Source organism: Falco punctatus, assembly GCF_963210335.1.
Source record: "Falco punctatus genome assembly, chromosome: 2".
In the NCBI taxonomy this organism is placed as follows: Eukaryota; Metazoa; Chordata; class Aves; order Falconiformes; family Falconidae; genus Falco; species Falco punctatus.
The window spans coordinates 46,196,004-46,484,361 of NC_137581.1; the positions used below are offsets into that span (position 1 = coordinate 46,196,004).

General features: G+C 39.1%; 3 protein-coding genes across 8 annotated transcripts; 2 read left to right on the plus strand and 1 right to left on the minus strand.

Moving 5' to 3' along the window:
* The first annotated feature begins 1,871 nt into the window (after window positions 1-1,871).
* Window positions 1,872-79,210, plus strand: SCEL (sciellin). Its single transcript, XM_080375845.1, has 16 exons — window positions 1,872-35,341; window positions 42,012-42,085; window positions 45,573-45,690; window positions 46,318-46,380; window positions 46,681-46,752; window positions 52,046-52,114; window positions 53,914-53,979; window positions 55,259-55,324; window positions 57,385-57,417; window positions 58,669-58,740; window positions 66,600-66,659; window positions 68,278-68,334; window positions 69,654-69,713; window positions 71,182-71,271; window positions 74,744-74,818; window positions 76,136-79,210. The coding sequence occupies exons 2-16, from the start codon at window positions 42,043-42,045 to the stop codon at window positions 76,281-76,283; spliced, it is 1,092 nt and encodes a 363-aa protein (XP_080231971.1). The 5' UTR covers window positions 1,872-35,341; window positions 42,012-42,042; the 3' UTR covers window positions 76,284-79,210.
* A 65-nt stretch (window positions 79,211-79,275) lies between these two features.
* Window positions 79,276-167,896, plus strand: SLAIN1 (SLAIN motif family member 1). Of its 5 annotated transcripts, XM_080375840.1 has the most exons (9): window positions 79,276-84,531; window positions 84,564-92,666; window positions 95,775-95,914; window positions 128,024-128,173; window positions 130,114-130,263; window positions 132,480-132,818; window positions 142,844-143,008; window positions 144,963-145,254; window positions 149,589-167,894. In XM_080375840.1, the coding sequence occupies exons 2-9, from the start codon at window positions 92,179-92,181 to the stop codon at window positions 149,662-149,664; spliced, it is 1,800 nt and encodes a 599-aa protein (XP_080231966.1). In that variant the 5' UTR covers window positions 79,276-84,531; window positions 84,564-92,178; the 3' UTR covers window positions 149,665-167,894. The 5 variants fall into 5 exon arrangements, with proteins under 5 accessions (XP_080231966.1, XP_080231967.1, XP_080231969.1 ...); XM_080375841.1 differs by lacking the exon at window positions 128,024-128,173; XM_080375843.1 differs by lacking the exons at window positions 79,276-84,531; window positions 84,564-92,666; window positions 95,775-95,914 and adding exons at window positions 109,299-110,151; window positions 110,702-110,888 and having other exon boundaries at window positions 149,589-167,896.
* Window positions 167,897-214,098: 46,202 nt separating this feature from the next.
* On the minus strand, window positions 214,099-233,267 carry EDNRB (endothelin receptor type B). Of its 2 annotated transcripts, none has more exons than XM_080375847.1 (8): window positions 231,441-233,267; window positions 230,217-230,744; window positions 221,662-221,774; window positions 221,289-221,493; window positions 220,794-220,943; window positions 219,752-219,885; window positions 219,084-219,192; window positions 214,099-217,573 (listed from the first exon to the last, which is right to left on the minus strand). In XM_080375847.1, the coding sequence occupies exons 2-8, from the start codon at window positions 230,688-230,690 to the stop codon at window positions 217,442-217,444; spliced, it is 1,317 nt and encodes a 438-aa protein (XP_080231973.1). In that variant the 5' UTR covers window positions 230,691-230,744; window positions 231,441-233,267; the 3' UTR covers window positions 214,099-217,441. The 2 variants fall into 2 exon arrangements, with proteins under 2 accessions (XP_080231973.1, XP_080231972.1); XM_080375846.1 differs by lacking the exon at window positions 231,441-233,267 and adding an exon at window positions 230,995-231,270.
* Between the last annotated feature and the right edge of the window lie 55,091 nt (window positions 233,268-288,358).

Sequence of the window (288,358 nt, forward strand, 5' to 3'; positions counted from 1 at the left end):
CATTTTTGCCTTTCTAGAGTATATGAGGAAAAATTACAAGGTTCAATGCTATTTTTATGGAACCTTGCTTTGTTGCAGTTAGTCTTATTTTCAGGTCAAGTACTGGCTTAGGACCTTTGAGGAGGTGAAGCAATTGAAAAGTATCAGGTTATAGTTGGTGTGACACTTGGATATGTATGGAAGGTCAATCCATGTAAAGGACATCAAAACCAAACAAGAAGGTGACTGGTAAGTCTACGTAACTTTGGGGGTAGAGGGCAGTCAAGCAGAAGATTTGGTGTTGCAGTGTTGCGTACAGGGCACACGCTCTGTCACAATACTGTTTCCACCTCAGCCCTTTCTAGATAGAAGTAAAACTGATTAATTCTGAAGGATGTCTCTTTGTTCATCTTTCGCTTCACATAGACAACTCTGGTGTATCTGTGGTACCTGGCATCTTGTAGCCTGCCATCGTTCCACACCTTGGCTTCCTGTGGTATGAAATCATTAGTTGATTCAAACCTGTCAGGATTAGCTCTGCTCTGGGGTGCAGTGGGAAGGTGTCCCTGTAGAGCCGAGTTCAAAAGCAGCGCAGCCACCAAGACAGCATGTGCCACGTGAAGTGGCACCAGCAAATTAGGATATAGATTTTTCTCTCCTCTGACCATCTTAAACCCACATTCAGAATATCTCTATCAGATTGACCATTTCTTGTGACTCCTGCTGGAAACAAAAATTGCTTAGGGGCACATACATTCCCTAAATATGTCTATTTTATATAATATTGTTATGAGTTGTTATATGGGTGTGGCATTTTAATCAAGTTGCGGTGGGGAGGTAATGGGTGAAACAATTGTTTTGTATGGCAGTAAGAAATGCTTCAAGATCTTTTATCTTTCATTAGCATCTAGCGTGTTATTTATTAGTGAAAATGCCATTGCAGAACAGGTTTGTACAGGAAATGAAGAAACTTCAGTGAAAGTGGATGTAGGATAAAATCAGCATCCGATTTAGCTCACTCTAGTTAAAAGAGAAATATCCACACCAGTTTTGGCTCAGGGACATGCAAAATGTTGTCTGTTTTGGGACTTAAATTAACACCTAGCTGAAGTAGCTGTCAATGTGCTTTAGTGGTTCACTGTGTTCCAAACCTAAATTTATCTTCTAATTAAATTAAAGAAACAGTCAAAACTTAGCATTTAATCTATTTTAATGAATCCCTAAAGAAGGGGCAGTGTTTAATAACCTCTTTTGACTTACTTGTGGTAAGAATGATCAAGGGAAGGAATTTAAAATTAATGAGTCTAAATATGTTTTTTTTTTACTTTACAAGTGCAGTTGAAATAATCCTTATTTGTTTCAAAGCAATTTTGAAGGGAATGGAAACAGGTTTTTAACCTGGCCGATTAGATAATCTTGAAAAGGTGTAATGTTTTAAAATTGGCACTCCCTCAGAGAAAAAAACAGCTTGACTGCTTGAGATTTTATTTGCTTACTCCAGCTTCAGAGAACGTGAACATTTCCAGCAAATTCAAGTTATTAAAGAGGGTTTATTTTTGCTACTGAACTTGATGGTAAATTTTGTCTACAGCTTGTAAGTCCATTTTAAAGGACTTTACAGAGTGGTGATATAGTTAAATGTGCATTTGTTCTTTTCCATTCTGCTTCAGTAGCCCTTGATACATCACAATTGTTTGTCTAAAAAATTGGCCTATCCGGGGGACTTTACTCAGTGTTTTGGATTTATAACAAAAGCCCATGGCTTGGAAAGCCCACCTCAGCTTGCTATAATACAAACTTCTCCCAAAGCCATGGAAAATATTTAACTAAAATACAAAGGAACACAAAACAATCTTGAATTTTGAAAATTTTGGAGACGTCCACAAACACTGTAGGATAAAACCCACCCTTTGACTTTTAAATGTCCAAAATTAGCTGGGGGACCTGTTATCACCATCTCCTCAGAACAGCACATCCATTCACTCCACCTGCTTTCATCCCTATTCCAATTAACATCGGTCCTTACTGACCTACAGGGTATAAGCTGTTTTTTCACATCTCTAAGTCTCTTGTCCCTTCCATAAGTGTCATTAATATTAGGAGTTATACTAATTTCATCCCATTCCTAGCAGGAAGCATAACAGCTTTTGTCTCATCGACACACGAGACACAAGGGCTACCCCTATACATGGTAATTCAGCAGTGCCAGGATCCATGCTCTGGCCAGCTGGCACGACTAGCCTTGTTCATACTGCTGAAGTCATAAACGATCTTGCTAAATTCAAGCTCTTCTGGGGCCTGTTTTAGCTGTTTAATGGAGAGATGGCAAAATATCAGTGTCAAGGTCTGCCTGGCAGTTTGCCAATATAGGCATAACCAGGCGGATTGCTTTTTAAGTGTATTCCTGGATTTTCTTCCAGATTCAGTCTCCTCTGGAGCTGGTGAGGCACTTCCAAGTAGGGAAACTTCACCTTTCCCTTCCCAGCCCAGGCAGTGGCAGTACAAGTGAGGTGGTGACCCCTCAGAAAGTACTTCTTTGGTATCCTTGTCTTCCCTGTGGAAAAAGGAGAGGAGTCTGTTTTTTGCTGTATAGGGAGACAGTGGAGCTTCTTTTTCACAGACAGTGGTTGCATTGTCTGGCCTTTCTGGGAAATAAAAAATTTTTCAGGGGTCAGAGTTTTATGGAGGAGAGTCTGAAAAATGTTATATAGCAAGGAAAACAGTACTGCAGAAAGGTTCATTTTCAGAAATTAATTTCAACTAACACATTTGAATATCTGGCAAAATCTTATGTCTTTACAAGTAAAAAAATTATTTCAGAAACAAAATAATTTCAGAAAAAAACAGCTTAACAGCCCTATCTTTCCAACCTGATGCAAAGAGGTCCTGAAGCGAGCTGAGGCAGCAGTTTATCTCAGCCCCACACAAACCCGACTCTCCTTTGTGATTTATTTCTGTAAACTAACAGCCAAAAGCTCCAAACCATCAAGCTGAAAAAATCTTTTTACTGTATTAAGGAATAGCTTGTATAATACTAAGCTTCCAAGATTTCTATTTCTAATTTTATCGTGGCTTTTTAAAAAAAGTTTTTGTCATGTAGTAAGAAGGGCAGAGTCACATCCTTGCATCTTGTGATGAGGTACGTAAGTCAGCTGAGTCCTAGTGTGAAAAGGGAAAACAAAGCGTTTCTAGTTCACCCCAAACACTTCTTTTAATTGTAGTTCATCTAATTCATCATAGGCCTGTCAGATTTGAGGCAACAGAATAAACAGACTTTCAGAAATGTTGTTGGCTCCAAGTTTAGTTCTGTTTGTTTGCTACAGAATATCTTCTAGATGTTGTTTTGATGTTGAACTGAAACTTGGCAATGTTTTCCATTGGAATGCAGCACTGTTGTGTCAGGTCAAAAGGGAAAATGCCAGTCGGTGTTTCCCAGTGGTCATACACATGTAATGTTATGTCCTTTCATTGAACTCAGCCTTTATTCCTGAGAAAGAAGTTATTTTAGCTTGCATCACTGGAGATATTATCAGTCATAAACATATGCAGCTTTTTATAAGTCTTATGATCAATAGGCAAAGAAAAATACCTATTAATCCCATCATAAAATACATTAAAACTTCTCAGAACCAATCTTCTTTTTAATCCCTTCCTCCCTTCCTTCTGTCCACCTGTCCTCTCATACTGGATGGAATTTCTTAAGGGTACGGGCAGAGGGAGAGGACAGTAATAGCAAGGCCTAGGCCTTGGACCATTTTTATACTAAGCTTTGGCAGCGATTGCCTGTATAACTGGTTCAAGTAAAGCCCTCTCGTGTCTTTGTTTCTAAAACAGAGTAATTCTTACCTTTTTTCGGTAAACTCTTTAAAGAGTATCTGTATAAAAATCTTATACTACCTCTGCTACAATCCCTTCAAGTAGTGATTAGAAGCTTTTAGAGAATGAGATAGGATTAATTCATTATTTGATTTATTTTGAATCTCAGCCTTTTGAGTGACAGAAATCCAATGCTCATTACCTTGGAGATGGACACATCTGCAAATCTGTTAGAGTTAAGTAACAGAGTATTGCTTGCACAAGCTGTAATTTAAAGGTTGAAAAATCTTGCATCATCTCTGAAATATAAAACCACAGATGCTCAGTTTCCCAGCAGTGCATTTTACAGAGCTCTGGGCCAACTCCTTAAGTAAGTCCTTACACAGTCCTGTTTAGTCCTTTTGAAGGGAAATTATCTAAGTCAATGTATCTCTTTTATTTCAATATGAATTGGTCGGAATAAAGACAAAAACTAAGAATTATTCTCTCTTGTTCTGTTTAATTACTGAAATGCCAGTGGGAAATTAATCTTTTTTATTACTAAATAATTTCCCTTTCATACATGTCTATGTCTAAGCATATTTTTAAGCACTTTGCTCTTTCCTGGTGATCTAGTACCACAGATTTCTGCTTGCAATAGTTTGGGAGTTTATACCACAAGTTAGATGGTTTAGTAGTTTAAACCCCTGCAATAATTGTGAGGTTTTTAACTCTTTCTGAATTAACTTTTAAATCCTATTAGAGACAGAGGTTCAGCTATGACATTGAGTTACACATCTCAATTCTTGATACATGATCTTAATGTGATTACACTTGGAGTTCAAACTCCTGTATAATTTTTCTTGGGAGTGAAATAAATTTACTGTAGCAATTCCATTAACCACAAATAAAGCAGGGTTGATTGTTGTTTTCATCATGTTACAATAATATGTATATACCAAGCAAACTCACAAGCAAGTTTCAGTGAAGTGCAATGAATGCACTTGGAGAGAGCAGGTACGGTTCAGCAAGTAGCCCTTTATACATGTTAGCTCAAGTCCTACAAGCAATAGATCTGTATCAGCGTGGCAATGGCCCAAACTAATTATTCCTACCTCTGAGGAAGGGCTAATTGCTGTAAATGTAGTGTTACATTGACACTGTTATGTAGCATTTAGTCTAAATCAAGCTGAAATATCTTTACACAGTGATGCATTTCAGATATGCACGTACCTAGATACATCCAGCCAGATAGAAACCAATTGCTTATCTCCAAAAGTGCATTTACACCAGGATGTTGGTCAACCTCTGTGTTGATCCCAGGTTCCAGCTCCTTGTATTGCAGACATGTTATTTCAGCCTGATCTGGAGCAGAGTGGTTCCTTCAGGGGGATGGGGGATACAGCTGAGAAGCAGTTCATGCTGGAGGCCATATTATATGGAAGGGACACAGGCCTGTCTGCACCCCCATCCCCCACAAGCCAGTGGCCTGCACTCTCTGTGAGGGGTAAAGGAAGGCAGATAAACCATGTCCACTCAGCTTTACAAAAAAGCTGTCCTTGGTTTGGAAAGTTCCTGGATCAAACACTAATTTTGCCATGACCTGGCCATTTTAATTTTCCCTCCTCTGCCCAAGGTAAAGAATCCATTTTTTATTTAGGTATCAGAGTGAGGTGGGTGGTTAGAAAACCTTGACTGCTGAGCAACTTGCAAATGAAATGCAAATAACTTTCATTTGGATGGCAAAGGTTACGCTTCTGCTTCTGAAATTTCACTTACAGCTGGAGATCAGCTTCTCCTTTGCCACATTTTGCAGTGAAGTCATAACTGTCTGTTTGGCACTAGTCTGTTGCCATGGATAGCAGGAATCGGGGTAGGATGTGATGACATTAAAAGGTCACTTCAATCTCTAATGGCTAAGGTTCTGGGAATGACTAATGACATTGTACTGCTGCAAATGTAGAGCTGGAACAACATGATGAACTGTAACTGACTCTTGTTTAAGCATAAATATCTCTGAGATTTAGAAGAAAGGATGATGAAGCCATATTAAAAAGTGAATGGTTTTATTCTTCCTTTTGTTGTTTATTTTGAGTGAGATTGCATGCATGGTCATTGGATGGAGTCATTTCACTTATAGAAAAATATAACTTAGCATACTGGGTGTATTTCCAGTATAAATCTATGATTGTATTTAAATTTTCATCCCTAGATAATACTGTACAGGGGAATAACTTTGACCAATAATCATCACTATTTTTGTTTTTCTATAAATATTTCAAGACTGTCTTTAAGATGTGACTCTTCTTGTCTGGTCATAGGAAATAAGGGATAAAGTTTATTTTCAGAAATACATACTTGAAATGTCTCACTGAAACCCCAGAGTTCATGCTTGGTTTGGGACAGTTGGGTTTGATCTGGCAGAAGAGCATGACCGAGTCATTATGAATTGTTAACACAGCCCTGATGGTTATGTCAGAAACTCTTGAGGGGATGGAAAGGAGATGGAGCAGAGATTCCTACTACAGTAAAACCTGTAAAAACAAAAAGAAGCCCAAACTATGTCAATTGTGAAGGCTGTTCTGTAGAATTTCTGTGTAGCTCTAATACATGTATTTAGTCATGGAGTTTGACAGGGAAGTAAAGAAAAATCTGAAGTCTTCCTACCATCCCTCTCCCTTTTTTTCATCTTCCTCCCCCCTCCCCTCCCATTCCCTTGCCTTCCCTTTCCTTTCTTTCCCTCCATCATACACTGAATTTTAGAAGCGAATGCATTCCATAGTCTGTCTTTCAATTAAGCTGGCTATTTTAGCCCATTTTTAAGTTGTGGTACATTTATTCATCAACCAGTGTTGACACATACATGTTGTTCTATATTTTACTTCTACATGTAGAGGAGTTCATTGCACACTCTGTATTCTTGAGAACTGTCTGTACAAGATTTCCTTTGTTTGCAAGTTGACATCTAGGCCAAGCTGCTATTCACCTATGCCATGAAATGATGGTGTCTCCAACCCCCTTTAAATAGTACTCACGGCTTCACAATAGGTCTAAACAGCTCTTTGCTTTAATGCCATCTGTTAGTTATGTCATTTCACATTCACAGCTCCCACCACTTGTACTCCAGATGAAAATTCCCTCTTGTCCCTCAACCACCATTTCCCAGGAGTATCATAGGAAGTGTCCAGAGAAGAGAAGAGCTTCTATTAAAACCTGGCTAACCCACAGTGCTCTTCTCACTGTCAATAAAGACTCTGCTTTCAGCAACTGACTCATCCCATAGCAATGCACTTCATTTGGGCAACCCAAAAGCTCAAGTGTCTTCCAAGTTTTCCCTTGTGCTGAAGCAATCCGGTGCTGATCATGAAGCTGCTGTTAGAGTGTGCTGCCCAGCCTGTGCTAAATACAATACCTTTGGGCACAGTTTGACACATAACCCTTGGCTACATTTACACTGCTAAAAGGAGAGGACAAGGGGCCAACTCCCAGCCTCATGGTCAGCTGCCACAGTCTGACTCACGTCCCCACTGCCTGTGGCTTGTCGCTTCTCTAACAGATTCAGATTTACCTTGGATACACCTAGTTGGTGTGGTCCACAGAGGATCCATGTGGAGAGGAAAAGTTGGGCAATATGGGCGGTGGCAGATGCTGAGCAGCAACCCACAGCCTATCCCTATTTATTTAGCAGTGGGGAGCTACCTTTTGGGAGTAATTCAGTGCCTGGTCTTAAGCTAGCAAGAGAATCAATAATAAATAAATAAATGAAAAACAAATCCCCACTGATAAAAAGCCCTCCCAAAATGCTATCAGGATGCATTGACTGGCACGTTAGCGTAAGGTTGCCCTGTGAAAACCCCTTGGCAGTGAGAGAAGATTTTGCAGTATGGTAACAGCTCTAATGGGACTTTCTTCCTGACAACTGGGAAGAAGGTGACATTGCCTTTATTTTCCCAGTTCTGCAAACAGTGGAAAATCTTCAGTCCCTTTTCCACCTCCCCTGCCATCACCCAGTAGCTTGACACTTGCTATGTGCACTGCCTCCTGAGAAGAAGTTCAGGTAGGTTACTCCTGTGTACCCTCACAGCTTCTTCTTTATAAAGTTTTATTTCTAAAGAAGGACTGCAAGTTACTTGAGAATGTCCCTTGAAAACAGTAAATGATGAAACATGGATTTGCATTTCATTTCTAAATCTTCTGTTTACATTCATTCATGAATGGAGATTTGCCATCATCAGCTCCACTAAAGAGTGGAAGTAATGTATTTCCCAGTTACAGGACTTGTCCAGGTAACGATGGAAGATAGGAATAAAAATCTGTATATTCTCTTGCCCAATCCTTTACATTAATCACACATCTCCCCTCCTGATTATGAGTATGTGGCCACTCACAGAGGTAGCTGCACTTTGCCTGCAGCAGGAGAATAAAGAAAGGAAGAGTAAATCCCTTCTTTAATCTCAAGTGCAGAGATAATTTTTTTCCAGTAACGATAAGATTTCTTCTGAGGGTGCACAACTGCAGTATTGGAGCATCTGTCTTGTGTCTTGGCACATGCTACAGATGATCAAAGCAGCAGCTTTTGTTTAAAGCAATAGAAAAACAGGGTGGCAGAACATCCAGGGTTGGATGTAGCACCACAAAGCAAGGAAGAATCACGAGAGCCAACTGTATAAAATGTTTTTTCAGCAGTTTGCCAGTGTGCAAAATAACAAGGTAGATCAAGTGACACAGTTCTGAAATAGTTTATCCAACAGACATTCTACACATTTTTGTTTTCTCATAAATTCCTTATATAGATTTTCTGCATGCAGATTTTTTTCAGCATCCATTTCTCAGTTCTGTAGATAATCAGTCCAACCTTCAAAATAATGTTGCTATTTTTCATGACAGTCAGAACCAGTTGTTGTTTTTTTTACCATCATTTTTCTTCGCTTGCTGGGTAAATTTAAATTAATTTTAAATGATAAATTAATAAACCTAGGTACTCTGTTCATAAATAACAATTTTCAAAACGAAGCAGATTCCATTCATACTAGTTCTACTTTTATACAAACATAACATTGAATCAGGCAATAACTTTTTAATAGTATCTCTATAAGTGATTAATTCATTTCATACCATCAAACAGTACAGAGGAGGTAAACATCTCAGTCCACAACAAATCATTGAAATACATATTCTTAGGCACCTGGTTCTTTTCAGGAACTTGAGGTCTAAAGTATTGCTTGTGAGCAATCCTCATTATCAGTAATCTTCACATGATTTATTAATGCCTTGCTAAAAAGCTCTGATGTAACTGTCCAGCGCTGTTTTCTTTTTTCTATAGGGAGAAGAAAATCCCAAACACTGTCATCATCAGCTGGCTTGTGTCCAATAATTCCAAATTAATTTAAGCGGCCAAGAGCTGGGCGTTAACTTCTCTCATATGTCAGGAGAGTAGGCAATAAAATAAAACAAATCAGTCAAACTGTAGCAGCTCTTCACTCCATAATAGTGGGAACAGAGGGTGAGATCACCAGTTCTCAAAGCTGAAGTGACCAGCTGACTTCTTTGTTTGCTAGCCTGCATGCTCTCCGCTAGCAACACAAGAAAGGAGACATTTCTCCCTGCTACTTTGTGAATAAGCAGCTTTCACATATAGCCACTCTGCATGATGAAGCTAAGTGACCTGCTGACAATCCTCCTGAAGACAGTTTATGCCTCCATAATTTTATTTCTTCTTACATCGCACCTGTGGAAAGAAACAGCTTAGTTAATGAGAAGAGTGATGCATAGCTTTAATTCTCATGGTTATGAATATGAGCAAGGTCCCTGAGAACACTGGAAGTAATTACGTTGTATTCCCTTCTGGTTTAGCTACTGGGGCTGGCTTTGTTCACAGCAGATGTTACAACAATTTCTTGCCATCTTTAAGGTTGGCACTTGCCCTTTTTGGCTTGGAAAGGTTTAGGATGTGTCATTTCAATTCTGAAGAATGGATGCAGGCATTTATTGCTGGCTACCTTCTATGAAAGAAACAATCCTACTCCTGAAGTCAAATTTTCCATTTTTTCTATTAATGTATTGAAGCACCACATGTCCATACTGCATTGTAATGGACTACTTGATTTTGTGATTTCTTTATTCAAGACCAAAAGCAGTCTATTTCCATTTATATACAGTATGCAAGCCTACAATTTGAGTTTAGTCTTCTTTAGACTCATAGAAGACACAGTACAGTGCTTTCTTAAGATACAAGTCACACGCTTCTGTATATTGTGCTTTGCAAAACAAGATTTCACTTTCCATGTGACAAACGGGCTTCTGTTTAAAATATAGCTATAAGAATATGTGTTATCAGTCAAAATCCAACTTGGTTTTAGCTTGTTGTTTTATACAATGGAAGAGAAGTTGTGCCTGCTTGTAACTAAAAGTCTGTTGCGATTTCCTCAGTACTCAGTACTTTGGGGAAACACCAGTTGGTAACAGTTCTTCAATAGTTCCCTTCATTCCAGCTGGAAAGGAACATATTTTAAAGTATCTCCAGTTAGAAACTGCAGAGGGGGACTTAATATACTGTAGTTATTCTGAATTAAGATTAAAATGTTGCTTAATAAAAAAAAAAAAAAAAAGGGCTGCTGGCTTTTTTTAGTAACAATTATTCTGAATGCATGATAATACTTGTTAGTGACTGTGTGTGCTTTAAACTCTCTGTTCCTTGATATGTTCTTGAACTTCTGTCGTTTTTCAAGGGGCACTGAAACAAAGGTTTTGATGGGGTGACAGAGGACCCACATTATAAAATTAATGTCTTGAATTACTGTCCAAGAATCACAGACCTGCAGGTCATATACATTTTGTAGAATCACTCCGTAATAGACATTAAATAGACACAGTTGTCTTATTAAAATGTTGTTAAAAGTGCTGCTTAATCATTCAGCATGATTTTATGATCAAGTATGCCAAATATTCTAAGATATTGTTAGTTATGAACTAGTTTAATAGGAAATTATTGTATCAACCTAATATATTAATAAGTGGTATTTTCAATGCTGTCCACCGAGTATTGGCAATATGGTTGTATAATATAATTTACAATATCCAAGACTCACTTATATAATAATATCACTCAGTACAACAGTCTGTTTAAACAACCTAAAAGATACTTGATGTGGAGACCGAAACACCAGTAGTTAGTATGTTCATACATATGTACATCTGTATATACAAAGTTCATAAATTACTTTCAGTATCTTTTAGTTATGAAGATGAGGATCGACATCCAAAAGCTAAGCAAATCACACAGACAAACTACTTTTGGCTTTACATAAGGCTTGTACTTCTAAAGGCATCTTAAAAGCAGCAGCTCTGATTCTAAGATGCTCACATTTTAATCAAGGGCTGTCAAACTTTTTGACAGCTAAGGGAGAGATTACTTTATGGCCGTTTACTCAAAGATCCGATGGCAAATAAATTTTACAGTGTTAAAGGATGGTGCAAAACGATCTGAGGACCATTTGAGAATTCTTCTATGGCCTGCCAGCTTGATGGCCTAATTTGAGTAATCAGCAAATTTTGTTATGCCTTGCATACAAATTCTGCAAATAACTGTGTTACAGATGCAGCATTTCTGGAAAGATCTAGTTGTTGCTGCACTCTCCAAACTAGCCAGCTGCAACAAGCTTTACCATCACATACCAACACACTTTTCACATCAGTCCCTCTACTGCTTTCTCCTAGTCTCTCCTCACCCAGGGCATACTCTCACTCTTCTCTCTACTACTTCTCTCTCTTCCTCAGCTGCTCTCTCTCCATTGCCTCTCAACAGAACCAGCCACACCTGCACCTTATCTACATCGGCCAACACACCGCCCCTGAAGCCAGCCCACAGCTGTATGTTATCAATGCTAATTAACCCAGCTTCATTCCACTACCTCTAGTTTTCTATTATCTGTGATAATGCAGAATGTATACTGCACTGTCTGATAAATGATGTAATCCACTTTATCTGAAAAAATACGTTCTAATATAAAATTCAGAGCAGTTCAATGGTTTTTACAGGATGTCAATGGCATTTACAGGTTGTCAGATTAAAGATCAAAGTGTTCTCTATCATGATTGTAATTCTACAATATTGTAGGGACAAAAAATGCAGATTCATTAGTAGGTAAGCAGGTGATATATGGAACCACTCATGGAGAAATCCTGACTTCATTGGAGTCAGCCTTATTATTTCTTTAATTCCGTGTCTTCATTGTCCTTGAATTTTTTTTAACAAGCATTTTGAAAACTGTGTTTATGTTTGTTAATTCAGTTTATTGGAGATAGCAGGATTAGATAGTATGCAAAGAATATGGCTGTATAAATAATTTTCTATCTATACCCTGCTTATCTTTATACATTTGAAACACAAATTCCTGATGTCCTCTGTCACAAAAGCACAGTTCCAGATCACCTACTGTATATATCCCTTTAACATTTTATATACACAATTCCATTTTTACAGTAGCATTTAGTAGCTTCAGTGAATGAATACAGAATCCTGCTGGTCACCTGCTTAACATCCAGTCTGTCTGCAGATGATGTCCTACACTGCCAAGACTTGTAATGTGTGATATTAACCCAGGAAAGAAAATTACTATCCCCATGATGTGTAGCACAAAGACATGCTCTAAAGAACTCTTGCTTCAACAGAGCTATTCTCTTGGAAAAAAATTATAGTATCTAAAGATTTCAGATTATGCTGCTAGCTGGAATTTAACTTTACCAAAACAAACAAGAATATAAAGGCAGCCTGTTTGAGGAAACAGTGGAAACAGGGCAGGGAAATTTGTCATGAGGGGTTGTCAGGTAGAGCAAACTGGCTGGAAGAAAGGATGGGGAAAGATATGAAGAAGTGGCCAGACAAGTATGATGGAGAGGAAGAAAATGGGGTCTGTGGGAAGTCTCCTCCAAAGTGGTCTGCAATGTCTTGGGGCAATGCCATTATTCTGTTGAGATTGACAGGATTTTGGTCTTGGCTTTAGAGCAGCCAGGATCTTGCTCTTGATGCTTATCACTCACGCTTAATCTTGCAGGAGAGGAAGTCGCTGCCATTTAGATTTCCTCAAAAAACAACCTGGGTCACAGGCCTGTTGGGCTCAGTGTGAAAACATTCTTTACATGTCAGAAAGGCAGGTATATTTAATGCATCTAGAGAGCATCAAAGTGAGATTTCTGTATCAGATCACTTTGTTTACAGAGCAGGAGGAAAGCCGAGCATGTCTGGATTTATCCCACGTGTTGACTCACAACTATCCTATTCAAAGCCAAAACCACTCCTAGCAACACTTCCAGTCACCAACTGCAACTGCCAGACAGCGAGAGTAGATAACAGTAGAGGCAAACTTTCAGTCTGCTTTAACCTGAAATTGAATCTTGGTGGAAGAGAACCTGAAATTTGAATCTTGGTGGAAGAGGGATTTTAGTTGTAGGAAGTAGTAAGTGGAGGCACGTTAGGAGTCCTCTCTTCAGTGGTCAATAAATGAATGGCTTTATGAACAGTGGAAGTTTTTGCATCTGGAAAGCTCTCCCAAGGTACACTCTTCAGTGCCAAATTTGGTAAGTCCATGTTATAGCAATAAGCTTACCTGTGAAACTAAAAAAAAAAAAAAAAAGAAAAAAAGAACATTTGTGTTTGACTCTCAGTGTTTTCCATATAACCTCTGCTTAATTTACAAGTGGCATTTCCCCTGCACTCCTGCCAAGTGTTATCTGGGTTCTGATTGTCCTGAAAAGTTCTTTTCTCTTCTCATTTCACCTCTAATATGTGACTTCTTTAACCTGACATCAGGAAATTGTTTAGTTGTGTAGCTAGAGTGTACGAAAAAATCCCACAGACATAAATTCCAGTTCAACATACTTAGCAGAGTTGGATAATAGGACAAATTAAAGACATGCCAGTATCTTCTGACACTGTTTCAAGCAGAGATGATACTGAATGTAAGTAAGAACATAGTTTTCTAAAGATGTGTTGCCATTCTGCATTTAACAATTGCTGTATTTTATGTAGTTCATTACCTTTCAGTCGTAAGTGAAGGATGACTGGCACTGTTTTATTATATTGCAATATTTTCATGCTCTTCTCCTCTGAAAGATGGCCTTAAGGTTAAGGATTGGGATGACCATCTTGTGAGGGACAAAGAACTAAGTTAGGCACTACTTGTTCTACAGATTTTTACTTTTTTTTTTAAAAAAATTTTCAAAAAGCTTTGAGGAAATATACAGTATCCCACTGGTAGGTTTAATTCAATGGCAAATGACACTGAATGCCTCAAAACCCTTCCAAAACAGAAGATTTTACTTTATAATTGCATTTATTTCTTACTCTGTCTAACCTTCCCTGCACCCATCAGACACAAACTTTCTTCAGGAATGCAGACAGCAGATCTTATGCACATACCTTGTATTTGCTCTGTGATTTTAGCTTAGCATTTGTTCCTACAGAGTTTAGAAATTGTACTCAAAATCATTGAATCTAACATGTTGAATTGAAATATGCAGTAGATAGAAAGTTATATTTACTTGGATCAGGAACAATAGGCTTAGTTACTCCCCAAGCTTCAACAGGTTTCAAATTCAGTTAGGATTTTGACTTGCATTCCACCAGTATGAATATGTGCTCTGGCATCTGAGCCAATTGACTAAGTCACCTCAGGCAGTCAAAATCCCCTTCAGTTTGTAAAACTGGCCTGTGATACTGGTATCTGCCCTGTTACTGTGTTAAAAGGTGGGCAAAGAGACAGAAATTGGGTAAACATGCAGAATGAAGTAGAACAAGTTATTGGTAATCACCAATGCTTTAATTAAAAAATTTAGAAGTATTTGGAAGAAGTTAAAATATTGCAGGAAACCTCATGGTGTGTTATATATTCATTCTGGGGACAAGCAGGGTATCAATCGCAAATGAAACAACATGTCATAAACTCTAAATAAAAATTGAAATGTCCCTTGGTACTACACCAGCTTCTTAACCCAGATCTTTCAAGCTCTGCAGACAGTACTGAAAGGGGTGAGGGACAACTAGGTCAGTCTTTTGAGGCTGCATAAATCAGGACTGTATCCTTTTAAATGCATGGTCTTGCACTAAGACTGATCATTTCTTGGAAGCAAGATGAGAGTGCTGGATGTCCCACCTTGACCATGCATACTTGGACCAGCACTGCTGTTGTGCTTCTCAGTTCTGCTTTGTGGTTTCTGGTGAAGTGCTGCATCATTCCTCCTTATTTCTGTGGGTTTTTGCTGCAGTTGTGTTCTGCATATGGATTTTTCTGTAGCCCAGTTTTCAGCCACACAATATCTAAAAGATGGCTATCATCCAAAGCTAAATATCATATCGGCTCCCTTTCTTGAGCTGAAAAATTTTAGAATTGTAATAGTTTCCTAGAACTGGGTTATACAAAGGAGTAGTATTAGCATGACTTTTGTAGCTGAGCTTTTCTTGTTGCATAGGCATGCAGTGAGCGATAGGAAATCATTAATTTCTATTTTCACTATTTTATTTGTTTAAAATCTATGACAAGCAAATGGCAGCAGACAAAAGCATCTCAGTCTAAGCATGTGTTCAATGTAAAATTTTGCAAAACTGCAATAGCAGTAGAGGAAAGATTGCTACCTGTCTAATTTGGGTACCAATTTCCACTGAAATACTAGAACAATCAATAGAAATACATCTGAGCACACTGAATACATGTATCCCTAAATTTAAAGCACGTCAGCAAGGAAAGAAAATTTTAAAAATCAAGTTTAAGAAGTCTAGGGAGAATATTTTCTCTTATTCTTATGTGCAGGAAATGAGAATGATAGAGGCCCCCAATAAAATGAAGCAGATTCAAGCTGCCATTTCTGCCTTCTGGGATTTCAGTCGTGTGCTGGAGAAAGCTTTTCCATTCGTTGTGCTGAAGATTTGATAATGGGTCTTATTTTCACTGCACTATTTCCACCTACTGCTCAAACTGCAAATTGCACTAAATTGTAAGTATGTTCTAGAATCGGTAACTGCAAATAGGTATCGGTCTCAGGTTTCAGGGAATCGGCACTACAAATAAGCAAGTGGATATAGTGAGATTAAATACTTCTTTTATAAAAAGGTATTTGCACTAGCTCCCAGACTAAAGGTTGTCAGGTATCTAATACGGTCTTTGCTGCATGATCTGTTCAGAAACAAGAGTATCAGTTATTTGGTTTAAATGTTAGAATCCCTCTTGTGGATGTAATTTTTGTGTGGGTTCTGTTGTTAATTGAAGACAAATGAACACATATGAATAAGAAGGGCCACACAATGGTCAATGGAGGCATTCACTACTCTCACAGGCAAGCGTGTGCTCAGGATCAAGTATAGAAAAGGGTAGCTAAACCACCTAGACGTTTTGAGGGGGATTCATCTGGACAGTCCTTCCCCATATATCTCAAGCTATAAAGTACCTTTCACACTTCATAACAACCGTAACATTTTAGTAATGGATCTGGAAGATTCAAAACCTCAATTGTGCTGCAGGAAAAAAAGAGGAGAGATTTTGTGCTAAGCTATGAAATTTAATTTTTTTTTCAGGGGGCTGTGTAGAGCATAGCTAGAAGACACATCTTGTGGATCTACCTCGTGAAATGTAGCAGGAGTCTTATGGACAGTTACAAACATAAATAGACAGTACAAGTGATTTAAAACTCTTTAATGTTCTAAGACAAAATACATACTTTGTGTGATATATGCTTACACAAAGTAAAAAAATACCAGCATTGCTAATCTCAAACAGCTCTTCATACAACACAGGTATGGCAATAGCTTTGATAGCTGTAAGAGGTTTTTTATTCATGCCTTTTTGTAGCAAAATCTGGATGCAGCAATTCTACTAAGCTGTTCTTGTAACTAGCACAAAATAGCCAAATGACTCTTAGTTCGAGCATCTGAAAAAACACAGCATGGTTATTTCTCTGAGCATCTGATGTGTAGGGAGATGGAACTTCCTGACTTCAGAATCTGTAGTTTGGACATTTTCTTTAGGCAAAAGGCTTCAGCTCCTGCTTTTCCCTTGTGCATTCTTTTTAATCACATGCAAAATATGAATGAGTTAATGCCCAGACTAAGAAACTGCAGCGTCCTTCACTCAGGATAGCATATTAACTGCTGCTTTATTAGATAGGAGGCAGCACGGCTGCGACCACTGTCTTTTCCTGGATATAAGCAGGGTACCAATCACAAACAAAATAGTACGTCATGAACTAGGAATAAAACAAGAGAAGTCCCTTGGTACTACATCAATTGTGATCACATGTGTTTTATGATAAAGCATCTGCAGTAACTCTGTTTTTTGAAGTGCCCAGCATTGACTGGTGGGTTAGATAACTCCTGAAAACATAATGTGTATTGCACCAAACCTCTTTTCAGGTCTTTGCCAGGGTAGTATCACCTCTGGATATTTCTCACCCAGTTTAGATATGAGGTAAGCACCAAGCTGCTTGCTCCAAACCAGGCAGATACCTAAACTGAGGCATACATGTATGCGGCTAGAGAACTGTGAATACAATGATCTGCTTATGGAATTTACATTTTTCTGGAGACAGACAAGAGGTGGGCTGAGGTTTTTTAGACTTACAGCTTTGGATTTAAATTTCATTTTACAGAACAATTTGTTTAACCTTTCAAAAGACTAACTGCATAGGATTCTATCAGTCAGCAGTTTTCTAGTAGAACTGCCTTGTTAAAATACCGGATTATTTTTACCACTGTGAACATTACTGTGAACCCTGAGCTACAGAAAGGCTCAAGTCTAGACCAGTTTTTATTATCCAACCTTCTTGCTTGAATAGTAAAATCTAATTTTGTTTAGTCTAGATCAGTTTCTGTTATCCAGCCTTCTTGCTTGAATAATAAAATCAAATTATATTTACAGTCAAATTCTCCTTATTTGTGAAAGAATCTTAATTGGATACTGCTTTTAATGGAGAATGCATGGTGGGGTGGAGGTGGTGAATAGCACTATTTTATTATATTATCTGTTGTTACTTGAGAGCCCTGCTCTTGAAAGAGAGCTTTGGACATCCAAGTATAGATTTGCTTTGGCTTGAGCCCTAAAATCATCTGGCAGGAGATTTAAACTGGGGAAGGGATTGCTGTGGATGTAGCTCTGTACTAGAGAAAGCAGCCTCTGAAGAGGGTAGAGTTTATATGTGGGGTCCCTGGGAAAGTCCCACCCATCGTGGAACAGCTGCTGTTGTCTGGGATGATGGTAAGGTGAGGAGCTGTTTTATTCTCTGTAGTTGCCCTGTCATGTGAAGACTATCAGATGAAGGCTATCTGAAGTCTGTAGATTACTTCGAGCAGAATGGCACTGAGACAGTGTCCTTTCAAGGGGATGGAAGCCAGGACTTTTTACAGGAGGAAAAATGTACTGCCAATTTCTAAAAGCAACTTTAAACTAGTGCAAGCAGAATAAATTATTTTTTGAAAGTGTAGGAAGCCTCAGCATTACCCAATATAATTAAAATCAGTACATTCACCTCTAAGTAATTATTTGTAATAATATGTGGAGTATTTCTTAACCTATCATCCTTCAAAGAACTGCTCTTGGCAAAATAAAAACATATTTCCTTGGAGGATTGTATTTATGTAAATACTTAATAGATTGTGATTAAATTAAATTAACAGTATGTATCCTCTTCAGACTTGTGTATATTGTCCTGCCTTGTGATCTTTGCGCTAATGAGTATCTGAATGAAAACACTTGTTTTTTGAAAGAGAGTGTGGAAAATTAAATCAATCATTACAGTTAAAAATGAGGAGGAACCTTACTTTGATATTTGTAAGATTTCAATGGCAACATCATATTTTGAATCACTCTGTTGTGAAGGCTGGTAGAAAGAAGGACACCTCTGCTTTTAATGCTTTCCATTATAGAGGTATGGACACGCTAGATTAGACCTACATGCTACCCAAGTCAGTAATTTGTTTCTGGCAGAGCCCAGAGCCAGATGCCTCAGGGGAAGGTGCAAGGACCTGCAGTGAGAAGTAAGGGCACTGCTCTCCCTCTAGCATGAAGATAATCTATTCATACAGCTTGAGCAGTCTCCTGAAGACTCACCTGGTGGTGCCAGAAATAATGAATCCACCCTTCACAGATTTTGCTGTGTGTTGTACCGAGTGAGTCTGAGATATAGCAGATGCTCTCAGGTCTGATCCTTCATTAAAGCTTTGGTGTGACAAAATATAATAGCTGCTGTGACCTGGTGGCACTGCATGGGGCTGGCAGGCAGAGGCAGCAATAGTTAGGGCAGACCCCAGCCCAAGACCCATAACAATTTATGCCTGAACATGGCTAAACACATGTACTGAAAATCCCTATCTACTGGTAGACGTAAGTAGATACTTCCTTGTATCTGTTACAAGGGAGTAATCTTTGAGTTTGCAAACCCTTGAGTTTGGTGCTGTTCTGTGAGGATTTCAGAACTTGCTTCTGTCCTTAGTCTTAGTCCTGAGTTTCTCCCTGGATTTATGGGGAGAACTTACGGAGGTCTCAAAGAGAACATTAGAGCAGTTCAGGGAAGGTCAGACACAACCAGGGGATGCAGTGAGCTGTCTGCCTCTGACATGGCTATGAAAAGCTCTGAGTCAGGCTGTCTTTGCATGCCTTAAATGTTGCATGGAGTCAGAGACCCCTGAATATGGAGCCAACTGAAATCCCCTTTCCCTTTGTGCAGTCACCTAGGAGTGGTCAACACAAAACCAGAATCTTACAACTGGCTTGTGGGTGCCTTATTCTGAGCTCTATCTGTCTGGAGCTAGAAACAGATGGGTGTCCACCATCTGTTTGAAGAGGATACTTCAAAGTACTGACTAAGGGCCACTCCATTAAACACAAATTGAGGAGAAAGTAATACAAGGGACATGTGGCCACCTTGTGTTTAGAGACTCTGCAAGAGCAGCCCAGGGGCCAGAGCTGGAACCCCTCTTGTTTGTATGACACACTGTTCATCACAGCTATAAAGAAAGCTTGCCATCTGGAACATTAATTTTTTACATGACCGTATTTAAACTCAGCAAACTGAGCTTAAATATTTTTTTTTTTACAAACATGAAATTCTGTGTGGAAGTAAAATATATAAAGTAGTGGCTAAAGTTTCCCTCAACTGTACACTATCTATGCTGTCTGCTTCTACTGTGTGGTCATATATTTGCCTGAATGCATATACTGTACCTTGTTGAATAAATCAAAGCTGTTATGTATTTTAACTTTCTTAGTACTGCTGCTTATGAGATACTGTGTCTGTGTATCCAGATTAGCTTGGCTGTTCATCACAGATCAACACCTTTAGTACTTAATCACACGAAACTGCAAATGATTAAATACTATTTGACTCAGAGGGAGCATTGCAATATAATAAGTCTATTTATTACACTCCTTTCCTTTGCTTCTAATACAAATTTTTATTTACATTAAAACAGCTTCCTGTATATGAATTTCAGTTTTTGGGTTTGTACTATCTTTTATTTTTACAAACTTTTTAATAGTCATCTCTGTTGCAACAGAAGAATGAAAATAAATCAGTACATTTTAATAATTACAACAAATTAATTAGAAGGTAGAAGTCATGATAGTTTACATTTCATTGACTTTATAATTACAGAGTTGCCAATGTATGAGTGATTACCTCCTTCCTTCTTGTTCGTTATTAAATGAAGAGTTCAAGGAAGGCCTTAATCTTTTCTACCTACCGTGTTTGCCAGAGACAGGATGTGGCAAGGATGGCAGAAAAAGAGGAAGGAAACAGGTTAGCACTGTCCCATTAAGAGAAGATACACAAAATTACAGAGAAAGAGTGTGGACTCCTTTTCAAAATTATTATTTCTGGCTTGGTCTTCCCTGCAGGGAAATAGCTGCTTACATAGTGTACATATGGGTTAGGGAGAAGAGAAATTGTCACTTGTCATAAGGAAAAGGAAGATCTGTGCTTTAGATGGTTGAATCTAATGTAATGAATTCACTAGTGGTGTATCCCAAGGCTTAATACTGGGGCCAATATTGTTCACCCTCTTCATTAATGACCTGGACAAAGGAGCACAGTGCGCCTGCAGCAGGTTCACAGAGGATACAAAACTGGGCAGACTGGCTGATGTTCCAGGTAGTTGTGCCATCATTCATGGGGACCTTGACAAGCTGGAAAACAGGGCAGAGAGGAATCTCATCAACTTCTACAATGGTAAAGCTAGAGTCTTACATCTGTGGAGTAATAACCCCAGGCACCAGTACATGCTGGGGGCCCACTGGTTGGAAATTTGCTTTGTTCAGAAGGTCCTGGGAGTGAAAGTTGTCCAGCAAGTGGACAACAAGATGACCACGAGGCAGCAATGCACCCTCCTTAGCTACCTTAGTAAAAGCATTGCCAACAGGTAGAGGGAGGTGATTCTTCTCTTCAGCATGGTGAGGCCACACCTGGAGTACTGCATCCAGTTCTGAACTACCCAGTGCAAGAAATATATGGACTTACTGGAGCAAGTCCGGTGCAGAACCACAAAGATGATTAAGGAACTGGATCACTTTTTGTATGAGAGGCTGAGAGAGCTGGGACCATTCAGCCTGGAGAAGAGAAGGTTTACAGGGATCTCATCAGGGGAGGGAATGAAGGAGAGGCAGCCAGAATCTTCTCCACAGTGCCCACTAAAAGACAAGAGGCAATGGACATGAATCAGAAATCATTAAATTCCATCTGAACACAAGAAAACACTTCTTCACTGCAGGGTTGATCAAGCACTGAATCAGATCGTCCAGAGAGGCTGTGGAGCCTCCATCCTTGTAGATATTCAAAGTCCAGCAGGACACAATCCCAGGCAAGATAATCTAGCTGATCATGTTTGAACAGGGGCATTGGACTACATGATCATAAGAGGTCCCTTTGAACCTCAAAAATTTTGTGATTTTGTGAATTGAACCTATTATGTGATTAACGGTTGTGTTGTGGGTTAACACCAGTATGCAGCTAAACACCACACAGCCACTTGCTCACTCCCTTGATGGTGGGATGTGGAAGAAAATCCGAAGGGTAAAAGTGGAGTAACAGTGAGAAAACTCATGGGTTAAGACAAGGAGAGTTTAACAGATAAAGCAAAGCTTTGCTTTGCGTGCACAAGCAAAGCAAAATAAGGATTTCATTCACTGAGCAAAGAGCATTAGATTCATAAAGATTCATTCATCAAAGAGTGTTAATATTAAAACAAACGCTGAGATCATAAAATGTTATTCCATATGGAAAGGAAGATGAATGGGTAATAATTGGCAAATTATCCATATTAGCCAATTATATTTTTAATAGATTTTCCCATATGTGTGTGCAGAGATTTGAGCAAGGTGTGATTTGTAGAAGAGAGGAAAGCCAATGGAGTACTTCAAGAAACTTAGAACATACTCTGAAAGTGTTGGCAAGTCCATTTAATTGAAATCCTGTAGCAGACTTCTCTTGTATTAAAAAATCTGTAGCTGCTAGAGCAGGGAAATCACTGTAGTGAAGGGAAATAACTAGTAACAATATGCGTGAATTTACAGAGAGGTTAGAATACTGATTCTGAGGCATGAACTGCCTTTTTGTTTCAGTAGTTGCTACATTAGGATGGTAACTTTAAGAGCTGATTTCCTGACGTGTACACTACCAAATAGCACACTACAATGATGGGGTGGTCTTTCCCTACCCTGTATCTTTTTTTTTTCAATATGCTTTTCTTCAGTTCTTTGGATCATGAGACTTGCAGTGAATTGGATCATGACATTTGCTGATCTAACAGAGGCAATCTAAGGGACTAAGGAGGAAGCACAGGCAAGGGCAGGACAGGTAAAGCATAACTGTTCCTTTTGGTGGGAATGTGGTAACAGATCAGTTTAAACTCATGACGAAACCACATCCTTGCTGTTCACTGCAGAACCTATTGTCAACACCTGTTTGCTGGATCACTGCACTGTACAGTTACATAAATGACAGAGATGTTGATTCATGACAATCTCTGTGGTGCTTCCGGAATGGGTATCTCCTGCAGTTATACCTCTGACTGTTTTGGAGGCTGACCTCACAAAACCCTAATAAAAATTGTATTAAGAGGCTATGAATGAACTTGCCCTTCTGCATGAACCTCAGAGGGTTGCTCGTTTGTGGTACTGTCTTCAAATCCCTTCATTCCCTTGTTTGCAGCTGAGCAACCATCCTTTCTCATCCTGTGTGTTTGCCTTTATTTGGTCCTTCTGCAGCATAATTCAGATGTTAATCTGTCCCAATCACAAACCATGTAGAAGGAATAGCTGACATGCCATGCATTGTTCGTGACATAGTTTTCATGCAACATCACTGCTCATCCTGCCTCTCTTAATTTGATTGCAGTTTTTCTAAAATGTAAGATTTCTGGGGAAAGAGTTGTTCTATTTTTTAATACAAACACTTCTATCATCGCTTAAAAAATAGTAGGAAACATTAATCTTCATATACATGGATACAGTTTTCAAAACCCTTCATGAGCACTGCTCTGTAGGATTTACATTGTCAGTATATGAGATCAGACAGATCTTTGACCTTCTATATCCTTTTCTGCTTGCATCCATTTTCTCTTTGACATCTTCCTCCTTCATCTTTATTTCAGCTCCTCTTTGGTTACTTTGCCAGCTACTTTCAAATTTCAGGCTCTATCTGCTCTGCTTCTTCCAAACAGTGGCACCTGCAAGTCATGTTCACACTCTCTTCTTCTAATGAACTAAATTTTGTTCTGTCTAACAATGATTTTTGTACGTATCATGGTGCTCTCTTATTACCTTTGGAAGGGGGAATTTAAAAGTATTTTCTCAAATAACTAAATACTGGAACTTTTGGCATCAAATGTTTCTATTATACAGCACAATGTATACCACTGTGGGTTCTATAGTGTAACACCATGGGAGAGATCCAAAATTTGACATACTTACCAGCAGGGAAAAAAAAAAAAAAAAAAAAAAAAAGTGATTGAATCTTTCCAAACAAAGACTTCAGTGATCTTTGCAATAATGGCAGGCTGAAGTTTGTACATACATTGTGCTCTCCTAATTCTATGCTCCTATACTAAGCAAGGAATTGAAATGAATATTCCAGTCATCTCTTGTGAAATCTGTTGAAGAAAGATTGCTCTTTTTCAGTTGCAATTATCCTTAGTTCCAGCAGGATACCCAGAAGGGGAAAATACCCAGCAGTTCTCCAAGGCTCAAAGCCAATGCTATGTATATAAAAGATTTTAAATTATGTCTGTTCTCCATGCAAAACTTCTGAGAAACAAGAAAATTCTGGTTCAAAATCATGTGACCTTTTCCAAGATTTCTGGGAACTTGCAGCCCAGACATTGGGCTGGGGTATTTCAGACCTTAAAGTGGTGGCCCCAGCAACACTAGGAAATAACATCTGTACCACTTTGAATGGAGAAGTAGTTTGATCCAAGTGTTGCTTGTCCACACCACAGCTATTTTTTAAGAAAACCACAAGATTTTACTGGCTGAACTTGATGGCATGGTTGTCTCACAAATGGAGTTCATTATCTGGTGTGCAAAGACCCAATCTCACACAGAAGGCCAAGATAGCATTTATTGCAAGTTTGTGTGGTAGGGGTGGTCAACTACAGCATGTGAATTCTGCTCTCCAAGGAGAGCAAAGAACAGCAGTTCCGGCAGTTTCATTTCCTAACTGATGGCAAAAAAAAAAAAAAAGGGGGAAAAAGACAAAGAGAGCAATCAGTGTGACACATAACTGCTACACGGGATTTTGTGGTATCACTTAGATAGAGAGGCAGGGTGCAGCTCAGCTGTTCGTAGCCACAGAAACAGAAAATGTTATTTGGAAGGAAGAAGGAAGTACACCAAATCTGCTATGTCTCAAACCTGACAGTGTCTCTTTAAAATGTTCTTAAACCTGTTTAACACACCCTTAATTTTCACCACTCCCTGGGAACATGCACCTCTTATAGTAGCTTGTAAATCAAGAAAAACCAAACCCAGCAATTTATTCTCCAGTGTGTGGTGGCTATTTTCACACACCCAGCCTGGCCGTATAATTAAGCTACAACATAGCTTGCTAACTTGGAGCTTTTTGCTTCAACCTAAAATGAGTTTAGCACTATAAGCTTAAAAGTTTCAAGTATTCTGGAGCAGAATTGCATATTTCAAAATGAAAATTAAATGCCCAGCCTTGTTTACGTGGCACTTAACAACAGCAACAAAAACAAACGGAAAAATCTTCAGCTCAGTTCTTTGTGTACTGAATATTAAAACTCATGTAAAGGATTGTTTCTACTAACATTCTTCCCAAAGTACTCACAATTTTAAAAACAATTATTCAGAGGAATATAATTTACTCAGAGTAAAAGGGAAGAAAGACAAAGAATTCAAAGATCATGATTTAGGCATAACACTATGGAGGTTCTGCTCAGAGGTTCATAAAAGATGCCAAACCTCATTTATACTGGGTTGTCTGCAGCTCAGTGATCTGAACAGAATGAATACAGTTATCTACAAGGAAAGCACCTAAACCCCAAAATTCAAGTCTTACTGTTGCTATAGCTAAAGGGTTCAAATCCAGAAAGATCCAACACACTCCTTCTAAAAACAGAAGGAATACTTTGTACCAATGAATGAAAGGGATGGAATTGCCAGGAAAGCACAATGATTTTTTTAGTTTCTCTCTCTCCTCTTATCTGGCAGTTTCTCTGTGGATCAGATTCCTCACATGGCCAGATTAAAATTTCCTTGTCATACTTTTTGTGTAAGTGGCCACAGCATACGGAAGCTGTGTTTTACAATGCATCACAGTACATGCAGTTTGCTTGAGAATTAGACAAATTTTGATGTTGTATAGATGCAGTGCTGCTGAGGCTGCAGAATGAGCTTTGTGACTTAAATTTTGTCCAGTCACAGAGAAAAAAAAAAAAATAGCTGCATGTTTGTTTCCTTTTCCTTTTAATTTGGCAAGAAGTCATTGCATTCTACAAGTGGAAAAAAAATATTTCAAATCCTGCCATTACATGGGATCCATCTGACATGTCTAGGTGTTTACAGTGTAGATGTCTACTTCTGACTTGTCATCTTAGGCTCCCTTTCAAGACAGTGGAGAGAAATAGTAACTTCTAGAGCCCAATGCTCTGACCTACTTTAGTCATCTACATTAGAGCGAGATTACATTAGGGATGTCTTGGGTGACAAATGTGGTAGGAGCCTAGCTTTTGATGTAGCCTAGCTTTTTTGTTAAATAGGGCCCGCGATGGAAAGTCTCGCCCAGCTCTAGAGGAAACAAGTGTTTGAAAATAGCTGCCACCAGTTTGACTTATCCTTTCATTGAGTAGAATTCAGATTATTTACTTAGACGTTAATTGGCATTTAGTTTTCTCAGGCTAATAGACTGCATGAGGATTCAGAGCAGCCCATACTTGAAATTACCAGGTCCTTCACAGTATGCTCTTAGAGCACTGTGGCAGCATCTGGAACTTCAGAAACTGATCTGGGACTCCATGATTACATCCAGATAATTATAATAATTCTGTTCTGACTCTTTCCCTTGTAATATCACACAAATTATTTTGAAATCATCCTGTTCTAAAGCCCAGCCTTGTTTACATTGCACTTAACAACAGCAACAAAAATAAATGAAAAAAAAAAACCCAGCTCAGTTCTTTGTGTACTGAACATTAAAACTCATGTAAAAGATTGTTTCTGCCAACATTCTTCCCAAAGTACTCATAGTTTTGAAAACAATTATTCAGAAGAATATAATTTACTCAGAATAAAAGGGAAGAAGAAGTTGATATTTAAAATGTACTATCTTCCTCACCATTGTAACAGTCTGTTGGCCAGTTTATATAAAAGGACAAGGATTTTGTAAAGACAAGATGAGAGCTCATTGTTTTTTCTGCTTCTCAGCCCATGCAGCCCTACTTGCAGATGTGTCAGTTTAGGAAATGTGTTCTCCTTTCTTTCACATAGTTCTGTTCGTGATTGAAATCTGCACCTGAAATGTATTCCTTGGCATGTGTTTGGAAATGGTATGAATCCTTCTACTTTACTCAGATAAAGGAGGACAATGAGACAACTGAGTTTTCCTCCAGAGAAGCTGGGAGGGGAACGTGGAAGGAAGATGCCATTTCTGTGATACGATTTTCTATTTTACTCCTACAGATGACCTACATTTCAACACATATCATAAATCTGCCTTGCTATTTTATTTATTTGAACAGGTGAGCAATTTTATTTGACTGCAAAGGTATTTATTAGTAAGGAAAGGGTCTTGAACATGTGCAAACAAAATACAGTGCTCTCTATACTTACATATATACATGCTTTCCACATTTGTCATGTAATTAGAGAAGAACTTCAGTCCGAAGAAAATAAAATGACAATGCTGAATGACTGTCAGCTGAGGGGCTGAATGACAGCCCCTTCACTAAGGAGACTGGGTTATTTTAATCCCTAAAACATCAACATTCTACAGACATTTAATATCACCTAATTGTTCACATCAATATCAAAGAATTAGGAAATAATTTTCATGCAGTTTTAGTTATGTGCTTTATACAAATTTTGACCATAGGGGAATAACATAGGAGCAGCAGTCCTTGTTCAGCCCAAAGGTCTATTTAGCCCAATATTCTGTCTCCAACAGCAGCCAAAAGCAGATGCTCAGGGAAAAGTGGAAGAACAGGGAAAGTATGTAAGCTGCTTTCCCTAACTGTCCTTACAGTCTCTATCAGTTTGCATGTTAGGGTCTTTTGTAACCAAATGTAGTTTCGGTTTACTTAGTAACCATCAATGGATATCTCTTCCACTAGCTTGCCTTCCTTGTCATTGAACTGTTTTATGTTTGGGTACACACACATGTATACAGAAGTATTTATGTACATACACACAAGTACAGATATACACATTATAAATAAGCTTTTGCATTTCATAAAATGTTGGAAAAACAGCTTCCTGCAGCAAGGACAGCTTACATACATATTGTAGGAAGAAACGCCTCATCCCCCCGCCCCCCCCCCCCTTTTTTTTTTCCCTTCCTACTAGGTGAATTTTGATGCCACATAGCTCTTGTACTGGGAGAGAATTGAAATACACCTTTCTCATACTGTTTGTGATTTTTTAGACCACTTACACGTCCTTTTGGATATCCCTTCACCACACTAAAAGGGGCTTAGCTGATGCATTTGTTCTTTATGTGGAGAAGTAATTTTGTCTCTCTGACCATCTTTTTTTTCCTTCTCTGAACCTTTTTAAGTTCAGTGCCATACTTTCTGATTCCCATTTTTGGCCTTTCTCTTACTTATTTTGGAACATATTTCCTAACAACTCTTCTACAGGAAGCCATTCTGTGCTAACTGTACCACAGCCTGCATCTTCCAGGAATGCAGAAATACCTACCTTTCTTCCATGCTCATATTCAGCTTTGATGTGGATAGAGAACAGGATCACAATCTGTTACATTTGGCTGGCATGCAGTGCAGATATGTGTGCCAATAACACTAGTGTGGAACCCACCTGTCATTCATTAAATAGGTCAGATACTGGTTCACTGGGTGTTTTTTTGATTTTTCAAAATGGTAATCAAGGTTTTCAAATGGTAATCAAGTTCTCAATCAATTAATTTGATCCAAATAAAAAAAGAAACCATCATTGCAAGAGAAAAGGCTGCTTAGCCCTAGCAGATAATCCCAGCACAATACCAGGACAAGGAGAGAAACCCAGTCTTATCAAATAAGTGTAATTTGAAGTTCCTCACATGTATATAATTTTAAGAGGCAGATATATCTCCTTATCTGCACCATAAAAATAACATCCTGTTGGGTTGTCGCCTATGTATTAACAGTGCCTATGATCAACTAATCACTATAAGAAAATTTCAGATAGGGAGCAGGAAGAAACTTTCCTCCCCTTAACTTCTTCTCCTCTAACACCTTTTAATAAGATGGCTTTCCCTGAGATCATCACTATTGGTTCTTTCTCACAGCTCTCTGCGTGGGGATTTTTAAGTGATGGAGATATAAAGTCTTTCTTATTCTTTAATGAAAAAAACACGACTAATTCTAATTCTCACACTCCCACTACTACTGGCCAGCATGTGATTTTCATTTTTTTTAGCCACTCAGATGAATATTCTTGGTTAATTCAGATGGTGGTAACACATTAACAAATAAGCTATTTATCAATAACATAAGCTACAGAACTGGTTACAGCCATTCAGCTGGTACCACACAGATGTCACTTGACCTAGATTTACAGTACAATTTTCCTTAGATAACTGATTTTACCAGTAACTCTTTGTGTTCTTTAGTAAGGTGGTAATGGTACTGATGCAGCATGAAGATACGCAATTTTAACATACTATGGACCAGACTTTCAGGGAAATCTGCAAGATATTTCACTCATTTGCAGAGTAGAGAGGTATGCAAATTGTGGGAAAATCAGGCCCACTAACACTGAAGATTATGTAGCTCCATGAAATGTGCTGGCACCTGCTATGATTAGCATTTTTCTCTGCCAAGCAATTTTAGAGGAAAACATAAGACACTGTTCAGCCATTTTCTGCAGCAACTAGAAGCAATAAAAAGATTTAGACATTTTGCATACTATTTATAGCAATTTTTTCTTCCTTCTTTCGTGTATGAACTTTGCCACACCTTTTGGGAGAACAATGGGCTGCCAAATACATCTGCATTGTCACTAAGTTTTTCTTAGCATTTAAAAAATGCATACAAAAAATCTCTGAGAGTGTTCCTTCCTGTATTCAGGAAGGTGTGGTTAAACAGCCAGATTGCATACCTTACTTTAATCAGCTGAAAGGTTTTCCCCAGGAACAGCAACCTGCAATGGCAATAGGAAATGTGAGTTGGGCTGGTAAAAATTAATCCTTAAAGCACAACATTATCCCTGATGCATTCTGGTATTTCATATCAGACTTACTGAAAAGTACTCACTTTAACGATAACATAATCTAGTGAAAGTGGCTTTAAATTGTTCTGCCTCTGCACAACAGCTGTTGCTACATGATATTACAGAATTATTCTTCTATCTGTTTTAATCACCCAAGTGATAAAATTCTGAAAAATACAGCATAAAATGAAAAAGGAGAATTCAATGTATAATGTCTAAATATTAATTTAGACTGTGGTGAGACCAATTATCTTTATGTCATAGTAAAAGGGCTGTAGTGTTATTCTCTCTCCAGTAAAATATTTACATTTTAGGGAGGTAGAAAAACTGTGGTAATTGTGTTCCCTCCCACAAAAAAAATATCTTATAACTCAGTGGTAAAAGTAGTCTGCTGGTAAAAATGGGCCACTGTCAAAAGGAGGAATTATTTGTACTTGTGTTTAGCCATAGGCTAAGTGGCTTTTCCAATTGGAAGGCTGTTGCTTTCTCATCCTTTCCTTTGAAAGGGTTAGGCATGCTTGAAGATAAGCTTTGCATGTGGATTAGGCAAAGGAATTCTGACTTTCTGAGCACCAAGGGGAGAACAAAGTTGTTAAAAAGGACCCCAGGTGCTTGGCATTGCCAGTAGTTGCCCTTTGCAAGGCTGCACAGGACATTGCTTATCTACATTTAAAACCCACGTCTCAGTATGAGCTAGGATGCCCGTGGAGAAAGGGGGTTTCCATCTCACATCAGAGCAGTAGTTTATTTTATTTTGAGGTGTCTCTCTAGGAGCAGGAGGAGCAGAATCTTCAGAGGAAAGTTACAGAAATCCCATGGGAGTCTAATGACAGAATAACCCGCCTGCGGAAAAAAATCATAGTCCTTACTTCTCCCTCTCCTCTCTGTTGCAGTCATGAATACTACTGCAATTCACACAACCGTTTCTAGTCTGAGTCATACATACCTCTTGGTAAGGGTGTACCCATAGGCAATATGTTTCCTTGGTTAATTATTTTGACCAGGGGTGAATAGTACCTCTGTACATAGAGGCAGTGCAAATCCCGAGCATTCCCTTATTTTATGTAGGGCTGGACCGGGAATTAAGGTCCTTGTGTTAGTCACCTTCAAGGAGAAGGTGTCACCCTATACATGAGTACCACTTCCTTTTCTATGTTAAGTAGTAGTATATTTGCTGCAGTGGGTTCTTTTTTCCCTGAATGACCCTTCCCCTTTTGACTTAACCTGTTAGAACTGCTGCCTACATATATAGGTGATCTTAGATCAAGCTGAAGCAAGGGAAATGTATGGGCGGCGCAGATGCGCAACCCACTTCCCAGATAAATGTTAAAATAACTAGCTGAGTCTGCCTGCTAAATGCTGCCTGGCAGCTGGCCATCATCCACTGCTGACACCTATGTTTTAGAGTGTTTAGTTTTAGTCATCTTTTGACATGAGTTATGTCAAACACAATTCACTTTGGAAAAATCAGGTCCAATGAGTAGGACTATACTAGTTAAGTAAGGGTAGGACCTGGGCTTGAGCAATATCCTCTGTTTGCCCGTGCTATTACTGTGCACGATCCTTGACACAGTTTTGTTATTTCTGAAAAAAACCTTGGGCATGGATCTCTCTATCACAAACCCAGGACTGTTTCCAGTAAGAGAGTGGATGAGGCCACATAGTTCTTTTTGGAAAGTGAGTTTAGTGATACAGATAAAAACCATGCTGTCCTCAGGCCAGAGGCTCAGCTTTGGTATGTTTAACTTAATAGGATAAACGTAGCTTTTTAATCTATATCTTGAAACTAAAAACTTTGCACAGCATTTGCTAGAATGTCTTTAAATCTTTTGGGCACAACAGTTATAATAATAGCATCTTCTAACCCAGAATACAATAGTTTACCAATCTTACTCGGAAAGTCTGAAGTATTAAAGGATTTTTCATTAGGGGGACTGAGTGTATGGAAAAAATGCATTCAGTAGTATTAATTCCTTTTTGGGAGGAGTCACAGAATGGTATTTGTCCAAAAAGTGGCCTGATGAGTCATTGTTCATTCCCATCTCTCCCTTGTGAATCTACACAAAAACTCAACAGGGCTAGGTTACATTATGCTATTTTCATGATTGCCATCTTTATAAACCTTAAAAAGGATGTGGAGGTAGCACAATATTTTGCAATATGTTATGCACATAAAAATGGAAACTCAACAAAAACTGAGGAGAAAATCATGCAGAGAAAATGCACCTTACTAGCTATCAAGGGACATAAACTTTGCAGAAAATTATAAACTAAAGCTAAGTACACAGAACACAACCATGTTGTTCAGAGCACAGCAGGAACTGGGAAGTATGATAATGTATGGCCAATGTAAGGTGCTACATGTGTTTGACTTTAGCAACACTGAATAAGCCAGTCAAATCTAAGTGATGGCATTTATGAACTCGTTATGTTCACTTTTCTACCACTGCTATTGTATTTTAAATGTCAACATCCCATACCGGCAGTTTCTTAGGAGGCATTTTAAGAATTCTTTGGATGACAAACAAGCATAAGCCTCCATTGCTTGTGGGGTTATTTAAATTGAGATGGATAGAAATGGCTCCTGAAATATGCTGCAAGTCTAAGCAGCAAGAGACAGTGACCTCTGATTACTAATCAGTAATGTGTCCCTATTGCTTGTTATTAAACTAAAAAGAGGAGTTAATGTAGGGACGAATTCTAAGATATTGTTTTCTCTCATAAATCATGTCAGGCCATGCACTCTGCAATATAAATCAAGCTATCAGCATGATTTCGGTGGCATTATATCCCATTACATCAGCTAGGGATGTGACCATTTATGTTTGTATCTATTTTTCAGAGAAGTTCCTTTATTTTCTTGAGAGAATGGCAAGCAAAAGCACAGTATTTAACTAACTCCCAAGAAGGAGATTACATGGACATTTGGTGATAGGTAAATATGAAATGAGTTACTGTCATCACCAAAGCACCTACCTTTATGGTTGAACTAAAAAAAAGTATTCCTTCAACTCTGATAATAATAGTAAAGCATGGCCCAATGCAGTGATTAGGTAAATTACATTCTTTGATTAAAAGTCATTGGTTGTCAATGCAGAGGCATATACTCGCTTGTATTTTTTGCTTTGCTCCTTTTTTGACACTGCTGAAAAATATGTCCAGAATACTATCTGTCTGTGCTTCAACTGGGGAATTTTCTTGAGAGTGAGAAAGGAAATAAGAGAGACAGCATTCAAATGTTGATATAGTATGACCAATTAAATGTCACTGTTTCCATATTTCTGTCCCTTCTTCAGTTAAATAAGGACTTTAAACTAGAGAATGAAAATAAAACTGTTCTCTAAATGTGACTGCTGAACAGTTCACACAATATGGGGATGGCTGGATTTGTGATACATTTTACCTGTTATACTTAGATCCAGAGGCAGAGTTTGAGTTCCCCTGAATTTCTGAAAGCTGAGTTTCTTCAGAGTATGAGAAGTTTCTTCATGGAAAATAGTTACAGCTCACTTTCACTGTATGCTTATGCTGAAATGTTCTATTTCTGATACATGGCACTGCATCATGTATTCTTTATTCACCAGGAACAACACTCGCATGTGATTACCATACAGAAAATGAGACAGAATGATTAGGAGTAAGTCAGATTTGCTTTAATCTGGGGGGAAAAAAAAAAATGTTTTACAAATTTTTTCCAGCTTTGAAATATTAAGTAATCAGCATAACTAACAAAAAATTCACCATACATTTAATACACCAGTTGTTGCAGATCAGTCAATTAAAGATAGCTGGCCTGCTTTATTCTTAAGCTATGTAAGTACCATTGTTAGAATTTCTTCTATGTGTGCATTTTCCTGTAGAGGGTCTCTTCTGTCACGCCAGCCACTAAAGAGTTAGCCATGACTGTCATGGAATAAGCCTCAGGCTTACTTGGAGTAGCAGAACCTGCTTGCTGGGCCCCATAGTTTCTTCTCTGTGTTCAAAGGTTATAAGTACAGGAAAATATCAATTTAATTTGTCCAAACTCTATTGATTGCATCTCTATTTCTGTTCCTCAAATATGTTAGCTGAAGAAGGCGGCATTGTGAGACAGGCTAAGCTTATCTCTGACTTACAAGCAGAACTCTTTTTTGTTGAATATAAAATGATAACAAATTAATATCATCTAACATCTGGATTGTGAAAGAAAAATGCTTCAAAAACAAAAAGATGTTCTTAGTCTCAGGTTTTCTTATTACAAATCAAAGCTATATGTCCATTTCAAGTCAAAGTGTATGTAGATCTTTTTTAAGCTAATTCCCATGGGCATTTCTCATGAGGAAAGACATCTGTTTCATTTGGGCGGCATGTGTGTTAAAACTGTAAAATCCCAATATGTCTGTAAAGGGATGCATTCACAAAATTTTCTTCTTTGTCACAAAAAGATAAACATATAATACGGTTTACCTGAATATGCCAGGACTGCTGGTAGTTAGTAGTTTATACTTTGTGTTTTCTTGTCTGCTGCTCTGCTTCATCAGCTGTTATTTCATCAGATGTAACCAATGTTTAGACAATAACCTCATGCTACTAAGTACCAAGCCTATGAAGAGGTAGCCATCAGCAAAAATAAGAATTAGAAATATGGCTAAAGAGACATGTTAATTTCTGTCAGAGTTTTCTTTTTTGTTGTTGAAAGAAATTCTTAACTTTCACAAAAGACAACTGGGCTAAATGTTACCCGGCATCTCACATAACGGCATCTCATGTAATTCATTACCAAAGCTCCCCAAATATAAAATAAATGTTGGCTTGTATAAGATACATTAGAAACAGACTCTGTATCTTAAACAGAACCATAGGGTTGTATACAGCATTCCTATAAGCAAGTTATTGATTCCATGCTACTTTATTTATTAACAGTAAACCAGTTCTTAGCCTACACAGAAACATATTGCAGCCATTTTAAAGGGAAAAAAGTGAAGGCAGTCTCTTCTTTCCTTGCTGTTTATTACTCACTGTACTAAAGGAGAACGCAAATGTGCACAGATAAGAGAGACTTGTAACAAGATCTCATGTGGGAGGGCTTTCCCCTCCAGATTTTTGTCTCTGCCCACATACTCAAGCAGCGCAAACACTTAATGTGTATCAGATTCTGATGTGTGTTCCCCGTGTAACATTTCTGCAGAATTTTCCTCTGATGAAATACAGTGTTTCTTCATGTTCACCTGTATAAATACCTGAAACCCTGAAGCTGAGAGGCAACCCTATAGCTCTGCAATGTATATTTCTGTGAAAAATCCAAATGAGTGTAGTATATTTTTTCAAATAGGAATTGCTTGGGTTTCTGTTTCAAGGTCTGCAAAAGCATTTCATTCCATGAAACCCAGCCCTGCTGCACTTGAAAAGTAAACCAAGCACAGGAGTGTAACAGGTCACTGGTACTTTTAATTGATCTGGTATTTCTACAAGGTGCCACCCTTTTCCACACCTCCTACCTCCTCCTTAAGTGACTCAGCCTCTAAAGGAGAAATCTCTTGACTTTTCAGACAGCTGTATGAGGAAAAACAGTTCAGCTCTCTGACTGCTTTGGCTGTACCTCACTTCCAGGTGTCCCCAGGTTGACTTATCACACTGAGCCACACTAGGACACTAACTTCTACCATACCCAGGTAAGGACATTTACTTTCCTGGGGTTTTATACCATGTATGGAGAGTCCTATATCTTCAGATGTTTTGTGGTTTCTTCGTGTTCAATTTAGGATCCCGCTCCAAAGGATCTGATTTTCAAGAAGTGTGGAGAACTTGACTATGAAAATCCAGCTCTTAAAATGTTTTAGTTTAGGTGTTCAGATTCCCTGGACCTTTCTGAAATCTCTTGTCCTTACTATCTTAATTACTTCACTATTGACAATATATTGCTAATCCTACTTTATTCTAGTGCTATTTTTCTGATGATAAACTCACTGTTCAGACCCCTCTTCATGAATGGCTGTTTTAATATAATTTCTGCTCTTTGGTTGGTTTTATTGTTTCTTTATACTTTCTTTGGATTTTTATCCGAAAATAAAGAGTACTAAAATCTCATTTACTTGAATTTACTTCAAGTATATTATTTTGGAAAAAAAAAAAAAAAAAGCAATACTTTGCTTTCATTTTCACCTTTGCAAAAGGTGTAGCAAAAATACCCATCCTGGTTTGATACAAAGACTTATCTATACCATGAATTTAAACCATGTATAAACAGGAAAAATTCTTCATTAAAAATCTAGCAAAGTGAAAGGAAAGAGTTGAATAAAAAAAAAATAATTAAATTATTACCCCCTTCTACAGTCAGTTAAAAAAAGAAGTCTTTTAAACTTCATATGTTTCTAATTTGAAAACACTACAAATTTTGGTTCCTAGCAGCTGATTTTACATTAGTGACAGTTCCAAAGCTTAATTTCGTTCAAAACAGAATCTCCTCCACCCACATCTTGAAAAACCAGTTTTGAGAGCTCTTTCAGCTACAAATAGATGAATGATTTCTGTTGTACGTTCATGTGTTCTCTAGTTCTACCTTGCCTGTTTTCTCTTTTACAAACATACACATTATTCCTACTCTCTGTGAGAGTTGTTATTAATTCTGTGGCCTAAATTTTAGAGTGGAATACTTATTTAAACACAATGTATTATTTACAGACATTTACAAATGTATTATGTGGTTATTGCTCTGATACATAACTCTTGAAAAAAATTTCATTCTAGGAACATGTTTTTGTTGTTCTTTGATGTCTGTAAAATAAATGTAGATATTTTTATATGTAGTCCTCAGCAAAAGGATAAAAGCCTAACTAATTGCCAAATAAAGAGAATTGTGTTACTTTTAATTCTGTTTAACTCAAGTGTTTATTCATTAAGTTCTGAATACACACTTGGTAATGTGCTGAGTTAGCAACACCACTGTTCTTTCTATTTCGTGTCCTGACCTAAAGTCTTGAGTGATGGCAGTGGATACTGTTGACCATTTCTTAGGGAATAAAGTACAGCACCAGTTATACATACAGATCCGCACCTGACAGAGTGAGCCTTTAGGGCTATTGTGGAGATCATATGCTTGACTGAAATAGCAAGGTTGGAAGTGTGAAGGATGGTATGGCCTGGGCTGTTGATTTGAAAACCAGCCTTTATCTGCAATCAAGAAGTAAAGCAATGCTTAGAAATACAAATTATTATTTCAGTTGAAGTATAGGTGGACAGATCTGATGGCCCAGTCACAGCACTTCTGATATTTGAGGGAAGAAAAGATGGATGTAGAGAACAGCAAAATTGGTATTGACTTCCAAACAAGAAAAATTTCACCTCACATACTTATGGAAGTCTACCTAGAATAACTGTAATGATGTATCTTCCCAGTGCCTTATTTCTAAGGCTTGGAGATCTTCATCCTGTACCAATTCAGAATTACTTTAATCAGTTGCTTGCTCACACATCTAGGTCTTACTATATTCAAGAGAAATGATGGAGAAAATAGCAAAGATTGCTGACCTGACATGAAAGTTGTTAACTGAAGACAAGGAAATACTGTAGTGTGCTTCATAATTGTGATTAAGTAGGATCAAATGTGTTTTTGTTTAAAATGTCATAATCTCCACATTCATCTCATAAAAATAAAAGATAAGCCATGTAGTATAGAATTGACATTAACAGTTAAAATGGAAAAAAACCCCAAGACCAAATCCAAAAAGTAAAGCTGAAGTAAGCCTTCATTTTATTCTCTCACTAATAGTTATTCTATTCAAAATTCCTCCTGGACTGCAGTGAAAGCAAGCAAATGGGTCAAAACACAAAGGATGTGGAAAATTATTTCCTAACCTTTTATTAGCTTTGTAATGGAAAAATTCTAAAATATTGAGCTCTGGTTAGTCACAAGATAATGATGTTCAGCTTAATTTAGAGCAGAATAGTCCTTCTAAAAGATGAAATTTTGGTGGAAAGTTTCATATTTGGGATAAGGAAAGAACAAAGTATGTTTATTTTCTTTTTCATATGGTAGATATTAGATGTTTCTGAAAAGCTGGAACTGTAAGGATGAGGAGCCAACAGTAGTGAGCAAGCTGTGGCTATGCAGAACCATGTATAAGAAACCTGTTTGTTCCAGCTGGCATTTTATGTGGACATGCCAAACTCTGTGGTTTCTATACCCCCCAGGCTGCTTTAGCAATGCAGTATGAGAATCCGGAAGACAGGAAAATTCTGGAACTTTTTTGTTTTAAACTATTTGTTAATCTACAATGTTTTGTATCATCCAGTTCGTTAATAATAGTAGGAATGTTGATATGTTAGATGTTTGGCGATGCTTTATATGAAAAACTCCCCTATAAAAACAAATGTTTTGACTTTTAAGAGAAGGTCTACCTTCCTTGACACTCCCTCAACATCTACTGTGTTGAATTACCTATTATACAGTGTGGTGATATGCGGTACCTCTAAGCTGTGGAAAGAAATATTGTTTATTAAAAGCAAAATATATATAAACTGAATATTTATAAATAAGATCTTAATCACTGTTGTAGCTAGCAGCCAAAGAACAAAGACTTGGTTGTTAACTAGTTCAACCTGATGTGGAAAACATGATTCTTACAGGAAATATTTGTATCATTCTTACAGATTTTTTTTTAATACAGCAATATATATATGTGAAACTTAGTAACATGGAAAGCTACAGCCAAGAACAGAAGAAGGAAGGCAAGAGGACTCTGTTGGAAGAATGGGTGTGTTCAGACCAGCTGAAAACTAGAAGGTCTAGCTTTGAGAATTTAAGGCAGGTGTAAGGTGTTCTGCTGATTGGTCACTACAGGATGTGGAAAGGAGATGTAGAAGTGTGAATCTGGATATTTGTGATAAAAATAGAATTGGAGGCCTGTGCTGCTTTCTGAATAACTTGCTACCAGTTTGGAGGGGCATTTCGCTTTCCCTGAAGTCATGTCTGAATTTTTTTCTGGATTTCTTTGGGATTGTATTTGGATTTCATAAAAAATGGGGGAGGGTCTGAATCCAGGATTACATGTCTTAAAACTTTTTGGGAACTGCTCATCAGACTGGCTGGGGCAGTTTTAATTTTCTTTTAAAGTTTCCTGACGCTGTTTTTAAATTCAAATTACACTGGAGCTACATTCCTGTTTGTTTTTGTTTTGCATTCCAGCTGAGTTGTTTTGCTTCAGTGGCTGAGTTCTTATTAAGAATGCCAGAACATAATTTACTACTATAGTATACTATAGAAGCCTATAACTCCTTTCTCACATTTTCATTTACAAAGTTAAAACGTATTTTTTTAACTCCCTTGAACTATCGGCTAAAGATAAGCAGTTCACTGACCTGTGTGAATAATGTGATGGTTCCAGTTTTTTATGAGCTGAAGTTTTTAAACTAATGTGGTTCTCACAATCTTCTGTCCATTTCCCTTTCCATGTACACAGAACAGACACACACACAAGTCACAACAGTGAAGCCCAAAAAAAGAGTGCTTGGATGAGTTGTATCTGCCTCTACAAAAGAGTCTTTTTATTTCTAATATCTGAAAATTTAAATCTTACCCTGACGATTCTTGATTGTCTGTGCTAGAGATTAAAGTAGGATATTTTTTAATGTGTGATTTAAATTTTAATGGATTAATCTTTGATATATAACTTGAAAGTTTGGAAGCAAAAAGTCAACCTTGAGGACAATATGGCAGTATTCTGTAGGACTAAAATGTCTGGGTGTAAAATTTCAGAATACCTGGCACATTTGCAGTGCTGACTGTAAAAGGGAGTGTGCCTGGTTTTTATATTCATTTACGCATACTACTTGCAGACTGCAAGACTAGGTAGTAGTTTATTCTGGATGCTGTACATATGTGCAACAGAAATCTTGTTTTGCTCTAAAAACATTTAAAAATGAATATAGGATAAGAGACAGAACACAGTTTTAATTAAATTATGGAGGATGAAACAAACACAATTGCTGGACTTTCTTCTGTCATTCATGGATAGAAACGGCTGTTGCTAACCTGCTTTCCAGTTGCTTTTCAGGGTCTTAGTGTCATTAATGAATCTGTGGTTATTCTGTAGATTTTAAAGACAAGCCTCAAAATGTATGGCTTTTTTACATTGGTGAAAAATTGTATTTCAGAACAAAAGTCTGAGGCTTTCTTGTTTATTTTTGACAAAGGTGTATGATACTACCTTGCCAGTTCTGTGAGAAATTTCTGTTTCCATCATGAATCTATAAAAAGGAAGGCTATAGTGTAACATGAAGTCTACGTAGGAGTTTCCTGTAATTTTTAATGACAAATATTTAAATTGCAAAATGTGTATTTTTAACAAGATATTCTAAGCCTTAGAATGACCACATTTCATTTAATTTCAACAAAAGAAGGTTTCGTTTTCAAAGTTTCATGATTCATTTCTCTTAGGAAATAGCTTTAAAAGTCTCTGTTAGAAAATAAATCGAAGTTCCTTCCGTACAAACTACTGCTTCTTCTCCAGATGAAGAAGTGCCAGCACTCGTTGCTTGTGAAACATACTGAAATGTCAAGCTATTATCCTGGGACTGACTGAAATAAAAAAAAACCAAACAAAAAACCCCAACAAACCAGTATCAAATGTCCAGCTGTTGCTAAGCTGAAAACATAAATAAATCAGAGTCCTATCTATCATGTTATGACAGTTCAGGAAAATTTACAGCAAGATTGATTAAACTGAGAGGTTGATAACCTTCCTGAAGAGTGTCCAGGAAATTCAGTGCATATCTACTTAAAACCTTTTGTCAGTAATTTTAAAAGATATTTTATAACCTATTGCAAAATAAATAAGGCTCACCATAGCCCTGAGCATATTTTTTTTGGGGTAGGAACCAGATCCAGCTATCACATGTTTTCTACACAGACTGTGCCAATGCATGCTTGATACCAACAACTAAGTTTAAAAGAAAGGACTGTGGGTCAGAGCCTTCCAATCTACATGCCAGAATATTAAACTCTTATAAACATCTGTAATTTCACAGCTGGGTAAGATACATATGGACTTTTGGACTCAAATATTAGTTTTGTGTTTGTACCTTTACTTTTTAGAAAGATCTGTATTTGTTTACATCCAGGTTTTGGTTTCTTGCTTTCTTTTCTTGGTAATCATCAACTTTTTAAGCAATTGTCCAGCTCTAAGTGCAATTCATTGTGGCATCCACTAGTTTTTAATGGTTTATTATCAGTATTACTTTTAGTATTTTTGCTAAGCTTTTGTCAAAATTCAACATCTTCACCTTCCACTGGTAAAGAAACAGCCACAGGCTCCAGTCTCTCAATCCACTCTACCCTATGTGAGTGGCCAATGCACCCTACATCTGCAAAAAAGCCAGGACAACTGTGTTACCCAGAGAACCAGGAATGTTTGATTTTTAGTGACTGCTTCTGTCACAAAAACTGTTTTCTGGTGTTTTAGTAAATTTTAGCAGCCTCTCCAATGGAGCTGAATGGGAGCTTTCCAGCTTAACTTTTTTTTTCTTGGAAAATGCTGCTTTTCAAAAAGGAATCCATTTGCTAAAGAGTGTCAGTTTTGTTCCCACTACTAAATCAATATTAGGATTGCTTTTTTTTTTTTACTTAAATGGGAATTTCTTGTCATTGAAATGTCGTTATGTTCTGCTTGATGTTTTTCTCTGGGAAAGCCAATATTCAAAATGCAGTTTCCAAGCCTGACGTGAAATCTTTTGACTGGCTCACCTCCCAGATAATAAATATTATTTTTTCTAAATCAGCAGTCTTGGGGGCTCATTTTTTAACCTGGCTTCAGATAAGGGAAGAAGTCAGTGACTGGAAACCTGCTGCAGGGCAGAAGGACCGCATCTACTCAGGACCCCTGTTCAGCTGCAGGCCACCGAGCTGTGAGATCAGTCGGTGGGGCTGGGTGAACCCGCATGTGCTCAAGGCAGGGCTCTGAGCCACGGGCTGATAACATCTTGCCATTAAGCTAAACACCTCACCCCATTCTTTATTACTCTGTCTTGCCCTCCAAAGGCTCTCACCACCCCTCGTGTTCTCAGGGAAGGAGGTCCTGACAAGGAACAGGAGGGAGAGGCAGTGGCAGGCAGAGGTGCAGGGTAGGTGTACACGTAGTCATCACCAGGGAGGGGAAAAGCCACTGCCATGCCTGAGCTTCACTTCTAAGAGGGCTGCAGCTAGCACAAGGTCATTCCACCCTATCGGACTAAACTTGTGCGAAGAGGTGATCAAAGTGGCAACCAAACTTAAACTGGCTTTGGGGCTGATTCTTAATCTCACCGCCAACTCTCCTTTTTTTTTTTTTTTTTTTCGTTTTCTTTTAGATTCCCACAGAAGGACAACCCGCTGAACAAGATGTCAGCTTTCAGCATACGAAAACAGTCTCCTAATCAAAGCGGTAATACTCCTTCATTTTCTGCTCTCAGGGCACTCAGATGTTGAGGCACGGCCTCTCTGCTTTCTAAGAATTGCCATGCCCATTGCACAGCTCCCTCTCAGGGCCTGCTGCCACTCTTCGGCAGTGACAGGCAGGTTATTAGATCCACAGTAGGACCTGCTTCAGACACAAAGCTAGCAGTGTTGAGCATAAACTTTTACTGGCAGGGACTCAGGCCAAAACACCATGCTGGGCAGCGTAGTGTGGTGGAGCTGGAGAAGCAGGCACTGTGGTGCAAGATGGTGGCTCACGCTGCTGAGGCCCATGGCTGCTGTAGAAACCTGACAGGAGCACGGTGGCTGGCAGCGCAGTGGGCAGACAGGGCATCCATTGATCTCAGCACCATATCTTTGACTCACTCAGGGAAATGAGGAGAAATTAAGGAAAATCAGAATGAGGGGAGGGTAGGGGAAAGCTAACCACTGTCAGATGTGTTCGTTTGTTCCACTGGAGGGATGAAACTTGAGGAGTGCTGGAGTGTGGTTTGTATGCAGACAAGTGACCAGAGGGAAACTGGAAACACGATGAAATTTTCCATTTGCCCGTAATCTACAAAATACTTCTAAAGACTGAAAGGTTTGAGGCACATGAGGACATGGTTTGGGTGGGATGTGCCAGGTTTAAGTACACCAAAATGGCTGCAGCCACAGCATGGAGCTGCTTGGCTCTACCATGTTAAGGGCATAAACTGTTTATTGCCAAAATAAGAAAGGGATAAGCTCCATCTGACTGAGATCATGTGACCTGAACTGTTGTATCAGTTCTATATTGAATTTTTTAACCAAAACTTGGTAGACAATTAATTAGACTAGAAATGAGTACTCTTCAGCAAACCCAAGGCCTCATGCATTAGCAAATTAATTGTGATGTTTCTTGAAAAGAAAACAAAATATGTATTCCTTGGCTACTGCCTTTGAAGATTTGCCAAAACCTTGCTTGCGCAAAGCATGATTTCTGTGAAATCCAAGAGATTTTTGCATAGGTAGTAACAGTTTTCCTAAAATGCTCTTGGAAAAAAAGCCAGTATTGCACCTGCAGGATTAATTTTAGTAGTTGGATATATACTGAGTACTTCTTGAATATACAGAACTATTTATGTTATGTTCGCATCATTGAAGATTTTTTCTTCAAGATTCAGTTTATGGCTGACACTAGAGCACAGATTAAAACATACTGTGGACAGTTGAAAGCATCTTTGGCTAAAACTGTTAGTATGAAAGGAAGGCTGGAATAATTTCCACTCCATGAGCTGCCATCAGCTATCCTTGCTGTAGAGGTATTATCTCTGGAATGTATATACTTGAACTTACCTTTTTCCTATTTTTGAAAATTAACTTATTTTTCCCCAATGCAAATGATTGCACAAAATTAAAAATATCTAAATATTTATCAGAATGGGAAGGAACAGTTTTTGCTACTGGATCTTCATTCAAATCCTTGATTATTGAATGTTGCAAAGTTTTTTTCTATCTATGTATGTTTATCCGAGTTCCTATTATATCCCAGTCATTACTCATAGTATCAGTACATTCAAAACAGTAAATACTTAGAGCAAATGCACGTAATGTGGTCTTGTTCGCCAATTGCAACTATCTCCATTCTTGACAGTGACTAAAAAACAATACTATTATTTAAACTGATGGAGGTCCTATCTCTTTTTGGTTTGCAAGAAATGTTTATTTTAATATATATTTTTATGAACCACTGGAGCTATGTAGATGAGGTTAGGATACCTTCATTTTTTGGAGTCTTTAGAGCCAGGTTTTAATAAATATTTTTAAAATAAAAAATAGCTCAATTGGCACTGAACAGGCCGATGCAGAAATCATGAAGTGAGGATAGACTTTTTGTTCTTAATCTACTATGACTGAAAGCACATTCTTACAAATCTCATCTTTGATGTGCCTGCTCATTTCTTAATGGTCTCAAAGGGCTGTGTTTATGCTGCTTAGAAAAAGAAAGCCAAACCTTGGCATTAAGGCCAAGAGACAGCAAATGTACAGCCATGCTTCTTAAATGTCTGTCACTTCTTTAGCAGCTGTCTTGGAGAGAGCTAGTCCAACACAGAGCCACAGATTTTCTTATAAATCACAGCAGAATGCCAAAACACAGCTCTAACTAATAACATAATACTGACTGCATGCATTTTCTGTGGGTGGTCTTTCTATACACAATCTTTATGGTCAAATGTCCTTACTGAACATCAGATAGTGATATCTCCTGAAATCTGGTGGTGTTGAACTCCTTTTGCGTGAATGCTCAGAGAGTGAGGAATTCATGGAGAAAACCGTTGAGGTCTCTAAAGGAAAATCTGAGAAACTCTATATTTTTCATCAGTCAGTGTGTTGATTAATTGGCTGGTATTGACAAAGGTTTTGCATATTTAACTTTACACCTTCTCTTGTCTAGGAAAGTCTGGGGCAAGTCTTACAACTGAAGTTTCTGTTTAGGCTCAACTTCCAGTCTTCCATTTTAAAGGAGAATGTTAAAATGATACAACAATATTCCCCTCACCTCAAACAGGCTGATGATATGAAACATAGGTGAGAAGAAAAAAACCTGAGTACTGGAGAATAGTCAATGGATTTTTTTTTGCTTACTTCTGGGCCAGACCCCTCATAAAGGGAAACCAAAGCGGATAAACATCAGACTTCTAACACAGTGAGGAATATATATTCTCACAAATCAAGTCACCATTGTATTGTTAGTTCCTCAATATACTAAATACCAGTGTTGTTGGGCAAAGATATTTTAGGTTGATTTCATAAGAAAATAAGGCTTCCATGTTCATATCTTGTGTGATTGTGCATGCCTGTCTGTCCCTCTTAATAACCTTTGAAACCATACACCAATTTTAGTTAAATTTGACGTAAAGACATAGATCTTAAAAGTATTGCTTTATTGAAAGTTCAATAAAACTAGGTAGCTGGTTAGAAAAGAGACTTTGTTCATTCAGCCACTGAGGAAAAAGCTTCAGAGGGAGTCTAACCCTTTTGAGAAACCTGAAATTCCACACATGTTTGGCTGGATGTAGGTGGAAGACCATGTGATCATCTCATGAAATTTGCATCCTGTCACACATCTGCAAACACAAAAACCACAGACAACACCCCAGGAAACAGGATTCATTAGTTTGACTTTCCTGGAATTACTGTTGTCTGTATATTTCAGAATTCCTTTATCAGATCTGTAATATTTGTTTACATTAAAAACATACAAAGCTGTTTCATGTTAAAGATGAAACTGAATTTAGTTTGGTAAACAAGGCTTGTGCAGTCCCTTCAAAGTCAAAGGGATCAAGCCACAGACTTTGCAAGCAAGTGGTCTGCACTGGAGTGTCAGCTGAAGATTCAATGTGTGTTAAACTTTTACATATTTCAACCTAATAGTACTTAAGTTTCCAAAGTTATCTCATATGTTCATTTTCAAGACATACTTGCATTTGCAGAAAATAAGAGCCCTTCTGTCGCAATTAAAAGCAGACAACAGTCTACTCATGACATTAACAAACGACGGACCCTTCTGCAAGATAACAGCTGGATAAAGAAGAGGCCTGAAGAGGAAAGGTAAGAAAGATATGAAGTACATTTCTTCTGTATTCAGTTCAGTATGCCAAGTATATTTCTTGAAGTGACTGCTTTTTCATGAATGGTATCAACCAGAATTACATTAATTTAATCAAATAGCTATTATTTGTTTATCTTGATGAGGTATTGATTGCCTTTGGGAAGTATTAGTTTGCTGGACTTTCACTATGTTTTTCATTTAATGAGATGTCAGGCTTCTGCTCTACAAGAAAAATCCCACATTTCATCTATTTAGGTTGCAAGACTATGATCTGACTTTTTCTTTTTACAAGCATGAAAATTATAAATCTTGGCAAATTCTTTTAAGGAGCTTAGGTCAGAATCAGTTGAAATCTAGTCTAATGCAAACTAGAATTTGTGCTACAGGAGAAACTCCACCTGGAGATCACACCCTCATCATTTTGTCCATGAAGAGCACGTAGGAAGAGGTAATTCTTACTGCAAAATGTCTGGAGTCATTTAATGCAGAGATCTGTAGCTGATGTGGTTACGGTGGTAGTGGACAGCTGTGCAATCTGATTAAGGACAGGAATCTTTTGCAAAGAAATAATGTTATGGTTTTAATGTTCAAATTTTAAATAACTACTGTCTTTCTTTTGCTTGAAGTGCTGATGAAAACTATGGAAGGGCTGTACTTAATCAATACAAGTCCCAAGATAGCCTACACAGGTAGAGTATCTGAACACCTTTCTAATGATATTGCCAAAGAAAACTACGTACTATAACCCGTTTATAGCAAAAGTTTGCTATGTTCCATTCTAGTCTACGCATGTTTCTACTGTAATTCTGACTCTGATGTCAATAATTCTTAAGTCGATCATTGCAATCGATGTAGCGTTTAATCTGCTGACACCCGGATTGTCTGAAACCTGTATGATACCTTAATTAGAGACTTATATATTGTTTTATTGGTGATGAGTTGTTTAATAAAAACAGTGACCAAAGTGGCATTTCTAATTTTTTTTATAGCAGTAGCACAAATGAAAAGGAAGATCAGAAAGCTGTACTTGGACGATACAGGTCTGATACTACCTTGGACAGGTAGGGCTTTTTTCTGTATATGTTGCATTTTGTGATTCTCATACCCGTGAGAGGTCTTAAAAATGGATGACATCAAGAGATTTTAAAATTTTGTATTTATTAAGTGTCTAAGTAGAAGACTTCAAATGATTTTTGCATGAATTGTCAATGAGACAAATGGAAATGTGATTTGAGAAAAAGTTCTTTTGACATCTTGCTCTTCTTTTTCTGTATCAATTTCTGTGTATTCTGGTCCTCATAAATGCAAGTATCTCTGCACAGATGTTAACCACTCCTCCCCAGTTTCTTGCTTTTTGAACTATAAATCAAAGTCCTATCTCCAATGGTTGAGCACAACATGGCTAAACCCTTAGTTCTTTGCAAATCCTTGCTACCACTTCATACCATTATCACTACAAATAGCAGAATTGTATGCTTATCATATAGGTGCTTAATCTCAAAGTCCTCTTCAGTCTTGACCTCTGGTGAGTTAAGACATGACCATGCTTGTGTTTACAGAGTCTTTCTGCGTTGCATCTTCAAAATTAATATCCGATATCTACAATATGCTGAGACTATGAGTACATTTAAATGCACACTGTGGGAGAAGTGCACCTGTGTGGTTGGATCTTAGCACTGTTATTGTGTTTGATGATCTTTACTTCTGCTGTAAGAAACAACAATAAATTGTTACATAAAATTTACCTTCTCCATAGAAGTCCGGAACAGAATAGACTACAGAGCTGTGTGATGTCACCCCTCTGTCAGTTCTTCTGCAGGCCAGTGAATCCTGCCGTATTTGTTCACTCGTCATGAGGAAGCCGTTCTATAGCTTCAATTTACCTATTTCTCTTCTTTGTATCTTTTCTATTTCCATATTAGTCTTTTTGATCTGGGGTCCTAATCTCCACGCAAGCACTTAAGATGGGTACAGACGTTGTATATATAGGGGAGTATAACAGTGATTTCTGGTTCATTTCCTATTCTTTCCCTTGTACCTCATAACATTGTATTAGCTCTTTTGAGCACTGCTGAGAATAGAGCTTTCATTTTCATAACATTATCTGTATAATTCCAAGACCTCTTTCCTGAGCAATAATAGCTGGTTCAGGGATCAATTATTTTTCTTGGTAGGCATTACTTTGCATCTAAGAAAACTGAATGTCATCTGCCATTTTAGAAATCTGACATGTTAGCAGATGACTTCTGAAAGCCTTGCCAGTTGGCATTTGACTGCCATGTTAGCAACATCTTCTCACTCTCCTTTTCCAGAGAATTTGTAAATATATGAAAAATCACAGGTCTTGTACAGATCCCCCCTTACACTCTGAAAAAATGTCATCTATTCCAAACCTGTTTCCTACTTTTAAAGCAGTTATTTATTCATTAAATGACCTTCTCTGTTACTACATGGGAGATCAATTTATTTAAGAACCTTTAAAGCAAATTTCTATGAAGCTTTTTTGAAATTCAAGTAGAATATATCAGCTATGTCACTCTTGTCCACAGGCTCACTGACTTCAAAACAATTTTTAAGGCTTGATTTTTGTGCATAGAAGCCCTGGTTACTAATTTAGAAGTCATAGGACAATTCCAGTTTCTACAGTATCCCTGAACAGCATTGACCTTTTGTACTCTATATGGTTTCGCTTTATGCTGAGATACTAAGATGTCTGAATTATTTTAGGTTGCAAGTTGACTGTTTTGTGTTTTCATATACACAAATACCTAACATAAAAGGTTCTTAATATGCAGCAGATGACAGAATACAAAGAAAAGGTTATATAGTTCTGATAACTAATGTGGAATATGTCCATAAATGGAGTGAATAATGATGATTCCACCTTAAAATTACCACAATGAGGAAGCTGCAGTCATGTTCTTTATTTTTCCTCACTCTTTACCTGTCTTCTCAAAACTGTGGAATAAAGCCATTCCAGGATTAATTTGTCCACACCCATTGCCAGCAGGCACTTCTGCAAGGGATGACCACGTGTTCTACATCTCCTCCAACTTGCAACCTAAGGCATAAAAGGGTGTGGTGATGTCTTTTCTTTTAGCACCTTTTTATTCCTTGCAGTCAAATTTGGTAATTCTGCATCCTCTGTGAAGGATATTCTCCACCCAGTACAATTCCCTTATTTTCTTATAAATTATTTCTGGCAAACATAACCATAGTACAGAAGTCTCCAAGCTTAGAACATATCAGTCTGCAGAACAGCTATATTGTTATCTGTGTGAAAAAGCATTCAACCTTTTTCCTGTTCAAAACTAAAAGGTAGAGTTGAAGATGGAGCATGTTCCTGGAAAGCAGAATACAGTCTAAAGGACTGCTTCTAGTAGACAGTTCTTCAGAAGAATTACCTTGGTATTTGAAATCTCTCAGAGCTGTTTACAGAATTATTGTAAGTCATGTTGTCTATATGGAAAGGAATTTTTGTCTAGCTAAGACGCTGTAAAATGGTAGCTTTCTATCCTGCAAAAGGTCTTTAGGAGTTACCTGTTTTCAAGCTAGATTTTGGAACATCTTTTGACAATTCTGCTTTGCATTCCTCCTGGCCATAACTGCAATATTCCAAAAGACAAGAATTTAAAGAATTTGGATCTATCTGGAAGAATGTCTCTTCAATAACTTGTTTTCAAAATGTCAAAATAGTCACTGAAATTCTAATTAAAAAAAAAAATCCAAAATAAAATATTTGAGGTGTATAGGAGTAATTTTGGGTTCTTCATTGCACATGTGAATGTGACAGTGAAGACATATCTAAAAGCCATATTAAGTATAGCTTCTTGCTTCTTGGATACTGCCATATCCATGGTCAAAAAAGATATTGTCGATACGAATTCTGCCTAATCCCATATCTACAAAATTTGAACATCAGTTTCAGTATAGGAGACCTGAGAGAGATGCTGCAGATGACTACATGCATTTGCACCATTGGCTGCAAGCACAAGAAAACACCAGATGTTGTTAACATAAATCCATAGCTTGATGGCAGCAGATGCACATATACTTGTACTGGCATGTAGATCTACATAATTCAGACAATTGCACTGTGCAGATAATCACAACCAGCCTTTCTGGATAGGAGGAAAAAAATTATTTATCCTTTTTTTTTTTTTCTCTCTTAGTATTAAAAACTAACTAAATATTTGACAAAAGATGGGAGAAAACTTAAAAATCAAATAGTGACCATGAAAATTACCTTTCTGTTTTTCCAAGTACTAAATGCTACTAAGTCCAGAATAGTTTCCAGCAAGAATAAAACCTAACTGCATTTGTAGCAATTAGATCTGAAGAGATAGGACTGAAGCAAACAAGACACTTCCATTGTTTGCTTTATTAATAATCTAAAAAATCCTTTACAATGGTAGAAATTATTAGAAAAGGAACTGAGACCAAACCAAAAACATGGTACGATCATGTTTTGCACATCTCGAACACTGCATGCAGAATTTCATGTATGTAAAGAAACTACAGTAGAACCAGAAAAATATAGAAGTTGAGAAAGGAGGATCCCAGGGATGGAATAGCTTTCATATGCAGAATGTCTGAAGAGGCAAAGATTCCCCAGCTTCAAAAACTGTGGTATAGGGAAAGTGAGTAAGGAAGGAATGCTTTCTGTTTGTTGCACTGTAAGAATGGGGAGATAACCTATAAAATGTTTAGGTAATGATTTTTTTTTTTTTTTTTTAAGAGAGAGAGAGAGGAAAAAAAAGAAAATATAAAGGAAGAAAAAAAGAATTATTTTTTGCCTTAACACATATATTAATTGTAAGAGTCATCACCACAGGATATTGTGCAAGCCAGAAGTTTAAATTGGTTCAGAAAAACATTAGGTGGGCAAACAGATCATTGATACAAAGGCATCTGTTGGAGAAAGCATTCCGTGTGCACACAGAGGATATTGTTTGACCACTGCTTATGAGAAGCTGAGAAGTTGTACAAGAAGTTAATATTATACTTAGCTTTCTTCTTTCACTTTTTCAAAGCTTCTGCTACATCGGGGAGCAGTGTAATAGGATGCCAGATGGACCCTTTAAGTCTTTAAAAAGGGTAAATAAAGAACTACTTAAAGTGTTGTGCTGAAATTTTGAAAATATGAAATGAAACACAAAAGAAACACTGGTTCATTCGGTAGCTGTGAATTAGAAGAAACGCTGGTGTATCCACAGTAATGCTAGCAAGTTTAGCGAGACCTCTAGTGATCTTCTGAGTAACTGTAACTGCTGGTCACAGTCACAAGCTGCCTGTCACATGACATAGTCATTTGCACAAGTAAATTTAAGGTCAGAAGAAAGCACAGAGCATGTGCTGGTGCAGACTGAGTCCCACAGCAACCCTGAGGGTTTTTTATTAAATACAACAGTATTCTGTGATACTTGGCTGAAGGCAGGATACAAAATGTTTTGTACATGTTATTAGATTATAGTTCTAGGATTGATTATTTTGTATCTATAGCTTCCGTTTATAGAAGGAACTAAAATTAAATAATTTATATATGTAAAAGAGCTGTAGCTCAAAATATGTTTCAGCTCTTTTAACCAAATATTTAAGATATGTACATCACTATATTTGTGCTTTTTGGAGTCCCCCTGTTCTTATTAAAGGATATTCCATACATGAGAAGAAAGTTGGAATACAGTAAGTACTTAAGCTGTTTCAGCTATGATAGCTACATGGTATTTTCTGTGAAAATTTGGAAGGCTTTTAGGTAACAAGTACAGAATCCATAAAGGGCTTGAAAAATCATGTTGTTGTTTCTTAGTGTAAATTTCATGGCTTAATAAAATAAATTCAAGCACAAATAATGTAACATCTTTGATACGTGTTATTCCTGTAGGTCAGTACCATGCTTTGTCAGGGATTTTACACCAGAGTATTTTCAAATCGCATTGATCTCTAAAAGCTGTAAAGAAAACAAGACCGTTGCATCTCCCACAGGATGGTGAGGGACAGGAAAATGGTATAGTTTATGTACTGCTTGCCTGAACATTGCTTTCTTTCTAGTATCTTGATCTAATTCAAAGGTGTTGTTATAAATTAACTGTTAACAATAATGCTTGATACAGTATATCAATTAGCATTTGATAAGTGTTTTAAAGCAGTTTTTTCAGTGAGCTACTCTGACTCTTCAGATATTAATGAACTAAATTTATATTAATTCAGCTGCTGTTCATACCCATTTTGATACTTGGAATTTTTAATCTGTACCCAGGGCAAAGTGATACTCCATCTTTATTGATAGTGTTTGTTGGGCTTTTTTAAAATATCTAGAGTGTGCATTGTAAATACTTTCTGTGTTTCTGACAGAATTCCAGCCAGAAGTGATATTGATAAAATAAATACATCCCCAACTCTGAATAATAAGCAAAGCAACAGGTATGAGTTTTGGAAACTTTATCATCTAAGTATTATGTATTAGGATTTATCACGTATCATGTATAACTTATCAGGCATTATCTTCTAAGCATTATATATTATCATAACTTCTCAATAAATGCACATACTAGAATATATAGAGAAGTTGTTTGTATCGCATATGGCCTAATAGGCTTCATTTCACCACCTGACATCTGGAATGCAGACGTATATAAGTGGGTTTTCAGAGGCTATTTTTATAGCCAGAGAGGAGAAAAAGGTTCCTTCAGAAGACAATTAATCTGATGCCTCTCAGATATTTTTTTTAGAATAAGAGGAATTTTCCTTAAAAATGCCTATTTCTTCAACTCAGATTTCATATTTACTCAACATAGCAATTTTTTAAGAAACACAGTATTTTAAATACAAAAAACAGTGCTTTGAAAACAGTTTGGTATGGATATGTTCTAGAGCTCTACACTTCTCTGCATGAATTCTACATACATACAATATGTATTTCTGAGGAAAGACTACATGAAAATATTCTAATTAATGTTTTCAGTGGAAAATGTCACTGAAAATTGCCAATGGAAAACCTGAGTACCAAAAGATAGAAAATACTTTTTTTCATAGACAGGCTGATTTTTCCAGTGGAAAACTTCTATTTTGTCAGAAGGTCAGTTTTATGTTTAAAACTGCTTGAAATGAATTTTAAATTTAAAATCAGTTGGCAAAATTTTTTGACATCTTATTAAAAGAGTTGTTACGATTCAAAGATGACCACTTTATACATGTAATATGACTACACAATACTGAAAATTGATTTTCTAAAGAACTTACAGCTCTTACCTAATTGAAATTTTTCTTTAAAAAATGAAAGTCAGAAGAGCTCAGCCATCGTACTTATAAATGTAAAGAGACAAATATATCACTTTGTGCCTTTATCAATGTCAGTAGTGTTTTATCAGTAGTAAATTACACTGAATATAGTTGCTAGTGAAGACTGAGCACTGCAATTAAATGTCATCTTGCAAAGTTGAGATATTACTCTGAAGAGCAAATGAGTCTCTCTGCCGTTTAAAGTTCAAGTGAGGTCATTCTTTTGAATTATGATTTTCACCATTATGTTGTAAATCATGGTGATGATGACACATGAAACATCATATAAATTGGATTTTTTGTTATTTTGTCTGGAGCTGATTTTTTAATAGACCTACCGTGAATTCTGAATTGGGACTTAAGTGAGACTTAAATGGTATATACCTTTCCCTGCCAGAGAGCAGTAAGATGATTTGTAAAGCTCTGTTCTTCAGTTACTCTCATTACATTAAGAACTGCAGAGGACAAGACAATAACTCTCTGACAAACTGTGTGAGAAAAATCACTGGCTTGGAATTTATGTATTTAGGAGTATGAGCAATACAGTCTCCTTTTACAGGCATAATGAAAATAAAGCAAACTTGACATAACTGAATAAGAAACATAAAATTTAAAGCATGAAAAAAAAAATAAATGGTGGTTTAGTGGTTAAAGACTGAAATGTAGGTACAGAAGTCAAGGTTTTAGGAAGCCAGAAATTACTTTAGATATCAAGTAAAACCACATCTATTCTCCCAGCGTCAGAATCCCTTAAGGTGTCCCAAATCTTGTATCCTTTGAGATATTTCCAAAATTTCAGTTGACATATATAAACACAGTCATACCATTTACCATACACAGTTGTATCATTCTCATAGTAGAAATACGATTTCTTATAACTTTTTTCATTTAAAATGATAAACTTATTGAAAAATAATTAATTAAGTATATTTCTTTAACAGACAATCTTGGACTCCTGATGCAGCATCCGAAAACACTACTGCAACTTCTCCAATCAAGAAGAAAAGGTATTCATTACCATCGCTGCACTCTATTACACTACAATAATGTATCACAATTACAAGAAAAAACATTACCAACTTTCTCCTCTAGTATGCTCTAACTCCTCAGCAAGCCTCAAGAACTAAACTTTTACATGCTCTGCCTTTTTCTGTAGGAGTACTGGCTGCCAACTGGATTGAACTCCGTTCAATACCACTCTTTGGGCTCGGCCGTTCAGCCAGCTTTTTACCCAGTGTAGAGTACACCCATCCAAGCAGTCAGTTTCTTCAAGAGAATGCTGTGGGAGATAGTGTCAAAGGATTTACTAAGGTCCAGGTAGACAACAGCCACAGCCTCTCCCTCATCCACCAGGCAGGTCATCTTGTCGTAGAAGATCAGATTCGTCAAGCAGGAGCTGCCTTTCATAAACCCAACTTGACCCCGTGCTGTTGCAGTACATATGAACTACAATGTTTTCTGCATGCATGATACACAGCTAGCTTTAAAAATTTGCATTTCAGATAGTATTGTCTGAGCAGGAATAAAAACATGGTGTAGAACAAATAACTTTAATTTGTAATTTAAAAAACACTGCTGGTCATAGCTGTATTTTTATGCATCCTTCCCAGCCATGAATTTTGTTCATTTGTGATTTTCTCTTCCATACTCCATGCATAATAATTGTAATCAGTAGAATTATGAAAGTAGAAACTAAAATGTCATCATTTTCATATTAGCAGCCTGCTTGTTTGGTGGCGGTTTATGGTGTAGTAGTTCTCTTCAGGCTCTTTGAAGATGTGAAAGGCCACCACTGAATTGCACTGTTTATGGTGCAATTGCTTCTTTTTCCTCACAAACAATTGCTGGATTGATAGTTTTGTGGGGGGGGGGGGGGGGGGGGAGGGGAAGAAGGAGAACTGAAAGTGCTTGTGATGTTTATGTGACCTCTAATACCAGCCTGAATGTGTTTCTTGGGTTGATACTTGACACTCTTTCCTTTGTGCATTCCATCTGATTGTCCTTCCCATGAATGATTTGTTTATTTGTACCATTCAAGTTGCAGAACAGACCACCTACAGTCAGACAATGCATTATTCAAAATAATTAAAATTATTATATTTTCAATTCCATTCAGTTATCTGGAAAAAAATCTAATTAGTATCTACATGGATTATTTCAAAATACTAATTTAAGAAAAGTTTCAGGTATTTCTACATCAGCTTTGACATTCTAACATTCATAGTATGCTGTTCAGCCCCATATCATTAAACTAATACTCAAAGATTTATTTGTTAACACTGACAGGCAATCTTGGATGCCTCCCCCTGTTTCGAGTAGTAAGACCATGACAGAAACAGTGGAAACAAAAGGGTAAGTACTGATGATTACTACTTATTTCCTAATTGTTGGCTGGAGCTGATTTTGGGAGTGAGTTAACAGAGTGATTCTTTGAGGGACTGTGTTTGATGAGTAAAATGATATGGCAAGAGAAAGCACCTCATGTCTAATTACTTCCTTGGGTTCTTAGCAGCTTGACACCCAGCATTGACTGAGGTTGGAGTATAAGAAATGCCGGCCACTTGAGGTTACATAATTGCTCCCCATAATTTTTCTACCGTGCTTGTACGCTTTCTTCATGGTTTTGACTATTTCAGTTAGATCTCCAGAAGACAAATCTGCTATACAGCAATGAGCCATAAGGGCAGGAATCTATTGCTGCCCTTTGGTCTGACGGCCAGGACCTAACCCTGGGCCCTTTTGGTTAACAGCGTGGACAAAACCTCAACATCTGTTTCATCAGCTCTCAGTAAGGTGTCCAAGAAATAGTTTAGAAGAAAATCTCAGGCTAAAGTTACTTGCAGACAAATGTTTAACATTAATTTCTAAAGTTGTGGTTGCGTTCTGACAGATCAGAAAGAGAACAGACAACATTTCTTGTGCTCTCATCTAAACGCATAATATGGATGGTTTAAAATATTAATGCCTGAGCTTTCATGATATTCTTTGCTTAGGTCCTCTTCTGGCAGCAGCATGGCCTTTGTGCTTCTCTAGTTTTAATATGGGAAACTTCCAACATGAGTCTTATGCATACCCATGATGAAAATTAAATGAAACTGAAATGAACAGATACATTGTCATGCTAGGTGTAACTCCTTGGTAGATGATTGCTAAGGGAGTTTATGGAATCTTTCTCACTGGAAGACATAAATGCACGAATCCTTAAAACCCAAGTTTAGCAATTATTTTTAATCTTATTCTGTGTTTAGTACTGTCCATCTGTTTGGCCAAGATTCAAAGTCACTGACCATTCAGGAGAAAGATAACTCCTAGACGCTAAAGTTTATTTTCTAAGTCAGTGCTTACTAGATATTTTTGATATGCCAACTATGATGAATGTATTTGGCTTCATTTCAGTGTATCACTATGATCATGGTAATTTTGAAAGCATAGGATAGGATGCATCCTCTATATGGCATCTGCCCAGCTTCTACAAAAAGCTGGGATTCCTGTGTCCTCAGTACTAATTATCCGGTTACTCCTCTGCTCTCATAGTTCAGAGAAGACCAAAATACAGGCATATTCTTTCTGAAGCTTTCATGACCCTTCCTGGATCACCTAACAATGATGTCACCAAGGACAGCCAGTTAAACAGTGATAGGCATTAAATGATTTATTTATCTTTTAAAAGTGCTTTGAAGATATGAAAGCTATTTCAAATTGTGACTATTACTGTAACTAATAATAGTCACTAAAGTAAAGCCTTTTACTCACCTCTGAGTTTCAGGAAATAGTGCTTACGCATAGATGCTAATAGCCACAGTTGTAAAAGGTCACTATCAGTCTTAAAGGCATGGAACAAAATGCTGAGTCTTTTCTTCAAATATGAGAATGGCTGATTGTTCTTCTGTCCTTAGGAAGAGAGTTCAGCAGTCATAGGTTTGTGGGTGTTTTTAGTCAGAGTTTATTTACTTACCTTTTCTGATTCTGAGACCTGATTCTAGCCTTCTATAGTCAAGCATGACACGTAAACTTCTAGAGTGCTTTGCCTCAGTTCTGAGCTGATTAAGCACACTTTACAGAACACTTAAAAGAAATTGCAATCGAAGCTAAGAATATAAGCAGTTCACTGTAACTGAGTTTTTTGGTTGTGAGTTGTGTGCTAGAAAACAAAACACTATTGAACAGAGTGATTGGAAAATGTTAATTGAAGAATGATTGTCTTAGTAACATATCAAGAATATGATTAGAATTTAATATTGTGCTAGTTGAGTTAAACATGTTAAATTCCATATTAACAAACAAAAATACCATCTTGGAAGGATGGAAAAGTAAAATTCATGGCTGTTGATTGATCAAAAATCTGGCAAAGTGCTTCGATAGTAGCATTTTGCAACTTGGTTTCTGAAATATTTACTCTTTTCTTTCTCTAGGACCGTTTCAGAAAATTCAGAGGCTCCAACAATGTATGTCTTGCTTAATTTGCTTCTTAGTAGATTTAGCAATGCAACACATTCCTATGCACAAACCTTGATTATTATTTTACATGTATTTATAATACAAAGACTGTATAATTTACCTGGGAGGGTTCCTTGATGGTCACAGAAGTGCATGAAGAAGACTTCCTTTCTTGCAGAAATGTAATTATTTTCACATAGTTTAGAACATTTAATTGGACATTTATTCAGATTGAAAAAACAACTGTAACTGCATAAAAAAATAAAAACTGCTTCAGAATTTTAGTTCCACAGTTATATAGGTTGCTAATGCAAATATCCTTTATACTAAACTGATACTGTAGAGAGCAAAAAAGAAAGTGTGAGCAAAGTGAAGGAAAAGGAAGTGATAAATTAAAAAGCTGGCCAGATGCAAAAGCTTGTAGTAGAATGCATTAATGTAAGATGAATTGATATAAAGCAAAATTATTTGAGTGTCTGCAAAGGTTGCTCTAATTTTTGAAAATAAATTTATTAAATTAATTCATTAATTAAATGCACATTTCACATAGTCTAAATTAGAAAAAGATTACTTAACTAACCTGTAATTTCATGGTTGATAATTAAGACAGATACACAACTTCTTATGATTTAGTTGCCATCCTAACAGCAAGTTTCTCTAAAGAAGCATTTAACTCTCATTTCCAGCTGTACCAGTCACCAGCCACCTTCTTCTTTTCTTATTTCAGTATTGCTGCAGTGACCAATCTCACTGTTCACACAAATAAGTAAAAATAGGAAAGTATAATTATTTACTTATTTAGTTTTTAACAAATCAGTACTTTGGTAAATAAGTAAAATGTATTTAATAGGAAGTAGAAAAGTATACAAAAGTTCCTTTCCTACTAAAATAATTTTGAAACAGTAAAAAAGCTCCACTTTATTTCTATATCCATACTAGCAAAACAGCTAGTCTTGGAATACTAATTTTTCAAAAGGCTAAGTGGATGCAGTAATCCAGTAAACTAAATCATTGCATAGCTCTTTAGATAAGTATTCTTTATCTATATCTTCTATATGTATAATTATTTAAATATAGTATATATTTATATATTATACATATAAATTTAAAGAAAAACACAGAAAAAAGTTTCTGAAAGAAAATCCTAACTCACTGTGGTTACACCTGTAAGAAATACATCTACAACGATAATCCATTTAAATGTTATGTTTCCAAATATCTTCCTGTGCCTTAAGTATGTTTTTGTATTCCTGTTGCAGACCTGCCTTTTCATCAGAACAGATGACCCCTCAGAAATCAAGGATGGATGTGGACAATCCAGCTACAGCAAGGTAATGTAAGCAGATATATTCAATACAATGTTTTGATAAACATTGATTAATGTGATATAAAGTACTCAACTTGTTTGAATTCCATATTTGATAGCTCATTTGGAGCACTCATTTGGTGAGTGATAAATGTAGCATTTATCTATTCCCAACCATTGGCTTAGAAGTACAAACCTTGAGTTCCATCTTATTGACTTGCTAAGTTATTTCAGATGTTTCATTTTTTATTCTTTCAGACTGTCTAGCCTGCATCTTGAAGAGCAGCATGTATACATAGTTGCTGCAAATATTTGGAAACAGGTGAATTGCAGTAGTACAGATTATATAGTACATTTTCTTTGGTCTTCAATAAATTAAGGGAGAGGTAATATCTACATTCTAGTATGTATATAAAAAAAACAACAAAACTTGTGCATTGTAGTGTTAACATTTTAAATAGTAAAACCCCATCATATACCATTTAGTGTGACAAAATTAGTACATTTAAACAGATGGACTTGTTCTTGTAGTATGAGTCAGATGGCATATGTACTAACGTATCTTGGAAAGTGTACAGAATACCATGAAAACTACTGGTGGAAAAGACAGAAAAAAAACTATTTTTTTTTACTGAAATTCCAGAAAACGGTAAGGTTCTCTGCTGATGAAAATGTTACATTTTTCAAAACAATCAGCAATAACCATGCAAACATTTGAATCTGTGACTTCGACCAGAATATAATGCCTGAATATGCAATTAAAAAGTGAATGAATTAATTAGAAATAGATTTCTAGATATGCACTGAGAATTACAGTAGCTCACTGTACATTTTTTACCTGGAAATATTAAATGGTGCAGACACTAAAATTAGATCACATTAGCTAATTTTATTTAATTTGCTTCATAAAGTACAGTTTTCTGTGGTCTGAAGCCACAGCCTATATTATTTTGAATTGTTCCTCCCTCCTCCAAAGCCCCCAGTATGTAAAAGCGGTACAAAATGATTAAGAAAAACATCCAAAAGATGTCTGACAGTGTAATCTGTAGGGGGAAAAAAAAAAAAAGCAGGGCTTCAGTGAAACGTTGTCCTGTCGATAAATGTGAGGGATCTCAGAGAATTAAATATACCACTGTATTAACTAGGGAAGTCACAGCCATTCTTTACTCCTAAAGGCTTGTTAAGGTTTTACTTAATCCCCACCCTCAATCGATTCACGTTCCTCATCCCCCGGTGGCTCTCATTAGCATCTGAAGCTTTGCATTCCTGTCCCTCCATTGGTGGAGAGCTGGAGGAATATTTTACTGGTCTACAAGTTTCTATGGTAACATTGCACAGTTACAGCTATTTGTGTCAGTATATAAACTATAAGTAGCCTGTAATCTTAGTAGGCAAAATTCAGCCCTCTTTACTCCTGCTATAATTCCTTTACATTTGGTTGGTGCTTCAGATGTCACCTATCTGCTGCTCATATGTTAGCTTCACAAAACTACAGATTTTTCTAGAATTTATGCTTACCAAAAATTTATTAAGCAGCTGTCAGCAGAAGTGCCTTTTTTCTATTAGAGATGTCATATAAATGCTTTTTTTTTGGCCAAAAATTATTTTGCCACACAGAGGAAGTAAACAGTTACACAAAAAAAGTATTTCTAGTAACACCAACATTCCTTAGAATAATATCCTTTAATTTCCTATATTTTTTCATAGAATGGAAAGATTTTCGAGTCACACTTTTTAAAGTCATACTTAATTGATTATTTGACTCACTCAGGATTCTGATAGGGATGTTAAAGGAATAATGAATTAATTTCAGCATAAAATTAGTGGGAAATAGAATTGGTTTTCTACCAAACTGGTCAGCAACACAAGGAAAATCTTTCAGAAAGGATTTACCTGAGAAGGTTGCAGATATAATCTCTTTTGGCTAAAAATGTAAGCTTCATTGTGTACTGTTCCATGCAAGGCCTAACACTGATTCTGTTACATAAAAAGCATTTTTTGCATTGTTTTCAAATACAACAGATAGATGTGGCATCCATTTTAAAAGATAGACTACACAATAATTTACATAGCATATCTGGCATGGATATACGGACCACCACCTTTTGGATATGTTTAACAGAATGGAACAGGCATCTCATCATTAATTTGGGCACCTATAGATACCCTAGACAGCATAAGTAGGCTAGCATCCAGAAAAAGTAAAGATAACCACTGTCTAAGAACTCTGTATTCTTCAAAGCATAATAGGTCATTCTCAAATCAGGTCTCTTGGTATCTAACAAATGCAGCAGCATATGAGCACTGCACTGGATACATACAGAGACATTTTCCTGATTTACTCAATGGGTCTTTTATTCATTGCTTATCAAGTACTTTTTGTGTTTCTTTTTCAACTCAGTGGAGATCCCAGATTCTCCCTCTGCGCTTTTCCATTACAGAATTGTAGCAACCATTAAATGCAGGTCTTTAAAAAACTGCATTTTTTAAAGAACCATGTTCTGTGGGCAATCTTGTTAAACCAAACATCTCAAGGGTGTTTAACACAGCTTTAGTCAATCTTTCATTAATTATTACAGTTAAGATGCTAAAATGTGTATTTTTGTAAAATGCTTTTATATGGGGTTCACTTGTATTCAACTGTGCTGCTTCCTTGCATATGATCTACAAAGAAAGTAACAGTACTTGGTACAGGGGACCACATTTACCAATGCAAAGGTATTACCACCAAAAGATGCAGCATAATCAAAAAAGTCATATTTCCAAGAGTTCATAAATAGTAGAAGTAATTAATTGATCTTTTATTTTGCTTAGATATATCAGAAATTGTGTTGGACATACTTGAGGAGAAGGTTTTGTCACTCAAAAAATGTTGGAAGCAAGAATACTAAAACAGAACTCACATGGACATACCCATAATTCAGTAGCTGTAACTGCAGCCAGATCTTGCTTTGGCTACCATGACAATTTTTTCTTTATGGTAAAGTGAAATGGCTTTACACTTTCTAAATTGTTTCTGATAGTACAAATTAATAGTCATTTTTGATGATATATTTTTGCATTTAAGCAGAAGGCACTTCCTAGTTCCTAGTGATGGGGACCTTCTGCCTCCCAATTCTGACTGATTCGGCATTCAGTGGAATGATGGTTTACAGCTTTTCTGCATGTTGATATAAATGATATGCTGTTGCAGAGCTTATCTGAAGAGATCCAAGCCCATTATTCCTAACTGAAAAGTTAATATAGTGTTTACAGGGTCATAAATATCCTCCAACCAAAACTAAGTTGTGCTTTTTTTCAGTGATCTTTCCCAGTCTACCTCCTATAAAACATTCTGATCAACAGCTTCTTCCTCTGTATTTAACTCCAAAATCCTCTGGGCTAAACATTACACTGGTTTTGGCACAGTATAAATTGGCTTTCACAGTTGACTGCAGACCTCTTCTGTTCCCTCATGTTCGGTTGTTACTGATGAAAGGTCTGAATGAGGGCTCCTGGCGCTGATTAATGAGCATAGCGGTGTGGAAGGAAATGCACCCTGCTTCAGAATAAATGCCACTCTTTTCTCAAAGAACTTCTTTATTCATTCTTAGTTATATATGACAAACTCTGATATAGGGACAATAAAGCAGCCATGGATGGCAGATCAAAATTCAGCTGCACCCATGATGTTAAGGTTTACCCAGCGAGATGCCTGACATACTTGATTTACTCTAGACCAACTCTTTTAGTTCAGGTTTGGAAGGTCCAGTTGGAAATTGGTTGTTTGCTGACATGACTAGATCAGCAACCCTTAAGGTTTTAGCCAGGGCTGGTTAGTGTGGTCTGTGTGTATTCCATCATGTCAGAAGAAGAATCTGTGGATTAGAATCCTTTGTAGGAGGTCAGCTCGGAGATATCACTGAAGAAAGGACAACAGATGCAACTTGTTTGGTATCCCATTTAGAAACATTCTATATATCTTATAATCTATTAGAAATAGTGAGTCACCTCAGTAGTTTTTATAATTCTGGTCAGGTCTTTTAATCAGAAAAAGATGGAGATCTATTAAACATACTGTGTATGGCTCCTTTATAGATCTGCCTCTTTTTTTTTTTTTTTGCTAACAATGCTGATGATGACAGAGTGAGTAGATCTGAAGCCTCACTGAGTATCCTGGGATTTGACATGAAATGCCCCACTGATTAAAGACTACAGCAAGCCTTCTGAAATTTGTGTGGTCTGTCAGTTTTCTGGTCCATGAAAGAACCTACAATATTGGTGTTTGGGTATTATGTGAACTGTTTGTGTATCAGCAAAGATGGATGATCAAATTCTAAGTAACAAGGCAAGAATGCCTTCAGGAATTAGGGAACAGCTGTAATTAGAAATGGGCTCAGCAAGACTTTTACAGGTTAAGAAGCATTCACTGAATGAATAGGGAGCTGTGGTCACATACTTTCCTGCCCAATACTTGTTCAAGACCATGGCTGTTCTGTTTAAAATTTTGTTTCTCTCTCTCTTTCCCACACATGTCCAGGATCAACTTCAATTTGGCCTCAGCATTAAGGACAGTCAGAAAAGTGTGATCAAACTTATAAAACCTACTGTTGTCGATTGTTTTCTTCATTGACTTCAGAATATGCAAATACATTAGAAATGTTTTCCATCCTTTCATCAAACAACTAATGACATCACTAAAGTTCTTTTGTAGGCATGGTTCATGTTTCCTGTTTCTATGTCACTTGAAACTTTATCTGAATGTTTTCAAGATAAAAAAACCAAATCAAACCAAAAACTAAAACCAGACTAAAAACTATTAGCTGTGCTTGAATATCTGGATGGGATTCATCTGTGTTTTCTTTTCTGATGGTGATCTGACTTGTCACCAGTTAAACCAGAATTACAGAACTATTATCCACTGAAATCAGTGAGATTCACAAACACATCTCACAGAGCAGAAGGACTGAAAAGTATTAGGTCTTTATCTTAAGTGAACTGAGTTAGAAATCAAGTGCATACTGAAAGTCAAAACAAAATGTTAACAACTCAATTTCTCTAAGTTTTAATACAGAGAATAAAAGAAAAAAAATCATACTTTGCCATCACATCATACATTCATTTTTATACTTTTAAAATTACTTAATGAACTTGTCTATAGGTCTTTTGTACATTATATCAAGGAAGACATTAGATACCAAACATTAAGAAAATGAGATAATGCAAAAGAAAATTATTCTGTAAATGAAGAACCATTTGCTGATATTGATTCAGGGTCTGAGTTATTAAACTTTTGTAATTTACCTAATCTCTGGAGAGCTTGTCACATAAGCCCTAAATAATTTCCCTTTTTGTTTGTGTCTGAGAGGCATAGAGGTCCAAGATATAGTAGAATAGGAGTGTCTGCTTAAATTAAGCCAAGATTTTGCATGCAGCCTGCCCTGACAGCTTTTTTTTAAACCTACTTTACTTATCTTCTTTGCTAACCCTTATTCTGATGGACTGTCTTCATCAGTTGTCAAATTTCTAATCTTATTTTACACAAGCAGCTAGAGGCAAAACAGCAGGCAGCAGCAGCAAAATTCATGGTTAACAATTTTATAGCATGAGGCCCTCAGTGGTCCAGTTGCACATAGGTTTTTCTACCCTTCAGAGTGGGGCTTTCTTGTAGATTCATAGTGCTATTTTAAGTATTTTTCTGCAAGGGGATGTTAAAGGGTGAATAGACTTCTTTCTGGAGGTGATCACTTACAATAGGAAAAGTAAATGAGTCAACAGAATTGTCTTCCACACTTTAGTGATGATAACAAGTACATCTAGGCCTTAATCTAAGTCTTCATGTTTTTATTTTATAATAAATTAATTAATTTTTTTCAAGACTTGATCCTTTTGTACAAATTGTGATACAAAATCCTCTGTTCTGCTGTTCCAAGTATTTTTATACAGAATACAAAAATTTGTATTTGTTATCCTGAATTAGGTGCTCCTAAAAAATTCCAGTCATGTCCTGTGGCTGTATTAAAATATTTCTTCTTCTTGAATGTATGAGCAAACTATATATTCTCCTCCTGGCAGGCTGTCTGACCTACCTTGTTCTCATCCATTTCAAAAAGTACTCACCCTAAGCAGAATGTTCACAGTGATGTAACAGCAGGCTCTGAAAATACTGTGCTTGGAGGTGGCATCCTTTGGAATGACCTATGAAAAATGTCAGCATCTACTGCAAGCCATCTACCACATTTGAAAGCTATTTCGCCAAGTTTGTCTAAACTGCTTTGTGTAGAAGTTTTATGCTGCTGTTTTCCATCATCATCTGTATTTTTTAAAAATGTTGACAAATTTAAGAAGTATGAATTCAATTCAGCCAGCCTTGGACACTGCAATAGTTCCTTTTTTCAAATGACAGTTATACCTGGAAAGACTTCTGCACAACAGCCTTTCACTGCATCTGATATTCTGATATTCAAGGAGCTTCTTTAATGTATGAATATATAGGTTAGTCTCTTCCCCACTTTAAAATTTGACATTTCTTTTAGAAGTATTAGAAAAGGTATAAGTTGAATAGCTGATCTTTAGCATGCTAAAAACTCTTAAAGGAAACCTAAACTGAAATTCTCTTTATGTTCTGTATTGCACATGCACTCTATTTTTTAAGATTGGGTTATGTGAGTGATATCAACACTGGTGTCACCTGTGCGCTTACTTCTAAAGTAAATGTAGCTTAAAAAATGAGTGAAAGTGTGCCCTGAACCTAATCAGATACATTCTGATTTATCCACTATAACCTACAGCTTGCCCTACTTTACATTTTTGTCCTTTCACAAATAATAGCTCTCAAATTTTAACTTTAGTTGCTAATAACCTGAACTATGGTTGAACCAGTAGCTTGAAGTTGCATATCCTATGACCTTTCCTTTGCACTAGCCAGCCACCTCAAGGCAAAGAACTTGCAAAATGTCAGCCCTGACTACTTGGTGCAGTCATGTCAAGCAGATGTTTCATGTAGGTGAAAGTTCGAGAAGTGTTACCAGTGCAAGAAATTAATATCTAAAAGGGTTACGTTTTACAGAAATTTTGTTCCATAGGTACTATAAAGCGTAGCTGAACAGCTTGGTCAGCATGTACTTTTTGTAATCTCAAAGAGTATAAAAGACATTAATTAACATTTCCATTTTTAATAGTTATGTTGCATTAATATATAACATGTTTAATGTTAAAATATTGAAAAAAGAAAACTAATTAACCAACAAGATCTAATTCAAGGAAGATTTTGTTTTTCCTTACATCACATAATAATAGTGCATCACATTCTAACTCTTTTACAGAAGTTAAAGAATCAATTGATGTAATTAGTTCTCAGCATTCCTCAGTTTAAACATGAAATTTCTTGTGAGAAGGGAGAGTTTAATTGGGAAGAAGCTGGTCTAGATAACCTACTTTTTGACTGATTTAGCCAGACTTAGTCCCTAATTACTTTTTAGGTATGAAATTGTTCATGCATATAACAGGAATACTTGGCTGATTGTATTATCCGGTAAAGATATTTGTTATATCATAGCATACTAGAGGTCAGGCAATCTCTGAAGTTGTCCATGATGCATATTCAGTAGGAATTATCCTTTTTGACATAAGTATTAGGTATAACTTGTGTTTCCACACATAATTTGGTCCTTTTATTCCAGAAAGAGTGTGTGCAAATGTGCATATGGGGGGCATATGGCTGTGTCTATGAATATATTTGAACTACTACAATGATGTAGGCTTTGAACTTTTAATCAGTTTACTTTTGTCTTTCATAAAGAATGTGTCAATTATAATTTCTTTTTAAGTGAGTATTTAATTCAGCTAACTGACAGCTGGCCATACTAATTGTGGTTTCATCTGGGTTTTGTTCTGTCTCTAAAGGAACCAAGATCTCAATAACCTTATCAAAGTGAATCCAAGTTCTTTCACAAGTGACAAGAAGTAAGTCTTCAAAGCTTCTCAGGCCCTGCTCTTCTAAGGCAGTGGTAGTTTGTAACTATGAAAATGTCAGGAAAGGTAATGTTGCAAATCTGTAAAATGTTTACAGCTTAGTAAGTAGCATTCCTTATCCAGAATGATGAATATGAAAATACAAACTAATTATCTGGCATGTGCACTATCAGCTGAACAAGTAATACATACAGCAAGCTTCCACACGTGCCTTATACGCTTCCCTAATGAAACAATTAAAAAAATATTTTAATATTGTTAGAGAAGGGGTGTTAAAATACTGTAGAACTCATGGATGATGTGTTGCCCCAAAAGGATGTAACAAAGCATTTCAGTCACCAAGGGCAGTGATCCATAAAGAACAGCTTGAACTTACATTTTTGAACAGCACATCAGTTCAGTGCATTTCAGGCCAAGTTTCTTGTGGTCTGTAAGCAGCCCTACAGTAAACGGAAAGTGAAGAACTGCCAGGGTACTGTACTAGTAAGAGCTATGTAATATTTGCCACACCTAACACTGAAATTCTACAGATATCTTCAAGAATGATGTTCTAAACAGAAGCAGCACATAAATGTTGCCAACCTGTGATCACCTATTTTAGACAATCTCATGTATATGCATACATACATACATACATATGTACACTTAGCACTAACCTTTAAGTTGAGTATGATTTTTTTACAACTTTTAATTCACCAAGAATTTATTAGCATAGAGTACAAGACTTTGAGACACTACTGAATTTTAGGAGGCATACAAACTTTTAAGATGAATAAACCTATTATGGACTGAAGTGACAAAGTTTTCAGTTTCACAGAGCTAACTTAAGTCTTTTGCTTTTGCTCCTTTCTTCTAGCTAAAGAGAATCAGGGTTTTTACAGTAGTTAGAGTGCTTTTCATAGGTCATTCCATTCTCTAATTCACTAAACCTTTTTTAAATAGTAAAAAAAAAAAAAAAAGAGGAAAAACTAGACACTAGTTTAATTGTATTTATGAAATTTAAAAAAGGTTTCCTTATATATGTAAAGGATGTTTCCCTATATGTGAGTCTTTGGAAGCTTACATTTTCATTAGACGTGCAGACATAATCAATGCTTTAATTGTTAACTATGATGACACATGGAGGTAATTTCTTGTCATTCCAGAAGCAAAAATATGTGGACGTATTTTCAGGTATCATCTTAAGAAGTATAAGTTTCTTAGTTTAAATAAAAATATAGGTTTTGCAAATCAATTGTGCAAAAAAGGATTAAGCTGCCTCAACCCTGTAAATTAATACTACGTTCTTTGAAAGTCCATGTTTCTCCTTCACTGTCTTCACTGGCAAAGAACGATCTTAAACTATGACATTGATATGATTATACAAATCCATTTTATTTTCTTGGCTATACTAGACAATAATTTTTTTTTTAATTGTACAGAACTTTACCTTGCTAGTGGAAAACTGTAAACATATTTTCTTGTTATGGTCAATAACCTAAGTGTCTGCAAATGGTGAACATAAACTTCACTAACAATTTACTTTTTTCCTTTTTCTTTCTTTTACTACACTTTTCCTCTTCCCAGATAGGGGGAATATTTTAACAGTTGGATTTGTTTGTTTTTTCAGAGGAAAAGACCTGGAGGATTTAACTGAAATAAATACTGCCAGTCAGAAAAATGAGAGGCAAGGGTGTCATAATCTTTCTCATATGCTTATAAAATGTTCTTTGTTGGATATTAGTATTAATTGGTTCTGTTTTGTAAAACTCATTAGAGGAGTCAAAATTAATACTGTTACTTTATTGAAACCACAGAACTTTAACATTTTTAAATTTGTCATTAAATACAGTCTAGTAGATATAAATAATTCAGTGTGGAAGAAACACAGGTAGTACCTGACTTTACCTTATTGGAACTCTAAATAGTCAGTGCATGAGCACTGAAGTTGTTTAAATAAATGTGAAATGCTCTGTCAAATTAAAAACTGTCCTTTAAATACAAGAGAGGACTATCATAAATAAATGAAAAAAATCCTTTTTTTTTTCTTAGCTTCATTATTCATTTTCAAATGAGAACCAGTGTGGCCCATTCTTCAATGGATAACATCATTATTTTTAATCACACACCATTTGATAAAACTATTCATGTGAAATTATATTAAGGTATTATATAGATGACGTGATAATTTATGAAATTTATTATATGAAGTCAGCTTTTTCACAGCCAGTGATTTATGAGTTAATAGTATAAATGTGGGCATATGGTCCTGGAGGTTGTATACAAACCTAGATAACAGCAGTTGGAAGAGGAATCTGGCCTGGACATAATGACAAAGCAAGCAACACTCTGTGGCAGCCACTTCCATAGTTCATGGTGCTGGTGCCATTACTGAACAAAATTATGTTATCAAGTTACAATGACAGAGCCATAGTCAGTTTAGAAAATGTAGGCAGGCCCTTTGCCTGTTGTAGGGCGATACAACACAACAGTCATAAACTGAAACAAGAGACGTTCAGACTGGTTATAAGGAGGACTGTCCAGAAGAGGGGCAGGTTGCCAGAAGAAGTTATACCATCTCCATCCTCTGAGTTTTTCAAGACACAACTACAAAAAGTCCTGAACAACCTGGTCTGATCTCAGAGCTGCCCCTGCTTTGAGCAGGAGTTTAGACTACTGGTCTCTCCCAGGTCACTGAATTTCAACCTGAATTATCCTACCATGCTCTAATAAACTTAGCATTTTCTAGTAGCTTGTTGTTCTTTTGTATTGCAGCACTGGAGAGAAACTGAAAAATATTGAAGTTTAAACTGATAACTATTACTTCATAACTAACTAAACACATGATATGAAACAATTGCGATACATACCCAGTGTAGTTAGGAAACTTCCTTGTGAAATGCATATAATATTTTTCTTCTTCAACATAAAAAATTCAAACTATTTAATAAGTTTAGGTTGAATCAAATAATTTGATTAATTCTGAGGGTTTTCTCACTTTCACAGAGATAAGGACCTTGGTGATCACACTGAAGTAAAGTCTGCTGATGACCAAAGTAAAAAACGGTGAGGCTCAATTCATAGTTCTCTAAAATTTAAAAAGCCAATATCAAGACTTGTAGCTGTTTAGTGTGGTACCAGAAAATGTGAATTCCTAATAAAAGTAATCACAATTTCCATAATTTGAGTAATATATCTGTATTATTTCTAAAATGTGCCTGATTAACCAATAAAACAATATAGCTGCAAGTATTTTAATAATAAGCAATGACTCAAGCCTATAATCTCTTGTAGTCAAGTATTTTTGTGCTTATCTAGGTGTTTTGTGAACTCAGATGTTAGCATCTCAAAGAAATATAAGGAAACACATTCCTAGTTAAAAAGTTTCACTGCTATGAGTTTTCATTATTTGCAAAAACTAAGATCTCTTTTGGTCAATTAAAGTGGATTTAGTATTACGTTTTTAGGCACCATTCTGATGGTAACTTTTGAGTCTTCCATTTAGCTGTATATCTAAATGAAGAGGAAGAACTTAACTATCTGTATACATAAGCAGTTTTGCTATTGTTTTAATATAAAATACTTTTATACTAGCAGTCCCATTTGACAGTCTGACCAGAGAACCACGTACTGAGTATCTATGGTGAATGAGTTTCTCTTTTAGTTCTGAAAGGGGGCCTGCAAGATTAGGAGTCAAGCACAATACAGTGCTGCTTCATGCAACATGCTATGCATATAAAACAGTGACCAGGACTGAGCAAGGTTCGTTTAGCAAAGGTTCAGACCTTGGCAAGCTCACTGAGAAAAATCAAACTGCAGCACAAACTCTGAGTTAAGGCTTATAATCATCAACTTCTTTCAGAATATAACCTTTGGCAGAACCAAGTAAGAGCAGCCTTTATCTGAGCTGCTTTGTAAAATCATCAAAAACATTATTAACATTTATTACTTCAATCCTATATTTTGTCTAACAAGGTTTATTTTTATGTTTGGTTGCATGTCATGTTTATGGCAGGGAAAACTGCAGGAGACAAGGTTTCTTTTTCTTGAATCGTAATCCTGCTTTTTGAAGTAAGAGTCTATGTATCTGTTTAGCTAGTCATTTCTAAAAAAACCATAACTGTAGTATATCCAAAAAAAAAGAAAACTTGAAACTAAAATATAGTAAAAGAATAAAACATTTTAGAATATTGCCAAGAAAATTCAGAATTCTATCAACCACTGAGACATTACCTTACCGCACAGTTGAAAACCTCAGTGGGCACCTTGATGAAACGAAAGTTCAATTAAAGTTAGATGAAGTTTCTGATATAAATATATCTACAAGCATAAACAAGAGGACTTAAAATTTTAGGTCAGTGATTACATTACTTTCTATTTAACGACAGTAAGAAAAAGCTAAGTTTATTTTATCTACTCATTCTAGCCAAAGCTTCTACATTTATGGTTGTAAGTGTAACAGAAAGCTGTGTAGTTGAAAATTATTTCTAAAAAGTGTTTGTTTTCTTTTTGTGTGGTTTCTGGTTTTTTTTAGGGTAACTGAGCAAGCATATGAAAATCCACCAAGGTCTCCAAATAATCTCCCAGAAACAAACTACTCCAGTGACAGTGGAAGAAAGACCAGGTATTGTGGACAATGAATTGAGAACCGTAATGTCTAAAGTGCTATTTCTTGCAAAAAAAATAAGAGAAACCATCTTTATGCAAGAAATTTCAGGGATGTTTAAAAACCTCACACTGGGCTCTGGAATTATGCCAGCCCCCTTCCAAATTCTGCTTCTAGGATCCCACGCATAAAAGCCCACAAACCATAGCTCCAGTGCACAGAGTGGGAAGCACAAGACATACCCCGTGTAGCTCGAGATATAGCTGAGGCATGAAATTTAAGAAAGCAGTTAAGCCAGAATTCTTATATAATCAATAGAGGAATGGTATTTCCTGCATGTTAGACACACTGAGCTCTCAGGCAGCTTAGTTCTTGCCGAGGCTGTAAGGAAAACATTACGCTCTTCACTCAAGTGTCTTCAGTTCCTAAAACTATATGAGATTAATCTGAACACATCTATCATCTCTTATCCCAATCACTGAAACTGTAACATGGGTTTATGATTTTTTGACCGGGTACAAATGATTTTATAAACGATTTCTTTTGCAATACTCTTGCTCTAGCTGGATTCTGTCTCTACAAGCACACACATTGCAAATCGGAGTGAAAAAATGTGATGTAGGGATATTTAGTAGAACTAGCTAAACATCAGGTCTGTTGGTAACAGAAAATCACTGAGATAAAGGAAACAATATATTTTTCTTCACAGTCAAAATATATTTTTAAGAAATATAACAACAAAAATTACAATATATAATTCTTGAATGAAAGACTTTTTTGGATTAGGAAAACCTCTCCAGCACCAACCCACCCACCTATGTGGATTAACTCAGTATTAGTGTAGACAGGATTTTTTTAAAGACATATTCCTATACATATGATGTTCTATTGGTAGACAGGATTTTTTTAAAGACATATTCCTATACTTATGATGTTATATTGACGTATATTGATTGTGAACTGCCTGAGCCATGGCTGATGACATGGAAGAGAGAGGAGAAATCTTCTGTTGAGCCTTACTAATAGGGAAAATAGCAGTCACAGTCTGGTACGTCATGGAAACTATGGCCAGCGTCCCAGTCCTTAAGCTTATGCACACCTGAGCCTCGGTGTGGATGTGACTGGGCACTGGGTCTTTGACCTCTCATTTTCTTACATTTCCTGTAAGAGGTTGCAGTGCAGGTGAAATTTGTGTATTTCGAAATTTCTGCATGTCCTTGAAGGCCAAGCCCATAAATTGGCTCAGAATAAAAGAATATCCAAACAGCATGCAGTTTTAAGACTCAAAATGAATATTCAACACAAAAATTATTTAGCATTTTGTATCATTTTCAAACATACAGCTTCTGATGTGTAATATTCTGATTATCTTTGAAAAAACACAAACAATAATACAAGAATGGCAGTGCAAAGAGTATGCTTCAATATGCAGTGTTACCTTACACTTGACAAAATGTATATCCCCTACCTGAAGCTCTAATCCCAATTTAATTTATGAAAGCTTACTAAATGAATGATCTTTGCAGGTCATTCTTTCATGGTTTATGTAATAGGTTCTACAGAGTATTTATTGTTGAGTAGTTTGCTGTATAAACAAGTCAAACCCTAGCAAGTAAAGGAGTGGGTGATATGAACTGAAAGAAGGGACTTGATCAGTTCTCAGGTTGCAGTGTGGCTCAGTTTTTTACTTAGTGTTTTGTCAAGCTGTCAGACTATGCATTTATTTGGAAAGGTTCTGAGTTTCCTCACATTTTCTGTTGGCAAGACTAGAAAATGACGTTTCAGAAATATTTTTGCTCTAGCTTCATAGTTTTTTGTTCTATATAGTAAAAAAAAATTAAAGATATTGTTATATATATTTTTCTGTATTTCAATCATAATACTCTAGCCAGTTATTAAAATCCAAGGGACACTGTTCTCTACACTAGGACACTTGAGGAAAGTGTTTTTCTGTATACATTATACTTTCTATAAGATAAACAGTGTATTTTCAGGCATGCTGCATCTAAATACCCGTATTATGTTGAGTGTGCAATGCACAGTACTCACTTTGCCCTCATCTCAACCCTGATTTAACCACTTGAAATGTCAGCCTGACTCAGCACTAGATTCTGCAGCTAAATACAATAAGTTAAATGGAAGATTTGGGGGAAATAAGCTTAAAAACAAAAAGAAGCACAAACAGGCCCGTACCTCATAGGAATAGAGAGGTGATATTCCTATGCCACTTTTCACTATAGCAAGAAACCTTAGGCACTTGCACCATCAATATACTCCACGCTGTGACATGTGTTTGGCACATCTAGCTTCGTCGGGGGAAAAATAGCCAGAAAAACTCTTTCAAAAGGCAATCACTTCACTTCACTTTGCTTTTCCACTTAGTAAGCTTATTTCCCTCTTGCCTGAAATGCGAATGCAGTACTGGGCATTCATTTGAAGAGATACCTGGCCAAATCCAGGTTTGCCACGTTACTATTGAATAGCAATCATATTGTTATGTTCTATGAAACATAAATAAAACATATTTATCATTTAAGCTTCTCAGTAACTGTTCAATTTTAATACATTTTCATGTTGCATATAAATCAGATAAGACATATACACATTACAAAAGACAGGTATGTAGAAAAGTGTATCTGGGCTGTGTAACACCTTACACAGGCATGTTACCGGTCTGTTGTAACTTCCCTTTAAAAAAGACATGTTCTGCAAATACACATGACTATAAAATATTGTTCCTAACATTGCTAAATATTATTCAAGAGCGATACAAAACATGTAATAATTACCATATACCTTATTAATTTCTGGAGGAATAGGATAGCTGAATCAGTTCAGAAATGTTCAAAATGTGTGGCAATATGACTTCTTCAGCTGTCACAATACATGCTCATCCCTTCCATGCAAACAAAACTGGCAGTTAATCAACTGTATTCAGTTCTAAATTCAGTATATTCCTCCCTACTCTGATACAAGGAACAATACAGTTACCGTAGTGAACTCAAATCGCACGTTGAACAGCCTGTATTATAAAGGCCCTTACTCCACTTCTAGGGACATGCTGTAATTTTGTTGGGCTGACAACCCTTTGAGAAGTAATGAAGGGGGGGGGGGGGGGGGGAAGGGAAAAAATGCAATGTGTCACCATTTCCTGATATGTATTATTTAGGCTGGGATATCAACATGGGCAAACCCAATACTGTCATGTAGATTTTGCTCAATGGGCTTGTGGATTTAATTTTGAAATGTTGAAGAATCATTCAACAACAGAACACAGTCTAAGGACACTGTCTTTCTAATTGATGTTTTTTTATTTCATATATTTTTCTTAATGGTTGTGAAAATACAGAAAAAGAACTCACCACCAAGTATTAAAATTTTATTACAAGCATGTTACATTATTTTAATTTGCATATTATCATCACTGTAGTGAAACCTTTAAAAATAAAAAGTACTGTTCAGTGATTTCTGTGCACTCACTGCTTCACAGCAAATCATCATATGGTGCCTATGAAGAAAATATAACTGGAAATACTATCAGAACTGTTTACTCTACTTCTGATCGGTAAGTACACACTAATAACATTGTAGAGTATTAAAGGACACAGACATTTTGCATAAGCATTCAAGCGTTCAGACAAAAGAGAGCAGTGGAAGTCATGATTATGCTCATCAGACAGCTTTTCATACAGAGCTCCCTTTCTGTGGGATCTTGCCATCAAATCATTACCACAGTTCAGCAGCCTAATATTATGTTAGGCTTGTCACAGCTGACACTTTTGAAATATCTATAGAAACAATAGCCAATGCCTTAAGTGATAGAGTTGGCTTCATGGTTCTGTAAGTTTTTCAGTCGGGCAGCTGCTTACTCTGCTGAAATTGTCTTCCTTTCTGAGAATGGTGTCTATAATGACCAACTTTAGGTACAGATGTGGAGGAATAGGGTTACATGACAATGCTGTTAAAAACTCCATGTTTTCACATCAGTTAAGATATCCCCAAATATAAAAAGGATATTTGCTCAATCGGTAATATCTTACTTCACAGGGGGAAAAAAAAATTAAATGTGCCCACTATTTTCAGTTCAGATAATTTGGACAGCTCCATTACTCAGAAATACCAAATCAGAAAAACTCGTACCCTTTCCAGCGTAAGTATAAGGAACTCTGGGAATGATTAAATATTAGTACAATGGTTTATCATTGAGTGGAAAGGAGCAAAAGCAGTTGATTTTGTGGTGTGAAACCAATACCAGCAGTTGTATCTAGAGAAAGTACAGATCATCACATAAGAATACAAAAAGAGCTGAGATTTTATTTTTTTTAATATTATTGTTATGAATATCAGGTAGGCTGTTCTCTACATGTGTTCAGTACCACTGCCATGAAGGTAGGATTTCTCTCTGCAGTGCAGAAAATTAAAAGTATTTTCAGGCACTTCAACAACATAGGGGAGATTCTATATCAGACTGATCAAATGATGGCAATTTAAATTCAACTACCAATTTACTTTTGTGATTAAAACATTAAAATCATTACCCTCCACTTCATTCCCATTTAGCATACATGCTCCCAGACATTCAGCAGCTTTAATACGGTCTCATTACTATTTGAGATCATTCAGTTAATCAAAGAAGACCATTCTTTCTATCAAGGTATTTTTGCTACTTGATAATTATACTCAGCAATTTGCCCATCACAGGAGCATGTATATTACACCTGTCAACTAGAATGGAAGGAATACACACATGACATTTTTCCATTTATGGCCATTGTACAGTACACCTGTCTTTCCTATGTACTGCACTAGGCTTATCAATTTTCTCCTTGAGATTTCAGTGGTAGCTTTTTTTCTGACAGCTGATGTTATATTATATACACAGGAGTATAATTGGAAAAGATATATGTACATACTGCAGGAAGCCCTTGGGCATCGATGCCAAAATGATCTTAGATGCCTTGCAAATTTGCTGTCATTCGACTTGCTTCAAGGTAAGAAGATTTCACCTGCTACCAAGAAATATAATTTGAATGTAATACCGACATTATATTACATATATAATAAGAGAATATTCAGGCCTTAGGCCTTCTCCACCTGGGAGAAGATGAAGGCTTGCACACTGAAGAAGATTAATGGGGGAAATACTAGTTTCTCTCTCACCTCTACACAATCCCTTCCTCTTTCTTTCCATCTCTGTCTCCTCCTCTACTCTCCCTCTCCCTGCCTCTCCTTCCTTCTTGCAACCACAAGGAGGATAAATGATGCAGTGGAACGTATCCTGAATGTCCTACCCATTTATAGGCCTTCAGTTATACACACTTCCAGTCTGATATAGTGAAATATATCCTACTTACACTTTCTTCAGATTGGAGATTTTTTTTCTATTTCTTTTTTTACAAAGTTTTGTAGATGTTTCTGATTAAGTGACATCTAAAACCATGGCTTGTGCCAAAGGCATTAGCAAGAAGTATTTGAGCCATAGAGGTGAAATAATTTTACCCACTGTCACCAAAGATTTGGTTAAAATTTGGGTCTTATGGGTAGTTTCTGCTGTACAATAAAATAGTGTTGAAATTGGATATGTCTTTGCCACAGTCTTATTTAATAAAGGTTATGTAATTATTTTTCCCTGATACTAATAAGAATGAAAGCACAGCAGAATTTTTTTTTTGTCATTCCAAATCCTAAGCCTCAGCCTAAAATTTGCTCTTAAATTTTTCTCAGGATATGTCTACCAGCATTGAGCTCTCTAGTCTGTTTTCTTTCTGCCTCACTTGTATTAATTCTGCTTGCATCTCCACACAGTTTGTTGTTCTAACAAACAATACTTGGCAAAATCACTGCATTAGCATAGCTCATTTTTTCTGCCCAGTCTTGCATAGCTTTTACTTCTGCTTCTGACAGCAGTCCTTTTACATAATTACTGCCCGAAAAGTAACTCAGAGCAGACTAGAGCACTGAGGTTGTACCTAACATGTATGATGTTCCATATGCTTTTTGTCTCATACGGACTTTCTGAGCTCTGTGAGCACTAGAAATGCAATTTCTTCCATAGAAATCACTATGTAATACCTCCTCAATACTATTATTGCAAGTAAATACAAGATCTGGTTTGCTTGCATTCCTTTTAGATAGATCAACCCACATAAAGAGGAATGGGCTTTTTATGCAATTAGGATTGTTAATATGTTGGTATTGGCTGAATTATTTGTTAAATATTTAAGCTTATTATTTAAATTATATTCTTTTTGCTACCTATTCCCAAGTGGGGACCTGTCTGGCTAGCAAAATTCAGCCTAAGTTTTGTGTAACTACACATTTATGAAAGCATTGGCAAAAAATTAAACAACTAATGTAGGTCTGTGGTTCATGCTTGCGGTTATGCATTTAGCTAAGTAGTGCAATTTCTCATCATTAATATTCATTTAGCTCCTTACAAATACCCTGTATCCATTATAGATTTGCATGTAGCTGACAGCAGTATAAGGTCTTTGTTTCCTTATAAAGGTATATGCTGAAAGTTACGTGGGTAAATAATCCAAACTGTAGGGTTTTTTCTCTGTACAAACATGCTAGCTAATCTTGGTAATCAAAGCTTTGAAAGCATGCTCATCCTTTTGCTGATTTATACCAGGAAACATAAAATGAGTAAGACAGCAGACTGTTTTAATAGTACCCTAATACTAACAGCTTATGTAGAAATGATATAGAAAAAGCATAGTTATGTAAAACAAACAAACAAACAAATGTCTAGTACTTTAACATGTTATACTAATCAATACTGCGTGCTCAGTTGCAAATTCATACTAGCCCTAATAAGCATGTGTAACATAAGGCAATTGCATATTGTTTGGATCCTGGAGCTACTAGTTTACACTGTGTGTGTCGTTATCTGTGGTGTTGACATCACAGAATTTCTTTATTCATTTAGCTGCAAAGGGATGTTCTGGGTAAGACTGTTAATTTTAATAAAGATTTTCAGTCCAAATTTATCTGAATAGACAGCCATCATGAAAATTACGGAAAGGCTCACAGCCTTTCTGGGATGACTGGCAATTTGGTTACTGAATTGCACTGTAAAAGTAATGCTGCTCTTCACTTATCAGAGGATAAAATATCCAAAGAAACTGGAATGTACTATTCTTTTATTAGATTGGGGAAAAAAACCCAACAAAAACCCAGGATGATCTGGGTGTCAAGATTCTGGTTTATACAAAAAATTACTTTGCTCTTTGATCCACTGTAGGCTTTCCCTGTGATTTTGGGAAGTCAACCTCTGTGTGCATCTGTGTATATTCCTATGTGAAACATGGGCAATGCTTCTCTATCTCAAAAATTAGCTTGTTGAGGCATCTTTGAAAGCATTGTCCAGATTCTGCAATCTTGGGAGACATAGTTAATGGTCAAATGTCACAAAATATTTTGAAATAAGCACATTTAGATTCTTTAAGATCTACTTGAAGTTGGATGATTAAGTCTGATCATGCTTCCTTTACTCCATGAAGAAACAAAAGGATCTCAAAAGGGTGAATAATCTTATTTTAGATTAAATCTTTAAGACACAGAAAGCACCTTTTGGAAGTGTCTGGGGGAAGGAAAGGTTTAGTAAGTATAATGAGAACCTACAGAACCAGTTGAGACTTAGGTATCTGATTTTTAGATGTCTAAAGGTGAGATATTCAAATGTCTAATTTACTGTTCATTAAAACTACCCTTTCAGAGCTAAGATTTGATGATATTGCAGTACTCATAACCCGTATTATGATCTGGGTTGCTTACTTCCTAAATGACAGCATGCTAGGAATGAATATTAGAGAAGCATTTCATTTTAATTTTTCTTGTTACTTTTACTTGTGTGTTGAAGTGTGAAGTATGTAAAAGACCACTGGAAGATTTGAAAGCAGGAGACAGCATTTGGATTTACAGACAAACTGTGCATTGTGAGCCTTGTTATTCCAAAGTTAAAGGTAAGATGCAAGATGTATTATATTGAACATAAGCAAAACAATGTAGAAAAAAATATTCAAATAACTCCAACGTATTACAACACAGCTGTTGCTTTTGCTCATTTCTGTGTATTCAAACTTTTTCAAACTATTTTATTCAGTAAGACTGGGTTGATTAGAGTGATATCCAACCCCAGGTTCTAGACACAATAATTATTCTGTACCTGTGAGGGAGATTTCTTAAGATCTCATTGTAATCTGTTCAGTCCTACCTGTGCAGTCAATGGAGGCACCTACAGCAAAGCAATGGCATCTTGCCCTGGAAGTGACAAGAATAAATTGCAAGGTCATCTGAGAATCAGGCTGTTCTACTGAAATGAATAAGCCAGGGTTCAGAGGTATTTTCATCTAATGTAGTTGAGACTAATGAAGAGAAGGTATAAAACCTATTAAATCATAATGAAAATATTATCCTGTGAGTACCATTCTTACCTTTGTGAGGAACATAGCGAGTAAACAAATGTGCATGGCAGTGAAGAATGAAGCTCTTGTTTTATTAATTTTTCTAGAAGTTGCTAGATTTTAAGTCTTCTCAGCAATTATACACTATATACTACAAACCAGTACCTCTGTACCAGATAAAGACAAATGGAAATGTAGATGAAATGTTCTGATATACTTTGTGTTATTATGCCATTGCAAAATTTGATGGGAGGTGAATTTTGCAATGAATCAGATTTTAAAATTAAGTCATTGTGACAGTTATAAAACTGTAGGAAGACACACCAAAGACTGTATAATAAGCATTATTAATTGACATATCTTATTTCAGCAAATGACAAGATGGGACAGTCAGACTTTGGTAGATTTTCTAAAAAAATTAATTGATCTAAAGGTTCTTTGTGTAACATTTAGAGAATACTGATTTGCTTGGCATTTCTGATCAATCTTTTCTCTCTTGCAGAAAAATGGATCTACTAATTTTGACATACAGAAAGAATGATAATGAAGTTCCACGAGTGTTTAGTTAAGAGTATTGGCCTGTTAATTCAAACCAGTATGGAAAATGATTAATTTTATTGCTAGGAACAAATACTCTAAATTCAATTCTACTGCATGTTTCCCAAAGGAATTAATTTATGATAATTTAGATGCTTTTTCATACACACATGCCAGGAAGTAAAATAAGATATTGTTCAGTATATTCATCAGATCTGTGAAACTGCTAAACTGTATGTAAAACTAAAAATTTATTGAAATTTTCTGAACAGAAGGACATACCTACATGTATGTTTTGAAGGAGCTGTGTTCTCTTTCCTGAAAACACATCTCAGATATAAAGATCTGTTATCCCTATATAACATGAATGGGATTGATTGCATCAAAGATTAGTCATTTAAAAGTCAGCTATTCAGTTTAAACTACTGTTTTCATACAGAGTGAGGTGGGTTCGCTATGTACCTCTGAGAAAAGACATCAGTCCCCAGAGGAAGATTCTTCCCAAGTAACTTAAATGATAAAATTAAGATGGAACAAATCATCTTTGGAAAATGCATCTCTATTACTTTAGTAGGATTCTAGACAAAAATTGTTAGAGGGTTTTAATTAGAAGCATCTTGCTCCGTGTTTGTAATTCTGGTAACCATTGTATTACCATTTTTTTAAGAAGTGCACACTTAATAGTGGCCATGAAATCATGAAATACATACTTTGCATGACATTATGTTGTTGTATTTATCCTTCCTACTTTATTAAACTGAATATCTAAACACCTTGGATGGATTCATCTTGCCTAAATTTAAACATCTGCAATGTAGACATCTATTTCTTAAGTTACTTGATCTATTCTGCTTTCAGAGTCATACAGAGTAGTAAACATTTTTAGGAAGCGATTCAGTTGCTCGGATTGCAAACATCTATTTTACCATGATGTTAACCACGCTCTGAATGTACATCTTACTTTACGTGGTTTGCAAAGGAACCTGGAGTGAATAGCTCAGATTTCTAGACGTCTGCATTAGGGCAGATAAACTCCTTCCTTTGAGCCTACAGTGAAAGCATTATTTTTTTTTCCTTTTGGACAGTGTATGCGCATTGAAGTATACAAACTGAAAGAAGAGTTCATGCTTTGTTATGTTTCTGCAACACTCAATTGTTACCTGCCTTATTTGCCTAAGATAATAAATAGTTCAGCAGTTTGCTGGACAAACAAAGGTGTTGACTACTAGTCTCTGCCATGAAATGGCTTAGAACATGGTTATTCAGAAGTGATTTCTCTCCCTTACATCTCAGCTTAGAAGGACTTCATAGATACTACCATGACAAAGCTAGAGTGCTTGAAGACTGCTGGACCTGAGCAAGAGCTTAGAAAGGGGAAAGTGCCAAAGCCACAGATTAATATTAGACTGTTGAATGGCTGTCCCAGCCAAAATTTCTCTCTTTGTCTGCACATTCAGTAGTTTGCACATGGATGTGTGTCTAATTTAAACCATTGGGCCTGCAGCTGAATAATGATGTAATCTGTCTTGCCTGGCTTAAAGGATGTTCAGACTGATATACAAAGGAGCCATGAAACAATAGACTGTTTTGTTAAATTTATGAAAATTCTTTATAAACTAAAGGCAGTAGTTTAAATAAACCCGTTAGTATAGATATTTTTTCTGGTGTGTGTCTCCTGCTGACGACATATTACAGTTAAACTATTCTTGTTATTACCCTGTGCTTCCCCAGGAAGCAATAAGACTTGCACAACAGGTAGAGAAAAGTAATGGTGTCACAGACTTGGTCCTGTTCAGAGGCCAACAGTTATTGCTAAGGCTCAGTTACAATGGCAGATGTTAGATATTCATTTAAGCTAGCACATTAGAATCCAGGACTATCTAGTGTGTGAAGGGATGAGAAATTTTAGTTCACTCCACTAGAGAACAGAAGCAAACTCTGGATCCAAATATCTGCTACTTAAATGCTCACTGACAGAGAAGTAGCAATAAGAAACAATAAATAATAATTCTGTGCTCATTAATTCATCCTTGCTGAACAGCCCTGGTAATTTTGCCATGTGGGTTTTTTTGTTATTTTTTATTATATGTTTTAAGTTTGCTGAAAAGAAACACCACTTTTGTGATGCTTGATATTTACCATATAAAAGCCGGCACGGCAGTACTCATTAAAAAAAAAAATCATATTAACATCTCAATACTAATGGATCAAAACTTAATTGTTTTTTGTCCTTTTTGCATATCATTAGCATGTGGTGTTTTATTTCTCTTTGACTAGTGCTTCCATTAAACAATCCAAATGAACAGTTTGCTGGCAGCTGTTTTAATGAATGTGCTATCTTCAATAATGCATTAAATTAGACCAAAAAGCTGTATTGAGGGATGATGTACTAAATTATGTGGGGTTTTGTGATTCATCAGGCCCATTTTTTCAGTGTGTAATGGATACTTTATTCTTCAAAGCTGGGGCATAGCTCTACAGGGGGGGAGAATCAAGTAATAGGAGGAAAGGACTGAAATAATGCATATAATAAATGTTGATGTATTCAAACATGTAGATGGCTTCAAAGCTACTGGTATTTACATGAACCAAGAATGCCACAAGAACAGCTCTGCTGTATTAATATATGCTGTTGTACCCTGTGTAGGTTCTTAGAGAACACTCAGGCTGAGCATCCCCTCCCTAGCAGTGCTTGAAATAGGGTGACAAACATCTGTAACATTGTCCTGTCATACTCTTCCTCTTGAAATAAACATCTCTGTGAGTTTGGCAAGTCATGCCCTCCATTACTTCATACAGCCTCCTTAGCTAAGCTTGTAAAGAACTGGTCAACATCAAAGCGGGCTTGTTTTTATTCAATAGGTCAGATCTATTCCTTGCTCCTTGGTATGGAGTTGTGGGTTGTGTTGTGGTAGTTTCACGTGTTCAGTTTATTTACTCTGGATATATATAGGTCAGAACTCTGCTGCTCCCCTTGGCTGCCTTAATACTTTAACATAATCCTCTTGTTTAGAATGAAATGTATCTGCTTTCCTGGCTGGTTTTGCTTTCTGATCATACTTGCATATTGCTCACTGTACCTACTCTGTTACACCAGAAGGTGGTTTTAGCTTCCAGTCAAGTTGGTGTCAGACTACGAGGAAGAAATGTAGCCTCCTTTTCTCCCTTCTGCTGCACTGAAACACCTCGGGGGTTTTTCACAGCATCACAACAGCAGAGACATCCTTCATTCCATAAAGAGAAAGGATAAAGATACTTAGGTAGGCTTGATGTGCCAAAGGCTGAGATGGTCAACTCTGTTTAGATGCTTAATGGATGAAGAATCACTGACATTTTAAACCCATGAGATATTTCCTTCTTTGACTTCCAAGGCCTACTGTCCTGTTTTGTGCTTTGCCTGGTCTGAGCAACTCAGCTCTAATCTCCTGCATCAGTAAAACTGGGATTTAGAAACATTCCATGCAATTCAGGGACAAGAATCTGCAGATAATCTCAAAACATGTTTGACACACACTGCCAAGATCAAACCTCCTCAGAAATTTCCTGATAACTACTGCCTTTTAAAATCATGGAGATGGTGTTCTCCTCTTTGAACAGATCACTGGCCCAGAAAGTGAGGGGGGCAAGTTCAATTTCTCCCCCAACATACCTATGTTTTAACTAAGTCATGTAACACAGTGGAACAGGCTGGTATGTGGAATAAATAGATGTTCCCATTAATGTTTTTGCCATGTTCCTTGACCTGTTGCAGGGTGGATCCTTATGGCCCACGACCCACAGGATAGCTGCACTGCCTGCACATTCACTGTGTGCCTATTGACCCCTCAGGAATGACTGCTGAATAGAAAACACAGACAGTCCTGGGAGCAAAGACCAGATCGTGGAATTTCTCCATCTCATCTGAGTGGTCTAATTCATAATTAAAAGCAGTCTGAATGATTCTCTGTTTATGTCTGTTAATGCCATGTTCCTTTCTAGCAACATTAGAGGAGTTGTCTGCGCTCAGATTTGGCTGAAATAGGATGGTAAGGGAGCAGAATTTTGGGGGTTTGCATCTGAGAGTACTACAAATGTCTTCATATGATGATCTCTTCTAAGCTTTAGTATCTTTGCCTTTCCAGTCTCTGACTCTTTTGGACAGGAGCGGACTCCTGTTTGTGCAGTGCCCAGCACAGCAGTGGCCTCTGGGTGGTACTGCTGCACCTGTGTAAATGGCTCAAGCAAAATTCAGATTTCACCTCCCTTTCCAAGCAAACTACTTGTAAATGTACTGGTTTTGTGGCATTTTTATAACTGTGTCAGTTATAAATTGACGGCTACAGTCTCATAGCCTGTGTTAGTATTTAAAACTGGTAAACTGGTTAGTTGTTAGTATTTAAAACTGGTAAACTGGTTAGTTTTATCCTGTTAAGAGTCAATATCTAAGTATACTCATGTCAAAAGCACTTGTCTGAGTCTTGGCATTGCTATGCAGTCACCAGACATCTGTTACGGGAGCTTAGACAGCCATTGTGGTCAGAACAACGGGCAGCCAACATTTTAAAACTACCTGTTATTAAAAAAACCCACAAAACCAACAGAATAATTTCTGGAAAGAAAAGGCAACATTTTTCTAGCATTCAAGGTACTTTTCCTAAGGGGGGTGTGGGTGTGTGGGGGGAGGGGCAGAGAGTAGTGTTCACATGTCAAAATATCCCCAAAAAACCCAGAAAAAGGAGAAAAAAAATAAGAAAAGGATAAAAGAATTATGCAAAGAAACCAATTAAGGACAGGTAGAGTCAGTGATTTTGAAAACTGGGAAAAGGAATTTAAAAAGTAATAGTGTTGGCATAAATAGTGGTGCCGTTGAAAGCAATAGTCAAACTTGACTTTAAGATGAATATTCCACAAAACGCTGGTGTATCTTCACATCTTCTGTTTTATCTAGGGAGTTCCCACTCATGTAACTTTGAATTATGTTGTCCCCATATGTAGTTCAAAACTTGGAATGAAGAATGAGAAACCAGCTAACCATACTTGTGGCATTATAACCTCCAACAGCCAAATATCTAAAATAACTAATATTTGGGAAATCCACAGAAGTATAGCATTGATACATTTGAACATTGCTTTTATCTGTTTACCAAACTAGTTGATAACTAAAAGTAACAGTAAAGCCTTTTGTAGCAAAATATCAGCTTTCTCACAACAAAATTCTGCATGGGAGCAAGCATATCAGTTTTGGCACATCTGTGCAAAGCTGAAGAAGGAAAGCAGGGAAGTAGCAGTATTTTTTGTCTCTTCCACTCTAGTGTGAGACATCTCAGACAGTCAGAGGTGAACACATGCTTTGAGAACTTAGATTTCTGGTTTTTAACTTGGAAATCACCAGGACTGTTTAAAAACATCCCTGCCTTCTAATCCAGACTCAGTATCTCCTCGGTAGCAACATAAATGAAACAGGGGAGTGGAATTAGCAGGGACTTTTACTCCCATAATGAAATTGGAACAAACACGACTAAAAGATCTAGCTAAAATGAATATGCTCTTTTTGTAATACCATGTTCATACACCCTTCATCGATCCAGTGCGTGTACTCAAAAAATGCCTTTGCTGCACTGCACTTCTATTTCCAGATTGTCCCAGAATGGGCAGATTACAGATCAGCTCTCCAGCCTTGGAGCTGTGTCTGACGCTGGCTGTACACCTGCAGAATGGACAAATGGGACTCACAGACAGAAAGATTGATAAATCCGTCACTACCCAGAGGCAGGAGACCTGGCAAGGCAGGAGGGATGGCAGAGGTTTCTACGCTGGTCTAATGATCTGTTGCAGAAAAGATGTCAAGCACTCTGTAAGTTATATAGTATATGGAAGAGAGGGTCTGGAAAACAAGTTTGGATTTAAGTTTTTTAACTGTACTTAAATTCCCCTCTATAGGTATCTTTGCAATTTATTTCATCTTTTGTGACTGAGTGGGTTATACATAGGGCAAGGGCAGGTTTTTGCATACTGAATGGGAAAAAGAAATCACGAAAACAAATTACATGGGCAGTTCTGGATATTCAGCAAAGGTTTCTGCTTGATCAAACTGAACTTGTATGAGAGATCAGTCACTTATGATTTTTAAGCCATTCCCCATTTGAAAATTTAACACACCCACTTTGATACAAGAAAACCCTTCCAAGCAACTGCAAACTTCCCATGCCTTTTTGACATGGTATCGGTGCTGCTCAGATGTGCCTCCTTGAAAAACCTATTTACTGCTGGACCAAGGGGGTTTTGTAATATTTAGGTTTTCCTACATATGTGATATAAACAATGCTAAGCATATTACTGTTTAGTTTTTTAACATGGTGACTTCTAAGACATTTTACAGTATCATAAAGCATTCAGTCTGTTGACCTATACTTAGTAAAACTTTGCAAACTGTAAAAATCACTTAGTTATCCATATGATGGAGCTGCTAACATGGACAATAATTTTTTTCCACTTTATGGCAAAGCTCCTCAATTTCTTGAATCTCCTTCTCCCACTGTATGCAGATAGAGAAAACTAAAGATGACAGTAGAGAAAAAAAAAAAAAAGAGAGGAAAAAAAAAACCCAGAATTAATTGAACCCTCCAGTATATTCACGTCATCATGAAATAAGCCATTTTTCATGTGTCAATGTCCAATGTTCCCCAAAGACAAATCAAGCTGAAATCTGGATTCTTGGCAAAATGAATGTCATGGATTTTTAGCCTCCTGGAGAGAAGCCGTACTTCTGTCATTACGGTCATCAGCATTTTACACTCAAACGGTCTAGCTGCTATTTCAAAACCTTGTAACATTATCCATTCATTTATTAACAACCTTGAACTCCGCATCTGCCCCTCTACCTTCTCCTTCTTCTTATTCATCAGTGGTAAGGTTCTGTGAAGGAAATTATACTCTCCAATATACTTGTGTACTGGAGACAATGCAAAGGTTCAAGCTTATTTGAAAGCATAATTAGTCTTTGTTCTCAGTGAAGACTCATTAGGAGCAAACAACCCATCCTGATTTGTAAGATCCAGGCTGATATTTTCTGTCTATAGGGAAGGGAAGTGATTAATGCCTTTGAAAGCCAGAGTGATTTGATATGGAATCGATGAGTCAAAATAAAATAAAAAAACGTCAAATTAGAGCTGTTAGGGATAGTTCTGTCTAGACGGACCTACAAACTAGCAGACTCTAAGCTTAATGCATAGACAGTATATTTGCATATCATAAATGCTGATTTTGTGGAGCAGCTGGGGCTCACAAAAAATGCTGCAATGTTAGATTTGATCCTATAGAAAATCTATTCTAGCAGTGATTACAGTGTACTTCAATTTAATATTAATTCAATAAGGAAAAAGCCAGAAGGACTCATGGTAGTTTATAAAAGGTAACCGTATAACAAAAAAAGAATTCAATTAGCAGGAAATTAGCAACATCTAAGAAGTCGAGATGTTTGCAAGAGACATCAAGAATGATAAATCCATGCTGTAACTCCAGGAAAACGTTTAATTGCTCAAATATTTTAGAGCAAATTTATACTTAACAATAACATATTGCTGGGACCAGGTAGTATCCATGCAAAAACTCTACAGCAGCTCAAGTGTGTCATTGCTGAACTTCTCACAGGCGTTTGCCCCATCATTCAAAGCAGGCTCGGTGCCAAACAAATTAGAAGCATCAGCTGGGACATCAGTCTTGAAAAAACACGAAAGCTGCTCTGGGGGACTATATTTCAGTTAGTCTCATTTTCTGTCAAGCTGATTTGTACAAATTATCATAAATAACTGAATATAGAAGCATCTGGATATGTATGATATATTGGAGGACAGTCCATACAGCTTTTTAAAGCAAGGTATGCTCATGAATATACAAGTGTTTCTGAAAGAGCCAATATGCTTTTGGTTAAGCTGATTTTTTTTCAGTATATTTGGATTCACAAGTATTTTCACGGTCTTTCCCTAAGCTATCGTGACATAAGAAAACATACAGTATTAACGGAAAGGAAACAATAGAATACAAAATTCAGTTTTCATTATGGAGGGAGACAAACAAGGGGAGGTTCAGCATTCAGCCCAACTTCTGTAGGGACAAGGCTATATAAATTAGGGCTTGTCAGCTTGGAAGAGAAGTAACTGAGTTTTATGCAGTCATGAATGACAAAGAGAAGCTGAATAGAGAATGATTAATCATTCTGCCTTTCTCAGAAAAGCACAACTAAGGGACATCCAATTAAATTACTAGGCAGCAGATTTAAAGTATATAATAGGAAAGGTTTTTTTTCTTACAATACATAATTAAATTGCAGCGCTAATTGCCACAGGGTGTTGTAGAGTTCTAATGTTTAAATGATTTAAAAATGGGGCTCAGAAAATGGTAATATTATTACGCATTGGTGGCTATCAAAATAAACGCTCCAGATGTCCCAATTCAGCGATTTCTGAAAGCTGGAGAAAATGCCTCAATATTTTTCTTATTTCCGAGATATTTTCCTTACAAAGTTACCCAGTCTTTGTTAAAGATGGACTTCTGCTGGTACGGTAGTGGCTCTATTTTTATAAAACCAATTTCACAGTCATTTTTCAGACTGGAACTGTACTTTAAAATAATCTCACCAGACTTGGAGTTTACTGTCCATGCTCTGACCTTATTGTAATGCATCTTTTGTATAGCCCAGACTGGATTACTGCAATTAATTCTTTACCGGCTTGCCTGAAAGGCAGGTCCAGCCTGCAGCTATTGCGGCATAAAGCAACAGGCTTATTACCAGAGAAGAGCAGATGGGATTACTAGACTTCCTGCTTCTTTGTTCCGCGTTGGGATCCTATCAGTAACTATACTGATTCAGAAATTTCTATTATAGGATACCATGTAAGCAGCACCCCATAGTAGATTTCTACTTATTTAGGGCATATAATTTCTCAGGTTCAGCAACAGCAGGTTTCACGGGCACATTAGGATGTTTGGGGTTGGTGTTGAACACATTTTATCAATGCCTCAAAAAAAGAAATAGAGCCATCAAGTCTTCACAGTGCTTTCTAAAGAGTTTATGAAGTTCTGGGTTATTCAAACTCATCACCTGCTGAATGGAGCTCATTAGCAATTTATTAGTAATGTCAATATTGGGACAAGAATAATTTGTGCTCTAAAAAATCAAACAATTAGGTCAAATATTTTAATGACTAAGATGTTCAAACCCTGTTTGCAGAAGACTAGCAGGCCAGCATGAAGATCATGAGATCATGGTTCAGGAACACACAGTTTATCTGCCAGCACCTCTACATGAAGCTACATCGTTAGTGAAATTGCATGTACATTTAAAATAAGGCAACAAACACAACACAGTGAAATGCATTTTTACCTTTTACTAGATCCACCTGTTCAGGAAATGCCTGGAAAAAAGGTAGGGTCTCACACAATGACGGTGAGCCCGCTAGTCAAAGCATGCACAAGTTTAATCTGTTCTCTACCCGTACTACTGGATGGAAACTAGGCTGAAAGCAGGCCCACTCAAGGAAGAGCCAACCTTCTGGACCACTTGCTTGGGGACAAGGTGTAACGAGCTTGATCCTGCCTGTTGTGATCAATTCACCTGAACTGCCTGGAAAAGCTTTTCTACCCGTGCTAGGGCACTATGCTGAGCCCTAACCTCTTTCTCCTTTGGAACTCAGCTCTGAAACAAGTGTCTGCATGCACATTTGTGTAGGCGGCACAAACAGTAGAAGGCAGTTGAAAATTTGCACTACTTTTACTCATAGCTGAGGGCACGCATTTCCATGGCGATTCTGTAGCATCATCTGCCATGACGCTAGGTGCTCTAGGATCTCTCCAAATGTGTCTCCTGACATATCTCCAAACCGGTATCTGTGTTAGATTTTTTTAACGATGCAATATCCTGACCACACACTGTCATGTTCCTGTTCTGGCAACAGAAGAAATCAGATAATCATTTCCTGTTTTTTTCTCGGCCCACTAAATAACTTTGCTTGCCTAGTTCAAAGAAAGAAAGTAAATCCTCCATTTTGAATCTCTTTCGAGTATTTCCTCTGCCTCATTGCATGATCCAGCACTGATACTACCATAAACTTCTTGGCTTTTTTTTCATTGTATGTTACTGATGTCTAATAAACTTGATGCTACATACACTGTTAATTACCTTTTTTATCACTTTACAATCTTACTGGACCGGCACATGCATTTCTAAGAATTGAGGCTAGTGCTGTTATTAGTGATAACAACCTGAGAGATACGCCTTTTGCCTGGGGCTAAACATGTAAAAACTCAGTTCTCGTTTTACTTATGGGAAAAAAAATTACAGCTATCTGTACTAGTGAAAACTGGATCATGCTACTCACTTTGATGACACATGGCAGAATCGGGGCCAGACGGTTTTTACACTGTCAACTTTTTCCACTTCTTTCTTCCAAAGGGACAGAGGAGACACAAGAGAAGTGTCTGGGGGCTGTACTTGTTCTCTTCAGTGATAAAAAGTTACATTATCTGGAAGTCAACACTCTCTGCCCTGCTCTATCTTCCTTTCCAGCCACTCTTGTCGTACCAGTTGTTGTTATTTGCACTGTAAAAGAGCTTAAAAGACAGACGAACAATAGTGCCGTTATCCCGTGCATGTGCAGAAGAATGCTTCCAGACTGAACAAAAGAGAGAAAACCGTGACAGGCTGGATGACTTCAAAGTTGACTTATGTCCTGAAGAGAGAATTAGTGTCTGTTCCCCCCTTGCATAAGCAACCCAAGGCAGCAACAAAGCACCATGAAGGCAGCGGTGGCCGCCACTGCGACCACCCTGCCTAGAGCTGCTGCTCAAGAACTGGGCAGCGACCAACTGGCAGCTATTATTAGCGGGTGTTATTAGTGCTATTAGTTCTTAGAGCTATTAGTGGGTGGGAGAAGGAACTCACATGCTTCATGGCGATTTGTTCCCTATTTCATATCAGAGCTTAAAGACTTCAGGATGGTAAGTTAGGAGGTCATCCCCTGCAGCCGTAGCTGGGGGAAACGCACCCAGCGAGGGCTGTGTGATTGATGGCTGAGCTGCCCTGGGCAGCACCAAACCTCTGCTCACCTACCAGGCACGAGGGAGGGACACAAGCAACGGGTTCTTTCGACACTGGGCGATGAAGGGCAACGTAAAAACACTACAAGGAGCGAACATTACCCGTGCAAGACTTGAAGGCAACAAACCCGCCTGCGTACGTGGACTGCGTTAAAGGAAGCCATCTCAATACAAGGGCATCTTTCATCTCGGGGGCTCTCCTACACAGAAACCCATAGGTAGTTACATGGATTTCTGCTACACTTGGTTCCATCTTCCTGCTGCACCAGCAACGTTATCTTTAAAAATACGTGGCTTTGCTCGCTGTGAATCAAAACTCCCAGAATCAGCACAAACCCACAACCGCCTGCTTTCGGCTGAATTCGTCCTTTCAAGCCCAACAAAGCCCCTACTTGTGATTCCCATTCCCATCACACTTTAAATCCGCATAATTACAAACCCGACACCACCGGGCTCTAATTACACGGCTCACGGGAGGAGCGGCGTCCTGGGCCGCATCCAGCCCGCGGGGGGGGGCGGGGGGCGGCACCTTTGTTTAAAGCCCCGGGCGGAGGCGGCCCCGCCGCCCCCAGGCCTGCCCGCGGAGCTCCCCGCGGAGGCGGCCCCGCCGCCCGTCCCTGGGCTGATGGCGGGGCGGCCGGGCGGCTCTTTGTTCCCGCCGTGTGCGTGTGCGCGGCGCTCCGGCTGCCGGAGTGGGAGGGGATCCCACCCGCGTCCCCGCCGCCGCTGACGGGAGGCGCGGCGAGCGGGGCGGGCGGCGCAGCTCAGCGCAGGGCCGGGCCGGGCCCCCAGCGCGGCCAGCGGCGCTCCCCGGCGTTCCCGTCTGCCCGCCGCCCGCGGGGCCGGGCGCTGCCCTCCGGCGGCGCGGCGGAGCAGGTGCCGGCGGCGGTGCCGGCGGGGCGGCGGGATGGAGGCTGCCTTGCTGAAGCCGGCGATGATGGCGGAGGTGAAAGGGAGCGGCGCCGGCCCCGCCGTCAGCGCCGAGCTGGAGGTGAAGAAGCTGCAGGAGCTGGTGCGGAAGCTGGAGAAGCAAAACGAGCAGCTCCGCAGCCGCGCTGCCGCCGCCGCGGTCGCCGCCGGCCCGCCCAGCCCGCACCTGCTGCTGGCCCCGCCGCCGGCCGCCGTCGCGCAGCGCCCCGCCAGCCCCCCCTCGGCGGCGAGCGGCGGGGCCGCGCCGTGCTTGCCCAGCCCGGTGCCCACCCTGCTGTGCGCCGCTGCGCTGGGCCCGCCGGAGCCCCTCGCCTACTTCAAGCCTTCGCCCGGCTTGGCGGCGGCGGCCGGCGGCGGCGGACAGGAGCCCGGCGGCGGCGGTCCGGGGGCGGCGGCCACGGTGCTGGACGAGGTGGCGGTGCTGGAGCTGGAGGACGGCGGCTGCGGGCAGGACGAGGATACCTGGTACGTGCGGCGCGGCCCTGCCCCGCCCCGGCGCGGGTGGCCGTGGCCCCCCAGCCCCCGCAGCGCTCGCCCCGCCGCTGCTCGCCAGGCCTCCATTAGCATCCCCCAGCCCACTCCGATCCACTTGATCTCCTGCTTAAACTTAAATCTGCCCTTTTAAAAAAAAATTAATTATTTTTGTTTTCATTTCCCCCCCCCTAAACGTGCGGTCCCTGCGGCGGGGGGGCCGTGCCCGCGCTCAGGCGCAGGTGGGGGCTGCACCGGCCGTGGCGCCCTTGGCCGGGGCGGGGGCGGTCTGTGCTCGTTTCCCACTCGGAGTTGGATCGCCTCTCTTTAATGACAGGTCTCAGCCTAGTTTCAGCCTCCTGTTTACATAAGGAATTAAAAATAGCGAAATTGTTCCGGGAAAGCCTTTATTTGCGCAGCGCTGCCTCCCCATCCTAAAATCTCTGCCCAGTTGCCTCCCACCTTCAGGGATTTGGGAGGGCTTTTGTCTTTTAGACATTGATCCAAATGGGTGGTTGTGTATCTTCAGCGCCCACGTTGCTCCCAAAGGCACGGCTGGGTGCTAGTATAGTCAATAAAGCATGAATGAATAGTGAATGAATAAAGCAGAAAATAAAATCACCGAGGGGAACGATGGCACTCACTTACAAACAAACAGAAGAGGAGATTACAGGCTAGAGATACAAGTAAATAAGTAATCCTGGTGTCTCAAAACTTGTCGTAGTAACGTGGACGAACGTTGTAGGGATGCTGCTGGAATACTATGGGAAACATCGGGTGTGTAATCATGTTACACATAATTCGTGCTCAATTGTTTTAAAGTGTCAGTAATAAAATATTGTTTATCTATCTTGAAATAACTGTTTTCAGTATCTGCGAAAGCTTCAGTGTAGTTTAGGTGGCTGGTTTTTACATCTAGCTGAAGTTCAGGCCAGCCAAGAATAAAATACAGTATAATGCAGCTGAGACGCATTTAAACATCCTTATTTTTGGTAGAAGAGAAGGGATTTGAAAATCAGTCTAAATATGGGAAATATCTCCTGTATGCTGGTTCTGTGTCCTTCATGATACAAATAATACCATATTGCCATTTCAGAAAATAGCTTTTAAGAATCATCAATAAATTGCATAGGAATTTTTGTCAGTGTTGTTTCATTGTATGTACTGTTAGCCTGCGCAGGGCCGTTTGGGGCTTGTCAGTCTGGATTTGAATCAAATTTTACATCACTTCTAACCCCTGACTTACCTTCACATGAAGGAATCTCAAATTTGTTTTATCCCATCCTGTTAACCAAAATGTTTTCCCTGTTTATGTTTATGGGTGGTGGACAGTCATTGTTATTTCGTGTTCTTGTTTGATTTGTCCCCTGGAAGCAATCCTGAATGCTTTGGGGGCTGGGGGTGGGGTGGGGCAGAACTTACCTTCATGTCACATATCTATGTGTCCACAGAAAGAATTTCATGACAGGGATTTTTTAACAAATTTATTCCAGTAAGAGCTAATTGTTTTAGCTGTTGAACGTTTTTGGTTCAAGGCTAAATCTCTGCCATTGTCCGTGAGAGGTCAGCTGTGTGATGCCAGCTACTTGGGGCTTTTTTGTAATGTCAGTCTTTAAAGCCTGCTATCTGGAAAGCCAAAGACCAATGCATATCCTACTTGATGATTAGTAATTTTAGGCCTTAAATACCTTTGCTTTTTTTTTTTAACTGCAGTTACCAAAAAAATGTAGAATTGGCATCATTGCAGACAAGTCAGACCTCTTTTTGCTGTTCAGCTTTTTGCACATCAGTCACATGTTTAGCTTTTGAAGTACTTCTGCAGGTTAACAGGAAAGCTGAAAGCTTTCATCTTATTTTGGGGGGGGTTGTTTTTGTTTTTCTCTTTTTTAAAATCACTTTTTTAAAATGTGTAGTCAGGGGAAATGAGTCCTCTCCTCAGAGAAATTCAGTAGTTGATCTCTGCAGGGACTGCCAAGAGAGAGCAATCACAGTGAGGGTATTTATTCCTTGTGAGCTGGACAGAGTGCTGGTTGACTCAAAGGAGAAAAAAACCCAAAGATGTGGCAGACGCTGGAGAACAGTTGCTCTTGAGGGACTTTGGTAACTGTTGAGCCAAAACCCTAAAGGTGAAAGACTGCTAGCTGTTCTTTTTTGGGGTTGTTTTTTTTTTTGGTCTTGCCTTTTGCACCTCCCACGTGCTGGTGAGTGAGGATCAGCCTTTTGACTGCAGCCCTATCGATCGGAGGCGGTCAGGCCAGGGAGCTGTGCAGCCAAGAATAGTTCCTTTCCTGGGAGATTTGCACTTTCCCAGGTGAACCATTGTCTGCTTGTGTCTGCTAATCTGCAAGGGCAGCAGCAGCAAGGCAGATCCCAGCTTCAAGAATTTCCCCATGAAATGTGCTTTGATACTCGGCTTCCTAGTGTGCTTGACCATCTGATTAGCTGCTTACACTTGTCTGAGAATAATGCGTATATGCTCGCTTTTCTTGCACTTTTTTTTCTGCTGGAATTGAATATCAGAATTGGATTTTCATTGTTTCTCAGAAAATGTTTAATCTTTAAAAATCTGACTTGTACAACATTCAGCTCATCTGGGAGGAGGTACTCTGTATGAAAATTAAATGTAATCAGCATTCTGACAAGTTGATTAAATTGTTATAGGTAAACGAGTGAAATAGATAACAGTGAAATTATGATTTAAATATAAAATCAAATACTGGAAATTAGATGGTTTCAATAAAGATAAATATATAGGGGAAGATTGATAGCATCTCTGGGGGGTGTGTGTGTGTACAGCACTTAATGCATTTGAAGTTTGGGGCAGTCCTGAAATTCAGATAGTGGTAATGAGATGGCAGATTTTTATGAGAAACCTGCTTGAACTTTGTTTTGATGTGCCAGGCTGTAAAGTTCATATTTTGCCACCCACTTTGAGGAGGAAAGAAGAAAACAAAAGTAATGTGAATTCTTCTACTTCAGAATATCTTTTGTTATTAGATATACTGTAGGGCTTTGCATTGTTATAAATGATTAGTGGGCAGGAAAGAACACAAAAGTTAAGTATTGCGCATCTTGCTGATATTTGTGTGTATTTTGGTTAAGGTTGTACGTCTTGCCTACCAAGACTCTCACTCCTCAAGAGAAATCACTGAGTCCTCTGCAGTGGTGCAGACGTGTTCTGGATCATCCAAGTCCTGAGATAGAGGCTGCAAAACGTTCCCTATGCTTTAGATTGGAACAAGGTAATCTTATTCTTTGAGTTTCTTTACTAGTAAGTTGGCATTTTTGGTCTGGCTTTTCACTTGTGTTTGCTTTTTTCCACAGTTTAGCAAGCTTTACGAATGGCAAACATGCAGGTTTTTTCCTATGTATTCAAGTCTTCCTCCACTACATAAATGCCAACAATTGTTTGAAATATTTTTTTTGTGATCATGCATTTTTTTACAGTGTTCTTCTTCATTAATCCTTTTTTTCTCCTGCATAACTCTTGTCTTCTAAACTTGACAGTTTTCATCCATTGCTTAAAATAGCAGACCTCTTGCCAGGAAAACTTGGATGCTAACTTTAATATTGATACCTCTATTGAGATTTGAGAAACAGTGCTTTCGGGTTTTTGTAAAGTCAAAAATTATCACAGTGCTTTTTATGTATGTTTTTAAAAACATATTTGTCCACATCTAATGTAGTATCAGGACATTGCTAAGTGTAGGACAGACCAAGAAGGGCTGTAGCTTGACTGCTGGCACCACTTTGTTGGGCTCTCATTAGTCTCAGGTACTGGGATCAATCTGATGGCTATTTGGTGCCAGTGAACTTGTAGTTACAGCTGGGCATGCTGAATTCTGATCTAAATAAATATCAGCCAGCATTATTTTTACTTTTTTACCATCTAGGGTCCCATTAAGATTGTAGTAAGTGGTGTTGAAGAAAGCGATTAAGGCAGGATATTATCTTAAGGGTTATAACTCACTAGGCAAGGAGCAGCAAATGAACAATATAGGAGGATGACAGGAGAAGGAAATAAAGCTAATGACAATACGAGCATATGGGCGTATCAGTTAGCTACAGCCGTCATTAAGAGAGATTGAGCATGTTCCTGTATGCTGTGGAGGATATGGGTAGCTGTGGATTAGTCTTATCCAAAATCTGGCATTTAACTGAATCAGTCTCTGAAGGCGTCTGTCTCTTTATATTGACTGTAAAAGATTCTATGATGATTGTTTTCCTAGCCATATTTAGTTGAGCTCAGTTGCCTAAAGTTAGGTGGGCCAGACTGCAGTTCCTATGTTGGTAATTGTCCCATCTAGCTTTGGGGTGGAACTTGGCTCATGATTTGGAGACTTGATTCAGGCATCTGTGGTGTGAGCTGGGTGTCTGTGTGTGGCAGTCAGTGGGAGTTTTGGCCGTAGGGTCAGAGGAATCAGGGGAGCTGCTCAGGTGACGAGGTGTAGGTGTTGGCCTTAAAATGAAGTCAATTGCTCGCTTGAGCCCACTGACAGCAGTGGGTGCTTGGTACTCCCGTCTGCTCACGTGAAAGTGTGTCTCTGGTGTAGGGCACCCCAGTCTGGTTTAGAAGCTCAGTTTAGATTGCCCCACAGAGGCAATAGTGCCATTTGAGATGGCCTTGCTTACCCTGGTTCCCACTCAGGATAGATACACATCTTCCATAGGTCCTGTGGCTTATCTGCCATTCCTCTGATGGCATAATGGACTCACAAGGGCCTCTCAGATCAGGAAGTGCATCTAGGTATGGGCAACTGAATCAAGCCCATAATGTGAATGCAGAAGCAAGCCAGAGGAGCGCGTGACCTGTTTTTCCCTTACAAGTTATTATTTAAATTTAATAGACAATAAAGGTGAAATTATCGTTTCAAATTCAGATCACTCTGTGCTTATCAGTTCAGTCTCTGGGCAGAAGTCACACTGAGTGACATGTGTCAGAGCTATGTTGACAATGAATTGCTTTGATCCATACGGTCTACTCCTGGTGCTTGTTTCATGAGTTTCTTGGGTTTGGTAAAAAGTTTCTGAGAGACTATATAAAACTCATTATGGGAGCAGTGTGTTCAAGGAGGGAATGGGCTCATATTTCTGCTGCAGCAATTCTATCCTAAAATGGTTTTAATTAGTAATTCAGTTAGACTTGATTAACTCTCACATTTCTAAAGATTTTTATTACCTGTGCTTTTACAAATTACGTAATAAGCAAATGTCATATTTCTTACCCTAATTTTGTAGAAGTTGTTTTCACAGTATTTATTTCTTCCCCAGTTTTGAAACCATGTGTGAGATTTTTGTAAGAATCTAGTAATTCTGTTTTAAAAGCACAACAAACTTCTTGTAATCTGACTTTTCCTGGGTTTTGTTTTGCAGTGCACTCTTAGCAGTAATTATGTGTGTATAAAATACATACACATAATTTTATCCTGATTTTAAAAGTGTCTCAGTAAGAATGGCATTCTTGTTTTCTGGTACTGGAGTTTAAAACTTGTGCTTGTAAGTTGAACAGTGCTTTTCCCTTTTATCCATATGCCTTGCAAGGATGTTTTAGAGGGATTTTGAAATCTAGTTGTGCCTCTTCTGTTTGGTACTGAGTCGATGGTACTTGAGTATTATTAAATGTGTAGTCAAAAAACATTTATAATAAACCAATGTGTGGTTTCTGAAATGGCTTACAGGTAGAATTCGCTTAGTAATTTTGTCCATGGTGCATTAAACAAATAATTAATCCAGTTTTAGGTACTATAGTGCACATAGAAATAAAAAGCAGTCGAAACTCATTTTTGCCTGCAAAGTCAGCATATCTGAGTAAGTGCATGCAGAGAGTGTGATCCAAATGTAATAAAATTTTGCCAGGCTATTTTTCTGAGTTTTAATTGATTCCTGTTCTCTTCCTAAGATTTTTAAATCTGTGCCTATTTATTCCTGCTCTTGTAAATTTTCCTTATTACATTATATCCTGATTTTCATAGAAGTACTCATTTGTTGTCTGAAATATCCCAGTTTTAGGATAGTGCATAACAAGGCTAAAAGTCTTGTGAGAGACCTGCCAAAGCAGCCGTAGGTGATGAAACGCTGCAATGACTACATCATCTTTCAGGCTGGAGAAACACTCGAATGATGTTATTTTCTTATTGCCTTGTTCTCACCAGCTTGTTTCTTTTCTAGTGAAAATTACTGTTTTAAGTATGTCATGGTGGAAGTAAGATTTCATCTTCTCATAAATCTGTAAGTGTATAAGCACAGTGGTGGTCTCTAGCAGGTGGTTCTTATGTGAACTACTGTGAGAACCTGGACAAGCTTCTCAACCTTCCTCTGGTCCACCACTAATTAGGTAAAACTTCTATTGTGTTTATAATGAGCTAGGCTTATTACAAGCCCTGTTTCCGTGGATTAAACGTGCTAGCTTTAAGGAGGATGAAAGTTAAATGTAACCTCTTATGATAAGATTTTTGCTTGGAATTGTTCCTGTTTTCCATGAGCATTTATACTGTTGAGGTAATAATACTTGTTTATGGGGTTTGTTTTTTTTTTTCTCTGTGGCCTGACCTGGATCACTACTTTCTTTTTGCTTTTCTTCAGTCATCTTTTTGTTTGAAACCTTTCTGGTTTGTTTTGTTTACAGCAATTATCTTATCTACTGTAGTAGAGTCAGTTTCCCTCTCCCTTTGTTTTTTAATCTTCCTGTCTGTTTTATTTCTTTTGATGCATTCAAATCATCAGGGCCACATTAACAGTCTTAACGGTGTGGTGGATCATCTGTATTTTCTTGGTAGTACTTGGAGATGTTAGGACATGGCCGTATTAAGCCCTGTGAGCAGAGAGATGTGATGTGTAAAGTTCCTAGCTGATGCAGATGAGTATAACCCCTCTAAAATAGATGGCATGGTGTTGATTGACACCCTGGCTGAAGATACCCTGTGTGGCTTCACTCCTGTAAAATGCTCTGGGGCAGGCAGGTGGATAAACTGAGGAGTTAAGCAGCTTAGCAAGGAGTCAGTCTGTAGGAGCTCAGCTTTTATGCAGGGCTTCAGAGCATATCTCATCCAATTCAGCCTTCCAGACAGAAAACTCCTCTTTCCTGGAGAATATGAAATATTGGCTAGATTCAGAGTTTGGCTTTAGATAAGTTCTTATTCAGAAATACTCCTTCAGATCTTTACAAAGAGTAAGCAACAGAAGTCTGTAGGTTTTGCAGTTGGCTGCAGTAACTTAGAGCTTTAAGATTAAACTCTGCTTCATTTCTTAAAATGAGTAATGTGCTTCAGGGTGAATGCTGTTATGTTGTCTGTGGATGAGAAGGTATGCTGTGAAACAGATCTGTGGTAGTTTCTCTCCAATTGCTTATGATTTTACAAAAACCAGGAATCTAATCAGTGACCTTTTAGCCTTTATTGTGCTGGATCTCTGTCACATGTCAGTTAAGTTTCATATCTAAACATATAACATACCTGCAAGAAAAACTAGGGGGGAAGGAAAAAATCCCAAACCAAAACAAACGATTTATTTTGACAGTACTGTATTCTTTTTACATGTAACAAAAAAAAAACCAAAACAAACAAACCAAAAATCCCCAACAACTTGCAGCTGGTAGGGCCCCAGGCAGCAGGTTTTACCTGGACACACAACTTGCTGCTTACACAGAAAGAGGTGAGGTTCTGTCTCATTTTGCTGATTCTCTTGCACTTCCCAAGCGTTCATAGTGAAGTTATTTAGTTTGGAGTCTTTAAGATACAAAATACATTTCATCAGATGCTAAGGATTTATCATGGGGAATTTCTATGCTGTAGTCTAGCAGCAGTAGCAAACAGAAAATACTGTAACTGGATAAAAATTTTTATTTTGTATGCTGCACCCAGTGCAAGGTGGGATTTTTTATTATTTTCAAATAGGTCTAAGTTTATTTGCTGTCCATTGATGCATCAGCAATGTATGTTGTGGCACTCAGGACTGGATTAATAAGATTTAATACGGCTTTCTCATTCTTATTTTTCATATAAATGAAGATTAAAGTTTTACGTAAAATGCTTTTGGGGTCGCAAATGGTAACGTCTTGAAGCTTGCAGATGATTGCATTTTTGTTTCCCTCATAAATAATAAAATGTCTAAAGCTTTAGAAGGAATGAATTAAGTGGCATGACAGATTTGGTTTTGTTTTGTGTGTGTTTCTGATAATAAAGGGTGATGTGCAACTGTAACTCCTATCAGCATCTGAGCACCTTTCCGGGAATGTGACATCTCAGAGGACAGGATGCATAGCAGTGTTCTGCTGTAGTGTGAGCTTAGTGCTCAGAGTACACATATACATGCGTTTATTTGATGTAACCTGTTGTAACAGCTGCATAATTCCAAGGAGTTCTTAGAGATTTTGCAAATACTGGTATCACTGGATATTCTAACACAGCTGCAAGATGATTGGTATGTTTCAATTTGGAAAAACTTGGGTTTGATATTCTACTTACATTTCTAGCAGAGTATTTCTGTCTATCTGGAACATTTCTGCTCGGCAAGTACATTTCAAGATAAAGTGTTTGGTTGAAAACCCTTATGGCAACAAATGCACAGAAGATCAGACACTTTATATCCATTTCAAGGATATCTTTTGCCTTTTTAATATAGCTCTTACATATGACTTCTTTGAAAGTCATTCTACTTTTCTTTGAATTATAATATATGTACTGTTTAAGAATTTAATTTCCTATTTGGAGATTGTTGTGCATCACAATTAAATATTTTCTTAGAATTGATTTCTGGTTGTCATTATAAAAAGATACTAAATCCTGAAGTCTTTGTAAAGGTTGGTAGAGAGGTGGTGTTGGTTTTCTTAACCTCAGTTGAGAAGATACCCCTCCCTTTTTAGAGTGTAAGTGTTCTGTTAATCCACAGTAGCTACTGAGTTGGAATTATCAACTCATCATGAGTGGCTGAACAGCTAGAAACACTGTCAAATTTTACATGAGAATTTCAGTAGGCTTATTTAAAATAGGAATAACTTACGCTTGCAAAATAGTCTCAGTCTGTAATGCACCATATGTTTAAAAGCAGTAGTAGTAGCATCAACCCTGACAGTTAACATTAAAAATACAGGCACAATTAGTGTTATCCAGCAGAGCACTAATTGCTGGTTTTGTTACCAAAATATGCAACTAGTTTCCTGGATAGAAATTAAAAAGAAACCTAGTTTTTATTAGTGGTCCTGGAGGCACTTGAAAGCTTAACCCCTGAAGATATTTTTTCTATGGAAAGGAGGTTCTTCTCAAAACGGTGCTGTTCTGGAAGCTGTCGTTTCATTTTTGCTCCTGATAGTCTATAATGTCTTGCTCATTGTTTGCTGGTCCCCAAATTATTGTTACAGCTTCTGCTGATTTTCTTTCACTGTCTGTTTTTGATGTATGCTGAAGAGAGCTGGGAGGGGAGTAACGTTCTGGAATGTAGATGAGCCTCCCCCATGTGGTATATAGAGGTAGCACTGCTTCTTTACTAAAATGTTTATTTCTGTATTTTTGCTTTCAGGGAGCACTTAAGTTCTTGTCTTCACAGCACTGCATCTTTTGAGATGCTTTTGTTCTGACTGTTTTATGCCGTGATGCCTAAGTATATTTTTGTTGGTTACTTCTGGCATATAGTCCACAGTCCTGTAAATATGCCATACAGTCTTCTCCTTGGCAGCTGACCTCACGTTTTAATATATTAGGAAGATGTCAATTATCTGCACTTACTTAACCAAGTGTTCCATATCCAGCACTTCTCAGTTCGTATTTTATGGAAATACAATATTTATACAATATTTACACCAGTCATTTTCTTTTACATAAGAGTTCACACAAAAGTTACTGTAATAAAATAAAACTTTTTTGACTCTACCTGATACTGAAATGTAGTCAGTAAGCTCTGACCTGAATACTTGAGGCATAGGCATTTTGAGAGCCGCTTGATCTTTTTTATGCTGCAAGACAGAAGATGTTAGTACAAATGACAGAAGTATAGGAGTTTATAAAAACAAAATTCCTGAGCATTTTATTAATTTTTCTTTCATAAGCCTCCCTTAAAATGCTGTTTTCTTAATTCTACTTCTAGAGTGGGTTGTATTTGTAAAATGTATTATTACAGAAAATGTTTTCTTGTGGAATAATCACTTTTGGTAGGGTCACTAAGCCATCATTAAAGTCTTTGAATGTGGCTTGATCAAACACTGTAATGGAATGCTTCATTAAAAGCTTTGCACTTCTGAGAAGTCTGAGGGAGAAAAGTAGTATAAATATGCCTGCAGGACAAAAAATTGCTTTTGTCAGAAAAAAAAGCTGAAAACCTAGGTAATTCTTGTTTTGAAAAGCATTTGCAGCAATTTAAAGTTTACATTTTTACCAGTTTAAAAGGGTCATAAGAAAAATACAAAAGAAGATAAAGTCACAAAATATACTTCATGTTCTTGAATATTTTAGTTTAAAGTATTTAGTTATGAGATTTTATGGAAAACTGATATGGGATAACGATTAATTTTTAAAGTGATATTGAGCTAATGCCTTTAGCATTTTTTATTTCATTGGTTTATTTATTTTTAAAATGTTTTTATTTTATTACCACAATAAAAGTCATGTAAACCAAACCAGAAGAGGTATTGGATCACATCCGCTGGTGAATTTGGACTACCATTATCACTTCTGTGGTGTGAAGTACTTGTAAATAGAGTCTACACAGCTAGCAGACCTGAGATTAAACCCACTTTGTCACACGAGAGAACTCCGTACCATAACTGCATTTTGAGAGAGCTTTTTTCTTGAATGTGGATGGCTGAATATACCCAACCCTGTGTGCCCCGCTACTGCAGAGGGGCATTGCAAATGCATTCTGACTTGGAGCAAGTGTTTTCCCACTTTTGAAAAGAAAGGCAGCTTCTCTTGTATTCACTTGTCTTCCTCCATTATGTAGTGCCAGTGTTGGTCTTGCTACCTGTGCTGTATTAATTCAGGATGAGATGGCTTGTACCTTGAAATGTACATTTCTAGTATGGTTACACATAGAAGTAGAGGTGGCTAACCTTGGACATATCCTCATGCAGTCAGATAAATTCCACTGTAAGAGTTCATGAGTTATATCCTCTGCTGCGTAGGAGGGAAGATCAGTTAATTTCTCTTTTCAGTTTTGTCTGCAGCTGCTGGAGGACAGGTTGTTTCTAAGTATGGTAAGAAATCAAATCTCAGGTAACTAAAGAGCTTCTTTTGGTGCTAAAGGTTATGAATAATTTTACAAACCTTAGTAATTTAAGTTAGATACCTGGGAAAAACTGGGTACCCATTGACTCTGAAGAAGCTAAAGGGCAGTTCATCTAGCCTGTCTTACTTGATTCTTAAACAGTTGTCCGAACTGAGTATGGAGATGTTTGTTTCTCTCTGCTAATTAGAAAAGATGTTAACATCTGAAGGAGTGAAATGGCAGTATTCCCTTATACTTTTAACAAGTCTTGAATACCCTCTGCATTTTGGAAGAATAGCCTGATGCCTTTTATTCAGAGATTGTTTCTTACTGTCTTTTCAGTCATGGCACTTTAGACCTTGCTCATAATAAATTGTTTAGATGCCTAAGTTCATTCTCCAGAATAGGGACACACAGGGCACTTGGGGGGTTTTTTTGGTGTTTTCGTATACTAGTAGCTTATCTGAATCTTTCCATAATTGGTGCAAAAATTTTGTGCCACAGTCCAACTATTTCACCAGTGTATGGTATAAATACTGTAGAATGTGTCCTCTAGTCTTAACCTGAAATACATGGGATGTTGCCTTGTGTTGCATCTGAATCACAGAGGAAAATCTGTGTGATTGAATCTTCCTTGGAAAGATTTTTTGTGTCTCGGTTACCAGGGCCAGATGGGGATGCAGCTGTTTCTGTTGTCTGATGTAGGTACCTTGTCCTTGGGTCTCAGGCATTTATATGAATTCATGGAACATATATGGCCCAGATTTATTCCACCTAGTTGTAGGCATGTGCCAGATATACCTAATTTAACAGAACAATCGCTTTGACCATGATTCATTTGTCTTAACAAGGGTGCTAAGTGTAGTTTGATGTGCTGTTGGATCCTTGAGGTATTTAGAGGGGGCAGATGGGCATGGTACATAACAGCCTCACTTAACTGGACCAGCTGGAGCACCTGAAATGTCATTACAGTCAGGTTTTAGACAACTGAATCATGCCCTGGCTGTTTTGTACTGAAGGGTGGGCTGTGCTGTAGGTGTTTCAAAGTGAAGCTGTGTAAGCATATGAGATAAGACACAAGAGAGCACACTCATCTGTTTCTCCAGAGCTAAAGCTGTTGGAGTCTCAGAACCAGGAGATTCCTCCTCTCCAGGCTACTAAATGTGAGACTGCTGCAATTCCCTGTTCCCAGGTCCAGCCAGCTCTAAAACTGGAGTCTTGCTAGCAGATCTCACACCCACACTTGTACATGCATAGCCATGTGGGTCCCTGGTACCTGCCCGGACCTCCAGTGTTGGGCACCAGGCCCCAGCTTTCTGGTAGCTGACCCCTAGATCCGTTGTCCCCACAGCATCCAGCCCCCAAACCTCTGGTCCTATTCACTGGCTAATCTGACTTCATGTTTGTTGGCATCTCACATGCATATTCATATGGACCTCTGTTAGCTGGCCGAGACCCAAAATCCCTCCAGCATCAAGCCTGTAGCCCTGCAGTTGCTTAATAGTGGGTTTCCAGACTTTGTGTCCTGTTCACTGGCTAGCATGGTTTGAAGTTTGCTCTCACACAGGCATGTACATTTGCACACTCACATGTGGCAGAGAAGGCCCTTTGTGCAGAAAAATAGTTAGAAGTAGTAGTACTTTGAAGACTAATCAGGTGCAGGGGTAGCTCATGTCAGTGGCCTGACCAGCAGCATGTTTACACATGGCTGGCCCCTCTCATCCCCTGTGTCTTATATCCCATGGGTGTTCCTTACCTATTCATTGTGATCCCTCACTTTCTTTGCCCTTGTCTCCTCCTGACTAAGCAACCTGCCCCTAATTCCTTTTCTGCACTGGTCCCAGTTTTGCTACACCTGTACCCAGATTTGGTATTTCTGTTACTGTTACTTAGGTCGTCTCTACGTTACATGGTGTCACAGATGGGGTTACCAAGACACTTCTGAGCAGGGTGCTGCTCCCCAAAAGGTCCCTGGTGCTCCCTTTTCAGCTGCCTGTGAGATTCAGCTGTTTCTCATGTTAACACCCCTCACCCCCTGTAAGACCTGGCCATCCCTCACTCGCTGTTAGTCACTTCTGGCAGCTTTACTGTTCCTTGTTTTGTTGAGTAACATCTCCTGTGTGATCTGTAGTTCCTCATGTTGCGTCCGGTTACCTTTACTGCTGGCCAAGGAGGACAAGCAATCTCCTGGCATATCTTCATGCAAACAGTCTTTAAAATTCCCATTATAGCCAACAGAAAGGCAGGACTGGGTTTGGTTGTCCGTGTGTATGGCACTACTAATGCCTTTGAAATGCCCTGAGCAGATGTCTAAATAGCATGAGATGCCTACGTGTAGGTAGCTGAATTGAGCTGTAGACCGCCATTGACTGTTTTCAGAGCTTAGGTTGCAAAACTTAATTGTGGACACTGTCAATGTGCAGAGGAAATGTCTGCAGGATAGCAATGAATGCCTGAAACAATCCTATGAGAGAAAGTAGATTTCTTTTTCTTCTCAGGGATATATATGTTTGTGTCCTACATTAAGTAAATACTGTTTTTGTTGGTAATGAAACCACATTGATCTCTTCAATGATACAGGTATTTTTATGCAGGTGACTTGCATATGTAACTGTTAATTTGAAGGAATTACTTTAAGAGTTTTGGAAGGAAAACTTGTAATTATTTTCTAATTAATTCTGGGTGTAGCTTCAGGCTGTAGATTTTAAAATACTAACATATTGGCATGTGGTTCCCAAGGTTTTTCGTGCATGGTGCGGCTGTAAGTATTTATTATTTTGTCATCTTTTCAGTTTAGAATTGCTTTTTACATGTGAAGAAATTCAGTATGCACTTGTGTGCTGGTAACTTTTCAATCATGTCATTGAAAAGTTACTAGCACACAAGAAAATGAATAGTGCAAGATAACTTGCATTTGTATATTTGTAGCACGTGAATGGACTTTTAAGTGGCATTAACTGCTAGCGGCTTCCTTTAAAGTCATTTGAAAGCCATGTAAAGATTTGTGTCAGAAATGAAAGTAAGCTGTTAGGGCCTGTCATTTGTTTTATTCTTCAGGCGTGGATCATATAATTCCAATTTCATTGGGCTCAAGGTACTACCACAGTATAGCCTTAGTAAAAGAGTAGGATTGGGTGTTAAGGCTTAAAAATTTGCATCTGACTGGTAGCATTTTTTTCTTTTTTCTTTTTTTTTAATTTTAGTTTGGCACATAATCTGTTTGTGATTTTTGGCTTTAGGCCATTTTTTCTTCATAACATGTCTTAAGTCTGTTATAGGTGCATGGAAAGATTTTGTGGCCCGTAGTGTGTAGGTGTTAGTAACTTTGTCATTTGTTGTGGTGTTGCCTGCAAATACAGAGGACTGGGATCAGCATCTGAACACCTTAAGGTCCTTTCTTCCTGGAAGTCCACCATGTCCCTCAAGTAGCTCTGTAAGACACTAGCAAACCTTCTCAATGTTCTTTGTTCCTCATTCCCAACCCATAGGGAAGGCAGGGGAGAGAGCAGTTTGTAGGCCAGCATAAAATAGGGCAGGTTGGAATGATGGAGGGAATCACTGCTTCAGCCTGTTCCTCCACAGTGTCACCAATTTTCTTTTTTGTCATTTGTGTTTCATATGTTGCAATTATACCACCTCATGGTTGTTTTTTAACATCTTCTGAAACATGGAGTGTGAAAAAACTAACTGTAATCACAAGTGGATCTTTGTTTATAAATAAAAAAATAAATTTCACTTTTAAGTAGGCACATATGTTCTTGTTGTGTTTGACTTAGTCCAAAAAGATTTTGATATTTTTGGCTTATGTGGATGCTGATAAATCTGAGATACTTACTTGGAAAAAACAATTTTCTTTTTATGGAGAACCTTGAAGAAGCATCTCAGACTTTGTTGTCCAAGCCCATTTCTGCTTACTGTGGACATAACGGCTTCTGGTGGTAGAAACGCTTAAAAGTTACAGTACAGTGCTTTTTATCCTGAAAAGGAAGACCTGGGCAGAAGGATGTTGCAGCAATGTAGTAACTGTATTGATGGTGCTTCTGGAACTTGTGTGCTTTGACTCTTGTCTCTTGTGCTTTTCTCATACTTCCCCTGTTGTAATATTCTCGTGGTTGATAATGTTATACTCCTTCTGTAGCTTATACCTATGTTAATTGTTTGCGAGGAGCAAGGATTGCCTCTTTGTTAAATGCTTGTACAGTTCTTGCTGCATTGTAGGTAGCTCTGGGAGGTACTCACAAGGTGAAGTTTACTTAGGGAATCTCTCTTGAGATGTCTGAAATCACGCCAGGGGAGCTTAAATTTAGGAACGTGCTCTGAGTTAGTGCCAGGAGAAATCAATCTTTCTCTAGGGAGTCTGAAGAGACTAGTCTGCTTAGACTAAAAAAAAGTCATTGCAGAAGCGCTGGCCCCCATGACAGTAATGGTAATGATAGTATTACCTATATCAGTCATTTTACCCATTTTCCTAAAGTAACTGTTAGGTTAGCACTACTTAATTTGACTCTAGGTTGGTGTTGAACTTTAATTGTACATGAGGATATGTATTCTGAAAACTTTATTATATTTGTCAGTCAATTTTACAGTATCTTTGATTTTTGAAGGGATTTGTATCTTTTCTCTGCTTTGGGTAATAGTGTTAACACTTTCTCATAGTAAGTGCATAACTGTGACACCTGCTATATTTATCCAAAAGCCACAGGGGTCCTGGAGGGTAAGTGCTGCTTTTGGCCTTGAATGGATTCCAACTTTAAGCTTTTCCAGTCTGATTCAATATATGCAGCAGGTATACTTGTGCAAAGAAAAAGGAGTGTGGTGTCTTGGAGGAGGGTGTAAGTCAGAAACTGTAGACAGAGAAGCTCTCTTGCAAAACCCTCCTGCCAGAGGTTTAACCTGTGAATAAAGATGGCAAGTGGATATAGTTGTAGGGGGAGCTGTAGTGTGTTTATGGGTGTTGGATGTGGGAGAAATTCAGGACTAACCAGTAAGGTTAGAAAAAATGCAGTTTAGAGTTTGAATTATTTTCTTTTTTATGTGATGATAAATGATAGTCATGTATATATTTATATATAAAGTGATGTAACATATGGGCAGACACATATATTTGAATTCCACCTGGTATGTAATCATGATCCTATACTGCTAGGTGAAGGATGGGAAAACGCCCTTCTATGAGTCTGTTATTCATAGAATGGATCCCTTACCCTTTGTGCTTACCTCACTTGCAGATGATAATGTACAAAAGAAAAAAGAATTATGTATGCTATCAGAAATTTTAAAAAATAATTACATATGCTACCAGAAATTTTAAATTTAGGAAATATAATTAGCTATATTTTTCCTCCAGATACCTGTTCTCCTGAGCAAGAATTTACATCTTTGATTCAAATTGTAGCTAACGTCTGGTACATATCCACTTAAGAGAACTGTCATACGTTCTGTGTGGCATGTAGAAATTAAGTTCTTTTATTAACTAGAGCAAACCCTTGCTACCTTGTCTGAAGTAGTACACTACTATATAATAGTCTGGTGATTTTTTAACTGTAGTGCAATGAATAGACTAAAGGAATAGGACGTCTTCAGCAGAAGAGCATGACAGCCCCTTTTGTAGTAGCTGAGCTCTGATCTGCAAGGAGAGTTGAACTAATACCTGTTCTTTAAATCAAACAGAGAAGGGATAAGTAGCCTTGCTCCTCGTACTAGAGGAATCACCTAAGTGTGGACTTACAGAGTGAATGGGCGAAAGCCATCTTCCTCTGTTTTATGAATGACAGTGAGCCCTTCTTGCAATCTATATTACAAAATCTGTTCTACTCTCTAAAGTAACCCTTTCAACATGTTTGTTTTTTTAAAAATAAATTTAACACTGTAGTTGAATGCTTGCCCTAATTGTTACATACTTATGAAGAGTTTTAGCTGATGTGGTTTCATTTTTGTTTTCTGGAATGGCACTTCTACTACTGTCTCCTGTCTTCTTATTCAACTCCTGAGACCAAAGCTGCAGAAAGGGAGCCTGTTCATCAGAGGTCTGTGGGACTGCTGTGATTGCAATGACTCAGCTCCTGTACTGAATGCATAGGAAGATAAATACGATGACACAGATGATCTTAGACCTACCAGTGTAAAGACACAAAGACTCAAGACATCACAAAGCAGCTGTTACTCTCTAAGGGATGAAAACAGCATTTCCAAAAGAATGGATGCACTGCTGTCATTGGGGTTTTAAAACTGCTTTTGGCCAATTGAACTGGAGATATCTAATGTACAATTGCGAGAGATTGGTAAGGTGGGCTTTAAACTGAAGGGCTCGGGGAGGGGTCCAAAGTGGCAATGCTCAGGCCATCACATCCAACTGGGGAATAATCCAGGCCAACCAGAGCAGCAATACATGTTCCTTAACTGCCTTCCAAGATAAGAACCAGGAGGCCAGCCACCTCAAGAGTGTGCAGGGCTATGGTGGATCCACTTGCACCCTGCCTGAGAAACCTGCATGCTCAGTTACCCACGCGTCTGAAATGCCTGTACACCAGCGTGCTCAGTTTGGGCAATAAACAGCAAGAATTAGAGATCTGTGTGCGGTTGCAGGGCCATGATCTCATTGCAGTTAGAGACATGGTGGCACGGCTCGCATGACTGGAATGCTGTCACGGATGGCTATGCACTTTTTAGGAAAGACAGGCCAGCAAGGAGAGGTGATGGAGTTGCTCTGTGTGAGGGGGCAACTGGAATGTATTGAATTCTCCCTAAGGGTGAATGCAGAATGAGTCAAGAGCTTATGGGTGATGATTTAAAGGGAAGGCCAACATGGGTGACACTGTTGTGTGTGTTTGCTACAGGCCACCTGATCAGGAAGAGGGAGTTGATGAGGCCTGCTACAGACAGCTGCAGGTAGCCTCACCATCACAGGTCCTGGTTCTCATGGGGGACTTCAACCACTCTGATACCTGCTGGAAAGACAGCACAGCTGGGCACACACCATCCGGGAGGTTCCTGCAGAGCATTGATGATAACTTTTTGACACAGGTAATGGAGGAGCCAACAAGGCAAAGTGTGCTGCTGGACCTTGTACTCACAAACAAAGAAGGACCAGCTGAGGGCAGCCATGGCGGCAGTGACCATGAGATGGTAGAGTTCAGGATCCTGTGTGGAGGAAGCAGGGCAATAAGTAAGATTGCAACCCTGGACTTCAGGAGAGCAGACTTTTGCCTCTTCTAGGACCTACTTAGAGGAAACCCATGGGTTAGGGCTCTAGAAGGTAGGGGGTGTCCAAGGCAACTGGCTAATATTCAAGCATCGTTTCCTCTAAGCTCAAGACTGGTGCATCCCTATGAGTAAGCAGTCAAGCAGAAGGGGCAGGAGGCCTGCATGGTTGAGCAAGTAGCTTCTGGCAAACCTCAAACAGAAGAAGGAAGCTTATGGGATGTGGAAAAGGGGACAGGCCACTTGGGAGAAATATAGGAATGTTGTCAGAGTACGCAGGGATGCAATGAGGAAGGCTAGAGTCCATTTGGAATTAAATCTGGTGAGGGATGTCGGGGACAAAAAAAAGGGCTTCTTCAAGTGCATCAGCAGCAAAAGGATGACTGGGGAGAATGTGGGCTTGCTGCTGAATGAGGTGGGTGCCTGGTGAGGAAGGATAAAGAAAGCAGAGTCACTGAATGCCTTCTTTGCTTCAGTCTTTACTGCCAAATCTGGCCCTCAGGTTTCCTAGACCCTGGAGGCAAGAGAGAAAGTCTGGAGAAAGGCTCACTCTTGGCTGAAGAGGATAGTGTTAGAAATTATTTAAGCAAACGTGATACCCACAAATCCATGGGTCCCAACCGGATGCATCCCTGAGTGCTGAGTTTGCTGGCAGATGTTATTGCTGAGCCACTCTCATCATCTTTGAAAGGTCCTGGAGGACAGGAGAGGTGCCTGAGGACTGGAGGAAAGCCTGTGTCACTCCAGTCTCCAAAAGGGCAAAGAGGAAGACCCAGGGAAGTACAGGCCAGTCAGCCTCACCTGCATCCCTGGAAAGGTCATGGAACAGCTTCATCCTGGAGGTCATCTGTAAGCATGTGGAGGAAAAGAAGGTTATCAGGAGCAGTCAGAATGGATTCACCAAGGGGAAATCATGCCTGACCAACCTAATAGCCTTCTACTATGGAATGGCTGGCTGGGTAGGTGAGGGGAGAGCAGTGGATGTTATCTGTCTTGACCTCAGGAACATTTTTGACACTGTCTCCCATAACATTCTCAAGCTTAGGAAGTGTGAGATGAGTGACAGGGAGGTAGATTGAGATCTGACTGCAGGGCAGAGCTCAGAGGGTTGTCATCAGTGGTGCAGAGTCTAGCTGGAGGCCTGTAGCTACCAGTGTACCCCAGTGGCCAGTATTGGGTGAAGTCTCACTCAACTTACTCATTAGTGACCTGACTGAAGGGACAGAGTGCACCCTCAGCAAGTTTACTGATGATACAAAACTGGAAGGAGTGACTTGCAGGAGTGAAATAATGGTCTCAATGACATATCAATATGATCCTAGTTGAAGACGCTTTACTTAAGTTTCTGCAAGTTTATAAACAATTTTCGTATTAGTATACAGATTACACCTTAATTCTATTGGTTACATACACTGTTCAGATTTTGCTATACAGATACTAATTGGTTAAAAGCATACAAGCAGTTAGTCCCATCTTCAAAATATTTGACATTCCTGCAGTTACCAGCTCCCAACTCAACTCCTGGTTTTTTGCCTGCTTAACTACCAGAGATCCTGTTTTCTTTGTTCTCGGTGTCTTTCTCACAGCCTTGCAGCCTTGCTGACCAGACAAAGCTTTTAATCATATCAAGCTGGTAAAGCAAGAGTGACTTTTGATAGGCCACATGTCCCTTTTCTTCCACTACATTGCCACAGTGACTGATACAGCAAAAGGTTGTGCTGCCATTCAGTGAGACCTGGGCAGGCTGGAGAGTTGGGCAAAGAGAAACTTAATGACATTTCACAAAGGCAAGTGCAAAGTCCTGCACCTGGGAGGAACAACCCCATGCTCCAGTGCAGGCCGGGGGCTGACCTGCTGGAAGGCAGCTCTGTGGAGAAGGACCTGGGAGTTCTGGTGGACAGCAAATAGCCCATGAGCCAGCAGCGTGCCCTGGTGGCCAAGAAGGCCAGTGGGATCCTGGGGGGCATCAGAAGGAATGTGTCCAGCAGGTCGAGGGAGGTGATTCTCCCCCTCCACTCTACCCTGGTGAGGCCACATCTGGAGTGCTGTGTCCAGTTCTGGGCTCCCCAGTTCAAGAGAGTCAGGGAACTACTGGAGAGGGTCCAATGGAGGGCTGTGAAGATGAGGGGACTGGAGCATCTCCCTTATGAGGAAAGGCTGAGAGAGCTGGTAGCCTAGAGAAGAGAAGACTGAGAGGGGGTCTTGTCAATGTATATAAATACCTTAAGGGAGAGTGACAAGAGGATGGGCCAGGCTCTTTTCAGTAGAGCCCAGCAACAGGACAAGGGGTGATAGGCACAAACCGCAGATGATCTCCAGAGATCCCTTCCAACCCTCACCATTCTGTGATTCTGCGATTAGGGAGAATTATTTCTACACAAGAAAGCCCTGTTCGGTTAACTGATTTTGAAAACGGGCCTCCTTTTCAGATTGAAGTTAAGAAAATATGGAAGACCTGCAGTTTTTTTGCTATGTGGAAAGCAACTGGCTGACAAGATAAAAATTTCTCGCGTCCTTAGTAGCCCTTGAAGGGGCTGCTTGTATGCAGAGCATATACAGGCAAACAAAAGACCCCCACCCTTCCTTGATGTGGTACCAAAACATAAGCAGGCCCTAAGAGTTCATCCTGTCAGTGCATGCAGCCTGTGTACACCATGCAGAGGCAGGCCAAACAGCCTAGCTCCAGTGCATCCACACACCGCAGTGCAGTGCCGCATGGATAATATACATCAGTGTGGCTATCACTTTGATCCAGCTTGAATGAATGTGATGATACTCCTCGTATTTCAAATTTCAGGTCACATCTCTAGCTACCGCATATGTCTCTTTCTGTGTTTTAAACATGCTGTAAGTGCTTTCAAGGTAAGGTTCATGCTACTTTAAGCCATTTTGAACTTCAGGCTTGAAATTGGGGACTAGTTGAAAAACAGACATCTCCAGAGCATGAGATCTGTCGTCTTCTGGTGACAGGGAAGGACAGAGGGAAGCCTAGTTGGTTAAGTAGGACTGGAGGTTGAATTTGAACATTGAAAACTAGCTGAGGTGAATATAGACCACAGAGTTTATTAAAGATGGAGGACATGCTGTATTTTGCAAAATGTTTTTCCCCTTGTGTGGCTAAAATTCAGATTGGCTTCCATACCATAGCTTTTGTAAGAATTTTTAGTCGCCAAACAAAATTAATTTCTGGCCTTTACTTATGCTGTGGTAAACTGGAATTAATTGTCTTGAAAGCAGGCCTTCCACCACTGTGAAATTAACCTATGACAAGAAGCAAGTAAAATGTCTCCAGTCTCATGGTAGGAGGCGAGGTAACTAAACAGTATTTAAACAAATTATCTTTTGTAATTACATCACATGTAGTAGATAGAAATAGTAGAAAGCTTATAGTTGTAGAAATGTATTAGGAAAAAGACCAAGTTGATTCAAAACCTATTGAAATCACTGGAAGGCTTTAACTGACTTTCTTGTGGTTTGTGCATCATCCTTACATTAGTTCCTAAACATATTTTGCCTACTAATTATATGGGGTTTGGGATGAGTGTCAAATCAATTTGAGAGGCATCTTCTGCTTTATATTTTTTATATTTGAGGTTAGAAATATGATAAGCTGAGATTCAGTATTTATTAGTTCCTGCATGACTGAAAATAGAGTAAGTTCGTGCTCTTGATTTGGCTGGCAGTGATCAGTACAAACTTTAAAACTCTGGAGCTCTATTCCCCGTAGTCAGAGACTTCGCTCGAGGAGGACTTTGCAAAGCTTGGCTATACACCACAGGGTTCTTCTGATGCACATTACAGAGCTACATGTGGTGTCCTTGCCATTGTATAAGTGTCAGGAAGTTCAGGTCTGTGTTAAGAGACCTGAATGCAGCATAGTTTTGTTCACTGGGAATGTGAAAAGATGTAACTCCATAACCTGCTTTGGCAGAAGTCCCTGGTATATACACGTTTGCTGTGGAAAGTTTTCCTTGTGTTGATATAACTTCTTTACTTCGTGGCAGTGCTTGTAGAGTGTTGACATAAAGAACAGCTTTCCTCAGTGGTGTAAGAGGCATTTACAGGTCCTACTATACTGTATTGGCAAAATACCCCTGTACCAACAGGTTTAGTTGGTCCTTATTAAGTAATTCAAAAAATTGAATGGTGCGTGGAGTAGACTTGTTTGGGAAACAAGTATCTTTGAGATGCAAGAGAGATGCCCAAGAAAACCATCGTTATAATAAGTACTAGTTCAAGTAAACTGACAGAGAACTGTCCAAAACCACATTTACCTTTACTAGCCTTTACTGCAGCTGAAAAAGATTGTCACTGCACCTACATGACTTGTACAAGGGTGGATGAAACCCCTCTGTGAATAAGGGGAAATGAAACTGCTTCTGTTTCCCCTTGGATGTTGAGGCAAACTCCACAGAAGGGTACCTCTGAGGAACAGAGCTGTGTGGCTGGGGCAGAGGAGGACCTGTAACAAGAGTCACATTCCCAGTGCACGTACCAGATGGATTAGTAGCTTGAAAGCCTGCTCCTGAATAATAGATAACCATGCCCAGAGAAGTGGTAGGCCAGATTTATGATCATAGGCCCATATTACAAGCAACCCCCCCATCCCAGCATGCATTATTAAGCTTATATATGATACTAGGTTTCTCTCTTCATTGATTCTCAGCTAGTGAGAGTGGTGCGTTAGAGGGCTCAGCATGCCCCAGGAGACATGCCTGGGAACAGTTGTAGAGCTACAGCTGCCCAGTTCCTTTCTGTAAAGTGATTTGCAGAGTCTCTCAAAATAGCAACGCTGATAACTACTTTTCATCTCAAAGTGGAATGACCCATCTTAGTGATTTGGTACTGGGACAGCATGCGCTGCTTCTGGGGCACAAGGAATTTGTCTGTCCTGGTTAAGGCAGTGTAATTAGCATTTTTGTTGAATATATTGATCAGATTATGGGCCTGGCTTTAGACTTGAAACTTCCTTTGTTTCTTTACAGCAGACCTGAAAATTAGTGATGATGACACATTTTATATAAAACTAGGAAATACTAACTGTGTATAATTTTGGTCAGTTCTCTGTAGCTGTATACAGGTTTTGCACAGGGACAACTGCAAAGTACAAACACTAAAACCAGCCTGATTTCAGGTGTGGTTACCAAGGCTGCACGTCCTTCCTCCTCTGTGAGCATATGTTGTTGATCCCATTACAGCTAAAGGCACCTTTCAGTGAGTTGATGACAATATGGCAGTTTTGAGTGAGAGGGAACAGGCTTAAGTCCTATTTTTTATAATGCTATTCTCCACAGAACTGTGGTGTTCATAATCTAGCGCAGTAGCTATCAAACTGCTGCTCACCAATGCTTTACTGTGTGAGAGCTGCATCCTGGGCAAGCATCTCTGATGAGGATGCTGCAAGTTTTGAATTATGGAGGCTGTGGAGTTGACTGCTGCAGCTGCATACTCTTTGCTGCTGCTTATCTGCAGACATTTGCTTGACTGCTTCAGACCTAGAGAGAATACGTCATACTGGTTTGCAGAGCAAATGTCCACTGGATTGAAGAGGTGTGAATTAGATGGCAGACAAAGGTTGCCAGGGCTCTGCAAGAGTAGGCAGCGAAGAAATGTCCTGAGACACAGGCATGCTATTTTTCAGACCCGGGAGACTATTCAGACCCAAAAGCCAGCATTTAAAGGAGAGGACAAAAAGACATTTTTCAGGTCAAAATTTAGTTTGTTTTACTATTTGTGCAGTATTATGGCAAATGGAGCATTTAAAATGGTGCTGAGTGATTGCAAGATATGCTTCCCACAGTGGTCTGTAAGATTCTGCTGTATCACATTTTCACTGAAATACAGACAAAGCCATTACCAAAGGTAATGAATTCAAGAAGGAAAATAAGGTTGGGTTAAGTTTCACAATGCTTATGCAGTGAATAAGAGCGTGAGAGTTCAGGTTTTGCTTATGATGACATTAGAGAACTTTAATGTCTCTTTCACAACCATAATGTTAGAGTCTATGTAATAGACCTGTGTTTTATAAAGGGAAATACAAACTATTTCACAAATTGTGCCAACTGAAATGTTTTCCCTTTGCATTAACAGGCAGTGAGTAAAACATGATTCCTGCTGATCAGGATGATCAAATGGCATTAAAGTGGTACATATGTCTTGACTTCTGACACAGCTCTGCTTAAATGTAACACTTCGCCATGCCATAGACTGCAACAGCAGTATCTGTGTGAAGAAACCTGTTTCATGTTAGTGAGGTGAAGCCACCACTCAATATGGTGTGGAGCTTTTTACAAGGTTATTTGGACTATTTGAGACCAGATTAGTTATACCCACCAGGTTGGTTGCGGCTAGCTGCTAGTGAAGGTGTGCTGGTTGTGAAAGAGACATTAGTTTCTTGCTACAGTCCTGCCTTTCTCTAGGTAGACACACCAGCCTCCTCAGAGGTTCTTCAGGGCTCTTGGACACTCTGCTCTCTTGTATGGTATAAACAAACCTAAAAGTCTCTTGTGGATCAACTACATTTGGAATACGATGATCTTGGATTGCTGCTGTTGTCTTCCTCTCTATTTACATGGAAATGTAACCCATTTTCTTTTTGGCAGGGATACATGTCTTGTTCTAACTTCATTTGTGCCTACAGGAATGGCTGCTCCTTCAGATCTACTAGCTGAGATGATTAGATAATGGCTTCCGTGCCCATTTCAGTCTGTGCTGGGTGAGCCTAACCAGAGACCTGATAATTTACAGCCAGAAGTAGCGGAGGCAGGAGGTCTATCCAGCTGGCACAGCAAGATTTGGAAGATGTTTCTGTGGCCTTATGTGCATTGTCTGCGCATCATGGTGATAGCTTTACTCTGAGTGCTGTGGTAAAGTGGTTACCATTTAGTTCCCTTTTTTGTTGCTAATTGTTAAAATGTAATGAAAGTGCTGTTGTTTTGCTCTGCACTGTATATGTAAGCAAACAATCAGTGTCAGACATTGAGTTAATCTCACCTGCCTTTACACACATTGTGGAGGCTGTTCTCTGACAGGCTTTTCTTTTGGAGGCAGCGTTGGCTTCAGCAGCCCCACCTTTCTGCTGCTGTTCTCTGCTGCTCCATCTCTGCCTTAAAAATGCCCAGGTACAACTGGGTTCCGTCTTCCTGGTAAAGGAAACTGAGGAACTCTTCCTTGTTTAAAAAAATAGATTAATAAAAAGATCTTTTTAAACAGATTGGATAATTGATCTGATTTAGCATGAAGTCTTGCAAGGATGGTTGTACTTGCTGGTGCAGTGCACCAGTGCAGCTGAGAACATAGCATGGGGAGGATCAGGGTAAAGTATTAGCCTGTGGGAAGGTATGAAGTGTTCCCCTTTCAAGTGGATCTGCTGCCAAGAAAGGTGTTTGATAATTTTAATTGGGTATCTGAGCTGTTTTAAGTAGGATGGATGCAAGCATTGCAATGCTCTAGCACTGCAAAAGAGTTGTCTTTTTCAGTTGCTTAGGAAAATGAAAAACTGAATACAGGCTCTGAAATCTGTTCTTAAGCTCTGTTTGTTGTTCTCTGTAATGAATGCTGTCAGAGTGAGTTTCGTTTAGAGCCAGTCACACTGGGCTGCCTTTGTAGGCAGCGAAGACAAGGAGGCACAGCTCATCTGCTTTTTGAGTGGAGGTGAAGTACATTGTGTCCTGTGTGACAAGGTCAACCATGCATGTATACATGAGAACATCTTCACTGTGTCTGTGACACAGGATCCAACATCCAAAAGTGCCATAAATAGATACTAGAAGAGAATATGGGGAAATAGCATACATGCCTCCCCTGACAGCCTCCCAGTTGTATTTCCAGTTCAGACACTGACTGAACCAGATGCGAACTCTGATTTAGATGTGATTGATGGATTCCTCTTCTGTGAATTTGTGTGATCTTCCCATGTAAATTTTTGCATTCACAGTACCCTTGGGTAAGAATTTCTTGTTTTGGAAGGCTCCTAATTCCGTATTTGAAGGTGCCTAAAATTAAATGGGGTAAACACTCTCTCCTTAATGAATGAAATGCTCATAGTTTGGCAGAAGAATCTGGGGCTATGTATTGTGTTCTAGGTTACCTGATGTGATAATATACAAGAATGAGTCTTCTGCTCAGAAAGGTATAGCTTATTTCAAACTAGGTGAAAAGTGGGAGCTTGCATGCTCATGGCTTCTGGTTAAGAATCCACCAAATGGAGTGGAAATGCATCAGACTGGCAGTTTGTATAAAACAGCAGTTGCTGAGTATGGGAACTGGGAACAGACATTTGGGCCCTAGGTCATGCCTAAGGCTTAATACTGCAGCATAGTATTTGGTCTTTTTCTTCAAAAAAGGGAACTGGGAACCATGTTTGGCTGCTACCTCTGCTCAGAAAATTTGCTTTTGGACTTCCGCATGCGGGGAGAGTTGTACACACAGAAGGAAAATGAATGCTGAGACAATTACATTTTTCACAAAGCCTATGTGCTTCTCTGTTTATATAGCTTGTTCAGTAAAAAGTTTGCCTTAAAGAGGCAAGTAAAAAAAAAACCAAACCAACCCACCCAAAACACAGCAGAAAACCCAGCCTTCCAAAGCACATAACTAAGGCACAGTATCTTTTGTTGGAGGTAGCTCATCCCTCTTATTTCCATTTCATTTGTAGTCTTTTGAATAAGTTGGTGTCATAAAATATTTTTTATGAGAAAGTTGGGTCAGAGAATAGCGATTAGAATCTCTCTGCCCTTCAGCACATTGCAGATGGAAGGTGGTGTTGTTTTTCCTGGATGTAATGTGTCCAAAGACAATTTTCAGGTCAGCCTTTCACTGAATTACGTTGAAATACAGTAGTTGCACATCTGTCTTGAAAAATATATATAAATCTTCCCTACTTCCACCAGCAGGTAAACATTGGCACAACTGGAATGTTAGACAAAGTGGGTCATTTCTGAATCTTACTGAGATGTACGTTTTTGTCACCAACTGCAGTATGCCAGACACCACTGCCGATTGCTTTGCTTTGCTGTGCTAGCCCAAAGTTCTAGGAACTACTGCAATTGGGATAGGCTTTCGGATTGTACCTTTAAAAGAGGCCTGTGCTGCATTTGCTGGGGCAGATCTTCAGATATATGAATTGTTGCAGCTCTATGTACCAAACAGTTGTATACCAATACATACCAACTGAACTGCTCTCTCTATACTAATATTACATCCTTTTATATAATTTTTCTAAAAAGGACTTTATGTGAATGAACTGGCAAACAAACTTTTTCAGGTACTTCCAGATCTCACATGCTCTTTAAAACTAACATTATTTTTCAGTGTTCCTAGGCTTAGAGGAAAGTGGGCAATCTTTATTAATTTTCTCTGTCCTCCTGTCACTGTGTGTTTGTGTGGTAGGTTGACCTTGGCTGGAGGCCATGTACCCACCCTGTCACTCGCCTCCTCACCTGGGCAGGGGAGAGAAAATGTAATGAAAGGTTTGTGGGTCGACACAAGGACAGGGAGATCACTCAGCAATTATGTCTTGGGTGAAACAGGCTCAACTTGGGGAAAATTAATTGAATTTATTGCCAGTCAAAATCAGAGTATAGTAATGAGAAATAAAACTAAATCTTAAAACACCTTCCCTCACCCGTCCCTTCTTCCCGGGCTCAACTTCATTCCTGATTTCTTCACCTTCTCCCTGCCAGCAGCACAGGGGGACAGGGACCAGGGGCTGCGGTCAGTCCCTCACACGCTGTCTCTGCCGCTCCCCCCCTCAGCAGGAGGCTCCTCACACTCTGCTCCGGCTCCAGCCTGGGGTCCCCCCCCGGCAGACAGCCCTCCATGAACTTCTCCCACACGAGCCCTTCCCACGGGCTGCAGTCCTTCCCACCCTGCCCCAGCGTGGGTCCCTGCCCCGGGGCGCAGCCCTTCAGGCACAGGCTGCTCCAGCGTGGGTCCCCCGCGGGGTCACAAGCCCGGCCAGCAAACCTGCTCCAGCCTGGGCTCCTCTCTCCAGGGAGCCACGGGTCCTGCCAGGAGCCTGCTCCAGCGCGGGCTGCCCACTGGTCACAGCCCCCTTTGGGCGCATCCACCTGCTGCGGTGTGGGGTCCTCTGTGGGCTGCAGGTGGGGATCTGCTCCACCACTGACCTCCGTGGGCTGCAGGTGGGGATCTGCTCCACCACTGACCTCCGTGGGCTGCAGGTGGGGATCTGCTCCACCACTGAGCTCTGTGGGCTGCAGGTGGGGACCTGCTCCACCACTGACCTCCATGGGCTGCAGGGCACAGCCTGGCTCACCGTGGGCTTCACCACGGGCTGCAGGGGAATCTCTGCTCCAGAACCTGGAGCACGTGCTGACCCTGGCGTCTGCAGGGCTGTGCTTCTCACATAGTCTCCTCTCTCTGGCTGCCATTGCACAGGTTTCCCTCCCTCCTTGTTAAATAAATTATCATGGGGGTGCTACCACCATCACTGATGGGCTTATCCTTGGCCAGCTCTGGGGCTGTCTTGGAGCCAGCTGGCATTGGCTCTATCGGATGTGGGGGAAGCTTCTAGCAGCTTCTCACAAAAACACCCCTATAGCACCCTGACGACCAGAATGTTGCCACGCAAACCCAGTGCAGTCCAAACTTTGACCGTTGATTTCATTAGACATTTGAAGCTGGGCTTGGTTACTTTTTATTACTTTAAAGTAGCACAAGATGAGTATTTAATTTCTTTTTTTCTTTACATTCCAATCCTGTACATTGGCTGTTAAAACTACTGTGAAAACTTAGAATTTTGTAGAGAAACTCAATTCTTGCAAAAGATGATCAAATGAAGCCATTTCTTTGCTGTGTAGTTTCTCACCAGCTAGCCAGTCTTAAGAAGAGACATGTATGTGAGAAGGCATGGATTTAGTGTAGGAAACCAAAAGCAATGAAAGACATTGGCATATATTTTTTCAGTTGTTGTAGTCTAATTATGGATGTTCAAGGGTAAGGATATACACTAAATTCTGATGGAGACCCCTGTTTACTGGCTCTTGAAAGGAGTCCCCTTGTGCAGTGTATGCTTGAGGAGTTTCTCTCTGTTACCATTGCAGCTGGGAAAGAAGAGGTGCTTTGCCTCTCTTGACCAAGAAATGAAGGGACAGAAACAGCAAACAAGCCCCAAGAGCATTTTGTGAGCTGTGTGTGGTAGTGCAGGGAAATAGTTTTGGGCAATTACAGTTTCAATGTGACTGAAAATGTGCATTAAGCATGTGAAATGTGACTGTGCTGATGGCAAAGATGCTACCGCCAGTGGGGATTGATGAAGGAGCTACAGCTGTGGTTAGGAAAATATATGTGCTGGAACAAGCTATTGAGATGACCACGCTGATGGCTGTGAGAGACTGGAACTAGGACAGTGCTGCTTGAAAAGTCAAGAAGGTCACTGTACAGTAATATTTACCAAGATGGGAATAGGTGTGTGCCTCGGGCTAGTTTCCAGTTTACAAGTACAACTCGATACTCATACTTAAAGTTACCAAAGCTGAAAATATTGCTGTCTTGGGTTTAAAACTTGTAATCTTGTAACTGGTAACAGAACTATGTTTTCATAAAAGTAAGTTTTTAGGACTTGTAGTCGCAAAGGATAGCTTTGAAGCGCTAGGTTTAAATAAACCCTGGAAGATGTTACAGGCATTTTCTTTGGAGTACAGAAGCTGAACACCTCACCCTGTAAACTAGAGCTAAGGATTGTACGTACTTCTAAGGTCATGTGTTTGGGAGCTCCTTGAAAGACGGTATCTACTCAGGCTTTGCTTTGGAAACTTAGCTACCTGAACTGTTCCTGAACAGGGGCACCACAATGTTGGTTGCAGTTAAGTATCTAGCACCTCTCTAATACCTGAGACTGCTTCAGGTTCTTACAGGAGCTCTGGGTTTCCCGTGAACTGGAGTAAATCTCTTCAGGCTGGCGAGTAGTAGGAGCCCAAGTGTCCTGCTTCTTGAGCAAGCGTCCCAACAACGGCACTATTCAGTAAGTACTGGGAGCTACTTTCATCTCTTCTTCCTCTGGCTGTGTTTTCAAGCACATTAAGACACTATTTCCAGGTGTACATCTGACTGTAGGAGTAGATTTCAGACTGAATCACTGTTTTATAGGGACCAGAAGCGAAGGTTAAAATACCTGTTGTTGGGAGGAAGGCGTTAGATATATTAGATATGCTTCACTGAGGTGATGGCTCTTAGCTGGTTTAGATGTTCTTATCTATGGTAAGGAGAGGGTTTTGAATTCCCTTCTAGCACTCTTGAGTTTCTCCAGTGATTAACAGAATGCTTCTGTTTCCCATGTAGGACTGTGCACTTTACTCCTGAGAGAGATACTTCACTTTTAAGCATGGGTGCTGTGCAGCTGTGCATATGCATCAGGGAAGTGGTTTGGGTTTCCTGCTCGAAAGAAAGTATGCAGCAGGAAAGTGCTGTGTGTTCAAAACTTGCTAGATTGACAGTATTGTAAATACTCCTACCCTGTTGGCTCAGAAGAGGGGTTTTGTTCAGGCTGTGTAATTATACCCATATTCAGATGTCTGCATATATGCAATTTAATTTATTTTACCTTGAGCTTAAAAAGCATCTTTTACTCTTGCCCAAAGGTCTATATGTAACTTAAGCTAATTGAGTGCATAAGCAAGCTAGATAATGCCTTCTATAATTTAGTAAGTTTATTCAGTCGTACAGCTCAATTATTTCTTTATTTTTTTCTGTCTTTATAGCAAAGAAATATTTTTTGTTTTGCTTACAGTGAATGTAAGTCCCTATTCTGGCAAACTGAATTTGTTGAGTTTCAGAATACAGTTACAAGAATGGAAGGTGTTTAAAATGTGCATGTACTTCTTTTGGTGCCTTGGACACCCTGATATCCTTAGCTAATATAATTTCCTAGGTATATCTCGTTCATCGAGGACCTGTACTTGACCTGTCCCTGTTTACGTCAGTGTGACCCCACAAAATTAAAACAACTTAATGGAAACCTATGCAGGTTTTTACCTCGTGTCCCAGCTTATGAATGTTCCCATTAGTTTGAATAGTAAATTTCATCTTCACTTTCAAAAACATGATTATATACATTTAGAAATTGTGTACCTTATGTAGATTAAATGAGAAATTGCTTTTAGTAAAGGAATTGCTTTGGATATGGTACATGCAGTGGTTTTACAGGGTATGCCATTCCTTTTGAGCCATGCAGTTCTGTAGATGTTTACTTGTTCAGGCTTTCATGTAAATTTTCCATCAGTTCTTATCAAATGCTAATTATTCACAGTGTGGTGAATATTTGTCTTTATGTAGTTGCTCATATTTTTCTATGTGAGTTACTATTCTCATCTATTTTAGCATTTTGATGTCTCTAGGAAAGTTCTGAAAAGTGAGCTCTTAATTTTTAAACCTTCAGTTGTGCTAGTAAATATTTTTAATTTATGAACAGGCGCACTTGTTGCTGATTTTGTTTTTTAAAGCAAAAGTTTGATTGCTTACGTAATCATTTTGACAAGTCCTTTTTTAAAATACAGAGTAGGCATTGTGTAATGCAGTTTCTTGGCAGTCTAGTTATTAAGACTTGATCAAATACAAGGAAATCATACTCAAAAGGTTGGGCATTTGCAATCTAACTGTAGGCTTTGATGACTGGGACAATTTGTGCTTATTTTATTACAGAATTTTATTACAGAATATTAGTTCCAACAGTTTTGTGCTTCAAGAAGTCAAATGGTTAATGTGTTTAACTCTTTGCTGTCAGTAAATGAAATGGAGGTTTTGGCTTCTTTTCTCTTAATGGGTCCTTAGGTGCCCCTGTGTTCCTTTCCATGGTTGATACCTTTTCTTCCTTCAGTGCATCTTCCATGTAAGGTACTCAGAGCAGGATTATTCAGGCTTCTATTCAACTGCAAAGGTTAGAAACTTCCTTTGTTTTTAAATAGTACCTGAGTTTCTTATTTCTTATGGGCAACCGGAGTTGGGGTGTTAAGAAGCTACAAATACTGTAAAATTCAAAACTTAATAGCTGGGCTTTTAAGCTTAGAATAAAGATCTTAACAACATTGTCTCATCTATGCATACCATAGTGGTGTTTTATCATGCTAACCAAAGTAGTCTCAGAATCAGTGTGGAACAAAATAACTATCCTAACATGTCTATCCATTGCACAATTTTGAGATTTTACAGATTTTACATTAATTTATGTATTTGCCTAGATGTCTGTAGCACTTGCTTCCTGCATACCTTTTCATGGGTTTGGCATTAGCACAAGATTTCAGTAAGTCTAATTTTGCTGTGTTTGATTGATAGTGTGGAAGTACTCAATATGTATGTAGACATTTCCGTTTGAAACTTAATGAAAACAGTTTTCTATATTTGATCCTAAGCAATGGAGTTAATCATATGCCTAAAAATTGTCAGTCCTTTGCTGATGCTTAAACACTATGAAGTTTTATTTTAGGCACAGTGGCAAAAGTTCTGCAGTTGAGGATATTTTACAGTGTATATCTAGAGATTTAATACATAGATTAGTGTGGACAGAGTTTCTTGACTTCTTCATCCATCTTTCCTTGTGAATACATTGTTTGAAAAAGGAGTCTGAAATCTGGTTTGCCATAAATACTAATTATATTCTTCATGTGGGTTCTTGCTTTCATAGTCGTGATAACTGTTGCTTTGTGCACAGTGGGCCAGCTCACAGCGGTTATTGTGGAGGGTAATGAATGAGGTTTATTTGTGCTGTACGTTTGACCACATCTGGGAGTGAGAACACGCTGGCAGCTAATTGGCCTGGCAAATGATCAGGCTGCTGCAAAAACAGGATCTTGTGTTAGGCAGAAAAATACAATCGCAAGGACCTGTCATCCCTTGCTCCTTACTAATGGTTTCTGGTGGACATGAAAAACATTAGTTGTGAATATGATATTGGGATCTACTCTTATCACATGCGTTTCTTTCAATGAATGCCTCAAATCGGTTTGCAGTTATTGTTCCTTGTGAGTTAGTCTCATCCCCAGCAATTTGTGTTAATTACTAATGTATAGAGTTGTGTCCATCTGCATTTGCTCTTCTTTTGTCCTGGAGGACTTGCATGCTTGACTCCTGAACTGCTCACGTTAGTGAATGTTATGGACAAATAGCCGTGCCGAGGAGCCTGTGTCGTGTTGCTTGGTATTGAGCAGTTCCCTAGAAGCCGTGCTGATGCTGCTCCTAATTAAGATCTCAGACCTGTAAGGTTTTTTAAGCTTGGAGGAACTAGAATCATCAAAAAATGAGGGAATGGCAATAATTATTTGGTGAAGGGACAGCAAAGATCACAATTTGAATTTTTATCTTATTAATGCATAGCTTTGCTCCCTCCCGCAGAGGCTGAGCCTTGCAGATACTTCCCCTCCCTGGCAGACTGCTTTGTGCCAGTGCTGGAACCAGGTGGTTGCCTTTGCTTCAAACTTAGCAGCACTAGTGGGAAGAGTAGAAAAGGCTGCTTATTCCTTACAAACCCAGGAGTGCTTTTGAATGGGTTAAAGCAAAAGGAATAGAGAGGAAATAGCATTTTTTTGCACTGGCGACAAACTGATTGCTCCAAAATGTTGCAAGGATGTGATTGACAACCTGCCAACAAGATACCATTCCCTGCTGTTCCTTACATCCACTTGTTACTGATATTATCAAGACAGAATAAAAGTTCGTACGTCCTGCTAAATCACTGTGGTGACAGTAAGGTTTTGAAACAGAGAGGGCCTGAAAATTGTTTGAATATCTATCTGCAGATGTTTAAAATGACTGGATCAATAGGTCCAGATAACATGGCAGGTTTGCTGTATTAGCTAGCCGTGTGATGGAGAATAGCTTTTGAGGGCTTTTAGGCCCTTCTAGTTTTGAAAACCGGTTTGCGGCATCTGGCACCATGCAGTAACGCCTGCTAAGCATTGAGGTTATGCCACTGACTGCTAAGCTATGTATAAGTATGTTCCTAGCTCCCTCCCTTCCTTGTGTCACTGTACGTAACATTTGTCAGCACAAAATAGATTCTATCACAAATAAAGATGTGATACTATCGTTTGTTCTTCATCTGTACAAACTTTGCTTGTATCTGAATGGGTTCTCTGAAAATTACATCTTTAAAATTTTGCCTTTTCTTTCTACTTAAAACAACTTTAATATTTATTTATTTTCTGAAGAGTGTATCAATATTTTATATTTTACCTTTTGAATGCATGTTAAAAAATAGGCAAAGAACAGTTGTATTCATATTTTACTGGATGAACTAAGAAAATGTAAATTAAATAAGCCTTTAGTTTTTTGGCCTGTTCTGAGCTCTCAGTGATGTTACTGAGCAGACAAGATGCCTTACAAGCTCGTTGTAAGCAATATGTAAGAAAATAAGTGCCCTGTTCCATTATTTGGTTGATCCTCCAGAAACAGTGAAAAAAAGTTCATGTTTATGTAATCAGGAATTTGATGCTGTAAAAAGCAAAGGGGAAATATGGTAGCTTAAAAGCTTGCTGTGGGATTACAGTTGTTTTTAACTTGATGGTTAAGCATTATTTACTGTTGTCTCTGAATTCTTATAGCTGATAATTTAACTGCTAATTCAGTTGTGTGATGATTAATTGCCATGAACCTTAAAAAGCACTACAAATTTTTCATCTGTTTTTCTCTTAACAGTAGTTTTGTTTACTTCCTGATACTTTGTTTGTTGGCACCGTATGTAATGAAAATATACAAAAATGGTGTATACACAGAAGATGGTAAACAAGACATACTTGCTAAAAAAGTTTTTGGAGCACACTTTTACATGTGGAAGGCTGTGGTGATCCTCTTGTTTGCTGTTGAACTTTGACCTTTATTTTCCTTTTGCAATAAGTAAAAAATGTATAATGAACAGACTAAGATGAGATGATTTTTTGCTCTAACAGCACTATTCTATTAATAACTGTAAATCTTTTTTTCCCCCTCTTCCCTTGCATCTGTAACAGCTAGCCGATGGCGGAACCTCTTCTCTACACCTGTCTCCTTGGCTTTTCCCTATAGTCCTGTTGCGAGACTCACCCCATATACCAATGGCTTTAATAGTCCCAGCTTCTCTAAAACCTCCAGTAAAGCAATACTAACACCTGAACGGACAGGTAATGCGTATCATTTTATTGATTTACAGTGCTTGCAAAATTGCTTAATTTAATCTAATCTTGCTGGCATTTAACAGCAGTACACTGTTTGGATGATTGTATATAAACTCTCATCTCAGAGGGAGAACTTTATAAAAAATGACCTAAAACGTGGCAATTAGCTAGCTGGGTAGGTTTTCTTCTGTGTTACAGTGCATGTTACAGGAAAGTGGTACTTGTAAACAAAGCCTGTTTCTCAATAGTGATTTACCTGAGAGTATAGTTGTGACTGTGTCAGTTTAAACAGTCTCCAGCTTTGTTTGCCCTTTATTGCTCATTTCTGCCCCAGTGTGTCCCTTCCTTGTGTCTACAGAAACATTTGTACAGCTGTGTAATGAAGTTACAGGGAGAATTTCTCTATAATAGCAATAGCCAACAGAATCGTGGCTGTTTTCAAACTGGTATTGTTGCTACTATCAAAGATTTATTTTATGTTTGCTACTGATTTTCAGGGGACACAGGAGTTTTAGGAAAAATACAGACTTTCTAGGGGCTGTAAATTGCAGAGAGTTGCATTTTTCCTTTTTCACTACAAGTATTGGGGATCAGTTTGTCTCTATGACTTCTCTTAAGCTGCAGTGGTAGCAGAGAAAATAATCTTCTGGGGAAGAGGCATTAACATTTTATTGCTGATGAGAGCAGGCCTGGTCTGAGGTTGTTAACATCAGTGTCACACTGATCCGTGCACTGTTTCCTGTGTGTCATGTCATGTGCACATGACAGAAAGCTGTTTTAAGGCGTATGGGCACTGTGGGTGACATACAGCTCCAGACTGAACACCTGGCGTAGGTGTCTACGTGTGATTGAGATGTCTGAGCCCCCCTATTCATTGGGATGCAGTTTAGTTCCTAAATGAAAGCATCTCATGCTATTGTAGATACCCTCAGGTATCTTGTCTGGCTTCACACTGCTGCTTGAAAAGGGCACAGCTGCTACTACCTCTGCAAAACCTTGAGGAACATTGTAACTTCCAAATTTGAAAAAGCAAACACATTTATTCCTTAGGATCCTTCCAGAGCAAAGTAATCCCATGCGTGTCCTTTTCTGTTGGAGATATTATTAGAGAACAGCTGAATTTCAGATTAATTTTAGGGGGCTGCTTTCAGCGGTGCTAGAGGATGCAAACACATCTGTGATACAAGCACAGCTGATGAGCTGTAGTCACAGTGGTTCTCACCCTGCAGGCTGTGGGCCTCTGGTGGTCCAGAGGATATTAGAAAGTGATTTACTGTTTTATTTGAAGAATTTTTCTTTAAAGTTGGGCAACAGCAAGCTCATGCAACTATTTGCAACTTAGTTTATATTTTACTATCATGCAGGGAAAAGGTAGAATCCAGAACCCTCTCCAAAAGGTAGCTCTGTGAAGGAGACATTTCTTTCTCTGTTGTTGCATAATGTTCAGTCTTAATTGTTATTGATTTCTCTGACGATTATAAACGATTTAAAAAACACAGTAAAATTTAGGTAAATGGCTCTGACACAGAGTCTGAATACTGAGCTGAAGTTGGTGACACATACATGCTTGCTTTCTAGAACAGGATAAAGAGAACCACAGTCTCGTCAGAAGGATTCAAATGCAGATGTATTTAGGCTATGCTAACTAATCCGAGCCGTGTGGGTAAATTATTTGTTGTCTGGGCAATGTGATACTATATTCGGAGCTATACTCTATTCAATATAGAAATAGAGAAATAGACAAATTCATGATTATTACTACATTTACTACTTTTCACAACTATCAAAGCCCTTTGTTAGTTGTTAGTGGATTGCACTACACGTCTGAAGGTTTTTCTCTGTTATACAGAAAATATTGTAAACTACTGTAATATAAAGAGCAGAGAGTTGTGAATGGAAGATGGCCAGATGTATTCACAGACTAAAGGTTATGGTTTTTTATATAGGTTACATTTCTAGGAGTTCCCCTTTGAGCCCACAGTCATCAATAGACAGTGAACTGAGCACCTCGGAGCTGGAGGATGATTCCATCTCCATGGGATACAAGCTGCAGGATCTCACTGATGTTCAGATCATGGCTCGTCTACAGGAGGAAAGTAGGTGGCTTTTTTTCATTTTTCAAAATAGTCTGAGGAAGATTTTCTCTAACAGTCAAAACTGCTCCTGTCTGGTCTCAGTTAGGTAGATCTTTCTTAAATGCTGTTGCTTCTTGAGTGGCAGATGGAAAAACACTTCAGCTGCTCAGAGGTGTGCATGTCATTGGGCTCAGATTCAACTTGATGCTTATATTTTTCTGAATCCCAATTGGTAGCTCCATACCCATTGAGTACATTTAGATTTAGAAGATTTACAATGTCTTACCCCATTAATTAAAATAATTTTATTTCTGGGGAGGGAAGATGCTAAAGCATTTTTCTTATGTATATGTAATGTAAAGAAACATTTTCTTATGTTTTATGAGAAAGGTAAAAGCAAGCAGCTCTTGTAGGTTTCTTTGCCCCTACTTTGACTTTCTTAATTGTCAGATTAATTTTAAAATTAATTCCCCTTTAGATCCTGAATTGGGGCGTTTAACATTTTGGTTTGAGACAAGTGATTATGTACAAATCTGAGCTCAAAACCTTGTTTGACATAGATTATAGTTTGGCTTGGTAGTAATCTTTGGAAAATGTCTTTATTTATAAATAAAGGGCATTTGACTTAGAAATCACTCAGACAGTAAGTGCAGTATCTTTCTCACTTCCTATTAGTGCCAAGTGAGGCGTAAAGGAGGAAATGATGAGATGAAAAACGAGAAGTTCAGAGATGGTGACTGCAGGAAAATACCAAGTAATGAATGACAAAATAAAATGAAATAAAAATGTGAGGAAAAAATTAGAGCTGCGATATGGTTGCAGCAACTGGACTGAGCAGGCCAGAGTGATCACTTGTCAGCAGTTGAACTTGCGAAGCATCTGGTAGCACTCGTTACATTCAGCAGAGAAATTAGCAGGTGTGAGACTTTCCAAGACAACTGAATTCTCAGCTGGAAAATGTGTATAGTCACAGCTCGGCAAATTTCTGATATTATGTGAAAGTTATAATAATTATTAAAAAAAAAATATGACTATCAAAGATACAAGGGATTGCATTACTGAGCTGTGCTCATCTCCTTCAGAGTGAGGTTTAAAAATGACTTCAAGTACTTAGCTCTTTAAGGAATCAGGTCATTAGTAAACTGAAAGGAAAAACACAGTTTTTCTTCTAATCTATGTCAGGTGTAATGGTTTTATCTCATCCTTACAGTAGCAGCTGGTGCAGAATGTTTGAGCACATGATAGTTGTTACCCACTTAATCCTGTGGAAAGTGTTAGTGTTATACGTGCATGCAGGCACGCTCTCTTCACGGCCACGAATAAAATCCCACTCGAGGGCTGGAGGGAAGCATAAGAAGTTTCCATTATGAAGCAAAGACATCTGTCAAAGCTGAGGGCTTTTTGTAAATCTAGAAAAGTTGTTGTCTGCAGCTGCTGGCAGAGTTACTCAGCTCCTGGAAATGAGATGTACATCCCCTTTTTCCCTGGCTGCTGTGTGGCTGGGAAAAGGAGGGATGTATGCAGGATGTGGATGTTTCCCTCTCACTTGACCTGGAGCAAACATGCTCTTTTGGGGAAGCGCTGATAGTGGGATGGTTTTCAAAACCTGGCATTCTGAAAAGGGGGTGGTCAGATGTGTACCTGTCTAAAAGACAGCTGTGTTACCAATAAACCTTACCAATGAGACCAGGTGCTAGCAGGAACTAATTCTGGTTCAGGGAGGTCAGAGAGCCAGAATATTTACATGGGTTCTAAGTTTAGGAATGTCATTGTCAGCATTTTCATTGCATGAGTATAGGAGTTTAATAACAACAACTTGGAAAACTAATAGTGTTAATTCCTCTAATTAAGAGTGTTTAAAAGTTAAAAGCTTAATACTCATGTGATCTTTCTGTTGGCAGAAAAATAGGTGCCTCCTGAAGGCAATTCATCTTATGTTCAGAGAGGCATCTAAGACATCTCACAGGTACTGCATTTTGGAGATGCCTGTACTCTTTTTTTATATTTTTTATTAAAAAGGGATCTCGAGGGAAATAATTCAGGCTTAAGTGCCTGAAAGGTAGACATGGAAAGTTGGATAAGATGAATCCTACCTCAAATCTTCAGCCTGGTGATACTGTAAATCCAATTCTTGCTGTAAAATTATGTCTGCTTACCTACTTAGTTTTCAAAATTGAAGTGCGTGTTCAGAGTTAATTACAGCAGAAACCAAATCATCTTTCTCTTGGAATTTACAGGCCTTAGGCAAGATTATGCTTCAACTTCAGCATCTGTGTCAAGGCACAGTTCAAGTGTCTCTCTGCATGTGGGAAAGAAAGGGACGTGCGGTGACCAGGAATATGATCGCTATAGTCTTGAGGATGAGGAAGAGTTTGACCACCTTCCACCTCCGCAGCCACGGCTGACTCGCTGCTCCCCCTTCCAGAGAGGAATTCCTCATTCACAGACTTTCTCCAGCATCCGGGACTGCAGGAGGAGCCCTACCTCCCCACACTTCCCCTCAAATACCTATCAGCAGCCCTACTACTCTCCTCAAGCCCAAACTCCAGAGCAGCAACCAAGTAGGATTAATGGAGGTGGGTTGCATACTTTTCTGAGAAGTTGTCTTTTTTTCGCTGCAAAGTGCCAGTGCCATTTTAAAGATCAAGTTGTGTCAACAGAGTGAAGTGTGTTTAGAGTATGACAGCTAGATCAGTCCATGAATTGTGACAAGGATTTAAGCCTGTGAAAATGATTTGAGGTATGTTCTTCCTAAGTAATTTGCTACAAAATGTGATCTGTGACTGAATCATGGAAGTTGTTGCTTTAGTCTGTTTTAAAGTGCTGCAAGGATAACCACAAGTCAAGAAAGAAGAAAAAGAACATATTTTAGCAGGCTGGTAGTTGGCTAGATGAACTGATGAGGCTTTTGAGCTTGGCCTATGCAAGTCCATTGTGAATACAGTAAACTACAAAATAATGTTTTCAGATTTTCATTCCCTTTTTTATTTCTGACTTTGCTGTTAATGAAACTATGCTGTCAGTCTGCGATGAGTGCTTATGGCAGGGGTCAGGTCAGCACTGTGCTCGTGTTCTGGGTCTGGTAGGGCAGACTGTAAGTGGGAGATAATGTCACTCCCGAACTATCCTGAGCCATTGCTGCTTTTAGGACTACATTTGAGATGTATTCCAGAGGGTCTGGAAGATTTGTCTCTCGGTGCTTACTCAAGACTTAAGTTTCCCTCTGTTATTGCTGTTACCTTCCTTTCATTCCTTACTATGATAACAATTTTCTTCCTCCTGCTGCATCTTACTTTCCTGTTCCTTCAGTCTTTTCCCAAAATTAATTCAAAACAGTCAGTTTTCAGTCAGAGTCTTGTTTGTAACGTTACAGCTTACAGCTCACCCTTGGGCAAGAAAATAAAGGTGCTATTTACAGAGCGCTATAGATATGCATGTTGCTTTCCTGACAAACAAGACATGACAGGTTGGTGCCAAAAGCACTTGCATTCAAATTAAGACATGGCATGGAAGTATAATCAACAAGTGGCAGTTCATGAAGAAGGGCGATATTAACAGAAGGTAGAGCAGTGTGGGTGTTGCAGTTGGTACAGCATATGTGCCATATTAATTTCAGTGTTATTTTTCTTGCTGGTGAAGGACAAGAGTAGGACAGCACTGATGGGCTTGCAGAAATGTTGGGGAGATAGGAAGGTTATGGGGCATTTTTTATTTAGGAATAAGGACAGGATGTGGTGCTGTGATCTTTTTGTATGGTCCTCAAGTGCTTTTTCAACTATTTTTTGGTGTTCAATGTCAGTGGAACTTAAACATTGGATTCTTGCATGGAAATCTCAGAAAGTACTTACAAGGACACTACAAACACTAGATTCCTAGTTTATTAACCAGAAAGCACATAAATATAAAAGGCCACCAACTTTACCCCGTGGTTGCTTTTTTTCTCAATAGCTGTGAGGTACTGGATAATCTTTTGGTGTCACTTAGAAGGTGGACACACACAACTTCAGTTACCTGTTTGCTGGAGTGGCAGACAGTCCTATAATAGCCAATACCACTATCTTTAGAGGGGAATTATCTCTTCAGCTTCTGTACCTTTATCCTCTGACTCATGCAGCACTGATCCACATAAATAGCAAATACTGATGGGGAGAAACCTTTTACTTCAGCCGTGTACAGTTGGCAGGCTGGCAGACAAGAATTCAAGTCATCTTTGTATTTGGTATGTCTGAGTAATATTATGACAACATCTTCTCATCATTACTTCTTACCGTCTTGGCAGCAATTTCATTGTCTTTCAAAAACTCCTACACATTGAAATGGAGGTAGACTGCAAAATAAGAATTTATCTGAAGCACAGGTTCCACACTGTTACAGCTTACCAAGGCAAAAGAGAAGGAGGGGTGTGATAGGTGGAAGGACTAAACTGTTTAGTTACTGCTATCAATATATGTGGAAAGCATCATTCATAATTAATCAAAATCGCACATGTCACATCCTGTGCTGCTCTTGGCCGTTACAACAGTCTGCCCAAATCTCACTTCCTCTCTCTTCCCCTAAAGAGATCACTTGTGTTCTTGTATGTGCAGTCAGCAGTCTGTCCCCTCGTTCATCTGGTCATTCACAGAGCTCTCCGTAAGAGTAAGTTGCAAGTAACTTGAATTTATCACTCGGTCTGGGGTGAAAAAACAGTGTTAAGCTTTGACACAGTGTCTCCTCAAATATGTGTTTAGCTCAAATAAAATTTTTGGCCTTTAGGGAAACAGTATGAGGGATGCTGTCCTGCCTGCTTTTAGTGAAGTTTGTTTCATATGATACGCTAGATGAGGTACTTACTCTAACTTTAGCTATGTGTACTGTAACAAATACGCTGAAGGTGTGATAAACTTGGAAAACTTTAATAATTCTTTTAAGAGTATATTGGTGGCCTGATGAGGAGCACCTGCATTTAAATGCTGGGATGTGGGTGCCTACATGTGTATGAAGGGCTGAATTCAGCTGCCCACGTACAAGTGCTCAGCACTGTATGAGATAACTTTGATGCACCCTGCTTGGCTTCACCATCACCATGGGTCAGTGCTGTTTAGATGCCATAGACAACGCAGGGTGTCTCAAATGGCGTAAGGTACCTATATGTAGGCAGTGACTTGTGCATTAGGTGTCTGGTCTCCCACTATAACTAATGGTCTGCTTGTTCTTTATTCACAGGTGACTGCATTCTAGTTAGCAGAGAGATAGTCTGAGGGTTCTGGCACTAATCTGCCTGTGCTTGGAATGAGGATAAAATGTTTTCCAGCTGTGTTTGAGGCTGTAATTTTGAGCTCACACATTGTTCTTGCCAGTGTATTGTAGTAAAGTGCTGCCCCTGCTGTAATTTTTACACTCTGCCCTACTTTAAATTGCTGTATATCTATTTAAAAAAAAAATACCGTAGATCTGTTTTAAAATACCACACCATCTAGCCCCTGCTCTCTGGCACAAGTTCTTTTTCTCACCTTATCCCACCCATGTCTGAGTGAATGGTACCAGTGCCATTTACTGCCAGTCTCCAACAGCTGGCTGTACTGAAAGGCTCCTGGTAAACACTAGCATAAAGTGGCAGATGTGTTAAGATGTGAAACGTATTAAAATGTGTTTAAGTTGTATTTGGGACCACTTTTAGCACAGACTCTAGGCATACCTGTTGTTACCTCTTAACATTTTTGCAGCCCTTGCCTGTAGCGTGTGTTTGTTATCTTTACTTTCTAATAAATTTTATTTCCAGTTCTGGCAAGAATACACTAATAGAAAAGCTTTGCATGAATTCTGCTTTTTTCCTTATTTAATTACACCCTCTCACTAAATCAGCTGAATTGTCTGTAACAGTGAGTTACATCAGGAAAATTCCATCTGTGAACTTTTTAAGGCATTCTGGTTTTCAGGGATATTTTTTTAATTGATAGTGGGTCAAAAATAGATCATTTAAAGAAGATCTGAGAGAGATGGGAGGTGAATAGCTTTTGCGTATCTGTTGCAATTAGCTAAACGGAATCAGTCTAGTTAATGTGTGTTTTATAATTTGACAAAAGATTTAGTATGTTGGCAGTGGAAAGATTGCTGTTTATACCTCTCTCCCCTTCCTCTAATTTGAAGAAGTTCATGGTTAACAACTTAAAATATTGGTAATTCTATTAATACCAAGAATACTTTATATTTAGTAATTTCATATAAGAAATACCACCAAATTCCATAAAACCAAGCTGTGTTCTGCTTTGCTGTCCATAAATGCACACCTTTTTTTTTTTTTTTTTTTTTTTTTACTGTGACACAGAAGCCCTTTCATTTTAACTTTTTAAAAATATTTTTTATTTCTGTTTGGTCACTTTGTTCATTTTGAATAGATGTTAATATTTGTGCTCTTTATTACTTGTGATTTTGTGAAACCAGAAGTAAGAGATCTATAGTGCTGTGAAATCATCCGGAGTAGTCAAAATCAAGGTTAGACAAGATACTGAAAAATGGATTGATCCTCTTGAGGTCAGGCCCACTTTCCAAATCTTGAGATGAGCTTACTCATAAACTTTTATTCTGGCACCCCTTATTTCATGTGCATTTTAAAGTGTCCATTTTTATAATACCTGAAAATTAGAAACTCTGTACTTCAGACAAATTATTCCAGCTAAAGAGGGAGTTTATTATAATGCAGTGAGAAGGGGCAGGTGAAAAATGCATCCTTCATTGAGTAGCAGTACATGCAGTTTGGTTAATTTTATGGTATATTTTCCATTACCTTTTCATGTTGTTTTTTAAATTTTTAGCTTGGTTGATACCTTCATAAACAGGCCACAGATACCATTCACTTGAAAAATTTTGCTTTTATTTTCCAGAAACTTAGTGCATGTGTTTCTGGGGAATAACTTTTCTCAGGCACAATATTATGAATATTATTGGCTGTTGCAATAATTTGGAAAGCTACAAATATGGGGGTTTGTTGGGTTTTTTTAAGTGAGGTCCAGGCAGGTATAGAAGAACAGCATTTCAAGGGCAGTAGGTTGATGTTTAGATATGAGTTCAGTATAGACTAACATTGATTTCTGTGTTTGGAGAGGTCGGAGAAGATCTGTTCTTGCTGATTTACAGAGTGTTTTTCTGCTTACAACCTCTCTTATTCAGATAAGAAGGGAGAATTCACTGTAGGAGATTGTTGCAGACTTTATTAAAGAAAAGGAGAGCAAAAATCTTACTTTGTCACCTTTGTGATTCTGTACAGCCTACTCTAGGTGGACCTGCTGTAACAGGGGGGTTGGACTAGATAATCTCCACAGATCCCTTCCAGCCCTCTCACCCTTCTGTGAATCTGTGAAGTTAGGTTGAGGATAGTGATCAGTGGGGAGAAGTCATGGAAGGATAATGGAAAAATCTTTAATTTGCTGTAGCTGTCTGTGGTGGGAAACGTATGCCTGTGAAGCCAGAGCGAGATGGAGTAACAGTTCTGAATAAAATGAAAGTGTTCAACGTTAGCAAAATGTAGGTATTCAAGAATGGTGTCTCTCTCTTTAACCGAGACTTGCTTTTAGTTCTTAATCTGTATTTCTGTTTTTAAACACTGATGTCTCTGCTGTATCAACTGATGATTCCTAAGACCTTTAACTAGACCCTGGTGTATTTGGGATGTCATAGATGTTATCGCCATAACAAATGTAAGGCAGATACTGAACTTGGGTCTTCCAAGATGAGAAAGAGAAATTAATCTCTTAAAGTGAAGGTGTAATTGAGTGTACAAGTTTGTTAAGGTTTCAGGCCAAACTCTGAATATTTACATAATACAGATTTATGTATTTAAGTTACAACTTAAAATAGAAAAACACAGATACTTTTTTCCTTATGTTTTTTCCCCAACTTTTTTGTGCATACAGTACAGATAAGGCAGAATTGAATTTGTAGTGTTTGCGTGAAGTATTAAAATAGATGTAAGGAATTGCTAATGTAGCTTAAATGTCGATACAGATTTCTCTGAGACCCTAATAATTATGGTTTACTGTATCACATTCCTTAGCAATGGTGTACTTTTGGCAAGGCTTTTGAGTCCTTTTGTTCAAATAAAACATTGGTAACACTTGCAGAGAATAACAATAAATGAATAAATGTGTTTTAAGACACTTCACTGTAGGATCAACTTAAGTCCTCCTTGCGAGGAGAGCCTCACTGGATTAGGTGTTCTGGCAGAGAGAAGATGATATGTATCAAGAACTGCTACAGAACTCCCAGTCCGGCAGCCCACCAAGAGCGCACCTGTCCTGGGGCAGCTTTGTTCCCAAGGGCAAGGTCTGTGCGTGCTACATGGACTTTAATCTTCAGCTGGTGATAGTATTAGGCCAGGGAAGGCAAAAAAAAGAAGCGGTGGAATAGGGGCAGCTACCTGCAGAGCTGGGACCAGAAGACAGAAGGCAGGTGCTGCCTGTTCTGGTGTCCTGCCAGAAAGAAGCTGAGCCACCAATCCCAGGCTGACTTCAAAGAAGTGACATCAGGGGAAGAACATCCTGGAAAAAATCAGAACTGAAGCAGCTGGGTAAGAAGCAAACTGCTGTCTTTACTGTAATTTTTTGGAATGTCTGACAAAATAAGGGACACTTTTGCCTGCTTTTTGACCCGTCTCTCACTAGTAGTGAATATGATCTGTGCTGTGGGATGGTCTTTTCATGCACATTTTCAGTTGAGGGCAAAGAGCCTGTGTTTCACAGTTCCCAGTTTTTCCTGTGCTGTAGGCAACAGGCAATTCAGTATGGATGTCACATATGGGAAAAAGTGTAAACATGCAGTAGGCAATTCTTGGTGTATCATTCTGCTGCAAATGTGTGAAACAAAGACAATGTCTGCCACCTAAAGAACACTGAGGAAGTGACAAGCATGTGTGTACATGCATGAACTATTCTGAGGTGGTGGTAATAACCAGGCATTGGTTATTGACTGCCTTGCATGACCTATCCCTGCATTTTCTTCAAATATCTCAATAATACAATGTCTGTAGGTCATGCTGTTAACATCTCAAAGAAGGCTGGGAAAGGCGAAGATACATCTGTGATACTTTATATGGCTGCATCCTACTTAAACATTGTGTTTGTTTTGGCCTAGATTATAGCTGAGACTCAGTGGTGGGTCACAGTAAATATGGATGCTCTAGAAGGTGCAGGTCCTTTGGAGTTTCCCGCTGGTGTTAATATCCACATCTTCCTAACAGAATGAACTCTAAACAACCAATGATCTTTTTAGGCTTGCCACTGAACCATATTAGTGCAGAAGAAGTACAGAAACTGTAGCAAATACCAGCCTCCATCATACACAGGACTGTTTGGGCAAATTACTTCTCACCTGAGAAGACATCTCAGCTCTCTTCCTTCACTCCTTCTCTGTTAATTTTCTCATCAGTCTTAGAAGAACAAGGATCTCTAGAAAGGGAAGGTTTGCTGCTAGCATTTTGGAAAAGTATTTTTGTTTTCTTCTCATATACTTCCAGCAAGTCTGTATATCATCACGTCTCAGTAGCCTGGAAAAATACTAAAATCACATAACACCACTTCATACATCAGTCTCACAAGAGCCAGTGTTTCATTTACAAACAAAATATCTGTAAGACTCTTCCCACTGTTCTTGGGAAGGGAACAGGTGACAGAACAAACTTCAAGAAAGAGATGAAAGAGGATGCATCATCCAAGATAAAAGCTGCAAAGTGCTGTCAAGACAAACATTTCTGGGTTTTCCCCAAACACAGAACTGACCTCCTATTTTCATTGCTTTTCAGGGCCATTTATCTCAGCAGACACAAGGACCCGTCAAAGGAGTAACACAGATGCTTGATGGATGAGAATTTGCAGGTGTAGCAGGAATCTGCTGCCTGAGGACTGAATGAATCAGCAGCAGAGCAGACTGTTGGAACAAGAAGGGACTAATGAACAGGAGGCAAAAGACGTGGCCAGCCATGACATGGAGGAAATCCAGGCTACTTCTGTACCTATTTTTTCTGCTGCTGTAGCTGCATCCACTGGACAATTCAAGGCGCAGATTGTGCCTGTGGTGGCTGATGCAGTCCCTGAGTGCAAGAACATGTAGTGTCCAAGGAATTCTGTTTGTACAATGTGATATGTGAATAGTATTACAAAAGCTATTATATGCAGTGCCATCTTCCCCTACCACCATCCTGTTGCTCAAACCATTTTTGCTGAGTGCTGTAATGTTGACCTAGGGTTTTAAAGGCTAGACAGGGCTCCAAAATTAATAGTAGCTACAGACAACCCATATTCATGAATTTTCTGCTGCTCCGGGCCAAGGGTTGCATCATAGGACAGTTCCCTTTCCAGTTTGCAAAGTCATAAGTATTTCAGAAATGGGGACATATAGTAGCCATGTGGATGCCATTGTTTGCATCCCCAGGACAGTTTTGGAAGCCGGGTAACTGACATTTTATCATTGTTCTATTAGTGATATTAATACCACCTGACTAAACCACAGTGGTAATCCCTTTGCTAATGTTCACTGCTATATTACTGACAGTTTCAGCCTGCCAGTGTCAATGACGAGTCGAAGCACAAGAACTCTTAACTCTTTGATGAGAGATTACCATTAAACTGGGTTTTTCTTAGGATTTGGCTGCACTCTAGTTTCCGGGAACTCAAAACTTGCATTTCCTTTTCCTGCACTGAACTTCTCCCTATCTTACCTCCTGTACCTTCCGTTTGATTTAAAAAATACAAAAATGTAGTGTATTTAACTCGCAGGGATATTTAAACTATTTCCTAGACAGCAGTGGTTTTCTGTCAGACCATCTATGGTAGCTGAAAGTCAGCCTTAGTTGAGATGGAAGAGAAGGTCTGTCATTACAGGACTTTGTGTGCATGATACATTGTCAAGGGCAGGTAGGCACTAGCAGCTGGGACTTGGGACATCAGGATATTAGAAATGCTGGACCACTGAAATACAAGGATGTTTCTGACTATTTGCAAGATTCTGTACCAGTTCTTATCATGAGGACCAGTCATAAAACAGCTGGAGTGGTAGCTTTGCTGTGACTCGATTTGCTGGAGTTACATAGGCGTGACGTGTATTGAAGTTACTGTTAAGTGACTACTGATACCCCGTATAGACAGAACTGTACTGTCCCTTCGTATTACTTGTCAGTTGTTAGCAGCTTTAAGGATTAGAGGAACTCATGATGGTGCTAAATAGGTTATATATTTATGTGGACTGACAGAGATTTCTAAGTAGATTCGTTGTTTCCATGGACTAAACTTGCCTTGTGTGAGCTAGGAGGCTGACCCAAAACAGCGGTTCCAAGCTGTGTGTCGTTCCTGTGCGTAATCAGAAATGTCAGCCTTCAAATGCCCTGCTTGCCATTGGAGAGCACTGTCGTAGCTGCTGTTTAGAAGGCAATCGTACCCAGCTTTCTGTTGCAGTGTAAGAACAGGAGGCAGACATCTGCCAGGTGCTGGAACCTACAGCAGCGGCGGGAGCTGGTGGCCTCCACACTGACCATGGTACCAGGAGAAACGTAGCTGCCTTAGCAGGGCACAGCTTTTGTGTTCGTGGTGTTGTCAGTGACAATTTAACGAATGACCCATTATTTCCCCACAGCAGTGCTTTACTCTGAAGTCTTGTCACGTCACAGGAGGCAATTCATACCAGGTCACGCAGTGTGTGCCTTTCTGCCACCGTCAGTCTCTTCTGATTATACAGGACTGAGTCATCTCCCTTTGGCCCCATGGCAGAAGAGACCAAAAGAGCTTCACCTTAGATTACCTAATGCTGTTGTGGTTGGGAAGTCTTCTTGAGACGTCAGACTTGGTTTTGGTTTCTCTCTCCAAATCAGCTAGCGTGAGTGGGGTTGCGAACATCTTCTAAGCTTTTAGACACTTACCTTAGGCATTGAACCTGCCCCAAAAACATTTGGGACATTTGCAGCTTTCTTTTTGTGAAAGGCCCTACAGGCCTGTTTCAAAAATGCCCACCAAATCAGGCACCACAAGCGGGACTGTAGGGAGAACCACCAGATCTGAAAAACCTGATGTCAATGCAGGGCTCCAAGCAACTGAGCAACATCAAGATTTAGCAGGTTTTGCGCATAGTCACCAGCAGAAATTTAACATGCTAATAAGGGTAGGTAATGAATGGAAATTTTTAACATCTCAATGGCACCTGAAAGCAAGATTTATCTCACCTGTCTTTAGACATACACAGTGTAGATTTCCTATGTGTGACATTGCCCCTGGAGCCTTGCTTTGTATTCACTGCAAAGAAACAGGCACATTTAGGGCATGACTCATCTGACCTACTTTACATGTTTATGTGAAACTCATCCTTACTATGACACTTCAGTGTTTGAATCCTTGTGATTCCGATAGTGTACTGCCTGTTGGTGTCTTTAAAATGATTTGTGAATAATCGTGCTGTTACAATAGCCAGAGGGGTTCAACTAGTAGGCTGTCAATAACATATTTATATTCTTCCTGCAGAGCAAAACCTTTCTTTGTGTTGAAGTAATTTGTTTTAGTTTTGGTTTCTACGAAAATTATTCAGAGGCTGCTTCTGTTGGAAATTCTGACCTAACTATGGATGTTGTCTTCTTTTGCTTCAGATAAACTTCGGAGAAGCATGCCTAACCTCGCTCGGATGCCAAGTACCCCCACCATTAACAGTAACACTGGCTTTGCTAGTTCTCCAGTCACTGTGAGGAACAGTCAGAGCTTTGACTCCAGTTTGCATGGAGCGAGTAATGGGATTTCAAGGATGCAGTCATGTAGTAAGTACCTGTCGTCTTTGGCTGCACACAAGGAATCGATAGAGTGGTAAAATACGTGTCACTGAACCCCCTGCTTTATGAGAAATTAAAAGTAGACTGTGTTACTTTTGCACCGGGTTTCAATATAGCTCAGAATTTTCAAAGTTTCTATTTTGGAAAGCAAATTCTGCTGATCCTGTTATGCAGTATTGAGAGTTTCATCACCACCTTCTTTTATTCTTTACCCATTCATTTTGTGCTAACTTAAAAACTAAAATTATAATAATAATTAGTATTGTAGAAGCACCAATAAGGCAGTTAATTCATACAAACTTACAGTTTTAGGTTTGATACTGGAATTGAATACTGCTTTTCTTTGAAATTTATACAATGCTGGCTTTACACTACATTGTATAAATACTATCTTCAAATACGTGACCTCTCTCCTTTAATAAACTTCAATTTTTAAATCTAACTTTAATAAAGTTGAGCCACTTCCATCTGAGCAGATGGATGGTTATATCCTCAAGTATAATATACTTTTTGAGAGGGGGGATTAAAATTACTCTGTAATCAGTTTAAGTGACTTCTTGATGAGGGGATGAAGGGAGTATTGATCTAGTGGATGTTGAGTTATTAATGTAGAATGTGAACAAGATCATGATTCAAATTCATTGTTTCTAGCACAGTGGTTGAGGTACTTTCAGAGGAAATGGAAAAAGTAAATTTCATTGGATGCAGGCAGGAGAAAGGATTTAATTTACACCTCCCATGTCCTGTGAGGTTTTGGAGGGAGAGGTTAGCAAAACCTTTTCCTGTGGATATTTTCTTTCAAATTTGAGCAGAATTTACAAATGTTTTTAAGACTACTATATTGCATCTTTTCTGGAAAATACACTTAACTGCTGGATTTGTTTTGTTATATTTTTATCCTGTTTGAATAGGAGAATGGAAGTAGTTGTTCAGGTTCCCACTTGAATTCGCATGGTAGTGCACTGAAAGTTTGATTTTATTTACTGATTTAAAAAAACAACCAATTTCTCTGTGTGTATATGTATGTAATATATGTGTGTGTGTATAAAATGTGATTTTTCTGAAGTAACTTTTTGAAAAACATTTCTAATAAGTGCTGTACTGGGGGTATTTAAGAAGCTGTGTTATGTTAAGAGTTCCATAGCAATATATTGCCGGTGTTGTTTAATTGAATCACACATCTCTGTTTTCTCCTGTACCTTTAAATGATTTTAAGACAACCTTTTTCAAAGACTTGAAAAGCACTTGGCCTCTACGTGATGTGTTAGTTTATGTGCTTCAGGCTTTTGACAGTTTGCTTTTGACATGGGTACTCTGGAACAGATGTGTGTCTGCTGTACACCAGAGGGCAGGAGTGTGTAGAAGATCTGTGTGTAAAGCTTCTGAAACCCGTAACATTGATTTAAAATGGTAGTTTACATAACATTGACCTTGGTATGTGCTGTTATATTCAGGATCTTTTTGTAGCCTTTTCATTGTTTTTATACATGATGCTTAAACTTCTGTGGTGATTTATAATGCTTTAATGCAACATTCCTTAAACAAGATTAGGTTATTGCAAGCAACCTCACAAAGATCTAAATGATCTAACAGTAATTAATTGATACCTGCAGCAATTTTTCGTGTTTAAAGCTCTAATTGCATAGGTGGAATTAATGTGCTTTTAATGGCTAATTAAACCTCTTTGAGAGGAAAAAGAAGGATGAATACGGGGTGCGGTTTTTGTTTAGGATGGGGATACAACAAGGTGTTTTAGTTCAGTGCAGTGTTACTGGGTACAGTATTGAATCCAAGGGTTTTTTCAAGAGTTTATAATTAGCAAGTAAATTGTATAATGATGTGTTTATCCCTGTTCAGATCTGTCTAGAAATGAGCATTTACTTCTTGACCTCATCTGTTGCATGCTTGACTGTGTTATGTCCTTTTCTACCACTCTTTACAGTTCCATCACCAGGACAACTTCAACACAGAGTTCACAGTGTGGGACATTTTCCAGTGTCTGTCAGACAGCCTCTCAAGGCTACTGCCTACGTAAGCCCAACCGTACAAGGCAGCAGTAGTAATAGCAGTATTCCAGTGTCCAACAACGTGCAGTTATATTCTAACACTGGGATCCCGATGCCAAACAAGGCTGCCAGTCAAGGGATTGTAGGGCGCAGTGCCCTTCCAAGACCATCACTGGCCATCAATGGGAGTGGCATACCCAGAAGTAAAATTGCACAGCCAGTACGAAGGTAAGAGTTAAACAGGCCTCCTTCCCTGTGTGGATGGCTTTGGCTTAGATTTTGGGTTTGGGGTTTTTTTTCTCCTGGACATGAAGCTGGGCTATAAAACAGAAGAGTTTCTAGCTCCCGGTGCTGACTCACTGCATGGGTGAAGATTTCTTTCCAGAAATAGTGATAAACAATGGTTGCTGGTAGCTCCTAGTAAACTATGATAATTGATAGAATGTAATCAATCACATATAAATAAGAACGGATTGCTGGCCATCAATAAGAAATCAAAATAAATGGAAACCTCAGGTCATTAACATATGTGGCCCGCCTTCTTCCAGACTTGTGCCAACTGCTATTTCAATGTCACAGGATTAGCAAATCTTAAAGAGTACTCAAATAGAAAGAGTTCCATCCCTGTGGTTGTAAGTGGTTGTAGACTGTGAAAATGCAACTCATGACGTTACAGCATTGCAATGAAGGAAATATCCTGGATAGTTCAGTCTTGGGTTGAACCGGCATCCTTTCAGTTCCAGCTGGGAGACAGTAGACTAACAGAAAATCGTGGAGTATCACATACTCGCAGTGAGCTATACTGTTAAGCAAATGCATTTTTGCATTTTTCCAAGAGAATTTAATCTCCAAATGTGGGGGTTTTTTTTTAGGGCAAGCAATAAAATAAGCTTGAGGAAAGAGACTTGTGTTTTAATCACCTTATCACAGCTAGGAGTTAAACTCTTAGGTGTATGTTCTGTGATTAATAGGTGGTGAAGTTTGTCAAAGAGAAACTTCTATCAACTTGTGTCAACTCTTCAACTATTTCTTCCCATTGCACACATCCCTTTTCTGGTGAGGGTCTGCTGTGTGACCACCTGATTTCCTTTTGGATAAACTGTCACTGTTTAGCTCTCACCATTTTTATACTTTTCACTAGATACTGACTAGATCCAGAATAAGTTCAATTCCTCGCATTCTTTCTGTGGTTGAGTTACTTAGGGATTACACTGATGTGACTGACGACAGATTTTGACCAACTGCAGTGAAACTCTGATAAAGAGCTGTCAGGTTTCTTCTTTGATGAAGTCTGTACCATGAGATTTCTATTATAACCTTCTTTGCTCTCTGCTGGAACACTCTGTTAGAGTTCTTTATAGTAGAGAGTTTTCTTTCTTTTCTTCTTTTGCCTTTCCTCCACTTAATGTTCTTCTGCAGAGCTCTTAAATCTTTCATAGCAACATGTGAAGAAGAGACATTCTGGGCCGCGAAGACCAGTCCCTTACTATTTTGTAACTTTTCATACATCAGACAATATTAAAGAAAAAACAAAATTAAGAGGTTTCAGTTGGAGGGCGAGACACTGTACTATCAACACTGTTTTTATTAGTAGCTGATTCAGACCAGTTAACAAAGCTATTTATAGTCCAGAAAGTCTGGGTTCCTGTCGTCTTACCTTCAAATGTACCTTAGCAGCATCGTATGTTGCCATGGAGCCAGACTGATGATCCTTGAAGATGGATGGTCTTTGCACTGTGGAAATGACAAGGACTCTAAAAGCACAGGCAGATTGGAGTTCAGCCTACAGTTCTTTAAGACCCTCATTTCATTTTAGTTATGCATGTAGAAGATAAGGGCAGTTTCAGTTCATACGGAATTTTCTTGGAAGGAATTCAGCCATCAGAGGTAGATTTTCTCACTGTTGACTTTTGTCACTATGGTCATTTCTAAGGAATGGCATTGCTAGTTATCAGTTCAAGAGTCTAGCTTCTTTCAGTACACTGGAAACTAAGTGTTTTTAGTCATGACTTGATTAAAAGTAGAACAGATCTTTTGTTTTTTAAATAAATCAGATGTTCAGGGAGAATATCATATTAAGAGCAAAGCTCTGTCTTCATATGTATGGCCAGACTGTTAGGTAGCCAAGTTACTGGTATTTTTGATACTTAAAATAGAATCAATCATAGAATGGTTTGTGTTGGAAGGAACCTCAAAGATCACCTGGTTCCAACCCCCCTGCCATGGACAGGACACCTTCCACCAGACCAGGTTGCTCAGAGCCCCATCCAGCCTGGCCTTGAGCACTGCCAGGGATGGGGCAGCCACAGCTTCTCTGGGCAGCCTGGACCAGTGTCTCATAGGTTGTAAGACACTTTATATAGGCCTGTATTAGGGAAGGAACTTCAGTATTTACTGTGTAGGATCAAACACAGGTCCTCCACAATGAGGGGTTGCTTTTGATAGTTTGTAAAATAAAACCATAATAGCCAAGGTAACCAACTTGTGTAAATATTAACTGCCTTTCTCCTTGCCGTGAGAGAATCATGCATCCACAAGCAGTGTAAAGAAACTGTAACAGTACATTCCATCTCTTCTTGGCCTTACAAGTCAGACAGCGCCTTTTTTTTTTTTTTTTTTTATTCCTGTTGAATGAATCTGTACAACCCTCAGCCTTCCCACTCATGCTTGGGGCTTCTTGCAGACCCCTACCTTCCAGTTCTCCACCTTCTATCCTTACACAATGTGAGGGGCAGCAGCGACAGCTCCCGTAGGGTTAGGTGAGTCGGGAGCCAAGTGGGACAGCCAGGCTGCCCCACAGTGCACAACCAAGAGTAGCGTTGATGATGACCAGGGTCAGCCAACAGTCCCAGTCTCCAGGAAAGTCCACAATTTTGAGGCAGGCCCTAGCTGAAGTCAGGAAGTCAGTCGGCAGTTCAGGGTATGGATCAGTCCCAGGTGCCAGGCGCAGGCATGGCTGCAACGTAAGCATAGCTCCAGAGGCCACGGTGGGAGGCTTGCTTGTTCCTTCTGCCTTATACTGGAGCCAGTCACTGCAATCCAGCTGGCAATGGAAAAGTAGAAGAGGACTATAGACCCTCCAAAACTCTGTTATTGCAAATCACGTGGCATCATACTGACAGCTTGTATTTGTTTGAAACTGTTTTCAACACTGGCACATTTTCCCGTTCACTGCCCTGTAGCAGAGATTCAGCTGTGGATTTTTTTTTTATTATTCTTACTGTTGCTTTCTAATTATTCTTTACTTTTACCCTCTCCATTTTTTCTTGAAGATTGTTAAACATACTTTCCTCTTTTTCTTTCGGGAAAAAAAAGAAATTAAAGCAGCAGTTGCAGAAGACAGCAGAGGCAGGTCATGTTTACAGCAGAGGCAGGTCATGTTTTATGCTTCAAGTAACTGGATTTATATCAAAGATAAGGGATCCCACAACAAAGTGGAGCTGCAGAAAAGCAGCTTGGATGAACCTAAATTTAACCAACTTTTTTTTGGTTAAGTGCAATGTTTTTGCCATAAAAAAGGAGTTGTAGCAGAGAGGCGAGAAGCTGTTCTGGTGATTGCTTTTAACTTACTGACTGCCTGGGTTACAACATACCTCTGCCTTTTTCCAGCCAGGGGCATTGGGAAGGGAGAGGAAGCATCAGTAATTCACAGGAAAAGCAGAGAAGTGTGAGAACAATATACCTGGTTTTATAAGAAACAGTTTCAAAGAATTGAGACACTTTATTTTCAGCAAATTCTGGTGTAACAGAAATGGGTTGTGGCAAATTAGAGATAGCCTGCCTCATCACCAGTGAGTTGGCATACAGGTGGTTGGTTTTCCTTTTTTTAATTTTTCTTGAAACAGTTACCTCAGTAGTACCTGGAGGGTTTGGAAGATGGTCAACAAGCGTTTTATAGCAAGACCCTGTTTATTAGTGAGAGATGCAGGGACGGTGTGAGAGTGGGGGCCCAGAGGAGGGTGAGTTCCCTGCAGGAGTGCTGGTGCTGAGGCCAGCAAGTCTCTGACTTTGGCTGTGGCATGGAAGTGCATTGGCATGTCTTGGATGAGGGCTGGGAGCAGGACTTGGTAGAGTTCTTAATCAATATAAGATTCTTAAGCAATATCAAGTTCCTTAGTGTCTGCATAGTGTTTTTATGAAGTGCTGGGTTTTCGTGATCATGCTGAGCACAACAGCTTTTTGGAGAATATTTCCCATTAAATCTATGATGTCCATAGTGACAAAAATAGGTTTTTATCATCTATAGCCCTGAGAAAATCTTCCCATTTAGACGGGTCTCATGCATTATGGCAATTATTCACCAAATTCTTTTTTACAAACCTTTTACCCAGTTAGGACCAGTAAGAATAATGGGATCTAATTGGAGGTGGCCTTAATTTCACCCTAGATCTTTACATTTGCATTATCATGGAGCCAGAAATACACTAGTGATGTGTCCAAGCAAGCCACAAAGCCACTGTCACTGCAGAAGTAAATAATGTTTGTTACCTTGATCATCTTTCACATGAAACATGACTTCATTTGCCTTTTTTTTTTTTTTTTTTGTCATTTGGTTAATACAGTTTTCTTCAGCCTCCAAAGCCACTTTCGTCACTCAGCGCAATGCGGGATGGGAACTGGAGAGATGGCTGCTATTGATGAAGGATGCCCATCAACAGTGGAAAATAAATAATGCGGATTTCATTACCCAGCTGGCTGGGTAACAATGATTTGGGAAAGGAGGGTCATACAGCATTATTTCCCCTGGGATTTTAATATTTAACCATCCATAATGCAATGTCATTTTTAAAAAATGAACATCTTATCAAATACTAAATATTGCACTTAATCAGTTACCTGAACAGCTGCATTGTTATCAGACTAACAATGGCAGCGTGGGCATTTGGAAATGAAGGAAGTATTACTTATGTGCGAAGTACCAGAATATTTCCTTGGAAAGAACTAGGGTGATAATGCTTTCAGTCAGCTTTGCCGTACTGAAATTTTAAGATAATTTATTCAGTGTAAAGGCATCATGCATTTTATTTTGAATTTGGGGGGACTTATGTATGTGCTTGAATTCTTTTCTAGTGTTTCCAGTACATTTTATTTTGTATACTTACATTCATTTAAACTTGCCTGAACCTTGAACGACAGAGAGATAATTTAACTTTTCTGTGCCATAAATAATATTTTTGGGGTAATGTACTTTTTTAGGGCTAGGAACATATCTTACAAAATCGTACCATTGGCAATACAAAGCAGTATATTTATGTTGCAGAAGCACAAAAAAAGTAGCATTCACTGGAAATTGCCATCCAGCTGGGTCAGCATGGTTTTGTTGGTCTTTCACCATTTGTTCAATTGTTAATTTATTGTCATAGTGTTTTGTATTTAAAATGGCAGCATAAGTCACATTGCACTTACAAAGATACAGTGATCTCTAAAACTACAGTTGATTTTCAGTACTTTATTACAAAGAATAAAATTGTAATGTTTTATTAACAGTTGCTTATGGAAAATGAGTTTTAATGCAAATAAATCTTTTTGATAGATCTTTTACAAAATCCAATTGCACTAATCAATGCTTTCTTATAATGGCATATGACTTAATATTTGATTACAACGTGTATACTGCTGTTTTGGAATGTTTCAGAAATAAAGAATCTATTTCAGCAATAATGCTGTTCTTGAATGTGCAATATAAACATTGTCAGAATTTGGCAGCTGACACCTGCTTAGCTCCTGAATTTTTTATTACTTAGCATTTATAAAGGTTATGCTGGATTTTTGCAAATAGTAACAGAGTTCTGAAAATTTCTGATTTTTTTTTAGATTGTGTTATGACGCCATAGTATGCATAGAAGTCAAGTGTGTATTACTTTGAAATCAATCTTATTATGATCTTAAGAATTTTTTTCAGTTGAACATTCAGGTTCTGCAAGTGCAAATGTGACTTGGAATGGGAAACGGAGATTGTGTACCAGGTGAGCCTTTCACCATGGCTCTGAATTTGCTCTCAGTTTTGCTCTGAATGGCTTGAGGACCTGCATTTCTTAAAAGGGCAAACTAAAACAAAAACCAAAGAAGAAGCATTTAGTGGTGAGTAAAACCTTCATTACACTGAGAAGTGATTGTGCAGTAGTGCAGTAGTATCCCTGCACAGCATAACATTGTTTAATAGAGATAAACAATTCATTTTTCAGACTTCAGTTCTTTTAATCAGTTAAAATCGGAATTTTGTGGGAGGGGTTTGGTTGTTGGTTTGGTTTTTTTCTAAAAAAGACAGAACTGTTGAAGAAGGTATCAAGAAATATTCCAACAAGGAAATTACCTCTGCACAGGTAAGAATTTCAGCAGGAGTCTGCCGAACTCATCTTGTTCATAAGAGGCTTTAATTGGAAGAAATTACTGCTGGTTAAAGCAGTCATTTGTAGACAGTCTCTGTTGTCTTGAATAGTTTATCTCACTTACAGACTGATCATGGCGGGGGCGCAGAGCCAGCATGGGGGTGCTTTGCTATTTGCCTGTGACAAGGAGGGATGCAGAACCTCCCAAATTAATAAGGTCTCCTGGCTTCTGATGCTAGGGAACCAGCATGGTCTTTTTCATCATAGATAGCTGGAAACTAGTGGCAATGATTAGCTTCTGCTCACTGCTGGCCGTTCCAGCCTTGGTCTGAGCTGTATCTTCACTTTGTTCATAGCGCTGGGATTTTATCCCTGTCCTTCCATTATCTGGGACATCACAGCCCCACATGCTCTCGATTTTTGAAACAGGTTGTAACTGTTGAAGGTAATACTGAATTGTGCACAGGAGGGCAGTATACACTTTCAAAATAGTTTTGGTAGCTAAAGCTCTACTTTTTTCCGGGCTCTTGGTTTGAACCCAGTGCCTATGTTTCTTCCCAGCGTTGTTTATGTATGATGACAACGTGTGAAACTGTCTGTGATTTGCATTTTTAAATTTCACACTACAAAATGAGTCGTGAACTGGAGAGTCAAGCATTTTGGATATAATGCTTTGAGAAGATACAGTTGTTTTTCCCGTTTTAATTGTCCTGTTCACTTGAAATACGTCATGTCAGGATTTGGTAACCTTATAGCTTTCCTTTTTTAAGTGTTCTTGACAAGTATCTGTCACATTGGATGACATCAGACTTTAGGAGGAAAGGTCTGAGCAGCTTGATCTCTTCCGTACCCAAAGGATCAACAGAATCAGTGTCATTTCAGCAGTGGGCTGTGGTCCTGCTGCTCTCAGCCTGTAGCTGGGGAAGCTGGCTGTCTCCCCTGAGATTAACATCAGCAGACCAGATACTAGTGCACAGTGTCACGTACTTTACCACAGTCTCACTGGGAGCAAACTGGAATATGCAACACAAAACCACTTCTGTCACACTCAATTTTGTGAGAAGCAGAATCTCCTCCAGGGCAATGGGAAACAGCAAGGCCACACAGTTATCTTTAAAAATAAAGATTCAGACTTATTTTTCACAATCAAAATTTCATTTTTAAGTATAAGGGAGCATTTGAGAACTCTCTCTGCCCCCTCTTTGGTTCTCTTTTGGTCCATGAATCCATATCCCATTCCTGTCTCCTTGTTGCTGCATCCCAAAAACTACCTACCTCCTTCTGTCCAAAATGTAGTCGGGCTCAGCTCTTGAGGTGATGACCGAGTCATGATTCTCAGTCGTCTTCTCTAAGGTTTTTTTCCTTTCCCTTTTTGGTCACTGGGAATAAAACAGTTTCCAGTCATACAGCCCCAGAACTATCTTTGACTTTTCTACAACTTGGTATTCTGGTTAAGTCCTGCATACATAATAAATTGACGGTAGAATTTCCCTTTTTCATTGTCCCTGTTGCAAGCAGAACACCTAGCTCCCTCTGTATTGTCCCTGACTGTGGGGGAAGTCCCCCATAAACATAAAGGTTGCAGGTTTTATTTGCCTTCAAATCCTTCCTTAAAGGCTTTTTCTTTGGTATGCTACCACTCAAAACAGGACAACAGTTAAACTGACAGTGTCGTACTACTCTTGAGCCCATTAGCACATGCTGCCTCATCTTGTTGTGTTTTTTTTCTCTTGATCAGTGATTTTTGTTATACCTAAATTGCAAGTTGTTGAAGACATGGACTGTTGTCTTTTTCCTTTGTGTTTGTATAGCATGAAGCTCAGTAGGGTCTTGGGCTCAACATTACAATGCCTGTATGCTAACACAAATACTAAAAATCAGCAAACGCTATTTAAATATCCACTGCTATGAATGATGGGTGAGGTTTCATAATTAAAAAGAATTGGGAAAGTAACACACTCTCTCAAAAAGTGGTGCTTAATCCTCAGGAATGACTTATAAATTCATAAATTCTTGATAAAAAGGGAGATTACTAAGCCAGGATGACTCTCCCTGTCATGTTGTGGTGAAAAGGGTACGGCCTGGCTGGTTTGGTTTAATTGTCCCAGCTGACCAACCCATCTGCTCAGCCATCTTTTTCCATTCATCTATACTTCCAATTCTTGCTCTCCCCCAGTTCCCACCTTTCTTACAACCTCTGTCAGTGGTTACTTGTGCTCTTGTGGCTGGTGCCGTTCCTGACCACCCACCTGCAGGTCCCACCCAGCTATTCTGCTGCTTGCTCACCAGCCAGGGGAGCAAGCCCTCGGTGCATCTTCTGTCTCCGTCACTGGGACTTTCATCTGTTACCTGACAAGGTAAGCGGTTACACTTAGTCTGAATTAATGACAGTGGAAGGGAAGTTTAAGGCATGATTAGATGCTAATGGGTCTGAGTGTGGTAATTAATGCCAGAGTTGGTGATCCCTTAGCAGGGTCACACCTCTACTGTATGATCTGACCAGGCTGCTTGTTAGTTCAAAGGGCAGTTCAAGGGCCCAAAAAATTATCTTTCTACATGGGCAGTTCAACAACACTTTTTTAAAAAAGCATCTCATAGACGGAAGGAAGGAAGAGATTAGATGGGTTCATTTTTGAAACCTTATTCCTCTTTTATGTAAGTCAAGCATTTAGATGGCTTTAGCATAACAAATCCTTTGCCCATGAAAACAAACAAACAAACAAAAACTAGGTATTGGGAGTTCTTTGGTGCCCAAATGCTGGTTTTGGCATAATCCGTATGGCATATTTGTGATTGCACCACTGAAGGCTTGGCAAGACCAAGCAGTTCATGCAGCAGTGCAGTACTCATCACAACAGCTTATTTTAAGCATCCTGAGCCCATAAGGGGAAAAGAGAAGAAGCAGAAGGTCAGAAGTTTAGAAGTCTTGGTATGAAACCTATTGTAGCTGCCATTTTCTCAAGAGTAGCTCTGTACTTTGAAATATCATTACTTTTGCAGATCCTCTCACTTTCTGGTGGTGACTGGCTTATGTGGCTTCCCAGTCCATTTAAGTGCGTGTGTAAATACATGCCAATTTCTTTGCGTGCTACCTGGGAGGTTTTAATAATCTGGGCATAGTAAGTGGCAGGACAGGGTACTTTGAACATAGCATTAGCTGAAAACTGGTACATGGTTTCTGGATCCGAATTAGCTCTTGTTTGCTTTACCATGGTTGGTCTCTTGAACCATTCATGAGTACATGCTCATGGCCATCTTATCTTGCACTGTGAGCATTGTAGTGCCCAGCTGTGTCTTTTTGACTGACTTTAGCAGCTTTTATTCCTCGTTAAAAGATGGACTAGTGCAGTGAGGTTTATGATTATGAAGAGATAAGGTAGCTGGGAAGATAATATTTTTTCTACGATTTGTAGGCACAGTGACAAAAAAACGTCTGGAAAGGTGAATGGTGCATTCTTACTTTGTTTTTTTTAAAGAAATGCTAAACACATTAATTCATGCATTACCTTGAGCAGAGTATGACGTGATGGCAGGCATAGATACATACATATAAAAGCAACTAGTAGTCTTGGCTTCCGCTGGTCCATGTGAAAATGGATAGACACATAGATTGAGCTCTCTGAACCATGTTAAGAATTTTGGACAAACTTTCTGCAGGCAAATACTTCAAAAACCGGTCTCTTCTATAGACGGTCCATCTGGACTTTTTACAGGTGGAGAGAGGCTTGGTGTCTTAACACAGTCAAAAGGCATGTGTGCAATTCCCAGTGCAGCTATCAAAATTCTATGAAACTACTGGTGGACAGACTAATAGATAACATTCACAGACCATGAAGAGACTCTCGCTTGAAGAAAGATGTGACAAACGCACAAAATGAAAGCAACTCTTGTCACTGCCATCACACTCTCATTAGCTATTTGGTGATGCACTATTGAATTCAACCCTCTTAACGTGGAGAGGTTGGACATCTGAAACTGATCGAGCCAGGTAAGTTGTTTTTGTGGCTGGGCGGAAAAAAGAACCTTGCAGCTGCTACACACAGAGTAGATTTGGCCATGCAGTGTGGAATTGCAGTGCGGATCCACTGCCCTGCAGCAGCCCTGTTGCTTCCCAGGAGCACAGCGCCAGCTGTACACATCGCGCCCAGATGTGCAGCCATCACTGTCCACTACCCTCTGTGAAGGTACCAGGGAGTGGATGTTCCTTTGCTTGCTGAAGTGGAGTGCTTAATAGAGGCTGATTACTGCAGCAGAGTCCAACCAGACGATGATACTCTTTAACATGTTGCTGTTGTTCTGTGAGCATCGCCAAAAGATGTTTTGTCTTCTCAGACACGATCTTTCTGCTATGTAGATCTCTTTCCCTATGCTCATGCATTTAGTATTATATTCTTCTATTGCAACTATTTTTTTTTAGTTTAAAGAATTAAAATAATATTTCTTCTTTGTTTCTGTTCACTTCACTTACTCCTTGCCCCTGAGATTTCTATTGTTCCCTTAGAAAAATAAGTATTATTCCTTTGTCCTTGTGGCCAGACCTATAGAAAGAATGAGCCTGCAGGCAAATTCCCAAACTGAGCATTAGCAATCCAGCCAACGTTCATACTTCGCAGTCTGCACACAGATGTTACTAAACAAGGTATATTATTTGTATTCAAGACTTAACTTTTTAATTGAAGCAGCAGAAAACATGGTGTGGATGTCAACTACAATACACCTAAAATGGACTATTTGGAATAATTATTTTTGCAATAATAGAAAAGATACTGATGTGTTTCTACAACTTCGGTTTTTCAACCCTTCCTGCAGGAGGTTTTAGCTTTATTTTTGGACACCCTTGATAAGTGCTTTTTACTTTCTGATTATGGATTTCACTGAACCAATCAAAACATGTTTAATTCATTTTTAGCAAAATGTTTAGTGACTATTGAATGCTTTAGAAGACTTACAATGTTTCTAAAATTGAGGTTTTCAAATGCCAGCATCAGGGTATAGTCCATTTTCTTTACATAATGGCACTAATATCCCATTCAGTTCCTTTAAAATGTAAGCAATTGAAGTAAAATTTCAAGAACTCAGAAGAAAACTCAATATAGAAAAAGTAACTTTAGCCAAAGAAAATCATAAAAATGTGTATGCAACTTTGATTATATAGAAGGAAAATAGCATCAAACAAAATGGTGTCGCTATATTGATGGCTTGCTATTCACTGGATCAGAATTCACAGTAAATAATCTGCTTCTGCCTCCAAAGAAGGAATACTTCTAGCACCTGATCTTTTCAGTCCATGTGAAACGGCATTGATAATGCAAAATGGGCCCAGGCCCACTTAATTTGCAGATGCAGCTACTTGGCTGGGTGCAGATGGGCTTGGCTCCTTTTAGGTATGCTCTCCTCTGGTTGATGTAAATGAAGTCTGATGCAGAAGCTATGCCAAGTGTTAGTGGAGCTTATCTTGCTTCTCAAGATATCTTACTATTTTGGCTTGCGCAGATGGAAATCTGCAGCTGGGTAGAAGATCATGCATCTGCCTTACCTAGTTCAGTACTATCAGCCTGGTAGCTGATGACAAATCTGTGGCTTTGTTATCTGCCCTATGGTTTGTAAGTGAACTACTGAGTGATGGTCTTTGATGAAGAGCCAAATGTAATTATGCAGTCTCACAATATGGGCACATTTTTCTGAAGCACCGAGTACTTGCATCTAGCTCAGACGGTAAGACTTTTAGCACCTCTGGTATTAGATACTGGGCAAATTTTATTTTCCTGATATTCTCTTACTGAAGTCCCATTTAAACTGAGGTTTCATTATTGTATTTTCACAGGGCAATATCTTTCCATTTTGGTTATACAATGGCATTGAGTGAAAATGGCTTGGAATAAAATTCACTGTCTGGATATGGATATTCTGTATTTTTGTGGAATTCCAAACTCAGTGCACAGAACATTCTGTTAAAAATAATGTTTTAGATTGTTTCACATTGTTGATGATACATTTTCCAAAGGAAACAGGAAGAAGAGTGCTATTTATTTGACAAGCTATTCCAGATAATCAGAAAGATAGTTTTCCCTGGCACCCAACTGCTTTATACAGATTTGAGTGTTAAATGACAATATTCATTAAAAAGTCTTGGGTATTCATAAAAGTCCAGGTTAACTATATAACGCAGCACAGCAAAAACTACACGCAAGGAGCATTTATGTAACAGAGGACTCCATCGAGGTAAGCCTTAGCAGTATTCCCAAGAGGAGGCTTATCGCCTCCGTATAGACTAAGCCAACAATTTGCTCAACAAATTCATGTCATGATTCAAAATCTAAATCAAGGTGCTTGTTGGGTTTACATAAGCACAAGTACACTTCCAAGAAAGAAATGGAGATGTGGAAATCTTGGGGCATTTCAGCGGTGTTTCGGAACATGAATTGCTGAAAAGAGCTTTATTTCCTTCTGCATCATTTTGTAGCTTCACTCAATATCCTGTCTACTTTATATCCTCACTGTGAACAATATGCGATAAGATGAAAGGCAGTTTACATAAAAGCATGCCATCTCCTTGAAGAGAACTTATAAAGTACATCTATATATTCCTTTAATCCTTTGTGAAGCAATTAGCTGCAGTTTTGCCCTCCGTTTTGAAACTTTTCCTTCGTTCCACAGAGCAGATAAGTTTGTTGTGAAATAGCTTTTTTTCCCCTTTTCCTTTGGGAGAAAAAAGTTACAGGAAAAGCTGTCTCATGACATGTGTTAGCCTGCCACAAAAACACGAAGCAGTGAAAACGAACACTTTTTCTGAAAACATCAGTACTACCAGAAAACCCACCTGACATGCCTGCGCTTGTGTAGCAGAATTAGGTGTTTGTGGTGTGGTAGTATCTGTGGGCTGGAAGCAAGTTGGACTTTATGCAGTAAAACCAAAAAGCCTTGTCCAAAGCAGCTGGCAGTCTAGATGAGGGCATTGCCTGAGCTCTGTTTGTGCACCTTGTCATATGTATAAAGCTCTCCCAGCCGCAAGAGAATTGCAGAACTGATTCCGAGACAGGAGCAAGTAAGTCAGGACAGTAAACTAGAGATGAGAGAACCTGGGTTGTCTTCCCCAAACATTTTCTGTAGGAATGATCGTTTTTATGTTCTTTCCTAATTGAGTGTCTGCTTAAACAGTCCTTGCTTTAACAAACTTTCCATGTACTCACGGGGCCTATTATTTATTATAGTTATTGTTTAGGTTTCATGGGAACTACAGTGAAGCAAATAATTTCTGATGCTATTGAGCACAGGTAACTGCTTAGCAATGAAGAAAAGCAGTGGAATAATAGAACTTTCTAATTCAAATTTGCAAACAATTCCCGTATGGGTGTATACTGTGAAGATGGGTTTATTTTGTGTTAACAGTTAGTAAATGAGCAAAGGCTCTGTAGCAAGTTTAGGTGTCCATAAGGAAATAACTATGTACATCTTGTTTTGCTCTTTATTCTGTGGACTGATGAAGGTCTTATATCTTCATGTCATGGAATGAAATAGTGGAAACACAAGTGGAAGGAAAGGGGAGAAAGAAAACCAGAAATAAAGGTAATTGATGGGAGTAGCACTCACTGAAAGACAAGGAAGTTTCCATACCAGCTACCAATCAGTCATGTGCACCAACAGTCTTGCTTTTTCCTCACTAGCTTCAAATCCCAGCACAAGAAAGGCTGCTTAAAGCAACCCCTCTGTTTGTTCTTTTCCCTTTCCAGGCCCTTAATATGTTGTTGGGTAAAGTGCATGTTTCTGAGAAGAATGCCTTTTCAATGTTCCTTAGCAACTTCATAGCTGCCAAAGCAGTTTTGTACTGGAAGAAAAGTCAAAAATTTCCCTGTCACTATTCGCTGAACAGTGAGAACGAGCATGGACATGGCAGGAACTTGCTTTTTTTTTTTCCCTCACAAGCTGTATTTTGGGCTGACTTAGCTTTTCTGTTTTGTTATTTTAAAATCGAATAGAAAAGCAAGAACTGTGAGCCACTTTGTTGTCCCTGTACTGTTTCCTTTGAGCTGTAAACACAGCACTATCTTAAAAGATCTCCAGAGACCTTAAAACCACTTTAAATAGTACTATATATCTCATCCTTATCTCACACATGATGATTCTTATCCCAAAGGACTGTGGACTGTCCTGGGATGTTCCAGAGACAAGGTGACAGAGGTATGACCAGAATTCAGGTAGCAGGAAATTTTTGTCTAAAATGAGGAAAAATTGGTGTTCTTTAGTGGTCCGCTCTTAGATGTACCAGCTGCTAATCCAGCTGTCAGGATTGAGGGAAGGAGTGAGGATGGTGGAAATCTGAGAACTGTGGTTCATCTGTATTTATTATTATATTACATTATGTTAAGGTGGTTCACAAGTGTAATAGTGAGCCAGAGCATATGGGTTAGGGCACTTAACATTCTGATGGTATATATTGATTACGCATGCACTTTCCATCACAAACCAGACACTTTAGTTTTCTGTGAGTGGTCTTCCAATGACTGTAAACAAAACTACCTTTCTGTTTTCTGGTGTGCTTACTGCAGAATCAGGACTGCTGTTCAGCTGCTGGGCATGTGGCATTGGTAAAGAGGTAAAACTGGATCAAATCAAGAGCAATTCCCTGCCTTGAGGAGCTTAAGAGCCTGAGAAGCAGGGAAAAAAAGCCCAACATAATACTAAGTAAACCAAGCTGTGTACTTTTATAGACCAGTTCATGTGTGTTTTAGATTGTATGTACTTGATAGGGAAATGTCTCTGGCAACTATCTTCGACATCCTCTTTTTTGGGTTTACCACAGAAGCTGGTCTTGAGGTACTAGTTCTGAGATCAAGGACTCTGAGTCAGTGACCACATGACTGTGGTCGTCCCTAGGCTGGTGTTGACCCCTTAAAAGGGGGAGAAAAAGCACAAGTGATAGCATCTACGATGACTTGAAAAACAGCAAAGGAAAAGGAATATGATGCTGGTAATTGATGTTTTAAAATCTTGTGACGTGCTTTTTTTTCCCTAGCGTGTGAGCTTCTATCCTGCCTGGGCTCTTAACCACTTCTAAGCAGTTCCAACCAGGAAGCTTCTGTTCTTTGTCTAAATTTGCATCAGCAGAGGCTGCATGAGCAGAGATTAAGTTTAAGCCTGGTGAAAACCCATAAAAGAAAAACTCTCCACGAAGGAGTGTAGGGGCAGATCTGATTGTGGAGGTGGGTGCCTACATGGTACAAAATGCAATGCCTCCTTTGACATTCCCATCCCCCTAAGAGGTAGTCCAAAATCATAAGTAAAATAAGGAAGCATCCTAATTGCTAAGGGAGAGAGAAACACCTCAAAGGAGTGCTCCCATTAGGGCTAACTAACAAAAAATGCTAATTTAATCTTTCCCCTTTTCTAGACTGTAGGCGCTTGAATTAAGTCTGCAACAGAGATGACTCTGCTCACTAGGGACTCACAACCACAAATCCTCTAATGAGGTTTGACACCCACATATGTTCTTTGAAGCTACGTTTATGCTGCTAATTAAAAAGAGGCCATGAGCCAGTCCCTGATCTCAAAGCCAAATGGCACAAGCTGGCTCATGGCCGCGCAGCTGAGGGGTAGCTCCCTCTGAAACAAGATTTATCTTGGAGAGAGTTACCTGAAGCAGTCCAAAAGGGAGCCAGGTTGTGAACTAACATTTAAATATTGTGGATGATTTGTGGGCTTGCTCCTTAACTGAAATTCCTGGCTCTCTTATTTAGCAGTAATGACGTGCCTTGAACTGGGCAGGACTATCAGCTGTAAAAGAGCCTCCAAGACAGCAACCCTCTATATAGCTATTGATGTTGTAATGCTTCCTGAAGAAGTGGTAAACCTGGTTTCTAGGATGCTACAGCTCATGTCCCAAAGGAGTATCACTGTAAAGAGGTTCCCTCAACCCCTCCTATTAAACCGGACAGAAGAAACTACTGGAAACTTCAGGCCAGAGAGAGAACACAAGTTGTTGCGTAGCCTTGAACGCTAGCGGTTAAGGGAAAGGGAACACTGTGTTGCTTTGGGGTTGTTTGTTTGTTTGTTTTTCTCCTGGGACTATTTCCGTGTTTTAGATTAAATGGTTCTGAAAAATAGGACTTGCCATGTAGTTTGAATGCCTACACCTTCTTTTATTAGCTTTATTTCTGAAAAAATAAGCTTGGAAAAATCACCAAATATGCTACTGTAAAGCAGTCGTGACAAATGTAGGTACAAGATGCGTTCAAGATGTAGACGCAGGCTGTGTATATAATCACAGAAAGGGTCATGTTCTGCAGGAGGATCTGAAAAGCATCTGTTGTTATAGCCTTTCTGAGTGCTACTTTCCTGGAAGCAGCTGCAGCTGTTAGATGTATTCAGCATAGTAAACCTTTATGCAGATGTTAGTAACTAACATCAGCAGACAGAACCTGGGGTTTCTGCCTGTCTGTTTTTTTCTGGACATAGCTTACAAGAGTTGTAATTATTCTTGCAAAATGTAACCGGAAGAGGGAAGATCACGGAAGGGAAAGTTAACAGTCTTAAACCCTAGTATTAATTGCCTCGGTGTTTTGTTGCTATATTTTAAGGCATATTGCCAAATGAACATGTTCCTTTCCGTTGCTCTGCAGATGAAAACTGGAATGTAATAGCCAAGGGCGAATACATCCATCCACAAATATTTTGCAAATACTTTTGTACTTTGTGCAGTACTCCTTTAAAAAGGTTGTGCTCAGTTTTCTGGCTTTCAGTATGCATTGGTTTTGAAGAGTTTCCAGAAAAAAAATGTCTGAAGTTTCTGTGTCCTGGAAGAAATCAGAGAGTATTTTACATCCTGAAATTATCCAGAGTCACCTCTGGATCCAAATCAGGCCTAAGGTAATCGAGCTGTTGCAGATCATGAGTTTGTCATCTAGCATGATCCCAGTTCTCTCTTTGAACAGAGCAGTGTGTCAGCCAAAATACCAGTTAAATGTCTCAACAGCAGCAAGAATAAGGGAACTGGTAAGGTTTTCTTTTTGTTCTCCATGGTTCTGACACCACCACCAACAGGCACTGTCAGGACATCTGGAAACTTTCTGTTTCTGAAAAGCAGATGTTTCACAAGTAGAAGAACGTGGAATGTTCATTAAAATGGTATGCTGTGCAATATCATTCCTCAGTTTCTAGGGAATTCCTATTAGAATTAAGTAAACAGAAACTGTATCTACATTGCTGACCATCTCAGAGTCTCCAGTGTCTGGGGTATCTTACATAACTGGCTAAGTCCCTTCCTTCCTGGGCAGGACTTCACACACTGCACAACCTGACTGACCTGACTGCAGTGAGAGTAACGGGGGGGGGGGGGGGGGGGGCAGGGGTGGAAGGGCGTGTCTGCCCAGCCAAGTCCTCCAGTTCAACTGGTAGCATTCAGGATGGGTTGAAGCTTATTTAAAGCTGGAGTACTACTCTAGTTTTGTTTGTTTGGCTTGGTTTCGTTTGGTACGCTTTGCGTTTATGACTCCGTGCTGATTAAAATCTTTCCTGTTTTCTACACATTTACTTACCTCGCCATTGACCTCTCTGTTTACCTGAATCTCTGGGAAGTCGTCTAGTCATGATATGAAGTGCTCAGGAGAGAGAAAGAGGTAAAAACTCTTCCCTGATAAAGTTTTCTTTTGCTAATAGCCCTCCCCACTGATAAAAATATATGCCTTGCTTCTCACCTCAGTGATGCAAAAGTCATTGACTATCATCTTGATCATTTAGGAAAAGTAGTTCAGGGAGTTTTACATCCCATGTTAGTAATAAAGACAAGTTAATAATAATACTCAGGCCCACCAAGAAAGGTAGAAGGCAAAACTTTGGAAATCGACTGTAAATGCCAGTCACTAGAAAGATGAAAAAAAAAAAAAAATGGTGTCCAGCTTGACACATTTGACTAGATTTTCTCAGTGGCAAGAACTGGTAAGCCAGGAGCACTGTGAGCTGCTCTGAGTTTGTTGTATGGCATGTCCTAGCATCACTGAACATTCTTTGCAGTATTAAACTGCCGTAATTCAAACCGTTTTATCAGACGAACACAAACTAGATTTGCCAGTAACACGGGAAACTACCCCGAGGATGTGGTTTTGAACATTTATTCAAGATGTATTTTGAAAGCTGTTTCAGCTGTCATTCTTAGATATTGGCAGAAACGTTATTGCTTTTGATTCAGATGAGCAAGGCTCTTTAATCACTCCAGATGCCAGGGAAATGAATGTTGTGAAAATACAGTTGCAAAAACAGTTTAGAGAGCTTGTACTCTGTGAAATGAACATTGAATAGATACTGTTTCACTACACACAGGGGACATGAAGTTCTGTTTTGAAGCCTCAGAAACAGCCCTACCTGTCTGATTCTTTTAATAATAACTGCGGTTGGAACCTGACTGAGAAAGCTCTTAAACAACACTGGTATCGCTCCTATTCAGGAAAGCATGAAAATAGGTGCCTAACATTAAATACAATGTGTATTTAATTAAGAAGCACTTAGTTGCAATCTCTGGATGGGCTGTTCTGAATCTGAAGAGCCAGAGTTTGTATGTTAATTTTCTGTTCTCAAATGTTTTAAAAATGCTGCTTCTTAAAAACAGAAGACCGTATCTTTTACTAAGATACATCCAGTTCGTTCAGCAGAGTTCAATGAAGCTGCTGTTCTGAGGATCTTGTTCTCAGTGTCTTAGTAGTCCTAAAATAGAATTTCATTTTCTTAAGATGGAATTGGGACTGCATTAAGTTATGTCCTTTTCTGGTTTTCTGTCCCAGAGAACCAAATATTCATGCTGTGAGAAGGCCTCTGTACTATTAACAGTGATTAGTTAAGCTTTTTAGCAGCCATTCAAGGGAGAACAGTGATGGTTCTTGCCATTTTACAATAGAGGTCGGAGGTACAGATGGTAATGTCCAAGTCTCATGCAAGTCTCATGACTTTCGGGCTTGTGCCAAGTGCTCTGCCTTCTGGAAAAGCTGCTTTCGCATCAGAGGTCACCATCAAAAAGTCACATGGTGTCTACCTGTGAGCCTCTACACAAATCAAGAACAACACTCGAGAAGTGTTCAGCCATCTCTGGCTGTGCTGTACTAGCATACAGCTTTTTCTGCACTAAAAATAATCATAGAGCATTGCTTTAGCAGTCCCAAATCCTGTTTTGCAAATATCATTTTGCTTCATCACAGGCTGGCTTCATTTTTGAGCTATGAAAGTGAATTTTGGAGTGGAAGTGCTACAACAGTGTGTAACTTCATTACTGTAATGGAGAAAAGGATGCCACAGGCAGCTCCTATGGCTTCTGTGTATGTGATGCACACGGCTGTAAATCTTCATTCCACTTGGTGGCAAGGTTGCAGATTTGTACGGGCTAGGTCCTCCTGATCATGCAGAGATAAGAAGGGCTGTAGAACCTCTGTTTTTTTTTCTTGCACTAGCTCTACTTTGTACAGTATATGTTGCTAGTTACATGATGGGGAAAAAATGCATCACTGTGCATGTGCAACCCAGCACAGCTGGGTCTGTTTTGCTCCTCGTTACTCTGACTGAACACAAAAAAAGCCTAAATGGGGACATTTGCACAGCTATTTAAAACACTGGATTAACTTCCCCCTTCCCTGAAGGAAATATAAATATATAAAAAGATAAGCTCTAAAACCATTTTGAAACTCAGAACTGGAAACAAAACTTTTTTTACTTGAATGCCAAGAACTTGCTTGAACTTATCTTTTTTTTGCTATTGTGAGCTATAGAAGCTAGCTTTCAAAATCATGATAGAAAATATACCACCAAATAAATGTATATAATCTGAATGCATGCACAGGTCACCTACAGTCTTCTTGTTCATTTTAGGGAACCTGTTGCTAAGAAGAATCTTTTGAACAGAAAAGAGAACACTTTTTTTGAAAAAAAAAGATAATATATTTTGTTGGCATAAATTATTTCCTTTAAGTATCAGAACCTGGATATTCAGTAAATCACTATCTTCAATTTTAAGTACATATTGAAAGAAGGAACAAGACTTTGCAAGTTATCTTTTCGCAGCTCAAGGGGAAAGCTCCCTCCCTTCCTTTCACACCAGCTATTCTTGAACACTAAATTGTCTTCCTGCTTCCTCCCTCTTAGATTTCACGTTTAAAGCTGCAGAAAGTTAAGATAAACAGGAGTTGTCACACTAACATATGACTCAGTAATATTGCAAAGCTTTGTTGGTTTGGTGGTGATGTTTTGGTTTGGGTTTTTTTGGGTTTTTTTTGCTAGGACTAGGACTACTAGTGCTGCACAGGATTGTTTGGGGTTTTTTTAAATATAAGCAGCTGTCTGCGGGTGCTTTAATTAGAATTGATTTGCTCATAAGAGATCTTTACAGTCTTACTTTTTAAGTAGATGGCTGTCAACATTTACAGTCAGGCAAGCTATACATAACTCAAATTTCATTACCTTCCTTATAACTTTATGTGGTCTTTCAAATGATTCAAAAGTTGATATGTATATGTACGTATGCTGTCACGGAAGAGTGAGCAGTTTGTTGTTGGCAAAGTATAAAAGGAAAAAGTCCTGGTTTTATGATCCGTGTCCCAGGATCTCAAATGTCCACTCTGAATAAACAGGAACTTTTAAAGCTTCGTGCATGACACACGCTCCCCAGAGCACTGGTAAACTGCACTGCATTTTGTTTGCCCAGAGGATGGGAGGGAGAGTAAACATTCACAAGTTTGAAAGTTTTGATTCTGAGATAACAGGATACTTTACCACCTAACACTTAAAATACTTACTTAAAAGTAACTCCTTCCTCTTTGGATAAGTAAACTCCTAGTGTAGGGAAAATAAAAGCTATAGGGTTTGTAGGGGTTTGGCATTCCCCTAACCTCAATGGTTCTGCAAATGGTGAAATTTTCCTCAATGTATGTCTGCAGATCTTTCATACTTGTTGAAATTAAACACATTTCGTTTAGGACAGGGAGTAGCTTATCAAACATCTGAGCAGAATTAACTATATTGTTTTCACAAGAATACATACCCAAATGGTACCCAGCTGGCTGTAATGAGGCGCATTTAGTCCTGAGCAGTAATAGCCAAAGTATACACATATTTTAAGGCACCTAACAAATGCTTCTCAATACCAAATGCCACCAAGGGACACACAAAAGCAGAAACACTGCGGGGTGTGGTTCCTTATTTCGAGTTTAAGGAGTACTGCTATCAAAACTACTGGAAAAGTGACTTGCTTTATTATTTTTGAAATATTTAATAAAGCTTGTCTGCCCTATCAACTCATTGTTTTGGAGGGTGTTTTCTTTACTATGTTAAGGGGAATGCCTTTTATAATTCCAGCTGTATCTTTCCCATTCACTGGCTATCACAAATGATTTTTGAGTGACTCTAGGATGCTTTAGGTACAAGATCTCTTGCATCCTTACATTTGTGCTTTACTGCAAAACACTGCACTACTGCATTCACTGCACTTTCTTCCCTTTCTTTGAGAAAGAGATTTACTTAGAAAAAGTCTTATGCATTCCTCTCTTCCTCTTAATCCCAGCTTGCTTTCCTCTTGTTTTGTGCAAGTGACTTAGATTTGGAGCACCTGAGGACCACCGCAGCCCTCTAGCTCTTCCAAAGCTGGAGAGAAGTTGTAGCACGGTGCAGCGAGGAGTGCAGGTGCCTGTGTCAGGTCTGTGCTTCTCTTTCCCAAACTCTGGCTCCATTGCTAACCCATGCAGTGGGGCTGCTTCCACTGTCTCCTTTTCCATAACCTCCTTCCTCCACATGAAATAATTTAATGCAGAGCCTGCAATGCAGTTCTGAAACTCATAAAACATTTCATGTCCCTGTGTAAATGTTGCTTTTTTTGCATCCCTTCCTGACAAGCATTTCTCTGTACTGACCACTGAATATCAGGTTGAGGAGATCTATGTTCAGGTGCATTCCTTAATTCAGGTATGGATGGGTGTGTTGCTTCTTGGTTGAAGAAGACAACCCAGTCAGTTGGAAAAGGTTCTTTGAATTAGATGGCCACTTATTACTCACATTGGCTTAAAAAGGATTTTATTTGGTCTCATTTTCCCTTGAAAGAATGTAGAACAATGGTAAACTGTTGTGGAAAATGTTCGTGACTTTTGTGCCTCACATCTAACTTGATGCCTGCAAAATCAAAGGAGATACTCCGGTTTTAATGGGATTATCAGTTTGTTTAATTTTGGAGCAATGATCTAGCCACAGCAATGCTGTTTCTTGTTCTGTTGGGCTGTGGCACTGGAAAGCTCTCTTTAGTGGGGATGCGCTGGAAAGAGCACGTGGGAAATTCAGCCAGAGGGAAACACAGCCACTTGGTTTGCTGAATACGGATCCTGTAAGGGAGGACCTAACGCTTGGTCACAAAGCACAGCACTCACAGCTCTGCTTGGCTCAATTCTTTCAAGTTCTGTTGCAGGTGAAGAAGAAACTGGTTTACAAGAAGGCCCTTAGGAATCTGGGGTGTCTTTTGGATGGCCTGCTGCCTGCTCTTGGTGAGCGCTGTTCAAAATGCTTGAACTGCTGTACCTGTTCTGGGCACAGGATTTGCGGTACTAAGGAGATCACTGAGGGCTCGTCGTCCTGTGCTTGTGATAGGAACACGAAAGAATTGGAGGACCTACCGGTCTGCAGTACTGTAACGGACTGGTTTTGGTTTAACCCATACAATGCATTCAGCCTTTGCAATGTCTTCTATATACATTACAAAGCACTATAAGATGTGAGTAGCCTAGAGTTTACAAGACAGGCACAGGAAGATCGGAAATTAATCGGTGGAGATAACTTGGTGCGTATTGTCATTGCTTCTATTGCTTCTACGGTTTCTTTAGTAATATTTAGTTTTATTTGGTTTTATTTAAGTATTTTATGTGAACCAGTAGCTATATTACACAAACTCAAAAGCCAACAGAGGCAGTTGGTCAAATTTAGATTTAAAACATGAAGGGTTAGAAAGGAAAACTTCCAGCTTTGAGAAAGTAGCTTTTTTGTGCATGACTGCTAATGCAGTGAGCAAACTGCAACAGCACTTAAAAAACCCTAGACCCTTAGTTTAAACAGGTTTTCATCTGTATTTCTTAGCCTGCTCAGTTCTTCAGACCAAGTGTGAATTACTGCCCCAATGGTTCACCTAAATCTGTCAAGATGATCAGCTTGCTGGTGGAATGCAAACTAGTTTTAGCAATTGCCAGCAGCAGCATCTGAACTGCACTAGCACACAAACTGTCTAGTCAATATAAGAAGGTGTTTCCAGGAGATTATCTTGCTGTATTAAAATGTAATTTGCTTGTGGGCTATAGTTCAAATACAAATAGGGCCTTTCTCTTTTGTTTGGATTGTAATGTTTGCCTACTGTGTATGTCTGTTCTTTCATTGCTTTCATGTATTTACAGTTAGCACCAGTAAAAGCCTAAAACATTGCAAACAAGTAATGAAACAAGAAAGGTGATTTGGGTATTTGATCTATTAATCTCAGTGGAGAGAAAAACTGGCAAGTGGAACAACTGATAAAGAACAACCATGTGGTACACACTGCTTGCTCATGCTGCGCCCACTGCCTTCCCCACTCCTCCAGTGTCATTACAGGTGCATCCATGTTTCTCTGTTGTCTGTTCTTCATTGATTCTGAAATATAAACCGTATTTCTTCCCAAAATATAATTTCTAAAAGTATGATTTATTTAAGCTAACTTTATCCATCCAAAAGTTATGTATCTCCTCCAAGCTAGTCATACAGGATTTCCCCATATTCAAAGTAGTAAGGTAAGTTTCTCGGGGCAATTTTTCTCTTTTACTAAGACCTTTATTCAGATCACCTTCTCTGTGGAGGTGTCAGTGTCTCCCTCTCCATTAAAGCAGAGAAGACCTAGGCAACTAGATCAGACTTTGCAGAGAGAGAAATCCTGCCCCCAGTCTAACAACATACACCTGTCATTCCCTAGGGCCTCTGGGACGCTGCAAAGGCGGTTATCCATGCTTTCAAGATTCCTGCCAGTGGAACATTAGCTTTTCTAGTAAATGAATTAAAAGACACTCACGTTGTCAAAATTGAGGTACATTGCATCCAAACACTGCTTGTGTTCCTGGTGACAGCTATGGAAGGTATTTTTATACATTCAAAATAAGTGATTTGATGTCATTTGATACGTGCCTATGAGCAACTTCGGAAAGACTTAACACTGAAAGACAAACTTTCTCTGTCATCTTTGTACACATACTCACATATAATATTTATATATATATTTGTATAGTAAACAGTTTATGTCTGAATGACCACAATTGCTAAGTTACTCTAGACAGATTAAAGCAAATATAACAGACTGTAGCTAAACAAGTAACCATTGGAATCTGTGCAGAAATACGGTGCTGATAGGCAACAGGGGAAGCACCCATCAAACTTATTAAACAGCAGTAAGACATTTGTCCTCAGTTTTTCAATTTCATCGCATTCTTGGTTTCAATGCTCTGCCAAATTATGATTCTTATCCTTAAATGTCAATTTGTCATCACCTACTGCTGTTCCTCTCCACTAAACAAGTACATTCCTCCATGGTTTCTGCTCGCAAATTGTTTACTTCTGACTCCTAAAGTTATATGAATCGCTTGTGTCCTCAGTAGTTAAAGTCACTCACATTTCACGCATTCCTAAGCAGGTATAAATGGAACACAGGTTGGCGTGTGGTGCCTTTACAAAGTAACAGCTATGTACAAGAAACAGTACTCTCTTAACAGATAACAAAGAAAATCAGGTTGTCCATCTTCTGTCCTCATCCAGAAATTGAGTTTTAATTTTTGCCAGAATTCAGTACACAAAAAAATATAAATTACCTATTTCAGATTTTCATTAGAGGGAGAGCCAGACAATAAAGAGGTCTAAACATTTTATTGAAGTTAGTAATACTCCTAGGAAATTATGTAAGATTTCATTTTTCTGGGTTTTATACAGAGATATTTTAAGATCTTACCTTGAATTTCAAAGCTTGACATTAATCACACTAACTACCTCAGCCTGACAGCAGTACAATTGCTTTTTTTTTTTTTACTACAATATATACAAAATAAATAGACGTACATCCACAAGAGGTTCCTGGCTTTAACTTGACCATTTTACTTGATGTTAAAAGTTAAAAGTGTAGTTCTGTTTTTTTTCTTGGACATATTCCCATGAAAGTCAGGCATCTGACTACAGTATCTAAAGTGTGAATGTCATCTCCTGTATGTAGTCAATAGAGGGAAGTACGTATCAGGAAGGTAATTCAGTCTTACCAAAATTCTTACTTCTCTCCATTGAATGCAGATAAGCATCAGATATTTACCTTTCTGCCTCAGTTTTCTCATCTAGGTATTAATAACTACAGGTGATCAATCTTGCCATTATTATTGTACGTTCAGATTTTATTTTGTGGCACGTTCTGACAAAGTGTCAGAGCTAACTCAGACAAAGCATGTCCAGATGAGAAAATGGAAAGTGTAGCAGCTACCATGTGCTTTGAAAACTTGGAGAACTCAAAACAGCCAACAGCAGATAGGACTTGAAAGAGAGCCTGCAGAAATACTTTATGTTATCTATAATGTTGCTACAGATGAAAGAGCCATTGATTAAAAGACTGAGAAAACAAAACCATTTTTAGGAAGCAGAGAAGCAAAATGAAGACAAATTCTCCGTCACAAAATAGTGCCAGGGTGGGAGGATGGCCCTTAGAATTTGACCTAGAGTAAAGAAAAATAGATTTTTGATCATGGTGGGAGAGAATGAGGGCTGAGTGACTTTTAGAGAAAAAGTGCTGGAATTTTAACTCTTCTTGAGAAGGCTCACTATAGAAAATAGAAAATCTTAGCACATAGCTTAAATGAAATTTTATAAAACTTAATCTGAAAAAAGTGTCAAGATATAAAAGCATGAGCTTTCCTGAGGATTAACACGAGATGTTAATTATCAGATGAAGGAGTGATTTTTTGTTACGATTTTTTTAAACTATGATTTTTACTGTGAAACCCACATTTTTCCAGCCCTCTTACCTTGGTTTTCATGGTGCTTTTCCATGAAGGTGAGGAAGCTTTTAGCTACTTTCAGTGTATACAAACATATGTGATTTCCCCATCCTTGTTAACCGATCCTTTTTGATATGACACACCGCAAAACCCATCTTATTAAGAACAAGTTCATTACGTGGCTGTATGAGTTCCTTGCTACGTTTCTATTTTGAAATTCCCTATGGCTGATGTAATTTCGTGCTCTTTGGTGGTTTTGGAGTATTTGAGTATGTTTTAACATTAATTCCCCAAACCTCTTCTGAAATACATGCTCTTCACTGTTAGACATGAGGTTTGAAAACTGCAGCCTGCCCTGGCCCAAGACCAAGTTCCTCGGGGTGGGATTATACCTGGAGAGTACCTACATCAGTCATCCTGTAAGGCCAAGGAAAACATGACGAGCAAACGGCAATACAGGAGCTTTTGTACGAGTAGGTAATCCCTGGCTACTGACACACGGAAACACTGAAATGTAGCAAAAAACTGTAAGCCTGGTATTAAGAACAGTTCTCTCTTTTTCAAGGATAAGAGCTGCAGATAGGAAATGACATTGGTCTTTCCTTGCTTTCTTTTCAAGGAGGTACCCTTGATGCATACGCTCAATGCACCTTCAAGACAAGGTATCCCTCTCTGGATCCGCACAAAGGCTGGGGTGAACTTTACTTGCCTAACTTCACGATTTTTCGAACAGGAAAAGTTCATCCTCCAGCTGCTGTTGTCCACTTGTGGGTGGCCTGTGCTCTTCCCTAATAGAAGGCAGGAGGCCCAGTGTGATGCCCTGTTGTGTTTGAGCTATTGAATGGAGTCCTAAATTCTCAAGTTTCCACCACTTAAGCCGTTTGGGAATGGGATTTAGTACCGGAGTGTAGATGCTTAAATGTAATGCTTGCAAATGAACTACATATCTAAACTCCTATTATAATTAAAGCACATTTCATTACTACTGTCAGTGGTGTCTTCAGAGGTGGGATGTAATTTAACAGAAATTTTTCAGAAAACAAGATTGGTGATTATAATATTTTTTGACCTACCAAGTAGAAGCCAAATTCTTCTATTAGCAGGCATATGGAGGAGTGTTTTAGTGATTAGTCTTATTTGCAGGCAGCGGAATTATTTATTAAGAAAACTTTTCCAACCTGTGTACAAATGCGGGATCTGGGCTTTGCATTAAAGTAATTGGTCTGGCACAGTTAGATGAACTTGAATATGTTAATTCCAAATGACAGTGACTTTGGGTTTATTTAGCTCATAAACCCTTTTTTTTCATGCTCATTTTATTCACATTTGGTTGAATTTTAAGTGGTAAGTTTTTATCAGCACATGTTTATACATTTTAGGATGTTTATATTAAGCTATGCAGTGCCCCAAGCAGCTCTGCAGGATAGAGGTACTCCGTACATCCGTTTATTTTTATTGCTAGTCAGGTGGTATTCTGTAACAAGACAGTACACCTTGTACTTGCCAAAATGTTGTAGAAAGGTAATGCCTGAAGGCATGACATAAATATTATTTAAAAAAAAACTCTGGATCATGTTTGTAAGAGACTTTTGCATGTGGAAAAATATTTTTCTGTCACAGAGGGCAATTAATAACATCTGTAAGAAGTATGACCAACATAGTAAAGGAGTAAAGGGATTTTTGTTTTGTTTTGTTTTAAAATGGATATGTTCCCATGTCCAAAAGAAAATATCACAGGGTACAAACTTAGAGTTGACCGTTCATGTAACATAATACCAGCTTTTGGTCTAGAAATGTGCTCTGTCATGGGCTAGAAGTCCTTTGGATGCTCTATAGTGTCTGGAGCGTTTTTTAAATCTCCATTAAACTAAAAGAGCAGGAGCACAGCACAGGCTTTGAGGTGACAACTCAGTCACTTCTTTGCTCTGGCAGAAGAGTTACTCTTAAAAAAAGATTATCTGGATGAATAAACCATCCATCAAAAGGCAGCCTGGAAAGACGAATGCAGTGGGATCATTCCAAGTCAGCTCTGGGCAGGGTGGCTGACAGTCTTGAGATCCCTGATCATAAGACCCTTCCAAAGAGCTGTCAGCACCATCTGAGCTAACAGCTAGACTCAGGAACTTTTGTGTCGGTGTCAGCTTCCACAGAACTACTTGCAGGAGACTCCCTGGGACTTTGCTGTATGTCTTGTGAATGGTGCAGCACATTGCACACAGAGGAGTAAACTATGGTGCAAGGCTGTGGGCTGACAGTCGTAGCTACAAGCCACCTACATACAGGTAATAGCTTGGAATAACCAAAGCTTTCTGAGGAGCAAACCAAAACAGTTAGCAGAGCTACCTCCTCTATACTGTCACAGTTTGAGTGACTTCATCTGCTTTTTTGAGCTGCATTGCTGCAGCTCTTTGCAATGTCATTGATGCCTGAAAGTGGTATGAGCTCAGAATTAACCTTTCCATATTGCTTGGGCAGACTCTGGCCTCTTGCGCATCTGACACACTCCAGACTTCGCTGCTGGATTTGTTCTGGTTTCTGGTTAACACTTCAGGTGCAGTGCTTGGCCGTTCTCCCTCAGCTCTTTGCTTTTCTGTCCTGCAGCACAAAATGAAATTGTATGGCTCAAACCCTGACCAATCCCCCTGGCAGGTGGTGAGACCTACTACCGAGCTGTTCCTGCACCTCCTCCAAAAGGGTGCAGGCTCTCATTAGTTGTATGTTGGTGACATCTCCCTTCCATGCTAGACGTTGAAAGGTGAGGGTAGGGCTCAGTCATCACTGCTCAGCAGAAGGGGGTTGGGGAAAGAGCTCAGGTACTGTACCCAAGATGATCTACATTGCTTAATCCCTAGCTCATTCCCTGGCTTTTCTTTGGACTGCTTCAACTAGCCATCTGTAAAACAAATCTCTAGGAGATTAGTCCTAAGCCAGCTGGAGGTAAGCAAGCCGGTGCCACCTGGCCTTCAGGCCAGCCCAAGTGGCACACTTTGTTGAGCAGTTCAGACATAACATCAGGGTCGGTCTGTGATAATGGAGCGAGGTCCTTTTTGATCAGTGACACACTTCCCAAGATGAACACCTTGAAGGTAAGATTTCATACACCACAGCTTATTTTCCCAGATAAAACTTAATAACAGTAATCTTTCTTTTCAGGCCTTTTTTGGCAGCAACAAAAGGCTTCTAGAAGTCTCTTTACTAAACCAGATTTGCATATTCACTTAGAAACCTGGGAAAATAAATCTAGTTTTTCTGGACAAATACTTCTGCAGATGTATGTGATGAACTAACCAAATGAATAGATTAATTAGTCCTTTGTGGAAAGGAAGCAAGAGGGAAGGGAGGGATGGGAAGCAGAAACAATGTACAGCTCCTTCCCTGAAGCACGCAGCTACTAGTTTAAGTCCTTCTCTTTCTAGCAAGAGATTTAGAGCTCTGGTTACTTACTTCTCACTTTTGACTATATCCCATTCACTGTCGGACCATCCAGGTGTCAAGTCCAGGGCTTTATCTCCCAATTTAGGGTGAAGGATTAGGAGGCCTTTTACTAGAGTTGCAGTTACATAATAGTTATTTTGTATGAATTTTTAGATAAATATACAACATGAAATGAACATAAAATGTATTTAAGCCTGTTCATTGGTTCATTCCTCCAGCTTCCCCTCTTTCTCCTCTATACCAGCAAGGGGCCATAACCTAAGACAGCATCCATGCATGCAGAGCTCTTTTAAGAGAGGCTCATTTTTGCTTGGCCTCCAGACCAAAACACTTAAAGTATCAATCCTTAAGCAGCATGTATGGGTCTTACTTCCAAATAGTTGTAATCAACCTTCTGTGTAAACTGGTTATCATAGAATCATAAAATTGTAGAATCATAGAATGATTTGAGTTGGAAGGTACTTTAAAGATCACCTGGTTCCAACCTCCCTGCCACAGGCAGGGACACCTTCCACCAGACCAGGTTGCTCAAAGCCCCATCCAGCCTGGCCTTGAGCACTGCCAGGGATGGGGCATCCACAGCTTCTCTGGGCAGCCTGGGCCAGTGTCTCACTGCCTTCACAGTAAAGTATTTATTTCCAATATCTAATCTAAATCTACCCAGTTTCAGCTTAAATCCATTCCCCCTTGTCCTACCACTACACACCCTTGTAAAAAGTCCCTGTCCAGCTTTCCTGTAGCACCCCTGTAGGGACTGGAAGACTGCTATAAGGCCTCCCCAGAGCCTTCTCTTCTCTAGGTTTATTGTATGTTGAGGCTAATAACTATTTTTGACTAGCCTCCGAGGTGCTTTCACTGGCAGGCCTCTCCTGAAATACCCAAACTGCTGTTAATAGGAATTTGTAAGTGGTTGTTTTTCATAGTATTAAGGACCTGGGATTTAGCTGTCTTGTCTGTGGTAACAACTGCCTGAGCATGAATATCCCAATGAAAAAAAAACATCTAGCTGAATGTCTCTTACCTTCTCTCCTGAAACTGGAAATATTGGCATTTGTCTATTTTTGACAGTCTCATAAGCGTGTGGGACAACCATATTAGAGTGTATCTGAGGTTTACAAGGCTGGTCTAACCACAGTATAGAAAGGAAAAGGTGGGAAGCTGGGGAAATTTGGTCAATTGTGTTATGATTAGAATACATGACGTGAGACGCTTTTAATTGGGCTTTGTCCTTCCTCCATCTCATTGTTTTCTGATCATTGATTTCCATCATGTGTATATCTGGTGCTTCGCGTCAAGCGATTGTTGAGAATTCCATGACCATCAGATCATATTGAATATAGCTGTATTTATACTTCCACAAAATTCTGACATCAGCTTCTATCATCAGTAAAAGCATCATAATTCTCTCTGTCTACTAAAACAAATACCTACAGGTGGCAACCCATGTTTAGTTGTTATATCCTGTAATTTAACCGTAGTAAACTTTTTCAAAGTCACTGTTGTATTATGACTAAGGGCATACTAACAGACACTTGTCTATACCCAAACTTCACAAAATACTGCTTCTTAGTAATCTTAGTCCAGAAAAAAATACATTTATTTTCTTGGCCAATCTAAACAAATCTAAGCCTATGCTGCTCCAGGGGAGTAATTTTTTCTCTGCCACCAATAGGGGCTCTTTTGCTTGACTTGGCTTGTTCTTCTGGCATATACAACACATCTTGAAAGTTTCCTCAATATCTCTGTTCAACTGAGCCAATATAAAGCATTTCTGGTTTGCTTATGTTTTTCAATCCTTAAATGACCTGTATAGTGTTTTTTATAAAAGCAATAGTGCAAGAACGGCCATTTTTCTGTCCTTACGTGAAGATTCCATCTGGGTCTGAAAGTCCATCTTGGACTGGCTGGTGCAGTCACCCTCGACTAGTTGCTTTTGTTATTTTTTAGAAGTCTTATCCTTAGCTAGTACTCATCCATTTTGTTCATCCTCTGCATAGGCAATGGATGCTTAAAGATCCTTGAAAAGCTGTGTAACTTTCCAAACCAAAAAGTGTGGACTAGGAATCACTAGGCTATGTCTAGACGACCAGGGCTAGAACTGCATCTAGGACTGAGGTGATGAGGATACACAGTTTTCCCAGTTTACATTGAAAGGAAAGCTAGGAACGAGGGCTGAGCAGAAGTTACCGTGCTTAAGCATATTGAGATGTGGATGTTTGAGACTACATCGCTGCCCATCCAGAGAGTCAGACAGAGCTTAGGTATCTTCCTTCCTTTGCTGTACAGGTTCTAAAACCTACAAAAGTAGCAGCAGTCCTGAGGCAGCCAAAGAGTAAAATTGACAGAGCCACTGCAGAAACTATGGAAACTGAAAGCATTAAAGCAGTGTGACAACTTTAAAAGCTTATTTCTGCTGTTTAATCTCTGTGTAGCACCTTGTCCATACAGATTTGCCATTTGCTCTCATAGGTTTACTCTATCTTTTTGTTTTTCCACTTACCTAATTCCTCTCAGAACTCCACTGAAAAAACTTAAACAACAAATAAAGCCAATAATAACAATGCTAACAAAGCTGATACTTCCTACTACCACATTGTTTGCTGTCCTGGTATGTTCTTTCTTTCCTCTACCCCTTGTCTGTCTTGCATGTGTATTTTCCGAGTTCTGTGATTCTGGGCCTTTTTCTGATTATATATTTATACAATTGAGGTAAATTCCATGTTTTGTAATGGTCCTTAGAGCACAGTGTGAGTTTCTATTAAGCCTATATAGTATATGCATACCAAATACATGCACATCAATATCAAACTTTGAGGGAGAAAAAAATAGAGTCAGATTGTGATGACAAGTGGGAAGCAACACTTTGCTATGTGTTGGACACCAGAAAATTGTTTCTTTGATACAGGTTCTTGTGTTTGGGTACACGTGGTTATGCTTAAGACCATCACTAACATGACTCCTATCTGAATACAACCTCAAATATACTTTGGCCTTGGAAGACAGACTACAGAACAGGGTTTCAGGTTTAAGTCTACAGATATCTGCATCTTCCTTTGAAAATTAGTCCAAAATGTAGGATGTCATTAAAACATTTTACTCTCATGCTACATATGTTGTCACAATGTGTCTTGTATAGTAAATGACCTACCACAAGGAAGAGTACTGTACATAAAAAGTAATTTCAAAATTATTCCATGCTGCCTGTTATATATATTCCATTTATCACATATGTAACAAAGATGGAGAGAAAGAACGCATGTTCAGCCTATGAAGAACTTCCAAGCTTTACATTGTACCTTCAAAGTTATTAGCAATGATTTAATTTGGATTCCATATTGCTCTTTTAAGATAGGTGATTCTTTTTCTCCTACATTTGAGTGTGACAATGTTCTAGCATAGGTATGTGTTGGAATCACTGGGTCAAAGAGTAGTATAAGTTGGAAGACATGTCTTGATGTCCTTTGATATAATGCTCTGCTTGAAGCAGGGTCAACTTAAATCAGGTTGCTCAGGATCTAGTCCAGTTAAGTTTTAATTATCTCCAGTTCTCTATATGACAGAGACAGGTACCTAACCTCTTAACTGGACTTGCTACATAATTTTTCCATTGCTGTGGCTGCTAAGGTTGTTGATGGCAGTGTTATGCCTTTGACTGGGAAGAATGTTTCATGTTTGTTCACACCCCATGTGTTGGAGCAAAGATGTCTAGCATGGGGTGAGTAGCCCCTGCCAAGACAGACCTCTATCATCTCAGAAACTATCAGACAAGGCTGTTTGGACTGGGACATTATTCTTTGTCTCACTTTGTCAGGGAGGCAGCCACAGTCTTTGTTGTTGAGTGGCAGTTTTTGACTGGGGGGGGGGGGGGGGGGGGCAGGGGGCAGCCTCTGATGGAAGCATATTTTAGACTCGGGATGCTCAAAGCATCTCCAAAACTTTAAGGTAAATATGGGAACATATGAAGTTCTTTGTGGAGAGTTCATTCCTGCCCTGCAGCAGCAGCATGCCATCATCAGTGCCTTTCTGCGACAGATAAGATGTGGCCCTGGGGGGCTGTCCACCCAAGCAAGTTTGGAAAGAGAAAGTTCCCTGCCAGGTAACTCAGGTAAGCAAGACCCTCCTGCCAGCTGTCCATGTCCATGCATTGCTGTGCTCTTGACCTCTTCCCACTGTGCATGTAAGACACTAAAGGGACACTTTCCTCTGGATTTCCCAGTGCTAGGACCTATAATTGTGTGAATCGGTAGAGGTATCACCCCCTAATCCTGCACTGCATTGTTGATTAGTAAGGAGATTCATGAACGCTATGACCATGTGCCTGTCCACTTCTTCCTGGGGCCCTCACCATCATGGTTGCCACCATCCGGAGGCTGCTCCTGTGGGATGTTGCACAGCTGGGCCCTGCGGTGTCTGGAGATGCTGAGACACAGACCTACCTCATGGACTCTGGCACCTCTGTATAGGGCTTGGCTTGAGTACATGGGATCATGCGTATATTGGACAGTTATTTCTCCATCCAAGTTGCTGTGTATATTTTGAAATACTGACATTTCCTCAAGTTCCAGCTTCTTTCTTTGGCCTAAGGTGCATTTTCTAAAGAATTCTAAGATTAATTTTCTGAATTTGACCTGGTGAAACCAGGAGTGTTAATCTCCTCTTGACCCCAGTTGGCACTTCTTTAAATGCTGTTTGACACCATTCTGTTCAGCAATGCACACAAATGAGACAGCTGCCTCCCAGTCTAACACAGGAATGTTTTGTAGCATGTTGCCAAGGCTAAGGCATGTTGTTTTGGTCTATAGCATGAGAATCAGGAAGGACACACAAGGCCATGAAGCCTGCAGGCTGAAGAAGCCAAATCTGCCAGGATTTATTTTTATATTTTATATAGGAAAGAAACCCCGGCATGCACTGTTTTCCAGTTCATGCTTGCAAATTTGTTTCACAAAGGAGCTGTTCAGGCTCCTGTCCTTCCAAGACCACCCCACAGTGGGATCTTGGGTGATAAATAACATGCACGTAGCCAGGAAGATCAAGGGACTGAGACATGAGTGTGAAACACAGGACATAGCAATGCGTGATGCAACAGCATAGATACAACACTGTTTGGAAATCTGCAATGGCCAGGACTTCTCTATATTCAGTGCTCTTCTAACAAGCACAGAAAATACAGACCCTGTCCCAAAATTAGCTGAGACAAGAACTGAGAAAGGGCTAAGAAAAGATGTGGAAACAAAACAGAACTATGACACAGTATTATCCAGCGTAACAAACATGCAAGCTGTTGCTCTCCTCATGTAAGAGACTGGGGAAAATTTCCTAGCATTAGATTCATGGAGCAGTACACAGAGAGCATCCTGTGGGAGACAGTCATGCAGAGACATTTTTTGAAGAAAACGTGTATTTCAAGCTACTATCAGTGCAGAAGCACTGGCCAATAAATCAAAAATGTTGAAAACTTGTCTGCAGGGGCATGATCTGTCCTGGCAGAAAAAGAGCACTTCAAATGAAAAAGTAACAGTAACAACACATCAGTGATAAATACAAGAGAGAGAATAAAGAAGTATTGAGCTGTGAAGGACCAGGAAAATAAATGTTTGTGTTTATGCCATGGAAAAGGAACATTAGAAAATTATTTAAAGGGGTTTGGAGAAGACAGAAAAACACTTTGCTGATTTCAATGGTTAACTTCAACACTTAGTGAATATTAGTCCAGGATACCCCAGCTCCCTTTATAAGAGCCATTAGTACACTGAATTGCCATCAAAATCCACCATCTCATACCAAAATGGTTAGCAAATAAGTCATCCTACAAGAAGCTCTTTCAACTACTGTTTTTTTGGAATGTCTCCCAATAATATTAATGGCATGAGTTCTTTCAACTTGAGTCTTTTGGAAGGGCTCCCAATAAAGTTAATGACACAAAGCTCTTTCAACTAGTGTCTTTTGGAATGTGTCCCTGTAATATTAATGTCATTCCCTCAACTCATTCATCATTGTAACGTCTTAGTAATTACACATCTATTTTCCTATATATTGAGCTACGTTTCTTTGTAATAAGGTAACATTTTAGGTAATTAAACAGCATTTTGATCTAAACTATATTTAATATTAATATATGCTGTGTTTACAGCCAAACACAGAGAGCTGAATTAGTAAAACAAAAATTTCACTAAACTGGAAATACCGACATTTTCAGATGCAGTACATGCTTTAATGAGCAACTCTATTATAGGACGAATTTAAGTATGCAGAAAGTAATGCAAAGAAGACTTGTTTCATAATTCACCCAGTAGACTTGTCAAGCTAATTGAGGTAACAAAATGGTCTGACTGTTTTGTGGGGCTACATGGAAAAGAGTCATAAAAAGACAATTTATCTTATAACCTTTTCAAAGGGCCTATTCCTGAAATACCTACATTGTTATGAGATGTAGTTATTCTCTGATGTACTTTTTCGTGCTATAACAAAGTTGATTCTTTTGGACTCATCCAGACCGAGTTGGATCTGTGGGTTACTGGGGACAATAGCAACTTACCTCTTTACACTGTCTAAATTATATCTACTGAGAACAGACTGTCTATCTGGATCACACTTAGGACTTTAATGAACTAGCACCAAGTGACCCAGGCCAGGATTTTCCTAACATTCCCCCACCTCTTTCGTTTTTTGTTTGTTTGGGGGGAGGGGTGAGGCTAGAAATACCGGATGCTCAGAAATTTGAAACAAATGCAAAGGAAGCCACATGAATGGAAATATATATCCAGGCTGTATGCCACATGTTTTTTGTTGTCTCATCTGTTTCATCCTTCATTCTCACATAATTGCTGAGCTCTAGGAAGAAGGGGGAAAAAGTTCTGTATCCTGCTCCGAAATAAAATAATAGCCTCAGGTGGCTCCTACATGGAGATAAAGAGAGAAACATCCTTTCCGTCAAACTTCTGAACAGTCAAAGAGTTCTCATATTGCAGAGACAGGAATGCCAGCATTGTGACAAGAAGTCATCTGCATATAAACATTTCTAGAAAGAAGTGCTGTTGCCAGCACTTGGTTTCCTTGTCATGCCACAATGCCGGTTCTTTCTGTACAGCCTTTCCACCATCTTCTTTCCTTCCTCCTTTCAGAAAGAGTGAAACTGAGTATGTTTCCCATATAAGTGGAGAGTTGAAGGAAGCAGGCACCATGACATCATCCAGGTAAGATTAGTTCTCACTCCACTGCTGACCTATGGAAAGGCCCACATGGACATCATGGATGGGGTCAGAAACAGAGGCCTTTCCTTCCTAGTGCTAAGGGCATAAAGAACTTTTGGAGGTGCTGTCACCTCCTCTGTTCCCTGTCAGAACCTCAGCTGAAAACAGCTTCCCTTGTCCTGTTGCGGGCAAAACAGTCTAGCCTCTGAGAATTTAACTTGATTGGATTTATAGTCAATCAACATGAATTTTTAATTACAATTTTGAGACACAAAAAAACCCAAACAAACAAACATCAGGAAAACACCTTCCCACACCTTTCCACAGGCTCAAATTCAGTTGACACGGCCCTCAATCCCTTCAGTGAGGCAATGGGTGGCAGAGGAGGTTGACATCAGTTCACATTGGTTTCTTTCTGTTGCTCCTTGTTCTTGCTCTTATTCCTCTGCTCTGGTGGTGGTTCCTCCACTGACCATAGTTCCTTCAAGGGCATACCTGCTCCAGCACAGGCTTATCCATGGGCTACAGTCTTCTGGCAATTAGTGCCTTCTTCAAGAGTGCATCTACATCCATGCCCCTGCTAATGTCCGCTTCTGTGTGCCTTCTGCTCTATCTTCACATGTCCCCTCCTGTGTCTCCTTTTGTGTCTCCTCACATGCCTCCCTTTGGGTCCCCAGCCCCAGGCTTTTACTTACATATGTCCAAGCAGAGGCACCATACGCTTCTCTGACCAGCTGAGGTCACAGGTTGGGTTGGTTGCTGAGCTGTTTGGAACTGGCTGTGATTGCACAAGATGGTTCCCACACGAGTTACCCCCTGCAGTCCCTTGCCAGTTATGCCCACTATACCTTCCCAGGATGGATTGTGGCCAAGCTCTGCTCTTGCACACATACAGGCACACACATATAGTTTTTCTTGGCAAAACAATTTCCTCTTACAGAGACCTCAGACACACCTGCAGGCACTGGGTCAACCAAAGTGGAATGAACAAACATCTAGAGATGGGACTTGTGAATGGAGCTCTCATGCTGTACTCATGTACATTTTATAACCACCTTCTGCTGTCTCCTCTCTCAGGGTCTCTCATACTCCAGGGTCTTGTGGTTGCAAGTAAAGAGGGTAGAAGAAAATGCTCACTTCTTTATACTGGCTGCATGGGATCCAAGAGAAGATGCACACACAGTGTGCCACCTGGGCACACTGCTGGCTCATGTTCAGCCGGCTGTCAACCAACACCCCCCAGGTCCTTTTCTGCTGGGCAGCTTCCCAGCCACTCTTCCCCAAGCCTGTAGTGTTGCTTGAGGTTGTTGCGACCCAGGTGCAGGACCCAGCACTTCTCCTTGTTGAACCTCATACAATTGGCCTTCGGCCATTGATCCAGCCTGTCCAGATCCCTCTGCAGAGCCTTCCTGCCCTCCAGCAGATGAACACTCCCCCCAACTTGGTGTCATCTGCAAACTTACTGAGGGTGCACTTGATCCCCTCATCCAGATTGCCAATAAAGACATTAAACAGGACTGGCCCAGTACTGAGCCCTGGAGAACACCGCTTGTGACTACCTGCCAGCTGGATGTAATCCCATTCACAACCACTCTTTGGCCTCGGCCATGCATCCAGCTTTTAACCCAGTGTAGAATACACCTGTCAAAACCATGAGCAGCCAGGTTCTCCACAAGAATGCTGTGGGAGATGGTGTCAAAGGCTTTAATAAAGTCTAGGTAGACAACATCCACAGCCTTTCCCTCATCCACGAGGTGCGTCACCTTGTTGCAGAAGGAGATCAGATTTGTCAAGCAAGACCTGCCTTTCATAAACCCATGACTAGTTTATCAGGCCCCCATGACTAGGCCTGATCACCTGGTTTTCCTGTATGTGCCACTTGATAGCACTTGGGATGACCTGCTCCATAACCTTCCCTGGCACTCAGGTCAGACTGACAGGCCTCTAGTTCCCCAAATCCTCCTTCTGGCCCTTCTTGTAGATGGGCATCACATTGGCTAGCCTCCAGTCTTCTGGAGGTCCTCCCTGGTTAGCCAGGACTGCTGATAAATGGTGGAGAGTGGCTCAGTGAGCACTTCTGCCAGCTCCCTCGGTACCCTTGGGTGGATCCCATCCAGCCCCATAGACTTGTGTGTGTCTAAGTGGTGTAGCAGGTCACTGACCATTTCGCCTCAGATGATGAGGGCTTCATTCTTCTTCCTGTCCCTGTCTGCTGGCTCAGAGTGTTGGGTACCCAGAGAACAACTGGTCTTACTATTAAAGACTGAGGCAAAGAAGGCATTAAGTACCTCAGCCTTTCCCTCACCCTTTGTCACTATGTTTCCCCCTGCATCCAATAAAAGATGGAGATTCTCCTTAGCCCTCTTTTTCTTGCTAATGTATTTATAGAAACATTTTTCATTGTCTTTTACAGCAGTAGCCAGATCAAGTTCTAGTTGGTCTTTGGCCCTTCTAATTTTCTCCCTGCATAACCTCACAGCATCCTTGTCTAGACTTAATTGGTTTTATAAGCTATATGTAATTCAGTGGTGTGGACTTCCAGATAAGATATTTTATTAGTAGGAAGGGTTGGATTGTTTAGGAACATGGAAAAGACATGTAGGGCTTTTAACCTTGAGGTCATTGGCTTGAGCTTGGTCCAGCCTGATAAGAAACCTAACCCATTAAGTCTCTATGTTCTCATGCAACTCTTCCAAACAAGCATTTCCTAAAGTATAAGAGGGAGGTCATTGCTGTTGTTTTTCATTCTTTTTCCTCCTTTCCCTTCTGAGTTCAGACTTGAACACTTTCCCTAGTATGGTGATCTGCTTCTGATTTTAGAAGAAATGCAGCAGGGTTTTTAATGAAATTTTTCTTCTGTAGAAAGAATGTTTCTACTTCCCACATGCATATTGTATATAAATAGTACTTTACTTTATGATTAACCAGTTGAATTCACTAAGATATTTAAATGGAGTCTCAGCTAGGTATTGTTTACTGTGAACAGCCTTTTGAGATGTATGTAGCTGAATTCAGGGTGAGTTTTGATGCCAAGGTTCAAAAGAGAAATTAAGGATTTCTGCAATTGATAGCTGACAGCTATGACAGTGCTCAAAAACATCTAATACTATTAGACTTGCAGTGCAGAGTTCCCTGAGCACCAAAAACCCAGGATCCCATATATCATCAGAAGTTTCCTACTCTAGACCTGTGGGAACCTGAATTCCAGAAATTTCCTCTGATTAGGGCTTATTTACAGTGATCAGACTGGTTAACACACATGAAGAGCACTGATTTCACTTAATACACACAAACTAGAATGTGGTGCAATTGCCTAAAGACTCTTTGAGTCTGAAAAGGTCCCGGAGTTTGGGCCTTCTGCTCCTGACACTACTGCCAGCTTCTTGTGCTTCAGGAAGCTCCCTCTTCCTTCACTGCGCAATCCTGGGTTAGACACCAGTACGAGGATGAACAAATGTTGTGACTTTCTTATTAGGTACACTTGGTGCTCAGGGTCTCAGATTGTGTAAGATCAGCATTCAGTGAATGACCACAGAATCACAGAATGGCTGGGGTTGGAAGGGGCCTCTGGAGGTCATCCAGTAATCCCTCGCTAAAGCAGGGTCACCGACAGCAGGTTGCACAGGATCATGTCCAGGCAGGTTTTGAATGTCTCTAGAGAAGGAGACTGCACAGCCTCTCTGGGCAGCCTGTTCCGGTGCTCTGTCACCCCCCGAGTAAAGTTTTCCCTCATATTCAGATGGAACCTCTTGTGTTGCAGTTTGTGCCCATGGCCCCTTGTCAGGTTGCTGGCCCCATCCTCTTGGCACTCTCCCTTAAGATATTTATATGCATTGACAAGACCCCCTGTCAGTCTTCTCTTCTCCAGGCTAAACAGCCCAAGCTCTCCCAGCCTTTCCTCACAAGGGAGATGCTCCAGTCACCTCATCATCTTCGTAGCCCTTCACTGGACCCTCTTCAGTAGTTCCTTGTTGTTCTTGAACTGGGGATCCCGGAACGGGACACAACACTCCAGACGTGGCCTCACTAGGGCAGAGTAGAGGGGAAGATAATGTCCCTTAACCTGCTGGCCATGTTCCTCATAATGCCCCGCAGGATCCCACTGGCCCTCTGGGCCACCAGGGCACGCTGCTGGCTCATGGGCAACTTGCTGTCCACCAGAACTCCCAGGTCCTTCTCCACAGAGTTGCCTTCCAGCGTGCTGGAATGATGCTACAGATGTAACTGTCCTTATCTTTTCTACTGTTATTCCGAACAAGATGTTTTATTTTTATCATTATTGCACTATGAATGTTGTTTTTTGTTAACAGTAGGCCATTTTTTTACCGTATACCTAAAGGTATTTCATGATTACTGCCAGAGTGATTATGTTGTGCACACTGTTTCTGAAATAAATGCTTCACACAGGTCTTACTCTAGAAAAAACATTCTCCCTGCTGCTGAACACCAGTTAGACCTTCTTCCACCAGAACTCACCACTGCTTTGATCAGAGTCCTGCTTAACTTTGAACCTGTTTTTTCCAGCTGACACCCAAAATACAATTACTCGGCGTGACCAACTACTCAGACTGCTTGTGAGCCCTAATCCAAGTAAAGCATTTGAGGAAGAGGTTGTCAGCAGTATCTAGGTCTTCAGGTCCATTTGTTTTGATGGTCAGGAAGCAGCACAGACACAGTGCTGATGTGAGTTGAAGTTGATCTCTCTTAGTCCAACTTGCATCTCCGTATTGCTCAGTTGCTCTGAAGCAGCTGAGTGTGTCTGCACTGTTTTCCTAAGACCATGTGAAGGCATTAGCTTTATATGCCATAAAAATGCCCATAGCATTCAGCTGGCCTCCTTTTGTCATTTTAGCAGCTGAGCAGAGGGGAAGCAGAACAAGGAAGAAAATATGTCCCTAAGTGTTCCAGCAGTCAAGTGAATGGGGTATGTGTTACTTGCAACTGCTACCAACAATAGGGTACTGTTGATGTTACTAGAGCCTGTGATATTTTTGGAGATCTGAAAATGGCATTTCATTTTCAGCAGCAGAAACACATCATTTCAATTGCTTATACTTTCCCATGTAGTAAATATTGCTGATACAAAGAGGAAATAATCAGCTTCTCATGGGATTTGCATTAATGATTTGCCATCGTTAATAGTTAAGCATTCAAAGAAATTTTCTCGTGAGCTTTCCAGCAGTGGTGGTGCACTGCTGGCATTGTATGCAGCTGTGGGAAAGCTGGGGTGGCACGGGAGAAAGGCATCAAAAGCCCTGTTTGTGCAGTTAGCCTTAAGCTATTTCATAACCTGGTTAGAGCGCTGCTTTAGACAATTGTAATCTGTATCTGTACCTGTCATGGCTTGGTCACAGACACCAAAGCTGTATTTGAGCCACATTTTAACCTGATCACAGTACTAAGCAGTTATTGCATTATATAACATTAATTCCATGCACATAAACATTCAATTTTATATCTGTATAGATGGGATAGCAAGTTCTTCAGACTGCTGCTTATACTTGAGGTGATCACATATGTATAGTGCTTCGAATGTTTTGTTTGCAGTTGAGTGTTCATGCCCTCTATCCTCACATGGAAGTACAGTGTTGAATATACAACAGGTAAACCATTGCCAAATTACGTTTTTCAGCTGGAACTGGCTGCCAACACTCACTTCTCAGAACTGTTAGCAGTAGCTGTCAGTCATAATATAATCTCTGCATACATGTAAGGGCATAGGAGTGGTTCAAAGAGTCTCTAGCCAGTACCCTGCCCTAGCAGTGTCTGTATGTGGACATGGAGGGAAGGGAAAAAACAGGGCAAGTCATTGCCAGTTCCTAATATCCTTTCTGCAAGGAAGGCATCAAAGCTGTACACAGTATTTATTAAAGGTATGGGTGAACAGTGGATTTAAACAACATTGTAAAGATGTTTTCTGTTCTGTTTGGTATTCCTTTCCTAATGTTTCCTGATATCCTACCTGGTTTTAGAACGCCAAGTTGGTGCTTTCACAGCACTATCTGGCCTAACCACAAGGTCTTTCCCCAGAATATATTGGCTCATTTCATATGTAATCATTGTTTTACATGTGATACTAGGTCTGTTCTTCTACATGGCTTCCCCATTACTTAGCATTTATCTGTGTTGAATTCCACCTGCCATTTTACTGCTCAGTCACTGAAGGTGCTTCTGTAGTTCTTCACATCTTGCCTTTGCTTGCACTACCTTGAATGTCTTCATATCATCCACAAGCTTCACCACAGCACTGTTGTCTCTCTTTGCCAGGCTGTTTACAAACATCTTAAATTGCACACGAATGTTGTACATTTCTTTGCCAACAACTTGTGCCAGCTCTGAGACTGGTACAGTCCTGGAACTGAGGTTGCTCAAACTGATCAGACATCTGAAAGAACTTTATCTGTAGGGAGAGAGCATCCCCTAACTACTTGTTCCCTGTGAACAGTAGAACTTAGAACCAGTAGACCTGCATTGCAATGTTCTTGATACAGAAGTTTTAAATGTGTCCTGTATACCTATGTGGGGTTTTTTATTGTAGTTATGCATTACAGATTTCTTTTGTCAGTGCTGAATTTTCTCAAAAGGTTCCTGTCCACCCACAATTGCTTGCTCCCCTAAAGCCACAATAGCTATGTTTGGCAGGCAGTAGAGGTAGGGCTGGTTTTGGTTGTGCTTTTTAAAACCTAGATCATTGTAGAGACCTGGCACATCCCTGTGATGTTTCCTGAGCACTGCATAGGGCATAGAACTACAACGGGGGAGGGAACAAGTGATAGAAGGGGATGGGACTTTTCAGGAGTTAATTTTGTTGCCAAATAAAATGGAACATGTAACCAGAGCTCTAAGAAAAAGATAGGTTAGGTACCATTTCCAGGATAAACTGTGCTTAAGCAATGTTAACTTAAAGCTGCAGTATTCAGACACTCATAATTTCTGAAGAAATTCTGAACCAACAGGAATTTTCACAGAAAAACTAAGTGACTCATTGGGCCATAATGGAACGATCTACAACTTCCTTCCCTGAGCAGCAGTTCTGGGTAGTTGCCTATGATTCATACTGGGCGTGATCCCAAATTCATCAAAAATATTGCTAGAATTGTAAAAAGTGGCAAGTCATTGTGGATGCATGGACCCTGCCAAAGGCAGAACTGAGGAAGCTGAAGCTCAGCTAGTGTTGAGTCAGCCTGACTTTGCTGTCATCGGTAGAGCAATCCTTTTTATACTGGCTGACAACCTCATCACAGATATCAGATTGCAGACCAAAATGTAATAGGATTAGAAGCAATCCCTGTAAATTACTGCTTTGTGCAGGACAACTGGAGGGCTCAGCAACGGATGTGCATAGGTAGCATGGAAAGAACTAGGCAGCAGAGACAAAAAGTAAAAACATCAACTAGGCAAAACAACGATCATATCAAATTATCAAGATAATATATCTGCATATTACTGAGGTTTACTTGCATTTGTAAGGTTTGTTTCATAAAAATGTTGTTTGTCATGCAGGAATGTTCACTGTCTAATTAGCTGATTTGGTTCTTTGCAAGGAGAGATAATTCCGTCTGCCTTTTCAAATCCATTTTCTGTTTAGTATGGGAACAGTCACCCTGGATCTGGGTTAATCCATCTTCTGGTTGGACATGATGAAGATCTGAATGTACTGAAAAAAAGACAAATTGCAGTGGGCATGTAACAAGCCCCTCTTCTTTCTGTTAAACCTCTGTTAATAACGTGTGAAGGAGTGACAACAAAGAGCTGCTGTCCCCTATATAAAGGACCCTTAAGGGCAGAGGCAGGCTGTAAGACACTATTCTTTTGCTAATGATAGCTGGATTACTGAGAAAGCTCAGTGTTAAAAATCCACAAGGATCTTGTACATGGAAAGGAAGTATTTCCTTGGATGACTTTCTAATGACTGTCAAACATTTGCAGCCATCAGACAAAAGAAGCATTGTAATGACAAGGCACAAGCAACCTAGTGCCACTGCTGTGGTTACATCTGCCAGTTGGGTAGCTGTGAGCTGTAAGAACTCGAGTGGTCCCACAAACAAATTAAAAACTGACTCCTGATTCTGAATTTTCTTTCCATCACTCTTCTTACTTGTTCCTTTTGTGTTTGGGTGTCGGGTTTTCGTTTTGTTTGTTTTGTTTGTTTTTTTTTTTTCCCCAAGAGTAGCTTGATTTATCATGATTTTACTAGAAAGGTCTTAGAGCCTTTCAACTGCATACAACTTTTTTTTTTCTTCTGAGTTATATAAGTCTTTTTCATACCGGTGAAGTTGTTCACTTTTTCAAGATCCTTAGGTTTCTATGTGACCATAACTCTTTCCTCAGCTCAAAACAAACCCATTAATATATGTGCTGTATGTAAAACTTAGTGGCTTGAAGAATACACTTGCTTAGACAGAGCTATGTTTTCTACGTGACTTAAAGGTTTATGTCATTTCCTGTGTTTTAACACATATTCCAGCAGGTAGTTTACCAGTGGGAATTTAGTCCTAGGCATATATTTTTTATACTTTCAGAAAAATCCACAAAAACCTGACCTCCCTCTATGCAATTATAACTTTAATATTTGGGTTTGGGTTTTTTTTCTCAAATCTGAGGCAGAACAAGAACAAAAGAGTTCATGGTTCGATAATTACATCATATATAACAAAGCAACCTCATCACAAAGTGCACAACTGAAGTCTATAATAGTAATGTTTCACAGTAGTCATATTTTGGCAATAACATGGAGAATTAACAGTTAAATAGTGACAAGGAAAGATCATTCATGCAGCTCATATTTCAAGCTAGGCTTAAGCAGGTGTTACACACGTTTTTTCAGCACTGTGGTGGCAACAAGGGACTCATTTTTGGGGGTGGCACTTCTATAACAACAAAAGACGTGAGGCAGTACAGAAGCGTGTCAACATATAAAGGGGGAATAAGTGTGTTTGCTAGGGAATCTGGCCAAGTAGTATCCCCAAAAATACTTCTTGCTGAAAGCTATGTGTAAGTTCAGATTTCTTTTAGTTTGGTTGTTTTTTTGCCCTAGCATAACTCTATTAGTAAGGCTCTGTGGGCAAAATTTTAAGTATGGATCCAGTCTATGATAGTTTTTTTGTCAGTATGGTGTCTCAGTTGAACTGAGGGAAAAAAAATCACACAACCTAAACTCCTGTATCTGTCCACACAAAATGCAGCTCTAATTTTGGCATAGCTCAAGTCATTAAAGTAGGTGTGGTAGAAACACTGGTGGAAAAACTCCTTCAGTATATTGTTTTGCTAAAATAGGTCTGCCAGAAAAGCAAATTTGCAGAATCACTTTAGTGGAGACAAACAGGCTTATACTACAGATAATTATAAAGCATTCACTGTAGAAAAAGTGAATATAGACTGTATTACCAGTCAAGGATATGTGCCTTGAAAAGCAACGTGCCCAAAAGCATGAAGGAGTTTTAGTGCACACCAAATTATCTGTGAGCTCCTCATATACTGCTGTGGTTGAGAGGGCTAATGCAAGCCTTGGATGTGTGGACTGTGAACTACAAAGTTAGAGAGGATTTGCATCAAACATTAAAGAAATGATGAAGTTCTACCAGAGCTAGGATAATATGTTTAATAGTAAGAATTATTAATCAGAGCAATAATCTAACAAGGGGTACGATGCTATTTCTGTAATTCAAAATATGTATATAAGAACAGCTGGTTTTACCTAAAAATATGTATTCCAGTTAAAAAAATAAAATTCCTTCCCATGCAAGCCAAGCCAGCATGTTATGCTCCATGCATCTAGACTTAGAAATGGAAGTGAACATCAGCACAGCGGAGGTGAACTACCTAATTTCCGGGCATAAAGAGTGCCTCCTACAGTTTTCAAATATTCCAGTAAGGGCTGAAATATACCTGTCTTAATTATAGATGGCTAAAAATTGGTTATCTGAGTTATCCAGTCAAGCTTCAGTATGATCAATGGCAAGAAATAAGCATCAGAAGAAGGCTGTTCGTCTCAACCGAATATATAAATTTAAGACAGACCAGATGAATTGCCTTCTGGAGGTGACTCTTACTATGAAGGGAACCTGAAGGATTTGCTTCCAATTTTGAGGTGAGTTGAAGATTGCAGATGAATCCCTTAAGAGGTGTAGGTTTGGCAGAGTGAAAAGCTTCAAGATTTTACATCTTAAATACGTACTTTGCTTCAGCTTTTCTTAAAGGATATGAGATCTTATGATCTCATCAATAAGGAAGACACACAAAGATAGATTTTTTTCATAGTGACTTGCACTGATTGCTACCATTCAGCTCCCATTACAGCAGCATCTACATCACAAACCCACATTCATAATTTTCTCTCTCAGTGACACAGACACGGAGGATTAAAGGCTTGATTTAAATCCCATTAAAATGGGAGAGACTTGCATTGACTTTAATGGGATTTAGATTGAGTGCAGAGGAGGCCGAATGCTAAACTCCTGTCAGGTTTGAAGTACAGGGGGTATTAAAGGGCAAACTAATAAAGCTTCTGTTAAATGTTAAGTACCAGTTCTTCAGAGAGACTTGCCAAACTGGTCATTCAGTCTTATTCAGGATGACTGCAGTAACTTAGTAAGTAATATAAACAAAATTATTAATGTAATTGCTAGTTGTCTTCATGTCTTCTAATCTTTGTTATATTCCAATAAAGTAAGACAGTGTTTAAGACATGATGTGTTTACTAGGTACTATTAACTATTTATTTTATAAGGTCCTTTTTGCTGTCTGATACTGTCAAGGAATGTCTGTCTTCTATTGATGCATTCTTTGACCAATGAAAACATGTAGGGCTATATAAAGCATGTCAGTTGTGGTACCTAAGTGACTCCTGTAGACTGTAGTAAGCACCAATATATTTGGAAAGTTCTTAAATATCTGCACAAAATGAAGAGAAACATGGTTGGAGTTGATAGGTGGTGCTCCACTGAGCATATATACAACATAGGGTTCAGTTCAATACGTGGCTGGAGGCAGAACATGAAATAGTTGGGAAGTGGGAGCTTGGGTTTTCAAGTCCTTTTTTTTATAAAAAGCTTTGAATCCATAGTTGCTATTTGATATAATCACTGCTGAAGTAAAGATGCAGGTACAGTCTTCATTTGCTGTTAAAGCTGAATCACTGTGCAGGGATGAGGGTAAGGGGCAATGGCACAGACTGAAACATCAGGAAACACTTTTTTACTATGAGGGTGGCTGAACACCGGAACAGGTTGCCCAACAGGCTGTTGGGTCTCCCTTATCAGAAATATTTAAAAGCTGTCTGGACATGGTCCTGGGCTACCAGCTGTAGGTGGCCTTGCTTAAGCAGGGGAATTGGACCAGATGACCTCCAAAGTCCCTTCCAACCATACCCATTCTGTGATTCTCTGATTCTGTGATGAAAGGCAAAGTCTCTGAGGTAGTGGGATGTCTAACAGGTCCCTGATTCTGAATCCTCACGAGAAGGGAAATTTGTAGAAGGAGGGCATCCTGACTTCAGCTGTTCTGGTGTGACTACTCAACCACTTTTTATTAATAAGCCATTCAATTACACCGGTGCTTGATACATGGACAACACCACAAAGTCCCCTGGGCAGCCCTTGTGTCCCTGATCTACTGAACAAGGTGTTTTCTTTCCTGTATACCTCTGGCTGCATTAATCTTGGCGTACTTTCTGCACAGTGGTCCAGCTTCAACATGGAGAACAGAAGGCATGATCTTCTCTAGCTGTGTTATGGTCTCTTGGGAAGTGGAGGATCAGTCATCTTGCCTCTGTTCTCTCAGGCTAAGATACTTCACATTCTCTTCCTGTGTTATACTGCATGTGAAAAGTATCTCACTGACTTTACCAGGATTGATTTTTGGTGTGCTATCTGGTATTATCAGTACGCCCATCATACCTAGAGGATGTTGATGTCCCTGATAAATTAAGGTTATACCTTCGTTAGTTAAATTGGACCATGGGCTATTTCCTAGTTCTCTAGTGGCAGAGATGGTCCAGCATCCAAATTGCTGAGGGTTAACTCATCTTTAGAGATTTGTCTTGAAGAAAGCTAGTATAAGCAACCCAAAACATGTCCAGTAAAGTTAAGAAATAGGCAGTAATAAAAGGTTGTCATGAAGGGGTCTAGTGTTTGACTCCACTCTGTTTCTTCTCTCTACTTAATAGTATAGATGTACCCATAGGCTACATTTAGGCACATCAACTAAATGTGCTTGTAAGCATCTGCTAGAATGGGGTGGCCTACATCCATAGAGCTGAATTCCCTTAGGCCTCAACTAGTGTGGCTGCACTATGTCTGCATGGAGTAGTCCCTGCTCCATGCTAAAATATAGTATGTGTTTGGAAGAATCTTGATTTGCGCGGGCCAAAACTTTAACATCATATCATATAATGTAATATAATGTAATATAATGTAATGTAATGTAATGTAATGTAATATAATATAATATAATATAATATAATATAATATAATATAATATAATATAATATAATGCAATATAGTATAATGCAATATAATATAAATGATATTTGTATAATATATAATGTATATAATGTTATTTATATATTAATATTAATGAATATAATATTTTACATATTTGCACCCATTAAATGTTATATGGGTTTTAGTCCTGTGCTTGGAGAAAACAATGAACACTTCCTATTCTTTTTGTGCTCTTCCATTAATGTGAAAGTAAACATGGAATGTGCTGTGTACAGAACACATTCTCAATGAACCTCCTGTGCAGTTGATCCCTAGTCATGCTGCAATCAAATCCAGTTTGTGTAGACAGAAGAGCAGGATAGAATTCAGGATTTCCACACTGAATCTTGTATAAATATTCAAAAATCTCTTAAATCTCCCATAATTAAGTTTCCAGGCAGAAAATGAAGCCATGTGGAAGCAACATGGCCAGTGACAACTGTGCGTTCTCAGGAATTCTGAGGAACAATAAAAATCTAGCACACTTCTCTGTTGGTTGTATGGGCCAGGAAAAAGCTGTGTGCAATGTATAACCTGGGAAGCAATGGTCCCCTGCCTTGGAGAGGAATGCTGACTTCTGGCCTCTGGGCAGCCCTGTGACCTTATTGAGAGACCAAATGCCAGCATAGAGAGGTATCACTGGCTTTACCAACGTGCTGATAAGAGTGTAGTTTCCCTTGGTTGTAGGGCTAGGTTTTCCCAGAGGTTTCACATGGTGTTCTGGAAAGATGTGCATACAATATATGTATTGAATGCATTTGGGATTTGGGACTGAAAATACCCATTATATCATACTGTCTAATTAAGTTAATTGTTCTATTTAGGAGAACCCAAAGAACCTGTATACCAAGAAGGCATAATGCTCTCCAAAGTTCTTGTTAAAGTTTAAAATGTTAAATAGGTTTACTTAAAGAAAAAGAACGTATGTGCAATTCTAGGTTTGAAATTTAAGGCGTGCTTTTTTTTTTTTTTTTTTTTTTTTTTGGTTTAGAATATATGGTACTGGAAGTTAAACTGAATTTAAATGTTTTTGTAGAGGCCTAAGGTATTAAAACCCCCAGAAAAATTTTAGAAAATCTTCAAAGTGCAGAAGAACAAATAGACATGAGTACAATGACAGAAGTCCCAGAGTTGCAAGGCAATCTTTCATATGACATTCAGGTGGACTCAGTCTTATTTACACTTTGTCTAAGGAAAAACAAAAGACTTTGTCCATCAACTATCTTAGAGCATCTGTGCCGATGTTGACACTGATGTGTCTTTGCTATCTACACCACACTAAAAATCTGAATTTAGAACTAATTCCTAGCCTGCCTTACAAGCTGCAGTTCAGTGGATTTCTGCTCTTTTTCACATACAAGGAATACAAATAGCGATCAAAAATAATTTGATTTCTGAATTACATATTTTTAACGACTGACTTGCAGTGACCTTACCCCTCCTCATTCTAAATAGACTTGAATAGATACTATTTAGTCACAGAAAGCGAACCCAGCTTTTTTGTGATGACTTTTGAAATGTGTTGATGAGGCATTCTCTTTCTGGTGAAGAAAGATTTCATTTCTGTTTTGTTTTTTTTTTTTTTTCTTTACATTCAGGGCTTTGCATAATTAGCAAGAAAAGGAAATCATGAATGTACTTGGTGCTCATGCTAGCTGGTGCCTGCTTCATCTCAAATGCAGACTTTGGAGCAGGAATGAGAATCCCACATTTGTCAGTGAGTGTCCTAATTGCTAGAAGAGAGTAATCAGTTTTCTGCTTGTTCTCCAGAATAATCGATCTTGGCTGCGCTTTTTATTTTTGGTACAGATGAACAGCAGGGACGGATAATCTTTGCTGCTTGACACCAGTAGCCTGCAGCCTGATTTCTGGTACACTGTTTAGAGGTGAGAAAAGGCAAAATGACATTTGAAAACAGCTCCCCCTCCCCCCACTCCCCCCTTTTTAGAGGGTGCTATGTCAATTGAGTTACTCTATAAAGGGCTGGGAGGGAATAAGATGGTGAATAACCTCTTTGGAATAGTAAATACCCTTTTTTGCATAGCTAATATCCTGATTTTGAATTTTAGAAGGAAGGTGGCCATGACTGCTGTATTCTTTATGGTGTTTATGCCTTAGAACTGTGTCATGTGTGCACAGTCTGCCTGCCGGACTGGGTTTCTTGGAAAACAGGCATAATTTAAGATCCTGCTTATGTATAAACATGAGCTATATGCTGAGCTGCTCAGCTGTGCCAAAATGGTAACAATAATGTGTGTGCTTAGAAGCAGACTGTCACAGGAGATTCACTGGTACAGATGTGGGACTAGTATCCAAAATGTCACTATGAATATAGTCATTAAGTCAATAAGTGGCGGGGGGGAGATCTATGGGAGATGACCCAGAGCCCTCAGAGAGGTTTTTCACCACCTATCACACTGAGCACACCAAGTATGGCACACAAAAAGAGACACTGGGGAGAGTGAGCAGAGTGTAGGACAACTCAAATTATTCTAGTCACCTGTGTTTACATAACTGAAAACCACCACCTGGGCTTTAGCGTGGCTGATACCTGATTAAAGTACCCATTAATGTATCTATTTTGTTCCTTGTTTCTAGCATAGCTTAAAGTACCAAGTTATGCTATGTATACAAAACCATGGATCGAGAATTGGCACTTAGTCATTGGTCCTGTAAGGTATTTTCACAGCTTCTTAAGATAAATGGTTTAAAAACCCCTGATTTTAATCCGATCATTCCCATGTCTAAAATGATTCATGTTCTCAAGGCTTCCTACAACAAAACATAGGCCTAGTCTGACTTGTTCTTCCTCTTTCAATTTTTCTTTTAAGTATCCTAGATGATGGTTGACACTAGAACCAGGAATCCAGACACATTGACATCAAAAGCAATTGTAATATGTATGTGGCAACAAGGGTGGGGGGCAGAGTGGAAGGAAGAGGAGCACTTTGAAGATATCATGATAACTCGGACATGTTTAGATTCAGTAAGTAGGTGTGCCTTTTTCTATATCCTGCTCATCTGCAGACTAGGATGTTTGAAGAGAAAGAAAAATGTAATGTTATTTCCAGTAAAGGGGAGGAGACTTAACAATAGCAAAATCATTATGAAAAAATAAACAATGGAGGGAACATTAGAATTTTTAGCCAGGGAATAACTGATAAAAAGGGTACATATGTGAAATACAGAGGACAATTGCTGCATTTAACTGTTTTCCAAAGTACTGATGTTTATAATTTATTTGTGGCTGAATTTTATAAAAGCTGTTACAATAAATATAAGGCTGGAACTGAATAATATTTTCCCCTATCAGTTTGGTTATTTGCCAGAAATGTGATTGAAATTAACTGGAAATTTAAATTATATTTGCAAATACAAAATTTGGTTGGATATTTTTTAGTTGGTAAAAAATAAATCAGGACCCTGGCTATCTCATGAAAGGTTTCTCACAGCGCCCATGTGCTGGGGTGGCCCCTGGTGTATCACAGAACCAAACCCAGCAGGACCAGTGAGTAAGTCTCCCCCACCCTTTGCCTACCATGACAGCCCTCATAGTCCTAATAAACTGAGACCCAGAGTACTCATGGAGAAGGTGCACCGACAAGGTGTTGATAAAGACACCACATCGTGTCTGGTAAGGGTATAGGAGAAGCCGTTTCCCAAGTAGATCTCAACCACAAAACTGGCAGTGATGGTCAGTAGGGCACTTAGTAACACATTTTTAGTGATAAGCAATGGCACGTTAAAGGCCAGGAACTCTGATATTGCATAATGACAAGGCCCACTTGTAACTGCAGAGGGTTTCTTCCAGCTTTACTATTCTCCAAGCCTTCCAGGCCCACTGGCAGGGTGAGCTTAACCAAAAGTCGCCACAATCACTACTGGAGCAGTTGTGCACTTTGCTACAGCACTATGGATATCCAGTAGGACCATGAGGAGAGGACACAACTAGTTCAAGAGTAGTTAGTAACTATAAAAGTAATTTTTAGTTTGCAGATATTTTCAGGGCTTTATCCACACAAAAAGTAAGGTAAAAGCAGCTCTGCTTTTTTTTTTTTTTTCTGAAAGTTGAGGGCTTATCCCATAATCGAGATCATGAAGCTGTAACTTCAGTGTATTACCTTTGTCTGAGATGATCTCAACTCCTGCCACTCATCTGGCCTAAAATCTATGTTTGGAATTATTCTCATAATCCTTTGCTCTCCCAGGTGAATTAATATTGAAGTATATAATAGAAAATGAGACAGTGTCAAGAAGAGACATTGAGAGAAAGTATCAGAATACCCCAGGTATCTAGAGGTACATAAGGTATTTTAAATATCAAAATGGATGTAAAAGTATTTGTTCAACTATTGCACATATTTGCATGTATATAAATTTGTGCATTGGGGGTGATGGTTCTGAGACAGAACTTGAAAAACGTTCACTTTGTTCAATGCTAGATCAACCTTTACTGATTTTGCTCTAAGTATTGCCAATTTGAGCTTGGGCTAAAGACATACATTCACTGAATTTCAGTGGTCTGTTTCCCTCCAGCTGTTTGTTACCACTTTTATGCCATTTACTGCCCTATATCCAACCAGTAAAGTGATTTGTGAGTACTCCCTAACCCATTTCAGGAAAAATTACTTGGACTGAGTTCTTTGCTTTAAGCAGTTTACCTGGTTTTACTTTGTCTGAAGTGGATTAAGAAACACTAATATAAACTGTTCTTCTAACGGAATTGTAGAAATGCTAAAACCTTCAGCAGTGCTTTCCAGAGCAAGCCATCATTCAAAGGCAGAGAGCAGGGCAGTGATCTCCAGGGACAACTCCTTAAAGCACAAGAGGGTCATCTGGATGTGGAGAAAACAGCAAATGTGACAGGCGGCCAGCTTGACAGAACAGGGAGCTTCTGACTGAGCTCAAGCACAAAACAGAAATACACAGAAAGTGGAAGTGAGGATAGTCTAAGGAAGAGTATGGAAAGCATTGTTTGAACTAGAAGAGATGAAGTTAGACAAGCCAAAGCCTGGTTGCAGTTTAAACTGATGAGTGATTGGAAAGGCAACAATAAGGACTTCTGTAAGTACATTGGGAGCAAAAGGAAGACCAGCAAAAATGCAGATCTGCTACCAAGTAGGGTAGATGACTTGGTGATGAAGGATGTAGAAAAGACAGATTGACACAGTGTCTGTTTTGCCTTGGTTCTTACTGACCAGGTCTGATTTTAGGCTTCCCAAATCTCTGTGGCAGAGTCTGGAGAAGAGAAATGTTACCCATGGTAGAGGGTGTTGGAATTAGAGATGACTTAAGCAAATTGGACATATACAAGATCATGGGACCGGACCGAATGCATTAAGATTGCTGAGGGAGCTGGTTCATGTCATTGTGATGGTCCTCAGCATGACATTTGAAAGGTGGTAGAGAGTGAAGGAGGTTCCTGAAGATGTGAAAAAGACAAATGCCATGTACATTCTCAGAAAGTGCAAGAAAGAGGATCTGGGAGACTACACACCAGTCAGTCTCACCTTAGTCTGTGGGAAAGTTATGGAGCAAATCCTCCTGGAGACTATTTCCAGGCACATGGAAGACAAGAATGGGCTTTACCAAGGGTAAATCACACCTGACCAAATCTAATATTGCCTTCTGTGATAAAATGACTTGCTGTGGAGAGCAGTGGCTGTCCATGAATCCTGAAGAAAGAGGAAGGGATCTCTGGAGGTACTGCCATGTAAGCAAGAGGCATATAAAAAGGCAAAAAAAATCCCTTCTCTAAAACCTATTGATGCTTTTTTTAAATACATGAAATTATTTTATTGACAGATTTCATGTATTAGAAAAGATGAGGGGATTTAGTTTGCTAAATTGTATTATTTTTATAATAGTAAGTGCTTATGTTTCAAATTATTCTCCATTTTTCTTGTCACCTGATTGTCAAATCATCCTAGTAGTTAGCAACAGTTATCATTATAGGTATTCTATTAAGGATCTCAGAGTTTCTGTAAATACACATTCTCTTTTTCAAAGCATTCCAGGTTATACAAAAGCTGTGATTTTAGGACTTTAACTGCTGAAGCTGCAAACTCGAGGCATACTTCACTATAGCTGGAACTAATTCCACCTGGTGCATCTGGCCTCTGTCACCACACCCATCACCACGAGGCCAGTGCTGAGAAAACAAGTCAGCATGAAAGGCTAACTGCAAGATGCTAGTGTCACAGTACTGGGTTTGTGTGGCAAGGTCTTAGTGGGGTAGCAGGTGGTTACAGGGATGGCTTCCATGAGAACCTGTTAGAAGCTTCTCCTGTATCTGATCAATGTCAGCTGGCTCCAAGAGGGACCCATTGCTGTCCAAGACCGACCCCACCAGTGATGGTGGTAGCACCTCTGGAATAACATATTTTAAGAAGGGGGCAAAACAAATCTGTGCAACAAATTGCAGCTGGGGAGAGGAGTGAGACTATGTGAGAGGCACAGCCCTGCAGACACCACGGTCAGTGAAGGAGGGGCAGAAGATGCTCCAGGTTCTGGAGCAGAGATTCCCCTGCAGCACGTGGTGAAGCCCACAGTGAGCCAGGCTGTGCCCTGCAGCCCGTGGAGGTCAGTGGTGGAGCAGATCCCCACCTGCAGCCCGTGGAGGTCAGTGGTGGAGCAGATCCCCACCTGCAGCCCACGGAGGTCAGTGGTGGAGCAGATCCCCACCTGCAGCCCACGGAGGACCCCACACCGCAGCAGGTGGATGCGCCCAAAGGGGGCTGTGACCAGGGGGCAGCCCGCGCTGGAGCAGGCTCCTGGCAGGACCCGTGGCTCCCTGGAGAGAGGAGCCCAGGCTGGAGCAGGTTTGCTGGCCGGGCTTGTGACCCCGCGGGGGACCCACGCTGGAGCAGCCTGTGCCTGAAGGGCTGCGCCCCGGGGCAGGGACCCACGCTGGGGCAGGGTGGGAAGGACTGCAGCCCGTGGGAAGGGCTCGTGTGGGAGAAGTTCATGGAGGGCTGTCTGCCGGGGGGGGACCCCAGGCTGGAGCCGGAGCAGAGTGTGAGGAGGAAAGAGCGGCAGAGAAAACGCAGGATGAACTGACCAGAACCCTCATTCCCTGTCCCCTTGCTTCGCTGGAGGGAGGAGGCAGAGAATTCAGGAATGAAGTTGAGCCCAGGAGGAAGGAAGGGGTAGGGGGAATGCCTTTTTAAGTATTTATTTTAGTTCTCATTATCCTACTCAGATTTGAATGGTAATAAATTAATTTCCCAAAGTTGAGTCTGTTTGGCCCATGATGGTAATTGCTGAGTGATCTGTCTTTATCTCAACCCGTGAGCTTTTTGTTTTATTTTCTTTTCCCTGTCCAGTTGAGGAGGGGAGTGGTGGAGCAGTGTTGATGGGCACCTGGCATCCAGCCAGGGTCAACCCACCACAGTCACACATCAAAAGGACAACTGGGATCTGTAACCCTTGAAAATACATTTGCAGAGGTGCTACAGGAAATGTACATCCTGGCAGCCTAGACATGTGGAGCCAAGAAAAAGAACAGAATGATACTGAGCCTTTTCCTGGGATCAGGCAGCAAGGTAAGTTGTAGCCTTCAGGTACGTGTCCAAACATGCACACTAGAAGCATCTTCTTACCACAACCAGAACAAAACCAAAACCAATACTGTATGAGAATTTTTACTTTCTTTTTTATTGCTTCCTCCATTACCTCAAAGCAGGCAATAAATTTAAATAACAAAGTTGCCATTTTTTTCTTGCAGAGCTGAAAACATGTTTTAAGCATGCACAAATAGAATATTTTATTTAAAAGACTGCTAGGGACTGCAACTACCTTTGAACAGAAATAAAAATTGTTTTCATGTCTGGCACTGGTCTTGTGTGTGCTGTTGCGAAGATGTAGCTGTTGAATGGATTTGTGAGTTTAATTCCTCAGTCTTGGCACAACATTCCTGTATGTCTTTGCTTACACAGTGGTGGCAGTACTGTGTGGTGATGGGGATGCTTTCCCTGCTTCCTGTGCAAAGCAATGGTAAGTAGATCTTTTTGAGTTTATTTGATCCCATTAAACCTGTGCTGGTCCATTGCCAGATGTCTGAAGTGGCAGGATGCCTGATTTGAGAGTGACAGCCTTTGCCATTCAGTCCGCATCTCTTAGTTGTATGCACAGCACTGTATCTTATCATTCAATATGATATGCATATACAGTTAGAAGAAATAATATTAAAAAAATATGAAATGTAAGTAAGAGCTGCTTAGAAATATTTTACTAGATGTTGAAAAAGCTACAGTTCCTCAATGAAGACGGAGGGTTGTATCTAAGAAAAGAAGCAGTCTGGATGTAAGAGAAATCAGGACAGAACAAATAATAAAAAAGAAGACATATTTATGAGTGATATCAGTGAACAGCATAGAAGCCAGCACATAAAGAAAATTAATGATAGAAGATTAAGGAATGGAAGAGGAAGCCTGTAACCATCTGGGATAAAGATAAATTATTTTCTGAGCAGAACCAAACAAAACCAATGCTAATAATAATAAAGGCTAGATGACCCTAACAGAATTGCAATGGATGACACAGAAAAGGCAGAAGCATTCCATAAGTGTTTCAGTTCTGTATCATGGACTGGGGATAAAAATGAATGATGTCTTCCTGTTGAGTGATGATGATTTAATATCCTCCAGTGGTACTAAGGATTGCTAGCAGGTGCAAGATGTTGCATGTTGTAAGTTAGCAGTTCCAATAATCTTGCAACTAAACCCTTGTCAAGATTAGAGCCTCTGGTGTTGATTTTCAAGAAGCCTTGTAATTTCCAGAGGACTGTAGAGAAGTTAACACTGTGATGTTGTTTTAAAACAGAAAATGGATAAAAAACCAGACCTGGATAATACAAGCCTGGCAGCCAGACCACAGTATTAGGCCAAATAATGGATGAGTTTGCATACACTGGTTAATATTAAGAAAGGTTGATATCATTAATTTCAATCAATGAAATAAGTAGAAATAAATCTCTGCAAAGTTACTGAGTATCTTCAATGAAGATCCAACTTTGGTTGGAGAACTGAGAAACTTCTGGTAGAGGTTTGACTTGGCATTGCATGACATCTTGATTAACACTACAGAAAAACAGGTCAATGTAGCACACCTTACATTGCTGAAAAACTGTTTATCTCCATACATAATTGTAAACAACAGTGTATCTGTCTTGTTTGATTAACTATGTTTTCCATGAGATGCCAGAGGGACTGTTTTGGGCTCTATGTCATTGGGCATTTTTACCAATGACTGGCGAAAGGGACACTACATTTTGTCTGACAAAATTTGGTGATGACACACAGATAACAGGAATGAAAAATTAAGAGATGGATCAGTGATAAAGAGTGTCCAGGGACACTGGGAAAGCAAGAACAGACAAACAAATGACGTTTCTGTACAGCCAAACAGAGGGTCTAACATACAGGAACAAAAATGTAAGCCATAAAACCAGGAGATAGGACTGCTCTGTGAAGTAATGATTCTGAAGAGGGCATGTTATAACCCTTTATTGAGATCACATGGACAAAAAAAAGGCAAATGCTACCCTTAGATTTGTCCACTGGACAGGAGTGGAAGGTTAAGTCATTGCTCCGTTTGGCAGAGAAGCAATTGCTACTGGAATAGTGTGTCCAGTTGTAGTGATAGATGTGAATAATTTGGAGAAGGGTCAAAGAAAAGCCATGGGAATGTTAAAGACCTGGAAAGTCTCCAGGAGTTCAATCTACTTAGCTTATCAATGTGATGACTCAAGGATAATTGGTCACAGTACACAAAAGCAGAACAAACAGCAAAAAGCTCTTCAATTCACCAGTCAGAGGTCTGACAAGCTCCTCTGTCAAAAAGGTGAAGCTAAAAATTCAAACCAACTAAAGCACTTTTTTTTTTCTTAACAATCCATGAAATTAGTGGCTAAATACATTCACTGAAGAAGTACGGCATCACTGGCAGTTTTTAAATCTAAATTGGACATTGCTCTAAAGAGAAGTTTTTGTTTTCAAAGGGATTACTTATCCCGAGGCAGAAATAACCCTGTGAAAGTCTGTGGGCTCTGTCAAACTGGATCACAACATTTGAACCTTTCTGCCCTTTATCTATGACTGTATGGATGCGTCCATCCTTCACTGTGCTCTGAGAGAGCTGGTATCTGTGTCTGTACCTATACAGCAGGACACAGGAATGATACTACCTTTGATCTGATAAGCAGTTCAGCAGTGCTGTTCTGGTGACAAGCTCAGGCTAATTAGCCATGTCATGCACAAGGGCCAGTCAATCATCTGTGGTAGCGTGGCTGTGCTGCTACCCTTTTTTGGAGCTGGCTCTACACAAGCCAGCGTTGTGCAGCTGTTTGATGTATGTACATTTCAATATAAACCCTAAGGAAGTACATTTTTTCATACTAAAATAAGAGTTACAATGAAGCGCTCCTCTCTTTAATGAAGGTAAACTCATTACTGTAAATTGCACTGTGGCATTTTAAACTGTTTTATGTATCTGGACACCAGTGATAGCTGAGACATTATAGGATGTCCAGTTCCCTTAACATACTAGCCACACTCTGACACACTATTCCTAGTTTTCTTAGCTGTCTTTTGGCTCTGATGTGTACGATGTTCCTACTTGTATAATTTAAAGATGATTTAAAGAGAAACATTGAACAGAGGATTTGTTGTGATGTTATTTATACTGAGAAGAGGAAACAGATGACAAGAAAATGGCTAACTCTTCTGCAAAAATCTGCGAAATAACAAAAACCTAATGGAGACTTTTCTGCAGTTGTTTGTAATTGTTTATCATCTCAGTCAGTAGGTAAGCCATTGCACCAGAACCTCTCACCCTTTATTTACTGCAAATAAATATTTGCAACATGCAAGCAATTCTTTTTATTACTGGATCTCATCCCTGGAATTTTCCAGACACATTATCTGATTCTATGATTCCTGTGTGGGCTAGGGGTGTGTATTATATATTCTTCGTTAAACAAGGTTTTCCTAGATACTATAGTCACTTGGAACTTTACAACATCTTTCTAAAAAGCTTTCCCCAAATAAACAATCCCAATACATAAATATGAAATGAAACTCAGAATTAAAATTACAGTTCTCGTGCTAAATGCAAATGTAGAAACACTTCAATAATCTGAAAAAGAAAAAGGAATTACATAAAAATAGAAGAGAAGGCTGAGGATGGCTATAAAAACAGTGAAAGTGTATGTGGGATAAATCAAGGTAGTCTAAGGGAGTAATCTGTATATAAATTTTATGTGCCTCATGAATCGGTCTTGCTAAAGTAAGTGCTTCTGTCTCTGTCTACAGCAGTTTAGTTCAGAGCAGTAGGGTGAGTTTGAAGTAACCCCCTTGATTTTCTCCATTTGCTGGGATTTGCTTTGGTTCTTAGAGCAATTTCAGTGGTTTCAAAGTAGATTAGTTTTGGAAGAAGCTAAATCCATCTCCGTTTGAAGTGTCCTCCAATGTCTGATAGGGATATTAGTGTGTGAACCTATGCAGTTCACCACATCTTGGGGTGCCCAGTGCATATCTAACAGACATGTGGCAGTAGAATGCCACTGAGAAATCCTGCGGCACCCTAAAGTGGTTTTTGTGCTACATTAAGGGCCATGTACCATGACTACAAAGGCTGCTATGCCTTTTAAAACCTGAGGACCATGGGCTACAGGATATAATCTACATAGCAACTAGCTGCATCGGAAACTGTTCCCTCTGTCTTTTTTGTTCAAGAAAGTCTTTCTGTTGTAGTTTCAGCAACTGAGCAAGCTGCCCACGTGGCAGCCCTGAGAACAGATTTCCAAGGTCCCTTCACTGGACACAGTTCCTTTGTATGCTACTCAGCTCAGTATTGTGGATCCTTTCCCTCACACACGAACAAGAAGATATTTCTTCGGGCCCAGAACCTTCAGTCGACTGTGCTCAAAGTGGTAGCCATGACCAGGACACCAATTCTGCCCGCCTTCAGATCAGAGAGAGGGAGATCCTAGAAGGCAGCTCTTTAGAAGAGGTGTCTTGCTGTGATAGCCACTGTAGCTATATAGGATTAAGTTTCCATTCCTCCCCTAGCATGTCTCACAATCCGTGTTATCCAAACTCAGCGTGGGAAGGCAGTTATGGCAGAAGGCACCATGGTATCACTTGGAGACGGCATGAACAAGAACAGAAAGAAGGGTCTGTGCAGGAGACCTTGTATATGCAATGGTGGCTGGGGCATTGGTGTGTTTGATTTACGTAAGACAGAAATAAAGACTGACTACCTTAGAGGTTAAACTTCAACTTTTCCAAGACTTTTGACCCTGTCTCACACGATCTCCTCATGAACACCATGAAGAAGATTTATCTAAAAAGTAATCACTACAAGGTTGTTCTAAACTCGCCTAGCTTAAAAACCATCCTTACATAGGAGCTGCCTCTGTAAAGTTGGTAGGTCATTTCAAGTAAGACCTTGCAAGAATAATTTGTGGATGTGGTTCCATTCAGTACTTTTACAACTGACTTGGACTGATTATACATAGCGTACACTTAATAAATTGCATATGAAACAGAATATGGAAGCACACTGGAAGATCCAAATTTGGATTAGAATCCAAAACTGTCTTGATGGGTAAGAGACCAGTAAGGTGGTCTGCAGTCAACAGTGGGAAACTTTGTAAAGGCTACAAGCAGGAAAGATCAGGAGGTGGTAATGGATCAATATGTAAAAGATTATTTCATGTTTTTACCATTGTAAAAGGAGAGAAATCTCATTCTGGGACATACTGAGAGTCATATGTACAATAAATATTTTGTAGAGTTCCAGTGTGAGATAACTTTAGTATCTTTCAAAAATTGTGTAGTAGTTTGTCAGTGCCTATTGTGTGCCTGTTACAGCAAAATAAGTTTCAATCTTAAGTGCTTACATTGCAGTTGCAGCCCAAATCTATAATTCTGTATTACACAGAAGCCTGGTGTTGTTTTTAATGTTGTTTATATTTTAAGGAATAATTTAAAAAGCATATTGGTATATATGAGGTGAAGGAACTGACATGCTTTGTCAGGTAGGGATCCTTGGAGAGAAAATTCTTAATCGAAGTGGACAATGTGCTCCCTCCTCTTGTTCAATTACTATTAAGGAATGCATCTACTTGTCTTCATTAACTGTACTTGATATCTTTATATATATGATGTGTGTTTCACAGCTTCCTTCCGTCTTTTCAAGAAGCCCAGCAAAATCAAAGGTTTCTGAACAACAGAATTACTACTTCAAGGTCACTCTACATGCATACATACAATTGTTAATGGGACAAAATGGAAGAAAGTGAATATTATCAATGGCTTCATAGTTACTATACAGTGAGTAAATTCAGTGAGAGACACAATTATAACTTAATCCCTGCTGAAGGATATGAAAGGATAGACAAACCCCAGATATGCTAGAGTCTACAGAAATAAGACATGCAGGCTTTGAATATTTATTTTAAACTAAGAAGTAAAGATACCTACCTAGTATTATTAGCACTATACCTGACATACATCTGCCATAATAAAATAAAATAAAATACATTACTCAGTGGAATTCAACTTGTTCATGTCTCATAAAACCAACATGTCAACTAAAGCATGGCTCTCCCATGGTACCCTTAAAAAAAATCACAGCCCTAAAGGGCCTTTTCTAAAAGTGTCCTGTCAGTTGTCTTAAACATCAACACGTTTTTGCCTGGAAAATTTCCACCGACTTCAGCTGTCCAGCAATGCCACAGGGAAGTCAGTTTTGGTGCACTGTAAGACAAGCTTTCCAAATCATCCACTGAATCCTGTTGGTTTAAGTACATCTATTCTTACTCAGTGCTACACATCAAAACATCAGTTCTTCATCTATAATCACCCAGTATCTTTTTAGTAAAAAAAAAAAAAAAAAAAAAAGTGATTAATGAAAAGACTTGACCAGCAGTGAAATAGGAACAGGTAAGGGCAAAAATGGGATCTTCACTTTTTTTCTAATGTAGTAACCTGTCTGTCTGATTATACGCCCATCCTCCAACAGTGGCAGCATTTCTAGGTTCAGATAGGAATTACATACTTGACAAAATGCATTACATTGGAATCCCATGATTGTTGAAGTTGGCAGAGACCTTTGGAGATCATGGACTCCCAACATCCCACTCCAAACAAGGTCAGAGAAAGGTCTCGGGGCTGTGCCCTGTCAGGTTTTAGATATTTCCAAGGATGGAGACTCCACAACCTCCCTGGTCAACCTGTTCCAGTTTTTCACTAAGGTATATTTTTCTTATAAATTGTATTTCCCGTGCTTCAGTTTGTGCCCACTGCCACTCGTCTGTTCACTGGGCGCCACTGAGAGGTGTCTGGCTCTGTTTGCTTTACTCCTTCCCAGTAGATTTTTATACACATTGATGAAATCCTCCCTGGGCCTTCTCTTCCTCAAGCTAAGCAATCCCAGCTCTCAACCTCTCTTTACCTGTCCGATGCTCCAAAAGTGCATTTAAGTAATGAAATACCCTAAACCAGTATTGCCAGTTCTTTGCTGATTTTTCCAAACAAATACAAGTAAATCCAGTTCATTTCCAAGCCATCTTTTACTCCACAAACATCACTGGTTGGAAAGGACTTTTTTCCATTGGGAATTCTGAAATTTTTGAACACAAGCAAACAAGGCTTTTTTTTTTTTTTTTTTTTTTTTTTTTGAAATAAAGCTAACGATGATGATCTTGTATACTTCTACAGTCTAATGGTGCAAGCACTTAGTCTTGCCTTAATAAGTAGTTACACATCATTTAGGATCCACCTGCATGGATGGAATCAGACTGACACTAGCTCACTCCACCCAAGATCAGAATTGTGTAGAAGTTAGCCTGGTCTGCTCTGGGTGCAATGCATCTACCTTGGACTGAGCTTGGTGCACACCAAGCTCTGCAGCTCCTGGCTTTCTACACTCAACCTGGTAGACATGTCTAATGCCTATTCAAAATACTCCAGTACTATTTAATGGATTCCAGATCCTAATAAATCTTTCTAACTATACAAATAAAAGATACACAAAGATTTAAAAGCCTTTTAAAATGTATGTTTATAGAACTCCTTAAAAAAGTCAGTAAAAGGAGTGATTTAGATCCACTTAAAATTGTGAAATTTCACATGTAGTGAAAGAAACTCTGAGTGTTAAGATACTAATTTTACATTTTAATTCTGGCTTTTCATTCTGAAACACCCCCAAAATACGCTACCAGTTTAATTCTGAAACACCTCCCAAATACCCTGTTTATCCTCGTCAGCACAAAGGATTTGTAAGGCTCCCATTTTCTAGCACTGAAATGCAGTCACCTCCAGCGTGAGACAGAACAGATGTCTCCACACGAAGTGCAAACCTGCAGAACAGGGCAGTATGCTCTTCTCACCACGCTGCAGTTGATGGGAAGAGAGAGGAACAGAGGAAGCAGATTGTAATTATTTAAATTGGAATTTGGCCAAGAGCCCACAGTTGGCAATGCTGCTCTTTTGTAGGAGTGCCATGAAACACGATTGTACTCCAGGTTTCCCAACTCATTGGAAAGACTGGAGTCCTCAAGGTCAGACCTTGAATAATTGGAAAACTTGGTTATTTTTGTGAAAGCTGTAAGCTCTTGAGTAGGCAAAAGCACAGTGGAAGTCTCAGCAAATCATATACACTAGAAATTTCTTGTATTTTTACTCCAGACTATACCTTCTCTAGTTTTTTCTGTTCTTTTGCTGTGACCAACACTTTGGCTTATGTAATATATGTATATTTGTGTATCTATGTACACATGCAGGTAAAACCACACACATGCATAGATATGTTTATAGAGTACTTTAAATGCATTTGATATTTATTAATATTACAATATAAATTTATTCTTTTTCAGTCAACTAAAAAACAATTTGTTGGATTCTCTTGCATAAATTACATACATATGTAAAAAAATATCAAATGACCTGACCTATTCATATAACACATTGTTTTTCCTATGAAGCCATTTGTAATTGAAATTTCTCAGCTTATGTATGAATACTCTTATAAAAAGATCAAATGCTTCCAAAATACTAAATAATGAATTGCAAATATTAGGGAGTTTGCCATATTCTTTCCCTTCGTTCTCTAGCATGAAATTTGGGTAAACAAATATAACAGGAGAATTTTAGTAATTAGCCCTACAGAAGTATCTTCATAATCTATGGAGGAGACTGACATGGGCTGTCAATTTCATAGTTCATTTCACATTTCACAGTCCGTTACCATCTCCTATCAGAATATAAAGTCCAACATTTTTTGGGGGAAAAAAAAGGTGCTTTCCTGTCATCATAAAATGGTCATAAAAGTTACCAAATTCAAATTTATGAAATATTTAGATTACCAATTATTAAAGTAAAAAAATACTAAATTATTTCATAAACATTTCTCTTTGGAACTTCAAGGTTATGAATACCAGTTAATAAACGCTTATACATATTTTTATTACATTTCATAATTGTGTCATTCAGTGTGAGTAGCACATGATTTCTCAGTATTTCAAACATTTATTATTATGAACTGATATCCCAGTCAGAAAACAACAAAAATATTTGTAAGTCCTCAGTGACTTTGATTATTAATGCTTATGAACACAAACTTTAAAAATGTTACAGACTAGTCCAATAGTTAGGCAGGCATTCATAATTTATGTGTGTGATTTTCATTGTTTACATGACTCATATTATGGCAAGTACTAATGTAAAATTGTTTCAGAATATATTAAAAAACCCTAAAATTCAAAATACAAGATCAAAGTGATGGAACGCATTACAAGTGGGGGTTTTTAAAAGAAGACAGAGGGCTAGCTTTTGTTCAGATTGATATGGTTTTGTAAAAATGCTTGATTTTACTGAAACAACTTTTTCACACCAAACTAATGAAAAATATTGTGTAGCACACAATTTATATTACATAATATTTAATATATTTTATTTATATAGAGAGGTATAAATACATAAATATATATGTATACATATCTATATATGCATCAGAAGTGTATGTGCCTCATTATGGCAGGTTTCAAGTATGCAAACACAGCAGAATTGAGCCTTTCACACAACATTAAGATTAATGGGTCCAGACCTGTAGCACGTACTGCCTGCTGTGGGTGCATTTCAGGGAAAAGATTCCTATACCTTTGGCAAGCTCCAGTTGGCCCTGTGAACACCCATTAGCAATTATGATGCTTTTTTCAGTTTAGTCTCATTTAAAAAAACAACAAACATCATTCCAGTTTGCATGAATTCTGCTACCTCACTTGCAGCTCCAAATCCACCAATTTTTTTATTAGCTTGGCATGTTTCTCTCCCGACGATGCAAAGGCTGGGCACGTATGTGTTGAACCCATCCTTCTTGTCAGATAGGAGCATCTTTGGGGATTTCTCATTATTCTTTTTACTGGTACCTTCAAATGCAAGCCATTGTCTGACTCACCACTGATCTGTTTCTTCAGGGTAACGAGACTTGTAAGCCACTAATGCAAACTTTGGGAAATGAAGGTCACAAGAAGGTAAAAGGGCAACAAATGCTTCCCCCCATCCCGCTCCCCCAAGAGCAAAACGAGTAGAAGCAAGTTTTGGAGAATGTGGTTTGTGAAGAAGGTATGGTTACCCTAATGCCTTACCAGCGTTGCCTTTCAGGTTTTACTGGGTCTCAGGTTTTGACTCCCACTTTTTTCCAGGGCACTCTTCTAGGATGGCTATAGACAATGGGAAGTTTCTCGGCAACACAGAAGTTACAATTTAGATAACCACTGATGAGTATCATCCAGATATTAAAGTGGTATTTTCCATGTTACTGTTCTGAAAATTTTGATGCAGCCTCACATCCCATAACATCCACAGCCCCCTGTTGAGCTGTATGATCTAACCAGTTACCGTGCCACGACAGTAAAATTCCTTCCAGATAACACCTCCCACAATCAGGACATCTTTGGCTTGTCAGGAAGATTTCATGGAGGTTCTACTTTTAATTATAGTAGAGTTTTCTTTCCAAGTGACAGTTTTCTTTTTCAAGAGAAGGAAAGAGGACTGAAGATGGTCACTTCTCACTGGTGAGGGTGAGCTTTGGGACTTCTTCACAGCTAAAGGAGTTCTTGGAAAGACTGACAAGACCAAATAGAGGCCAGGGTTTTATTTAATGCTGGCACTTTTAAGTTAGCAATTGCAAGCTAATAAATTATGTGACTACTGTTGCTATGTAATACAGTAATCTTACCACTGCTGACAAGAGAAGAAAGGTGACCAGTAGAACACAGAAGACTAATTTTGAGTCCTTTTGTCTCCCTTGACCTGGATGTGGACACTCATTCAGCAGCTTGGATTCGAAATTTGAACAGAAGTGCACAACATCTATATGGAGAATTCACGGGCTTCTTGAGCAGACTACAAGAACACAGTGGCCCAACCAGCAGGCTGCAGGAAAGCACACCTTCCTCTATGAGTGGACCCCATAGAGTGAACCACCCTATGGACCAGACCTGGCCACAGGTTGCCTGTTGGACCATCCTGCTCCACCAATACCAGAGTGCCAAGTCTACCCTTCTCAAGAGTGATTAGAGTGAGTCAGTCTTTGACGAACATAAGCTACATGTATATCCACGTCGCTATGGATGTTCGAGTGTATTTAGAAAACTGACAACAAGCTGCAGTTAATCCCCTCAAAGGAAGAGCCAAGACTGCAGTAGATAAAACTGCGGATGGGACCAGTAGTTAGCGAAGCGAACCGTGGCAAGGACGTCAGTTAGCCGGGCTGTGAAGACTATGGCCTACCTGTAGAAAGCTGCAGAATCATATTAGAAATATGCAAAAAATGCTTCTTCATAATGAGTGGTTGGTGAAGACTTTGGACTGTAGCATAAGATGAAGGGAAAGAAAGCAAAGAGGCCATGAGAGATATTAAACAGAACATGTACTTGCAAGGGATGTCATCTCTACAGGTGCTTCTGTTCCAGGCACAGGAAGCTTGAAACTATGTACTAAAGGTCCTGGGACCATAAAAAAGTGACAAAGATGCAGCAGGACACCAATTTAATAGAAGGAAACCTAACTATTTGGAATAAAACAGCAGTAGCTGCAAACACATTTTGGATGCACAGATACTGCAAGCATATAAAGTTATATATTTGACCAGCTACAGCATATTTAGTCTGATACTGTTTTTCACTGCTTTTAAGAACAGTAAATTGAAATATGCACAAAATTACACTGTCAGCATACAAAGAGATGATCGTTTTCATGAGGCATATTCCAGCATCGAGTGCATGCACTTCTGAATTAACGCACCAAAAGTTTCTTGCCTTTTATTTGTGATGTCCCTAACACAGGAGGATTTGTGACTATATATGGATGTGTAGAGAAGAGACTGCAACTGACATTTTGAGCAAAAACAAACAGAGCAAAGATAGGCATTACTGATTGTTCCAACAAACATCAGACAATTTTGCAATGCGTATAGCAAGGCTGAACTCTCTCCAGTTTTCAACTAGCTGTAGAAAACCATCCCACTCTAAAGCTTTCATCTTAGTTCTGAATTGGTTACTTCTTTTTTACATCACTGTCACTGTTTAACAATTACATGGGACCCCCCAGAAGAAAAAAGGTCAGACGTGTTTTTGTAATGCATCAAAATTACAAATGTTTTATTGGTAATTTAGTATGTTTACACTGTCTGAACCACAGAAGTTGCTATTTTAAGTGACCACAGAAAATGAAACATAGAACTCTATTACACAGCTATACAGTTTTAAAAAATCCTTTTAACATTACCTCAGTACATACAACATTCTCTTGCTAAGCCAACCGTGTGTTGGCAAGAGCTGTTCAGACACTGAAATGCCACAGCTCATAGCAGATGTTCCATAACCATCAGATTTTGCGTTTGATTCTCTGAGGTGTAGTACCAGTGTATAGTTCAGTCCGCCCAGTCTGAAATACCCTTTCCTAACTCCGAGAGCTGTGTGCCAGCAGAATTCAGAGCAGCTGGCGAAGCAAAATCTAACTACTATCTGAAGGCCAAAACACAGAGATACGATGTAGTTTCTTACAAGTTTATTTTTTTCATCTTGAGGCAGTACGTGTCAACTTTTCAGACCATTAAGACAGATAATTCTTATTTTGTCACACCACTCTGGGCAAGCATGTAAAAATTGAACTCCTATAAAGGTGCATGTGCCCCTCTGCAGTTGTTCTGCTACCTGTGATCCCGTTTGAGACTTACAGAACTTTAGACTAGCTGGTTTACCCCATGAGCTGATTTTATCCACTTTTCTTAACTTTTCTAAACAACTCCTTTGTCAAAAAAAAAACCAAAAAAAACCCAAAAAAAACCCAAAAAACCTTAGCTTTTTTTAATTCAGATAGCAAATGCCAGCTAGGTTTTTTTTAAGAGCTATGGCTGTGCCCTAATTCTGCTCCAACTGAACTGAATGGTTAAATATTCATCGATTTCAGTAAATGGAGGAACAGACCCTGTACTGAGTACTTTAGAAAACGTCTGTGTTGAGTATTAAGAGATTTAATGTTAGCCAGAACTGTATAAGAGCAGAAGTTTTGAAAAATTTTATTACAGGAAATGAAAGCTTCAGTAAAAATACTGCTATGAAAAATACTGCAAAGAAGACAAAAAATGTGCTAATACATATATATTAACTCCCCAAAAGTGGGCAGTATATACGGTCTTTATTTGAAAAACCTAAATGTCTGACCTAGCAGGACTTGTCTTAACAAAGAGTTAGTCCAGGAAAAAACAAAAAATATGTTACACAATTGCCAGTACAAAGCTATATTTTAAATAAAAATAACAGTAATATACATGTACAATATTGTAATGATATAACTTGATGAAAATAACACTGATCAGTATCAGACATAGGATTTAGCTGATTATCCACCCTGAAGAGATAAAATGCGTTTCACAGAAATAGACGCAGGTAGGGTGAAGTGAAGCGATATTCATGGCTTGCCATGTGAAAGTTACGGTAAAAATGTAAAGAACAAAACTTTACATAGATTTATATTTAAAATAGTTCAAGCATTGTAGCAGTTGGGTGCACGTGCTACAGAAAGATGGTAACAGCAACCTAACAGTAGACACCACACACACTTGCACACATATTCCCACACACAAACACACATGTGCCCATGCTCAAATGCATGTGCATAGGTCCTCAGCTTGATTATACAAGCATATACTTACTAGCTTTTGATGGGGGCAACACCAGGAATGGGGTTCACCTCTCCTGTTTTTAGCTGTCTGCAAGGTAGCTGTAGCTACCTAAAGTCAGATGAGATGAAACCCATCTAAGGTAACATCAGCTGAATATTTTAAGGAAAACTGGTTTCATCCTAAGCGTATTTAAGGCACTTTATTAAAAAATCTGAAGTTAATCAAGGCTGGGAAAAAAAGGTAAAAATCCTTACATGTGAAATTTGGAAATTTAAAAAGAAAAATTCCTGAGTTTTGATAAATATTTTTATTATAATAAAATACCATGCCTATAGAAAACGTCTTTTATAAAAGCATGTTACATGACATTTTTTCTTGAATGTCTCATGCCTTAGTGCATGAAATACGTTAATAAGTCTTTGGGGACATTGTAACAAATTAATAGGAAATGAAAAGCCAAAAAATGACCTGCCATGTATGTACAAAACATGTATTGCTCCTGGCAACACACATCATGTTTACTACAGGCGTCTTTATCTTTCTGTTTTCTTACAGGGTCCTGCCCATATTTTAATATTTTATAATTAATTACGCTTCTCTGACTATTTACAGAAGCAGAAACTAATCACACATCTTAAGCCCATAAATATGGAACTACAAAAGTAGAACATATTGTAAAACAGTATGAAGATGAGTATGCTACATAGTACTGTTCTCTAGAAGTACAGTTCATGAATTATTTTCTTTATGAATGTTTAAACGTAAATGAAAATGGAAGTTCAAATTTTCCCTCTGTTTTCCTTGGTTACATTTTTTTCCACCTGCTATTTCTAAAGGATCTTGCCCCAAGACAGTATTTGGATTGCAAAAAGAGTTGTAAATTGTTTCAAAAGTATCTTGAGTAAAGAACCGTCAGACTTTTGAATGCCCACTGGTTACATTGGGTATAATCAATTCATGTTCAGTTAAAAATATCTCATTTCCAGTACTAGCCACCACTTGCATGGTTATAATAGTATAGTGTTTGCTTTTGGTGTGTTTTTGCTGCCATTAAATGCAAATAACCTGGAAATGGTGAAATGGACCATACCCTAAGTGCAGCCAAATGCACTGAACGTGAACAGTGGTCACAGAACGGCATTTAGAGAGGCCTTGGGAGGTTCCTTCTAACAATAATAGGTTAAAAAAAAAACCATTAGAGTGAAATATACTTTTGACTTGACTGCATCCTTTAATATTTTTATTAGCTACCTCTTATAACACACCTGATAAAAATTCTACTTTTTTACATTTAAACTTCTATTACAAAGTACTTAATGTTTTATTTTTAAAAAACCACAATAGTGATGGTGGTTAATCTGCTTTATAAAAGATAATACATTGAGTTATATATAATAATGGCTTTGATCCAATTAACATTATATTATACTGCTTGGTAATTACTGTGACTTCAGTTCCTACAACTGTTATAGCAAATACAAATGATAGTTTAATGTACAGGAAGTGGGGATAATTTAGAAGTGCTGATTCAGAAGTATTCAAGTGCTAACAATGACTTGTTCTTTCTACACTTTTCTTCATGTTCCATAAATGACACTTTTATAAATGGCTATGATTTTCAACATGACAGAGTTTTGGGGCAATTATTTTTTTTTAATGTTCTTTTTTTCTTGTGCAAACACAAACCTAGATTTTTCTAAACATTACCATCTCATTAAAAGTAATTGCCACTTTTACGTAAAAAGGCACCAGCATTAATGTAAGAGAATATACCTTTTATGCTTGTTTTATGAAGAGCTGTACTTGTTACTGGAACGGAAATTATCATATCCGTGATCATTAGCTTTGAACTTTAAACAGGACTGCCTTTCCTCCAGCGACAACAGATCTTTGGATTGGCACCAGCAACACAAGCATGACTGTTAAAATAAAAGGAATAAACATTTTACATCATTTTGTTTTGCACATGTGGCAAAATGCACTGAAAAGCTGCCCTTCCTCAGTGGTACAGTAGGAAATGGCAAATGTGCAAGCTGCCATTTGGGGATTACAGAGTAAGCAAAGAAACAAGGTTAAGTTCTGCATTGCTCAGGTGGCCACTAACTACTGGGATGCCCCACTAGTAACCCAAGTGCTGGAGGGCAGGAAGAGTTATATTGAGTTATAAATAATAAATACCGCTTCCGAGTCTGGTCTGCAATTCTAAATGCATCTGAAAATAAAATTATGACTCCTTCCTCTGATAATCTTTCTTAGAAAAAATGTACGCACCGTAATCTGTACTTTCTAAGCTAGATGCTGCTATTGATGTTTTTTGAGGGCGAGAAATGAGAACTGAAGTAGGAGAATGGTGAAAACCTATATACAGTTCATAAATTTACGAGATGTACTGCAGACCTTTTGCTGATGCTACTGACTGGCCTTTGGGTGATGGAATCCATCTGGGATCCCGCACACCCACTTGTTTCCACGCTCAGGATGCTAGAGAACTATTCTGTGCTCTCAGCTCCAGTGACTCCTTCAGGGGGGCAGCAATGTCAACAGGGAAGAGGAGACAAGACACTAAGGCCTCTGCAACATGTGCTCTTCTCATGATTATGTGGGAAATCCCCCAGCGCTATGAGATGGAGAGCTGACTGGCTTCTGATGAGAAAATATTGCCAGTAAGGAATTTATACAGCCGGGCACTAGGCTTAGCAGTGGCCGATGGTTAAATGCTTGGCAAGAAAAAAAAAATCTAAGAATTTGTGGTAGACAATGTAAGAACCCTGATACAGTGTCTGAAGACAGTAAGGGGGCACAAAACACCCAGATTTGGACATTTTCCCAGAAGACATGAGGGCTGACGGACTGATGGGCTGCAATCCAGAGCCTCAAATCCTGCATGGAGAATTAGTGCCCAGGACTATTCATTCAAACCAAGGCAAAACTATGAACAGGTCTAGGCCTTTCTCACAAAATGTTGGCATTCGAAAGGGATGAGTGGATACTTCTGCTCTCTCATTGTATGAACGCCTACCGATTTAAGCGCTCAGTCAGGACAGGGGACACAGGGTCAGCACTGTCCTGCTGGGTGGCAGAGGGTAAGGCTACGGGAATCTCTGCAGGGCAGTCCGAGGCTGCTCCGTCAGTGCTCTTGAAGTGGCTGGGTGCCAGCTCCGGTCAGGAAGTGATGCAGCACTGATTTTAGCATGCTGCCAAGAGGGTTTATCGTACACCACTCTCTTTTGCTTTCTCTTTTTGTCCCTATGAATCCTTAATTCCTTTCTATGGAGCTTCAGCAGGAGAGGGAGAGAACGTCTACCACAACCCAGCTAAAATTTAAAGTAAATATAACGACCATTTAAAACACTTTGTGAGTATTAAGGGATGAATTTTACTGCTTACATGATCTTTTAACTAGAGGAGCAGCTCCCAGCAGCCTCTTACCTTAAAGCAGTTTTGGAATCTTTTGCTCACCAAATACAGAGCTATTGGATTGATGCAGGAATTCAGCGAAGCCATGTTAATACCAATGTAGTCCATCACAAGAAAAAAGCTGTGTGGAAATTAAAGGGAGACAGTTGTCATTTTCTCTGAAAAGGCTTAGTAGAGGTTCACAACAATGAAAATTGGACTCAGCTTCATTCAACCAAGACTAACTGTTGAATGTCACAGTAAAGGGGCTTGTATCAACGGGATTAACTCATGGAGGTATCAGTCGTGCTCAAAAGTAACATTTGAATCAGTAGACCATTCTCATGAAAGTAATTTCAGAAGATGCAATCATCTTAAATTGTGGAACTAAACATTCACAAGATTTTCTTCACATATTTAATCCTAGCTGTTCTGTTGAGAGGGAAAACAAGGACAGAAATTCCCCCTCCAGCCTCGTAACCTCACAAGAGAGTAGGACAGTCCCAAAAGGGATCAGGAGGAAGACAGGGCAAATGGAGATTCCATTTTCTGACTCTGCTAGTGGAGTGAACCCAGAGTGTCCTGGATGGAGAAGCAGGGAGAATGGTCAGACACACTGAGTAAGCTAGTTCATTAGAAAATCCAAATATGCTTATGGAGATTGTCAGCAGCACACAGGCATTTTATTTTTGCAGTCTTACCTTAAAAGTTCACATCTGTTGGGGTCCTTCTGATCATAAATAGTGAGTTTCAATATTCTGCTTAGGTGAAGTGGGAGCCAACACAAAGCAAAAACAAGTACCAGACAGAACACAGTTTTGGCCACCTCACGTCTCTAAAGAAGAAAATTGGACAGAAGAGTGTTATAGTTTCTGTCTCTCTCCCTCTCTCGGTTGTTGTCTTCTAATACCCAAATGTTTAACCAACAAAATAAAAACCCTGCCAAAATAGGAGTTACAAGAACACCAAATACCTTATTTTCTTGGGAAACATACTTAATCTTTTCTACTGTTTTAGACTGTGTTGCACTGATTCTTTGTATCTCTAATTTTAAAAAGTATGAGTAATAATATGAAAAACCAAGGACACGAAAAGAGTCATTTAAATTAAAATGAAGAACATATTAATCTCCCCCTTCACTTTCCAATACCAGCTTGTTTTCAATTGCATTTTCTTGTGCTTCAATGTCAGGTCTTATTTTAAATGTCCCAAGAGATTTCAATTACAAAGATGTAAGAGGAAAGGGGCAAAAATATACATTATAGTACAAATTTAGTTTAATTCTAGTGACATATGATGTTTGCATCTGGTGCACTACTAACTTGGAATGTATTTTGGAATGCATTTTGTTCTGTTAACATATACTGCTAACCTCACTACAGTTCAGCATGAAATTGCTTCAAATTTTATAGCGCCAACTTCTAGATAACAAAACATTACAAAAAATCCAGCTCTCATTATTGTAAAGAAATAAAAACCATAAAACCTGAAGGATTAACACCAAACAAGAAAAACAGTTTTGTGCCTGTCAGTTAAAGTCTTTGGTTTCTGAAGGCTCTGATATATACATATATGCACATACACACACACACACGAGTTCAGCAGCATCACTGCTAGGAAACTTCTTACTCGTGATCTTGAAGTCATCATACAAGAACAGAATAATGATGTGGCAGTACATCAGTAAAGGTATTACTCTCATCTTCTCTACAGTCAGTGGAGTTATCAGGGATAATTTTTTACCTGCTTTAAGTGGTCATTTAAAGCAATCTGCATCCCGCTTTTCTTTCGTAACATCTCACAGGTCATAAGAGTATAGAAGAATGCTGTGATAGCCAGTGGCAAACAGAAGTAAAAGCTAAACAGCCACCAGTCTTTAGCTTGCTTGTAAAACTAGAAGGAAAACAAAAGCAAAAACATTGTTAGGAGTTGAATGCTGAGAATTTTGGAAAGTATGCTATAACTAGTTGGTCAGTCTGCCCTGAAAAGCACCTCGATAAGGTGTACATTACAGGTGAGAAAACAGGACAAGACAGTAATATGCCCAAGGCCCACAAAAAGACAAAAGTTCCTGAAAGCTCTTCTTTTTTAACGTATATACTTCAGAAATTTTTCAGTATTTCATCTGAAGAGTATATTCACCTTCATTCCATATACACTTGTGCACACTACAATCAACACAACACTGAGAAGATCCAAGGAACTCTTCCGGAGATTTTATAAATGTCAGTGTCTTACCATCATAAAGGATGTTTTCTGCGTGGGGTGAAGCAGGCAGATTCTAAGATCCTTTCCTCTGTACTCCATCGTAATCATGTCAAATGCGATAGCTTCTGGAACAGCCAGTATCACTGATATAACCCAGATCAGTACAATTTCAACAGCAGTCCACTTCGGCACGCCAATTCCTTTAATGCGACTCCAAGAAGCAACTGCTCGGTACCTGAAGCAACAGCACATATTTGCAAATTAAAAATATGAGAAAACCCACCTGATTTAACTGGCTTAAACTCAGCTTATTTGTACTGTTTCAGCTGAGTGGCAAGGTGAATTTGAGTCAATGCCTGTACTGAAAAGAAATTATAGAGTTTGATAAAAAAATGGTTCTCACCTATCTATACTGAGGGCACACAAACTCAACACTGTGATGCCCACTGATGCCTTCTGAATGAAGGGTACTAACTTGCACATTTCGACACCAAAGGGCCAGTCCTCTGCAAGCAGCTGTGAAAAGAAAACAACAATTAGAAATGGCCCATGTTTAAAAAATAATTCCCAAAGCTAAAACATGGACTTTTGTCTTGATTGTTTTTCTTTTCCACTGTGCAAAACTTAGGAAGAACCTTTTCACAAGGGAGTCTTCAAGGCATGTATCCTAAAAACTAGGCAGCAGCTTTAGAGCCGGTCCCTAGTTGGGCAAGAACATGCATAAAGGCTCAGTCCCAGCTTAAGCCCTGCGAACTCCACTTGTTTTGCCTCTAACTTCACCACCTCCATAGTTCTGGTAAAAAATGACTGAGCAGGTGAGGATTTCCCTTGTCATTGGCTTTACCTGCCTTGAGGTTTCACTGTTTTTCTTGCATGTTCCAAGTAACTCTCAATTTACTAGAAATACAGAAGATTACTTAAGGTTTATCAGAACAGGGACAAAGTCAATAAGTGCACATCTGTGGTGGGGTTAATCTGAAGTTTGGGTGTCCAGGATCCTCAGATGAGAAGTCAGACAACCCCAGTGAGAAATTTATCCCATAGTTTTTAGCTGACCATCCAATAACAAAAGTAGGGACCCACCAGACACTCAGGGAGCCATAACAGCTGGTTTTATCTGAATGTTTTGCAGCAGATAAGGACAGATCAGATTAATCCCTCACTGAAGATCTTTAATGACCAGTTTTCCTATGATTCTATATTACAATACCGAAAGGTCTATCTGCACGATCAGTATACCTATACATGCTATGGAATAAAGAAAACGGCACAATGAACTTCAGATTGGTTCAGCTGTGCTTTAGGTCATACACTTCACTGGAAATCTTCTGTCAAATCCCCAGTGGTACATTTCAGCAGATTTAGGGGACAAGACCCACTGGACGCAGAAAGCACCTTCTTCACAGCTGACACTATGAACTGTAGCTTCAGTTCAGAAACATTTAATCTTTGTGTGCTGTTAAGAGCTGCTCTAATGGCTCAAATACACGACAGCAGCAGCCAAATCTTCCAGTTCATCATAAAAACAAGACTCTCCAGAACAGAGGATATGCCAAGAAATAGTCACAATTGTTATATACAAAAGTAAACTTTCTGAGTTTCTGTAATTAGTTACATTATCTAAGCCCATCTCTGTTTTTCATAACTTTCTTCAAATGAGGCCTTTGGATCTGTCGCAGACATAGGGCTACAAAATATAAAAGGAGTGGAAAGAAGAACGATAACTACCCAAAAGAGTCTGCAATCTCTCTCCCATGACTCGGGTCTCCTCAGACATCTCATTTAACAGGGATGTGAGAAAAGAAGTAGATCATCATACTGTATAGATTCTGCTGGGGACCAAAATGATTGAAGACGGCCACAGAGTTGCACACGTCGGTTTGGCTCAGCAAAGTCCTTAAGCACACATACATGTGCTTCCAAGTATAAACAGCTATATGATCCACAACAGTTGTTGAAAAGCCCTGACACAATTTAAGTATCACTTTAACACAAAGGAAGTTAAGTACATTTTGTGACTACGTGCTTTTGGAAATCCCCATGAAGTGCCCACCAGTAGTTTCAGACACCAGAACACCTTCAAAAATCTGCTTTAGTCCTGTGGTGAAATGGGGTCTTTAAAAAACCAGCAGTAACCGTAACATGGTCCAGCTTTGATCTATTTCTTCAGTGGTCTACTTAAGTAAGACAAAGAGTATAATGCTTCTGCAGAAATGAAGCAGAAAGATAAATTGTAAGGAATTATGTTTCTTGAGAATTTTATGGAAAGTAATAAAGCAGAGGAAGTAGGGATGAGGTTGTAATAACCATACGGTATCTTTTGCTTATGCGATGTGGGAAAATAACTCAGTCTGTAATTAAAGTATTTTCAGTAAAGCCTCTCCCCAAGACTTCTCTTGAATTGCTGTAAGGGGGTGATAGTAACAAACTACTATTAAAATTGCACTGTGAATAATTACAGGTGTTCTAAATGTACACTCCTCAGTATCAACTGACACCTGGACTAATTTAATATGTACCAGTCAGTCAGTGAACCTCCAGCCTACCACACCTAGTTGCTATAGAAATCAAGGACTGGGTAGCAAGTACATTGCATACTTGTTTATAGTTATCTATTGTGTACTGTACACGCGTATATATGAAACCAGAGATGACTCATTAAAAAAGCACCTCAAAATTCAAGGGTGATTTTTTTTTCTTCATTTAAATAAAATTCAGAACTTTGGTCAGATTTCTCTTGGCAGTTTCTGTTGAAGACTTTTAGCTGCAACAAGCTGGTGTACGTGCATGACTTCCCTAAAATCACAATGGTTCAGCCACACACTGGAGATTTCCATGAACTAATACTTATCTCTCAGGTGCAGACAGTCACACCTGTGCCCCAAGCTGACTGGATTTGAGCCAGCTCCAGCTTGGGAGCCATATGGCTGGATTATAATGGGGCTGCACATGAGTGAATGCGGCCTACTGAGAGAAACAGTGCACGATCTTGAGTTTAGCATAAAATCAAAATACTACTTGCATCCAGCCAGCTTAAATCAGGGGCAGAATGGACACACAGCTGTCTGCAATGGATTGGAAAAACATGGCCTTTATCTCTTGCAGCTGATGTATTGTGAAATTTGAGCATTTTAATGCATGAGTCACAAGATTCTCTATCACAGTACTGCAAGTGGTTAATGATATGCTTTGCAGCAAAAGCTTGAAAACATTAAGAAAGTAAAAGGAAAAAAGCAGAACGTTTTAACTGCTGAAATATGCTTCTTTGTTTTTCCTCAGTACTGCCATCTCCTCAAAACACTGCCTTAAAGTCCAGTGAAAATCCACTGTATTCAGAGCATCATATTTGCAGACAAGAGCAATGATTATTCTCAGCAAAGTATAGATGTAGTCTAATGCAATTTTGTATGGATAAAACGATTTTCTTACGATTCACAATAAGGTATCTGCACAAAGGCATCTGCCATTTTACAAATGACAAATGACTTAGAGCCATGAGATACTGCCAAGTGGCAGCAAAGAGAAAAATAATGTTGCGTTTTCATCAGCAAAATGCCAAGATAAGTCTACCATTGGCTGTATTCCGAGTGACCTTTTCCAATGTTTTACAATCACTTACTTTACATAGGCAAAGTTTTAACTGCTAAGCCACAGAACTGTGATGAAGATGAAACAGAACGAAAAGAAAGGCAACATATTACAGAATGAAGTGAAATCATACTTAAAAGAACCGGTACATCTGATCCACTCCTAGCCAACACTTTTCTCAGAACCAGACACAGATCTGAGCTGAAATTGATATGAACGCTGCACAGCTATGAAAGTAGTCCCATCCCAAGAGATGCTGTGACTCAGAGACACACCTGTGAAACACAATTCCTGCCCTGCTTCCTCTTGGTTGTGCAAGGACAGAAAGATGTTCATCATCTGCTGCTGGAATATACCAGCACACGAGCACGATCTCCTGCTTTCAGTGGCTCAGCAGCTGTGGCCACCAGCCAGAAGGTTAATGCCACAGCTCCAACCCACTGCTGTTGACTTTCTGCAGTCAGGCATGAAGAAGTAGCAAAGCGCGCACTTGATTTACGTCAGCATCCCAGTCCCGAGCAAGGAATGCACAGGGAGCGCAGAGCAGGAACCTGTACTCCCTCCTAGCTGTGCGCTCACAGCAAGCCCCATCCACAGGAATGACAGGACTCAATTTTCATCATTATGAAATGCAGAGTTATGTGGGAAAACAGACACGCAACTGTATATCTAATTCAATGTATCTGTGAAATGACCGGCAGATTTTCACCCAATACTTTTAAGACAGGGAGGTCATGAAAGTATTTTTCAGTATTCCATAGGACCAAATATTGTTCAAAACAGGAAATTTGCCCAGGAAATTAAGCTTATGGTCAGGGATAAGTCAGACAACATTAAAAAACTTACTAATATTTAATAGCAATTACGATGTCAGGGTAGGCATCTTCCCTCTAGACAAGAAAATATATCCCGCTTCCTAGTTAGGCTAAGAATGTTTTACTAATCTATCCAATAAACATTGTAAATTTTAATATAAGGCATGAAATTATTTTCTTTTCCTGTGTCTTTTAATAGTAATTCCTGCTTAGAAACCTCATTGTTTTAAAAACAACAACTTACTTAAGATCAAATAATATCATATAGACATCTTGAAAATGACAGAAACCTTATAATGTGTTGTCAAAGTAAAAGATTTCTGCAATTTCACAATCCCAGTGAAAGGACTGCGTGAAAAGTAATCATAAAGAAAGATTATATGTGCTGCTGTCATAAACATAAAGTGCTGCTGTCAGATTCAGAAGCAAAAAAAACCAAACAAGACTCAAACTTGTTTTGAAATTTGTCACATGCATCTTTTAAGTGAATGTATACATAACAAATGTATATGCAATGAAAAACTATTCTAAATTTGCAAATCTATACTGACATCATGATGGAGATCCATCTTGAAAACTATGTGTGTACTTTTAACAACATAAAGACATTTCCAGTACCCCATGTATTTATTAGGCTTCAGAGTAGACTTGTTCCCACCTAACTACAGAACAAAGTTACCCACCATTGCCTGTAGAGTCTAGCCAGGTTCCTCCACTGGCTACTCAGATCTTTCCTAAGTGCCTATGAGCTGCATTAGTTGACCATAAAGGGTTCCTAAGCAAAACAGACTTCTAGCTTAATATGGTCAGAAACAAATCAACTCTGTGTAAACAATTCTGAGATTAACTTTGTAAAACCTCCAGTAAGTGGTTCAGATGTTGAAAGAAAGGAAATAATGGAATTCTCCCAATAAAATGGCTGTTATCTTTAACATCAGACAGAGCAGTGTAATATGGAATAACAAACACCTTGACTTTTTTTGAAAGTTAGGAAAAGATTGGCTTTATGATGCATGATGCATGCCCTATAGGTGCTTGCATTACAAGAGTCAGTAAGGTCATCACAGACATTTCCATGGAAATAACTGCCTTTTTTAGAGCACAGCCGGATTAACAAAGGGGCCAGTTTGTGTCTGCACTGGATGCACAGTCCTGAATCTGGTCTTTCTTGTATTATACAATGTTAACTATATTTTTTATGTAATCCCCAAAACATAATACTGAAAAAAATCACTGCCTACAAAGCTGACTTTGGCGTTCAGTCATCTGCTTGGATAAAGTCCAGTTTTTATTCCTTCCCTGGATTTTTTTTTCTCTGCTCTTCCATTGTGTTCTGAGATGAAGGAACCTGTGGCAGTATTTCCCAGATATATATTCTTCCTCAGTCATCTTTGTCATAGCAAGTTGATAGAGTTCAGAAAGCCACACAAGAGTGTACAGAGGATAGGCTGTTCCTCCTGTTACAAATCCATTAGAACATGACAATAAATTGGATTTAACATTAAGAGAACACTAAAAAATAAGAGAGAGTGGTGTTGTCTATATATCAGAAGAGAAAGCATGTTTTATATTATTTGATTATGTTTTTTTTAAGTCTATGTTTCTAATTCATTACACATACAATCATGAGAAGCAAAGCTAACATAATTTTAGAATTGCTAATCCTGATGTTGTTTTGGTGTCTTACACGTGGGAGTTACCAACTGAAACTAAGCGTAAGCCTTCCAGAACTGCAGACCTGTATTGTCAGGAGTACAAGCTGCCACTGTCCTGCCTTCCAAAGATTAAGTGCAGAGAAGGACATAAAAAGCTCACTACTGAGCTGTCTACCTACTCTATCCTTCTGCTCCTCATGGCCACACCTTTAATTGCTGCTTGCATCCTCAAATTAACAAAGACATGCTTGCTTACAGCTATTTAGTGAAGCAGTTGACCAGGCATAGGACCACCCTCATGTCCAATTAGTAGCAATTCTGCAAACTATATACCCTGCCACAACCATTTTGTACTGCTGAATTGTCTAATTCCCACTCCGCAGTATGGCCAAAGCCACATTGTTTACCAGGACCCTGAACACCAGGAAGGTCTTCCAGGTTCTGTATGCTGGAACTGAACACCCCTCAAGCCCTCATTTCATACCGTTTCCTGACTGTGTGACAGATTCCAATACTTTCCATTTTCTACCGAATGTATTGATTGATACTCAAATTTATCAAGTGCAATGGACTAATTAGCATCTTATACATTGGACTGCATTTGCCTCACAATCTAGGTAACACCTGCTTTTCTTTAGATACCCTGGATTTTTTCATTTGTGCATTTTTTCAGCTACTTACATATTCACATAACATAAATAGATGCACGGGCTATCTTTTGCAGTTATCACTTTTAATGCCTAATAAAATGCTGCTCCTAGTGTGAATTCTGAGCTCTCCCTTATGGGTCTGTCTGGAAAGCATTCACGGACACTTTCACACTTTCTACCACAAGTGTTGTTGAGTAAACTGCTGGCATTTTTTTACGATTACAAATTCTTTCACACTTTTTCATGCAGCTGCCTAACTGAGGATCTGGTAGCAATTCTGAAGATCTGTTTCATCCAGCTTTAAATTGTTTCAAATTGCCAGTTACAACTGTAAAGTATACTTGATTTACAAACCAAGCCTTTGCTAGCCTTTGTCCTCCCATACTGCTGGGTGATTATAGCCAGCTTTTGCCTGCATTACTGCATTCTCCCTCTTGCGGGTGGAATTAAATGGGATGCAGAGTTCACAAAAAGTTATCAACGCAAACTGCACTCAAACTTTTAATTCTGATGAAATAAACACCATATCTAATATTTGTTTTGCTGGGGTTTTTAACTTACATTTATTTAAAAGTCCTGTTTTAAAACAGCAAGTAAGTATTTCACTCACTATTTTAAGGGATGATATAGATTTAATATGGGCTCTTCAGAAAGATGAGTAGCTGTGTGAGAGACTTAGCACCTGAGAGCTCTTGCTTAGCTCCTAGATTATCAATAGTAGAATAAAAATCCTGGATTTGCAGGTGGTATAATATTTATCAGTTTGCAATCTGACCTTTTATTCCTCCCACTCCAACCTACTCATAATGATACAATTGATGTTATTCAATCAGGGTAAGGGCTGTACTATATTATTGTATGTTATCATTAATTTACTTTTGAAATAGTTTCATTGGATTGCAAAGTCTTGTACTGAGCAGCTGTTATTGGATTAATCTTTTTGATTTTTCTGAGAACAGATAAAAAAGCTCAATACCTTCTTTTACAAAAATACGTTTTTTTCAAAAGATTTTAAAGTATCTCTTTTTCAGATAAGTACATATCTCTCACAAAAGCTACAATAAACGTATTGTATGGAGAATACTGAAACTCCAAATCAAAGAACTCTCGTGCAAGTCAAATTCTCCAGCTCATCAATTTAACACAGTCATGATGCTTCCTGCTGCCTAACACTTTTAACACTTTAAACAAGAAAGATACAGGATTCTCTCATTTCTGCAGCTTCTGGGCGTAATCACTTACGGATACGGAAGACTAAATTCAAACCCCATCTCTTTAGCGTGGTCTTCCAAAGCTAAAGCAATAAACCCCCGCGTTTAAAAACATGCCTGTGAAGCAAGGAGAAGATGATAGATGAAGGCTCTGGTGTTCAGTTTACGCACTAACTGATGGGTGCTCAGGGACCCTGACTGTCACCCTCCAAGGCAGCAGGCGCCTTGCTACTTTCAGCATCCTGCCCAAGAGTGCCGATCGGAACTAGAGGCTGGATCCAACTGCCCAGCGAATTCTTGAAGGGCAAAGGGACCGCACCAGCTGGGCAGACACGAGGCCGTAACCCCTTCCGTGGAAGCCTCACCACGCCGACGGGCAGCGCAAAGCCGGTGCCGACGCTGCAGGCGCGGCTCGCCCCCGCCGGCACGGGGAGAGGGTGCGCAACTCGGCGTCCCGCCGCACGACCGCGCAGCCTGCGAGGGCTGATGCCGCTCGCTCAGTTCAATGGTCTTGGCTCCTCCTGAACAACAGCGACCACACGGGCCCGTGTCACGTTTTATGGCCGCTCCGGCCGCGCTGCGGCAGAGGACCCGCGCGGTACCCACGGGCGGGGGTCCGCTGTGCCTCCCCTCCATCCCTCTGGGAAAAGTTGGGAAGCGGCAAATCCACCGCGCGTTTCTCTATCGCCCGTATTGCCGTTATCCCTGGGACAGCACCTGTTTCCAGGTGCCTTACGGGGGCTGGCCACCTCCACCTCTGCTCCATTCCCAGCCCGGAGCGCGGAGAGGGCTGGGACCGGGGCGCCAAGAGCGTGCCGCTGGGGACAACGGGGACAACAAGGACAAGGTCTGAGCGGAATGTCGCCTGCCGGCGGGTTTGCTGCCATGGGGTGAAGCCCCCGGTGTCTGCCGGGCAGGGACGGGGCGCGTTTCCCCGCAGCACCCGCGGCGGAGCCGGCTGTCGGCCGGGAGCCGGCGGGCAGCACCGGGATGAGCCCGCCGACCACCCGCGCCCGCCCGCGGCCCCGGCCCCCCTCACCTTGTAGACGTTGATGGGGATGTCGATGATGATGTGGAGCAGGTCGCCCAGGGCCAGGCTGGCGATCAGGATGTTGGGACCGTTCCTCATGCACTTGTTCTTGTAGATGATCCGCAGCAGCGTGGAGTTGCCGATGATGCCCAGGACGAAGACGAGGCAGGACACCACCGTGTTGATGTACTTGAAAGTCTCCTTGATCTCCGTCTGCCCCGTGCACATGGGCGGCGAGGCCGAGCGCGGCCGCCCGCCGCCCGCCCCCCCGCCCTTGGGCAGCGCGGCCGGACGGGAGGCGTTGGGCTCGGCGCCCCGTAGCGCGGGGGTCCCGGCCGTGGCGGGGGCGGCGTCGGCCGCTGCCGGCGGGCCCTGCTGGCCCGGGCCCGGCGGGTGCAGAGAGCCGTGGCCCTCGGCGGCGGCGCGGCAGCTGAGGAGCAGGAGCAGGAAGGCGGGCAGCCGCCGCGGCCGGGCGGCGGGCATGGCGCTGCGACACGGCCGATCCCCCGCCGGGCGCCCGCCGCCGTCAGCGCCGACCTGCGCGGAGAGAGGGGTCAGCGCGTCAGCTGTGGGGACACCGCGCCCTGCCGGCCGCCGCCGCTCCCGCCGCCCGGCGACGGAGCCGGGGCGCTGCCTGCCGCCGGACGGGGACGGGCGGCGGGGCGGCCGGCGGAGCAGCGCCGGGACGAAAACCTGCGCGGCGGCCGGGGCGGGAGGTCCCCTCAGACCGGACCTGCGAGGCGTCGCCGCCGCTGCCCGCCGCGCAGAGCGCGCCTCTCGCCCTCACCTCGCCCAGCGAAGCCGAGCCGGTGCTCCCCGCCCGCCGCCTGCGGGGCTCTGCCTGCCGAGCGAGGGAAACGCGCTCCGCCGGTCGCCGCGCTCCGCGCCCCGGCTGGCTGCCCCCTCCCGGGGCCGGCTGCCGCCGCTGGCCGGCGATGGGCGCCCCGGGCCGCGGAGGCGGGAGGAACGGGCGCCTGCGGCGGGACCCGGCGGCCGTCAGCCGCGCACCAAACCCCGTGGCTAAAGCCGCGCCAGCGGCGCCGGGCCCCCCCCTTTTCTAAAACATTCAACCGCATCTGGCCCATCAGTCACGGCCAGACCCCACCCGCGCCCTCCTCCCCCCGCTCCGCCGCCCAGCCCGGCCCAGCCCCTCCGCCCGCCGCAGTCCGCCGGTGCCCCCCGCCGCGGCGCTGCGAGCCCGGCCCCCGCCCGGCCATCTGCCCCGCCACCTGCCCGCTGCGGGTTGGCTGCGGCAGCCTCGAGAAGTCATTCGGCGGGGTGTGAAACAGTTTTCTTGGGCCAGAAGGGCTGTTAGCAAGAGGGTTTGGCGCTGTTAGAGGTCGCCTGCCGGGAGCAAGAGGGCTTTCCCAGCTCTCCTCTCCGAGAGGCGCTCCCCGCCGGTGGACACGGGGCTATCCCCGCAGCCAGCCCCTGCCCGCCCCCCGCACGCATGCTGGAGAAGCTGCTTGCGCAACACCGACGAGATCACTTGCACGTTTTAAAGCGCTTCGCAAACCGCGGTGCTTTGGGCACTCTTTTTGCTGTCAGAAAGTGTATTCTGCCTGTTGCGGCGTTGCAGCGCTCCGGCTCGGTGACCTGGGTGCCGCCTTGGGCAGCCTTGGCCATGCATCTGATCTCAGCCAGCTCCTTCCAGCCCTTGCGCCCTTCGGTGAAGGTTAAAGGAAGGAGCAAGGAGATTTGCACAGGATTCTGTGGAGACCAGGAACAGCCTTTGAGGGTTGGAAACAATTGCACGTCTAACTGAAAAGAGTTGAATTTAAAGCTGTTTTACAGCATCTCTACGGACATCTCCCTGATCTTTATTTTAAACCGTGCTGGAAGCTAAATCATATGCAGAACATGAATATATAAATGTTTCGTTACAGAACTGACCCGCTCACCTATGTTATTGACATACCCGTAGGGGCAAACACTGAAAACCAAACCATTCTTTCAAAAATTAGTCATCTGATCCATCTCATCTTTCCAGCATCTCCTGCTAATGTCTTGAGCTACTGTAGCAGACAGCCTTTTCTCGTCCTCATTTAGCTTCCTCTTCACATCTCCATCTTTGTTTAAAAGTCTGCTGTATCAAGCACCTTTCCCATTTAATCATTCTTGATCCACTTCCTAATGTAGCCAGCACACTCGGTTTTCTTCCCCATTTTATGTTGCAGTGTTTGTGAAAGGCACCACAGTCACTTCTGTGTGAAGGTAGCTGGAGGTTCATTGCACTCCAGTCAGACAACTGAATTTTTCAGGTTCAGGCTTTTCCAGATCATGTTTTGCAGCAGGAGTCCTTTGGCAGCACCAGGACCAATCCCTCTCCCAATGACAAAAGTGTTAACATTGAATTAACCCTATAGTATTCTGAGCCCTGGGGACTTAAATGAAGTTTTTTCAGTTTTCACTTCTGCATTTTCTCAGTTTCCAATTCAGCAATCTGGAAGTGAACAGTGTTGTGCTAAAAGCAGTACTGATTTTTTATTAGAAACTCTTGCAAATTAACACAGCATTAACTCTTAGCTTGAAATGCTTTTTACTTGCAAGGTTCTTGCTAAATCTCAAAGGCTTCTATGCTGATCCTGACCATCAAGAAACAGATTACGACTACACTGAGATATATTTGCTAACATTTTTGTTAGGGCAGTTCCACAAGATATGTTTGCTACTGTTGGGTAGCAAGACCATTGCTGCCACTTACTTCACCTTCAGAAGTTTTAGTAATAGAAATTTGGTTTCAGAAATTTTTAGCAACAGCACTAGTATATACAGAAGTCCGGGCAGCTGCTGCTACCTGAAGCACATTACTTTGTAGTATTGCACAAAATGGGTCTGCGTGTCAAAGCATCTAAGCTGTTTCTGGCTGTAACTAGCTAAATTTACCACCCTTTTTGTCCCTACTCTTCTTTTTCAGAGATTAGAGAAGTTAAAAAGAGCATACGCTGCAATACAAGTGTGCTCTAATTAATGAAAAAGAAAAGGAAAACACAGTTTCAAAGAAATTTATGTGAGGGATAACACTGTATTAAAACACTGAGAACATAGTGGATAGCCTGCTTCGTAGTTTAAATGAAGTTTAAATGAAGAAGCAACTAATAAGGTTAATCTAGACTGCAACAAAGACAACAACCATCTGTAAATATAATAGGCTGGTGCCCCTCTGCTAATTAAGCTATGAAATACATTCCTTACTGAACTGTATGGAATGCACAATATAAGATTACACAAATTGCTGCTAGTGTATCCAGATATATATTTTTCCTAGAAAGCAGAGGTATTTGTCCTGTGGAAAGTTCACTTTTGTACAAAACAGGGAAAGATGGAGCACCATCTAAAAGATCCTCCAGATTGTCTGACACTCATTTTATTATATTCTCCACTTCCACTGCATTCCATCTTATTGGCTATTAACAATTGTATGAATTATAGCCAGTCACTATTTTAATTACATCAGATGCAACATCTCCATCAATGACTGATGATGCTCTATGCTCTGAGTTGGGTTTTTTTGTTTTTTTTTTTTTTATTATTATTATTATTTGGAGCGTCATAGAAAGTAAATAGGATAATTTGTAATCACCACCAGAATGATTTTTAACAACAGAAAGGCTTTAAAGTTTATTCTTTTATATGTAGTGTAAATCATGAGAAGCGATCACAATTATGTCATCAGAAAACCCTTTCATTAACAAGCTCATGAGACACACTGCAGGACTGTATATTTTAATTCATGTTATACTCATCAATGGGAATTTTGTCATGAACTTACAAGTGCTTTTGCACATCTCATTAATTTTCTGTTTGTGTTGTTCAGTAACTAAGTAGCCTCGGAAATCTGCCCCATCAGGCCTGCTTTTCTGTTTATTTGCCTACTAACTGGGGCAAGTCTGTGATGAATAGAAAGAATAGCCATTTCAGTGTGAGCCACGCATTAGATGCATGAGGTGAATTAAAGTCAGATAATAGTTTTCTGTGTTTCAGAAGTTACCACAGAAACGTTGCTACTGGCAATTTTAAAGGAATAAATAAATGTACTTGCAGAAACTGACAAATTAGGATACTGCAGTTTTGTAACTGCACATGTTTACGTATTGGCCAGATGATACAGAAAAATGGCATTATCTGTCACATTTTTTCCCCTTAGTCTAAATTTATGCAAAAGTATGAAATTCTTTTTAGTGTGATATCTAGCTATGCTTTGTTTTTTCTTCTATAAGGCTAAGAAACGTCTATAAATTATAGTGTTTGCTATCAACTGCAGTATATTGATGTTACACCTAATTCTTGAAACAGTAGAAAAATATTTATAATAAACCAATAACAGTACATACCACAAATGAAACATTAAGTCTTCCTGCAGATCTCTGCTTTAATGTAGATTACATTGTGAATGATTCCGTATTTTATCTTAGAACAGCAAGACACAAAACAATGAAAGACAATAAAATTTTTACTAAGGTGACAATATTTATCTGTCTTACAGTCCTTATTTACATGAGTTCGAGGATTTTTATATGGAATAAACTTCAAACCTTTAAGTCAGACTGGTTACTAACTGAAATTTTGCTTTCCTATCTAACTCTAAGATTAAGAATAATATGCCACTTAGAAAAACTTATTCCCCTCATCCTTCCTATTCAGCATCAGCAAAGGAAATCACAAGGGAAATTAAAGTTGTGAAGTTAATATAGCAGCATGTAGTTAACTTGAGGTATAAAACACTGAATCACAGTCTATTAAGGGAAAATGTACCAAAATAGGCTTGGGAATGTAGCTGCAGGCTTGAAAGAGCAACATTTCTGATTTTTACGGAAATTATTATAGACACTTTTTTCTATGATACTTCAATAGAATAAAGGTGACCAAGTTTACTGTTAAATACCAGTTGTAGTAGGAGTTTGGGTCAGAATCTCCCAGGAAGTCTAGATAAGATCAGTTGTTTTTTTAAAAGAAGTACATTTTTCAGCTGCTGGGAAATGTATGCATTTGTACAAAGGAGGTGATAACTGACCATACGCTGTTTATGTTGTTGCACAGAAATTACTCCAGGCGAGCCTTTCAAGTCTGGATTAAATTCATTTCCAGACAAAATGTCTGACCTCAACAAGAGCTGCAGTGAATCACTCATCCATGCTTTTCTACAAGTGTGGCCATATAATACAAACACAGCATTCATCTGGGTATAATGAACCCACCACCAAGTACCGACTTGAAATTGTACTGATAAACTGTACACCAATAACACTATTCAGTTAAAAATCACAGGAATAAAGAAATCCATGCTGTGAAATTATAAAAGAGGGCCAGGGAAAGATCTCACAGGGAAAGACAGCTGGCTGTCCACAGGCTTCTTGTTCGCTGCATGCTTGGCTTTCTTCAGGATGGTTCCAATCTATTACTGTGGGGTCAGCCCTAAGTAGTGGTGATGGAAGTTGGTTCTTGCCACGAAGCACTGGAGCTCCTTCTGCCCAGTAACATGGCTGTGCTTCCTAACAACTAACATAATCCCTGGGATCCTCTGCGCAGACTGGAAAGGGACACACTTCCATTTCTAAAGTAAGAGATGTTCTCTTGAGGGACTTGATCTGAAGGGGTTTTTCCGGCCTAAATGATTCTGTGATTCTATGGCTTCACCAAGCTGCCCTGACAGAATGCAGTAATTATCTAGGGAAATATGCAGGAGATAGTGCTTAGATGCCATATACCCCAAGAGGTAGCAGCACTGTCTATGTGGATGACTGAAAGCTATTCAAATGCTCATAGGGACCTAAAAAAGGCTTTCTACAGATTTACATCATGTCCTTGGGCTCTAAGTTTTTCTTTTATAAGACATTAAAAGGTCTTACAGGTGCAAATAGGTCCTCACTGATCAGACCTTTGAAGAAGCTCTTGAGTTTTGTTTCAAACAAATGTTGGATTGTGGATGAAAAAGAGTGTTTGGCCATTTTCTCAGTCTTGGACATTGGCCATGGAAATAGCTGGGTAGCTCATCAGCTCTTGGTGCAGAGGTCAGAGCACTCTGTTCTGCAGGTCAGTAAAGACTGAAGCTGGTTCATACCTTTTAGGAGGCTCCTAACACTAATGGACTGAAATCATGTTTTTTCAAATCAGTGCAACCGCTTGCTGAGAGGTCTTTACCTACTTAGACTACATTTTTCAAGGTACTGCTGAAGGATTTCTATTCTACATAGACATTCTGTATTTACTATAGATGCATGTCTTCTCAGGACCTCATCAAGTACAGTCAATATATTGAAAACAGGTGTGTCGTGGTACATTTTGCAGCAAAATCTAGCCTCTACCAATTAAAAAAAAAATAGTGGTCACAGTCTAACATGACTTCTCCCTTTATATGGCGAAGGCTCAAACTGTGAATGTGAGTTTTATATACATGTGTATTTAGTGCTAGAGGATCATATACTGTCAGGCAAGGGAAAACATTAATTCTGTCTTCAGATGCAGTTTTGTTTATAGACAGTGGCCTCTGGAAGAAGCCTCAAAATCTGACTTTGTTATTGACATTACCAAGACTAATCTGGCTTCAAAATCTTTCCTTCCATTCCAGACATGTTTTACATTAATACACTGGAGAATCTGGGCTTAAAAGCCTAAGTAGGTTCTTTTGCTCAGGTGCATGGCCACTATTAAAATAATCCTTTAACATAAACCATACAGGTATTGACTTGCAACCTCCAAGTCCACCATAAAAGACAGACCACTCTGTTGCTGCACAATGGACTAGTTTGCTGTCCTTTCTTTTCCCAAGTACATTGCAGTTGGTTTGTTTTGTTTTTCTGGAATTCATTTTGGTTTCTAAATGCTGTGATTTTGTGTGGCATCATCTCCTGCTCTCTCTGGTCCTTCAGTTGAGTAGGTTTGGTAGCCTAAGATACTGTCATCACTACTCTCTACAGAATCACATAATAGTTGAGCTTGGAAGGAACTTCTGGAGGTCATCTGTTCCACCCTGCCCTGCACAAGCAAGGCTACCTACAGCTGGTTGCCCAGAATTGTGTCCGGACAGGTTTTTAATGTCTCCAAGGATGGAGACTCTACAACCTCCCTGGGCAACCTGTGCCAGTAAAAAATATTTCCTGGTGTTCAGACAGCACCTTCTGAGTTTCAGTTTGTGCCCATTGCCTCTTGCTCTGTCACCGGACACCACTGAAAATGTCTGTCTCCACTTCCTTTGCACCCTCCCTTCAGGTATTTATATACATTAATAAGATCCCCCCCTTCTCTTTGTTAGGATAAACAGTCCCAGCTCTCTTGGCCTGTCCTCATAGGAGAGGTGCTCCACTCCCTTAATCATCTTTGTGGCCCTTTGCTGGAATCTCTCCAGTAGCTCCATATCGCTTTTGTACTGGGTAGCCGAGAACTCTTGTACCCAGCTTGCACAGACCTGCACTCCATGACATTCACTCCACTTGCAGCCATTAACAGAACATCACCTTGCTTGTTTCTGAGCCTACAGATCTCCAGTAAGCCTCTGTAGATGCTCTAGTAGCCTGGTCACATACTTGTTCTCAGATCAAGCCATCATTCTCTGAAGTGGACCTCTTTGCTCCTAAGAGCAATCTATTTTTTATTTCCAGGAAATGGAGCATTCTTATTTCAAGAGGAACTCTCCAAACCCACTTCCTGCTCAAAAATAAATTTTGATTTCTCCAGGGAAAAGTTCTCCCTAACTTGTTTTTAGCTCTCTCCCCATCCTTGACCTTTAGGTATCTTTTTTCCGTGACCTCCCCTTCATGACCCTTCTTTCCTTCTCTGTTTTGCTGGAGAAGGGTACCTATATCTCTTTCTCGTAAGCTTCCAGGCCAGCAAAATCATATGCTCCCCAACATCTGTCAGTGAACTCCTTACAACTCCTCCCAACACTTTTTTAATCTGGAGACTTTCTGCTAGTGGCATTCGTCTTTTCTAAGTAAGCTTCCCTCTTATGGGTCTATCTCCTTGCAGACTTCATTTTTTGCTAGTTTGCATGAGGTACAAATGTAGTTTTTAAGTACTGCTCTATCTCCTTTCCTTTGTTAACTGTTCTCTAAATCTACTTTCTTCACTTTTCCCTGATCCTTTTGGCTTTTTCATCCAGGCATTGAAATCCCGCTTCTGGCATATCTCTTCCTGTAATATCTCATGTACTTCCTGTAGCCTTGACCTCATCTATTGAAATCTTCCCATAGAAGATCCTGAACTTTACTGGAAGCCAGAGTCACAGAATACTGTTTCTTCTCAGAGCAGCCCTCTGGTTTCTTCTCCAACTCCCCTGTTTCAAAGTTTCTGAATATGACTTGAATGTATTACAGGGCCCAGAGTGACCTCCATATTCACAGTTTCGCAATCTACCAGCATGACCCAGATATCCATTCTGACAAAACTGACACTAAAATGTTTCTGCTACCTTCTTACCTACCCTTCGTACATTAAATTTGCTGACCTTTCTTCTGCTGTTTTATATTTTATCTCTGGAAATCTCAGTCTTGCTCCTTTTCTGTTTGCAGAGGCTTATACCACCTCTGAGTCCTTTATAACACCAGTATTTTCCTACGGACATATTTGTAGTCTTTTCACCATAATTGAGTAAAGGCTGTGATTCTGTAGTAAGTGGGCAGAATACAGTGTCTTTAATTCTGTGCTGAAATTTCAGCTTTGGGTTCCAGAAAGACTATACAAACAGCTGAGAAAGTCTTAGAAAGCTTGTTCCAAATTTAGCTACAGTCCGCATGTGTCTATCTTGCTAAAGGCTCTTTTTAAGCAGGGAATACAATCTCCAGGGTTTGTCACTTGCAGATACTGAGGATGTCCTTAAAATTCATAAATATTCAGAAAATTCATAAATATTCAGCATCTTGAAAAATTACAAGCAGATGTTGTGGTTTCCAAGATTCTTCTGCCTTGCACAATTCTCACCATTCCTGGTCTCATTCTCCACTGTGCCCATCTCCTGGTGGCCTACAAACCTCACTCTAGCACCCTGTGTTCATTAATCAGCACAGCAGATCAAATCATTCATGAATTTACTACTGTGCCTCTTGCCCCTCTTCTGTGGTGTATTGGACGTTCATATGCAATTGTCTTTTAGAATGGGACCATGTAAAATGCGCAGCGTAACTGAGCAGAAGTACACAACATTGTATTGCCTCAGGTTGGCTGGAGTGTGCGTTCGGTCCGGGTTAGCAAATGCATCTCTGGGTACTTTTGGGAAGCAGCTTTAACCCACTGGAAACTCAGACTATGTCCCTTTCTACATTTTTTTGTTTCTGGTCAGGACTGAAACTGTGCAATAACTATCTTTCACTTGGTTCCTCATCACTTATGTTTCTGGTTAGCATTAGAGGAAGAAAATTAAATGACAATGAAGAAAAGCAAGTGCAAATATTGCAGCTTCCAAAAGGGTCATTCTAATTTGGGTGAAAGGACAAAGGGTGTTTCATTATATCTGAGCCATTTCCTCTGTTTCTGTTCATTGTCAGCAGAATGAACTTGCTCCTGTTATGTTAAAAATAAAGTACCAAAGTTCTCTTTTTCACTTAAATATAGCATGATAACCCATTAGTCCATGTCCTCACTGCAGATTCCTTGCCTGACTACTCTAATGATGTGAATGAGGATCACTCCTTCCTCTATTTTAGACACAGAATGCCCTTGCAAACAAGACACTTTATTTTAGTAGGAATTTCCTGATTAAATACAAATTACATCCCTCAGAGATGATTCCTGTGTGTTTAGATTGATGCGACCCTTCCTTTCAATAACCTGAACGAAACACATTTCTTTCACAGTTGTGTTATGCCAGAAGTCCAGATGTAAAGAGCAAAAAGCAATGAGGATTAAGGCAAAGAAGATGCCATAACATTTAATAATGCATTTGTAATTTTCTCTGCTATATGATAATTTTTGTAGTAACATACAATTTGCCAAAAGTATCTTGTCAGTACAAATGTAACAATGTTAAAATTAACTCCTACTAAATTTAAACCCCTTTTATGGACTGATAAGTGTAGAGGGGCAGAATTACTCCTGCTTATTAATGGTATAAGCCAGTTGGGGTCAGTTAACACTGTTATACTTCAGACCAGCAATGAGCCTGTTAGCGTATCTCTGCACTTGCCCTCACTGTCAAAAAAAAGATACAGTGCCCTCCCTGTCTCATCATTCCTTTTGCAGTTGCTATTTTAAGCAACCTCTTTGTCCCTTTAAACGTTTTAAACCCCAACAGACTCAATAGGTGAAACGTGAGACTGTATCTCTTGCATCTGGAATAAAAAGGAAGAGAACAGCCAGAGAAATTGGTTCCTTCCGTTTTTCATGTTAGCTGCGAGTGTGTAATCAGTTGTTCTTACCCTGTATCAGCAGCTGAGTGATAAATATGTTCTTAAGCATGTAAATCAACCATCATTTCTGAGGGTTTCATGTTCCACTTACTGCCTCCCCCAAACTGAAGCAAAAGTTTATTTGCTTCAAGAGCATGCCACTCTGTTAAGCACCATGAACAGTTATTGATCTAAACATTACTGCACAAAAGAAAGATCTGGCAAACAGATTCCTATATTTCTTATTAACTGATGAACGGGTTAAATCAACATTCCTCAGAGAACCCTCACACATCCCTGTGGTTATGTCTGTGCCAGCTAGTGTTGGGCTAGATAATGCCTGGGTCTGTTGTTGGGATGATGCATGACAGAAGCTGTTCCAGTAAGAATTCTGGACACGGTCACCTTGTTTTGGTGTGGGTGGGTGGAGGGAGGAAGATGTTTTAGATGTGTGCAAGTAAGTTGTGCCATGCCACTGATCCTCAGGTCCTACCTAATCCTATGTACTGATACAGACATATCCTGCAAATTCCAGGGAAGCCTTTAAGACAGGGTTAAGGCAACCTTAGAGCTGCCTTCTGCACAGGGATGAATCACATGCAGTTAGTGAGCCACTCACCTCAAATGGAAGCAGACAGAGCTCTCATGGAGTCCCAGCTGGATCAGCTGAGAAGATGAGCAGCTGGTGGAAAAGGGTCACCTGGCAAAACAATGGAGCATTCAACCTGAAGTGTAAGGGAATCTGCAGCTGTGAAACAGGGAAGAAAAAACCTCAGCCTTTTTTAAAGGTAGGTGGAGACCTATCTGAACAGTTTAATGAGTCCCTGCAGGTTGGCCATAGGATGTCTGTGGAGCGCTGTGTTGTGAGACCTTCAGCAGGGACCAGGCAATGGTGGAGGGATCTGGTTAAATGGAGCTCTGTTTTTCCTTATCTCCTGGTTTACACACAAAAGGTGTGCTAGAGGCTATACTCTGCATGAAAGTAATTTCTGAGCTAGGTACCTGCACCATAGATGGTAAAACTGAAGTAGCTTTTACAAGCTTTGCATGACTTTGCATGAATGCAATCAGTTGCCTCTTAAGGTGATTAATTGCATCTGGACATAAGGGCATAAGATTGCTCAGAGGATTTGTCTTCTGGGTGATCTACTATCCTCTCTTCTCTGAGTCTGGTGAGATGGTGAGAGTATAGTGACTAGCTCAGACATAATTTTCAAGCTTCTAGATGTTTAAAACTAGATAAAATGAAGCCAAGTGCCTAAGTTTTAGCTGGAAGAAGGTTTAGGATAAGATGAGTAAGAGCATTTTCCTACATCTGTTTGTTGCATTTCTTGAGATTCCTCATATTTCTCTGTGTCTTGTCACACAAATTTCACATCCACTCAAGGGCAGATGATGTCATATGGCCTCTTTTATAACTTTTCTTAACATCTGTTTCCTAACCAGATAATTCTGCATGTGTAACTTTAGTCACCATTTAAGCCACTAGTAAGTTTGGATCACTTTTTCTGGACAATGGCTCATTGCATGTTCCATACAGTTTGTTTCTAAAATCACAGTCAGAGTAACATACACTTTGATTCAAACGGGTTAATATTTGTGATCAAAAGGAAACATTTCCTTTATCTCTATTTTTGGCGTAAGTAACTAGCCAAAAGCTCAGACCAAAGCAAACTTTTTCTTGGCATTGACTGAGATAATTTGAACTCAGTCCTACTCTTCTGGAAATCAATAATAGCACTTCCATTGGGCATCTGGAGGGACAAGACAGGGTCCTCAGTAATAAATATCTTTGGTGAATTCAGTTATCTTAAAGTTAAAAACAGTGATACCAAAAGAAATAAATTAGTGCTGGTGGTATATTTTTCTGGACAAAATCCAGGTTTAATAAGTAAGTAATGAATAAAGGACACTTTAGGGTACTCTACATTATTGAAAAGTCTGTCAGTGTAACGTTTTTGGTACTTAACTATAAAAAGCAATGTTCTCTGATAAATATTTTTGTATATGGAATATCAAAATGGTTTAAACTATTCAGACTATCTGAAAATCTAAAAATTATTACTGTACAAAAAGTAAGCTGAATGCACTTGATGGCCTAAGCTGTCTTTGCTGGGTGTGCAGAAATAACACTGAAGACAGGTTTTGACCTGAGAACTTTAAGTTGTTGTGCAAGTAGTTTGATAAATATGAGTGGCAAGATTTGGACTAGTTTAGTTCCAACTAATGTGTAAACTTAACTGAGTCATTTGTATTTAGACTTTAGTTTTCCCAGTACCCCTACATTTAATGGGAAAAGATCAGCATATGCAGAGTGGGATTTGAGCCATATGAAATCTGAAGGACCTGTCTCTCCTATTGGTAAGAAAGGAAACTTAGATCAATAATGCTCTTAATTTGGATGTCTCTTTCATCATATTTTATTAGAAGACTAAGCAGTATGAAAGCGTGAGCTTATACATTATTCTGCAGCTGTCAGTATTTTTAGGTTGAAAGAATGGTCCCTGACATGGTTTGACTAGCAATACCTGCCTACATGATGTCAAAGCATTTGAGAGTACACGAGCGTCTGTTCCCAGGAGGTGCTATGAATGATGCCATCATTCTTTGGAAGGTGAAAGCATTTATCTATAGAGACTCTAACTAGGCCAGTTGACCTCAGAGCTGAAGAGCAGGGCCAAGCCTTTCTATTAGGACATGCAGAACCCACCAGTGAAGTTAAATGGGCACGATTTGTCTGAGGCAAATTATTATCTCCTCCCTTCCCCTCTCCTCCCCTTTCCTCTCCTCTCCTCTCCTCTCCTTTCCCAGATACACGTGAAAATATTTCAGATAGGATTACTTAGGACTGAGTTCTCCAAATTCAGTAGGGCACTATTTGCTAGGAGTTTGCAATGTTTATTGTTTCAGGTTTTGTCCTCTGTGCCTCACATCAACTTAGGTACCTGGTTTGGAAAACAGAGACAGTTGACAACAACAGAGTCAGTGCTTGAAGTGCTTGTTCTTAAAATGGGTTCAGCCTGTAGAAAATTGGCTGGAAACCTGGACCTGGTTCCATGTGAAATATGCTGTTTACTGGGACTTAGTGTCCACTGGAGCTTTGTCAATGTAATAAATTCACATTATGATTTGTCTGCATTTGACACAACAGGCCATGGGTTTGGAAGTACAACGTAAAACAACAGGGCATCAAAGGCATTGAAAAAGCTTTTCTTATAATGATGAAAACACAGTCAAAGGTTTGGTTTGGGTAACCTCTCAGCCTCTCCTGAGTTCACAATAGATGCTGCATGTTTCAGGAGATGAAATTATGTTGCAGGATTTCCAAAATGTCCCCATTTTGGATGGGCTGGAAAATACAGGGCCACAATAGGGCTTCACAATGCGTAGTACATGATAGCATGTTTGGCCCGAGGTTTGGCTTGCTTCATAAACCAGCTGTATTCTGATGTCTTCATAAACCCTACTTCTCATTCTAAAAGATTCCTACTCTTGGTGCTCTACCCAATGGTTTTATTATCTCTTTGAAAGAGGATAACCTTATTCACTTTCACTCATCTGTAGCCATAGATGTGCCTTTTTCATAGTCACTGACTCCAATATTTTTTCCAGAATCAATCCATAGTTCTGGACTTACCAATGTGCTCTGATCACTTGCACACAGGCATGCAAATGCAGTCCTTGACTTGCATCTAAGTCTGAAATGTCTAAGAAAGATGGGGAGCTGGCCAGATCTGAGAAGTGATGGCCCACAGCCATAACAAGAGCCTCTTTTCTGGGCCATGCATAAAGATGACACAAACAGAAGTCTATTCTCCAGCTGGGGAAAGGAAAATATTGAAAACCCAAATAGATACTCCTTACAAAGTTGAAAAGTGACACCTAGAGAAATTACAAAGTGAGATTTGTTCACATACATAGCCCACAGGTGCAACTCCTTGTGTCCTGTAGGTTGCTCAGCACCTTCCTCTAGCAGCTCCTCAGACAGACTAAGGAAAACTGAGGAAACGGAAGGCTTAGTCATCCTTCTCGGTCCTAGACCAAGGGAGATCAGGGGAAACATGCCCATCTGTTCCGTTCTGAGGATAGTTCTGTGAAAACAGGGTTACCTCTAAAACATGTTCTTGCTATATCAGTATAGAGAAAAGAAAAATAAGCTGATTGGAAACTACTCTTCTTCTGCAGTGCAGGAGGGAGGAAGAATAGAAGAAAGGAAAGTAGAAACCCAGTCTTTTTTGTTTCTATGTTATCACTGCAGAGACTGTTTCAGATGTGGCAGAAAGTTAGCACTTCTTACCATCCCAAGAATGTCTGGTTATGCCTGTATAAGTAAACTAGACATTTCCAGGGAACATCCCAGGCATGGGAATTTGGAGGTCCATGCTGTTAAAGTATGCTATGGTCCATGGCAAGCTCCAGCGGCGGCTAGCTATCACCCTCCCAAGCAATACCTGGGCATGCTTCCTGGGTTAGCAGGGGCAAGAACTATTCCCAACAAGCAGTTGCATAACCAAGAGTATAGTCATATTATCTTGAAAACCAAGAGCTTATCTGTATGGATACTGGCTGTCTCGTGCCATTCAGTCTCAGTGCCAGGGAACAGCCTGAGCCTACTTACTTCACTGTTATAGGGGTGGCCTCAGTCCAGGGACTAAAATTGAAAAAACTCTTCCTTGACTTGTCTTAACTATACAGATTAAGTAATATTGCAACAAGAAACTGCTGCTGCCATTCCACTATCTGATACTGGCATTTGGCCATTCCCCTTTAAGTAAACAGCTATATTTTTTTTGACCAAATGGAAATATCAAAGAATTGGATGTCAAGATATGTAACATCTAAACCTGAAATAAATGACTGCTGCTGCTGCTGTGCTGCCTTATTTCTCATAAGGACTTCAGAGTTTCTTGAATAGGCTATATATAACAGAATCATAGAATATATATATAAGTATATATATATTAAAATATCTAGAATGAAATAGAGTATATATAATATCCATGACCACAGAGAAGACTGAGACCATTGCCCTTGTGTCCTTCTGTCCCTGTGTGACTGCTTCTTCATTTATGGTTCCAAGAACTTCTTTTGAATAACAGTGTTAAGGAGGAAGCAGACTGTGTTTGAGATGGCATTGGGACTGCAGGACCTTAGAGGCCTGGCTGACTTTTTGTGACATTATTTTGTCAAACTGATTGATCCGTCCCTCCCTTACCCACACCGTGCTTGGCTCCACCAGGGCTCTGTCACTGATTTGCGTGAGCAGCAGGATTCTACACCAACCAAAGAAGGGTCTATATGTGTATAATGCGATTTAAAATATAGTGACATTAATGCGGTCCTTTCTAAACAAAAATAGATGTTTTCAAAGGGAAAGGAATGCTATAGCTTGATGGAAGAAATTTAACAGCAGCTTTTTCTGACCCAGGGTTGATTTTTAGCAAATGCTGAGAGGTAATTACTGGCTGGTATTAGCTAGAATAGGGGATAAGCATTTTGTGTAAGGTTTTGCTGTCATCAGTTCACTTCAATTGTGTGGTGGCAGGAGGGACGGAAAGATACCAGGAAGGAAATGATGAACTGGTGTTTTTGCAGAGTTTGACATATCACTGCTTTGGACTGGTGGAAAACTTTAAAAAAATACTATGATTAACACAGTACAGTGTGGTTATTTTTTAATAATAATTAAAAAAAAAAAAGATGTGAGACATTTTTCCTTTTTCCACTACAATTTCTGCCATCACATAGTTTGTTGTTTGTTTTATTACAGGTTCCTGAACTTTCCTCAAAAAAAAAAAACAACCCACAAAAAAAAAAATTCACATATACATCAGTGCTTGTGAATGACCTCAAATATGATAACTTTAGGCATATGTTGTAGGTTTTCATGTCAAGGAACTGATTCCCAAAGTACAATGACAGGAATTCAAGTTAGTAAGTAACAGGGCCTTTATTTCCCCAGAGATACAAGTGTGGAAGTCAAGGGAAATACAATGACGTTGCTCATGTTGTATTTATAACTGTTAGTAGTCCCACCCTTGGCTTCATTGTCTGAAGTGCTACTGTTATTTTCACAAAAAGCACAGCAGGCAATTTCTATTTTATACAAATGATTTATTTCTACACATGTGAGGAAAAAACATTTTTATTGGCTGTTTGTGATCTATTAAAAGAATCATGTCATGATGTTTTATGCTGTAAAACCCTTTGACTAGGTAAGCTAGTTAATAATTGGGCAGCATTTTAAAGGTGTAAGATTCTGGGTGTTAATTTTCTTCTCACAAAAGATAACCTGACTTTAACCGTTACTTCTATACTGACATATATTCTTCATAAAAATGGAAAAATCAACGCAAAGGTGTTAGTGACTTCAACAAAGCCATCATAGGAGTTTGCTTGCTTTAGCATAACTGATTGCCAATTGATCATGATAATGTCTGATACTTGTACAAAATAACTTACTTTGTATAAAAGAAGTAAGATTATAGGAAACAGTTAGAGCCATCATTCAGAATGCCAACTGAATTGAACTAAAAGCCTTTCCAAAATCAAACCAATCAAATTTCGTTAATTCTGTTTTAAAATAGTTACAGTACATTATTTTGCTGCTGGATTAGATACGTGTCTGTCAGGATATTTTAAGAAATTACTATTTTCATGTATTTTTGGCACAGTCAAAGCTAGGAAGCGTTTGATAGAAACTCATGCCATGAGGTTGTCACAAAACACAACCTGATTAAGTTCAAATGACCTTTAAATAATCATTTGGACATCTGTTGGTTTATCCAAGCTTTCCAAAGTTTGCCCATGATTTTCTGTATGAAAACACCTCATTAAGTACTTAGCTGGTTCCCAAGTCTGAAATGAATGTGACCTGACAGAAACATCACAAATCTTTGTACCATATGGTTTTGAATATCCAACCAAAGTAACATTAAGTGAATTCATAGCAAATTGTGTGATTCAGCCGCTAATCAACTAAGCTGTTTCTTAGGAAAGTAACAGAACAGGGGTTTGCTTTTAAGGTGTTTTGCAGATCAAGCAAGATATTTCCTTTACAAGGCTGCTGAAAATAATCTTCTGGTTCCATCTCAAAGGATTCCTGTGAACTCCAGTGAGGTGAACTCATGCCAATATTATGAAATACAGCTGACCCTTGAACTGATGTTTGAATGAAGGCTTGGAAGATTCCTTTGAGTGGTGTCAGAAGATAATGAGTACTTAAGAAATAACTAGGAAGTTGAAAAAAAAGTGTCTAAGGTATTTTAGATTATGCAGATAGAGACTTCATACATCCCCACAGACATCCAGGGCTGAATGCAGGAAGATTCTGTCTGAAAGGCAGTTGAAGAAATGCCTTACTAAAAGAGCTTCTTGAGAGCTGTGGACCAAAAAGGATTATATGCTATAGGGTGAAGAATTCATCGGATTTTTTTTTCACCCAAAGTACTAGTCAACCCAGAAGGAAGGAGAATTTGGCTTAACCAGAGAATGCAGTGGTTATGGAGAAGAGGGACTCTGAAACAGCTGCTGCGTCTGACATCAATAGGTAAATCTCACTGTTACAGAGACCTGGAGTGGCCACTTTTCAGATATCTTTGTGTGGATGCTCCTAGTGGCTTTCCTAAGGTTTTCAGGCTCTTTAATAGGGACCAAATCATAAAGATAGAAGTGTAACATAGATGTAGCAAGTATTTTGTATCTGATATGAGTTTTGTTCTGGATTATCATGCAGGAGTCCAAGTGATCTGTGTTCTGCTGTGCCTTCCCTCATTCTCAGTTATCAGAAACAGCAGAAGCAAATGACTGAATTTTAGCAGGCTTATGTAGCAAAATGCATAGTGAATAGGATAAGCTGAACAGCTACAGTAAGATGTAGCCTGAGATATCGTTTCATGCTAAATACCTGAATCTGTGCAAATTCACTATTCTGTCCCAGCTGTTTGTTTTTTTTTATATACTTACCCCGTTTCTTATCAGCCTTCCTTTAAAATTCTTACCTCATAAGGCTTCATTTTTTTGACATTGGAGATCACACAATCTCAGAATCACAGAAAGGCTGAAGTTAGAAGGGACATCTGGAGGTCATCTGGTCCACCCCCCTGCTAAGCAGGGCCATCTTCAGCCAGTTGTCCAGGACCATGTCCAAACAGCTTTTGAATATCTCCAAGGGTGGAGACTCCACAACCTTCCTGAGCAACCTGTGCCAGTGCTCAGTCACCCTCACAGTAAAGTGTTTCCTGATGTCCAGGCAGAACAGGTAGAGATGCAGGGAATAGCTTGCAGCGTTTGGAGGCAGTTAAGGAGAAGCCTAAATGAGATGATGCAATCTCATTAAATATTCTCCTGTGCCCTGAGAATAAGACTTCAATAAAAGACTTCTACCCTAGAGACAGGCTAGAAAATGAAAGGGTATTTTGGGTGATTCAGCAGTATAAAATTACTATCTGAACTAGAATTAGGATTAGTCTCTTAAAATATGCAGGTGTGTGAACAGAGTAGAAAAGGTGGGAATTATACTGATCCTGATAAAACACGTTTATGCCTTCACTGCAGAGATAAGACCTTAATAGGTACTTACTTTTTGACACATGGTGCAGGGTCTGTGCAGCAATGATCAATTTGCTGTCAGAGGAAAAGTCACACAGGGACAAGATTTAAGTTTGGAAGACTCGATAGGTCTTTTATGTGCCCACTGAGATCACACTGCTTTTTACCTAATACATTCATGGAAATCTTTTCTTCCACCAGCAATAATGCCAGCATCCCCTTACCCTTTTACTGTTAAAATCATTCTAGGAGTAAACAATAGCTGCCTAATTCTAGGGGACTTGATCGTCCTCTGCATTACTGACAATCTTTTAAGTATCCAATATTGTAAGTTTATTTATTATGCAAGACACCATGTCTCAGTATGTTTCCTTCTGTTTCCACTTCTGAACTTCTAACATACTTGATTCGAATGTACTTTCTCTTTGTACTAAGCTTTTTTTGCCTTGGCTGTGGCTGAAATGCAGAAAACAGCAAAAGAATTACAAGCTCAAAATAATTAGATATTGGTAATTTCTGAGGCAAGAAGGGGATGTTAGAACGTGTTTTAAGTAAAATGCCGGTGATGCCATGTGGTCCATTCTTTATCCTTCAAAAGTGACTTGTGTTCTTAGTGAGACACACAGGGTCTCAGACAATTCTTCTTTCCCCATGATTAACCTTAAAAATTTGTTCTGTCTTTCCAGTAACACAGGAAAGTACTGCCTTTATCTTCCCATAGCAAATCCTGAATGCTTGTTCTTTCCAAGACTGTGATGTACACAATAACTTTAGAGGTTTCATATATGGGTTTTTTCTCTCATCACAGTATCATACAGGTGGACACAATCTGCCCATATGATGATCACTCTTTTCCTGACCCAGTAAAACAGATAAACAAATACTCCAGTGGATTTTTATATGAACTTCCCTTGACTAAGAACAGTGTGCAAGGCTAAGTAGAAGTTATACTGATGAGCCCATTTCAAGGCATATAAACAAGAGATGCTGTCTTAGTCAAAGGAGACAAGCAAAAGAATGAATGAACAGCTTGTAATCTGATCCAGAATGTCCCTCATCAGTGTAAAATACTGTGCCCTAGTGTTCTTAATTGTGTAACACACTGTTTTACTGTTTTGAATAAACAAGCCCCAAAAGATAGCAATAATCTAAAAGCAGACCACAGAAGCATTTGGAGCAATTTTTGTGACAAGCTGTAATTTGTTCTGGTAGAGACAATATAATAATAACTCATTCTTAATTTGAGTTGTTTTCTTTTGTTTCTCTTCATATAATTCCTTTTAAGATGCTGAAGTATAATGCTCTCTTTTTTTAATGGCCATGTTAGTATCACTTCCAAGGGACCACTAAAAGAGGAGTAGACTTCTGTAAGGGATTAATTGTCTGATGAGAATCAAGACCATGTAATGACTGGAGAACAAAACAATGATGTTTTTATCCAGCTTTCTTTCAAGGCTTTAAAGAATAATTAATCAGAATTTGCTAGGACAATCCTGAGGCAAACTGCATGAGGTTTTTATGCTTTAGCCTGTCGTGCACATAGCTTTTATTATTGCACTGAAGGAGCAAAGTTTACCAGCTATTGACCTCTCATAAAACAGTACAACACAGACAAATCTGGGGCTTGATGAAACTACTTTTGAATGGCTTTTATGTCTGCTGTTTTCCCCAAGAAGGTATAGCCAAGTGGTATGTTATGATCTAACTCTGAAGGGACTCATGCCCTGCTTGTGGGTAGAAGCAGTTAGACATTTCTCAGGAAAGCGACTTTTATTAGAAAACCGTAGTTGAAACCAAAATCCTTAGGAGAAATGTGCTGCATTAGATTAAGATTTCATAGGAAAAGATTTTGCAAGCCTAAGATAGAACCGTTTTTAGCATGCAGCATGAGTCATTCTGTTTTGTCCAAGACATTTAAACAAGGTCAGTTCATCTGCAGTTATCTTGCTCCTTTGAAATTACTGCCTCGAAAAGAACTCCTGACTTTGGGAGGCCCATTCAGATAGAAGCTGTTTTTGTAGCGCTGTATGATCAGTTGTATCTTTATTTTGTAGGTATCTGCCATAAAGAGAAACAAAGCAAGGAAAAAGAGGGAAAATGCTGGTGTAGTTACAATAAGAACTAGATCACATCTCAGCAATTATGTAGGTAGTGGAGAGTTTAAGCTGAAATTATATGCATACAAATAAGACTACAGTCAGGTATCACAAAGCTTGAATACTCAGATGCCATGGAAGATTTGCTCTGTTACTTCCATGTTTCCAAGTACACCCAGGTTTACTCTGTTTTTAACAGAGCTGAGTATCTGAGCCTAAATGAGTTGCAATCTGGAAAAGGAATATTCCTTTGCCTATGCTTCCTGGTAGGCCCGATACAACTAATGTATTCTGGGCACATATAATACACACTGACAGGTTTTGCTGCCAATTTCTTTAAAAAGACAGCCCATGGCTTTATGATGATGCTCTTTGCACAACAACTCAATGGACTTTGGCAGCAGCTACCAGGACTTTTGCCATGTTTAATTTTACCCAGGCACTGAGGAAACTGGGAACAGGAATGGGAAATTTAACCTCTTCTGACACTGTTCCTGACCATTTAGCTGGGCCATCATTCTCATTGGGATGCTTTTCCTTGCTGCACATAGTAGATGTGGCTGTACATAGTAGAAGTAATTTTTTTTTGTATGTCACTTTCCTTGTAGGACTCCAGATCGCAGAAGGAAAGATTTCAGCTCTGAGAAGCAGCATTCTGAGTGCACAGAGACTTAGTGGCATCTAAATGCCTTGATTCATTCTCTGTTTTGTTGACTAGCTTAGAGCTCATTTTAATAATGACCAAAATACAAAATTGGCATACCAATCCCAGAATGTATCTTCCCTGTCTAAAGCTGAATTGTAACTCCCTGTCCAAAGCAGAGGGCAACCAGCTGCTAAATAGTGTACACTTTGTAATAACTCTGAGCTTTTTAAACAGTACTTTCATAAGAAACATAATATTTATGTTTTTAATAGTTTTTTTAAAAAAATATCTGATTGAGGTAATTATTATTTTAAAATGTTAACTAACTGCAGGGACAACAATTTGAAAATAGTCATGGAAAATAGATGTTTTGTACCTGTCAGAAATTGCTATGATTGTTTGGTTTGGGTTTTTTCTGTTTTGTTTTGTACTTTTCAAGTTGTCTCACAGATTGACAGGTCTTGCTTCAAGATACATTACAGCTGTTATTACTATTATTATTCTTCCAAACAAGTCTATATCCACCAGAGAAAACAAAGTCCGACCTAAGTGGCTTTTCCTTTTGGATGTGCTGCAACTTTACAGCCTTGTAAGTTTGAATGTGCTGTCACCAAAAGTATTAAAAAGAAGGTATTTGGATATTTTTTTTTTCCATATAAAGGAAGGTGGGGTGTGGAAAGAAGGAAGGAATAAGAAAGAGAGACAGAGGAAGAGAGAGATGAAAATCCCAAGGGACTGAGGAAATACAATACAGAGTCCCATCAGAGACACATTCATTTGTGATGTGCAAATCTAAGGAGAAACATCGGAAAGCTCTGCAGTGTGATGTCAGGTTTAAGTAAGAACTTTTGTAGATACTGGATCATAGAACTGTATTTCAAATACATACTGAATTAAATTACTTTAAAAAGGAGTTTTTCTACCAAATTCTGTTCTCAGCCACGTATACAGAAGATGGGATTGTAAAGATCTTTGGAATGGTCCAGTGGAGGGCCACCAGGATGCTCAGGGAGGCTGCAAATCTACCCTTTGAGAAAAGACTGAGGGGTGTGGACTTGTTCATCCTGGAGAGGACGTCACTTTGAGGTGACCTAACAGAAGCCCCCTGGTATAGGACAGTCACCAGGGGACAGAGCCAGGCTGTTTAAGGAGGTGCATGGCAGCAGAACAGGAGACAGCAGTGGTGCATTGGAACAGAAAAGCTACTGAGTGGTACAAAGAAGAAAAGAAAAAAAAGACAAAAAACCCCAACAACCAAACCAAAAAACCCCACTATCTTGAGGACAGTCAAGCTGTGAAGCAGGTTGCACAGAGAGGTTATGCTATCTCTGTCAGCTTTTCAAACCCCACTGTACACAGCCCTGAGCAATATGATCTGATCTCAGAGCTACCTCTTGGCTGAGCAGCAGCTTGAACTCAAGACCTGCCAAAATCTCTTCCCACCTGAATTATCCTGTGATCTTGTTATCCTATGGTTACTTCCCAAATGCCAACATCGTGGCTGCAGGTGAATTATGGTAAAGTACATATTTCAAAAAGTTTTCTTAACTATTGAGCTAAATGGAAACTGAGATACTGGGTCACCATTGATTTCTAGGAATCAACCCCCTTTTCTCAGTAGGTGTTTTACTTTTCAAGTTGCAAACAGACTCATCCAGTGGCTGGATTTTGCACATCACAGATTACACTTTCTTCTACAATAAGCTTTCAGAAGAGCACAGACAAAGAAATTTACTGTGCCACTTGACCTGGACACCATTCCTTGCTATTTCATGATCTACTATCGATATGGCCTCTGGGCACAAGCATTCACTGCATGGTAGCATGCTTAGGGCAAGGGCACACATAAGTGGACTCTTGACCCATGTCATAACCATAAGAACATAGGGTATTCTGAAAGTAATGCACATTTCCATAATCTTTTAAGAAGTTTGTATCAAAGACAGATAGCCATGGCATCATAGGTTTGCTCATAAGCTGAAATGTAGAGGAATGAAGCTGGGTTAATTATCATTGATAACAGCTATGGGTTGGCTTCAGGGGCGGCGGGTTGGCTGATGTAGATAAGGTGCAGCTGTGGCTGGTTCTGTTAAGTGGTTGAGAGGCAGAAGCAGAGGGAGGAAGAAGCAAGAGGAGAGAGAGAACACATACCCTGGATGAGATATGGAGAAGGCAGCAGAGGGACTGTATGAAGAGTGTGCTGGTATGAGGTAGTGAAAGACCCTGTTGCAGCTTGATAGTCTGGAGAATGCTGTGACACTAAAATACTTGGCAGCACTTGATTACCTTAGTAAAAATCAGGCAAAAATGCAAGCTTGTAGGGAAAAAGATGACCACATCCTTGGACCTTTGTGAGATCAGGCCATGAAATTATACTAACCTCTACATCACTAATTTACTCTTTCTTTCAGACTGCCCTAGGAAAGCATATACTACTAAGAGCACTGTGAAATACCTATGAAATACATTTCTTGTGAAAGCAGAGCAGGAGAATATACACAAAAGAAATCTGTAGTTCTTGAAATTGTTGACAAGCAGGGCCCCTTTATGGCCTCATTTGTCTCTGTGTAACCTTTGGTTGCCTAACTAGCTTTAATTGCTGGCTACATTTGAAGCCCCCACTGGGCTGGAGAGTTGAGTGAGAAATGTGGTCACTGGCTCCCACTACAAATAATCTCCCTCCTGCTCTAGATTACTTTTACTTGAGTTGCAGCTGATGATAGGTTGGCATATTTTGTTTGTATTGGTTTTTCTGAGAATTTTCTTCTTTACATATATAGCTAATTTGATCCACTTACTTTTTTCAAGCAGCTAAACCTGTTATTCGTGGTTTGAGAAGAAGAGAATTAGGTTGTTGTTCTTTCCTCTCACATTAAGCAAAACAATGTAAGTCCCATAGTTTTAAAAGCCATGTGTTTATAAGTTATTCCCTGGTTACAGGAGTGCTCATATCATGAAGTCTCATGAATCATTGGTGTACTCATGATTTTCTTTGGAACAAAATGATACACAAAAGAAACAAGAATTTTTAAATGACAGCAGCATCCTTTTCAAAAGTAATGGATGAGCATTTGCCATTTTATTTAGTCTGACTATGGAACTGGGCATAGTCACTCAGGAATGCGGTGTTAAAGAGACTTTTATGTGCTTCCATGTCTTGCTAAAGAAAGACATTCTGTCTCTCTAGGTTTGCCAGCCACTGTCTTTGCATCTTCTATGCTTTTTTTTGCTTTTTATTTTACCCTGCTGCAGATCTGGCTTTTAACTTTGGATTAGTGGTGCAGCTTTATCTTCCTGATCATTGCTTATGTACTTCTGGTTTTCCTCTTAATAAAACAACGGTAAAATGTAGATGTAGCATATTTCAAAATAAAAGGAAAACAAGAAAGGGAAGAAATTTATTCTTCCCTTATTATTAAATAGAAAAATTTTGAGGAACTTCTCGTCCACTACAATTTTGATTTAATTAATTCCTTAGAATATACTTATGAAACAAAAAAGAAATTCAATTATCAAATTTTGGTGCAGTACTTTCAGGAATAGTATACTTGTACATACTACTCTAGTAAACTCTGTTTAACTAGTTAGTGGAACTGGGCTTATACCGTTTTGCCCAAACTGTGCCAAGCAGCCAGGACTTCACAGAGAGTCAGGCCATTTACACGCTAGAAAGTCAGTGAATGTGGCGTAACTGTCTTCCCTGGGTGTCCTGGAATGTTACTTGGCACAGCTTAAAAATACCACTTGAAAAAGAAAAAAAGAAGTGTGATTTAGGGCCAGATTCACTGACACATTCCAGTCGCTTTGTGCTTGTCTGGTGATAGAAAACAGCAGTAAACTAACAAGCTAAAGTGGATTTATGATTGCTTTGCATATCTGGCATGGCATGGGGCTATTAGAGCATACCAGAGGGAGTGCTCTCTTCTTTAGTGATGGGCTGGAGATAAACGGAAAGGGTGTTTGTTCTTGCTTGTAATAGAATTCCTGGTGATATGAAATAAAATCATAAATCCAGTATAATCATATATTCATGGTATTTTATATTGATTAAATTGTCTTCCCCTGATAATAATTGATGGATATTAAGACAGCAGAAATATATGTCCCTTGGAGACTAAAATGACAATGAAGTGGAATAGCAGCCCCCAGATACAAGAAATGTCTGAAAGCTTTTTAAAGCAAAAACTCTGTGTTTATCACATTGTAAACTGCACTCAGTATGGGCTTCATATCCTTCCTGCTCACATAACTTTAACTGATCCAGCCCAAATGAAAGTCCTTTGCTATCAAGAAGGAATGCCACCAATGTCATGCAGAGCAGATACATTTGAGTATGTCTGTCTGATGTGACATAAAAGGTTTCACTAAGCCACAGCAGCGTGAATTGCTCAGTGGAGGGCCTTTGTCATCTCAGTTGAGGAATGCCTTAGACGTTCAATTGGCCTTGGCATCTCTGACATAATGATAAGTGTGCACAAATATTTCACCAAGCACCAATTATTTAGAAAGTGAAGTCCTTGTACTCGTATGTTTTGCCAGGCAATGAGTTTCTCATGGCTAGCTTCAGTGTGTGTGCATACTGTCAGAATTCCTTAAGGCATAACTGTTAATGGAGAAGCATAGATTTATGTATTAAGAGTGTCATATTTGGAAGTATAGCTTTAGTGTGACACTTGCATTGTCCCCTAGGAAACAATCAAGTACTAGGACTCTGTCCAGCTATGGAGAGCTATTGTTCTGGCAGCTGGATGAAGTGAATCCTCCAGCTAGGAATGTGTTAGATTGAAATGTTTTCCAGTCTCCTCTACTTTGAGAAACAAGGACAAAGTCATTCTGCAAGGGCCAAACTGAACGTGATGTTTAGAACCCCTACGTACCCAGGAAATGTGTAAGCATGAACAATAACCTCAGCCGTTTGCACTTGGGTCACTCAGCTCCCTCTGTGTCTGTATGCTGGCAGACACAACGGTGTATTTCCAACACTGGTACTAATCAGATCAGTCCTGGCTGGGTGGCATGCCCAGCTCTTCCCCCTGAGTATTTTCTTTGAGTAAGGGCTATGTACATGACCACATATCTCCAGATGAACCACAGAGAAGTTGTATTTCTCTGGTGGCTGTCTCCACTAGTAATTAAAATCAAGCCAACTTTAAACTCCGAGACTCCAACTTGAGCATAGCTCTCCTTAATAAGGTCTCAGTTGTTAGATTACAGTTTTTCTGGCATCTTACAAGAAAGTGTGATTCAACATTTAAAAAGCTAATAGTCAGATTGTCTCATGAAAGCTGATCAAACTTAAAGTTTAGTTGACATGTGCTATTTAATCAACAGTTCTTGAAGTAAAAAATAAATACCTCTTATTTCCGATGACAATAGAAACAGAAGTATCTCCAAGCCAATGAATTGTGCAATAGTTGCATGGTATGATGTACATAAACATCCACAGCATTTTTTGGCTTGTTTTTCAAGACCTTCTCTGTCTTGTCAGAATGTTGAGGGTGATATATCAGCAGTCTAAATGAGAATAAATTGCTGTTGCAGGTCATAAAATGTAATTATGGTAGAACTTTAATCTGAGATAAACTTGAATGTCTCTTATGGGAAAATAAGTAACCACCAAAGTCTGACCACCCAAGACAGGGCTGATGTGGTTTCAGATACTTTGTTGAAAGCCAAATGTAATGAAATAAATTTTTGCTTCTCCTTGTGCCAGATAAGCTTGTGGTGAAAAATATTTTCATACTCAGATATTCAGCAGATATTCTATGCATTTTTCAGATACCCTATCTATTGTGGGCTCTTTCTTCAGCTTCCTCCTCCTTTCCTCTTGTAAACACATGCATCTTTATACAGTTTCCATCCTTTACACATCAGTCTTGCCTTCCCTGTTCACTGAATTGCCACCACACTAACTTCAGCATTTTGTCCACTTTATTTAGTGGACAACTGACTGCAAGAGCTACTTAAGTTTATATAGTCTGTAATAGAATAGTTCTGCCTGTAAGTGTAACATATGTTGACATGCATATGAGAAACATGTTCCGTTACTTGGAAATTTTGTCATTTGCATTTATGCTGCACTTTAGCAAGCTACAAACAAAACAAGGTTGCAGCCCAAAGCTATGGCTATTTCAAATCTGCTCCTGATTCTGAGAAATCATGTATTGCCTTCTTCCCAATAGGTATATGATATTTCATTTGTAATCAAAAAGACAAATTGTCTGGATCTTTGGAGGAAAAGTAACTGAGTCATGAATATGTTTAATCTTTGGATGTGAAAAATAGGGTGGAGCAGATCTGAGATTCAAAGGAAACATAAATATAATGTGCAGTTCTGACCCAAGTACTTCAGAGAGCCATTGCCTTAAATTAAGAGGTGTAGATGTTCAGTGGTGAATGTGGCCAAGATGCACATGAATGAGATTTCAAGGTGAGATTCAGAATATGGAAGATGAGGGGCCAGTCATACCTATCTCATTTGAAGTGAACAATCCTGATTATTTAACTGGGGCTGTTCATGTGTACGAGGATTACTGACAAGAATAAAGGTTCCTAGGATCATGTCCAGCTCTGGTTTCAAGGCAGCAGAGATATCGACCATGCTGCATATTTTGATTGACAAGCCAACCACTTTTTGCTGGAGCAAAATGACTTTAACATGATGCACTGGGTATTGAACATTTAAAAACTGTAAATTATGAACTCTGAGACTGACTGGAAATCACAGGAGTAAAGCAAACAAAAACGTTCTATTTATTCTAATTTTGTGTTTCATGTGTCTGCTTTATTCTGAGTTTAGATCATAACCAAATCACTACAGTTTTCTACAGGTGGTTTTTTGTTTTTTTTTTTGCTAGAGAAGGGCTGAACATTTACTTGAGAACATCATCACAAGGCATGCTACAGTGCCATGTATACATAAACTAGCTCATTATGAGCAAGATCAGGTTCTGGAAGCGTGATATACCTGTAGCAGTCTGTCCAGCCTAATGTACCTTTTCTCACCCTCCTCCCAGCAATGTTTTGATATCAGAACACAGTCACTGATTTGTAGCGAACGTACTTGCATATTGGAGGCAAGGTTTTGCAAATTGTGGCTTGGGTAAAGTGGGGGAGAAGCACAGGGGAGGCACATGTGCCTTGGAAAGAGATGGGTAGACTGAAGGACCAGGGTCTCCTCTTCCCAGCTCTCAGTGTAAGGCACAGGCGTGGGTCTGCCACTTTTTCAGTCTATATGTTCCAGGCCACAGATATAAAGCAATTTACTCAAACTGTCATTGAGTAAACCACATCATACTGGGAACCTTTTTGTTTCCCTGAACCTCCCAGTGCTCAGCCTGGGGCAAAGTAACTCACACCAGGCATAGCATAGTGCTGTGCTTAATGGTACAATGGAGAGCATAGAGAGAAAGAACAGAGGAAACCTTTCTTTTTCTACAGAACTGATACAGTACAGGCAGAGTCTGCACAATAATGCTCCATTTACTGCCCTTCTCCTGTTATTTACCTCTTGGTGACCTAGCAGAAGCAGGGGTCACTTAGTTGCATGGTAGCTCCGAGTTCTGAAGCAACTGTAGGAGACTGCCAATTATTCATTGTTTTCCCACAGTTTATCATGGCTCTGCAATATGAATCTCTGCAGTGTTCTGAGAGAGGGAGAGATTGTCTAGGGGCATTGCCATTCCCCTCCCTCATCATCACACAGACCAGCTCTTTTCAGATCTGTGGCTACATAAAATTCTGGTAGCAACCGCTATGAAAGTATTCAGTGTATTTTTTGCTGTCTTGCAATGCAGTTTAGCAATGGGTAACAGCGAGGCAGACCCAGCAAGCTGTAGCTGCATAACTTCATATGAACCACCAGAAAGAGAGACTTTCCTTGCACAGTCTTTCCTTTACAGTACATAGAAATACTGTATTGTTATCTAACAGCCAGACAGATTTTTATTTCTGCAAGTTTCTCATTTCATGCCAAAAAGATAATGAGAATCACCCATTCCCAATTCCTGCGGGGCTCTGCTGCAGTAAGGCATATAGGAAAGGCAGACATGATGAGAAAAAGTCTTCCAGGGCAGATTGCCACCATTTAAAATGGTTGCAGAGTTTCTTCAAAATCACCTTAAAACTGAATGATTAATGCTCATGAGAGGATTGTCATGATAACTGTGGGATGTACTGGTTCAGAACATTTATATTTCATATTATTCTTCAAAAAGCATACCTCAGGAGTTTTTAAAAAAATTATCTCTGTAAAATCTTCTGTAGGAAGTGACTAACTTCTGTGGGTTTCTTGAAGGATCAGGTGATTAAGCCAGGCTGACTAAGAAATTATCTTCATATTTCAGTTTTCTTCTACTCTGATGTGTGTTCAGGCTGAATGTTATCTGTAGATGACATATACTGTTCATTATCAGCCATCTGTATTTGTTCTGGCTGCTCCTCAAAGGGCATCTGATGAGTCAGACTAGTTTTTTTCTGGTGGGCCCTTCACCTGCTACTGACGAGATTCTTCAGTCTTTCTACTGGGGGTGAAAACCACAGAACACCAGGCAAAGTAAACTCTCTACACTTTTATTTTTGTTATTGTGTATTTTATGTTTGTAATTTTCCATTTTGATTCCAGCTTCAGAACACGCCTTCATGGCTTTGCAGTCTGTCTTTCCCAAGAAATAGCTCCCACAGTCTTAACCATGATGTAAGTTAACTTTACATTGCCAAGAAAGTAACTTCCCAAGCCGCTCCTGGATCTTGGCCCCAAGACTGAGTATGTGCCTCTGTTTATGTAAACTAAGTACGTGTTTCCACGTAAGACCTAGGTGCAGTTTGGGAGATATTTGGCTCTAGGGGTTGTTCCCTGTGTGGAGGTACCGTGCTTGGCTGCTTCCATACCACATGTTCTTTTTTATTCCCCAGGAATCTCCCAGCTCAGGAATCCCTGAGAGACTGCCATGCACTCCAGGGCATGTCACATGCACCCTCAGTTCCCCGTTACCTAATGGTTCTCATGGTGGGCTGCAGTCTGGGCACTTGGAATGAAAGACTGGCAATAAGTAGCAATTGTCAGGATCTTCTGAAGGTGAACTCTGTAAAATACTGTGATTTAATTTTATTTACTGTTTTGCATAGCCACTGATTTCACACTGAGAGTTGCTGACTGTGTGCTCTGGTCCCATGCCAGTGAAATGATTAGACTGTAAGAAGTCCTGTCCATTATACTTTTATTAACCCAAGTCCTTTTCCAGATTGGCATGAAAACATCTGGTTCTCTGTGTGGCTGACCCAAGAACACCTGGTCCTCTGTGTGGCTGAGCGCTGGATTTGGCCAGAGCCTTTAACAGAACTCCACTGATTTAAACTTATATAGGACTTTAAATCACCTTGCAATAATTTTCATCAAGATCCTTTTATTTGGACTGTCATATAAATTCACATTGTCTAGTCTTGAAATCTTCACTTGGAAGGTAACTCTTTTAAGAATGCATTGTTTCTTATATCTGTGTCCTGCTCATTTTAAATACGCTGATCTTGATTCACATTTCAGTGATATAAATATATCATTAATTTAAACACATTGCCTTCACTAGTCCTTTTTTTGGATAGATTCTGGCACAAGTGAGTGCAAAATCTGACCTTCTGGTGATTAATTCTATGGTATTTAATTTTTCAATCTCTAGCTTGTAAAAAGGAAGAAATGATAACTAAAAAAAGACTTATAGTGCCAGCTGTGTTTCAGGGTAAAAATTATTCCATGTTCAAGTTATCTTGATTAAAGGCTTAAATGTTAAGCCATTTATTTTTATTTGGCAGAAAGACAGAGGTATGATAGTCTTCCAAGGTTTAGGCTGTGTTACATGAGTATACAACAATATGAAAAACTGTGTAGACTAGTTTTTCACAATAGACCAAACATTTATTTGTCGCTCATGTAAGCATTTGTCTGGTTTTCAGGGTAGAAATGTAAGATCAAATCTGTGCTCTTGCACTATAGTAAGAGAATGTAAAGTCCCTACCTAAGAAAATTATCTATTCAGTTCCCAGTTCTTAAATTTGTTTGCTTTAAGCCTCACAGTTTAGTAAACACATTAGATCACATAAATGACGGGTAAAAACTATTTGTGGTGGAGAAGAAATTAAAATGATTTTTACATTTGCACTTTGCAGCTTGGACTCAGTGCAACATGGGCTCAAGGCTGTTACTGTCTCTTTTGCATGTCATTTAAAGTGATTTTTTTTCAGTACCACTGTCCATAATTACAAAGCAGAGTGGGCTTCAAGTAAGTGTCATTTTACAGGGACATTAAAATATTTGGCTTATGTATGCCAGTTTAGAGGTAAGATGGATTTACAGGAGCACTAAGGATGTCCTTTAGCATCGTTAGGTTACATGACATTGTAGTCATGATATAACTGTCCAGTCTTCCATCAACAATTCAGATGCACTGAGATCTCTCATATTAGTTAATGAATTGGTTTAATTTTAACTCCAGATTCAGTCACTCAAATATATGTGCCTACAGCATAAAAATCTACATACAATGCAGGTTCCCACTGTAGTCAATGAAGTTTGTATAGGCACTATTGAGCTTTTCAGCTCATCTAACATACAGCTTGTTGCTTACTAATGGGTGATTAATGTAATTTTAGACTCAGAGAGGTATTCAGCTGCTGCTTCAGAAGAGCACAAGTCTCTCATATGTGCTCACATACCTTGCCTGACTTGTGAAGGTTTCTCAAATACCCGAAGGAGTTTTAAATGTTATACCCACCTTCAGCCAAATGAATATCCCCCAGGATGTCTACTCTGGGATGAACCCACTAGCTCTCCAGACTACATTTGGCATGATGCAGTTGCCTCAACATCTATATTCAGTACCATTTCAGACTGCCTACAGTCTCACATGTGGTCTCCAGCTGCTTTTGTGGAAAGGTACAGGTCTCCCATTGGTCTTGAGTAACATCCATCAGATGCCTACAGATACTTTAGCATCCTTGGAATCTCAAGTGGCACTTGATGCTTGTGTTCATGGAAGCATATTATGACTGTGTATTGACCAAGGCCTCCTTGACACAGTTGTCCAGGTTATCCTACATGTCCTTTATCTGCTGCTTAGAAGGGTCCAGGTGCCATGTAGGTCCTGTTACATATCTGTCAGCCCTTTGTGGGACCTTACCTAGCCTTGGATGTTACAGAAGACACCATACATCTATATCTAGGCAATTGAATTGAACACCTTGCCTATAATGTGAAATTAGATTCATAATTCACAGGTGCACTGTGGTACACACTTGATTTGAAGTGCTTGAATATGAAGCTAAATCCTACCCACAGGTGTGTTCATACCAATTGTAGGATGCTGAGAACTGCATTGACAGCAGTAAGCCTCCCAACCTGTAGCACTATTTATGCCTTCTGTGTATATATTTACTGAGATTTAGTCAATGTGTTCTGGATAAAAAATACTTAAGACTATGTTGTATATAGTCTTTGTAACAGTATTGCTAAGCGCTTATCTTCTTTCTGGTATTAGCTGGTGGAGCAGAACAAGTGATTAATTACTAGAACCCTTAATGACTTGTCACCCTGCTTTTCAGTTACTCATCTCAGTATGCATGGTTTCCAGCATTTTGCCTCATGCTTCTTTAGCTCTGCTGTTTGTTCTGTTTTGATCTGACCATCTGCAAGAAACACTGTCCCTGATAAGACAGCTGGTGTAATAGGGCCCATTGCTCACTCTGAAATGTTTTCTAAAAGAAGAAGTAATGAGTCCAAATATTTACATAATGTAGTTTGCATGAGGATACCTCATTGAACTTCTGGTTGCACCTGAAGAACAAGTTTTTTTAATGTGATATGATTACAAATCTTAAGCCAAACCCTCTTCTCTGGTATATAAATCCTAATGAAACCAGTGGGAGTTATGTACATGTATACAAGTGTAGAATCAATCTAGTTCCAGAATTTAGCAATTAGCTTCTCATTTTAATGACCCTTCTGGAAATTTGGTTCCATCGGAGCAGTGGCAACAGCTTTGGCTCCTCATTTTACTTTTCTTTTGCACCCTCTTTATGCAGTTTCTTTCATTTGTAATGCCATAGAAAATATACTGAAAACTGGTCAGTGATTGTTAAAGAAACTGAGTCTATGGGTCTAAGGTGAGCAAAAAGTTTGGAGAACATAGATTATATCAATTAAGGAGCATATGTAGGCAAAAAGAAAATTGTTCTATGAATATAAATTATTTCATTGGGCACTTAAGACTTTGTCTAATTGTTGCTGGATTAAAATCTCATGTTTTCTTTTACTCTTGTGTGGGATTATTCTTATTTCATGCTATGACTGGTCTTGAGATTAAGTGCCTGAATTATTAAACTCTTAAGTTACATGTAACTTTATGCAACTGAAACAGAAATCAGAAAGGAAATACTCTTTGGTATACTGGCAAACATAAAAGTTTTAGGTTCTTCATTATAAAAGATTATTTATTTCTTTTTTAAGAGAGCATGCTTCTACTGAAGCACCCAGGAATGTATTTTTGTGTGCCTCAGTTATACCTGTATCAATTAAGTTTGTAAAGCAGTTAGGATGTTTGAGTTTATATGCATACACATACACACCTGCCCATATTCTCCCTTGTGTTCACACATACCGACAGGTACAAGACTATATATATACACTTAATTATATATGTATTATGTATTAGAATTATAAACATATTATATATGTGATTTGACTGACCTTGCTTGCTTTGAGCTGTACTGAAATCAAGCATATAATCTAAGTGGTCATCTAGGCTTATTTCATAGTCAGTGGAAAAGTTATTTTCAGAGGATTTGTCCAAAATTACTTGCAAAAATTGTCCTTTGGACATTCTATACTGATGACAGAGGGAGCTTGCTTCATATCTAATATCTGGCTTGTACTTAGTTAAAGTAAGCTGAGAAAGTTCCTGTTCAAATTACCAAAAAATTCAGACCATTCTACATGGTAAACATTCAGTTTCTATGCAATAATATTTCTCATGATGTAGATCATTCTAGTCTTACAGAGATTACTGTAGTTGTTTGGTTGTCAGCCTGACTGTGCTTCTTATTTCTTCATAAGAAGGATTAGTGGGCATACTGGTGGGAACAGCAGAAGGTGCCAGAGCTTGTCTCCATTACATCAGTCACTGCTGCAGCTGAGTTAATATTGGCTTGAGTATAGTTTTCTTTAGAATTCTCTAGTTCAACACAGGCCAGATGCACATCAATGCTAGAATTAAAAATAAGAATAAAAATTATCTTCTTTGCATTGTGTGTTTTTTAAGAGATTGACGCTGACATGGATAAATTGACCTTTTGACGTAAATGTCTCTTAGAAAACAGAATTGGCATAGGTGCCTCTACACTCTTCTAAGCTTGTGAAATAATATAAGCAAATCAATGTAAAGAAGCCAGGTTATTTCCCTCACCTTCCCAGACTGAAAGCAGAGACACGACAACCTCTGCTTTGTTATGAAATCTCCTTTTTGAAGTGTATTTAAGAGTTCTATTAGCATTCTGTACAGAGACTACTGAAGGAGTAAACTATTAAAATAGTGTTTTTACTTGACATCAAAAATCAGTAATTTAAGAGCAGCAACATGGTGTTTTTCCCTTCTGAGTCACCGGCTTTCCCTAAAGCACAATTAAATTAGTCAACTATGCTTAGCAATTGTTTCAAAGGAGGAATATGTGCTGGGAATATGCTATATTCCCAATATCTGGTAAACTTCTCACTCTTTTCCATTGTGGGCCCTTTAAAATATTTTTCTGAGCAGACTGAATTATTACTCTTCATAAAGTAGGAACAGAAAAAAATAAAAATAAAGCTTTATAGTCTGTTTTATTTTACACTTGGATTAATAAAGCAACAAATCACAGATCATTTATTTGTTCCTGTTTCTGCCAGCTCTATTGCTTAGCTATTTTAAATTATCTGTGTTCTCATTCATGTTTCAAAGTATGGGGATAATTTCTTATACTTACAGATACATAAACTTCAAGGAGCTGATAAATTATTTTGAGATTTCTATCTATCTTTACATTTTCCTTCATCAAATAAATATTGAGCCTCCAACTAATGGCTTCATTGTCTAAATTGTCTTTCAAAGAATAATCTTTCCGGTACACATCACTCCTGCTTAAAAAGAGGACATGCAGATTATTTTTTTTTGGTCCTCACAAACATTTGAATTTTCGAATAGTTTCTCCTTTTGATTTGTGATGTGTAAGGTCCAGTGCTAAAGTTTTTGCTAACCAGCGTGCATATGTTTTTTGGATTCCAAGGGGAACATTTTATTATATATGACTTGTCAGAGCAGAGGTTAGAGATATCTTGAAAACTTTCCAATATCCTCTGCTAGCTTTTTAAACGTGAAAGAAAAAATATCAATATTTTATGGGTATAAGTATAATGTGACCAAAATGATAAAGTTATGAAGTCAGCATATGGCACAGCTGCTCAGAGTGAACCTTGTCCTCTATGCCCTTCTGTCATCATCTTCTTTCAATTTTCAGGGACATCATTGATGGCTAATGTGAAGGAAGCAATCATTAATGCTATATGTATGTTATTGATCTAAAACTACACATACAATCTTCAAATATGTTTGACTATATGTGTTTGTGTGTTTATACATACTGTATATATGTGTATACATACTGTACATACTTGTAGTCATCACGCTGATGCAAACATAGCTAAAGGTGTTTAGTTTACACACACCAAGCGCTGACCGGAAGTTAACATAAAGCAGGTAGTTCTCTCAGATCTTCTACTGGGATGGATTCACTTCTCAGAAATCTCAACCCAACCCTAAGGAAGCGAAGGTGAGCCAGCTCCATGCGAACACTCTTCAGCAAGGACAACTTTTGGTCACTGCCATCCAGAAGGATACAACCAGAGCTGGGGATGAGGTGGGGCTGTTGGACTAGATTATTTCCAAAAGTCTTTTCCAATCTCAACCATTCTGTGATTCTGCAAAGCGATAGCTTACATTCTGCACTGAAGACTACTGACTAAACTATGTTTTTATATAGGAAAGAGAGGATATTGATTAATTACCAACATAGTACCTTCAGACTGATAGCAGCATTTACAAACAAAAGCTGTGTTATGTCGGTATGTTTTGTTATATAATTTTATTTTAATTATATTACATGACATTATAATGCTATGTAATATGATATAACCATGAAATGCTGCATTCTGTACAAAGTCTTTCCGAGATTATTTTAGAAAATCTAGGAAAAAATCTAGATTGTGTCTAGAATCTAGTAAAAGATATTCCTGAAGGCTGTTGGGAGAGTCATTGAAACACTGAAGGAAAGCAAGAGTAAGTCTTTACCAAACGCTGGTTCTTTATTCAGCTTAGAATATCTTTGTGTTCCTAAACTCAGTGTAAGATCTAAGTGTGAAAAGTGTAATTGCCATAGTGCATTACTTCTAATATTCTTAGATTTAGATACCTGTGTTTGAAACTGGTCAGTATTTAGCTGCAGTTCAGCAGAAAAACAGTAGGAATATCACTAGAAAAACCTATGAATCACTTAGTAGGAAAAGGAGGGAGGAAATATGAGATTTAAATATGAGTATCTTAGCAGAAGAGAAAAACACACTGTCATTTGAGTCTGGTGTTCAGTTGTCTACGAGATCTGTGGGTATTTTAATGATAAGCTATAAAATATGTGTCTAATTTGAAACTTCATCTTGAAACTGATACTTCTTTTCATGGAATGTATGGGACTATTAGTCGTTAGGAAATAGTAGGGAAAAAATTGCTGTGAATTGTGTGTCTAGTTTATGAGGAAGGTGTTAGCAACCAAACACATTTAGAGATGTGCTGTTCCTTTGTTATGAAATACATGAAAAACTTAAAATTATACATACCTGGAGCGAAAAAAAATCCAGGTGGAAATTTCAGTGCTGCTGACCATTTGAGGTACGTCTAGACCACATGACAATCATGCAGGGATTTCTGCTTTGCTTCTGAATGTGTTGGTAGGTCTCCCTGACAGCCCAGTTCAAAAGAAAGATGGTACTTCAGGTCCTGGAAGTGGTTTGTGTGTTGCCCCACTCTGGCCTCACCAATGCTGTGAACTCTGCGGTTAACTATCCCATGCAGATCATCTGGCTGGCATAGCCCATGGTGTTTTCAGTCCTGACATTTCTTGATCAGTCTGCACAGTATAAAACTCTCCTTCAGGAGTTTTCATTCTCATTGTTATTCTTGTTAGTAAGATAACCTAGTGTTCCGAATTGTGGACTTTTTGTGCCAAATATTGTACAAAGTATGTAGAACTCCATGGGCCATAAATTAATGTGTGTGAATTCTTTAACAAAAATTAGGATCTTTTTTCCTTTTTCTTTTTTTTTTTTAAATCTGTTTAGCATGACTAGAGTGATTTACTTCATTATACCTCTCATTCCCTCAGAATTGAGGAAACTGGTTAAACCCGGTCCAGAAATGTGATTGATGATATTTTTTTGTCTTTTTATGTGATGAATTATGCTTGTATGATGTTTTACCTTGTCTTTAATTTTTCCAGTGTTTCAAGATAGTACTTTTGCCAAGTTACCTAGTAAGAACTTAGTATTTAGTGGCTGAAGGAATTGATTAAAATGTTAACTACAGATATATGTGTTTAAAAATCGTTTCTTTTTTTCCCCTGTACTTGCTGCTACAAAGTCAACACTAACAAAAAAATCTCAATTGTACAAATCTTTCTTGTTTGTCCTTGCATTGCCAGCACTTGAATGAAGGTGCAGTGGTCAGGGGTACAAGTAAAGGCCAAAGACCAAATGAACATTCTGGCAAGAGGCTATGGAAAAGGAAATGCCAAGATAGCGTCAGCACAGAAAAAAGTGACAGGACAATTGATATGTTTTCCTGAATTACAAGCAGATTTAGTAGTGGGTTAGAAGATGCCAAAACACAGGAAGGAGAACCTGTATAAACAAGTGTGGAGTCAATTATTAAGACCATGAAAAAGTTTGAGATGAAAGGACAGATCCTGACAAGCCACCTGGATTTAAACATTTATTTAAAATTTTAATATTTAAGAATCTATTGAATTTAAATGTAATAGACTTCCATTCAGGAAGCTCCAGGAATCACAGAGGATACTTACATAACTAGACTTAGCTAGTGAGCAAGGCAGTATAGGGCAGCACTGTACAGAGCTGACAGATGTGTAGTGTTTGTTACTAGTTTGGATGTATTTTTGCTGTGGAAAAAGTTATCCTGTATTTTAACAGTTTATTTCCAAAAAGAGGCAATAATATATATTCAAAGGCCAGATGTTTCACGGGGAAAAAAAACAACCTCAAATCATGAAAGCCACTTGAATTCAAAACAACTGTAGGTGGTATCTAGTTGGCTTCTATACAGCTGGAGTAAATAGGCGCCTGGCACCCATCACACCTATACCTAATAGTTTTCAAAGACTGCTTAATGGCAGCTTTCATTAAGTGCATCCCTACTAAGTGGTGTATCTGCAGGAAGCTTAAAGGAAGTCAATGTTGACTGCCTTGAAGTTCTTGATGTATGCCCTTTAAACCCTACCAACAAACAGATTGTGATCCAGGATTAGATATACAGGTACCTGAACTCTAAAAATGTTCTAAAATGCTAGCACTGTTTTTCAGAAATTATGTGTAATAGATAAGAAGTCTGAACAGTAATAAAGGAATTAGGTAACCTTTGATTTGATTTAGTCTGAGCAGGGTATTGAATCCTCATCTCCAAAGTGCTAGAGAATGTCCCGATTAACAGGCCATAAAGTATAGCAGGTGAGCCTCTTTTGAAGTTGGATTATATCACTTCTGTAAATATGCTTCATTGTTTGGTAGCTTAGTGCTGAGAGGGGAAAATATCTTTACCCATGGTTCTTTGTTCCTTGGTGGTGTGAGCACTGGCTTGCAACATGGTGAATGTATAGGCTTAATCTTCCTCTGTCTCTTGTCCCCAGGGAGAATCCCAGACATATTCACCAGACTGCCAAAAAGTAGACATTACTTTCCTCTGGTGGGCTGCTGTTGCCTGAGGAGAATGGGAATGAGGAAGAGGCACCTATGTTGAATATTACTGTGCTTCTTGACGGAAGCAGAGGTTTAATTGAAGTGAGGGCGATGTCATCGTCGGGAGGTACCTGCGTCCAATGGAGAGAGAGAAATACCTCTAATTGGGAAGACAGCTTTATTTTCTGCTGATCATCAGATTTACTTTCAAATCTCCAGTGACTATTGCAGGGAGTTTCAACGGTTGTGTTAGGTCACCTGGATTATTCTCTGAAGCTATGCACCTGCAATCTCAGTTAAATATTACCTAAACTGAGTAGGATGGGCTCCACATGAAATTTAATATGAACAAACTGAAGTGTAGGCAAATGTTAAACCATTTGAAAGCACCGGTACAGAAATTGGTACAGCACTGAAATTCTGATATTCCTTATAGCCACTCTCTGCGTAATGTTTCATCAAAATCCTCTTCAGGAGACCAATCTCAACACGTGTTTCTTTGCTTAGTTATGACAGGGTTTCATTCCTGGATTTTTAATCTCTGATTGTAGCTTCCACAGAAACCTCTCTGATGACTCTGTCTTGGTTTAGTTCTTAAGGCTACTAGATTTCTCACGGCTAGAATGCAAAGGTATGTGGGCCAACTGTATGAACTAATTAGTCTTTATTCCATACTACCTAAGCATGCAGTGCAGGTGAGGCAATGTGAGCTTTTGCTGTGTCATCTCTTTATAATTTAAGGGTTGGGGGAGTCTAATCTTCTTCTAAAAGTGAACTACTGTCAAAACATTAGTATCTTGTCAGATAAAGGCTTTGACAGGTGACATGATCAGCTTCTGACTTGATTGTCTAACTTATCATTGAATCTTAAGCTCCTTAGGGAATGCTAGGGTACCTTCCAACTCCCCTTTCAGCAGAATCCACTCTTGGAGGAGCAGTTACCCACCTGATGGAAGCCTAGAAATTTTGGGTTCCTTTAGCTGCTAATCACAGTTTTATTAATTTGTATATAGAATTTCTGTACTACATTTAAAAAGGCACATCTCTCAGACATACTATTTTTATGTTGGTTTAGGTAGAGTTTCATAAGTAATTACTCTTAAAATCTCTTCAAAAGTATATTTCAGGCAGAAATATGTCTCATAGGTTGGATTCAAAATGAAACAATGTGCTCTTCATTCTGTTTGTTTTCACAAAATTAAACCATGTGAAAAATTATGCTTAATATTCAGTAGAATTTCATAAAGCTATGCAGAAGTTGTAGGACTTCATGAATTAATACATTTATAAGGCAAAAAGACAACGCAATATAAAGTATTTATGAATTTTTCGTACATCAGAAAAGGGATAGGAAATTTCTGATAAATGTATAGTCTTCTAGTTTCTGAAAATAGCTTCTTTCTGTGAAAAAAAAAAAATCTTTTCAAAGAGAAACAAAATTTTATTTCCACAAAATGTACATCTGTTCTACTTATGGGAAGTTGTTCATGTGAGTGATAAGGATACCCTAAACCTTGTATCAAATTCAACATAAAATAAGAAAATCTAAATGTCATGGAAAATCCAGGTCTATTTCAGAAATTATGTAAACATGTAAATTTAGGCATACAGGGTCCAGGCTCCACTGAAATAAATAACAAATATCTTGACTAGAGTCTGCGAGAGGACTTAACCCACTTATAATCTGGTCAAACAGCACGTGCCCATGATAAAATGCAGACGACTTTGCATTCATTTATTTGTTCAACGGAGTGCAAAAATGAACATACTTTACAAGCAAAATATGTGTGAAGAAAGTAACAGTCAAGAGTGTGGAAGATAAGGAGACTCTTCCCATCCATTCAGAAGACTTTTATTAACCATTTTTTCTCCTCTGTTTATTCTCTGATTTTCTTAAATAATACTGAATTTGTTTGTGCACTGTTTGCCTGGCTCACCATAAATGCTCTGGTCAGTTTCTTCCCTAGCTGCATTATATGTGGTTTACACCACTGATTATATTTTTGCTGAACACAATACAAAATATTTTCCAAAAGGTATTACATTGACACATAGTATGCCTTATGGTTATCCAAAATTCACTACTATAGAGAGATACTTAGATCTATTCAATCATCAGTAGGAGTACAAGACTTTGCTAAAAGTGCTGTCTGAACCTTCATTTACTTGACCAACACTTGTGTAATAAATGTCAGAATCACAGCAGAAGCTACAATGTAGTATTGCAAATGCAAAGTATTATCTTTCTGGCTCTGAGTTCTGTGCACTGCTGGAAGGCTGCCTTCCCTTTCTTGTTCCTCCTCAGTTCAAGAGATCTTCAGGTGTGCAATGGCAAATTTAGCAACTGCATATGAAGAGCATGCTACATTCCTGCTTATGTCAAGTGATTGTATTTCCCCATTAATCCATTTTGCAGAAAATATCAGAAGTCTAGGATCAGGACAATGGTTTAAAGGGAATACATGGGGACCGGCAGGCAATGAATTAGTACCCAATTCTTTTGCCAGCCTGAACATTTGCAGTTCTCAGCAGGCTAGAACAATGCCAATACACTGCATGATGCTAAATTGGATTAAATGTCTAATGATTTCATGGAGAGATAAAGTAGAATAATCCTTTCACTGAATCAGGGGGTTCAAACAGCTTACCCTGTTCCTGCAATATTTCATATTATCCTAATAAAGTACAACAGCAAACTCACTTTTCCAAAAGTAAGTTAATTGTGGAGGAAGAAAGAGTTTATAGCATGCACAGCTTTTCCTGCTGTGATATGTTCTCTTGGACTAAACCTGTCAACGCTGAAACAATATAAAATGGTAAGGGTCTAAACTGGGATCTAGATAATGTATGAGTTTTATGTCACAGTTATTGTAATTTACACTATTTAGAGATTTTTAATGTACTTATTTAGAGATTTACATTTGATTGAAGAGTTGCTATTAGAAATTCCTGAGGGAAGTAACCTATTTCAGGGGTGGGACTAATTTCACATAATTATTAATATTTCAGTTTTATAACGTTGAAGTTTCATTATTGTAAAATAATACTATTTTTTTCACAGTTTAAAAAAAAAGACATACGTTGATCATTGCTTCATCTATTTTAAATATTTTGCCCAAGTTCTCAACCAAAGTATATCTAAACTACAATCACGCTTTTCTAAAGCCTGCTACAGGCTCCTCTTTGCATTCAAACTACCAGTCTGGTATGTGATATTGGCGATTTGCTTAGTAAGTGTTTAACACTAATGTCAGCTATTATGTTTGTCTGATGAATAGTGCATTTAGTTAAAAAAAAACCCCATAGCTTCATTTAACCCTTTGCTGAATCTTAGTTGGCCTGCGTCCAGTGCAGCCTGTGTGAAAACCTGTTTTACAATTTAATATGCAGATGAACACTTTTTTATTCCACTTTTTACAATAAGTTTATTTAATTAATGATAGTAGATTAGAGTTTATCAAAGGAATTGCTGTCATTTCTTTATTTATCATTTCTTCCTTTGATAAGGGATCCCTCATCACATAGAACGATGTTATCTGTCATCACTGTTGCTTAGTATTAGTCTTAAAGCCTGAGGCAAAATCAAATAAATAAAATGCACTAGCACGTTTATCTTTTGGCATTAGAAACAATGATGAAATAGTAAAACATTAAATTACCTGTTCTCAGTCACATGACTAATCCTTAGTCAAGCAAGAACTTGATCCTACTGATTTAAACAAGATCCCTTCTCACACAGTCCTACTCTTAAGATAAAGATAACTTTAATAATTGTTATTTTTATTAATTTCTGCATAGAAGTTTTTATCTTCAGATCTGTTGTAATGAAGGATTACATTTAAGAGACAATTAATTTGTAATAGACAGTATTCTCCATTTCCTTTATAGTATCAAAGCAGAACATATATTTTGTGGGCCTGCCCCAAAGCACAGATGTAGCTCTTTTTAGAGTTAGTTTCACATTATCAACATTTTTCTCAGAATCTTCCTTTTCTATCCAACTTCAATAGATTTTAATCAATATTTTCAGTGCAGTTATAGAACTAACCAGCTGAAAACCATTATTTCTTCATACATTCTGTTTCCAGAGCCAGTTTTTTATATATTTTTTTCCCAGGTGCATAAGACATTTTTCCATAGCCAAGCCAATGGACTTCAAAGTCAGCACATTGTTACATTTCAAAGAAACATTTAACATAACTTAAAGTCTCAATGACCCCTCTAAGACTTAGGCCTCAGCAATTTATTATATGAGGTACTAGACCAAATTTGCTCATTTAAAAATTCACGTCATTACCACAGACATAACTTCTCCTGCCCAGCTGTTGAAAGATCCAATCTAATGAAGATTTAAGGAAGTGCTTATTTGCATCTATGGTGTGGGGAAGAAGACATGCAGGGCTGTCAGAGGCCTGCCTTAAGAAAGAGTTTCCAGGAGCTCTTGTATCACAATGTAAAGGCAGCAGTCCAGAGCACAGGCTGCTAGTGCCAGCTCTGAGACCGTGAGCTTGAGTCACTTGTGCAAACCTAAGCATTTTAACCTCCTATTATTTGAAACACTTTGGTGCATATATGCTAGATAGTTAACATGGCTGATGGACGTGACACAGGACTTGCGTTTATGAGCTGGTGGTTGGATACGCAGACATAGCTTGACTGCCACTAGCAACCTCTAGGTTTCAGGAACTACTTTGAGCTTTAGGGATGACACTCAGGTCCATATTGTAGATGCCTGAGTGAAAGTGCCCATATTTATATAGAATCTAGGTTATAGTCAACAAAGGTAGACAATACACTTGATCAAGACAGGCTCTATAGCAATGGAGATCTAACCAATACAGTCAGTGTTCTCTGGGAAGTCATTCAGCTCATTTCAGGATGTCATTCATTTCAGGAGGAGCTGAATTCAGAGTTCTGGAGCTGCCACTGACTGTACAGACTAGGTTTTGATTAATTTACTGGCCTTCAACTGCCAGTCAGCAATGTAAGCTCGACAGATCTCTTTGCTGCATCAGGGTGGCTTAGATTCTCCATGGAACTTCAAATGGCAGTAAACAAGAAAACTGAATAGGCCCTAGATGTCCACAGACCATAGCAAGCACTTAGCTCACTCACATATATGCCGCTGGGCAGAGATGCAGTGTGCAGGGCAGAGTGTGGAGATGTGCAATCTAAGCTGGCAGTACCGTTTTACATCACAAACAAATACAGGTATTAAGACTTACAGACTTATCATGCCTTTCTGTTTCAGTAGCAGGAGCCAGGAGCCATTCCAAAAGACACCAGAAACCTTTGTTTAAGTGTTTGAATCCTACCCCTACACTAACATACCAACATGGGTGCATTTACAATCTGGAAATGAGTCTGACTCTGCAGAGAAGTCAGTTCCATTTTGTGTCTTTGTGCTCCAAATATAATATGAGATTAGCAAAACTTCCTTCCTGGAAATGCCCTAAATTTTAATTAAGTGCTCAGAAAATTATTTGATCTCCTTGGTTAAAAACCACTGTAGAACCACTAAGGTTTTTATTACTTTCACAGTAATTATTTTCGTTCATATGAAAGAGCTTTCTTTCTATAAGAAGACTGAGTTTTGAAAGGTACCTGATAATAAATTCAGCTTTCAACACCTACATTTTGGATTTGTTGCATTTTCTAAGCGTTATCCAAACTTACTGTGAGAAATCCTAGCAGATTTCAGATATCCCTTTTCACTGCATGTACTCTTTATACGCTGTAGAGCTACTGGGCTACAAATCTACTCAGTCTTTGACTTCTCAGGTGAGTCCTGGTCTGGATGCCTGGGTATATTGTCCAATATATTACGTGTGTATGACAAAGCTGTGTGAAAAACTGGATACTTCAAGACTTGAGTATTCACATTTAATTGCAGTTCCAAGCAAAAGTGAGTACCTCTAACTACCTGTCAGAGTGCTATTTGGTCCATGTATTTATTTATCTGATGAAGACTGTCTAGTCTCCAAAAGAACCATCACCCTCATGCCCTAAACCATATACTAGATGCGTATATGAAATTGTTTTCTTCTTAAAAAATGTAAGATTAGCATTGTAAACATTTTAATTAATTATTCTAGGTGGTTTTTTGTTTGTTTTAAAATAAAACATTAATCTAAACCTAAATAGGAAGTTTTACCCAGTTCTTATCAAATATGCAGGTTCCTTTGTTTTGAAGACTTCTGGGTCATGGCATCCAATGTTTTGCAGTTAGTATCTTTGACTTATTACTTCAATTAAATATGGATTGACAAGGATCACTGTCATCTAAATTTATTTCCTTAAAAAGAAATTGATTGTGAAAGTGAAAGAAAATTAGTTAGAAGAATAGACCTCAGGCACTGTATTATATATCTGAAAGTACAGACAAAGAAAATGTGATTCAAACAGGAAGAAGCAGCAGAAGTGATCAGGAATCCTTTAGATTTAAATGCTAATTTATTGAAATTTTAAAAAATGTTTTTGAGAAGCCTTTTTTTATGAAACTGATGAAAATGTCTACCTACAATGGAATTTTGGGGATAAGTTAAGGTAATCTTGTAGACTGGTATTTATGATATGTTACTCGAAGTACTTGGCTAGGGCTTGATGCAAGGTTTCCAATAGAAGTTTTCTAACCACAGAACTGTAGACTGATATTATTGTGTTATGTGACACAAGTGACTTTTTAAACTTGCTTAAACTTAGTGGACAAATACCAACGGAAGAGATCAAATACATGCAGCTTAAGAAATACATTTTGGAGGTAAGGTGCCTAAGATGAAGCCACTCCAAGCCAGTAAGAACAGAGCCTTATACCCATGCTGATGTCATCCTAATCCCTGGTTTATATTTGGATGGGTGCATCTTTTTCTGCATCTTTCTTAGACTTAAAAATACATTTTTCTAAACCTCTCAACCACTGTGCAGAAGAGAGGAGAAAGGTCTTGCAACCTTAAAACTTTTTGGATGTCAAAACATTTTCTTTCCCAAAGGAACTTTTGAAATTGTACTTAAATGAAATATGGCTAAGGATCATTCAATATTTTAAAAAATGTTATTAGCTAAACACCAAAACAGAACAAAACACACAAATGTGAGGAATATAAATGTTTCTTGGATTTTAAAGAATTCACCTGATAATATCAGGCTGGAGGCCACAATAACTGGGCAGATCTTGGGCAGGGTTATGTATATTCCTCTTCTCAGTTTCAAGAAGGGCTGCAGGATGTCACTGAAGAGAGTTCATGGCTTCATGAAACTGGCTGAAGGTGAATGGCTCTGTGCTCCTGTTTCTTTTACTGATTCAAATTTTTAACATCTACAATAGGGAACTTTGCGAACTTGGGTTGTCATACAATGCTTTGCTTTTTCCTGGGAAAAAAACTTTCTTTTCCATTTAAGAGGAGTTATGGCAGAATGGCTTGGTCTCTACTTTTAAAATGAAAATCCAGCTTTGGTCCTATGCTTACGTTGGCCTGTGGCTGCAATTGATTGGGCTTTTGTGGTTTTACAGATTTCCAGCCTTTACAGCTTGTCTTGCAGGAGTTTAAGTTACCAAGTGTGCTTGGATTTGTCTCTGTTTTTTTGAATAGGCGGATGTGCTTTAGGTACTTATGCCTACAATTTGTATCTGGCAAGTATTATTAATGCAGGCACAGTTACAAACTCTGCCCCTGTTCTTGCTGCTAGTTAAGAAAACACACCTTGCTGGACAGCTGTTACCAAAATGTCAGAAAAATTAGCTTAAACATTAGCTGTTATTTCTAGGCGTGTATGAAAGAACTGAGGTAAGGAGAAGGGGTAACTCTTTTAGGGTATTGTTGTACAAGAGGTGATAGACTTACCCAGGCATTAACACTTATTAAAACCAGTATTAAAGTACAAGGAAGCAAGGCCATTTTACATCTGAGTAAGAATATCTGCAAAAAGAACTTGGTTCAGTTGAGTGCAGTACATTGTGTCTTTAGCTAATTTGAACTTATCTGCAAGTCTTTCAGTGGCCAGCTGCTAAGAAGGCAAATTCATGAAAAGAAATGTGGACAACAAATGAATTCCAACAGGGTGGTTTGATGCAAGCCTCTTCAGTATGATTTGACCCAAATACACTTCCAGCTACTGCTGATAAGGAACCATTTATTAACCGTGAAGGTTTCAGAGCAGTGCCTGATAGTTGGGCAACCTTTATGAGTGTTTTGTTTTACGTATAAAGCTGACATTGTCTTTAGAACAGAGTATCAAAAAAAGGGTTTGTCTCATGACTCCTTGACATCTCTGGTTCCCTTCTGCCCTATACCAGTTTCTGTGTTGTGTATGTTTAATTGTGCACTGTTCTCTGAACAGCAATTAAAGCCTAATTTGACTTGTTGCTGAGCAAGATACTAAGAGCTCTGGCTGTCAGCATGGTCAAAGATCAACCATTACCCCGTACAGAGCTTAATGTAGTTTCATAATTTATTCCACTGAAAGTTCCTCTGAGAACAAGACAAACTTTGCAGCTATTGGTGTGCCTCTCCAGTGTGCCTCTCCAGTTGTAACTCTTCTGCAGAAAAGACAAAAATCCAATTATGCTACAGCTATTCTTGGACATCTTACTCCGATGTGACAAAACAAGGAATTATTATTTTTTTTTCCCCTCAAGATTTAAGCTAGTATAAGATGTCATTTAAGTGTATTTAAAATTTTAGATGTGCAGTTAAGGACATCAAAGAAACATTGCTGTTGCTAAACTCTCTGCTGAAAGACTCTGCTTTCCTTCAAATGCATATAAGTGGAATAGAGTCTGAAACATCTTTTACATGTAAAGATTCAAAAAACCCATCATACTTCTTTATGGCACTAAGTGAGAATGAGCAATAAGGCATCTATGTACAAAGCATGTCTACAGTATAATGTGCAATCAATAACTTTGAATTGTCTAGTCATTCCTTGAGTCTAGCATTCTCCATAAATAAAGGAGCCATAGAATACATCAGAGATGGAAAAATTATATGAGGTCATCAGTGGCAAATGTGGAAATTCTCTTTTGCTGCAGCTTTTCCAGAATCTTGTCCTATCACATTCTACTATCCCAGCTGTTAAACTTCCACCACTCTTCTCAAGGCACAGTCCCAGGTCCATTTGAGATATTCGGTCTAACCAAGAGCTAGTAATTTCCTAGTAACAATCTGAATGTTTGTTTTCAATTCCTTTCTGAGTTCTTATGCAGTGAAAATTACCTGGTTAACGGTGTAAATATGTCAAAGAACCTCCTCCATTCCCTTATTTTGAGTAACTCACTCTGGAGGATCGAAGCTTAGCTCACCCCTTCTCAGGCTTTGCCTGTTGATACTTCATATTTGTGTCTTACATCTGAGGAACTTTTTGGTCCAGTTCTGAATAGCTGGATCTGTGAGACTTCCAAACATTCATTTTGACAGAGGTGCCTCGAAGCCTTTGGTCTCAGAAGAAAGGACACTGGTCCTCTCCCTCAAGCCTGGAAAACAATAATACTATGACAGAGTTCTCAGAGTGCTTCTCATACAGAAACTCCCTTACCTGAGCCTGAAGAGAGTTATAACATTTTTCTCTGCACAATACCCCCACTTATCTCTGACAAATTTCAGGGACGTCTTCAGTAATCCCCTTCACTCTATTTTAGTAATTTGCATTTTGGGTGCAATGCTCTCTTCCCCTCCCCCCCCCCCCCCCCCTAAGTTCTAAGATTTGCCTAGTGCATTGCATGACTTCACATTAATACTTTCCAACTTTCATATTCTTAGATGAAGTTATCTGCACATAGAAATACTGAATTAAGGAAACCGGAATGGCTACTCAAAGCCCATTTTACTACCCCAAACCAAAGCCCCGAAATTTTGCCTTTAGACTTCCAGTAAACACTGTTTAAATTGAATGCAAAACAGCAACAAACAGGATCAAAACGAAATATAATTTTAAATAAGTTCATGAAGTAAACTTATTGATAATTTGCATGTTCAAGGGTTCATAATTGTTTACACTGAGACCTTTATGAATTCCACCATTGATAATAAATAAATAAATAATGTTATGGATCAATATATTTCTATGATTTGCAGTACATCGTTCTCTTGTGAGAATGAAGTTACAGTCTTGAGCTTTAACATTTTCTTTTGTGCAGGCATTTTAATGCATGTTAGTTCACATTTTCATTCTTTACTCACTCTTGACTGTTAAAATATTAGTGCCAGCAACAACAGAACTTTGAAAACTTAAGTCTTTCCTTCCTTCCTTTTGACCTAATGAGAGCAGTTGATACTAGAGGGTACAGTGCCAAATAAATACAACTAAAGGGAAAAAGAATGGGTAGATGTAGATTTTAATTTTTTGGCTAAACATAGTATCCTTTTACATATGCTGAAGGTAAGGGAAAAGGAATAACTGTGGGCATTTTCATTGTTGTAATAAGAAGTACCATAAATTAGGGGGGGGAAATAGGATTTCTGTCCATCTTTTGCATGTAGTATGTACAATAAGTTAAAGGAGGAGGCAACTGGAGCTTCAAACCTGAAATTTCCAGGAAAACTAGCTTCCTGGTTTAAGCATTAATTTGAAATAGAACCCTTGAATGCGAAGAAGTGTTGCCCTTTATCCTTTAACACAGAAAATCTGAGCACTCTATAGAGTTTTTTATGTGTAGCTGCTTTGAATGAGGTCTTAAAAACAGATCCTGCACCTTGGATAGTGTTGTTGTAATGCCTGACTTACACATCTCTTTTTTGTGTTGCCATTATGGCATCTCAAAGGAGATCTAGAATTTGGTTTTCCGTATCAAGCTGTAAAGGTTCCAGGACAACTTTCATGGAGTGGGGTTTTTACTCAGTATCTTTAGCCAAATTTTCCATTCCTGTGTGATTTGGTCAAATTATCTATCTCCTTGTTATCCACCCCTTTATGTCAATCATGTGTCACAGAACTCCATTGTACACAGAGCCTATGTTGCTTTCATCCAGTGTCTTGAACAAACATATTTGCATTAAAATAATTGCACCACATTCCAGTGAAATGCTTTAGTCATAGAAATGTATTTTACAACATTTTTTAATGTTTTCAGGTATGATAATCAGCTGCCTGTGCCATTAGGATTCAACACTGCACACAGTAAAGAAGCTTTATCTCTTCTGAAAAATAGTTATGACATTCATAATGCTGTTATTCGTGGTCAAGCCTGGTGTAAATGGAGACAGAAGAGGAGAAGAAACCTCTTCGTTGAGGCTATTTATCACTGGCTGGGGAATTTCCCCCAGTGCAATCCTCTAATAATTTTGTTCAGGTTGTGGGTATTACTGTGTGACCAGGTTGCAGGCTACACAGTGAGTCTCTTAATTCCTGGAAACAATGTGAAGTTGATCATTTCCCTGCACACGAAGCTAACATGAGATAGTGAAGAAACTTCTATGAACAATTGTTGGGTATTTTCAATGATCAGCATGAAGAACATAAAATAACCCCACCCCTACATCATGTTTGAAATACTTCTTTTAATGGAAGATTATGGCCCCAGTTTAACATAGTATTTTAATAGATGCGTTTAGAGGTGGGGAAATCTTTAATCTTTCACAAAAAGATGAATTGCTGTCACAACTGCTCTGTGTATTAGATCATTGTAAGTTGCTGTTCAGCTAAATACACCCTTCAACCCTACTGTTTTATAAAGAGTTTCAGAAATTATAATAAATTCCATATAAAAGGTGTTGCTTGGCACAGAAGAAAACATGGAACAGATTTTAACTTAATACGTAAATGATAGATAAGATAAATCCAAGAGCAGGCTATATAGCTAGTAAAATTGCAAAGGAAATGGATTTCACGTGGTTTTGGCCAATAAAAGAACCAAGTTAATTTTGCATATTGACAGTTACATATCTTAATATTTTTTATTTTAAAAGAAGTTATTAAAAAATTAACACTGTTAAAGTACTACATACTTAGAGAGAGAACTATCTTAAGTATTCAATATATTGATGAAGATGTGGATTTAAATTGTATTCCTACTTTTCTCAATATAATACACAAAAATATACATTCCTTGTGAAAATTCTTTCAATGAGATTATCCTGAAAAAATAATGGATTATCCTTTGGGTACTTTAGAGGGACACTTTCTTTCAAATAGTATAAGAGATAAAGGGTTTGGGGTCAAAAACTAATTACTGACAACAAAATAGTTCCTTGGCATTAAACATTTGCACGAGAGAGAATTAAATTAATAACAAGAGTACATTTAGATTGTTTTTTTGCTATGATCTCAGGCTCTTTTTGGTCTGTCATTTCTGAATACACAAACAATAACAGCCTCTAGCCCAAAATCACTTACCATAAAATTTTTCAGTGATTATCAGGAATGTATATAAATAATTTTTTTTCTTGTATCTTCATTAACAAAAAACCCAAATTACTCTTCTTCAGCCTTAGGTATTTGCCTAAGATATAGCCACTGAAAAGAATTAGGCTGCCTCTCAGGACAGCGCTCTCATCCTGAAACAAGTGGGATAAATCGTCTTCTAGAGGGAATTGTCTCCTTCTTTTTGTATTAGATGGAAACTAGGCAAATACTTTTTTAAGGCAGGTCAGTTTCAGATGATCAAAATTAAGCAAGATGAGTCTCTCTGGAACCATCTAAGACCTTAACTGGTTTCTGGAATATATTCTAGAGGTTGCCTAAAGCAAAACTACTGCTTACTGCAGTGCCTTAGCTATACGCTTGAGGTCAGACTGTATTCCTGCATTTGTGATCTGACTTTTAAAGCTTTAACTGTAAACCAGAATTCTTGACAGTAATCATTGGTCACACAGGTAGTCCCCTCAATTATTCCATGATTCGACCTTTGCAGTGTGATGTGAAGATCTACATCTGCCAAATCTGTTCTTCTGCAAACTGAAAATCTTTCTTACCAGTTAAAATCTAATGTTGGGTAAGTGATAGTAAAGTTCTCCTCACTAGGACAGATTTACCAAGAACTAAAAAGGGAAACAAAATGTGATGTATTGTGGGAGATAACAAAGGGAACATTCTGTATTTGAGCTGGATCATTTCCTTTCAGTAGTCTCAATATGGGTGATTAGAGTCAATGATACAGAATATTATTTTCCTTTAAGTATAAAGGATGAAAGCACTTTGCATGAAAAGGTGGGCAAATTTCCTTTATTATCTACACTTGAACAGCTGCTTCCTCTGAAATCCTTTCCTTTTACCTCTCTTAGAAGAGGTAAACAAACTTTAAGAAAGGTTTTATGTGTCCTAAGAGAGCAAAACAAAATAAAGCATGAGTCTGAAAATGGCTCTCAAGTATCTTGGAGCCTCCAAAAGAGAGCAGAAACAATCCAGAATAAATTTTAGAGAGTCTGAAAGCTGAGTACAATCACAGAATAATTCAGGTTGTAAAGGACCTCTGAAAGGCAATGTAGTCTAGCCACCCACTCAAAGCAGGCCAGCTAGATCAGGTTGCTGAGGGACATGTCTAGTCAAGTTTTGAATATCTTCAGGGACAGAGAGTTCACAGCCTCTCTGGGGAACATGCTATAGTGACCATGCTCATGGTAAAAAAAAAAATCCATAATTTTTAGAGAATGTTCTTTGCTCCAAGTTGTGTCCCTTGTGTCTTATCACTGTGCACATTTAAGAAGGGTCAGGCTTTGTGTTCTGTAAGCCCTCCTATCAGGTAGTTGATTGAAGGCAGCAGTAAGATCGGTCCTTAATCTTCTCTTCTTAAGACTGGGAAATCCCAGTTCCCTCAGCACCACCTGAGATGTCATGTGCTCAAGTCCCTGACCTTCCTAGTGGCCTTCTGCTCCACTCCCCAGTATATCCGTTTATTTCTTTTTATACGGGGGAATTCCAAACAGGATACAGCACTCCAGATGTGCTGTTGCGAGTGCAGAACAGAGGGGAAGGATCAGTTCCCTCAACAAGCTGGTGACAGTCCTACTAATGCAGCTCAAGATGTCATCTGCCTTCTTTGCTGCAAGGGTGTATCACTGGCTCATGTTCAGCTTGGTGTCCACTGGGATGTCTGGTCCTTCTCTACAGAGCTGGTTTCTAGCCAGCCTGCCCTCTGCCTGTATCAGTGCATGGGTCATTCCCATTGTTATTTCTCCCCAGGTAAAGGACTTTGTGCTTTCCTCTGTTGAATAGTAAAAAGATAACCTAAAACTGAGCTATGTTTTAGTACTCTATGAATATACAGAGGATTAAACCTGAGGCATGTGCTCCTGGCATGGAGAAGGCTTTCTTTATTCTTACTGTTTCTTGGGTTTTGTTGAGTATCTGTTCAATGGTACTTGACATTACTAGGAACATGTATATGGTTGTGGGATAGAAATCCTGTACCTATTTGAATTATTCACAGGTGCTAGTGATTTATATTTGAAGTTAACTCCCCCTGAAATAAATACTCAAGATCCTCCTACATCCTTGAAATATAATCACCATCCTGCCCAGGTGAGCATCCTGTATTGACTTTTCAGTATTATTACTGAAAAATATTCTTACTGGGTAATATTTCTTAAAATAATCCTATTAAGAAAGTAATTATTATTGTCTGTTAAGTCTGATATTACTGTTACTTTATGACATATTCATTTAACGTGCCTAGGGTTGCACAGAAAACTTAACAAAGATCACATGTTTATTTCTATTTTTCAGGATTACACATTAGTAGAGAATGGTATGAAATTATGCCCCCTCTTCCTTTACTGTTTGCCATCTGGAAGATGTCTATCACTAGGTTCTCATTTTGGCAATTTTAATGAATGATCAACTAATTATAGAGATGAAATTCAGGAAAATTGGCATGGGAAGAAAGCAGATACAGCAAATGGAGGATGAGTTTGAGTGCTAAAAAATTAAATACTTCATCATTCTGTCATATAGACCAGTCCTTCAGACTATTCATCCCCTAACAGTACCAAAAATGCTGTTTGTAGTAGTTGTTGACTATTCTGTTCTAATTTTTTACCTGACACTCAGTGCCTACCTGATTTGTTTCCTTTCTTTAATTATTGTAGAAAAGGTGCTATAATCCTATATACATCTTTCAAAGCCTGGATATGAGAAGAGTGTCTAATGAGAGACATGATTTGTTTCACAATTCTTTGGCCTCTGCTGGCATGAGATAATGACTCCCTATTTTTTTTTAACTTCTCATCTTTTTCTTTTTGAGCATTAGAGTTTGTGCAGCACCATGAAGCAACAGAGGTGTGTAAGGAGCTTTTTTGTTGAGTGCGCTTCAGTTTCTCATGTGGAAAACTGGATCACCAAAAGGAAACACCTGCTTTCGTCTTGAACACCCACGCTTCTCCAGCTCTGCAATATTGTTCCACGATTTCCCATGTTTGCAGTTAGTAGAACACCCAGCTGCACTCCAAGGTCAAGACTTTGCTAAGACTCAAAACACAACATGTCATTTAAAGTAATTAAGACATGGCTGGGCAAGCACACCAACATCTAACAACAAATCTAAAGAAAATGACAGCACATGTGAAAATGTCACTTCAATAGGATCAAGGAAGAACTGTCAGTAGATGTGTTCGATTTTAAATGTATATAGACATGCAAGTCAGAACTACCTGACTTATTACCACAGATTAATAAGGAATAAATCATCATCAGCAAGTCAATATTTCTCTGGAGTTTCTATTGTAGATGAGACAATAGCTATCTTACATATCTTACCTGTGTTTACACAGGTACTTTTCAAAAGGAAGCTATTCTTTTTCCTACGCATAAAGAAGCTTGGCTTTACAGGTAATAGTATGTACTAGGTAAAGAGGTGTCAAAAATTATACAGAATTAGTATTAGTGGAGAACAAATATTGACATAATGTCAAGGAGAAAAAAACAAACACAATAACTGATCTAAAGTAAATATCTACCTTAAAGTTTAATACTGCTGCTCAGTTATCTAAATGCCTGAAACACAAAATCAACAAGAAAAACAAAGTCCCTTGAAAGTTTCCTGGAGATCCTGTCCTGTCATAACCACACAACCTGCTTGGGCAGTTTGTTCTTTCACTGTTTTCCTTTTTAGGGAATTAATATGAAAGGCTTTCCTGATTCTTGGACAATGAAAGGACTTTGAATTATATCACTTCTGTAAGGAACCCTATCTTAGAGGTTTACCCTTAAGGAAAATAAATCTGTTTTTGCAAAGTTTCCCCATAATAAGCTAATCAGTCAGCTAACCAAATTCTCTGGAAATTTTAGGTTTTAGTCAACATACTTTGCATGGATAAAAATATAGATAAAGTATTCCATGTAGTTAGTTTTTACACTGTTTTACAATTATACTATATATGACATGTAGGGGGTTTGCATTATTTTTCAGCCATGCTATTTGTATGACCCTCTACAAGTCTACACTGCCCTAGACTAAGAGCTCTTTAAAACATTTTTTCTATGAGTATTTATTCAAGTTCTTTTACCCAGAGAAAGGGTGAGAAATTCAAATGAACTTGCCAATATGTGATACCATATACTTACATATCTGTATTTCATATTTAAAAAAATATCTGAATCATTCTGCTATACTTCAAATATATAAAACTATCTGATTTCTGCTACTTGCAGTTATTTTGCTAGACCTGCAGCTCTCACCATGAACTCATAAATGAAAAGATTGACACAACTGTGTCAGCTTTAGTAAAGGTCTGTTTATCAGAAGTGAATTATGAACAGAAGTTTTTGTAAACATTTTATCCTATAAGATATTTATTATTATGTTGTTAGGTTGCCTACACCCATAATTTTGTACTGAGTAATGTTTAATCATCCTTCTTAGTGACTACTTCTAAAAATCTGTTCACTATCAAAATGCACTGGATATAGAAAACTAATGAAAATATCAATGATAAATTATTTCCTGTACAATTTAAACTCCTGAGAGTGGCATTAGTAGCCTCCACAATATCCAAAAGTGGTATTTTCAAAAGCACCTAGGTATCATGTCATTAGAGACTTTATTTTGGTGTCTAGCCTGCACCTTTGGCTACAGGGGAGAATGACAATGTGGGTGGGATGCATGTGACGAAACACAGGTATCTACAGGGCTGCTCAAAACAGGCCAAGTGAATCACACCTGTGTGTTTCTCTTGCTGTCGTTAAAGCAGTCTAAGGTGATAAGCTCTGCTGTAGATGTCTGTATCATAGATGTCTTAAGTTAGATGAAACTAGCCCTACTTCTAGTAATATTTGATATGCTCACTCGCCTCACAGACCCAAGAATCTGCTGTTCTTGACTTCTCAGTCACTTCCAGTGTACAGGAAGAAAGGGACCCTCCCTCAAATTATTCTGTAGCTTGCTACATACACTGTAACATTTGGAAGCAAGAGAAGCAGGTGTGAGTATTTTCCTCTCCCAGAGAGGAGAGGAGAAATGTATCTCCATTTCTTTCTTCCTGGTGAACACCTGAGGCACTGAAGTTTCACATAAAAGTCTGCCATTCTTTCACAAAAGAGTGACCTAGTCCCTGTGCCTAAAAGGAGGAGTACAGCATCTAAGCACAAGGAAGTGTTCCCAGCCTTGTGAAGCCCAGTTTCATGGTGATCTCTACACTAACTCGGGCATGACATGATCTGGAATCAAGAGATTTCTGATGCACCTTTACTTGGTGTTTTTAGCTGATTAATTAAGAACAGAGTTTATTATGAAACCCAGCGCAACAGCCTAACCTTTTCCTAGTCCAGACAAGCACTTAGCACTATGCACTTGGCGGTGAGACCTAGTGTCTAACTTTTTTGTTGAATATGGCTTCTCGGTTCCAGTCACAGGAAATTCGGTGCCCAAACATCAGCAAGGATATGTGCCTATATGATGATCTGATGTCACACTGGATGCTTGTGAAGAAGCAGAAAGCCTAACCAATGAATCGGTAAGTCCTGGGCTATTATCTGAAACTTTTATGCTTTCTTCCCCCAATAAAATTGTTGCCAGAGTATCAAGGTTGTTGAAACACTGATAATTTCTTAGGAAGAGGAGCAATTAGCATGTCCTCATGGCAATATATTATGTACAGTAAACAATTTAACTATAACATAGCTCAGGAATCTGTATTCAAAGGAAGTCTGAAATATTTGGCAGTCCAAACTTCTTTGTACAGGGATAAGAAAGAGTATTAGCTCATCTCAAATAAATATACTTGCACCCAGTAGCAGAGACCTATTATAGGAGTATGCTAGTTAATGTTATTTAGGTAAATCAGGAAATTTCAGACCAAATATTTATGTCAGAAATTATGGAGCCATTTATATCCCTATATTTAGCACATTGAAAACAATAATGAAAAAACAGGACTTAATAGGGTTTCATAGGTAAAGTAAGAAGCAGGAAAAAGGGATTTCCGTAAGAGGCCCTGATTTCCATAAGGGGGGCATTCTTTTTTTCCATCTTCTCACTGGCATAATAACCCCAGTAGGAGCCTTTTTATAGACTTTGCAGAAGGCATGGCCCTTGGTCTCTGCAACCAAAGGCTGCCCTACCTAATTTTTCAGGC

Coding starts and splice junctions, on each gene's coding strand:
- SCEL (XM_080375845.1), top strand. CDS start 42,043: ATGTCAGCTTTCAGCATACGAAAACAGTCTCCTAATCAAAGCG. Junction 45,691..46,317: donor AAGAGGCCTGAAGAGGAAAG/GTAAGAAAGATA, acceptor TTTTGCTTGAAG/TGCTGATGAAAACTATGGAA. Junction 53,980..55,258: donor TCTCCAATCAAGAAGAAAAG/GTATTCATTACC, acceptor TAACACTGACAG/GCAATCTTGGATGCCTCCCC.
- EDNRB (XM_080375847.1), bottom strand. CDS start 230,690: ATGCCCGCCGCCCGGCCGCGGCGGCTGCCCGCCTTCCTGCTCCTGCTC. Junction 221,775..230,216: donor TCCCCATCAACGTCTACAAG/GTGAGGGGGGCC, acceptor TTCTTTTCACAG/CTGCTTGCAGAGGACTGGCC. Junction 219,193..219,751: donor AACAGATGTGAACTTTTAAG/GTAAGACTGCAA, acceptor ATTTCCACACAG/CTTTTTTCTTGTGATGGACT.
- SLAIN1 (XM_080375840.1), top strand. CDS start 92,179: ATGGAGGCTGCCTTGCTGAAGCCGGCGATGATGGCGGAGGTGAAAGGG. Junction 130,264..132,479: donor GGCTCGTCTACAGGAGGAAA/GTAGGTGGCTTT, acceptor TGGAATTTACAG/GCCTTAGGCAAGATTATGCT. Junction 143,009..144,962: donor TTCAAGGATGCAGTCATGTA/GTAAGTACCTGT, acceptor CACTCTTTACAG/TTCCATCACCAGGACAACTT.